General features: G+C 34.1%; 4 protein-coding genes and 1 long non-coding RNA gene across 6 annotated transcripts; 3 read left to right on the forward strand and 2 right to left on the reverse strand.

Annotated features, from left to right (window-relative positions):
- Window positions 1-9,340: 9,340 nt before the first annotated feature.
- Window positions 9,341-12,341, reverse strand: LOC118200789 (kanadaptin). Its single transcript, XM_035372750.2, has one exon. It carries the CDS (start codon window positions 11,988-11,990, stop codon window positions 10,026-10,028), a length of 1,965 nt encoding a protein of 654 aa, XP_035228641.2. The 5' UTR covers window positions 11,991-12,341; the 3' UTR covers window positions 9,341-10,025.
- A 477-nt stretch (window positions 12,342-12,818) lies between these two features.
- On the forward strand, window positions 12,819-46,002 carry LOC118200790 (thioredoxin domain-containing protein 17-like). The gene is made up of 4 exons (XM_035372751.2): window positions 12,819-13,093; window positions 32,779-32,860; window positions 34,943-35,024; window positions 45,829-46,002. Exons 1-4 carry the CDS (start codon window positions 12,952-12,954, stop codon window positions 45,892-45,894), a joined length of 372 nt encoding a protein of 123 aa, XP_035228642.1. The 5' UTR covers window positions 12,819-12,951; the 3' UTR covers window positions 45,895-46,002.
- Window positions 46,003-60,173: 14,171 nt separating this feature from the next.
- On the forward strand, window positions 60,174-116,514 carry LOC118200788 (eukaryotic translation initiation factor 3 subunit G-like). The gene is made up of 10 exons (XM_035372749.2): window positions 60,174-60,288; window positions 65,670-65,713; window positions 86,415-86,503; window positions 95,655-95,714; window positions 95,814-95,918; window positions 100,114-100,270; window positions 103,732-103,845; window positions 108,612-108,745; window positions 108,878-108,984; window positions 116,437-116,514. Exons 1-10 carry the CDS (start codon window positions 60,272-60,274, stop codon window positions 116,453-116,455), a joined length of 846 nt encoding a protein of 281 aa, XP_035228640.1. The 5' UTR covers window positions 60,174-60,271; the 3' UTR covers window positions 116,456-116,514.
- Window positions 84,220-203,606, reverse strand: LOC146995081 (uncharacterized). Its single transcript, XR_015043523.1, has 4 exons — window positions 203,472-203,606; window positions 169,142-169,361; window positions 85,464-85,532; window positions 84,220-84,453 (listed from the first exon to the last, which is right to left on the reverse strand). It is a non-coding gene; the product is annotated as an uncharacterized LOC146995081 (long non-coding RNA).
- On the forward strand, window positions 129,950-201,940 carry Ak1 (Adenylate kinase 1). Of its 2 annotated transcripts, XM_085825443.1 has the most exons (6): window positions 129,950-130,077; window positions 130,491-130,521; window positions 166,527-166,690; window positions 182,825-182,941; window positions 189,900-190,085; window positions 201,595-201,940. In XM_085825443.1, the coding sequence occupies exons 1-6, from the start codon at window positions 130,072-130,074 to the stop codon at window positions 201,664-201,666; spliced, it is 576 nt and encodes a 191-aa protein (XP_085681569.1). In that variant the 5' UTR covers window positions 129,950-130,071; the 3' UTR covers window positions 201,667-201,940. The 2 variants fall into 2 exon arrangements, with proteins under 2 accessions (XP_085681569.1, XP_085681570.1); XM_085825444.1 differs by lacking the exons at window positions 129,950-130,077; window positions 130,491-130,521 and adding an exon at window positions 132,081-132,120.
- Window positions 203,607-288,358: the final 84,752 nt, after the last annotated feature.

The raw sequence follows: 288,358 nt of genomic DNA on the forward strand, positions 1-288,358 counted from the left end.
CTACGTAGCGGAACCATGCCGGGAAGTTTAAAGTTTCAAACAATTTTGATTCATAATAATGCATGTAGATATCAGCCAGGATGGGACTGAGGGGGCTTCCCATGGCTAATCCCTCAGTTTGCTTGTAATATTTATTTTGGAAAACAAAATGTGTTTGTTTCAAACAGAGTTGAATGAGAGAAATTAGCTCATCAATTTCGATGCAAGAGAAATGAAATTCGCGAAGTCTGGTTTCTAGACATCTTAATGCACCCTCCACTGGGACATTGGTGAATAATGATTTTACATCAAAAGAAACCATGAGTAAATTACGAGGAGAAATGTTTTTAACCTTTTTTACAAACTCTATTGAATTTTTTATGGTGTAAATGTTATTGTCTAATAGAGTGGAAAATCTAGAAACTAAATATTTAGCTAATGGATACGAGGCAGTACCTAAATTTGATACAATAGGGCGGAAAGGAATACCACTTTTATGAATTTTGGGAAGAGCATATAATCTGGCACAATTCGCAACAGATGGGATAAGCGAATGTTTTAAGTTGCTTGAAATGATTTGCGAAGATTTGATCGCAGTTTTTATTTTGGATAAGTCCGAAGGTGAAGGATCTTTAGGGATCGGATTATATGGTCCTTCGTTTAAGAGTTTAGTGACACCATCGATGTAAGTGTTCTTATCCATGACGACTATCTGGCCACCTTTGTCGGCCTTTGAAATGACAATATCCGGGTTAGAATGAATCTCGCGCAGAGATAACTGCGAGAGAAAGAGCTACAATGCGCGAGATTCATTCTAACCCGGATATTGTCATTTCAAAGGCCGACAAAGGTGGCCAGATAGTCGTCATGGATAAGAACACTTACATCGATGGTGTCACTAAACTCTTAAACGAAGGACCATATAATCCGATCCCTAAAGATCCTTCACCTTCGGACTTATCCAAAATAAAAACTGCGATCAAATCTTCGCAAATCATTTCAAGCAACTTAAAACATTCGCTTATCCCATCTGTTGCGAATTGTGCCAGATTATATGCTCTTCCCAAAATTCATAAAAGTGGTATTCCTTTCCGCCCTATTGTATCAAATTTAGGTACTGCCTCGTATCCATTAGCTAAATATTTAGTTTCTAGATTTTCCACTCTATTAGACAATAACATTTACACCATAAAAAATTCAATAGAGTTTGTAAAAAAGGTTAAAAACATTTCTCCTCGTAATTTACTCATGGTTTCTTTTGATGTAAAATCATTATTCACCAATGTCCCAGTGGAGGGTGCATTAAGATGTCTAGAAACCAGACTTCGCGAATTTCATTTCTCTTGCATCGAAATTGATGAGCTAATTTCTCTCACTCAACTCTGTTTCAAGCAAACACATTTTGTTTTCCAAAATAAATATTACAAGCAAACTGAGGGATTAGCCATGGGAAGCCCCCTTAGTCCCATCCTGGCTGATATCTACATGCATTATTATGAATCAAAATTGTTTGAAACTTTAAACTTCCCGGCATGGTTCCGCTACGTAGACGATACTTTTACCCTGTTTGAAGGTAATAAAGATGATTTAAATAGAGTTCTTTCAACAATGAATTCTATTGATCCTGCTATTCAGTTCACTTTTGAACTTGAGACTTGCAATTCTCTTCCGTTTCTCGACATTCTGGTCACACGTAACACATCCAACTTCAGTACTACAGTTTACCGTAAACCTTCATCGGTTTGCCTTCCACCACACTTTAAATCATGTTATCCGACTAAACAAAAGTTAGCTTCATTTTATTCCTATGTTTTCCGTGCTCTTCAAGTTTGCTCCTCCAAACTAGCCCTTGATGAAGAACTAAATTATTTAAAAGCAATAGCTATTGACAGGGGCTTTTCACCCAACATTATTAATCAAGCAGTTAAAAAATTCTCATCTCAACACACTAAAAGCCACACTCTTATTTTAGGAGATTATAAAAATTCTGTTGTCATTCCCTTCTTTCCATCAATTAGCTATACAGTTGCACATATTTTGCAGAAATTTAACTTTCGGGTTGTTTACTCTCCCATCAATAAAATTCCAACTTCTATACTCAAGGACCCCATTCCGGATATGAATTCCTGGGGTATTTATAGGATTCCTTGCCAGTGCGGTTTAATTTACATTGGCCAAACTAAGAGAGCCTTAAAATTTCGCGTCAAAGAACATGAGGCATATGTTAGAAAAAAGGAAACACAGAAGTCTTCCGTTGCTCAACATTGTTGGTCGGAAAATCACACTTTCAATTTTTCTGCTGCCAAAATTATTCAAAAAACATCTTCCATTGGAGAATTGGATTTTCTAGAGGCATTTCACATTCATAAAAATCTTTCTGTTCTAGTTAACGATCCTAATTCCAATCCAAATTTGCCTTCGGCTTTTAGAAAAATTATGTTTTAGTTCTGGTTTCGCCAACAGATGGCGCCACTTGCTTATTCTTGTCCAGGCTTTCTTATCTTATCTAAACATTATTTCCTATCTTGTTCATTTGCAATTTTGCAGCTGAAGATGATGGTTCGGTAAAACCATCGAAACTAGTCCTGTGAAAATTTTGTAAATTAACGCTGATTTTTTTGTTGTTTGACTTCTGAATTAATCTTTATTCAGTTCATGAGAAATAAATATCTCATTAGATCTAAAAATTCTTAGTTAAAAATGAAAAAGTTTTAAGTTTCAGTTTTAAAATTCTTCATCCTGATTTTACTCAAATTAGTTTATAGACTTTTGTAAAATAACACTTTTAAAACTACAGAAATGCTTAAATAACAAGAAATTAAATTACTTCATACAGAGAAAAATATTTAATGAAATCAACTTAATATATAAAACTATGATAATATTCATTAACATCAACTATGAACTAACAAGCAAGTTTTTGTCATTTTTTTAAACATAAATTTGGTTCTTTTTCAAAGTTCTCGACCAGTGGTTCCCAAAGTGGGCGTTGAAGACAACTTTTAAGGGTAATGAGATGTTTTAAAAGTATTTTCTTCAATTTCTAGTTATACATATATAAATATATACAGTGAGAGAGAGAAATACAAGATATTTATTGTTATGCATAAATACTTATAATTACAATTAATTTTGCAATATATTTTTAATTGTTATGTGTGTTCGTTTATTATTATCTCCTTCTTACATTACTTATTTCTCAGAATTTTTCTTCACATCAATAATATATATGTTGGTTGAAAAGTTAAGGTTTGGAAATACTGTTCTAGATATCTGATTTTCTTCAGAATTTTGAATCATCAGGAATGCTGTAAATTTTTTTCATAACTGATTTCAAGTAGGAACGTTTCATTATACTATATCTATATATATATATTGATTATTTGAAATTTATTAATTATGAATTTCAATTTCTTGTGAAATATTAGTTCTAAATTTCTTACTTTATGTCATTAATAATAATTATATGTATATATGTACAACAAATCATAAACAAGTAAAACTATAATTGTGTAAATATTTATACATATTATATATACATAACACCATACTATATATATAATAAATAATAAACAAGTAAAACTATTTACACAGTTCCCTTCTAGAAAATGTAATTTGGAAGAAAGTGAAGAGAAATAAGCAATTTCTCTAAAATTTAGTATTAATTAAAAATATTTTAGCAAAGAAACCTTTTCAACCTACTTTATCACGTATTTATCATTAAAATTCCATTCAAACTGAGTATAGTAACATTGGTTTGAAAGATATATAGTACAAAGTCCAAAATCCGGATGTCCATTATCCGGAATGATCTAAAATCCAGACCTCAAAATTACCAACAAAGTTTTTCTAGTAGGCTTTACACATGGGCATTTGATTCCCCCTCTGAGCATAATAAAACATCTGGAGAGTCCTGATTCTTAATTTCACTTCGACACTAAATAAAATACCTTGTTACTGAAGAAACAATCATTTTAACACAAATTTTTTTGATCAGTAATTTGGCTCCATTGCTGCGTATCTGCTTGGCACACATCTCAAACTGAAACACTCCACATAGATACATCATTGATCTGACGCTAAACTTGGCGAATCATTATTTATTATACTTTCCTTTCATCACTGCATGTTTATCAAAACATGACAATTTGAGTAATGACTCATGTAACAATACCAAAACAATTTTTTTATGTTAGTAATTGAATACTAAAAGAGTATGGTAACCTTTTATGTTGACATTACGCTTGGCGATGATTACCGATTTAAGTTAAATGCACTAAAAAATGTTGACAAGGAAAAATTTCTTTCCATATGCTAAAAATAGATTTTGTTGATGGTACTCATAGACACAAAAATTACATTTAGGGCTATTTGAATTAAGAAGAACTGATTTGTTATTCACATAAACCCAGAACCAGCTCCAGGGCTTGTATGGCCGCACCAAGTCACAGAATTTAGGACCCCCAAAGATTGCATCAGGCGGTAAGATATCCAGCGCCGGTGCCTCAATAAGCCTTAAGTATATGTGGAAATTTATGTATTCAGAATTCTCAAAAAGGCTTAAGTATATTCAGAAATTTATTTATTCAGAATTAGGCCTTAAGCATGTGCAAGAAATAGGCATATGTATAATAAATAACTAAACTAATACAATTCAGACTTAATTATCTCAGTGTGCGATAGGAGCAAGATAACATTTAACAGAACAACTTGTCATTAGTTGCCAAGCTCATGATGTACACTGACTACCAATAAGTATTTGGTCACCTGTGATAGAAAAGAAAAACTAACTTTATTCAAAATCAATAGTTCGTAGAGACTCCACGAGAGGTAATTATAGCACGGACCCTCCGGGGCATACTTTCCACAAGTCTTTGTATGACAGCTAGTGGTATTTTCTTCCACTCGGCTTGGAGAAGACATAGAAGTTCCTTCACCGATTTTGTACGAGTAGTGCACTCCTGAATTTGGCAATGCAACTCGTCCCAGAGGTTCTCAATAGGGTTCAGGTCTGGACTCTGGGCAGGCCAGTCCATTCGATTAACTCCATTGGCACCATACCATGCCTTGGTTAACGTCAAAACATGACAACTGGCATTGTCGTCCTGAAAGTAACAGGGGTCCAACCCGTAAAACTGCCACAACGTAGGAAGCACATTGTCATCCAAAATAGTGCAGCATGCATCGGAGTTGAGCTTACCATGAATGGGGACCAAGGGTCCCAGTTCATACCAGGAGAAACACCCCCAGACCATAATTCCACCTCCGCCGAACTTGACTGTTGGCACAATGCATTCTGGCAGGACACATTCTCCAGGTAGACGCCAGACCCAGACCCTGCCATCCGAACGGTAAAGGCTGAATCTTGATTCGTCACTCCAAAGAACTCGTTTCCACTGATCTACGGTCCAATTTCGATGTGTTTTGCACCACATTAACCGAGCAACGAGGTTGGACTTTGTGATCAAAGGCTTATGGGCAGCAGCACGACCATGAAAACCAAGCAGATGTACTGCCTTACGGATGGTATTCATTGAAACAATACTTCCGGATGCCTGTTGAAACTCCTCGCGGATGAGAGCCATCGGTTGGGTGCGGTTCTTCAGAATTTCTCTGGACAGCACTCGTCGGTCTCTATCTCCTAGTTTCTTTGGTCTGCCGACTAGGGGAACATTCCGACAATCACCGCTTACCTTCCACTTCTTAATCACATAGGCCACTGTCGATTTTAGGTACTTCAGATTGCTAGATATGTCCCTTAAGGATCTACAACATTTGTGATACCCGATAATTATACCTTTCTCGAAATCAGAGAGCTCCGAACTGCGAGGAATCTTGCATGGTACTAAAGCCGATGCTGTTTCCTACACGATATATACCGGCGGAGTCCGGGACGTACCTTAGGACCGCAGATATCGTCATTTGCATAGGTGTCCAAATACTTATTGGTAGTCAGTATATATTGAAGGGTAGCTGAATTTGATGATGACAGCCGCTAATTTTAAAGGTTTTCGGATATCACAAAACAAAGATAAAATTTTCCAATTAAAACAGATTTTGTAAAGAAATGTGGAGAAGCGGTAATAAATGAAGATGATATAAAAGAAGTGTTTCATTGTGATGACAATGCTTTTCAATCGTCAATCAATTAATGAATGGCGAAATCTCTAGTATGGTTCTAGATCCAGAAAATACGGCTACCGATATTTCAGAAAGTGAGACAGAAGTTACTGAAAACAAAAAAATTTTGATTGACAAGTTAGTCGGAATTCTCGAAACAACAGTTACAGGACTTCATCAATGTTATTAAACAAGAGATTATGTCTGTCTACAGAATTATATTATTATTATAACATATATCAGATAAGTATTAGCACAAAAAACGACGCAACTTATACAACTTACATTGAAAGAAATGTTTAATAAGGTAAACAAATAAATATTAAGCTTTTTTTGTAAATTTTGATACCCTTTAGATTATAAATACTTCATTATTTCATAAATAACGATTTAATATTTTTAATTTTATAATTTGTTCATGCCATCTTACTAGATTTAAACTGATAATCTAATATCCGGAAAAATGCCAAGTCCCAACGAGTCCAAATTTCGGACTTGTACTGTAATTGAATTTATTCTTTCAAAACTTGAAAATAAAAATAAATGGTAAAACCCTAGATTATGTGGCAGTGTGGCATGTCTCTGAAAAATTGCCATTTATTTATTGGGTTCTAAAACTACAATGCTATTTCAAAATTAAATGTCACAACTAATTCCAGTGGTAGAATTTCATTTTACTTAATATTTATGAGGTATATTATTAAAATATAAAATATCACTAACTCACTGAGTGCATGACCACCTTTATCCGATCATGAGATTTTTTTGTCTCTTAGTATACATTAGTTCATTAATTAAAATATGTTGCTTTCTCACTTTCTTTAATGATGTAAATATCAACATAATGAATAATATGTTATGGAAACTCAGACTAAAATAATTATACAAATTTAATTTATCTATTTAATTTGGTTTCAATATAAATCTTCACGAGCAGATCCAAAAATGCATGCCACTCAGAAGGTTAAATCAAATCAAAACATATCATTAAAAATTTTATACAGCATTATGCTTCACAATTAAATAAAATGACCATACAGATATAACATATATCAGATAATCATAAAATTAATTTTGTATACAAATATTCTTATACAAGAACTAATTATTTGTTTTAATAATTATATCTTAAAGACACAAAAATGTAATTAACCTTTATTACATATATTCATTTTTCATATATGATGATTTTATAATGAATTACTATCTTAGTTATGTGATATAATGATTTTATATTTAATTACTACAGTACAAAGTCCAAAATCTGGATGTCTATTAACCGGAATGATCTAAAATCCGGACCACAAACTTTTTTTTTTTTTTTGGTATGCTTTACGCATGTGTAATTTTGATTTTTCTTTCCATAATAAAACGTGGAGATTTTCACTTAAAAATTCCAATTCTTAATTTCACTTAGGCACTAAATAAAGTACCTCGTTATGGAAAAACAATCATGTAAGCATAAATTTTGAGATTAACAATTTGGCTCCGTAGCTGTGTATCTGCTTGGCATACATCTCAAACGTTCCGTTCCGTTTACCGCGCTTACCGAAACATTCACCTATTTTATATCCCTGACGGCGACCTGGAGAGTCATTATTTATTACATTTTGCTTTCATCCCACATTTATCAATACATAACAGCTTCAGTAATAACTCATGCAATGATGTCTAAACTTTTTTATATTAGTAATTGAATAACAAGAGTATGACAACCTTTTATGCTAACATTATGCTTGGCGATGATTATATATTTTTAAATGCTCTAAGAAATGTTGACAAGGAAAAATTCAACAAAAAATCCTTTTCATATGCTAAAAATAGATTTTGTTAATGAAACTCATAGGTCAAAAGATTACATTTAGTGCTATTTTAATTAAGAATAACTGATATGTTATTCACCATAAACCCAGAAGCGGCGGCAGAATATGTCGGCACTGGAAGGCAGAATTTAGGGAAGACAAAATTTTTTGAATTTGGGGAAGCACCGAGTGGCAAAATTAAGGCACGAGAAGTTTTGTACGATTTAGGGAAAGCACTGGGATGCAAAGTTTAGGTGCGGTGAAAATTTAGAGCTTAGGAAGGCGCTTTGTAGCAGAATTTAGAACCCGTAGAAACTACACCATGCATTATTTAGTGCCAGCCCTAAATAAAGCATTAAGTATATGTGGGAGTTTATTTATTCAGGACTCAGATTAGTAAACTAATACAATTCATGCTTAATTCAGTACGTAATAGGAGCAAGACGAAATTTAGCGAAACAACTTAGCTTTCGTCACCAATCTTATGATACACAGCCAATAATTTATCATGGATGCTACTAAGGTAGAGTAAAATTATCTTTACTGATTCTGAGGCATTTCAGTTAATGTAGCGGACTGCCCTGCTCCCTAATCTTTTAGTTTGATCCAGCTTATTATTTTTTTACAGACAATTATTATTACAGCAATTTTATAAAAACTAAGCTTGAACTTTCGATTATGTCGAAAAGAGTTTCCAATTCTGGAGCTGCCAAAGGATCTACAAAGCGAAACCAACTTTCAATGTCAATTAAACAAAAAGTGAAATTGCTGAGAAAAATGGATAAAGGCATCCCTCTCAAAATTATGCACAGAGTATGGCATTAAAAAGTCAACTTTATATGACAAAAGAAAAAGGAACTTTTTGAATTTTTTGTGGAAGCGACTTAAACAACTTACATTGAAAGAAATGTTTAATAAAGTAAACAAATAAATATTAAGATTTTTTTCATAAGTTTTGATACCCTTTAGATCATAATTGTTCTTTATTTCATATTTTTAATTGTAAAATTTCTGCATGCCATCTTACCAGATTTAAATTGATGATCTGATATCCGGAAAAATCCCAAATCCGGAATCGCCGAAGTCCGGATTTCAGACTTTGTACTGTACTTCATGTGCCATTATGTTGCACTCCCTATCTAAATCAAATGGGAAAATGCAGTAATGTAACATCTGACATTTAAAAAATTCCTTTATAACCAAGGCCTGATTACGTAAGGTTATGTCTAGAATCCCAGAATTTAGAGGACCCAGATATTAAACTGTAACTCTTCACTTTAATATTTTCTGTCAGGATAAGAAAATGAGCACTAAAACTTTGAAAGGATGTTGTGCCTACAATTTCTAGATTGTTTTATTTTAATCAGTCTCTGGCTATGGCTTGAAATGAATTTACATTAGGTGCCACTTAATGCAATCATTGTAACCAAATGACAATATTAAATAATAAGAAAGAAATGCCCTTCAGTTTAATATAAATATAACCAAAAACAAACAATTAGTTATATATTTACAACATTTATTTAGGAAAATGCAAGTTTGTTTGTAAACTGTTCATAATGTTTATTTGTGAACTATTCATTACATTTTTAGAAATTATTTGATCAATGCAGTACTCCTAATCTTAATACTCAAAGAGCATTCCTCATTAGGAGAGAATATGCCATGGTAAAATTTAAAATTAGGCAAAAAGGCAATTTTATGGACTTATCGTTTTTAAAGTTTTTTTTTTGGTTGTTGTTGGTTTTCGACGAAGAAGAACGATCTTTATCCGATCACCTTTAAAATCAACCGAGTTATTGCAAATTTATATCAAACTTAATGTTACTTCTTTGCTTCAAATTTAACAAAACTGAAACCAAACTCTTCAGCGACTTACACTCACTTGATAACATTTCTCTGTCGCCTGACAAGTTTTATAACCTATTTTGAATTTATTCTGACAGTTTCATCACATTAAGTGAGTTGTTGATCACAATTAGCAACATACTTTTCATGTTTTCGTACACAAACGGGCAAGACTTTGGCAATTCCATAGCATTATCTGATCGATAATATTAACTGTCATCATATTAAACAGCATCTACTGTAGTTATAACTTAACAATATGTTAATGTATAATGTTTAATAACCATATTTTGCATTTAAATGTGTCATACCATCTCCTGATTGATTGGATGGAGGAACCCAAGTTGAATATTCCGAGTTTCCAGTAGCATAGACATCAATATCTAGCTTAACTTTTTTAGAATTATCTTTTCTTTTATGTTTTTCAGAATTCACACTGCTATTATTCCCTGATTTTTGATTCTCTAATATAATTTCATCAGGTTTCTCAGGTCCAATACACTTCTTATTTGAGCCCGATTTATTTCTTTCAGAGTCAGTTTCTGAAGTTTGCCTATCATTTGATACATTAGTCGCAGAATCTTCTTCCACGTTTTTAACAACACACCGTTGAGCTCTTTTATCTTCATTGTTTTTAGCAGAAGGTTTAAGAAGTCCATAATTTGTTAATGTACTGCTTTCCTCAATAGCTGAATGACTTAAGCTAGTGTTTTGCTTTTCACAAAATTCTGACTCATTTTTAGGATCTACATCTTCCATATCACTCTCTACTTCTTCCATATCTTCATTTTTATGCTTAGAAACAAATACTGGTATTTTCTCTTGTTTGACAGTAGGTAAATTCAATTTTGTTTTTAACTTTTTACCAATCATTCCTGGAAATTTATTTGTAATTTCTGGAATTTTTGCAGGCCTCGTAATATCTAATAACTTTTCTAAATGTATCTTTTCTTTTTCAGCCTCAACTAATCTAAACTTTAATTTCCTCCTTTCAATCTTGTCCTTAGGTCCTTGATTTGTTTCAGATAAATTGGACATGTATATATCAAGTAAGTCTTTGTCACCTTCATTATCACCTGTAGATATTTTTACAACAGATTCAGATAGTTTATTACTTATTTCAGCAATTTCTTCAGTAACTGCTTTAAGTTTAGCTTCGATAGTTTCATGAGTCTCCACTTCTTGCTTTTTATCCATTCGTTTGCGAATTTCTCTCTTTTTCTCAATTGTACCAGTTCTATCTAAAAATGTATCTTCATCACTATCATAATAATCATTCTCTTCCCACTTTTTCTTCTTACGTTGCCGACTTTCATGGTGAGACTGACGGAGCAAACCTAAACGATCTAACATTCGACATGCTTCTAATGCACAAGCAACAACTGCTTCTTTCTTCTTACCAGACACAGACGCTTCTACTGGTAAATAATCTCCGGAAGGAGTGTCAACCGGTAACTGAATTCGACAAACAAATGTTCTGTAGCCCTTTTCTTCTACATCATACTCTAGTTCATAGCCTTCTCTTTCAAACCATCCACGTAATGTTTTCTTGGGATCATCTAAGTAAAGTTCTTCATTAGCGGTTGAAAGTGCAAATGGATTTTCAGCCATACCTTCTTCTTCTTCTTCCACAGCATCATCACAAAGACCCCAGTCACAAACATCATCATTTGTTACTGCACTTTCCTCTTTATTCAGAGTCTCCTCCTCTTCCTCAGGACCTTGAAAAATATGCAGTCTGGAGCTTCCACCAAATTTCAAAACATATCCAACTTTTAATTTGTAATAAATTTTCGGCTTAATTTGTTCCTTATTTAAAAATGTTCCATGAGTGCTGTTTAAATCATATAAATAAAATCCCTTCGGATGTGAACTGTCTCCTTTGCAATATTGTAACACAGCATGGTACCTAGAAACTGAAGGATGCTCAAATACAATATCACAAACATCCATTCTACCAAATACCACGACAGAAGTACGGATTTTAAAAGTAGAGACGAGAGTACCATTCTTAATTACCTCAAATTCGTACTCAGGTGGCGGTGTACCACCCCATTCGGGTTCATTATATGGTAACGGGACGCTTTCTTTTGAAGTTTTCTGACTTACTGGGTCGGTATCGCTTGAAGCCGATTCATTAACATTATTTTTCTTTGAAGACAAATTATCACCAGAAAGAGACTGTACAGGATGCGCAGTTGGAACTTTAAATACTTCAGAGAGATTATCTGTTTCAGCCATCTCTTACAAAATAAAATAACACCGTAATTTAAACTTAAAACCAATTTGTATTTACAATTGCTGTTTGCTGCATCAATTCATTTTTCAGCACGAAGGCGAAAAATCAAGTATTATTATGAAAGAAAGAAAGGTTAGTATTAGGACCATCCTGTGTTCAAAGAACAGCCTTGACACGAAATGGTTCAAGGAGATTAGAATAGTCTCCTTGAAATTCTCACCACCAATTCTATTCTAACCTCCTTGAAATGGTTTATGGCTTTTGGAAAATCTAGTTGCGGCTCTCGAACTTTCTTGAATACCAATATGCAACTCTAACTGACATGAAGTTTGGCCATCTCTGCAGCCATATTAGGTTTAATTATGACAGCCATTAATTGATCACTTAGAAAAGTATTTTTTCAGGGATTTTTTTTTATAATTTCATGCATAATTTAACATATAGTAGCCAAAGATACACTTCCTCTAAGGGCGCCATATTTTAACGGAACGCTTCATGCAAATAAACGGCCTTTGGCGACTTGAACATTCGAAAATGATTTGCTATTTTTAGCGACTATAAGCTAGATGGTTGTTTTAATAAAGAATCACATTATTCAAAATAAAGGCTACGCAGATTTCAAAATAAATGCTATGCATTTTTTCTCTGAGAAGACTCAGAGACAAAGACTCCTTCTAGAGTATTTTTAATGAGTTTAATATAGCTTTCACGCCAAATTTTATAAGTACGTTAAATGGTGTAAAATGTATTTATTTTTACTTATGCAAATAAAAATGAACTGGTGCTGTGAAAATGAACTAATACAATGCCAAGACCCCGCATGACTTTATCCAATATTTTGCAACTTCCATATGATAGGCGGGGTTTCGCGCACAGCTTGAACGATAGCTTTTATTTTCATTTTCATTCATTGAGATTAATGTAATATTTTCGTGTGCTGTTGTTACTTTTGAATGGTTATAAATGGCAAAAATTGTAAGGGTCGAAGGGTATCAACCCGTAAAGAATGCTATAACAGAGTTTTCTAAATCACATCAGTTATTTCTGTTATTTACAGGTGCAGAAGACGCTGAGGGGCGGTCTTGGTGTCCTGATTGTGTTGACGGTACGTTTCTTTAGTTATTATAATTTATTAATTAGTAATAGTTTTGTAGATATAGTAATTTGAATAACTATTATGGTGCCTTTATTTATCAGTCAACCTTATGATCTCTCAAGTTAATTAGAGCATTAAATTACAAGAACATGCCTGTAGCAGATGTGTGCAATCCATGTTTAATGTGGAAATTCATTTTCAAATTAGATAATAATTCCATAGTTCTGTCGAGTTAAGAATTCATAATTTATAATTGGAGCATCTTAATATCAAATCGTAAAAATTAGAGGTTTTTTTTTTTTTTTTTTTTTTTGTGTGTGTGTGTGTGTGTGTGTGTGTCTATGAGTTAATTTAGGATGTTACTGGAAAAATTAAATAATTAAAATTGATCTGACACTCAAATCAAAATTTCTGAATATCTTAACTTTCAGATTCACATGAGTCTAGTTATTAATGTATGTGACATCTGTTTAAATCAGGGATTCTTAATCCTTTTCATCTATAGGCCCCCTTTTAAAAGAGTTTTTTTTAATCGATTTTTCTCTACATAATTAATATACAGCATAATCTTAATGCAAATAATTGCACATAATAACTTAAAAATAATGGATTAGAATATGAAGAATAGATTTTTAAAAAAAGGTTTATTTGATTTTATTATTTTTAATTTTAGAAATATAAACAATTATTCATAAACAAAATCACAGATTCTAATTACACAAAAGTTCAGTGTTAATTAACATGATAGTTGCACTCGATGTATTGATGCAGTTTTTTAAGATTTGGCCTAAAATTGCTTAATTCTTAAATTACCTCATCCAAAAATATTCAACTTTATTGTTTTCTGTAGTAAATTATTGACTTGATTAAAGCCTGCTTCAATTAGGTAAGAAGGAAGAAAAATCAATAATGTTAGTTTGGAAACAATTTTTATTTTAAGATATTTCTATCAGATGACTTTAAAATTTCAAGACTTAGTTAACTCATGCATTTTGAGTAAGATTTGTGGTTGAACATCCTCTTTCAATATGACCAACTCTTCTGGCATAGTAATATCAAGATCAGGTACACTGTGGTTTTAACATACATTTTCGTTTGTATTTATTTAATTTGATTTCTTTTTTACTCCTTGATATAACTTTATATCAATAAATAATTAATTATCGGAACTACTCTGATATGCGCCCTCAAGTCGCCAAATATTTTTGGCGAGAAACTTCACGCTGCCATATTACTATCTAAATTTTTTGTTTACATTTCGAACTTTTAGCCTAAAATGTCTCCAAAAACGCGGTTTTCGCACATGCAAAAACTACGTTTTCAACATACAATTTAGCTAAAAATCCGAAACAAAAACAAAAAATTTAGATAGCAAAAACGTAAAGTTTCTAACCAAAAATATTTGACGAGAATCCATGTGCACAACGACATGTTTTAACTTAAAAAGACATCTACGAATGGCACAATGTAGGCAACGAACGAATCTACAAACTACGCACACCTCGCTTTAATAAATTAACAACAATAAATTTCAAAGAATACCATGTACACAGCATCCTGTTTAAACTTAAAAAAAATTCTACGAATTGCACAATTTAGGCAAGGAAGGAATCTACGCACTCCTCGCTTTAATAAAATAACATAACAACAATAAATTTCAAATAATACCATGTACACAGCGTTCTGTTTCAACTTTAAAAAACATCTACGAATTGCACAGTCTAGACACTAAACAACAAAATAAACTAAAATAAATTTCAAACAATTTAAAAAAACAACAATAACGACAGAAATTCATACTAAAGAACCAATGAACATAACATTCTACAAAATGAGAACAAGGATAAAATAAAATGCACTTACCATGAATTAATGCGTTTTCGAATAGCAGAAATATAAATTTCATACCGCCACGTAATCACTATCGTAGTTACATGACAGCCAGACACACTATCCAGAAAATTTATACTATGGTTCATAAATAAATAAAATCACAAATCCCTACTTCTATCATGCACTGCCATTAAAAATAATCTCCCAGACCCTCTTTCCACACTTCCAAATACCCACTATCCCTCAACAGGATAGCCACAATGATATTTCCTTTTGCCGAACTTCAATTCAACAACTAACCATTTTATCTTTCCCTCCCATCTTCTCAGACACAGAGGCGAATCAACGAGCTCCAGCGAAAGATTTTTCAACATCAACAAGGTTGCCATAGAACACGCAATCGTGCCAAAAACCAGCGCAGAACACATATCGCCACATTTGGTGAAATTAGGGCGTATATTAGAGTTGTACCTAATTATCAATTTTATTCATAAAATTTGTGTATAGTCAATGGATTCTTGATTATGGCAATCGATTACCGGTGCATATTCAGCTGAAAACCTCCCGTCAACCTCCTAATCATCATTCACCCCCTTTAAAATTTTATTTTAAAACAATACTGAAAAACCTCATTAGGAACCTTTGGTTTAAATCTTTTGTTGCATGCTATGGATCTCAATAATATAAATAAAAAATTTTTATTCTTGTAAACTTAATTTCTAAAAGAGGAAGCTCATTACAGTTTGGTATGTGAATTGAATTTTACAGGATATGTCTGTTTTATTGAAGATTATGGCACTTGTCTTCTACAGCAGCCATAGCGAGACTCTTGAATTGGCACATTTCTGCATTGACAAGACCTGAATATTTATGGTTATTGATCTGCATATATGCATTTCTTGTAGTGTTACTTTTAAAATCTATTGATTTTTCATTCATGCTTGTAGTTCATATTTCTTCGGCTAGTAGAAATTCTTGATTTAAAATATAGCAGTAAATTCAGTTTTTAAATATAACAATTGTTTGTACTCTTCTATTATTGGGACGTGATACAAAAATGTATGTATATATGCATGTACATATATACACTCAAGAGCCAAAAACATTATGACCAGCCCTACATTTTGCGATGAGCGCACTTGGGTGACGTGGAAGGCACGTGATCAGGTGGTAGTGGTATTTAACTGCTGCTGGAGAGTCTGAAGAATCATTCTTTCACTTACTTCTGTGTGTGATGGGAAAGGCTGCGGATCTCAGCGACTTTGATAGAGTGCAGATTGTAATGGTTCAAAGGCTTGGAACAAGTATTTCCGAAACTGCACGACTCGTGGGTTGTTCGCGATCTACAGTTGTTAGTACGTATGAAAAGTGGATGAATGATGGTGAAACCAGCAGTAGACGACATAGTATTGGACGTACACACGCTATCAAAGAAAAAGGTCATCGGAGACTGTCTCGCATGGTGAAGCAAAACCGGAGCCAGACAGTGGCTCAGCTGGCAGCCGAATACAATGCAGGGCCAAGTATAAAAGTATTGGAGCACACTGTTCAGTGGACACTGTTGGATATGGGGCTACGCAGCAAACGTCCCACTCGTGTGCCTTTGCTGACCAAGCGTCATCGCCAAATGAGCCTGCGCTGGGCCCGGGAACATCGCGACTGGTCCATGGATCAGTGGGAGAGAGTTGCAGAGTTGCCTTGTCAAATGAATCGCGGTTTGTCATTCATCATGCCGATGGCCGTGTCAGGATACGCCGTCTTCCAGGCAAACAGTTGCTCCCTCAATGCACAGTAGGTCATACACATGCCAGTGGTGGCGGTATTATGCTCTGGGAGACGTTCTCTTGGGCGTCTCTGGGACCCGTGGTTGTGGTAGATCAGACCATGAATGCTACAGGGTATCTGAACATCATTGCAGACCAGTTGCACCCTTACATGGCCTCTGTTTTTCCAGCTGGAAATGGAATGTTCCAACAGAACAATGCCCCGTGTCACAAGGCTACAATTGTGTTGGAGTGGTTCCAGGAACATGATGCTGATTTCCAGTTAATGTCCTGGCCGCCTAACTCACCAGATCTCAATCCGATAGAACACATTTGAGATGTCATGGGACGGCAGCTCAGAGGTTTAAAACCACCAATTCGCAATATCTCGGATTTGCGTGACCGTTGCTATAACATCTGGTACAATCTGTCTCCGGCCATCTATCAAGGACTTGTGGCATCTATGCCAAGGCGGGTTGAAGCTGTGTTGCGTGCCAAAGGTGGCCCAACTCGTTATTGACAGGTGGTCATAATGTTTTGGCTCTTGAGTGTACATACATTCCTGAATGAGGTCCAGGTAGCAGAAGAGTATCCATTCTTTTGTGTGTACAAATTTTCCTTTTAAATTATAGCAGTTTTTCATTGCAAATATTTATCATATTTACTATTTTCAATCTACCATCAACTGAAAAAAAAAGGTATAGTTTTTTTGCAAGAAGAGCTATTTTACCAAAAGAAGGAATTTGTAAATATTGGCATAATATGCAAATATATATTGGAAACCATTTGTGATGCAGTCTCAGCAGCTGCTCAAAAAAAAAAAAAAAAAAAAGGAAACACTTCTGCAAAGAACTCTGTAAATGTAAACACAGCCAACAATGGCAGTAATAGTTCACACCTGGTATCCCAATGAATTTGATTGTTCAGAGGTAGCAACTATTCCTTTTATATTTGATTTGATTCCTTACACTCCTAGGAGGATCATAATTTTGCTGTTGTAGCATCACACTCATTGTTAGCCTTTTTATATGTAATTTATTCTTCACTTATTCACTATTATTTTGTAATTAAGGAAGTTGCAAGAGACATATCCTTGTCTGCAGTGGTGCCTCTCAAAAGGATTATTGTCTTCATCAAAAACATGTTCACAGCAAATAACAGGGCTAATCTTTGGAAAATGGTAACAGGTAGTTTCGCAACATTTTGGTAAGGCGATAAAGGTTACTAGCTAGGACTTTAGCAGTGTACATGGATAAAGTCAAGAGTGTGCGCAATGCCATTTTTGTGCAATTCTGGGTTTTTTTTTTAAGTGAAAATAGGTCAACGTGTACATGGATGATACCGTGTATGTGCAATTTTTAAAAACGTGGCAAGCAGTGGGCGATTCTGCACTTTCTCCTAATTTCGCACCTAATCTTCGTCATGATTAAGCACTTTTGTTCCATAAAATTTCTAGCATTAGCGTAATTCGGCTAGCAGATTGTTGGAAAAAAATGTTGAATAAAAAAAAGAAAAATGCTTTTACTTCGTGAAAACAAAATGGCGTCCAAACAAAACCTAGCAGGTTGCTGTAGCAGGGTTGGTCGCCAAATTTTTGCCGAAAAATCGCCAAGTTACCATAATCCAAAGATTAACCAATAACAGATCAGTGAATATTTTGATGTTACTGATTAAGATGAGGAAACAACTAAGGGTAACAAAGGGAATAACTATTATAACTGATGAATGGTAGGCATGAGTATTATATACATCAGACTGTTAATAATTTCACAAATTCTGTTAATCTGCCGTGGTGCACATACCCAGTCCACAGAATTGAACGAGCAGCCTCTGAAAGTAAAATTGCAAAAGGTCTTCATAAGGAAAATCTATCTGATCACGTACTTGAATACCAATTTCGGCATAAAGTTAAACATAATGGCAAGATCCATTCAAAAAAATTTAATACACCATAAAACATAATATCCTGTTAGGATAATACATCTCTGGCAATTTACTTAATGGCACAGGTTTTTGGAAAAAAAAAGGGGCCCTTTTTTCCAGGGCGATAAAAATAGTAAATAAATAAGAAATGAAATATTGGTAGATATAAGTATATACTGTCAAAAGTCGTTAATCCGGACTCGTCGGGACTTCGGTGATTCCGGATTATCGATTTTTCCGGATTATAGATCATCAGTTTAAATCTGGTAAAATGGCATGAAGAAATTATAAAATTAAAAATATGAAACCGTAATTTATGAAATAAAGAACAATTATGATCTAAAGTATATCAAAATTTACAAAAAAAAAAAAAAGCTTAATATTTATTTGTTTACTTTATTAAACATTTCTTTCAACGTAAGTTGTTTAAGTTGCTTCATTTTTTATGTGATAATACATTCTCTTTAATTCTATAAACATACATAATTTCTTGTTCAGTTACAAAGTTCCGTTGTTCAAGTCCTATAATTGCTGTGTCGAGAACACCGACTAATTTGTCAATCGAAATTTTTTTGTTTTCAATAACCTCTGTCACTTTCTTCGCTATCGGAAGCAAATTATAATGACGAGGCATTTGATTTAAATCATATCAAAGACGGAGTATATCGAAATGAAATACTACATTTAGTAAGCAATTATAAGCCAAATAAAATAAAAACATCTGCCCTGAAGCTAAGGATAGTGCTGACAAATCAACTTCCAATTCATTGCGCGCCGCGCGCCGCGGCGTTAAAGATAAACAAAGCTTATATAAACAAACGTTAAAGTTTAGATAAACAAAGGATATGCCTTTATCCATTTTTTGCAGCAATTCCACTTTTTGTTTAATGGACTCCGAAACATACTTTCGCTTTGTAGATCCATTACATATTAGTAAATATAAATCGGAAAATCTATTTGACATAATCGAAAGTTCAAGCTTACTTTCATAAAATTGCTCTAACAGTCTGCAAAAAATAATAAGCCGGATCCAATTCGAAGATTAAGGAACAACGCAATCTGCAACATTAACTGAAATAGATGATTAGAGCTTAGGTTATACAGTCCGTTATACATTAAACGCGCATTCGTAAACGTATTTTGCGCACGCGCACATGCAAATTCGCAGCCGTAAAGGTCTTACGTGCATGCGTCAACGCGAGGCATGCGCAGAAAGTTTGTAGCTTTGAGGTCTGGCTTATAGATCATTCCGGATTATGGGTGTCCGAATTAATGACTTTTGACTGTAATTGTTTTAAACTGGCTTATAATAGAATTAATTAGAAATATATTTCAATAATAACACTAGCATTTACATTACTTGTTTATGCCAATTTTTACTTACATATGCTTAACATTGTGTTTTTCTACATCATCTATGTAACATTGGAATTTAATTGTCTTGAATACCATGTCTAACCAGCTAGTTTTTACTTGTTTATGCTCAATATCATGCTTATCTGCTAAATTGAATTTTAATTATACTAATTATCATGTTTAACAAGTTGCTTAATATCACACTATGAACTAAATATCATGTTTAAAATGCTAAATATGACTTATATATGCTTTATACCATGTTTTATTAACCATATATTGCTAAAACCAATAGCATTGGTGAGCTGCGACAAAAAAAGCACTATCACCAATGAGTTCTTTGTGAGAGAAAAGTCTGTATGCTGAGAATTTGATTTAGTGGATCATAAATATCCTTTCTAACAACACCATGGGGATCAACAAAATGGCGAAACAAAAAGCACAGAGGTACCGCTCGCCATCAGCTGGAATCCTGTATAGCTAAAGTGACATCATTTTCATTGACACAAAGCAGAATGTTTTTTAATATACAGTCAAAAGTCGTTAATTCGGACTCCCGTAATCCGGAGTGATCTATAATCCGGACCTCAAAGCTAAAATCTTTCTGCGCATGCGCCGCATTGACGCATGCGCATAGGCGTTTTACTCGTGCGCGCAAGACATTTACGACTGCGCATATGCATCTGCGCAAGTGCAGAATACGTTTTCGCGTGCGCGTTTAATGTATAACGGACGGTAAAAGCTAAAATTATCTAATTATCTATTTCAGTTAATGTTGATAATTGCGTTGTTCCTTAATCTTCAAATTGGATCCGGCTTATTATTTTTTGCAGACTGTAAGAGCAATTTTATAAAAGTAAGCTTGAACTTTCGATTATGTCAAATAGAATTTCCGATGCTGGGGCTCCCAAAGGATCTAGAAAACGAAAGTATTTTTCGATGTCCATCAAACAAAAAACGAATTGCTACAAAAAATGGATAAAAACATATCCTTTGTTTATCTAACCGTTCCGAAATCTGTTTATCAATTTCACGCTGCTCTGCGCGGGGGGGGGGCACGTCGCGGCACGCAATGAACTGGAAGTTGATCTGTCAACACTATCGTTATCTTCAGGGCAGATGTTTTTATTTTAGTCGGCTTATAATTCCTTACTAAATGTAGTATTTAATTTCGATGTACTCCGTCTTTGATATGATTTAAATCAAATTCCTCGTCATTATAAATATCACGAATACAAATCACATAGTTTTCTGGTTGCAATTTTCTAATTTCGGCTATGAGTAAGGTATGCTTTACGCATCCGCGCGTTAAAAGAAATGTTTAATAAAGTAAAAAAATAAATATTAGGCTTCTTTTTTGGTAAATTTGGATACCCTTTAGATCATAATTGCTCATTATTTTATAAATTACGGTTTCATATTTTTAATTTTATAATTTCTGCATGCCATCTTACCAGATTTAAACTGATGATCTATAATCTGGAAAAATCGATAATCCGGAATCGCCGAAGTCCCGACGAGTCCGGATTAAAGACTTTTGACTGTATATGAGAAAATACAGTTAAGACATCATTTGTTAATTTTATGAGATTAATTTAATAGGCATTTATGTTGCAACTAAGAATTTTCAGCGATTAGCAATGGTGGAACTCGGTCAGTTCAGCAAAACTGTTCTTCTTAATACATTTGTCTTCCCCCAAGTCCTGCTATGCTGCCTCAACGTGGCGGGGGGGTCACTGGGCGGAACGGGCAAAGTACGTCGGGAGCACAGTTCCTGGTAGGGCCACCCTAGGCATGAAGGCCATTCCAACATGCCCAGCTAAAGCATAGCAAGTGAAGATTCTTCAGTGGATTACCATCTCGGTGATCGGATGTCACAATCCTTGAGCCCCAGTGATCTCTCCTCCTTTCTGCCTCCTCTCCTCTTCACTGCAACTTTTCCCGTTTTCCTTCTCCCATGTGGTTTCCCTTTCTGAGGTTTGGGCTCGTCATAAGAAACTGGCACGGCCTTGTGGCACTCCCTAGCTCTTCGAATGGCGAGAAAACTGCCCATGTGTTTGCCGCGCGTGGAGACTCGTGTCACTGGAAAGGAGGGTCCTGGTAGTTGAGGGGCAAGGTACTGTCCCCAACACACTGCTTTGGCCTCTGCTTCAGTTAAACGGGAGGCACCTTGTCGTCCTCACGGGTGTCAATCAGCTGATCACTAGTCCTTGTGTCAGTGGCTTGGGGACAAGCTCTCGGGAGTACCTGCTTTTCGGAAAGCTGACTGTGGGACTTCAGATTGCGTATAGGTTCGGCTAGCCCTGGCGTAGGAATATGCGTCCCCTTGTTGGGGATGGTGGTGGGTGGGGTGGTCGGACCCCAATCTTTCTCCATTTAAATATGAATACTATGATACCTTCCTGCTCCAACAATGTACCCAATACTCTGACTGTGACTAAAAGACTAAAAAGCGACATAGAAAGCACTGCATGAGGTGTACTTTGTCCACATTTCTTAATTATAACCAGCTCTGAAGAATTGAAAAAATGTCACCTTTTCTAATAAGCAAACATCTCTTGTCTTCTGTAGGAGAACTGAAAAATATTTAGATTTCGATCTGGAGACCTTTTGATAGAAACTGTGTCTGGAAAGCAGTCTAATAGTCTTTTGAAACTAACTAAATTAGGACAAGCAAACATTGTAGTTAAGCCACATAACACTCTAAATTCGTCCAGAGGAGTAATCTCTGAAATAGACTTATTGTCAGTAACTGAAGAAGAATTTGTTAAAGAATTGGCAGATCAAAACATGTGTGGCGCTCGTAGGATCAAAATACGGAAAGAAGGTCAACTCATTCCCACTAAACACGTCATACTTACTTTCAAGTCTCCTAACCTGCCTAAAAACATCAAAGCTGGATACCTAAACTGTTCACTCAGGCCATATATACCGAATCCAGTGCGTTGCTTTCAATGTCAGCACTTTGGACATGGAAAGACCTCTTGTTGCGGTAGCCTCACGTGCGCTCGATGTTCCATTGTAGGCCACTCTAGTGAAGGCTGCTCTGCTTGGCCCTTGTGTATAAACTGTAAAGGCGAGCATCCAGCTTTTTCAAGATCATGCCCGAAATGGCAGACAGAAAAACAAATTCAAAACATTAAAGTTACACAAAAGATATCATTTGCAGAAGCCAAAAGACTTGTTCTCTCTAATCAGCCAAGATCTAATAAATCTTATGCCTCCGCAACAAAATCATTCAGATCAATATCAACACAAACCACAATAACAGCACAGAAAAAAGAACTAGCAACAACAAAAAATCCTAGAAACCAAAAATCAGGGAAAAAACCTCATGTTGAAAGTAGTATGCCGGTGACTACATCCAAAGGAAAACAGGATGTCCAACAGAACAAACATAGAGATGGTATCAAAGAGAAAAATAAGCAAAAACCCAGGACCCCCAGTCAAAGTTCCATCGCAAGCATGAGTTCAGGATGCTTAGACGACTCAGACGAAATGGACGTTGAAGAAGGGTTATCCCGAAACACCTTTTGCCTCGGAAATCAAAACACCAACACCGCCAAAACAAGCATCAATAATGGGTACATTTATTTCGTGGAATTGTCAAGGTTTTCGTCAAAACCAGGATAACATCAAGGATTTAATAAACGTGCATTAACCTGCCTGCCTTGCGCTTCAGGAGACCTTGTTAAAACCAAACAGACATGCTAAGATACGGAGATATACAACAGTAAGAAAGGACAACCCATCTGGGGATCGTGCCTGTGGTGGTGTGGGCCTTATCACCTCCCATAATCACCCATACATTGCTCTCCCTTTGACGGCCTCCCTTCAAGCTGTGGCGGTTCAGATTAATTTACGCTTTTCAATCTCTGTATGCACCGTTTATTTACCCCCACATGAGCATATTGATCAGCGAGAGTTGGACAGAATAATAGAGCAGCTCCCAAAACCTTTATTGCTTTTAGGTAACTTTAATGCCCATAGTACTTTATGGAAAAGTAGGGACACTAATTCAAGGGGCCAGCAGATCGAACAATTAATGGAAGATCACTCTATTTGTCTCTTTAATAAGGGAGAATACACTTTCATCAGTCAACTAGAACATTTCATACAAATTGATCTGGTTTTTTTGCTCTCCATCTGTACTACCTTCTGCTCTTTCAGTGTAGGGGAGAATCTCTACGATAGTGACCACTTCCCAGTCATTGTAAATATTACAGGGAAATCAAAGATCTCGAGACAACCACGCTTAATTTACGATAAAGCTGATTGGGATCTTTTTAAACTTTGTTCTGTGCTGACTGAAGAAGTGGTCAATGATGTGGACTTTAATACAGCAGTAAAAATGATCTCTGATACTACTGTACAAGCAGCTGAACTCTGCATTCCGAAGTCCTCAACAAAGTTCCCAAAGTTCCCTAAACCCTGGTGGAACAATGATTGTCATAAAACTTCGAGAGAGGCAAAAGAAAGCTTGGCGTATCTTTTGCCGTTATCCTACACTGGAAAATCTTCTTGCCTTTAAAAAAGCTAAGGCAAATGCAAGAAAAGTGAGGCGGCAAAGTCAGAAAAAATCATGGGCAGACCACGTGTCCACTATTATCTCCTCAATGTCTAGCAAACAGGTTTTGGAAAGAGTCCACAAAGCCTCTGGACTATATAATGATTATTCCTTTTCTGTTCTAGAAAAAGATGGAAAGTTGATTAGCACTAGAGAAGAAATAGCCGATGCTTTAGGTGATACATTTGCAAGCTGTATCTGGCTGTAGCAATTACTCAAAAGAGTTTCTGCCGACAAAGATGCACTTGGAAAGGATTCAAATCGACTTTTCCCATCCTAATGCAGAATCTTATAATAAAGACCTCACCATGTTTGAATTAAGAAATGTAATATCTCCCACTGATAGGGCTTGCCCTGGTCCTGATGGCATAGGTTATCTGATGATAAAGCACCTGTCCTATGAATCTCTAGTAGTCCTTCTTGCTCTGTATAATAAGATATGAAAGGAACAAATTTTTCCTATTGCCTGGTGCAGGGCCTTTGTTATCCCTATAGTAAAACCCGGCAAGGACACGAAAAATCGTTTAAATTATCGCCCCATCGCGCTCGCTCGCTGCCTTTGCAAGATTATGGAAAAAATGGTAAATCACCATCTCACCTACTATCTGGAGACTAATCATTGCCTATCGCCTTACCAAAGTGGTTTCCGTAAGGGAAGATCCTCACTTGGCAATGCCCTGTTTTTAGAAACCACAGTACGTAATGCATTTGTGAGAAGAAATCATGTGGTTTCAATCTTCTTTGACATGGAAAAGGCGTACGATAGAACTTGGCGGCATGGGACTCTTCATGACCTTTATAGCACTAGATTGTGAGGTAATCTTCCCATCTTTATTCAAAACTTTTTGAAGGACCGCATGTTCCAAGTCAAGATTGGTTCATTGCTTTCTCAGGTATTTGTACAACAAGAAGGTGTACCACAACATTCAGTGCTCAGTGTCACTCTTTTCAGCCTGAAAATTAATTCCATTTTAAGAGAACTTCCTCTCACAGTGCATGGTTCCCTGTATGTTGATGATCTGATGATCTGACAGAAACAGATGTTGCATAAGTTATCAGGACGTAAGAAATTTGTTGAATCTGTGAATATATGAAAATTATCATGTTTGAATCGTTACCTACCTATAGTTTCTGATAACAAAATTTTAATAAAATATCCTAAACTAAAAATTAACTTATGTCAGCATTTATAATGTAATTTCTTTTTAATATTTACAGTTTTGTGTTCTCAGCTGTTTAATGAATCTATTTCATACATGAATTGACTTTTCTGTAAATACTATATAACATCAAAATAAACAACTTACAGCAGGAAAACATGAGCTTACAGAAGTAGATTAAATACAATCATGAATTTTGTGGCATTTGAATTGAATATATCCAACAAGCATGTATGTAATTAAGATAAAATAACAAACTGAACAAATATTAATTTAGAAGTCAAACAACAAAACTCAGCATTATATTTGTAAATTTTCACAGGACTAATTTCGATGGTTTTGCTGAAGCATCATCCTCAGCTGCCAAAGCGCAAAGGAAATCGCACTTCATTTAGTTTGCTTGTGCTGTGGCATCGTAGTTCATTTGTGCTTTTGCAGCTGAGGATGATGGTTCGATAAAACCATTGAAACTAGTCCTGTGAAAATTTACAAATATAACGCTGAATTTTGTTGTTTGACTTCTAAATTAATAAAGCGTGTCTGTGTCTTTGTACCTTATATCTGAGATGGGATATGAACATTCATTCTTACTAATATCTGCCTGAGAATAAGTATGTTATGAAATGTCCTTGTAAAGGAAGTATGTTGACATGAGTAAATTCCAGATACTGAGTAATGTAATGTACATAAAGCTTGTTACATATATGTGGCAACACACTAGTTGCTGGTCGAATTGAAGTGAAGTAATTGTCAATTCATGTTGGTTTTGTAATAAACGATGTGCTATGTGAACCTGTGTAATGTCACTTAATTATTGATCAAGCAATATTAATATGAATATAACATGACGTAGTCGTGTGGAGTAGTATTGCAACTAACTGCCAGGCAATCCCTTTGGTTGTTTTTCTTGTCAGTAGACACAAGATGGAATTTTGTCGCCCACTGCAAGGCCTAAGTTAAGTGGCCAAAAACTGGCGCAGATTCAAGCAGCTGTTCCAAATTATTATGAAAGTGCAGGAAATGCTTCAAAAGATTCAGATGTGAAAGTTGCTTTATTTTTAAATGCTGCTGGTGAGGAAGCAGTTGAAGTGTTCAACACACTCAGTCTTTCAACAATAGATCAGAGCAACTATGAAAAAATGCTTGAAATGTTTGAAGCTTTTACGACGCCTAGAACAAATGTTGTGGTGGAGAGATTTTTATTCAATAAAAGAAAACAAGAAGGGGAACTTTTTGATTGTTTCATGACTGACCTAAAAAAACTTGTAAAAAACTTGCGAATTTGGTGTGCAGAGTGACTCTGTCGTACGTGATCGCATTGTCCTTGGAGTATCAGATGCCAGTTTACAGAAGAGGATGTTGCGAGAAAATAATCCGAGTTTTGAAAAAGCAATTGAATTAGGCAAAGCAGCTGAATTGAGCAAAGTTCGTGCTCAAACGTTAAGAGAACACAATGTTGACAGCGTAACAAGAGGGAAAGTGAAGCACCATCAAGCAAGAGGAGCCAATGCAGCCATAGCAGTGAGGAAGCACAGAGGATGGTGTGATGACGCTTCAAATACTGACATGGTTTCGTGTAAAAAATGCAACAGACATCGCGTTAGTGGACAATGTCCGGCATATAGAAAAAAATGCTTTAATTGTGGCAAACTAAGTCACTTTTCGACTGTGTACAGACTGAAGCATGTCCAAAATGTTTCTCAGCATGATAACACAGATTTATATAGTGAATCTGATGAGAAATACTACGTGAATTCCATAAATTTTCAAAAAACTAAAAGTGTGTGCTCAACATCGTCTACAAAAGATTGGACTAAAACTATAATTGTTGAAGGGACAACTGTGACTTTTCAGTTGGACACAGGGTCTGAAGTGAACGTTTTGCCTGTGAAAATTTACGAAACATTGAAAGAACTCTAATCTTATTTTAAGTAAGTTTAATGTTGTATTAGAAGCATTTGGGAGGGGGGTCCAAGGTTAAACCTGATGGGTCGTTAATGTTGCAATGTTCCTCAGATGGTGAGGATCATACTCTAGAGTTTTTAATTGTTTCTAGCAAGCATATACGTCCATTATTAGGAATTGATGCATGTGTTAAACTTAATTTGATTCAGTTTATAAATAAGTTGGAATATCAAATAAAGTTAAGTTGGATCAGTATACAACTGCTTTACCTCCATCTAAAGATCAATTTATTATTAATAATTCAGAAGCGTTTGAAGGTGTGGCAAAATTTAACGGATTGTGTAAAATCATAGTAGATGATCAGATAGCTCCTGTAGTGAGACCACCACGTAGAGTACCACTTAGTTTAAAACCTAAACTTGAATTAAAATTAAACAAATTAGAGAGACACTGCATTTTTGTAAAAGTTGATCAACCTTTGAACTGGGTTAGCAATCTAGTACAGTCAAAAGTCGTTAATCTGGACTCGTCGGGATTTCGGCAATTCCGGATTATCGATTTTTCCGGATTATAGATCATCAGTTTAAATCTGGTAAGATGGCATGCAGAAATTATAAAATTAAAAATATGAAACCGTAATTTATGAAATAAAGAACAATTATGATCTAAAGGGTATCAAAATTTACAAAAAAAAAAGGCTTAATATTTATTTGTTTACCTTGTTAAACATTTCTTTCAATGTAAGTTGTTTAAGTTGCTTCGTTTTATGTGATAATACTTTCTCTTTAATTCTATAAACATACATAATTTCTTCTTCAGTTACAAAGTTCCGCTGTTAACGTCTTATAATTGCTGTGTTGAGAATACCGACTAATTTGTCAATCGAAATTTTTTCGTTTTCAATGACCTCTGTATCACTTTCTTCTTTATCGGAAGCGAACTATAATGACGAGGAATTTGATTTAAATCATATCAAAGACGGAGTACATCGAGATGAAATACTACATTTAGTAAGGAATTATAAGCGAAATAAAATAAAAACATCTGCCCTGAAGATAAGGATAGTGCTGACAGATTAACTTCCAATTCATTGCGCGGCGTTTCAGCGTTTCCCCCCCCCCTGGGCCGCAGAGCAGCGTGAAATTGATAAACAGATTTCGGAATGGTTTGAGAAACGAAGGATATGCCTTTATCCATTTTTTGCAGCAATTCCACTTTTTGTTTAATGGACTTCTAAACAGACTTTCGCTTTGTAGATCCTTTACATATTAGTAAATACATATCGGAAATTCTATTTGACATAATCGAAAGTTCAAGCTTACTTTTATAAAATTGCTCTAACAGTCTGCAAAAAATAATAAGCCGGATCCAATTCGAAGATTCAGGAACAACGCAATCTGCAACACTAACTGAATTAGATAATTTTAGCTTACCATTTGTTATACATTAAAAGCGCAAGTGTAAACGTATTACGCACATGCGCACACGCATATTCGCAGCCGTAAAAGTCTTGCGCGTATGCGTCGCGTTGACGCATGCACATAAGACTTTTTGACTTTGTGAAGTCAGAAAGTTTGTAGCTTGAGGTCCGGATTATGGGTGTCCGAATTAACGACTTTTGACTGTAATAATTGAAAAAGCTAATGGATCCTTAAGAATATGCCTTGATTCTCAAGATCTTAACAAAGCTATAAAAAGAGAACATGTGTTGATTCCAACAATTGAGGAGATTTTACCAAAGCTATGTAATAAATCAATTTACTTTGTTTTGGATTTACAGGGTGGGTTTTTTCAAATAGCGTTAGATAGGGAGAGCAGTGATTTTTGTACTTTTAGCACACCATTTTCATGCTATAAATTCTTAATGCTTCCAATGGATATTTCCTGTGCACCTGAAATTTTTTTAGAAATGCACTCTTGAAAATTTTGGTAATATACCAGAAGTATTGATCTATTTTGATGACATCCTCATTGCCGCTAGCACCGTACAAAAACATGATAAAATTTTAGCAGAGGTCATCAACAGAGCTAAAAAACTCAATATTAAATTCAACAAGCAAAAACTTCAATATAGAGTTAGTGAGATTAAATATTAATTAGTTCATTTATTTAATGTATCAGGCATGCAACCTGATCCTGATCGAATTAAACCCATTACCGAGTTACAGGAACCTCAGAAGAAGCATGAATTACAGCGTGTTTGGGGAATTTGTAATTATTTGAGGAAATCTGTACAACATTTTCAGAGAAAACAGCCATATTAAGGGAACTTTTGAAAAACAAAGTAGAATGGCAGTGGTTACAGCTACATTCTAAAGCATTCACGGAATTAAAAAAATTAATTTTCAACGCTCCTGTGTTAGGAATATTTGATAGCAGTAAACCTATCAGTATACAGGCAGATAGTTCTAAAGATGGGTTAGGTTGCTGCTTATTGCAGAATGGGCAACCAATTTCTTTTTCGAGTTTAAGTAATGCAGGAAAAAACTATGCTCAGATTGAGAAAGAATTTCTTAGTATTTTATTTGCTGTTAATAAATTTCACTATTACATTTATAGTAGAGAGGTAGAAGTGCTTACTGATCATAAACCATTAATTTCAGTTATGACCAAAAATATTGCTAATGTGTTGTCAAATAGATTGCAAAGGATAAAAATTAAGCTCTTGAAACTTAAATATCTGCCTGGGAAATATATGTATATTGCAGATTTACTATCATGTTCCTTTATTGATACACACACAAATGAAAACATGGATGTGACAGAGATTGTTCATACACTAACGAAACAATTGCAAATGTCTGAGAGTAAGAAAAGGGAATTTCAGAAAGCTACATTAGAAGATGAAGGGTTAATGTTAGTAAAAGAATATTGGCAAAATGGATGGCCTCTGAGTGTTGATAAAGTTCCTAAAGGCACAAGATCTTATTTTAAATTTAAAAATGAGTTAAGTATTGAACAAGATTTATTATTTTTTTTTTTATTTATTTATTTATTTATAATCGAATTGTAGTACCTGTTGCATTAAGGAAGTGTATGTTAACATTATTGCATGAAGCTCTCTGCGGGGTTGAAAAATCAAAAGCTAGGGCTCGACAAGTACTATTTTGGCCAGGAATCAACAGTGACATTGAAAATATGATTTCTGAATGCCTAATTTGTGATAGGTTCAGGCCTCAAAAAAAAAAACCTCTTTTGTTTCTCATAAAATTCCCAGTTTACCTTATGAAAAGGTTGGTGCTGATATCTGAATATGCGGGGGAAAGGTTATCTAGTAATGGCTGTTATTTAACTAAATCGGTAGACATAATTCCTCTAAGAAATAAAAGTGCAGTGGAAGTTACTAGTAAATTGAAATCGATATTTACAACACATGGAATACCCAAAACTTTAATTTGTGATAATGTACCATTTAACAGTTGGAAAATGAAGAGTTTTGCAAAGGATTGTGGATTTGAAATAATCACTAACAGTCCTCGATAAAATCTAATGGATTTGCAGAGAAGTTGGTAGGTATAGCTAAGAGTTTATTTAGAAAAGCAGGATTTGAGAAATTAAATGAATATAGAAATACTCCAATTTCAGGTATAAATTTATCACCAAATCAAATGCTGTTAAGTAGGAATTTAAGAACACAATTACCAATTACACAAACAGAATTGCAACCAACTGTAAAAGATCAATATAGAGAAAAGGTGAGGAGTAAGCAGAAACAGGCTAAAATCTATTATGATAAGAATGGAAGGGAAAGACCTGAATTTATTCATGGGGAAAAGGTAATGTTGAAATGGAAAAATAAATGGGAGCCTGCTATAGTTTTAAAAAAGCATTCAATTCCTAGATCATATTGGATTAGAACAAAAGATAATAGGGTAATTAGATGGAAACAATTCCATTTAAGAAAAACTAAAAATCAGAAGAATTTAGTGACATTAGACTATTATGATCTATGTAATAAGAATGAGGAAAATAGAAGTAGTGAACATCCAAAAATACATAAGATCCTCCCATCAAGATAATAGCAATAATATTAATCGTGATTGTGTATATAAAACAAGAAGTGGTCGTAATGTATATCGACTATCCAAATATGATAATTATGTAATGCATTGATTCCTATGACTCTCCCAAAGAGGGGAGATGTTACATATATGTGGCAACACACTAGTTGCTGGTCGAATTGAAGTAATTGTCAGTTGATGTTGGTTTTGTAATAAACGATGTGCTATGTAAACCTGTGTAATGTCACTTAATTATTGATCTAGCAATATTAATATGAATATAACAAAGCTTGCTTGTTAATTATCATAAGTAATAATTTTTTGTGCCTAAGAAATAATGCTTTTATGACTATGTAATGTGGAACATGAGAAAATATTTTATTCTTATTGTGATTATTTTCTGGGGGGGGGTGATTCTGATTAATCTATTTACTCGGATTACCATATGTGACAAATTAAATTACATGTAATAATTTCTTAATAAATTAAAGGCAATAAAAATCTCAAGCTGTTTAAATTCATATCTTATTTTTATGCAAAAGTTTTTATCAAATAAAATAAAACTGTACATTATATTTCATCTAGAAAATATGCATGAAAGCTAAAAAAATGCTGTTTGATTCATTATATGTTGGTTGTTATAAATTTGCTACTATCATTACTCTTTTCTTAATTTGTAGCATTTTTGAAAATAATAGTAGGTATTTAATACTGAGTTAATAATTAATAAACATTCTTATATGTAAGTGTTTAATAATTATTAATTGTTATTTACATTGTATAAACTGTCTCATTTTATGTATTATATTTTATTTTAGTATAGTTTATGTAATGAATAATTTAAGGGCAGAGTGAATTTTTTTATTTAGAATCTTGTGTATTCAGTTTTTTTATTTTTTTTTTATGTTTTTATTTTTTATTTATTTATTTTACATAGATATATATATAAGGGAAAGGTGGGATGACTAAATCTTTCAATGTTGGGTTAAAAAAAAAGTGGTCTTGCTTGTCAGAAAATTTACGCTTTTGGTAAAACTGTATTTTTTTATAAAATAAAAATTTTCGTGTTTCTTTCTTCTTTAATAAAGTAACAGCAAATGGAAAATTTTGAACCTGAAGACTTGTTTCAGAGAAATCGACTGTTAAACACTAATTTTTTTTTTTTTTTTTTTTTTCTCCCTTGCAGCTAAACCTGTAATATTTGATTGTCTAAAATATGCTCCTGAAAAGAGTGTGTTAGTTATTTGTTCTGTTGGCAATAGGAATGCGTAAGTTTATTTTTTTATTATTATTATTATTTTGCAACTGTTGTATATGCAAAGATAATTATATATAAGTGACCTTTTCTTCTCTCAGTATCTATTGTTACTTGAAATAGCTGCTATATGATAATTCTAATAAGTAAAAGATGGATTGGCTCAAAAGTAGCTTGTTTTAAAATAAAGTCTGAAACTCTGAAATAATTTGGAATGCTCATTTTCATCACTAAGAACAAACATTACTTATTTACTTTCATGACCAGCTGGAGAAATACAGTATAGTCAGTTGTGTAATTTAGTTTAAATATCCAATCAGCCAAGAATTTGGTTGTAAAACTCTGCAAGCTCTCCTAAAAACTGGGGGAAAAAAGTATCATTTGATAATAATTGCAGAATGTCTATTCATTATATACCTGAATTGTTTTCCATCGATATAAATGGTCTGGATACATTAGAAGACACATGCTTAAATATATTGAGAAAAATATTGTTGAATCTATAAAAATGATTTAGCCAGTTGGAGGATTAATTTCCATTTTTATCTCTTTTTTTTTCACATATGATCATTTCCTAAAAATTTTGAAAGCTTTTTATACATAAATTAAATGCAAAATTAGCATTGCTAATTTTACCCTTGAAAAATAACTTAATTCTGATATCATAGTGATTCTCATCCTTTTTTAACCCTATTTCTGCCTTTTCCCTAAATGTTTAGAATCTCATTCAATTGTAAGATTTTTTTTTCGCTTAACTGATATTATTTCCAATAATATGTAGCATGAAAATTTTAAATGTATTATTTAAAATACTGCAAAGATACATATAAATTAAAAACTCTTCTTATTTAATGAATATAAATTATTCTATATATAATTTATAAATATGGAAACATTTCTGATTATTTTATTTCTCTTATATGAGGTTCATGTTTTAGTTCTTTAGGCTTTAAACATATTTTTATGCTATGAACATTTTGGTGCAGCTTGAGTCTGTCAGTCTTATGTAGAATAAATCTCTCTGAAAATGTTTTAACTCTTTTGCATCGAAGTCACCTCAAACGCCCGACCATTCAGACATCAGCAGGTCACCCAAACGCCTGAATCATTTTCTACCTGGTACTTTCCCCTATCATGTTAGTGCATGGCTTATTGCTTTTCGGAGATATTAAATGACGTGCCAATCATTCTTTTGAAGCAACTAAAAGTAGTTGTGTGATATGAACACACCTTCCTTCTCCTTTGTGTAGTGTCGATGTTTAGCTATTGATGCTCCAAATTGCAATCCTGTCCCAAGGTAAACTGCACACAATGGTGAAAACGTATGAAGATTTACTTGAGTATGTTATTGTTAGTGCTGTAGCATTCTAATTGGCATGGGGGAGGAAATCCATTTCAACAAAAATATAGATATATGGACGTTTCAGTTGTTTGAATGAAACATATTCTGGCCTCTACTGAAGTAAAAGAGTTAATTCTCTTTCACCATAATAGATTTTCCATGATCCAAAACAGGCATTTAGTTTCTTCTTTCATGTATTTACTTGCAAAAGTTTTATTTTATATAGCATATATATCTTTTGTTGAAATATTGTAAAGAATTCCTAGAAGCATTAAAAGCAAATTTAACTTTCCAGATACTTGAAAATTTTTTTTAAAAAATCCATGAGTATATTTCTTGTAAGTTCTACATGAAACACAAAGTCATTTAGCATTGTATCTGTAAAGCTGCTGTGAGAAGGAATTTGTTATTTAAAAAAAATTCACCTAAAGCATCATCTAATTTTTAACATTTGGTACTGAATAGTTTATCTGTTTTTTTGTGGAGTCATCTCGAGCTCCAGCTGTTCCTGTTGTTTCTGCTTAAATTTAAATGATAAGACTACAATTATCATTTTTAGTTTAAAACTAGAAAGAACAGATTTCTAACATTAATTTTTTCTTTACTTTTTGAAACTTCACATAACTGTTTTAATTGACAAGCCTTTGGAATGATAAATAGTAATTTGAAATGTTCGGATTGCTTTTTGCTGTTATTGTTTTATTGTGGTAGTTAAAATGTTCTTAGATATCTTCAAAAATCTTCTTTTTGTAGGTGGAAAGATCCAAATAATGATTTCCGCAAAGATGAGCAATTGAAGCTTACCTGTGTTCCTACGCTTATTAAGTTTAACACGGTTTGTATACATTAATACAAAGTATTTTTGTGCCTGTTTTTTTATTACTTAATTTTGTTTTAATATGTCATTCCTGTGGATAACTTGTACACCATGAAATTAGATACAATATAATATTAAGTATATAAGTAATTTTTTTAAATTTTGAAATCTCGTATATTTTTTTGTGTAAGCCAAAAATTTTCAGAAATTTTCCTAAAGCTAAATTTTGGGGTCAACTTATATACAGATCCGCTAATCTTACGAAAAATGTAGGTACTTTTCTGTTAGTCAGATGTGGGTGATAAACTCCCAAATGTCTTGTCTCTTTTTTTTTAAAAAATAATTTATATTTAAGTTTAATTTAAAATAAAATGAGTTGTTTCATTTTTTAAATTGTTTATAATGTTGGTTTGTTGCATCGTTACCGAAAAGAAAAAAATCCGATGTTGGTGAAATTTACACTCAGCTTTTTCCATTCTTGAACATGTTTTTCATTTACGAAGCTATTGCTGAGCAGTCTTACTGTTGCTAAAATTTAGCAAACGCAATCACCTGTAGTTTGAAATATGCCTTATAAGACTTTCTTGATCCACTTGTCTTTCAAGCAAAAAATTATATAGTATGAAAGATAAGACTAACACAGATACCACAGGTTTTATACAACAAATGAATGAAAGCATGTGCTAGCTTCCAGTAGGTTTACAGAGTTAACATTGTTGTCATTGGTGCTTAGCACTTTATTTTACAGCAGTTTGACTGAAAAATGTTCCACCCATTTTACCTGCTTGGCAACATGTTTATACATTGCAGGAATTTTTTCTCTCCATTTTGGCTTATATATGCAAGTTTTGAATTTGGGTAAATTTTTGAAGAAAAAGTACAATCTCAGGTTATGTGTAGATTGACTGATGTTCAGAAATATATGGTATTGTTATTTATCCAATTAAATGCAATTTAGAACTTTGCTTATTAAAATTATATGAAACTGCAGGCTGAAATCATGTGATGTTACAATGCATACAATATTTGAAAATTCAAGAAATTTAGAAAACAAGTGTTATTTAATAAAATAATAATCGATGTATAAATATTGAATATACATTCTTTGTCAGAAAAATTAAAGGAAAAAGGTTGTAAAAAATAGAAAATTTCATTTACCAAGTAATGATCCTAGCTGCTATCAAAGTAGTCCCCTTGGCTGTCTATATGCTACTGCCAACATTTGTGGATGTCTTAGAAGCAAGCAGGGAAATCTTCAACTGCAATGTTTGCAAGCTCATTTGTCACAGCCCATTGGGTGTGTGTAATAATCTTGATGAAGTTTTCCTTTCAGTCACCTTTTCACTCATGGAAACGAGAAAAAAATCACAATAATCTTTGACACAAATGTGGGATCACGTCTGTGTCTATCCAATAGTTTAGCAGAAATTCTTCATCTTTCCTCTTTCTGTTCATCTGCAAGTTAGTGACGATTATTGCTTTAAGTTTTGTTTCCTTAAATCTTTATATGAAATCGTATGACACGTATAATGATTCAAATTTATTTCTTCTGATATCATACGCAAAGTTACATGATGGTCTTTTTGCAATAACTACATGCAATAAATACATTTACACGCTCCACCTTGGCATCGGTATGTGCTATAGAAGGGCAACCAGCTCTGGGATCATCTTGCACTGAATCTCTGCTTTCGCAAATCCTTTTGAGCCACTTAAAAACATGACTTCTTGAAAGTATAGAAGGAGATTCCATTTGCCTTGCCTGCATATGCTTGCTTAATCATGTTCCACGTCTCACTGGGGGTTTTCCAGAGCTTAACACAAAACTGAATGTTCACTCTTTGCTCACAATCATCATCCATTGTGTATGTCACTTAACAAATGCGACAACAATCCAAATGGAATCTTCCCTTCTTTCAGAATTTTCTTATAAAAACAATTATTAGCTGTGCCTCAAAGATATTAATACTGATATATTATTACCTGCTTGTTTTGGGCTTACCAGCAGGGTCAGTGTTAGACATTTGGTCACCTTATGCAATCTCAGCAGTTCTAAATTCTGCTGCCCACTGCCTCTCTAAACTGTAAACATTCTGCCGTTTCTAATTACTGCTACTTAATGGGACTGCACCGTTTCTAGCACTGGAGGAGTCTTATTTTCAATTAAATGCAGCTGTTGCTAAAATTTAGCAAATGTTGGTGATAGCAGTTGTGATATGGGCTTTCAAAGTCATGGTCATTGAACGTGGAGGCACATATACCAGATCCTTTACAAGCCCTCTCCAAAACAAATCATTGAGGGTAATGTAATCGATGTCCCATGTCTTCTCGTTTCAGTTGTTGCACTTATTGCAAAAAATAGTTTCATCTGCAAGTGCTTCCTAAGGATTCTCCATACAGTTTTCTTTTGTTACACCCAGTTTTTGTGCAGCTCTTCTATATGGGAATTTGTGAGATAGCTGTTTTGAATATACTGAACTACATGTTCTCCTGCTGAAAGGACGACCTGATGATTTTTCTTTGCAAATGCAGCCTTTCTCTTGAAATTATGAAAACCAGTTACGAATCACCTCATTGTCCGATGCTTGTGTCCATATTTCGTTTGGAGTGTCCCTGAACAGTGATAATAGACTTGCTTACATGATACTCAGGTGCACAAAATGCTTTCTGCTGTTGCAGAAAAAAAAGATTGTCAATCAAAAAATCTCAAGTTTCCTGTTGCGTCATCATATTACGAAGTTGTATCTGAATGCTGCGTATTCCTTCTTTGTATTCGCATAAACTCATTGTACTAAATGCTTACAGCAATTGTGTTTACTTTGGCTTCTACTGGTGAAATGTGAAATTACAAACTGCTATTCGTCATTCAAATTTTCAGACTTAGCAATGTTGATTTCCCGAAGTTATGAGTCTTTGGACAAAGATCAACAATACCTTTTCGAGACAGTTATTGAGTGAGCACAGGAACAGATGAGTGTGAATGTGCAAAATTCGAGACTTTTAGTGACTTAGAAAATCTGCTACTGATGGTGTGATGTGCCAAGATCCAGATTTTGAAGTAATAAGAAGAGACTGAAATTTGACTCTCAGTTAAAACAAGATTAGTGGAATCAAATAGTGTAGGACTCCTTGAGTCCTTACTATTGACTTAAGTATGCAGACTTAAGTCCCTCTGCTTTCTCTCGGTGTGTATTTGACTATGAAATTTTAATTTTTTTAGATTTTTCTCTAGATATGACAAAATTGTGATTTTCTTGTGTATTTAATATTTTAAATTGTCCTTGGAATTGTATAGCAAGGCTATGTAATTATTTAGGGTATGTTTTCTGCACCTGTCAATATAGTTAAGAACCTGATTATTGCATTATAATGATCGAACCTGGGTAGTTTCCTAATTGTAATTATATAAGTACTCTTCACCTCCTCCTTTCGTGTAGTGATAATAACCTAAAACAAAGTGGTAATGTTTTTTTTTTCCGGGGGGGGGGTTATATTTAGGATCTTAGATTTAAAAGTGAATATTTATTCAGGAATTTATTCCTGAGATTAGAATAAGTTGTATTTGTGTCTAGTTTGATTTTAATATGTTATTGTGATATTTAGAAAAAGGTAAAAATGTAGTAGGTAAGATTTTGAGTTATTTTGGAATATGTTTTGTCCATGACAGATATGGTTGTTGAATGGTCAACATCACTTTGTAAATCGAACTTGGGTTATTAAATCAATTGCAGTTGTATTGTACAATTTGCCACCACAACTTGTATCAAAGTTTTGGCGATTCACTTGTTGAAACTCAATATCTAAGAATAGCAAAGCTCGTCGAAAGAACAAAGCAGGTAAACTAAAAAATGCATTCCACTTTTTCGATGATTAATGATATATCGCACAGATGCTTGAAATGTGAAATACATTTTCCACATGATCGCACTCTAGTTTTTCAGTATCCTAGGACAAATTATGTATGATCATCACACGATAAAAAACAGTATTTAAACTCGTTAACGGATTGTGGCATATATACATGTATTAATGATCAACAAAATTACTTTGTTTTTAATTTCAATAAAAGTGGGTTGCTGCATATTTTTTCTTTTTAAGTTTTTTAAATTTCATTGGAAAGCTCTTTTTTGTTTGTATGTTTTACATATATGCAATTTTTTTAATAATGTGATGTTTGTTAAAATAAAATTTGGTCTGTTCCAGTATTACAAAAGTATATTTGGCCAGCAGAAAAGATAAAACAATCCTCCAGGTTAATTGAATGCCTGTCTGGAATCGCTATGGCATCATTAAGTCCAGTTACTTAAAATTTTGTTATGGATATAATTGTTTATCATTAATTCTGTAAATATATGTGGAATAACTGTTCTGTTGTCAACTGTCTGACTGCTTATTAATATTGTATGGAGCTACGAAAAATTCTATATTACTCGATTCATTACTATAAAAGATTCACAAAAATGTATGACTGTGTGGAAATTTTCACATTAACTTTCATGATTTTCTAAAATGACCTAAAATTCAGAAATAATATATATATTAAAATTTTTGCTTATTTAGCTTTGATTCTGTTCATGCTTCTTTGATTAAATTGTATGAATGGCAGTAATAAATTATAATAGTGTAAGAATAATGAAAACAATATCATGAATTGGGACTATTTGTTACCTTATGCAATAGTTTCTTTTGGGCATTTTCAGGCACATTTTCAGATGATTTAATTTTATTAACATGGAAGATTATTTGCGTATAATATAGTTAGTGGCATATAAATACAGTACAAATAAAAGAAAATTCAGAAAAGGAAACAAAGGATTCCAATAATGTTCTTAATTTCTCAAAAACTGATTTCTGATGAATTTGCTATTGCCAATAATGAAACTAAACATCTGGCACTTGCACTTCAAATCTCATCATTGAATGCAGTTTTTACCCATTATTCTACAAAAATTTTAACAATACTGCCATAGAATGTGAATGAGGCTGTATAAGAGCTGGCATTCAGGGAAATTTGACATATGAATGCAATTTTTCTTACAAAGAAAAACTGTATTATTATTTTGAAGTGTCTATGTTTCTACAGACATGATAAGCTCTGTTTTGATTGCTTCTGTTTTTATCCACCATTAATGCTAATATTTTCTTTTTATTATTGTTTTGAAAATTATAAATTACAGCCTTGCTATTAACTCAAAATTTTATCTACTTGATTTCCCAGGAACTCTGGAATGTTCATTGTAAATGTTTTCATGGATAATTTTTTTTAAACACGCTACTAGGATTTAAAAAAATCTAGCTGCTGTAAAAACATTGCAAGTTTAAACTACAGAATACAAAAGGTCAAAGTTTTGTTATGCATGTGATTCTTATATAAATATTTTATGCTTTAATATATGTAAATGTGAAAATGATTCAGATTTTTCATTAAAATTTGACAATCCAAAAATATGAAATGTATATTTTTTCAGTCATAATTTAACCAAAAAGGCTTTAATATATATAATTTTTGTATTGTTTATTAATTTAATTACTGTGATTGTATTTTTACCTTCATTTCTGTTGCCTTATTTTCCTTATTTCCTTTTTTTGTTATAAACTTAGCATCATTTAAAGATTAAAAAAAGTTCTGTAATCACAAGCCTTATGTTAAATGTAACTACAATGATCAGTGAAAAGACCTATCTCGTATAATTTAATAATTAGTATTATTATTTTCCAGACAAATTTTTCTTATCAAATAAATTGCAATGGGAATAACGTTACAAAGATTACTGCAAAAGCAATGATTGGTTTTTAAAATAACGTTTAAAATGGAGCTTTCTAATGAATCAGTATTGACTCCCTGAAGGTGTGTGATAATCAAGGGATTGATAGCTCAATATGCACCAGCAACTGAATGGCATAGTCAAGATCCCATTGATTACAAAAGAAATGTAGCAATAAAATTGATAATTGTTTATTTATATAAAGCTTTAATGTACAAATAAACTTTATTCAAAATACATGGGTATGCAAAGTTTTAGAATTTAAAAATCATCAGACAAAAAGTAGGTTAACTTTTTCTGAATGAGGTGATTTAAGAATTAAATTAAGCAATTTTATGGCAAACATTTTTTTTTTTAAATTGCATCAGTATGTTAAACACAAGCACTGCATTAATTAAAATCAAATTTTTGTGCAATTAGAATCTGATTTTTTATCTGAAGACTTGTTTATATTTATAAAATTAAAAATCATAACACAGTACCAAACCACTTACTAAATTCTCTGGTTAATAAACTCAGCCACTTATTATGTTTAAATTTCCAGGAACCAAAACAAGTGCCTATTAATCAATAGAAAACGTGCCATTTATTAACACTAGCATTACGACATTTTCTGTACACCTATAACTACGATGAGCGGTCATCTTGACCACTTGTTTTGAATACAAGAAAAGGCTCACTTTTTGATAATATTATATAGTTAATGCTTGTAACAATTTGCTTGTTTGATAAGTAAATTGAGTAAATGTGTGCAACCAAAAGATAATTTAATGTAACAAAGAACAAAATAAAGTGAATAATTATGTTAATCGAAGGATAATTTATTATAACAAAGAGCTAAAAGAGAAAAAAAATCACTCTAGATATTTTTAAACTTATCATTGAATGAATTCCCTCGAAATTTTCAATATGGAATAATTATGTTAAAAATTACACATATTAGTACTTGCATTACTCAGTTTTGCAGTGCATACAGATTACAATTTTTTTAATTTTTACCTGTACAGGTTCCACAAACATATTTTTATAGTGTTCACAAGTATACAAAGTTTTATTGCTTCTCCATGTATTTATTTGGTATCATTTACGCTTACAGGAAGGGTCGACGCAAGTATGAATTCTCTTTCGTTAAATTCAGGAAGTTTGTGAAATTTGATGAAATGTACATCTTTCGAATCTCCAGCCATGTTCAGAATTAAATCATGACGGCTGATGTTCTTATATTTAGTTTGTGTAGTTGTTTCCTTGTATATTATGTATGCATTTATTGTGACCAGATCAAGAATATTAAAAAAAACTTGAACGGGCCAATTTCTGAATGGCATCAGTATTTTTTAGTCATCTGGTACAAAACATCAATACTATATTTGGTCGAACTGTAAAATTTGAACTCCTTGTACTAATTTCAGGAAAGTAAAAAAATTTTCCATTGTCAGGTTTCTTCCAGTGTAGCAAAGTTCCGTCAAGCGAAAAGCTGCATTGATTGTACATCAGTAGTAAGCCAAAATTTAATGTCTAATTTGTCCAGCTTTTTAGACATGTACTGAATAAATCAGCATTGGGTCTTCATGGGGAATAATTGTTCATCCACTGTTATATTTTCGCCTGGTTTATAACATTTCAAGCAGTTTTCTATGAAAGCATTCCAAATATCTGAAACAAGGGCAAATGGATCAGCATGCAGTCTTTGGGATCTAGCTGATTTCTTGTCGAAGTGCAAATATTTCATAATTTCCAGAAACCTATCCATACCCATTGTTGCAGTGGAAAATTCCATAAGCTCAAAATAGAAAGAGCTTTTGCAGCCAAAGCTCCGTAAATATACAACAGTCAAAAATGAAAGCATTCATATAGTGGCAAACTCCAATTTGGATTTTGAGATTTCTTACGTGCATCTTCTTTAGTGTACTGCTGAATATAATGCAATATTTTTTTTGTTGACAAACATTCTCCATGCACTACTTGGGTTACCATCAATTATTTTTCTCTTTGCTTATGAAGTAGACCCAGGTAGTTCCCGTAAGACATTCTTCTCAGGGCGTCTCCTTGTAACACTTGTCAAAATATTTCCTGTTTTCCAAACTAGTATACTAGTAGGAAGCAATATAATATTTTCTTGAACTAAATTTTTAGTTCCCTTTTCCGTTTCATGAACAGAGTCTCCATCAAGTGACACAGATTCACTTGTTTCAGTAAGAACAATCCAGTCCTCGTCGGGAAAACTGGATGTAGTTTTGGTATGAAATTCTTCATCGGTTGCAGCTTCTGAAGCAGAATTATCATCAGAAAGACTTTCAAACCTCTTCATCACCTCTTCCTTCATTAGATATTTTCTGTCAATGCTTCTTCGCAATGTGATAACAGGTCAGAACAGCAAAAATATCCAAATAAAGTAAAGTGCATTTGTGTGTACTGAAAATTAACCTTTCTAACACAAGGGAAATGTACAGACATGTGACATGCAAAAATTCAAGCAGATGTTTTTATCCCCTTCCTCACTCTTTTCCTCCCCACTGCTGTGAAATATGCAATATTCCTTACCAAAAATACACTTGTTTATCAATCAGCAAACCAAAAATAGCTAAAAAAGTTATAAAAGTAACGAGAAATATATAATTTTCTGGATAGCCATAATTGTAGGTGTAAACAATAATATTGGCAAAAATAATTATTTAATGTGGACGAAATGTATAATATTCGTAAGATTTTAGAAAATGTCAAAAAATATCAAACTTATAAATCAAAAATTAAAATGTTATGTCCAGTCAAAATGGAGATACAATAAAAATGGCTGTTGCTGTAATTCTTATGTTAAACTCAAATTAGCAAAAGATTGATTCTTCAGTGTTAGAATATACTATTTGTGTCTATCAGAGATTTTCGTAATTCATCTATTTAACGTATTGCTTTAACATTGTATTGTCATTTAACATAATGAAATATATCAAGGATGCCTTCATAGAGGTGCCTCGGCGTAAAGATGCCGCACTTCTATGCAAGTTGACTGCTGTTCAAAAAGACAGAAATCTTCATAGCAATGCTGTGGTATAAGGGAGAGTGCAGTGCACAAACTAAGCACTCTAATGCCATTCTAGCATTTTTTCATACATGCTGAAGCATCCTTATGCAAATCAATTTTCGTTTCATTTACTCATTACTTAATTAAGCTTGGGATGAAATAAATTTTTGTCGCCTTTACAAAAAATGGGACTTTGCATAATGGCTTTTACACAAAAGAAATTTCAGAGGAATTTCAAACTATATGTAATATTTCAGACATAGTGAGAGAAGTTATGGAGATTTTTCCTTAGAACATGTGTCAGTTTAAAACAATATTGAAACAACATGTATAAAAACTGACTGGGAAAATGTTAAAAGAACTGACAGTGAAAGTGATATGGGGGGGGAAAGTGATGAAATGCCATTATTAGTCGAATCTAGAAAAAAAACTGCAAATTCTAAAAGTTTAAAATTAATGTCACAATTTGCAATATGCAAATTACATCTATTAAACTCAGCAGCTTAATAACTCAAATACATTGGAATAAATGTAAGTGGTAAGTAGTGGGTACTATAATGCGAAAAATATTAAAACATAAGTCTAATAAAACTTTTTTTCACATTCTTAGTCTAATTTTTATCTTTGAATTATTTAACCACAATTATTTGCATTATGATTATATTGTTCGCTATATATCATAGAGAAAAGTGTTGGAGGGTTGACCAGAAAACTAATTATTTTAAAGTGATCAATGAAAAAGACTAAAATTCCCTGATTTAAAATTTTAATTTCATATTGGTATTAACATTAAAAATACAAATTTTCTTCACAATTTTCAGATTGAATTAATTTAATTAACAACAAAAATCTGATGTGCATTTCAGAAATGTGCAATTCAGATGTGTATTTGATGTACAACATAACATCACACGCATGCATCATTGCTGTTCTGTCCCCCTCCCCAATGCTGACCTTTCTCTTTCTCACTTTGTACTTTTATGGACTTTTCTAATGTTCTTTATGGAAATAATTTTTCTTTCTATTCTATCACCTCTCCCAAGCAAAGAACATTAGTGCTAGGCAGCAAACAAAATAGATATAATTAATAAACTTTTATCAAATGATATTTCAGTCTTGGTCAAATACTAAAAGTCAACAATTTCAGCAGAATTATTTTTTTATCATGTATAATATGTATTAGGCATGTTTTGGGACTACAGAAATTGAGATTTAGAAAAACTGTTTAATAACCCTCGGAATCAGAAGGATACGTTAAAAAGAGAATAATAGCTGTATAATGGAATGAAGCAAATGGCTACTACAGGAGGAGAGTTCCTAAACCTTACTTAGCTATTTTTTTGTACAACTTCATGTCAAAAAAGAACTACAGAAATCTTAGTTTTTGTTATTTAAAATTATCTTAGCTTTTAAAATTAAAATTCATTTTGAACTGAATTTTAATTAATAATAAAGATTGATACATTAGCAATAGTAGATATTACTTTTGTTAAAAAGAGAAGTAAAATATTTGTACTCTTTTATATGTATTTAATTTTTAAAAAAATTAATTGCAGATTTGCAAGGTTTTTTCCAGCGAAAAGTGAAATGGTCCAGAGTTCGAATTACATCAAAAGCATTACTCATTTTTCACATTTCTTGCTCTGGTACCTACTGATTCTAAGATTACAAGTGGTAGATAATAATTTGTCACCACAGGGTTGACAGCTGGGCCCTAGCCTTCTTAGTCATCCTTTAAGTGGGGGAGAATGTAATATTTGTCTCCCTCCTTATTTTGTGTGCCTTCATGGTATAATGTGGAGAGTCTGCCTGAGAAGTAATTAGAAGGTCCAAAATTGAGTCCTGGCAAGAGCACTCTAGATTTCTCATGTCTCGTGCCCCAAGAAGTATGCAATAACTCCACAATTTCTTTTTTCTATCGTGTTAGACTAACAACAAGTTTTCAAATTACACCTTAATTTGTTTATTGTTTTCATCTGTTGTTAGACATTCTGAAATTCATATGATATTCATATTTTTCATTCATTTGCTTTTCTAGCCAAAGAGACTAGAAGAAGAACAATGCAAAAGTGCAGCTCTTGTCAGTATGTTGTTTGAAGACTGATTGTTAATCAGACTGCCAAAAATAGCATGTCTTCCTGTGCATTCATGTATTTATATAATTAATGCAAATTTTGCATCAAAATAAAGTAAAATCTTTGTTTTTTTAAAATATGTGTGTTTTTGTAACAAATTGTATATTTGTATTCCATAATCTATTTCCAGGTCATTAAAATAGACACTGTTAAAGTAATTCTTACTATAACTTATTGTTCTAAAAAGGAATAGAATTGGTATTCAGCACACTTCATGTCTGAAAATCAATAACTGAAATGCCTAGAAATGTATTACTATTAGTTTTTCAATTTATCCATGTGTGTGTGCATTGTAGTAGCAAAGAAATTGAAATTAATTAACTTTTATTTTCTGTAAAGCATCTTTGATTAATTACATCACTAAATTTTAAGAAAATTTGGACTCTTAAACAAGAGTAATTCAAGCACTCGTATTGATTCCTTATGTATAAAATTACTGTGGTGAAAAAATACTGAATATATGCTTTCAAGAGATAAAGTAACTCCACACGATAATTAAAATTCAGAACTAATAAAACACATGAATTGCTATGAAAATATATTCAAATAAATCATATAACCAATATTTTCATGTTATTTTGTATTTCAGCTACACAGAAAATAGACTATAGAATACTATAGAATGATGTTTTAAAATATGTTATCATATCTTAATAGTAAGTGTAATAATGTCATGAGACAAATGTTCAACCAAACTCTTTGTTTAATATGAATTTGTAAAGCAGAAAGTAATTTGGAATGGCCAACCACATTTATAAGATTTGAATTCTTAGAATCAATTAAAAGAACGGTATTTAGCTCACTGTTTTCTGCTAGTTAGACATTTTTCTGTTAGATCATTATTACTAATTTAATTAACAGAATTGTAAACATTACCTCATTTAAAATTTTTATTCTCATCAATATATTTTCATACTGTTGTTAAATGCTGAATAAATATTTTATTCTTCTTTTGGGCCAAATACTTGAATTGTAAACTAATAGAATGCTTATGAATAAAAATATTGAAGAAAGAACTGAAATAAGAAGAAAGTTTTTGATAGATAGAGCAGAAAGTTCCAAATTTTTTAAAATTTAACTTTATAAGAGCAATATTTTTGCTTGCATATATTTTTAACATAGTTTTATATTAGATGACCATTTTGCTAATTAAATTTCTGTCAGTTTGTTTTTTATGTAAGATTTTTGGCTTATTATAAGCTCACAATTGCAAAACGTTCTAAAATTTTGAAATACTTCAGTTTTATATATTTGACTACCTATCTGGGGGGGAACAGAACCTGCCAGTGAAGAAAAAGATGATTCACTAAATGAGCATTGAACTAGTGATAAATTTTATAAGCCAATATTCCACATCTCTGTTTAATGTAGAAACATTGAAGTATTCTTTTCTGTATGATATTATGCGTAATAAATTACTAGCAAGTTTAAGATAAGAATTTTATTTACTTATTTGACTATTGACTATGAGAATTTGTTTTCTTGTTTTATAAATGAGGCCATAAAAGTGCAGCACATGAAGCACAAACATGAAAATTATCAGAATAACGTAATCAGTGCCCTTAAAAAAATAAAGTATAATTATGTAAAAATGATATAATTGACAAATGGATTAAAACCCATGCAATTACACATCTCTCTCACTTGAATTTTCAGTTTTACACAAATGTATTACAGTTGCATTGAATTATTAAGTGCTTCTTGATATTTTTTAATGTGAAAAATTTGTCTGTATATAAGCTTTTATATCCTGAGAAACTGCTTTCAACATATACTGCAACTATTGGAGCATACTTGAAAACCTACATTACTTATCAGTTCAGTTTCAAGAGTCTGCTTTTCCTGTCAAGATGAGGGATATTTTCTGCATTGTTTGGAAGTCATAGTTTTCAGTATAAAAAAGAAAAGAGTTTAGCAAATGCAGTATTTGAAACTTCCCCCACCATTTTTTTTAAATTGTTGCCTAGTTTTTCGATGTAATTGATTACACCAACAAGTTCCTTATTTGGTTTTTATAAGAATTTAATAGCTGAAGCTAGGATCCTGAAATTGGACGAGATATACATAAGATACCATTCAATTTTGTCTATAGAGAAAACGTTCCATGCAGTTCGAATCAAAGCAGCATCATTCACATCAAAGTTAATCACAGTTCAAAAATTTTCTGTATAAGCACATGCATACATTAATCCATGTTCCCTAACATGCTATAACAGGCTTCAATGGCAAAGCTAGATTAGGAGCTTGGAATTTAATACACCATATACAATATGGTGTGCATTTAAGAAAATTTTCTTTACATTAGATACAAGCTAGTCAACACTGGAATAATTGTAAAAGATTTAAACAAAATATATACAGCAAAGATTCTGAATTCTTAAAAATACATCGCTAATTTCGGTGATACTTTCGAGAAAAATGAATCATTTGGTGAAAAGGGTAAGTGTGGACTTTTTCCTCTCAGTTGAAATACTCGGCTCTCTGAATCCTATGAAATTTAACATGCACAAGAAGTTTTAACCCTTTGCGGCATGGTGGGTCAATATATGTCCCACCTAATTAATATTTATTTTCTCAGTTAGCAATTTCCGTTAGAAATTTTCTAATCTTTTAAAAATAATCTATTTTAGTTATTATTTTTCTCAGTAGATGTTACTACTATACTAGGGCTTAAGTTTATGAGCAAAAAATATTCAAAACAGGATCACAATAGTGATATCCATGTATCTCGCATTTTTCAATATTTTAAAAGTTTTGGTATACAATTTATGATATGTATGATTCTTTTTAATATTCAAAGGTATTTTATTTTCAAAAGTCTTAATTGAATTCAATATTTTATAACATTAATTTTGCAGTTGAAATAAGTGGGTTAAAATTTGTCCCACCACACACTTGAATTTCCGCTCAATAGATGGCAGCACCCGCGATTATTTTTTCTTTTCTTTTTTGCATCTATTTTTTTCGTGATTGCGCGCACTTTGACATCCGTTGTATGCTCTGATGTGCTAAAATGTCTAGAAAAAAATTAACAACTCAGGAAGCTTTGGATCTTTTTGCTGAATTGCCATCCGATTGCGACTCAAATGCTTCAGATGTCAGTTCTGATTCAGATGAAATTGAAATCCAGGAGAGAATAACTGAGGTTGAAGTTATTGCTGAAGAAGAAAGGGAAGTAGTTATAATTTGTTTTGCTTTTTAAAGACACAGACCCATCTATGCATGTGGCTCTGTAAATATGGATCGGAAGTATCTACCCAAAAATTTAAAAGACAAATTTATGTCAAGAGAATATATAAACTTTTCAGTTAACGATGATTAAATTTATTGCATAAAATGAAAGGATAAAAGATCCGTTTCTATCCCGTCTTGCTTGGAAAAGGCAACTGAAATTAAAGAAATTAATAGAAAAGAACAAGATGGAAAGACAAAAAAAAGTACTGTGCCCAAACAGCATTATTTCATACAATAAGAATATGGGATATGTCGACTGATTGATCAACAAAAAGGACTATATGAAATAGACTACAAAAGCAAGAAATGGTGGCACATGATTTTTTTTTTTACTTTTTAGATGCGAGTATAGTAAACACGTTTATTCAAGTTTGTTCACGAACCTGATCATGATGTAAAAACAATGAAAGATTTTCTTCTCTCAGTTATAGAAGGTCTAATGGCACTTGCAGGCAAGAAAGAGCTGAAAAGAAAACTGAAATCCCCAGTTCAAATAATAAAAACCCGTTCGTACAACCAGAAAAGAGACTAAAAAATGTAAGTAAAACGCCAAAGAGAACGAGCAGGAGAAGATGTGCATATTGCAGCATATCGAAAGAAGAACGACGAACATTTTGGATGTGTGAAACATGTGAAGTGCCTCTATGCTTACAAAAGAATGAAACAACATGTTTTTCAAAGTTTCATGAAAAATGACTTTTTTTCAATTTTAATCATATATAAATGTTTTTGAATCAAGTGCCAATTTTAATATTTTATTTAGTATCATATGTACGAGTATCAAATTTTAATCTTAAAATAATATTCAAGAAAATATTTTCTTTTGTTCCTAAAATTTGAAAATATTAAATGCAAAATATGCATATGCAAAATTTTACAAGTCATGCATATATGCAATAAGTACAAAATGTATTTTAGTGTGTTTATTATGAATTTTTTAGAATGCACGCTTTATTTTGTTTATTCATTCCACATATGATTTTTTTTTCCTGCTATACACCAATATGCTATAAGACGTGCTAGTTGCATGGTGGGACAAACGGTATCCCACCTTCCACCGTAAAAAATAAAAGTGCAGAATTTTTTTCAAGCCTTAAAGGCACTTAAGTAAGTCCGTCTGACTTATTCTAAGGCATTTTTTTAAAGATTAAAATATATTTTAAATATGCGTGTCGCAAAGGGTTAAAGAGCTAAGAAACCTTCGAATAATACCATATTTGGTATTAGAAGTCGAGATATCCCTTTTGATGTACTCCATCTATTCTGCAATCAAAACATGCCTTCATGATGTCTCTCTTGTAAATACGCCTTTTCCACGCATGCTTAACCATAACTAGTGTGGTAATTCAGGACAATCAGTAAATGAGGATCCGACACTCAGCTGGATATGTAACGCATGGTTTTGTAGTTGGAGAATACCGGTTTCACTTCAAAATGCTGATCAAGAGAAAAACTCATGAGTTAAAAAGTGGTAACATATTAAAATTATTTTTACCCTCATTAATATTGCAAAGGCAGGGCTGTGGAGTCAGAATCAGAGTTGGACAGATTTTGGGGTAAAAGGAGTCGGAGCTCGAGTCGCTAAAAACAGGTCGACTCCGACTTCAGTTTTTGTCAGGCAGTTTGAATTTGAAATGAAATTAAAATGTGAAAAAAATTAATGACAACTTGAGTTATTATTTTTATTTATGGACTATACACATTAATAAATAGTTACTTTCTATTTTATTGACATATTAATAAATAAATATAAGGGAGGAGGATGGATGTGATATTTGCCATTGATAACTGATTCATTTAGTTACAAATCTCGCTGGTAAATTTAGGTAAGCAGCAAGAACTCCCAAAATTGATACCATTCTTAGGAAGCGAGCAGGAAAATGAGCAATTATTGTCAAGCAGCGCGATAAGGAAGTACATATTTGATGATAAAGACGTTGTTAGAATTAAGAACTTTTTTAGAAGATATAGATAACCCTAATGTTTCACTAACAGAAAGACTGTGGAATGATCTTGCAGAATTGGAAACTCTTCTTTCTACACCGTGTATAGCCACAAAAAAACTACAATCTGAAGAATTAGGAGGAGGGGAGAATGTGATGGTTTTTTTTTTTTTTTTTTTTTTTTTTTTAGTCCAAAGGGATTTGTCCCTGAAGGACTATTGTTTTCGTTTTGCGATTTTGCGTCGGACTCATAAACGTCGGTTCACTTTTCAAACTGTTGCCACAAAATGTTAGAGTCCTGCATTATATTTGAAGAAATTAAATAATGAAAAATCTGCATAAATGTATGTATATTTCTCGTATTGTGATAAAACAACGGTACATAAAGTCATCGAATTTTGAATAACGTAATCCTCCAACGAATATGAGCATGTGGAAGACCAAATTTGAAATTTGTTTTATGATCGATTTCCTATTTTTTAAAACTTTGACGAATTTTTGATTAACAAACTCAAGGATTTCAAAGCGAGCAATGGCAACGTTGTGCAGAAAAAACATTTTTATCTCCAGCGCGTGAGTCTCTGTATCGGAAATTCTAAAGATATGCTCGTTTTAAAACTATTTTGCGATATTGCTGTTGCACTGGATCTTATGGTTTAAGTGCGAGGAACATGATATTTAATAAAGAAAGGTAACACACAAAATGTTAAAAAACGCCCCTTTGGACGTAATTTAAAATCTGAAACATTTCAGATTTTTTTTTTTTTATGGAGGGTTTATTGCAGAAAGAATCATTTCTTCAATGAAGAAAAGAGAAACTAATTTGCTAGACAATGAGATCTTGTTGGATTCAATATATGTAGATCCAAAACACTGAATTTTGTTGGATGACGAACAAATTAAGAAGGCGAAGAAAGCCATCTATGAACTTTCAGTAAGAATGAAATTATTTTCAGAACAATTGGAGTATTCAAATCAGAACAGTCAACCTGCAGACATTGCAACTGAGTCTTTATCATCCTCTTCGAGTGATGAATTAGATTTTGAGAAATATTTTTGGATAATATTAAAAAGGCTAAAGCAAAACGAATGAAAATAAAGAACCAAGAGCCTTTAAAAATGAAAAAATACAAACAAGATTTCTACGTGGCCTTCGAAGAAATAGAGAAATATGATTGCGGTAGCAAGACACCTCTTTTAGAACTTATAAAATTCTATCCTGAAAAGTTAAAAGAAGTAGCCCTAACAGTAACAGCTCTTCCTTCTACTCAAGTTAGAGTGGAAAGACACTTCTCAGCTCTGAAGTTTATCAAATCGGATCTATGGCCCTCCAACAAAGAATATCTTGTCGAAGCTGTACTGTTTCTTAGAAATAACTAATGCCAGTTTTTCCATTTTATAATAAATGCTAATTAATATAAATAATTTGCTATACCATCGATATTTTTTCCTGTAGCATCTATTACTTCTTTTATATTAAAAAAATAAGCTGTAACCCATGTGTATATGTTTACATATAAATATGAAGGAGTTGAGTCTGAGTCTTTAAAATTCCAGGAGTTGGAGTTATTCATTTTCCCTACTGACTCCACAGCCCTGCACAAAGGAGTGGTATATTCGGCTCACTTCAAGTAGGATTACAAATACTGAAGGAATAAAGGTCTGAAATGAGAAATCGAAGTGAAATTTGCTGTTGAAAAGGTAGATATCGAATTGCCACCGAAAAGGGGCATGTGTTCATTCTCTGCCAATGTTTGGATCTGTTTGCTGGTGCGAATGGTGATTGTTGTGACTTATCTCACTTTTATGACATTAACATCAGAACATGTCCACGAAATTCATCATGGCAAGGAGTGCAAGATTGCTCTTGACGTTAGCAAGAGCCATGAGCACCATACGGGTAACAGTATGAACTTCGCTCAGTTCCGCCCCCAGTTCTGATGGAGAGCATCCCAGGGGTGACAGGTCTGAGGGTCTCCCACCTCTCTTTTTCTACCACCAACCTCTCGATAGGACTTTCGACTCTCTGCATATTTAGAGTGCCCCCATGTTGCACGGACACCATACATTTACAAACATCCATGTCTTCGGGATTCGAACCTGAGCCCTTGGGTACCGCAGTAGGCTCCTCTAACTACTATACCGTCTGGGCAATATGGAAGTGCTGATTAGCAGCTATGGCTGTTAATCAGCCGTCGCACCAGGAAACCGAACCAAAAATGTTAATTAACAGCCGAATGCTGATTAATAGATATGGCTGTTACATGATGTTATGACGTCATTTTTAATGCAATACTAGAGGGCGGAACTGGTCAGACGAACCAGTGTGTTGATGTGGTTAATCTGAGTTGGTTGGCTGCATCCTCAGTGATGGAATGTGCCCATGGATTCGCTTTTGCTGTTGCAAACCCTAAACGTTGGTAGGCTGATACTGCAACCCTTAGGGTAGGCTGTTCCCTAGTTGGATCCTTTTCTGCACTGAGGCAAGTGATTAGGAGTGTCGTGACCTGTGTAATACTGTTTGTTGTTTTTTCCAGGTGTGCTGAGGAATATCCATATAACATCGGTGGTGGCTTTTTGTGTATTTAAATTAATCATTCATAAGATGTTTATAAGACATAGACGAACATTTATTAAAAGATAAATCGTCCTCTTAACTTAGTAAGACGACATGCAACTTATCATTACAAACGTTCTTACTGCATCTTACCTCTATATATTGATCGTACATCTTTATGAATGTAAAACAGAACGACATCCAGAATTAGCTGTTGCTATTTTTCAGCAGATATTGTGTCTAGTAACAAATAATTTACAATAATGCTTGTGGCGACCTACCTACTACAACTCAACGCTACCAGTTTTGAGAACCACATTTGAGAACAGTTTTTGAACGTTTTCAAAGTTAAGGTGTCAGTCTTTATCCTTCGAAATGCGTTTTTGGCCAACCAGGAGTATCCTTTCTTGGTCATGAAATTTCTGCTGATGTTGTTCGACACCTTCCAGATAGAATCACCGCTATCCGCAATATGCCAGAACAATCTACAGCGAAGGACTTCAGAAGATTTCTTGCTATGCTGAATTTTTATCTCATTCAGTGACCATACAAGCACCTCTAAATTCTTTTTTGGTTGAAAGCAAGAAAAACGATAATTGTCTTATATCCTGGACCACAGAATCTCGCGAAGCGTTCCAAAAATTAAAAATGATTTAATTTCGGCAACCAATTTGCAGTATCCTTCAGCATGTAAACCATTATCACTCTGCGTTGATGCATCAACAATAGGTATAAAAGCAGTTTTACAACAGAAAGGTCAAGAATCATGAAGACCGTTTTCATATTTTTCTAAACAACTTTCAACAGCATAAATCAGATACAGCACTTGCGATCGCGAATTATTATATATATATAAGCTGCCAAATATATTTCATATATATCAAATATATATGAAGCTGTCAAATATTTTCGACATATGCTAGAGGGATGCGTTTTCATGACGTTCCCAGATCACAAACCCTTAACCTATGCTTTTCAACAGCGTTCGAATAAAGCTTCTCCTCGTCAAATGAGACACCTAGACTTCATAGAGCAATTTTCAACAGATATCCATTATATTGAGGGTTCGCAGAATATTGTTGCAGACACCTTGTCTCGTATTGAAGAACTAGCCGTTCCTTCGCCAATAAACTTTGCTGCCCTTGCGGATGAACAACACCGAGATTCAGAACTGCAAACCCTCTTGAAAAGCAAATCTTCCACCAATCTCAACTTGCAGCCTATGCAGCTATCACCTGGAAAACCACTTTATTGGGATGTTCAGGATTCAAGATTTCGACCTTATGTTCCCTCCGGGTTTCGCCATGCCATTTTTAGTCAGTTACATCGTCTGTCACATCTTGGAATCAAGGCTTCGAGGAAACTGATACAGCAACGTTTCGTATGGCCTAGCATGCAAAAGGACATAACCAACTGGACATGTTCGCGCTTGGATTGCCAAAGATTTAAAACTGTCAGACACACCACCAGCCAACTTAAAAATTTTAATTTGCCCTCATATCGCTTCATTCACGTGTACCTCGACTTGGTCGAGCCATTGCCGCCTCTAATATTCCTATATTCTTACTTGCATTGATCGATTTACTCGCTGGCCCGAAGCCGTTCCTTTGGTAGATAATACAGCTGATACCGTGGCAAAGGCATTTTACACCGTTTGGATTTCTCGCATTGGAATTCCGAAGCAGATTTCTACTGTTCAGGGGCGTCAGTTCGAGTCCCAACTCTTCACGTCTCTAAGTATTTGGACACTTACAAAGTGAGAACCAGTCCCTTCCATCCAAGTTCCAATGGAATTGTCGAGAGATTTCATAGCTCCTTAAAACAATCATTTCGATGCCTCACTGCATTACAGTGGACTGATATGTTACCTACTGTACTTCTAGGTCTTCGATCAGCGTTAAAAGAGGATCTGGATGCCTCTTCTGCAGAAATGGTATATGGTACTAATCTCCGTATGCCTGGGTGGGGATCTCGTACATTCAGTCAATCCATTTACCTGCAATGTAGATCCTGTTACATTCGTACATCAGCTTAGAAACTGCATGTCAAAATTGCGACCAGTTTCTGCCAGCGCTCATTGCAAACAAACTGTGTTCGTGCATAAAGAACTTAGAAACTCATCTCATGTTTTTCTGTTATGCTTCAAAGCCTTCTCTCGCATCACTGTTTTCAGGGTCACATCAAGTGCTAGCTCGAAACGAAAAAACTTTTAAAATTTTGGTCAACGAAAAAGAAGTGGTCGTTAGTATCGACTGTCTTAAACCGGCATTTATCTGGACACCAGAAGCCACTGGAGCGAATGCGTCTTCACCATCGCAAATTCCATCTCAAGGTCCCATTTCCAACGGACTTCAGTGCAAGCTGTTCCAAGCCTTCGACCGAAACCACAACTTCCGGTGGTTCACTATTTCTAACTATCAGATGCTAAGACAAGAACACGCTCGGGCCGTCGAGTTCGCATCAATCCAAAGTATTTGTAAAGTATCGTTAGCACTGGAGGGGGAGTATTGTGGCGACCTGCCTACTACAATTCAAGGCTGCCAGTCTGGTAACTCATAGCAACGAAAAACAAAATAACGTTTATTCTATTGTTAATATTATTAGCGATTTGTTTTGTTATCATAGTTGCTTGTCCAGCTGCGCTTTATTTATTATTGTTCAAAACGGCTTATTATACATATTAAGTTATTTTTTTATTATTATGTTAAAAGCAGAGTGTAATTATCTGTCTCAAAAATTGTACTACCATAATGCTGACACATCTGTTAGTAATGCTGGGAACTGAGATCTATGAGGCCTGAATTTTAAGAGTGGTAAATCTTATCGAACCTTGCTTATCGAACTGAGGTCTGATGTCTAAAATTCAGATATCTTTTCGCCAGTACAAAATGTCACTCTCCCATTAGCAGTCAATATTTAGATCTGTTTCCTGGTTCGAATGTTGATTGGTCTCTTAGTCCACGAAATAGCTGTGGAGGACTCTTAAGATCCAAAAGATGGGCTTTGCCTGCTTTCTCTCTCTCATCCATTAGGTGGGATTTGTAATTGATCCTTGACAGTTCATCTCTGGTAGCCATCAGTGAAACATCAAATTGACCTCATCCATGTCGCGCAATACCAACTGACTTTCCTGCGGATTAGCATGTTGCCTACGAAGATGGATTCATGCTTCTAGTTATTCTTTGATGAACGACTTACATCTGATGGTTATTTATGTTATCTGTGTACATATGCTTAACTAACATATTTTCTAATATAGTTAAAGCAGTGGACATAAAAAATAGGTTTCTATCTATCCATGCAGTTATGCACATTCCTACAAAATGACGACTGTGCGATCTGTATTATGGTAAAATCAACACCGACACTAGTAGAGTCGGTGTTGGTAAAATACGCTACAACCATGATATTGCCAAGCAGATTTTTTTTGTTCTGTTTCTTCAATATTATGAACGTTATTGCAAGTTTTTCTAACGTTATCGAGAAAAAAATAGTTATGGCTTGATAGAAAGTTTTGATCCGTATAGAAACAGCGGGAAATTTTCCTGAATTTATGAGTTTTGGGAATAAAGATTGTAAAACAAGAATTACTTTAGAACAATATATGTTTCCCAACTTCAATTCATTACTTAAGTGTTTCATGCGCTTTTATATTTATCAGCAACAAATGAAATAATATTTTCAGTAACAATCGAAATAAAATTAGAAATTAACTACAGATTCTGTTAATTAAAAATTCTTCTGTCAATGAAAAATTAAAGCGTTTATCAGCTTCAGATATCCCTATATTTCAGGAATTTGTTGATATAGTAAAAACTGCTTATATATATATATATATAGTAAAAGTGGCTAAATATAAGGTATAAATATATTTAGTATTTAAAGTAAGTAAGAGCAGCTTTCTAATTTAAATAGTATATCAGATCACTGAAAATTTAATTTTACATTAATTTTAGCTCTAAGACGAACATGTCTCTGCGCTACTAGTCGGACAAATTTAGCATTCTTATCATGTATGAGCTAACTGTCCGATGTCGAATGTGTAGATACTTCGTTAAAATTACATAATAAATGTTACAATAACGGTTATTACATACGGTTAAGCGATATATTTTAACTTGAACTCATGATGATGTTCTAACTCATATTTTTATAGATAAATTATAGCACTGTTATGTGACTGGACCCCCAAAATTTATATTTTATTATTAATTTTCCCCCATCTTCACATCTATTCAGCTTTACAAAACACATTCATTACACACACCTGGAAGACTCTATTTAATGTAAATGATAACAACTTCCTTTGACTACAATCATGGACACATTTTTTTTTTTTTTTACAAAATTCTCTTACTTCTTTTCCTTTTCTTTCTATAGACCCTTTTTTTTAATTATAAATATAATTTTTTTTCCCTCTCCATTACTTTTGGGCCATTTATTTTTTACTTTATTTTGTCCCATCTTTTCTTCCTGGCCTTTCGAACTCGTATAAAATATACGAAGTTCCTTTTTACTCTCCTCTGAAATACGAAATTGCCCCCCTTTTTATATACCTTTCCTTCGCACCTATGCTTGATTTTTCGCCCATCGGTGCAGAAAGACTTAGCGGGTGCAACAAAAGACATCTGTCTGTCAGATAAACTATAGCAAGTTTCAACTATTTTTTTTCCCTTCCCTGCATGTTTTAGTTTTGGGATTTTACATACATCTGAGTTCATTTATAATTTAAGATGTAATGCAATAAAATTTTTGAAGTGGAGAAAAACGAAATCGAAATTTCTTTTTCTCCCTAGCATTCTATTCCTCACATGATATTTACTTCCGTTGGCATATTTAAATGTCGCCTATATCCTTAAAGGAGCCAAGTTGGCGCAACCAAGGCTGTTCTCCGAACCTTATCTGAAAATTTAGTAATTATTTCCAGATTTAGTACCAGCCTTGATGCCAAACGAGGGGACTTTTAATACTAATTTAACTGCATAACAGAACCAGTTAGCAATTAGTTATACCCCCACCCACTCACACACACACCCACACAAAAAAAAAACTTTGCCTTAATCTAGATTTCCTCATATATTCTCTCCTTCTGTCTGGCTACTATTCCTTACACGATATTTACTTATGTCGACATAATAAAATGACGCCAAAAGGAGCCAAATTGTCGCAACCAAGGACAGTACTCAATTTTGTTTATATTAATTAGTAACAAACATTTGTTTTCGACTGTCAGCCTGATTTGCAGCCAGTAAGCGTTAGTTAACTCGTCGAAGGACCGGTGACCGTAGCGCTCACATTACGGCTTTCTAGTCTGTTAGAGCCAAGGAGGTTAGAATAGAAGGAGGGAGGGTTCGCAGTTTCCTCCACTATCGGGGAATGAAACTCCGCCGAACAAGCGGCGTCCATGTTTGTGACTTCAAAACATTGCATTACGGCAGTGTTTCTAAGCTGTACAGTAAGTGTTTCTAAGCTGTTCCGTGCATTTATTTTCCAGTAAAAATATGTTAAATTTATAATGAAATCCCTCGCTATTGTTGAATTTTTGTTTTAAAGTAATAAAGATGATATCCATAATTTACTATGTACAGCAAATTATTAAGAAATAGTTCGAAAACTAAATGCATGCGCATAACATTAAAGCCTTTAAAAAATGATGTTTCTGCATATTTCACGGATTTGCTTAGGTTAGAAAATAAATCTTAATAAAATAAAACAGATTTATGTGAATTCATTGATTTCAGTTTATGCGCATTTCATATTTATTAATCTCAAAGAAACTGCCTTTAATTAAGTTGAATTACAGAAATACACCTATATAAGTTTTTGGATACATCTTTCCACATGTTCAATTGTGTAAATATTTTACTTAATTTTATCACTATACTGCCCAGAAATTTGTAAGTTTATGCAAAAAATTTTTAACAACAGAACAGTTTATCTTAACTTAAAAAAATGAATAATAATTAATATATAAAGAAAAGCATTGCTTTATTTAACACCTTTACAATTAATAAAAATAGTAACAATTGATTTCTTACTTTTCATGAAAGTTATAAAACGAATTAACTCAAACGTTCAAATTATACAATTTAAATCCTACCATATAGCATTGTATCTTAAGGAACGAAGATACCAGCTATAAACAGAAACATTAAAATGTATTTAATATATTTTGATTATAGTTATATTAAATAACCTATTTTAAGTCCTTTTTTTCACATCTGGAAAGAAAACCACATGACATTGTGATATTTTTTGACATAGTTGTCATATTACATAAAAAAAGAAAATTAATACTTACGTGTGAAAAATAATGCCCGGAATTTTTTTCGAGAATCGATTTGTGCATCCATATGCAATACAAGCTGACATGCTTCAAAAAGAAAAGAAAAAATGTTGCAATTGACAGACTTCCTTGCACAAGTCACGGTGATAACAGGAAGATGGCCGCCAAGCTTCACCGTTTGAGTTGAACCTTCCCTCCTTCTATTCTAACCTCCTTGGTTAGAGCAGGATCATAACAACTAAGTTCATGAGTAACTTATTCCTTTAATTTACGTTGTGTGGCGCAGGGACTGTGAGCGGACTCTTGTAATTGTTATTTGTTATAAAATGCCGTCAGCTATGGAGTAAGTTTTACGTATTTCCTGTAGTAATCTGCAGTTAGTGTATCTATAGCTGCCCTTTATTATCAGTATCATTTTTATAACATTTATGAATTTGAGCTATATATTTATTTTTTCTGTTGTTACTTTTTCACAATATGGAAAATGCTTCATGTTAATTATTAATGCTTATTTTATGTGTAATGTAATATACAAGTGTGTTGTAACCGTTCTGTCCGATAGTTATATATATTATATTTTATGTATGTTATTAAGGTGACTATACGTCCCGAATTTACACTCCTTGTCCCGATTTTTTACAAACCGAATTTATAGCATTTTTCTCGAAAAATTATAGTGTGAAACTGTAAAAGTTTAAAAGCTTATATTTATTTAAGTAATTTAGATTGCAAGCTGAGAATACAAGCGTAAGTCAAGAAAGGCGTCGTAATTAATTCGATTTACTTCAACTTGAAACATTTTTTTTTTTTTTTAATTTACTTTTAATAATGTAAGAAAGTAAAGTAACATACACTAGCTTAACAAAAAGTTAACATACATTAGCCTTTTGTTAATTTCATTTTTCATAACATACCATTCATTTCTGGCAGTGCTTCAAGAATTTATCTTTGGAGTAGTAAGTACTAAGTGTTGTTGACTTACAAAAAAATCCCCAAAAGAACTAAAGCTGTTCCAGTTAGGTTTGTAGTTTCTAAAAATTTTGAAAGACAGACTAAAATCTGAACCGTGGTAGTTTGACCTGGTTTTGAATGCTGGCAAATGAGCTATTTGTAGTTTGTTTTTCTTGTATGTAATGTAAATATGAGCCATTTTTCTTTTTAGATTTCTGAAGTCATCTTTTATCTTTACGAAAGTAGTCCTTGCAGGCTTTGTCTTAATTAAGGAACCTCTGTAAAATCTGAAATCTAACCTAAATATACCTAAGAATAATATTTGGCAACTACTGTATCTAATGATAAATAATGAAAATATTTGGCAGGTTATGTATCTAATAAATTTTGAGCAGATTACTAGAGAATGGTGTCCAGTCATAAAGTTGCTGGTATCTTTAGTCAGGCTGGAGTTTGAAAATTCTTATTAAAGATATGTAATAGTAACTTTATAAAGGAACTAAGGAAGAAAAAATCATGTAAAGATCTTCAAATCTCTTGTATTGTTAGAGGTCAAATTTGGATTGAAAGAAGAAAGGGACTAGAATGGCATTCCATCCTTGCAGTGTTTTATATTTCAGAGAAAAAAATTAGTCTTTTCTTATAGAGTGGCATTTCTTGAATGTGTTTCGAATGAGGACTTTTTTAAAATTAAAATGCTCTGCGGACCATCTTACCCTTGTCCCCTTCGAAAACATTTTTTTTTTAACATTTGTTACTACCAGTATATTTTTAAAATACAGATAAAATTAATTTACTTTTATATTAGTATTAATTAACGTAATATACTACAAAGTCCAAGATCCAGAATCTTTGGAACCTCAGCAATTCTGGATTTTACATCATCAGTTTAAATCTAGTAAGATGACATGTAGCACAGCAGCACTGGGGCTTAGCTTATTGTTTAGTTCAGATAGAAAATTGCTAACTTCTCAACAGGGTCAGCCAATGCAGGCACACTAGGTGGCAGGATTCAGGATGACAAAGAATTCAGAATTTATAGGATCATCAAGCAATGAAAATTAGGGATGCAAACGTAAAATTTAGAGCAGATAAAATTTTTAGAATTTAGTGAGGTACTGGACAACAGAGTTTAGGATCTGCAGAGCCATCAAGCGACAGGCAATTAGCTGTTGCCCTTCCCACAAGCACTCAAGAGAGCCAAAAGGGGGATCCTGGACAACATCGATACAATGCCAATCACCATATTGTTACTGCCTGCAGTGCAACTCTGTTGATAGCAAGGCTTTAAAGTGACATGCAGGAATATCGATTGATCTAGAGCCTAAATTCTGCGAGAGGGAAATTTCTTCATTATTTTTACTTGTACGAAGTAAAAGAAGTACAGTCAAAAGTCGTTAATTTGGACACCCATAATCCGGAATGATCTATAATCCGGACCTCAAAGCTGAAAACTTTCTGCGCATGTGCCGCGTTGACACATGTGCATAGGCATTTACATGTGTGCGTACGACCTTTTACAACTGCGCATATGCGTGTGCGCAAGCGCAGAATACGTTTTTGCGCGCGCATTTTATGTATAACGGACGGTATAAGCTAAAATTATCTAATTATCTATTTCAGTTAATGTTGATGATTGCGTTGTTCCTTAATCTTCGAATTGGATCCGGCTTATTATTTTTTGCAGACTGTAAGAGCAATATTATAAAAGTAAACTTGAACTTTCGATTATGTCAAATAGAATTTCCGATTCTGGAGCTCCAAAAGGATCGTACAAAACGAAAGTATTTTTCGATGTCCATCAAACAAAAAGTGGAATTGCTGCACAAAATGGATAAAGACATGAAGAATGTGTCAGAGAGGTTAGTGAAAACGAAAAAATTTCGATTGACAAGTCAGTCGGTATTCTCGGCACAGCAATTAACGGGACTTGAACAGCGGAACTTTGTAACTGAACAAGAAATAATGTCTGTTCATAGAATTAAAGAGAAAGTATTATTACATAAAACGAAGCAACTTAAACAACTTACATTGAAAGAAATGTTTAATAAAGTAAACAAATAAATATTAAGCTTTTTTTTGTAAATTTTGATACCCTTTAGATCATAATTGTTCTTTATTTCATAAATTACGGTTTCATATTCTTAATTTTAGAATTTCTGCATGCCATCTTACGAGATTTAAACTGATGATCTATAATCCGGAATCGCCGAAGTCCTGACGAGTCCGGATTAACGACTTTTGACTGTATTATACTCTAAAAAATTTTGGGTATCATTTAAACTGCTCTCAAAACGATTTAAATGATGTTTTTGCGTGACGTCTGTATGTACAGACAGAATAAAGGACTGTTTTTGCCAAAAAGAATTGTAAAATGGATGTTTTCTTGAAGTCTGTATGTATGTATCTTGCATAACTCAAAAACAAGTAGCCCTAGAACATTGATATTTTATATAGCTGTGCACCTCCCTTTTTCATCGCAATCGACTGCCCTAATCTTATATATATTCCCACTCTATTACCAGGCTTGGTAAGCTTGTTTTTTTTTAGTGGCTTTTATTTTCTCATGTAATAGCTTTATAAAGTTATCAACAATTTAAAAGTTTAACCCTCTAGCTATGTACCTTTTTTTATCAAAATAGGTTAAAAAATTACATATTTCAAATCTACATATATTTTAGAGTTAAAATAAACAAAAAATTTTTTTAAAAGAGTTTGTTTCAATATAGAATTAGATCATAGAAAAAGGTTGTCAGAATACTGAAATTTAAGAATAATTATATAAAAGGAAAATTTTGAAAATTAATATTGGTTAATTTATGATTTATTTTATAAAATACAAAAGTAAAACATATATACTAATGAAAATATTTGCATCATGTAATATTTTGCATATCAATTTTGCACCATTGTCAAACGTTTTCAATAGAAACTGAATTTTCAGATTCTTCACTATCTGCAGAGGAATCCGAGAAATTCTCATCAGTTTCGCTGTAACTATCTTCAATATACTTGAAATCAGAGTCAGAACTACGTCAGGAATATAGGTTATATCACTCGTGAAACACTTCCTGCCAGGCATCTTTGAGTTCTGAAAATCGCGCGCGAAATGCTACATTACCTATTCTTGTATATTTGGCAGAAATGCGGACAACTAACGCCATCTGTTAGCCCACATCTAAATAAACAATTTTGCTACTTTTACGTTGCCTGTGGAAATCGCGGGATGCGCAGCGAGAGGGTTAAGTGGCGAGTTAATCCCAATGATCTGCCATTTGTTTACATTTGAAACTTAATAGAATAGTGAATTAACTCAGTTTCTGCACCTTCCATGTCTTTTTGCCAAGTGCGATCAAAAGTAAACTTTCAGTTTTGTGCACTGAAAAATCTGTGTAGAAACTCTAATTTTTTTTTTTTTTTTAAATTTTTTTAAAAAAATTCTTTTTTAAAGTAACTGTTTCAACTGTATTTGGTGTTTTATATTTTTATGTATTTTACAATTTTTAATGAAGATATTTTGAGTTTTTATATATTTTTACTTTGCCAAAGTGAGAACTGAATGAGAAATGTGTCTCTAATGAAATTTGAGGAACATGCTGCAAAAAATGTGTATAATTTAATGGACCATGCGAGGAAGTCATGTGGTAACATCAGATTTTTTTGGCTAGTGGTCCAGAGGTCTGGATATTGGATTATTCCAGATTTTTGACATCTGGATTTCACACTTTGTACTTTAAAAGAAAGTTAATATTTGTTTTTAATAACTCAATATTAGAGTTGGGGAAGACTTATTAACTAAATTAAAACGTTGGTATTCATATTAATGAAGTGGCCACAAAAAAATGTTGGTGCTCTTATCAATGAGCCTGCTGATTCGTCCATAGCTGTTCTATATTTGGATGTGTGCACTCTAACAGTTCCAGTAAGAAGCACTACAGTCATACTGCTTTAAATTCCACCTTTGTTGCTGAAACTAGAGTGGAAAGTACACAGGTAGCACTGTAGCTGATTATAAATTTAATAAAACGTTAGTCTTGGGGGGGGGAATGTGATGGATGATTGCTATGTGTAATTTCCAAATTCTGAGATTTTCAGCTAGAATATGATATACATGTTAGTTTAAATTTTATTTATTTATTGAAAATCTCCTAGATTTTCAAATTGGTTAGGCTTTGAGGAGCACAGTTTGAGAAACACTTTCATAAAGACATCTTTTGTGCCTACTTATCATCTCCTACTGTAGAGTGAATCTTTGATGTTTGCATATTTCTGGTGCATATGTAGTACTTTTCTGTAAGCTCAGTACCCCCACTTTGGGTCTGGTGATGGTTTCTTCCATGAAGTACATCTCAAAATGAGTGAACATCAGGTCTAGAAAAAACTAAACAAGGAACATTTTCCCCTCTTAACGTGAAAACATGACATGTGCTTTGTAGAGTGAATTTGGAGACAATACTGCATTTATATTCTGTAATAAACTCTTTCCCTCTGTTTTAAATCTCTGTGAGTAGTCTTGGCTAGGAATTTTGAAGATAATATGAGTGTACTTGAAATATAAGTACAAAGAATATCTGTCAACAGATTTCCAGCAGCCAGTATACTAGTTAAAGAGTTCAATTCTGAAATATGGAGATTAAGTTTAAAATCTTGTTAGCATATCAGAAAGTTTCCAAATCATGTAAATTCTAGAAAGGAAATATGCTATATTTTAAAGAAGAAATAAATTCAGATTTTTTTCCTCTCTTTTGTATTGATTGCTGTCTCTATTTTCAGATCAAAACCTATTAGTTGGGCAGATCAAGTAGAGCAAGGTGAAGGTAAGAAACAATTCAAAATAAAATATTATGAATTAGAACAAAAATATAATAAGAACTTCAGTAAATGTACCATTTTGAAGTATGACATATTCAACATGAAATACTTTAAAACTACTGTATTATTTGGAAATTTACATAGTAAAAATTATTTAATGTGAAATTAGCACCAAATATTATGTCTTATTTCAGAGGGGAGGAAAAAATGCTTAACTAATCCATGAAAGTTTCAGTAAAACTGTATAATGTAATTTTGTTTTAAAGCTTGTATTTTTAATTTTTATTATTCAGTTTGTTAGAGTTGTAAGGTTTGCAGAAACTAAAATATCATAGGCTCTATTTATCATACCATTATGGAATTAGATTAATTTCCTATGGAAAGCCAGGCTGAAAGATGGCTTTTTATGCATATTCACCTAAATGTGTAATTTTAGCCCTAAAATCTCCCCCCCCTTTTTTTTTTTTTTTTGGTTGGGTCTTTCCCTTGACGGGAGGGCGCGAATGATTTTGGCTGCTGATAATTGCGCCAGTCTTTGTAACCCTACTTTACACTAGATATTCCAGCCGCATAAATCCTTGAACTAAGGGTAATGTGCAGAATTGCCCACTTATATGGTGCATATCGATTTGTACATGGACAAAGTCAAGGGAGTGGGCAATTTGAAGTTTGTGCAATTCTACACTTCCCAGTTTGTCTCTCCTCGGATTTTACCTTTTTCTTTTCCTCCCCAAGTCTCACTTTCAACTGGTAATTTTTGTTAGAAGGAAAGTATAAAGTAAGGTTTTTAACTTTTCACTTCCTTGTACGAAGTAAAGCAAGTGTTGTAATCATAAAAAATTTTGGTTATTCAATTTCAATGGAAATATTCATTTTGACTATTTTTTTGTGTGCATTTGTACGTATGGATAGAATAAAGGACTCTTTATTCTAAAACATATTGTAAAAAAGATTTTTTCGTAACGTCTGTAGTTACATATGTATCTTGCATAACTCAAAAATGATTTTCTGCAGAAAGATGAAATTTTGTAATATGGGATTGCTATAACATCTAGTTAAAAGAGATTTCTTCATATATGTGTAATGACGGTACTATTCGGTTTCGAGGGCCGTAAAAAATCGCCAAACTATTGTTGATGCTACTGCTGCCAAAAATAATCGCGGCAACCCTAATAATTGCAGCAAGAAAGGAAGTAGTATAATAGTAAATAACTATTTAAGATTGATGTTTTAATTTAGATGAAAGGTTAATTTCATATAATACTTTTTTAATATTATAATTTATATGAAAAAGGCTAAACATGACTGAATGGAAGCATAAGAGTAAATAACTATTTCAGATCATTATTATAATTTATATAAAAATTGCTAAACATAACTGAATGGATGCTGCATCGCTATTTCGCTAACGACTTATCGCTAAAGCATAATTTCATCTCGTTGGTTGTTCAAACGTAATTTTCTATAATGAATGATGTCTTTTCTTTGAAAATATTCTCGGTAATGTGCAGAATCTTTCACTTATTTGTTTGCCGCTTTTTACAAGGGTAAAAACAATTGGATTTTTGTCAATTTTCTCTTTTACTTTTAAGTGAAAATAGGTCGATGTGTACATAGATAAAGTCAAGGGTGTGCGCAGTGCTATTTTTGTGCAATTCTAGGTTTTTTTTTTAAATGAAAATAGGTCGATGTGTACATAGATAAAGTCAAGGGTGTGCGCAGTGCCATTTTTTGTGCAATTCTAGGATTTTTTTTTAAATGAAAATAGGTCGATGTGCACATGGATACCGAGTATGTGCAGTCCTTAAAAACGCGTCAAGCATTGGGTGATTCTGCACTTTACCCAAGTCATGGGCAATTCCCAAATTTTTAAATCCATAGGATATCAAAAAATGATTTAAAAATTAAACTAGTATTTCAATGGCATCTTAAGAAATATAGAACTATATAAACTTATGTAATTTGAAATCAGCACGTACACTAGATTTGGCGCGCTGTTTAATGGGCGCGTTTGCTAGATTTGGCGCTTTTGCGCGTACATTTTCGCTGCAATTTTTTTACGGCCCTCGAAACCGAATAGTACCGTAATGACTTATATAATTCCAGCACCATTTGGCTAGAGGGTACTGCGTGCGTTCTACCAGCCAGTGGCAGGCAGGTTGCTAAAAGTGTAAGATGTGGAATGCAGAAATTCCTAATAATATATCCTCTACTATTTTATTTTATGATATTTTTCCTGTAAATAAATTTTTGTTGTTTTCTAAAGCCTCTTTGTTGCATCATGTCGGTGAATGTGGAATATCGGTACTAATTGATCATTCATTACTGGATTAAAATTCTGAAACATATATACAAACTCTGAGTTAATATGGATAAGCTTTCAAAAATAATTGAAAAGAGAAGTAACGTTTGTGCTAGTGTTACTAAACTAGTTAAAAGAGTACAAAAGCTTGATGAAGCTACCGAAAATATATGTTTATTATCAGAATTATTGGAACTGGTAGAGACAAAGGAAGAGATTTCGAAAACCTACGATGTAGAGGTGGAAACGTTTGTAGAAAATCCGAAAAAATAAAAATTTAAAAATGAATTAAAAGATTCGGAAGACTACGATGACAAAATATTGTCAGCTAAGATTAAACTAAAGAGCAGAATTAAAGAATTAAAAACTGGAAATGTTTAGTGGATTCTTCCAGTTCTTAATATATTTAGTATTTTGGGAAATACTGTTTACGGCTTTACAATTATTACCTAGTTAGAAATTTCACAATTCTCTGATGACTAAAGCAAATTTACGAAATTCTTAAAATTGTTTTGATAGCGCGATCGGCTCAAATAATTCTCTTACAAAACTTAAAAATTCCAGTGTTTAAAATTCTTTCTGGTCCCTGCATATCATGTTGTTGTTGGTTTTTAATTAAATGAAAAAAGTATGAATCATCTCTTGAACTTTTAAAACAAAGATATGGTAGAACTGATTCTATTATAAATTCTTGCATGACTAAATTATTTGAACCCGTTCGAAGTTCATCTAATGTTAAGGGTTTGCGTAAATTATATGATGAAATAGAAGTTAATAAAGGAAATTTACGTTCATTAAATGTAATAGAAGGTTCATACGTGCACTTATTGAATCCTATATTATTGAAGTTGCTGTGACACGATTTTGTTTTAGATTTTCATTGAAAACAAAACAATGTGAATTTGTGAGGTTTGAGAAATTATTATGTTTTTGAGAAATGAGGTGAAATCTAGGGAAATTACTGAAACTGTGATGAGTCTGCCAAAAGTTAAGAGGCAAAATGATCTTTTTCTCAAAGTTATGAAAACAGTCAGAATTATCAAAAAGCTATTCAAAGCCTAAAAATATGTCAACTGCTTCAACATTAAATATACAAATTAAAAATGTTTATTTATTCTGTGATGGTCAAGACGATCCTGTAAGTTGTAAAAAGTTGGATATAGGGAAAAAAAAAAAAAAAAAATGAATAAGCAATTGACGTTGTGCAATAGGGATTGAAGGTAGGTGCTGGTTTTTAAAATACCACATCTTATGAATGTAAAGCAAAAATCATGTGTAAAAAAAAAAAAAAAAAAAAAAAAAAAAAAGGTTTAAGCAAATATTATCACGAGTCAGTTTGTAGAAAAAATAACTGTGTTAGTGCTAGGATAAGGGCCTGTGAGAAGCAAGCAGAAAGCAAAACTATTTTGAGTGACTCATAGTCTAAATCTAATAAGAATATCAAAAATATTTCTGCATCTTATAGTAATGTTTGTATTAAAAATAAGGTTTTCTTACCAACATGTACAGTTTTAGCCTGTGCAGGTAAAAAATCGGTTTTAACTAATCTTATTTTAGACAATGCCAGTCATCGAAGTTTTATTTCATTTCGATTACTTAAAGAATTAAAAGCCAATCAAAAGCAATTAAATCGTTTCATTGACATTGTGTAATAGGGATCAAATTTTGAAATCGTATGAATTAGAAGGCTATCATAATGGAATATATATCTTATTTGTCCTTGAAAATTCCAAATGTATATTTGCAATGAGTTAAAAGAAAAAGGAATGGATTTAGGTCATTGTCAGCTCAGGCAAACATGAGACGTTCGCTGGGACGGGTACCTGCGTTTTACCACTAACCCAGTGTAACACGTTGTCGATTTTCAATTCCTTATATGTTACGAATAGTTCATTAAAGGAACACAATGTAACAGTTCATAAAAGTTGAGTGAGTCACAAGTAGCATAGTCTGTAAAATAGCGTAGAACACATATCAAGTCTAAACGAGACTAACATCTGAGCTGTTAGCCGTTGAAGAAGAAGAAGGGTAAGTACACATAGCCGAAGTTAAATAGCAATTATATGACAGTTTAAAAAGAAATACCTTATTTGCCAAAACAGTTTGTGTGTGAGTGTATCAATGTTAAAAAAGGTGTAAATATACTATAATACATATAAAAGCAAAAGGCAAAGTACATACAATAAAGCAAAAGACTAAAGGAACACAGGCAGGAATATTTACATATAATATGTGAAATTTTTTCAAAAGCATTGATTAATTAGGTAAGTACCACAAGCGGTCTTTTTTGATTTTTGTGACTTTCAAAATCGTAATTCAGAACAGGAATTGTGCTATTATGAACTTCCGGGATTTTTGAAAAGAATTTTTCAGCAGTTTTTGCAATGTACAATTCGATTACAGGTATATTAAGTTCACAATGAATTGCTGTGTTCTGATGAACCAGCGAGAATTCACCAGCTGTCCAAGTACTACATTTTGCATATCTTGTAGTTTATTCTTACTAGTTTTACAGGTGTATCCCCAAACAAGACAGGCATAAGTGAGTATGGGACGCAAAAGGGTTGCATGAGTATTTTATTATCAATAGAGAGAGAACGGAGTTCCGAGTAGTTAAAGGGACAAAATAAATTGTCAGACAAAAATACTTGCAGGATGCAATTTAATGAGAGAACATTACTATGATAAATTGTTGTTTTGGTTGGTTACTAGCAGGAGTGGAAGGATGTAATAAATTGACTAATAGTTGAAAATGTGTATTTAGTTATGGATTCATCTGTGATTTGGAAAAGTTTTTTGGAATTAGAGGAATTTCAATCAAAACAAAACTGTAACAGATATTATTTGTGTTTGTGTATCAATTGATTGCAATGTACAATTCGATTACAGGTATATTAAGTTCACAATGAATTGCTGTGTTCTGATGAACCAGCGAGAATTCACCAGCTGTCCAAGTACTACATTTTACATATCTTGTAGTTTATTCTTACTAGTTTTACAGGTGTATCCCCAAACAAGACAGGCATAAGTGAGTATGGGACGCAAAAGGGTTGCATGAGTATTTTATTATCAATAGAGAGAGAACGGAGTTCCGAGTAGTTAAAGGGACAAAATAAATTGTCAGACAAAAATACTCGCAGGATGCAATTTAATGAGAGAACATTACTATGATAAATTGTTGTTTTGGTTGGTTACTAGCAGGAGTGAAAGGATGTAATAAATTGACTAATAGTTGAAAATGTGTATTTAGTTATGGATTCATCTGTGATTTGGAAAAGTTTTTTGGAATTAGAGGAATTTCAATCAAAACAAAACTAACAGATATTATTTGTGTTTGTGTATCAATTGATTGTGAAAAGTTTTGATGCTTTGTATTTGATGTAATATTCTATCTATGTTTTCCCTCATGTAACTTTATCTGATTGTAACAAAACTTTTCCACCAAAAAACATTCTTAATAAAGTTAGGGAAAATAAAACTTGAAAGCAATACCTTTAGTGCAGATTGTAATCACCACCCAAATCTATGATTTTCTGCCAATAGTTTGGTAATTTTTCAAAGCTTTCAGCCCAGAAACTTGGTGGCAGCGAGTTCAAAAACAAATCAACCTCATTTCGGATGCAATGTGCAGAATGAAAGATAGCATCAGCAAAAGATGTAGCTGCAGGTGGGATAAAAGGTAGAAGTCCAAAGGAGCGATCTCAGGGCTGGTGGGTGTAACAAAGATCCCATTCAAGTCCATGCAGAGTCCTGCTGTTGAATGCAGACACTTGTGGGTCTTGTATTATCTTTATGGAACATTACCTTTTTGCGACAGAACTCAGTTCAATGTTTTTCTTTGATCCCAGTGTCAACACGGACTAGCATCTTGCTGTACACCTTACTTTCGAGGATTTTGCCTTTTTCTAGTTAATCTTCATTGATGATACCATGCCAATACCACTTTGACTAGAAAACATCACATGATCTTTTTTTAGTCAAATTGTGCTTTGTGACGCTCTCAACGGGCTCATCGGGCGCAGACCCGTTTTCGGACTGTGCTGTTGAAGTAAATGGACTTTCCATCACAAGGTGACCAAACGTCCCGATTTAGGCGGGACAGTCTGGATTTCAAACTTCATGTCCCGAGGTTCTTCGCTTGTCCCGGCAGGACGCCTGTTTGTCCCGCTTTTCTGCGAAAGAGACTCTTAACATCAATTAACTCGAATTGGGCACCACAGCGCATTGGTAATGCCTTGCTGATGCTTGCTTCCAATAAAGCTATGATGTCATCACTCAAATGCAGGCGGCGACCGTGTTGGTGGCTAAGGCAAAGAAACGGCTAAGGCAAAGAAACAGCATGCGCAAAATATTTGTCGCCAAAGCTCCAAGCCGGCGTTGAAGTTCGAAGGTTACGTTTATCAAGAGTCCATAAAACGAATGTTGTTTTAAATTTCTTTAAACATTAAAAGAAAGGAAAATATTTTTTTGTGTAAGTAAATTAATTAACGAAATGGTTATTTTGAGCAAAAAAAAAGTGCGAAAATCCGAGTTCAAATTATCACGAAATGTCAAAGAAACGTTTTGTCAAAGAACTTTTCTTCTTAACACCGTATTCCTCAATTTCCTGTAAACATCACGGACGGGAAAATTCTCGCTGCTAAGTTCCGTTGCCAAATCTCTTGGCAAATTTTCCCTCCGATTTTCAGCAACATAATGTCAAACTGCTTTACATTAAGTTCTATGGAATCTTTCCTCCTTGATATAGATGTTCTTTAGTTAAGGTGGTTTGTGCGTGCGATTGTTGTGTTTCCGTGGTTAATTTTTTTTTTTTCCTCACGGGAGTGACATTACCTGAGTCTCCATTGAGCATCTATTAATTATTTATTTCCTTTTGGTATCGTTAGTGTCATTGTACATTTCTAACTCATTAATCAAGGTAAAACAAAATTGCTTACCTTGTCCCAATGGGTTTTACCAGGGCCACTGGTTGAATTGATCTCCTCTTTCCATCTCTATCTGCATATCTTTAAAGGGAATAATAATCCATAAAATGATAAATACATTCTTTACACAAACATATTTTAATGAAGATGCAAACGGGTTACAGAATATTTACATAATAAAAAGGGTTTAAATTTGGCATGACGCGGCGTGCGACTTCTCCGTTCCGCGTTCTCGTACCATCTCTGAGCAAGAGTTCATAGTTCAATTATTCTCAGATTCTTGCGGTGACAGTGACTGGTGAAAGTTGTGCTTTGAGCGTGTACTGATACGTTTTGCTGTCCTGAGTATTTTTGATCATTAAGGTACCTGAGGGTATTTCAAAATGTCCTCTGTTAGGGCTACCAACGATTTCTCGGATGATGAGCTTAGTGAGATTGACTCTGTGAAATCATTTCAATCTAAAAAATCGTTACCGCTGCAGCTCAGAAAGGATGATTCCCATTCTGTATCAAGTAGAAAGAAAGAAAAAAGTCGGAGAATTTCTCAGAATCTCGTGCTCAAGATTGTTTCCTAACGTTACGGAGAAGGAAATTCTTGAACTGATAAAGAAGCATGGTGCTGATAATATGATGGAAGCCGCAAAGACACTCCAGGAGAGTAGAACTTGGAAAATCACGCCTTGTGCAAGCAACAAGCAGACACCCCAGACGGAGATGCTGAATGTTACGAAAAAGCCCAGAAAGAATGAAATTAATGATGGTAAATCTGAGACGGAAATGGAATGGAAATCAAACTGGCCAGCGAAAATCCCAGTATCTGCCGAGCCGATGGACATCACCCAAGCGAACCGCTTTCAGATGTTGGATAATGCAAGTGCGGAAAGTAATGGAGGAGGAGCACCAGCAGTCAACAGGCCCCCCCCCCCCCGCCCATTGTATCCCCCAGCAACACACCAGATTGGTTAGAAATTGATGAACTGTTTACGCAGAACTGTTCTGAAACGCACGAATCTAGTGCCAAGTTGAAATCTATCCATGTGTACGTAAAGAACTCTGAGGACTTTAAAAAATGAAGAAACTGTTAAGTGACCATGGCATCGCTTTTCATACATTTCAGCCGCAGAGTGAGAAAAACATTAGGATGGTTATCAAAGATCTTCCTGTTTCTATTCAAAAAGCTATTCTTAATGAGAATTCAGACAGAAATTCAACAGAAATTAAACAGAAATTCCCGGCAGTTAAAGTCAAACAGTTTGCGAGAAACAAGAATGGTATCCAGATGAAGCTTCCAATATTTTTTGCTGAGCTGAAACGTAACCACGCAGGAAGTCAGATCTTTCAACTGAACGGCTTGTTCAGTTTCGACGTGCGTGTTGAAGAATACAAACCAAGGAAAAGGTCTGTACAATATTTCCATCCAGGCCTATGGTCACACTCAGCATCTGTGTAACAACCCCGAGAGGTGTGTGAAATATGGAGGATCTCATGGATGTAACATGTGTGGCAAAAAATGTGACGAAAAACCTCGCTGTATCTTCTGTAGTGCAGAACACCCGAGCAGCTATCCTGGGTGTAAGGTCTACAAGGCAAGATTTGAAAAGAAAAATCAACAGAGACCTCAATGAAAACCTGCTCCTGAAGTATCGATGGCAAACTTTTCAGAACTGCTAGGACTGACACTCGCACAGCCCAGATGCCTAGCAGCACCAGTTATAGTGTTAAAGTCAAAATCAAATCAGCTGCAGTGTCTAATATCATAGAAAAACTTTTATCGTGGTTCTGTACATATCGTGGTACCCGAACATACAAGAACTTGGCAAAATTATTCTGGAGATCCTTGGTTTCTTACAGAACACAAACATTGCAGAGCAGTTACGATCCAAACCGTGTAGTAGCTCATGGGATATGCTACTAGTGAGTAATTTCATATTTTTATGAACTCTAACTTTCAGTAATCATTACTTCTTGTTCACCAGTTCGATGGCTTTCCTGCAGTTATTAGAAAATTTGCCTATCTTGGATTTCCTTTGAAATTAATTATTTGTGTCTACCTAAATCTTACTTAATCTTTAATTTTAACCTATCTAAGTTCGAGAATTTTGTTTAGTTATTTTTTCACATCATTCGCAACAACATAATTGTTCTACGTGGGGTACGGCATTAGCCCAGGCACCCGGGTGTCTTAAACACCGTTCTACTGGGGAGTTCATAGTTCGAGATGACATCACTCAGCCATCAGATCTCAGCAAGAGTTGCAACAGTCATGCCAAAGCGAAAGTCGAAATTCAACGAGGAATTACAAGGCGAGTTTCCATTCATAAAGAAGGTTAGAAGCAACACCGATAGTGACATGAGGTGCGACAAATGTGGATGTGAGGTGCGAAGATGTAAATTCATTTACTTGGGTTGCGTTAAAGGAGCCACCATCGTGGGAAAAGTTACAAGAGAGCGTGTAACTTTGTGGGTGGAAGATTCCAAAGGTTGACATTGATGATAACGAGTTATTTGACGAAGTATGCAACATTAAGCGATTTACTTCACCACAAAAGATTGCAGATTGGATTTGTCAGAAAACTAGTCTCGACTGTCGATGGGCTGAAATTTTTCGTCGTTTCAAGGATAAAAACGTGCCATGTGCACAAATCCAGAAAATTGTGGAGTTTTTGTTGTGTCTTCCAGGGACAAACGCCACCAGTGAGAGTTTTCTCATCTATGAATATCATATGGAAACTGAAAAGACACAGTTAAAACTGGAAACAATACAAGCAATGATAATGGTGAAGTGCAATTTTGAGTTTGGCAGTTCCTGTGATAAGTCTATGAAAGACTTCTACAAGAGCCAAAACTTCTTAGAAGCATTCATTCGTCAGTGCAATACGTCTACGGAGCACCTACACAGGATGATCCTTCTAGGTCAGCGGTTGATCAGGAAGGCCCATCGTCCGCGTCAAATTATTACATTTGCGGTGTCATGTGTTGGATGGACATATTCAAGCAGTAAGGTAGGTAGGAAGTTACGAACTTTTATTTTCTGACTGCTGTTTTTTTATTCTTTGTTCGCTTTTACTGAAAATGCATCTGAGTTGTCTCAGTCCAGATCCCAAAGTCCGTGATTGTTGATTTAATCATTAATTCACTCTGAGATATGGATAAATTCTATTTTTTCTTTCAATAATAGAGTCTGTTTAACACACATGCTAATTCGCAAATGATGGGTAATTCTTTACAGGACATTGTGACATCACTAAAAATTTTGCACCTCGTTTTTTAACCTTTAGAGGGGGCCTCCGCCCCCTTCCCCCCAAATTTGGATCATTGCATCCCACTTTGCCCTCCGGAAAATCTGGTCGCCTAATCGCAAGTGACGATCCAGTCCACAATTTTATCCTCATGTTGATATTTGAACAGATTAATAAAGACCCAAACACGTCTGTCCTTATCTGCTTGAGTCAGCTCATGCAGATAAGTGATTGAATTTGTTGGTCAAATTTATGCAATGCACAGCTCAACTAATGGACGTGGCATTAACATTTAACTCCTTAGGAAGCTCTCAAATGGTTGCATATTGGTCGTCTTCCACAAGTTCTCGCAAACGGGCCTCAACAACATCAGTAGGCCAGCTAGAGTGTACTGCTTCTTGATTGTGATAGTCCTTGATTTTGAACGAGCATCACACTTTCATGGTCTCATGTGATACAGCATTAGTACCTAAAGCTGTACACATAATTTGGTGACATTCTGTAGCTGACTTTTTGCAACAAAACTGGAAATAAATTATGGTTTTAATGTGGTAGCGTGATAGTTCCATTTCAGACACCTCGTACTTAATGATAATGATATTTTTTTTACAAATTTCACAACACAGTGTTCTAAAGCCAAAAATCTTTCTTTCAAATGCCAAAAGTCATTTGATAAAAGATGATTAAACACACAAACGCAAACTATTTGCACAGACGATATTTGCGGTATGGGAAACTTTCATTAAAAACCCAATAAATGGTTTCTGAATGTAATTTTTTTTAGAAATCAATGGTAAATGACCTCAAATGAATTCAGGTGGAAAGTGTTTTATAATTCCTACACCATTCTTCTAGTGAGTGCTATATATGCTCCATTATCCAGTGGTAAGCAGGATGCTGAAGTGGTAAGATGTGGAAGGCAGAGATGCCTAATAATATATCCTCATCTATTTGATTTTGTGACATTTTTCATGTAAATAAATTTTTGTTGTTGTTTTCTAAAGCCTGTCTAGTGCATCATTAGATGCAAACATGACGAACAGCACTTCGGATGAATTGTTGATGGTTGTGTAGAGAGGTTCCAATTCCCCTAATAAGTTAGATTCTTTCTATGGAATCAGTTATAATTCTGTTTTTTTTATTCTTTAGTTTTGCATTTTAATTAACAATTCAATTGTAATTATTTATAAATTATCACAATAGTACACATTTGCTTTGTAAATTTCCCTTTTTATTTCATGGGAGATAATTTTTATTTATATATTTTCTCTGTATATACTGTGCTGCCGCTTATTAAACTCGCTGGTTAGGAGCTTATTGCATTCAAATTTCCCAAAACCAAAATGACTTTATACTAATCAATAGAAAAACCGTCATTTATTAAACTCGTCTTTACTGTTTATAAAACTCAAACTGTCAAAAGTCTGATTATTCAGGTCTGAAATTAACAGTTCATGTTATTATTGTTTGTATCCTTATCCTCTACCTAATTAATCAAGGTAAAACAAAACTACTTACCTTGTTCCAATGGGTTCAGCCAGGGCCACTGGATCATTTCTTCTCAGGGACTCTATTTGCAAATCTTGAGAGGAATAATCCATAAATGATAAACTTTCTCAATACAAACATATTTAATGAAGACTCAAACGGTTACAGAATATTTACATAATGAAAAGGTTCGCACGACGCAGCGTGCGACTTCTCAGTTCAGAGTTCTTGTGATCTCTAGCGAGAGTTCATAGTTCGAGATGACGTCACTCTGCCATCGGATCTCAGCAAAAGTTGAGTTGCAACATCCTCTCGCCCGTATGGACAATTGCTGTAATTGTCCTTATTACATTCCAGTTCCACTGGATATAGTAGTTGCACTGGTCTTTTAATCGTATGGCCATTGGGCAAGCGGACAGCACAGGCTCTCACCTTGCCATCTCTCCCAGGAAAGACTTCCATTATCATGCCCATCTTCCACATCAGCCGTGGAATTTTATCTTTATGCACTAATACAATAGTTCTTTTCTTCAAACTAGTTTCTGTTTTCGCCAGTTTGGAATGATGAGCAGATTTTAAATTCATCAAATAATCCTGCCTCCATTTTCGCCAAATTCTTTCTACCAGTATCTGTTGATGTCTAAGTCGACGTGCAAGACTCTCCTTTGTTGAAGTTAATTTAGAGCTTCCTTGTGGCAATGATAGTAATCGTCTTCCTATTAAGAAGTGACCAGGGGTCAAAGATTCTGGCTCTCCTAGATCCGAGTATGCAAATGTTAAAGGTCTGGAGTTCAATATAGCTTCCACTTCTGTTATGACTGTCTCTAATTCCCTGAAAGTTAAGAATGATTTGCCTAAGATTCTCTTCAGAAGAGCTTTAAGAGACTGAACCATACGCTCCCAAAAGCCTCCCCACCATGCCGCCCTCTCAACTTTAAATTTCCATTTGATTCCTTGCTTAGAGAACTCATCTTGAACTTTATTGCTTTTCATCACCTCGTTCAGTAGCTCTAATTCTTTTTTCGCTCTTTTAAAGGTTTTGGCGTTATCGGTATACAGTATTCGGCACAAACCTCTTCTCGCTATGAACCGTCTAAATGCAAGCAAAAATTTTTATGTGGAAAGGTCAGCTGTAAGTTCTAAATGCATGGCTCTAGTTACAGCACAAGTAAAGAGTAAAACATATGTCTTAGATAATTCTCTTCCACTTTTAACGTACAGTGGACCCGCGCAATCTATTCCAGAGTTCTCAAACAGAAAGGCTTCTCGGCATCTGTCTGGTGGGAGAGGTGCCATATCTTGCATGACAGGTTTAGTTCGAAATATTTTGCAGACATTGCAATTGTACAGAACACTTTTAATTTTTCGACGAGCCTTCAGCAGCCAAAATTTATCTCTTATCTGATTTAAAGTATCTGCTATTCCTCCGTGTCCTACCACCTGATGACTGTGAAGAATAATTAGAACAGTCAAATGATCTTTATCGGGCAACATGATTGGATGTGCTTGTTTGTAATCCAAATTTGAATTTTCTAATCGTCCACCAACACGAATTACACCACTTTCGTCTACAAATGGATTGAGGTAGTTTTGATTTTGAACCTATTTCCTCGTTGTTCTTCAATGCCTGCATTTCATTTGTGAAATTTCGCTCCTGAACACGTTTGATCCAATAAGTTTCTGCCATTTCCAATTCGGTAACCTGCAAACATCCTGATAATTTCGAGGTATTTTTAACATTTTTGATGAACCTTAAGCACCAGGCAGTAATTCGGTAAATTCGATGTAAATTGCTGTAATTTTGGGTTTTAAATAAATCTTCGGAAGGTTCGGTAACGCATGCATTTACGAAAACTTCCTTCGATGTTTTTCTTAGTTCCTTGTTGGAATCTTCAATATTCTTTGTGGAACATAAATTCGGTTTTGGCCAGTGTTCCATTTCTTTCTTTAACCACGTGGGCCCTTCCCACCATATGCTATTCTGCTTCAGATGTTTGATATTTTCACCTCTAGTTAGCAAATCAGCTGGATTATATTCACCAGGCATATATCTCCAGTTCAAGACATCTGAATTCTTCTGTATTACCTTCACTCTGTTCTGAACGAATGGCTTCCACCTTTTCACATCACTTCTAATCCAGTGTAACATTATACTAGATTCAGTCCACATATATACAATTAAATCAATGTCCCGAAGTTTCTTTTGGATATATTTTGACAAGTGGGAGCCTATCAAAGCACCCATCAATTCCAGTCTGGGAAGTGATAATTTTTTCAAAGGTGCTACTCGTGATTTTTATGTAATGAAACTTGTATGAATGACTCCATTTTTCGAATAACGAAAATACAGAACGGCCCCATAGGCCTTCTGACTCGCATCTGTGAAACAGTGTAACTGTAAACTATCCTTTATATCCCTTTTCCCAGCACCTGCAAACTGATGTCTTGGTTTTTCCAAACTAGAAATATGAGCTAATTCATCACACCAGCTTTGCCAATTCTTTCTGAGATTTTCTGGTATTTCAGTGTCCCATGCTATCTTTTGTTCCCATAAATCTTGCAATAAAATCCTAGCTCGAATGGTGTATGGATTTAAAAACCCCAGTGGATCAAAGAAACGTCCTACAAATCTCAAGATTTCCCTTTTAGTTGGTATGTTATCTATCCTTTTGGCATCTTTTACCAAATCTTCAATTTCTATCAAAAATGTATCATTTGACCTATTCCATATGTATCTCAATACTTTAGAACAAGTCGAATCGTGTGAAGAATCTTCTTCATTCCATACCCTTTGTAAATTCGTTTCATTCGTTTTCCACTTCCGCATGTTAAATCCACCTTCTTTCAGTATCCTTTTAATATGTTCCGATTCCTCGAACGCTTCTGATTCTTCATCTGCTCCAGCGATTAAGTCGTCAACATACATATTTTCAGTTAGCATGGAAAATACGTTTGGATACTGCGACTTGTATTTATCAGCGTGTACATTAAGAGTTGCTCTGAGAAGAAATGGACTAGATGTTGCTCCAAAAATTACCCTTGTCATATGAAGAGCCTTTATTTTTGTTCCATTTAATTCACCATCGTTCCATAGAAACTTGACTGCGTTTCTGTCTTCATCAGCAAGAGAAATCTGCAAGAATGCTTGTTCGATGTCAGCTGTAAACGCAATTCGATTTTGACGGAACTTAAAGAACAATTCTAGTATGTTTGGACACATCTTGAGACCTGAATGTAAACAGTCATTTAATGACAAACAATTCTCCGCATGTTACGAAGCGTCAAAAACCACACGGAGTTATGTAGTTTCCTTGTTTTCTCTTATAACGGCTTGATGTGGCATAAAATACGTTTTTGGTCCAATTTCAGTGTTAGTCTCTTCGGCGATTCCTTCTTTTAAGTACTTATCAATTACTTCGCGATATCTGTCATAGAACTGTTGATTATTCTGAAATCTACGAATTAAACTCTTAAATCTAATTTTAGCAATCTCCAGATTATCTCCAAGCTCATTTGAATTATGATTCCAGGGAAGGCGAACAATATAACAATTGTTTTCAAATTTCACAGATTTTTTGAAATTATCGAAAACTGAATTATCTTCTAATTCAAGCTCCTTATCAGAATCATAATTTATCCCCATAGATTCGAGCTCCCAGAGATTCTCCAGCAAACTAGACAGTGATTCGGTTTGTGTATCATTATTATGAACCACAACCTTCATCATATTCACATTATAGTTAGTGAAATTCCATAAGCCCTTTCTGTTCCACTAATGGTCCAACCCAATTTTGTTTCAACCACTACTAAGGAATTAGACAGTCTGTGAACCTTACCCGTAACTATTTTCCAATAAAAATCAGATCCTATCAGCAAAGAAATTTTCGACGGTTTATTCCCTTGTCCCCATTCATCAGAAAGTTGTATGCCATGTTTTTTAATAAGATTAACTATTTCATTTCTAGGGTAATGAATATATGATCCATTAATGACAGGAATAATTAAAGCTTCTATTTTGATTTCATATCGATACTTCAAATTACAAAAATGAGCCTGGTCTTTTTAACATTCTGTGCTTCAGACGTCGTGTAACCGAAAGAGAATATTTTTATTTTTTCTTCTCCAATAACGGGAAGTTTTAATTTCTTACAGATGTCCTCTCTAATAAATGTTCGCTGCGATCCTAAATCAAACAACAAGCGAACGCTTTGCTGGCGCCAATTGCCTGTGTTTATAATTTCAGCTCGTGCTGTCAGAAGAAATGAGTTATTTCCTGTTGCGCAATCGGAAACAGAAGAGACTACTGCACCTTGGACGGGACTCTTGTCTGACGCATTCGTTTCGTCAGAGTGTATGATGTATGATGTCGCCGATCGCAAATACCACAAGTTAGTTTCGATTTGCACATTCTCGCTAAATGGTATCTTTAGAGACACACGAAACAAAATCCCCTTCGCTTTAACGCTTCCTTTTTCTCTGGCACAGTTTTTTGACATGATTTTCAGAACAGAATAAACAGCTATTAGATAGTGATGTGTTTGACGCTGCCGCTGAAGGAATTCTACCCTTATTATAATCTCGATTTCTTTCGCTGTCTCGAAAACGTTCTCGAAACTGCCGCTTATTTTCAAAATGGGATTTCCTTTCAGTGACTTCAGAATCTGTTGGCTTAACTAAAAATCCTATACGTTCTCGACTTTCTATTTCTTTCCTTAGAAAATTTAGCAAAATTGTAAATTTTGTCTGGTTATCATCTTCATATTTCCTATTAAATTCTAGTGCTAAATCATTCGGAATCACCTTTATTAATATCGGATACAATAAGGTACTGTACGAATCCGATAAAATATTACACGATTCCAATCCTCTAATTTGTACTTCACAACGATCATATAATTTTCGAAGTGCTGTCACATCGCAAGACTTTTTAACCGGAGTCAGAGTTAATAAATTGTTCATGTGAGTATCTATTATTAGTTCTTTGCATCCGAAGCGATCTTTTAATATTTTCACAGCCTTTTCGTAATTCTCCGCTGTTAACGGCAACCCTTGTAGACTAGAAGACTAGAAGAGAAACACGCTAATGTGACAATCAAAATCGTAAAAAACAACCTTATATTTAGCGTAGGTATAATGAAACACTCAATCGATTTCGAGGGCAGCTAAAGGTCCCTCCTCATCAGGAGAAAGAAATACATAGAAAGAAGAAAATAGGAATCACAGAAACACGTGGTGCTTATCAGCACTGCACGTGGTTATAACTAGATTTTTAATCAGAGTTGTACAATTTTAATCAACTCTGATTAAAAATCTAGTTATAACCACGTGCAGTGCTGATAAGCACCACGTGTTTCTGTGATTCCTACTTTCTTCTTTCTATGTATTTCTTTCTCCTGATGAGGAGGGACCTTTAGCTGCCCTCGAAATCGATTGAGTGTTTCATTATACCTACGCTAAATATAAGGTTGTTTTTTACGATTTTGATTGGCAACCCTTGTATTGCAATTTCTGTATCGGAAGTAAGAATTGACTTTAAATAGTTAAATTTATCTACCGCATGTAGACTTTCATTTTCGTGTACAGCTGTCTCAAATCGTGCTCAAAACCCGGAACAACTGCACACATCCTTTCCCGAAAATGTTTCCAGGGACAATTTGGGGAGTTTAATTTTGTTCTGCGATTCAGTGATAGTTCCACATGAAGTAGAATTAGGGCTATGTGGATTAGTATCTAAATATCTTTTCGTGCGTAATTTCCAAACAATAATTTTACTTTTATACTCTTCTCTAGACATTATCTCATCTTCTAAATTTGTTACATCGATTAAAGTTTCAATACCATTATCTGCTAATATTAGTTCTTCTTCTTTACTAATTAACTGAGCAACCATTTCTTCAATTACATTTTTATTCCCCTCATTAGCATTTTCTGTTTCTATCTTATTTATCAGCCTCGTAACTACTGCTCTTATAGCAGATCGTTTCTTTTTTAATTTTTCTAAATCCATGTTTTTCCTTAAAGCAAATCTATTAAATTTCAGTTCAAATTCAACCCAATGGCCCACGTTATGGCGCCACAGTATTATTATTTATTTTCTTATCGTTATCGTTACTTCTAACTAATTAATCAAGGTAAAACAAAATTATAAAATTGCTCTAACAGTCTGCAAAAAATAATAAACCAGAACCAATGAGAAGATTAACCTTTTTGCGACGGCGCACCTTTGTTTAAGATGCTTTTGCGGGACGGAAGAGAATCGAAGGCAGTCTCCGTACAGGATGGAGGTTTTGCACCGCTAAACCTAATTTTATAACAAAAATCAGAAAAACAAAAATTTTGCTTCTAGCATCGTAATTTTTGGTATCATTTTAGATTATTACTTGAGCTCTTATATATGTTAAAATTAGCCCTTAATTTTTTCTTTATTTTACATGAAAATATACTTAAAAAATTGCTTATCTTCTAAAATAATTTTCGGAGGCCCTATTCAAATTATTCCAAAGTTTTAATTGATAAAATCCATCGATAAAGTTTAAAATTAATAAACAGAACACAATAAAGACTATTTACAGTAAGAAGTAACAAAATTTAAAATGAAAACGAGTGTGGTAAATCTCGAAGCACAGAGAAGTATCACTTTGTAACTCTTAGAAAAAGTATCACTTTTTAACTCTTTAGAAAATGAATCAGTATTCTCATTTGCATTAGTAAATGTTCACTAACCATACTAGGGTATTCTTCCTCTGATAAATAGTGCCTTCCCGCCATAATAGACTGGAGGTGAGGCTTTCCTAAATAAAAAAAGAAGGAACGGATATATATCTGAAGGCAATGCAAAACGTAAAAAAACTTCACACAGTAACCCTAAAAGACCGTACATAGTAGAGGAAAAAATAGAATAAAAAAAGGAATTGGATATAAATCAGATACGAGAATGTTTTCAGTAGCACACAGTGATTTAAAGAGCCCACTTCTGTTTACGCTTTCCCTCCGCCCCCCCCTCGAACAGCTGATGAGTAAAATACCAAAGTCAAGCAGAATATATCAAACTCAAGGTCAGGAACCTAAAACTGTATTCATTTCAAAAGTAATAGACACAAGGATGCCATCTAGTGGCCTTCAGAAAAACGTTCCACCTTAAAATGCGTATATGCATCACCCGTCCTCTGAATGTGATCTTTACTGATGCGTGGATGGGATGCTCAGCTGTAAGAGACGTTCTTAGGGAATGCGGATATGGGACGCCCGTCCTGAAAGGGTTAAACAAGGAAATAAAATTGATAAAGAACTAGTAACAAGTGTAAATGTTTTAAGGAAGTACAGTAGAAATGGAAAATTGAGAAATGTTGCAACTGCTCTTCTAGAATGGTTTGAAGCTATGAAATTAAAAACATTCTAATATTTAGAGCTTTTTTTACCATAAAAATGGTAGAATTTTCTGAAATGCTGGGAGAAAATTTGTACCAACTGATGGATGGCTGATGAGATTGAAAGAGAGAATAACATTGCTTATCGGAAACTACATGGAGAAAAGTAAGGGCCAGATCATCATTTGACTAGCAAATGGATGAAAGTTATTTTGCCCAGGCTTCTAGAAGAATACAAGCCACATGAAATTTACTAACACAGATGAATAAATGACTCACATTTTACATTAAATAAAATGTGGAACAGCAACTGTTTTTTTAAGAAATTGAAATAAGTTATATGAATGCAACAATTAAAAAGACACCATTGAATATTGGAAAGAGTAGAAAACCTCGGATGTTTAAATTGAGTCAAGAATTTACATTTAACTTACCATAATAACAAGAACTCATGGATGACAAGCAGACTTTTTGCTTATTTCCTTTTGAAATGGGACAAAGAACTGAAAAAAAAAATATTATAAAAGTTTTCGAATGAAATTACAAAAAAAGTGAATGTATAATATATATACATACATACATATCCACCCTTTACCCAGCCTTTATTTTTGCAGTCTTTGGTTATAGTCATGTAAACAAAAAAATCTTAATATGTACAATTAAAATAAAATCTGAAATAAATCAATGTGCAGTATAAATAATAATGATTATATTTACATAATTAAATTATTTCCATAAAGTAAAAAAAGTAAGTAAAGAATTTAAATATCAGTGCCTCTTATATTGTATTGCCATGTTTATATACAGCATTTTAAGATGCTTGCACTTCCTGAAACATTCCTAAATTCTGCATGCACATTGTAAGCATTGCATATTTTATATATGTAGGAAAAAAGTAGCAGATAATATTCATAAAAACAATGCTGACATTCAAGAGATCCCATTCAGTAAGGTTTAATAGCATTCTGATATAATGCATGTGCTTTTAAAATTTGAAACAAAACATTCCGTTTTAGCATACCGAATATGGTATGATGGGCCATCCTGTCATATTTGATACAGTGTGCCCATGTAAGGAAACTGAACTGTATCATATATGACAACTTGAAGAGCTTAAATGATTGATGAGAAGAAAGAATGAAAATTCTAGGTATAATAATAAAGCTTTTTAATTGAAATAAAAAAGCGGCAGTATTTCAAACTCATTGTAAACAATGTTAGGTTGTAACTTTCATTTTATAAATAACACATGAATTTCTAAAACTCTGTGATAAAGTGTGTGGTGGAGTTCTTTTTGATGTTTGATAAAGTGAGATGTGGATATAGTATGTCAATAATATACTGCTCTTTAAGTATGTGTTTTTAACTATTAATTATTTTTGTAGCTGATTTGCAACCAGCTGGAGAAGTTATTGTTGGAGATAAGAAAATTGTTACGGAATACAAAGTAAATGATGAAGGCAAAAAGGTTAAGGTGAGTACCATTTGTATAAAAGTATTCTTAAGTTTAATGATTAATAAAGTTAAAAGTATTAAACAGTTTAAGTCATTTTCTGTTAAAGTGCCTAAACTCATTAAAAAAAAATGTTTTGTCTTGTAGATCTTATATATTTGTAAAGTCATGTGTAAGGTCTTTCCATTTCTACTATAAAAATTAATTCTATCAGCCAATAGAAAATAAAATAAATTCTTATTCTGTGACTTCCTATGTGATTATCCTGTGTGATTTAGTACTGTGTAATATGCAAGTTTTATGTTGCATTAAATAAATTAATTGGATTTGGTTGATTATGGAAGAGCAAATGAGGACTCTCTGTCTAAGGAGAGGAATGCTTTCTTGCAGGGTTAAGAGCAACTTTCTCATATTTATGTTACATTTGGCAAAAACAGCCATGCAGTCATCCTGTTTGTTGGGATCTGAACCCAGGTTGTACCACTGATATTCAGCAGTCGCAGCCACTCAGCCACTAGTGGGTCTAAATGAATTGGAAATGAAGAATGTACACTGCTAAAAAAAATGGGACAGTTCTATATCTCCCGTTCTACTGGGCTGATTGACAAAATTCAAATTGCATTTTTCATGTCTCGAAAGCGCGACTTAGGATATATATTAAATTTATATATAGCACTATTCTAATATAGGTACTTTGACATAAAATTGGACTTTTTCTGAAATAACATACCAATTTTTTTTTTCTATATTTTTATTCTACGACTCAAATTATCGTTAATCCGGACGCCCATAATCTAGAATGATCTATAATTTGGACCTCAAAGCTACAAACTTTCTGCACATGCATCAACTAATAATGTTTTCACGCATGCACATAATACGTTTACACATGCTCGTTTAATGTATAACGGATGGTATAAACTAAGCTAAAATTATCTAATTATCTATTTCAGTTAATGTTGCAGATTGCGTTGTTCCTTAATCTTCGAATTGGATCCGGCTTATTATTTTTTGCAGACTGTTAGAGCAATTTTATAAAAGTAAGCTTGAACTTTCGATTATGTCAAATAGAATTTCCGATGCTGGAGCTGCCAGACGATCTACAAAGCAAAAGCATATTTCGATTTCCATCAAACAAAAAGTGGAATTGCTTCAAAAAGTGAATAAAGCATATTCTTTGTGTCTCTAACTATTCTGAAATCTGTTTATCAATTTTACACTGCTCTGCAGGGGAGGGGAACGTCGTGGCGCGCAATGAACTGGAAGTTGATCTGTCAGCATTATCCTTATCTTCAGGGCAGATGTTGTTATTTTATTCGGCTTATAATTCATTACTAAATGTAGTATTTCATCTCGATGTACTCTGTCTTTGATATGATTTAAATCAAATTCATTATAAATATCACGAATACACATCAAATAGTTTTCTGGTTGCAATTTTCTAATTTCGACTATGCATAATGTATGATTTACGCATGCGCGCATTGAAAGAAATGTTTATTAAAGTAAACAAATAAATATTAAGCCTTTTTTTTTTTTGTAAATTTTGATACCGTTTAGATCATAATTGTTCTATATTTCATAAATTACGGTTTCATATTTTTAATTTTATAATTTCTGCATGCCATCTTACCAGATTTAAATTGATGATCTATAATACGGAATCGCCGAAGTCCCGACGAGCCCGGATTAAAGACTTTTGACTGTATTAGCTCTCAAAATTTTAGCTCCTCAATGTTAATTGAATTTGGCAAATATTTATTAATATCCCCTTTTATATTAAACTTTTTGATTTTTCCTTTCACATTTCGAAATTTAGGTTCATTCCAAATGAAACTTACCCATTATTTGTGTTCTATTCTTTAAATTTCTATTTTTAAATAATTTTTATAAATTTTTAAAAAAAGATTTTTGAATTATAACCTATAAAATTTTTACCATCATCTTAAAGTAGGTGTATTTCTAAGCATACCTGAAAAAATTAGACATTTTTATTCACAATTTTCTAAGATATACACGAATTTACATATTTTCGCATTTTGAAATTTGGCATCTTTTATTTTGAGCTATAATAACGCCAAATGTGGTTTATGGATTTTTGTTACAGTGAATTGCCACTGCTATTTTTAACCTTAAATTTCAAATAAATTTTTACGGAGAATTAATTATATGAAATTTTTCCCCCAATGATATATAATAAATATTTAATACTATGTGAAAAATTATTATTTTTTAAATTATAAATGATATTTAAATTTTTAACTTTTTAAAAAAATTTCGTACTTTCTTCTTTTTTAAAAAAAAAATATTTGTAAGAGTACATTTTTTATCTTCGGTGTTTTATTGTCTGCTACTTTACTTTAACTTCGTTTAAATTGAATTGTCTAAAACTGAGAACTTTCATTTGATGTTTATTTGAATTTTATAAAAATATTTTATGACAGTACCTGCATAATTTATTTCTAAAGAATATTCTAAGAATAATTATACAAACGCCATCCAACATTCTACTTAATGGCTAGATAAGACCCAACATTCTAGATTCAATTACCAACGAGGGTACGATGTTCATTAAATGAATTTAAGAAGTTTTTAAACATAAAAAATTGACTAATTTTTTAATCCTAAAATGTATTTTTCTGCATAGCGTATTTTCATTATACACTTAAAATTCTAATTTGGAATGAAATTTTCAAGAACTGAATTCTAATTATCAGCAATATAATAAGCAATTATTACAGTTATTAATAAATCTTTCTTATAAGGTAATTGCAAATATTTCAAAAAACTTTCTGTCTGAATGCAAATATTTTTCTATGAAAATATTTCTAATTTTATATTAATCAAGATTGCACAAGATATTATTTATTTATACTTCAATTCTTACCGTCAGCTCTAGTAGAAGTTACAAATCAATTATATTCAATTAAGGAATGACCATCCAAGTTTAGAAACAGCAATTCAATTATTGACGTTGTATCTTTCATTTAACTCCCAACTTGCAAGCTACATGATTTTTATTGAGTATTTGGGTTTTGCTAGTAACTTCACTTAGAAATCACGCTTAAACTAAGTTAGTTGGTTACTTGAACATAGAAAGAACATGGGAGCTATTTGGTTAAGATGCTTTCATAGAGAACCTACAAAACTACGAAAACCAATCATGCAGCCTGGCTTAGACTTCGCAAGAAACAATTAGTATTTAACAATCGTCAAATGCTAGGCAACTGGTAAGGCTCCAATTAAATCTCCAATTTAATATTTTATTTGTAAATATTTAAAATATTGTTGTATTCTTAGACACAAAAAGCAGAATTTAAGTTTTGTTAACTCGTTAGTAAACTACCAAGCCGTAGTGCAAATGAGTATTCAATTTCTTTGGCAATAATTGTATTCACTTAATATTCTTGGAATATGAGCTAAAGAAGGAATGTTCTCAGAAGATTAAAGAAGTGTTTAAATCCAGTGATATTAGGTTTGTCTTACAAGCACAGGTATCAAAACGATTCTGCAATTGCCCAAGTAGCTGACTTGTAAATGGCTGTGAATTAAGCAGATGACTTTTAATCTTAAGTTTTTCAGTCAGAATACTTACTCCAAATGTTTTGTACTGCATGACAATGCATCTTTTCATTATTCAATAACCAATTGGAGAACCACTTGCATTCCGAAAATAAGTAAGTGTACTCAATCATCCTGCATATTCTTCAAATTCTTCTTGTGATTTTTTTCTTTCCCAAAATCTAAAGTTGCCTCTCAGAGGAAAGTTTTTTGACATTGAAGAGACAAAAAGAGTACGATATCTACTTTTAGAGGCATGTCAAAAACAGATCTCTACAAGCCTTCTCTTCCATTACATGTTGTGCATTCAGACAAAAAGTTGCATCAGCGTTAATTCTATGATCTATTTTTTTTACACTCTGATTACTTTATTAACATACAGTGAATATATACTAAACCTTTTACTTCAGCTTCAGTAATTCGGAATTTTTGATGGAATTGTTATCGGAACTAGGACTCGGAAGATAAGTCAAATTGAATGTATCGATAATAAGTTTAAGGTCAAATTTTCAATATTTTATTTTCGGAGGGAGGTAAAATTTTTTCAGTTTTGGTGCATTATCCTAAGTACATTTGCATTGATTCTTTATTTTTTCCATAAAAGTGAAAGTCTTAAGCGTGGTATACGCATATCTTCAAATTAAAATTTAATAATATACAGGGTGGTTATAATTAAAGTTCCACTTTGAAATGGTTATAAAAGGAAACCTACTGGATCAAATGTTATCAAACTTGGTAACCGTGTAAAGGAGATTATGGGAATTTATTTTCCGTGAAAAAAAGTTCGAAACCTCACCACCGGGGGGAAATGGCACTGTATGCAATATTGTTAAACAAAATATGGGTTTGAATCTAACTTAACCTTTTGTTACACTGGTTTAATATATTGTATACCCTTAAGAAACTTTGAAGTAAGCAAATTATCATTTAAAGGCATTAAAGTCGATAAAAGTCGAGTGTGCCATCCGTGTAAAGGAGAAATTCGTCCGTGAAAACCACGAATTAGCGATTAGAAAATGTGAGTTCTCGCACAAGTGCCTACAATCTGGAAATCGTTTTCTTACAGATTGTTTTATAATTTTTGAAGCATGAATTCGGCCCTAAAACATTAAAATACTGATTCAAAACTCTTTTAATCGATTTGGGCCAAAGAAATCCCTCATGTTATCTACCTAGTTCCATTGCATTCTCCTACTGCATTCCATTGCATAGCAGTCATCCCACACCTTTTTGGTGTGGAATAACAGCTAGTTTCATAACTGAACCATTTTTCTCTGAAGAGCAGTCAACAGCTGGACCACTGTGATTGCAGCTCGCTTAGAGTCAATGTTAAAATTTCACGAATGAACGTCTTATAGGCCGGCCCTTCCCCACTTGCCACCAGACCTCAAACTCTGTGACTTTTGGCTATGGGGTTATCTCAAAAGCACTGTTTATTGTGATAATCTAAACAGTTTGGCAGAAATGAAAAATGTGATACACAGACATGTCCATAACATTCCTCCTGATATGCTAAGAGCTGCTGTTGAGAATGCAGTAACAGGATTTAACTTGCTTTCAGAAAATGCTGGACGCTACATTGAACATGCTTTGTAACACGTTTCAGAAATGATTAAACACATTTTAAGGCGATGTCTTCCTGTCATATTTCATTTAACAATATTGCATACAGCACCATTTCTTCCTCTGGGGTGAGTTTTTGAACTCTCTCTCTTTTTTTTTTTTTTTCCCCACATGGAAAATGAATTATCATAACCTCCTTTACACGATTACCAAGTTTGATAACATTTGGTCTGGTAGTTTTCCTTTTATGACCAATAGTTTATTATTTTCAAAGTGGAACTTTAAATATAACCACCATGTAAATTAAACTTTAAAAGTTTGACAGTTTGGTTCAAGTTCCAGCTTTAAAAATATATATATATAAATATATATTTTTATATGAATCCTCTTAGAAAGAATATTTTAAGAAGCTGATTTTTTTCTCGCATTCTAGATTGTATAAAAAAAAAAAACATGATCTTTAATATGATTTAGATTGTTTCAGACGATATAAAAATCGGGTCACTCGGCGGTACAGAATAAACACTGCTGGACTGTTTTATTTCTTTGTCATTTAGCAAAAAATCTTTTAAGTAAAATATTTATCCTTTGGACTTTGCTTTAAACTTTCTTTATAGTTAAAATGCCTAGAAAATGAAAAGCTGTCTTCAACTGAAACGCAGTTCATGCAATTAATATTTTAAAAAAATTGACAAGAATGCAAAATTTATGGAAGTGTAACAATCGAAAAATCTTAATTTTCTTGTGGTGAGCACTGAAAATAAATGTAGAACGAAGAAATGTAGGGAGATAAGGAAGCAAAAATTTGAAATGGATTTTGGCTGTCAGAAATACCAAGGTGTTTCAAAAAAATAAATGCTTTTGAATATACTTTCAGAATACTTCAAGTTATTTGGGTTTTTCAAAGAGAAAACTTGGACGTGCACACTAGCAAATACCATTAATTGAGCTTGTGCTAACGGAAAAAGACAAAAACGATATCATTGCAGATTAAAGTAAAGAGCGCCTGGTTTTCGACTATATGTTTGTATAAATTTAAATTACGTTACAGAACATCATATAATAATAAACAGAGAATCCCATTATTTCTTAGTGAAATTATTAAAATATTCATGAATTTATCCAGTGATGTATATGGATGTCATCTAAAGACGTTTTCCCTCTTTATGAAACCAGTCTTTCCCTTCATCTCATGCCTTAAAATGCTTAGCCTCTAAAGACTGATAAAGGTCAGCCCAAGTACTGATAAAATGGATTGAATTGGATTACTAAGTTACGGCAAAGCAGGGCTATCTGCCCTAAAGGGCCTTCGTGATGAACTTTCTAAGGGAAACCAGCTGGCATACACATTACAATGAGAAAAACCACGAAAACGCCTATGCAACCAGCCCGTTTTCGAACCCCGGAGCGAAGTACCAGTGTTCAACGATTTTACCGCTCGGCCGCTGCTGGCTTTTTGGAATGGAAGGCGATAAATTTATTTAAAATGAATGTCAGAAGTACCAAGATATTTCGAAAAGTTGGATGCTTTTTAATATACTTGCAGCATGCTTGAAGAAAAAGAGCAAGACATTAAGAAGAAAAAAATAAATTTGTGCATAAAATTTGGTATTTTTTTTTAAAATTTAAAACTTTTTAATCTTATGATATTTGATTCTTGCAATTTCAAAAATAAAATATTTTTTAACTAAAATATGAATAACATTTTAAGAAACCAAATGTAGGATAAAATTGTGTAAAGCAATGGGCACAATGATAAAACTGTTTAAAGCAGTGTATGCAAGTCATCCGAAGTTAAAATGTCGGTTATACATCTCTCTTATTTATATATTTCTTTTCTGAACGGAACATTGAAAGGCATGTTAACTGTGCTTTACTGTATTTTCTCTTTTAATATATTCAGTTTTCAGATGCATCATAGTCTGGGACACAAAGTATTCTTCCGAAAGAAACGCAATTCAAATAAATAAAAAAAAATCCTGAAAAATTTATATTAATAAATATATTTAAAATGCTCAGTTCAAATGTAAAAATAGTAAATTTGAAGACAAAGTGCAACACAAACAATTAAAATAAAAGTCTAAAAATTATCTAAAATAATAACTGTGACAAAAAAAAATATATATAGAAAATTATTTGAAAAAAATAAACGATGCACCTTATATTTAAACTACGTGGTTCGAATGTCTAAATAGAAATTTTTAAAACAGTTATTCAAAAGAAACCACGAAACTTGAAGAATTAAAATGAAATTCGTAAAAGAAAAAAGAAATATTTAAAATAATAACATAAAAATATAATATAAAGAATATTATTTGAAAGAAAGAACTTTGTGATTTTTTTTCCTCTCACAGGAAAGGAAAATAGGTTGCCATATATTAAGAAGTGCGCTAAGTGAACTTTTCTTGGCGCAAACTGACAAAAAAGCGGCAACATAAATTTGTCAATTTTTCCGTAAATTATGCACCAAATCTTACAAAATTTCAAATTTAGGCATAATTTGAGTCACAGAATCGAAATATGTAAAAAAATTGGCATGTTATTTCAGAAAAAGTTCGATTTTGTGTCAAAATACCTATGTTAGAATAGTGCTGTATATAAATCTAATATATATCCTAAGTCATGCGTTCGACACATGAACGCAATTTGAATTTCGTGAATTGGTCCAGTAGAATGGGAGGTAATAGAACTGTCCCTTTCCCCCCTTTTTTTTAGCAGTGTACATACTTATAAAATTACCTTACTGCAGTTTCTGCACTAAAATAAAGTAACACATTACTAGGACTGCACTTTCTGCGTCATGAAACCTGTACAGGAAAAAAATTGTCATTTTTATTCTCTGAAACTTGCTATTGGTTCTGAATAAATGTTTAGCCAGAAGTTCTCAGTAATTGCTGGCAAAACAGTCATGTTATAATTCACCAATCTGTGAATTTTATGTTTATTGTTTATGTATTTCTGTGAATTATGTGATGGTTTTCAGAAGTCCCAGCCAAAGATATGGTGAAATAGTGGTATTTAATTTTTAGCCCTAAAATGCAACTAGTCTCAAAACATGATATTTCGTCAATTCACTTGTCCACTGTAAATGTGTTGTTTCACTTTTCATTTGGCAAAATGTCAGATGTTTATATTTCAGATTTAATCAGTCTGCTATTAATTGAGAAACTAAACTAAGAAAGCAATATAAGGAGTTGTTAAGAAAATAGGAACTTTTCCTATATACTTAGGCACTTACCACGCATTTTGGCCCCTGCTAAAAAGCAAGACGTGCAAAGACCTAAGACGGCATCATCTGGGGATTATGTTTGTATGTGTGTATTTATAAACAAGATTAATTAAGCACACACACATATATTATTTGCAACAGTTCTACCAAAATGTGTGGCAGGTGTGTAACAGAAAGGTATCGGAAAAAATACATATATTTTTTTATTTTGGATCTGAGTGATTTGAATAGAAATGCATTTAATTCATGATATAGCTAATTTCAAAACATTAAATATTTTTATTGAATTGCGTTATATATTTTTTTCATATTTTAAGTATACAGAAGATGTAGAACATTTTTGTCTTTGCCCAAATGTGTATTCATCTAATATCTTCCAGAATTTTTTACTATTCCACATGGGGCATCTGTATTGATAGTCTCAACTGATAAACCATACAAAACTTAAAAGATACCCATTGGGCACTGATTAAAATATGTAGCCCGTCGGATATTTTTTTAAATTTATCTTAGTTTCACAGGTATCTCTGTCATTTTTATATTAAAAAAATGTTCATACAAAATCTGAATACAAATTTTTTTCTATATCATATCATGATTTTTTTAAAAACAATTTTCCCGGTGACCATTTCCATCGAGAGCCTTTTTTTTTAAAGTAAATTTAAAATCAGTAAGTAGACTCTATTCCCTTTTCACCTCTTCCATTGTATACTTACATGAGTCGGGCCCCACCAGTGGCTGAGTAGTTCAAATTAGTCGCTCTGTTATATTTATTTTCATGAATATTACTAACACTAGTATCATCTTATTATTTTTCAGATTGTCCGTTACTACAAAATTGAAAGGAAGATGGTTTCTAAATCCATTGCATACCGAAAAGTGAGTTACTTTTCATAATGCTGCTGTCATATTCTTTATTTGTTTTCTTTGCTTCATATTTAGTTTTTTTTTATTTATTTTTTTTATTTGTTTGTTCAGGCATGGAAGAAGTTCGGTTTAGCTGGAAACGATCCACCTGGTCCAAATCCAGCTAATACTATTGTTTGTGAAGAAATATTTATGCAGTTCCTTTCAAATAAAGAGGTTTGTAATTTATCATGTTTAACACATCTTTGAATTTCTTTTTGGTCGCTTAATATAACAGTATATAAAATTAAAGACTTGTATATTTTTGTAAGAACTTAGGAGAAAGTTTACTTAGGAAGTATGTAGTTGAACAATTTTTCTTTCTTTTCATACCATATGAATTACATCTGCTTTTCTCATCAAATAGTAATTTTTCAAATTGTCATATTGCTAAGCAGTAGAAACATAAATAAATAAAAATAAAAGGGGCATTTGTGTTTGAAATCCAGGCCAGAAAGAGTTTAGTGATTAGATTTTAATTCGTCTTTTATAAACCTAGTTTTAGTTTAAATATGAATTCTTTTTTTCATGTATTAAGGAAAAATTACTTGCTTAGTATTCTTGAATTTCAAATTATTTATCTTTTATCTTTTGTTGAAGCCTGTTGTCTTATGCTTTAATTGTTTTGCTTTCATTTGTGGAATCTTTCTGTTGTTCAGTTCAGGATCAAAATACTACATTGCTTGTATAACTGTAGTTAAAAGAATCAAGATGCTGTCTTTCATCAAATAATGCTATTTTAAGTTGTGCATACAGATTCAAGCAAATGTTCTTTCAGAATTCCAAACTTATGTACTGAAACCTCCCCTCCCTCTTTTTGGTAGCACTGGAAATTTTGTAATATTTATATTATTACAATCATAACAGAATAAATTATCAACGTTTAACAATTAACCCTTTGACGCTTGCTGATCGCACCCTGAAACCACCAATTTTCGAATTTTTTCTCCTCTTCTTTCCGAAATTTGAGTGAAAACCGATTGATTACTGATCTTTTACCTCTAAATAACATAAAATGACTGAAGAATCATACATTTTTTAGGTCTTAGTACTTCAAATCAGATGCCTTTTAAAATTCATTTTCAATGAGACAAAATAACTTCCTTTTATTAATATAAACAACTTTAAATTTCAAAAGTTATTAATTGCACATCATGATTTCTATCACAAACGATAAAAAAAAAGCAATAATTAAACTGCATATATAAAACACATATGTATATTTATGGCATTTGCTTTGTGGTTTCAGGGGGCTGCCACTGCGCACAATCCTCTAGAGCGGGGTTTCTTAAACTGTAAGTCGCAACCCCCAAGGGGGTCGCCAAAAATTTTAGCAATTCTGATATTTCTTCCTAAAATTATTACAATTGTCATATATTTTTATACAATGTATCTGAAAATAGATAAAGATATTGCTTTGTGGTTTCAGGGCGTAGCCACTGCGCACAATGCTCACAATCCTCTAGAGCAGGGTTTCTTAAACTGTGGGTCGCAACCTCCAAGGGGGTCTCCAAAAATTTTAGCAATTCTGATATTTCTTCCTAAACTTATTACAATAATTTTACAATTATCAAATATTTGTATACAATGTATCTGAAACTAGATCAAGATAAGACAATACAGACAAAGAAAAAAAATTGAAAACGAAATTTTATAATATAAACATTCATTCTCCTTGCTTTGCACGTGACATCTGTTGTTTAAAATTTTCACATTGTTCTATGACTTAAAATTAGAAATTAAAATTAATGACCTAAAGCTGCAATAGTATATAGTACAAGTGAAAAAACTGACAGTTTCACTCACGCGCGTGTTGGATTCCCACAATACTTATGGGATCCAACAAATTTTTTGTAAATATTATGAAGTCCTGGAGGTCGCGAAGAAATTTCAATGATAAAAAGGGGTCGCAACTGAAAAAAGTTTAAGAAACCCTGCTCTAGAGGCTCCAGTGGTCATGCCTTGAAACCACTGCTCTTCACAATGGCGTTTGCTGCTTTTCAAGTACGAATGTTTATTTTTATCCTGATATTGATACCACAGGGCTATTTTATTACTAAACAATACATGCACCTGCCTAGTGAAAAGGTCTTTCTTTTCCAGAGACTTTTCTTTGACCTCAATATGCTTGCTTCCTATGCTAGTATTGTGATTTTATAAATTATTTTGTGTGGCTTAAATATAATTTAAATATACTTTGCTAATTAAAAATAATTAAATATAGAATTAAAAATAGAAATCACATAAAAGTTTCATTTAAATTAAAAATATTTTCTAAATACTTTGGTACGAAATCCGAATAAAATAAATATGAATGGGAAACGAAAGATTTGTATCAAAGCCTTAAAGACCAAGCCTGCCCTCCATTAACATAAAAAACAACAAATTTCATGTGCCAGATGAAGAGACTACATAACGTTGGACTGGACATAATACCAGTAAAATGTAGAGCCAGGCAGTGTACATTTTGTAGCACAGGGAAGAAACCTAATAGAACAACATACATGTGCGAAACGTGCAATGTGGGTCTATGCAAACTATTGAAAGACAAAACATGACAAAAAGAAAGACAAAACATGCTTTAAACAGTGTCACAAAAAAAAATTTGTTCTATGACATTTAAAAAAAAAACAATTTTTTGTATCCATTTATCTGAACGTCTTTATTATGTACATTCCTATGTTTTCACTGCTATAGAAATTTATTAAATTTTTTTCTGAAGATTTATTTTGTAAAATAATGTAAAAAATGTACATATAATGCAATTCTTACGTACATTTTTTTTTTTTTAAATTCGCAAATTTTGCCATTTATTGGAAATGCGTACAGAAAAATGTAAGTTTTTTTCTTCGTACTACCTCAGTAAATTTCAAAGTCCTAGACGCGCGCTGGGTTCACAATTCGACCACCACCCACGATCAATGGGCGAGAGTAAATATTTTTAAATTCATATATTATTTGTCTCTAGGATCATAATATTTAATTTCTAGAGTTTTTTTAGTTAAAAGATTATAAAAATAATATTGTGTGCATCAAAGGGTTAAAATAAGCCATAAATCTTGCTAATTTAATATTTTCATTTAAATCTTATATAGTGTTATTACTTAAAGTTTCAGATTAATTATTAGTAGATTAAGATTTAATTATTATTAGTTCTTAGATAACATGCTACTGCGGAATGTATAAATTGTCTAGAATTTTTTTTAGGAAAAACAGTACTGTACAGTAAAAAGTCTTTAATCTGGACTCGTCGGGACTTCGGCGATTCCGTATTATGGATTTTTCCGGATTATAGATCATCAGTTTAAATCTGGTAAGATGGCATGCAGAAATTATAAAATTAAAAATATGAAACCATAATTTATAAAATAATGAGCAATTATGATCTAAAGGGTATCAAAATTTACAAAAAAAGAAGCTTAATAATTATTTGTTTACTTTATTAAACATTTCTTTCAACGCGCGCATGCGTACCTTACGCATAGCCGAAATTAGAAAATTGCAACCAGAAAACTATTTGATTTGTATTCGTGATATTTATAATGAGGATTTTGATTTAAATCATATCAAAGACCGAGTACATCGAGATTAAATTCTACATTTAGTAAGGAATTATAAGCCGAATAAAATAAAAATATCTGCCCTGAAGATAAGGATAGTGCTGACAGATCAACTTCCAGTTCATTGCACACCACAACATATGCCCCCCCCCCTGCGCAGAGCAGTGTGAAATTGATAAACAGATTTCCGAATGGTTAGATAAACAAAGGATATACCTTTATCCATTTTTTGTAGCAATTTGTTTTTTGTTTGATGGACATCGAAACATACTTTCATTTTGTAGATCCTTTGGGAGCTCCAGCATCGGAAATTCTATTTGACATAATCGAAAGTTCAAGCTTACTTTTATAAAATTGCTCTTACAGTCTGCAAAAAATAATAAAATAATAAGCCGGATCCAATTCGAAGATTAAGGAACAACGCAATCATCAACATTAACTGAAATAGATAATTAGATAATTTTAGCTTATACCATTCATTATACATTAAACGCGCACGCGAAAACGTATTCTGCGCTTGCGCAGACGCATATGCTCAGTCGTAAATGTCTTGCGCGCACGCGTAAAACGCCTATGAGCATGCATAAAAAGATTTTAGCTTTGAGGTCCGGATTATGGGTGTCCGAATTAACGAGACTGTACTATGAAACTGATAGTCCATTATCAGTCAGTTATTTTGCTTGCATTGCCTTTGATAAATCATTGAGGATTTCCACTGAAACTTCAAGAATTGTAGTATAGATTTTTTAAATTTGTTTGTTGTTTGCAAGATGTGTGCATTTAGATTTTAATTTTCATGCCTATTTACATAGGAAGAGAAAGGCCAAGAGGAAGATCCATTAGCTAAACTGAAAGGTCAAAAAATGGTAAAATGTCGTATTTGTAAAGATGATCATTGGACTACCCAGTGTCCTTACAAAGACAAATTAGGCACATTGCCTGACTTGTTAAAAGAGGAGCCAAAACCTGGTAAGTTTCTGATTAAAATAGTAAATATTACAATTGATGTTGCAAACTTGATTTTCAAAAGTCTAAATAATCATGATGAAAGAATACCATTCGGTAAAATATAGTTAATTGAGATACTTGTAGAGCTTTATGTTAAATTTGTGTACTGTGGATAATGCAAATAAAATAACTGCAGCGGTCCTGACAGAGATGAGAAAATTATGTGTGCAGTTCCCACAAGTCACTGTTTTCAAGCTTTGATGGTGTGTCACATGACATGGTCTGACATCGCAAACGCAATAATTCATTCCAGTTCACAGTACAAGAGACATAACTTCACAACCAATGTCAAGAGATTTTAGCGTTCTGCATTGTGTCTATCATCAAAGCCTCTCAATTTCAGGAGAGCTGATGAACCAATAATCGTGTATTTCCTCCGATATCATTTCAAATGTAATGAAATGGAAGATGTAAAATACTACTGAAAAATTAAGGAGGCATGGCTAATTCAGTCTGCAGATTTTTTCCAGCGGAACAACATGGCAGAATACTCTTCAATGTTTGACTAGAAAGACCCTCGTTAACAGGAGGGCTATACTTCAGTACAATAACTGTTGTCATGCTATCCATGAATTTTATATATATATCTAAAGAGTTTCTCATAATTTTAATAAATATGTTTCGAGTTTAAAAATGCAGTATTATGATACCTCATAAATGTACTAATCATTATATGGAATCAAAAGCGCTACCTGCTGCCAGCAGTACCCACATAGCATTTTTTATTGAAAGGTAATTTTTTTTTTTTTTCTATATATCGTGTAGAAATTTGTCTCAATATAGGATTGAGTCTAAATCTGCTGACTCATTGTTATTTTCATATGCATATGAATTATCTGGTAAAGCTGCTATCTTTATTTATTTATTTATTTTTTTTTTTTGTCTTTTGCATCATTCATAGTCTTTGTGTTAATCCCAGAAACTGTCAACATGGTAAGTTGAGAATTTGCCAATAAATTAGATTTTGGGTGAAAAGAATCATAAGATTGTCTAGCATTTTTCTGTAGACTTGATTCATTTTCTTGTCCATTGGGCATAATTTACAATCAATAAATTATCACCACACCATTTTAGTTCCATATCCCTTGATAAAAGCTCTTTAAATAAATACCTTCCAGCTTCAATGTATCGCTATGCATACTTCAGGCTGATTTCCTGTTCATTTTGTACCTCATTTCATTTCAGCATAGGCAAAATTTGAGTTAATCAGCTACCTCAATGCCTTTTCAGTGCCTAGCAGCCTATGTTTTGTGAGTTCATCAAGTTAAACTAGTTTTTTTTTCTTCTGTGAATTGGCATTAACATTAGTTTCTGCATTCTTCTGCTTGAAATCCCTATTTGATAAAATTGGCTATGCAATATTCATTCAGAAATTGATGTATGAGGTTCATTATTTGTACTTGGAGAAATTTCTGTATTGCTTGAAACCTTTTTCAATTATTATGCAAGATAGTCATCAGTAGATACAGTTTGTTAAAATTCCCTTTCTCTAGTTAATCATTTTATTTTTAGTTAAATTTAATTGAAATCACTCATCAGATATTTGTAGAACTTTGTGCTGGTTAGTATTTTCAAACTCGTACTTCCTTGATGATGTATCTTTTTGAAAGTCCAAAAGCTACATCTTTCTATTAATCACTGCATTGATTTTGATCCATAGATTTTATTAACCCCAAATTTTCAATTTCACTTCTTGTAGAATAGTAATAATTCTTGTGTAATAACTAAATTCAAGTATACATTTTATGAAACATTTGTGTGTAGTTTGCAGGTGTTTTAATTTTTTGTAATAATGTCTGCTTAACTCTTACCTATTAATTTGAAGTCTGCGCTTATGGTTCCCCTAGAATTTACTTAAGATGTGGACGTAACGTGCCATAGCTGCCAATTCTCCCAGGTTTACTTGGAACTTCTGGTATTCCATCCCATCTGCTGGTAGCCCACCAGTGGCCGAGTGGTAATGTCGCTAAACACTGGTAGTTCGGTCCGAGGTTCGAATCCCGCGAATGGGCTGGCTGCATGGGTGTTTTCTTGGTTTTACCCATGTGTAACGTGTATATGAGCCAGTTTCCCTTAAAAAGTCCTCCACGAAGGCATCCTTCCCTTAACGCAGATAGCTCTCGAGTGTTTTGCCGTACTCTAATAAACCAAAACCAAACCCACCTGCTAGTCTCCTGATAGATCTCCAAATCTTGGTTTTTAACTTAAGCCTTTACTAAGGAAAATGTTTCAAAGCAATAACTTAAATATATTGAAATATTAAAACTTAAATTAGGCAAATTAGATTCTCCCATTTCTAGTAATTTTCAAAATAAATTTTCTTGTTAAATTTTATCTCAATTGTATTTACATTTTACTGATGTTATTAAATTTCATTTGACCCAAGTTGTCGTAATCTACTCTGTTTACTTGTAGGTTTTTTATATGAAGTTTCAAGCAGTGTTTAATCAGTTAATATTTGTATTTAATTTTATTTCATTTCAATGTATGGTACATTACGTTTATCCACTATGAATATTAATTGTACATAATGTTTTGTTTAAGTTATTAATTTTATTTTCATCATATTTAAAAATACTTTGATAAAATATTTTTCACTATATGGGATTTTCTCAATATAAAAGTGTAAGAAATTTGAAAAATGAAATTAGCCAAAGAACATAAAATTTAGAATATCTGATTAAATGCTAATATATTTTACAATGGTATTGTTTTGCAAATAGTTTAACCTGAATCATGCATTATAAAATAAATTTAAGTCCACTTAGAATTCCTTTGAAATGGTGTCACTACAAAGCTTGAAAACCTCCTGGTTTTATCTCTTTTTCAAGACTTCAAGATTGGTAGCTATAATGTAAATTATGTAACTGTAGTAATATGTGTCTGTGTCATAATTTCAACAGTGAAAAAAATCATATTTCACTCTTTTGGTTGCAGAAAATTCTGAATTGTACATTTCTGACCTTGGAAACAGATTCAGAATTTTAGAAAAGCTATTTAAATGCAAAAATTTTATTATGCATTTTTTGGGTCTTCGAATGCACTATTGTGTCACAGCGCATTGGAAACATTGCACTGATAACTTATATAATTTTTACAATTAGTGAGATGTGGCATGTGTTATATTGTAATGTACTTAAATTTATTAATTTTTAAAAACAAATTTTTTTGTTTTGTTGTATTTATAACTTACATTATATAAATTTTAGTACTTTTTCTTTATGAACCTGCCACATATTTGTGTGTGTGTGTGTACCTTTTTATTATGCACCTGCCACGCTTTAGTGCTTGTCAGTTGAATTGACAAATTGTTTGGTTTCATCATGGCGCTATCACTGGGTATCGCTGTATGTTTGGCATCTATGGCAGTTGCATAACAGAAAACTACGTAAATTTTATTTATACAAATTTTATATTTGCAGTTACACCTAATCCTCAAGTTGAAGAAAAAGTAAAAGCTGGCAAATATGTACCTCCTAGCATGAGAGAAGGAGCTAATAGGCGTGGAGAATCAATGACTCCTTCAAGAACAAGAGGTCTGTATATTTTAATGCAGTTACTGCATTTTGTGAAACAGAAATACTAAATTACATGCTCTTAAACATTTAATCTCAGTACTTTTGTTAATAGAGTAGGTGAAGTGTTGCTGCTGTATATATCTGCAATTTCTTGCACATTTTGTCTAAAAATTATTGAATTCACTTGAGGTATATTTTAAAGTGATTATTAATGCATCTTATATTGAGAAATCTTACATGACTTAGTGTTTCATGTTATTTTAATATGTTATTTGTATCTAGTACAAAATATTGAAATGCTAATTTAAAATACGGAAAACATAATTATCATAAAACTATGATCATTCTCTTGAAAACATGGAGTATGAAGTATGTATTAAATTTTAAATCATAAGCAGAATTTATGTATATATTGAATGTATGAGAGTAAAAGTTGACAACTCAAAATTTAAAAATATACCTGAGTGTACCCTCCTCACCCCATGATTTGCATTTCTTTCTCAATAAGCAAAAATTAAATATTTTTCCAAATGATAAAATAAATATCTCAGACTTCTTTTGTAGAATATCTTGAATGCAAAATATTTCCTATACTAGTAATTTTCTGTATCATTTAGTATTCCATATCAACTCGATAAGCAAATGCATGGTTGTTGCAAATGTTTAAAAATATACTGCATGGAGAATTGTAATTTGTTGCAGAGATACAATCTTTTATTATTATTAGGAATAAAGTGAAAGTAAGGTATTTAATTTCGAATTCTAGAATTCAGCTATTTAATTCTTCTGATAAAATTTATTATATTTAGTGTTTGTTTAATATACAGTGAAACCTTTCAGTGACTCAGTGCTGTCTTTACATATGAGCACTTTCTAAATACATTGGTAAATATTTTATTATTCTTAAGAGTGGTACTGTTGATTAGGGATTCAGAACACCGCAGAAGTCTAGAGTGCATGATTCTATTAGGACAGCCTGTGGTGATCCCCTTTGTAAGACAACTACCACTCTAAGTGACTAGTTTTTCTAACCATAATATAATGAAGGTATTGAATATCATTGATACCCATAAAGCAACCTTTTCTCATATAAGGCGTTAAGCATCTGAAATTATGAATGGCTGTCTTATTGAAGACTTACTGATTGTTCATGTTTACTGATAATGTTTTTTTATCTTTCTCCCCCTTTTTTTAAACACTTTTTCTGATTTGCTGTTATTTAAAGAAATGTTAATGTATTTGCTTTCAGAAGTTAATGTCTTAAAAAATTGTTTTATTACAATGTATTAATATTTTCATACAGTATTCCTGTTGCTGACAGAAAAAGTCAAATTACCAACTGCAAAGAAAACTTTTTTTGATTTTTCCAAGAGGATCTTTGCTTTTTAATTTTCCATTAGAGCCTAGGATTTCACATCATTATGTGTAGCAGTTTCTAATGCAAATAATGAATAAAAATTTTGACATTTTTTATATATTAAAGTAATTAACATGATTAGTGTATGCAATAATTTTCATCTTACTTCATTAAGTATATTTGCATGTATATTTATGTAGAAGCCTGGGTATTTTTAAAGTGCAGTTATATGGAAGTCTCGTGAATTAGAATTTTTTATTACTTAAAATGTTTAGGCTGCTTTCAGTTTGACTGTATATTGCAAAAAAATTTCTTGAAAACATTAGCACATAAGAAATCAAATTAATCATTTGTTACAGCCTAAGTGATTCCAAAATTCATAAATTTTTTGCTATGTTGTAAATATTTAAATTGTCTTCATGCTATATTTATAAAATTTGCTAGCGACCAAAGATCAAGTGTGCATTCTCATTGACATAAACTTTGATCAGGTTTGCTGAACAGGTAGTTCAAAGCATTTTCAAAGTTACTGAAAGGCAGTTTTTTTTCCTTTTTTAATTGTTAGTTTAAGCTTAATTAGCATAATTCATCAACTGAAGATACTGAAGTGTTTAATAAATCATCAAAGTGCATTAAAAATATTAACCTTCTAAGTGGCATGGCTTTTTGGATCTGCTCATGAAGACCTGTGTTAGAAACAGTCTTCAGATTCGTGAGAATAATCCTGAAGAAAAAAAAATCTGAAAGATTTCACATTTAAATGGTCATCCAAAAAGATTTGTTAAGGTTTTTTATGCTCACAGTCTTGCTGAGCTCATAGGCTACCAGTCTGCTGTTACACTTACTCCTATTAACCTGCCACCCTCCTTCTTTAAATTTTTTTTCTTTTTAGCTTTATTATTAAGCATCATTATCATCATTCTGCAGACACTACATACAATACAACAACAAAATTACAAAAATTTTAAAAGCAGTATACATTTAGAATTCCTGATGCAGCATTAAGTGTTTGCAAACATTCTCCCCCCCCAGTCTTTCCTCAGTTTATCGTATCAATGTTCAGTTTTCTTACTAAGAGGGCTTTACAAAACTTTTTTGGTCTTTTTATTATTAATGCTGTGTTTACTTTATTTAGTAAGTATCACATCCTTGGCAGTTACACCACATAAAATTTGATTCAATGGCAAAATTATAAAATATTAAAAACAGCATACCTTTGGAATTTCTGATACAGTCTCATGTGCTGGAGATGAAAATGTTTTATTCTGTACAGTGTTGCCACTGCTTGGCTTGAAATCCTTGAGTTTGTTGATAAAAAAATTGTTTAAGAGTTTTACAAAATATGAAATAGGTAATAAAACAAATTTAAAATACAATATTTGGGCTTCCAAGGTGTCCATATTCAAGTGGAGGATCTACGTTATTCAAATTCTGATGATTCTATGTACCATTGCTTATTCACAATGGAAGAAACATACATACATTCATGCAGATTCTTTGTTTTTTTAATTTCTTGAAATATAGTATAGTGTGATAATACTTGGTGACAACAATTTGAAAAGTTATATAATGCATTTGATTTGATGCAAATTGCCATTTCAAGACTGATATCTCATTTGGGATTTAAGTCCCTTTTGGGCTAATAATCATAATGATAAATCTTAGTAGAACATAAAAACTAAGTGCACTTGCTGAACATGGGGTGGATCAAAACTTCTTGTGAATCTGCATGACCATGACCTTGAGCAATTTTGTGGTGAACCTATGACAGTTGCTTTCCTTTTGGTTAAGGAATAGATAAATGAATACAATTTGTAGTTTTACTAAATATGCCAAAAAAAAGTTTCCTTTCGTATTTAATCATTAAATGATTTACATACAGGGGTTGGGCAAAAATACAGAATATATTTGCAAAAGCTGTTTGTGATGCTGTTGTGTTTGCTCACTAATGTCACCTGCAGAACATCCTCATTATGTTGTATCATTTTTTATCGAGACAGTGTTCTCTGCAGGTGTGAGTGCATCATGTCAGAGCTAAACGAATTTGAACATTGGCAAATTGTTGGGAATCATTTGGTGAATGCTTCCATAACTAAGGTAACTGAAGTGTTTGGTGTTTCAAGAAGCACAGTATCTAAAATTTTTAACTCATACAGGAAAACTGAAAAAAACCGCATCCTCTAAATCGCAGCACAACGAAAATGTGCGTTGAGTGATTATGACAGATGATCATTGAAGAGGATTGTGATGCAAAATAAGAGGATTAGAGCCTCAGACTGCTGAACTGAATGTTGCACTTGCCAACTCTGTCACCACCAAAACAAAACAAGGAAGCTCCACTATAGGGTATTTTTGGGAGTGTTGCAATTCAAGACCCTGTCATCAGTGATCAGAATGCCTGTAAGAGGAGAAAGTGGTGCCAAAGTCATAAAACCTGGACTGTAGAGTAATGGAGGACTTTCATTTGGTCGGATGAGTCTTTCTTCATACTGTTTCCAATTTCTGGGCAAGTTTACATCTGGCGAATGACGTTCCAAGCATATAAGACTGGTCGCTGCCGAGAGTGAAACATGGGAAGGGTTTGGTTCATGGTTTGGGCAGGCCTGTCATGGTATTCCATGATACCCATCATTACTGTGCAAGATCACATTACTGCCAAGGATTATGTGACCATCTTGGCTGATCACATCCATTCCGTAGTACAAATTTTGTTCCGCAATGGTGATGCCTGTATCCAAGATGAAAGAGCTCCTGTTCACTCAGCTCACATCATCCAGGATTGTTTTTTTCAGCATGAGGGTGAACTCTCAGATCTACCTCAGTAACCAGATATCAATATTATTAGCCTTTGTGGGCTGTTTTGGAGAGAAATATGCCTGAGCTCTATCAACCACCATCATCATTAACTGAACTTGCAAATGTTTTACAAGAAGAATGGTACAAGATTCCCTAACAAAGTATACAAGATTTGTATTTATCCATTCCAAGAAGACTGCAAGCTGTTTTGAATGTCAGCAGTTTTCCTATGCCATATTAGTCACAGCAATGTGTTTTTCTTTTGCTGTTTCCATATTTCTATACAACCCTGTATTTATTGTTAGATTTTTAAATAGTTTAGAAAAGCAAAATATGTTCTTGAACTTCCTGTTCGATACATTTTTCCCCCTTGCAACATTCCTATTTTATTATATAATTTCTGACATACAACTACCAGAAACAGGAGAGTTATCAGAAAAATACACCACTTAGAAATGTCTTTGGAAGAATTTTAATACTCTCTACTGTATTCAGTATTCTCAGGTTAAATAATTGTAAATATAATTTTATTCTGTATGAAATATTATGAATAAATATCACACACACAGTTATTTACTCTTATTTGTATCGTAATTTATTTTATTATTTATTAAATTTTCCATCTCTAAAGATGAGGCAGCAACTATCCGTGTGACAAATCTGTCTGAAGACGTTAGAGATCCAGATCTGCAGGAACTATTCAGACCATTTGGAACTATTGCTCGTATTTACTTGGCAAAGGATAAAGCTACAGGTCAATCAAAGGTAAATTAGGGATGTTAATCTTAATTATTTAAAATTTATCTTAAATTTATCTTATTTTATATAGCTGTTAGTGTTCCAAATTTTTAGGCTTTCATCAATTGGATTTTTAATTTTCTTTGACTATCCCTTTAGGGTTTTGCTTTCATAAGTTATCATCGGCGAGAAGATGCTGCTAGGGCCATTCAGTGTGTCAATGGATATGGTTATGATAATCTGATTTTGAGTGTAGAATGGGCAAAGTAAGTATCACTTCTTAAGTTATGACTTAAGAAATTTGTGTTAAAAAGTTTATTTTTTACATGTTTTGAATCAGTTTATTAGTTGTTTTTGACATTAGGTTTTCATTTAAATGCGTACAAAAGTTAAAATATTCCTTTATATTTCTCTTTTGTACATCTTATTCCCAAAATCTCTGCAAATTTTGTATAACCTCAAATGTTTTCTCCTGCTCTGAGTTTATTTTGCATTATATTAATCATTTTATACATAATAAAATTTAAGAATTTTTTAAATGATTAATAATTTTGTTTAATATATTATCAATGTTATTTCTGTGCTCTAATTATATGAGTTTAATAGTGCTTATTACTTCTGATTCAAATTATGATGTGGTTAAAGACATGTTAGATAATGTGAAAACCGTTAGCTGTATTTTGTTCAAATCTGTAAGTTATATATTTTTGATAAATTACTATTTGTATTGCTATGAAAGCTTGACGATCCAGAAAACCTGAATGCTGGATACATGAAAATTCCAGGCATTTGAGTATGTAAGAAGTGCAGGAAATTTCTGGTCTACAGTTATAAAAGCTGTCATCTTGTCAACATTTAACATTATGTAAGATTAAGGGGAAAATTCATTTGGAACATAAAAGCTTATTATATTTTTGTAGACATCAAAAATATGAAAATGAAACATTTTATCCAATCATGAAATTCAACCTTATAGGATGGCAGAGATTCTGGAAGACTTATGCTTGTCAGTCTAGTAGAAATCTGACAGAACTGATCTCTCTTTCTTTAGTTAGGTAATCAAGATACACAAGATATAGTATATGAAAAACTTAAAATCATTTGTTATAATTTTCCACTTTTCATCACCATTGTTAACCTGTTTTCAAATAAAGTTACATGCCATTCTTAAGGCTAGAATCTCTTAATATTTTAATAGTCCAGTGCATATTGTTCATTTTAAGAGAATTCTCAAATTTTAATCATTTTATTCAAAATACAAGGGGAAAATAGATAAATAGCAATTAACTTGTATCCTTCACAAAAAATAAACCAGCCTATCAAGAATTAATCTATGTAGCCTAAAATAAGGCAGTAGTCTTATGGCCATATGGTAAAGATTTTGGTCATGTTGTGGCATTATGCTTATCAATTATTGGTGCTAAATAACACTTGGCTATGGTTTTTGTTTGTTAAAAATCATTATCCTACATATGCTTAGTAGTAGCTGTTTAATTAGTCTCTCTTTGCTAAATATTTTGTTGAAAAAAAGGAGGGAAATAGTAGTTTTTAAAATTTTAATATTCTGGTTATTCGAGCTTGCTGATTAGTTAAAAGCCAAACATTCAGGCTTTTACATTATATTGCTTTTATCATTCATTTTAATACCTGTTATGCACTATGTCCACAAAAGTCGACACATGGTCATTGTTTTTACAACTATTAACACTTTTGCTGCCGATCATGTTAGATTGTATTTATAGTTAATGCTGAAGTCATAGAAATAGGTTGTACCCATATGCTGATTTACTTATAAGAAGTATGATTTAAAAGAGGTAATAAAAGTTTACTATGTGTACCACATTTCTTACTAAAAAGTCAATCTTGCAAAAGAAATCTAACTTTTTTACAGTCACCCAGTTTATAAAGTTATACGAAGTAAAATTTATTCTTATTCTAAAAAATAAAACACAAAATGTTTGCCTACTCTATGGCATATATTGACCGAGGTATTCAATTTCAGAATTTGGGATTTTAGTCAGATGTATATTCCCCCTCCCAATTTAATGCCATTCCATAATATTTCTTTATAATATAACTAGTATGTAACATTATTACATTTCATGTGCAAAAAACATTTTCATGCAAGTAATTTATAAGTTTTCATATGCCAAAAATACAATAATGATATGGTACTGTTCTGTTTTGAGGACCGGATTCAGAAATGTATAACTGTATGTGAGTGTGTATGTATGTACCTGCATATATGTGTACACGCATACATTTCTGCTTACATATGTACATGCATATGTGAACACATCTACGGACACTAAGCCGACAAGGACAGTTAGCCGACAGGACATTTAGCTGACAAGGACATTTAGCCAACAGGACATTTAGACGACAAGGACACTTAGCCGACAGGACATTTGGACGACACAGAGAATTAGTTGTCAGGACATTTAGCTATGGGACACTTAACTGTCAAGACATTTAGTCAACAGGATACTAAGCCGACAGTGACGTTTAACTGGCATGGACCCAATAATTATTTAAACTTACTATCACTTACAAAATTTCTTGACTTCTCCATAAGTTCAATAGTTAAGTCATTTTTTCACTTGGTGCATATTGGCCAAAGTGAAAAAGCACTGAAATTTCTCATCAGGAAAAGTGAAATAAATTTCGAAAGGAAAGAATTTTTTTAGCTATGTACGGCAGTCGCTTAATTACATTTGGGATCTTCAAAAATTATCTGTAAAGCTTCTTCATTTAATCAACTGGGTTCTTTTGAACACTTTCACATCATTAATAATTTTTACTTAACGATATTGATTTTCCAATCTCACTCTTCCAAATGCTTTCAAGTTTCTAATACCTTTACGTTTCATTACTACTTTACTCAATACTTCATGTTACATTCTTTTCTTTACAAAATCATTTCGCTTCTCCCACAAATAAAATTTCCTTTCCCTGTCATGAAAAATCTAAATAATGAAAATTATTGTTATTCTTGAATTATACTTTTTATAGAAACGTGGTGGTGAAAGGTTAGTTTCGAAATATATATTATTTTGTTATTAGAAACAATTTTAAAAAAGTGCATTAAGACAAGCAAAGGTATAAATTATTTACCTCTATAATGGTCTGTTCATGCCACCATACTTGAGATTAAAATTCTGTAACATTTTATTGACCACGCCTCTCTCTTAAAATACTTAGGTTAATAAAAGAAGTTTAGAAGTAAAATATTTTTAAAGGTTTTATTTCATTCATAACTGAATTCTATTCTCAAAAACTACATTTTTCATTCTTCATACTATATCGAAATCGTTTCTGATATGAAATTCTGGACGTTGGAAAATCTCCAAAGAGAAATCGGAGGAATCTACAGAAGGAGGAGCACCAAGCAGGGCGGAGCAAAGTGGAGACATCCTGAAAAGTCACCGTAATGTGGTGCCATCTATCAAAGATAAATTTAACTAGATAATATTATGTACTCTGTTTTGAAAGTCGCGATGTGTAATTTTCAATATTGTTATATTGTTTCATGTTTTTCTCATAAAATGTAACTTTCTCAATATCTGTTAAAAATGTATAAATTTTCATTTCACTTTTCATTAACTTTAACCTTTTTTTTTTTTTCTCTTTCAATCCTTCTCTTTCACGTTTTTGTTGTAGCTACATGGCAATAGGGAAATTTTTGGTGCCCATTTTTCTGAATGCATGACTGGTTATACACTGACTACCAATAAGTATTTGTGTACCTTATCAAGTGACAATATCTGCGGTCCTAAGGTATGTCACGGACTCTGCCGGTATATATCGTGTAGGAAACAGCATCGGCTTTAGTCGCATGCAAGATGCCTAGCAGTTCGGAGCTCTCTGATTTCGAGAAAGGTATAATTATCAGGTATCACAAATGTGGTCGATCCTTAAAGGACATATCTAGTGATCTGAAGTACCTAAAATCGACAGTGGCCTATGTGATTAGGAAGTGGTAGGTGAGCGGTGATTGTCGGAATGTGCCCTGAGTCGGCAGACCAGCGAAACTGGGAGATAGAGACCGACGAGTGCTGTCCAGAGAAATTCGGAAGAACCGCACCCAACCGGTGGCCCTCATCCACGAGGAGTTTCAACAGGCATCCGGGAGTATTGTTTTAATGAATACCATTCATAAGGAAGCACATCTGCTTGGTTTTCATGGTCGTGCTGCTGCCCATAAGCTTTTGATCACAAAGTCCAACCGCGCTGCTTGCTTAATGTGGTGCAAAGCACATTTAAATTGTACCGTAGATCAGTGGAAACAGGTTCTTTAGAGTGATGAATCAAGGTTCATCCTTTACCATTCGGATGGCAGGGTCTGGGTCTGGCGTCTACCGGGAGAACGTCTCCTGCCAGAATGCATTGTGCCAACAGTCAAGTTCGGCGGAGGTGGAATTATGGTCTGGGGGTGTTTCTCCTGGTATGGGCTGAGGCCCTTGCTTCCCATTCATGGTAAGCTCAACTCTGATGCCTACTGCACTATTTTGGATGACAATGTACTTCCTACGTTGTGGCAGTTTTACGGGTTGGACTCCTGTTACTTTCAGAACGACAATGCCGATTGTCATGTTTCGACGTTAACCAAGGCTTGGTATGGTGCCAATGGAGTTAATCGAATGGACTGGCCTGTCCAGAGTCCAGACCTGAACCCTATCGAGAACCTCTGGGACAAGTTGCATATCCGAATTCAAGGGTGCACTCACTACCCATGCAAAATCGGTGAAGGAACTTCTATGTCTTCTCCAAGCCGAGTGGAAGAAAATACCACTAGCTGTCATACAAACACTTGTGGAAAGTATGCCCCGGAGGGTCCACACTGTAATTACCTCTCGTGGAGGCTCTACCAACTATTGATTTTGAATAAAGTTAGTTTTTCTTTTCTATCACCAGGTGTCCAAATACTTATTGGTAGTCAGTGTATATTAAGTAAAACGGTCACTCTATTTCTGTTAGGCCCAGCAGCGGTCGAGCGGTAAATTCACTAAACACTGGCAGTTCGGTCCAAATTTTGAATCCTGCATATGGACATGCTGCATCTGTGTTTTCGTGGTTTTCCCCATGTAAATGAGCCAGTTTTCCTTAGAAAGTCCTCCAGAAGTTATCCCTCTTGTTATGCAGATAGCCCTCTGGCTTTGCCATAATTACATAAACCATAACCTACTTCTGGCCGCAGGCCACAAGGTACGAATTCCTGTGCCGGAGTACTATCCAAGATTAATAAATATGCGATGCGTAAACCTGTAATTGTATGGGGTGTAAATAGCATTCCAGATAAAAAAAGTTTCAGTGTGGCGAGAAATCACTCTTACTTCCTGACAGGGAAAGGAAATTTCATTAGTGGGAGAAGCGAAACGACTTTATACGGGAATGAATGTAGTGTGATGTGTTGAGCAAAGTAGTAATGAAATGTGAAAGTATTAGAAATCTAGAACCATTGGGAAGAGCGAGACTCATTGTCGAATCAATGTCATGTTGGCGAAGTGTCCGTGTTGGCTAACTGTCCTTGTTGGCTAAACGTCCTGTTGGCTAAGTGACCCTGTCGGCTAAATGTCTTGTCGGTTAAGTGTCCCATTAGCTAAGTGTCCATGCCCAAATTTTAATATTTCACTAATCAGTTATGGGTATGACTCCTGCACTTTAAAAAAACATGGCATCAAACTATAAAATTATATATCTTAGTCCGTTTTTATCACATGGAATTCAAACTTTCTGTGTTTTATTTTGAGAATTAAATCAGCTTTCAATGAAAAATTCAATTTTGTAATTTTAGAAAAAAATTGCCAAAGCATGAATATTTGATTTAATTAAAGCATTTTTGGAAGTATGTGTCTATTACAGTGATTGTAAAAGCCACATAAGGATTTCTTATAGACATAAGATCCAAGTGATGAGCGAGTTCTTATTATATCCCCCCCCCCAAACTCATTTTTATATCATATCTGTGTGTCTTTCGTTCGTGCTGTGCGTAAGCTAATAGACCCAGGGCTATGAAATTTGGTATATTGTTGCATCTGGACAAGAGACAGTGCACCTCGAAGCAATTTTTTTCAAGATTCGAGCCACTTGGAAGAATGAGGGTGATAATTCTGTGCAGTTTTTAAATTTAATATTTCTATTGGATACTGGACATTTGTTGAGAGAAGGCAATGGAAAGTTGGTTAATTTATTTATTAGGAAAATTAATATTTGTATTAAGGGATATTGCTTATTTCATTGCAATTTTGTTATATGTAATACATTTTGTTTTGAAATTTGTGGTTTTTTAGTCCAAAGGGGCTTTGTTCCTGAAGGACTATTGTTTTCATTTTGCGATTTTGTGTTGGTTTACTATAAATGTAAGTTTCACTTTTCAAACTGTTGCTACCAAATATTCAGAGTCCTACATTATATTTGAAGAAATTAAATAATGAAAAATCTGCACAACTGTATGTATGTTTCTCGCATTGTGATAAAACAACAGTACGTAGCCATTAAATTTTGAATGATGTAATCCTACTGTGAATGTGGGCATGCGGAAGCCCAAATTTGATATTTGAAATTGTTTTTTTTTTATCAATTTCATATTTTGTAAAAGTTTACCTAATTTTTGATTAACAAACTCAAGATTTAAAAGCGAGCAATGGCAGCACTGTAGAGAAAAAACATTTTTATCTCCAGCGTGCAAGACTATATTGGAAATTCTAAAGATATGCTTAGTTTAAAACTATTTTGGAATATTGCTCATGAACAGAATTTTATGGTTTACATGCGAAGAATGTGATATTTAATAAATAAAGGTAACAGACAAAATGTTAAAAAACGCCACTTTGGACGTAATTTAAAATTTGAAGCCTTTAAGATTTTTATTTTCTTTTTATTTATTTATTTATTGATGAAGGTGTTCTGCAGAGTAAAATTCTGTGCAGTTTTTAAATTTAATGTTTGATGTTCCCTTGAGGCATTTTTCCGGTACATGAGCCAGTATATTATGAATTGAAATTATGGTTATTGGAGAAAATTTGATTAAAATTTTGAGATATGGAATATTTGGTACGATAGAGAGGCACCTACAGCATCAATTAATATGTTAAAATTTCTGAAATTTTTTTGCTGATATGTATTTATGGTCCACTAGCACAAGTATATCTTTTTTAAAAAGGAATAGTATTTTAATAGCTATTAATATGCTTTCTTATAAAAATTTATAGAATATTATTGGCAGCATTTTACAATACAGTATGTGAAACTTGAATTGCACTTTGTTTTAGAGATACTGATTAAGGAATCTACTTAACAAATATTGTATATTTCACTTTTTTCATAATCATAAAATGATTAGGATGATTCTGTATTGTGAATTAATAAAAAGACAAAATATTTTGCAGAATAACAAACACATTAATATAAAACTGAAAGCAAAACGAATGGATGAGTGTTCTTAGAATATTAATTTAGATATAAGTAAAAGAAAAGCATTTGTGTACAGGCACTTGATACAATAGCACTTTTCTTTTTTGTTAAGTATGAATATGGTAGCTGTGGTTATAATGCAATTAGAAGTTTAAATTGCTGCTGACTTTTATTTTAAAATTTTCTCTTTCAAAATATCAAATGTCATACTTTTTAGTGGAATTGTTTGAAATTTTGTATCTTGCGTAAAATATTTTTTGTTATTAAATAAGTATCTCAAAATATGTTTTTCTTTAATCTTTCAGGCCTTCTGGAACAAATTAAAGAAAATTAACGAGTTTATGTATATCTTTGTATATCAATAAAGATTTTTGTGAAATGTGTTTTGTGATCTTTATGTTTAGCAAGAAATCTTTTAACAATTTAAATTTTTAAAATATTTTACTTAACTGTATTCATTTAAACATTTTGCATCTTATTAAATCTGTACTGTGATTTAAGGTACTCTGAAAATATATAAATGAACCAAAGAAGTGGGCAATGAGTAATGAATTCATTTCTCTAAGGAGAAAAAAATATGTGTTTAATATGTTATATTCAATTCAACTGCCTATAAGTTTACCAAGAACATACAATTTCTTTTAGTATAAAAGCTAGAAATATGTCATGAATGAAAAATTTTCCTCCCTGTTAATCTTTATTATGTAATCGTAAAAATCTTTTGCAAAGGTCTGCTTTTTCAGTTAAAAGCTTTTAAAGTTCAGTAAATGTATTTTCAGTTCTGTGTGCTATGTAATTTTCATAAGCTGTGCAAAGATATGTATTAGTCTGCCAAGTTAAAATTCTTTTTCACAGTGTTTGTTAAAATTTTTTAACTATGCATCCATCTAAAAACATCATTTTTCTTAAGTAAATGTTCAAAAATAGTTACGTATCATTTATGTGCAAGGTTAGTGATAATAATGAAAGTTTTCATGAAGTATAATACTTATAACTATGACAGTTAATCTAATATACACAAATTGCTGTATTTAAGACTGCATTATTGTACCATAAAATGTATACTTAATTCATTTACTTAACTCTGTAAGAAACATATTTTGCTGATATTTACTAATAAGATTTTTATCATGAAATTGGATGAGAATGTATAAGCTAATAATAACTTATTACTATTATCGGCTGTTTACTTCCACGCCTATCGAATTAATTTCTACCTTTTTGTTGCCCTGCGTTGGCAACAAGCTTTTGAGATTTGTCGTTTGTAGAATTCGGTCGCTAAAAGCTGACCTGTAACTGTTGTAATTATTATTTTATGCTTACCTGTACTGCTGAATTATTACTAAATGTTTATGGGTGACTGTTTTATTATTAAATGTATTCAGTTTGGTTTAAATAGACGAGAGTGACTGAATTTATTAAGTATGTTTAAAGTCGAAACTGCGTCATCCATGTCGGCGTCATTCTAATGTGAGGAACGTAAACAAATTTCTGGAAGCACGGCGGCAAGATTCAGGCGGAATTCGTCAGCAGTTCAAGTACAGATAAGTGCTTTTTATTTCGATTTACATCTGAATTTGATTCTTGAAGTTTTATATATATTTTGTATTGATTTTCATTTTGAACTTTAATACTTTGATTACTTATTATGGATCAAGCTACTGTCATTAGATTGCGTGGTAGGGCAAAAGCGGCCTTCACGAGGCTTCAAAATACTATTTCTTCCGATTTATCTAAAAATGAAGTAATTTTGCATCTGGAGCGCTTTAGAAAGGATTTATTTAGATTTTGATAAATTTGATGCCCAATTATCAGAAGAACAGTCAGAAATTGAAGATTTTGAATCGAAGTATTTTAGTTTGAAACTTCAGTATCAAAATTTATTAGATGTATTGAATGTGGCTAATGTGCCAAATGTTTCAGGAAATTAAGTTACCTAAGTTAAATATTCCTATTTTTTCGGGTAACTTTAATGACTGGAGGAATTTTAAAGATTTGTTTGTTGCAACAGTGCATAATACTTTATCGAATATACAGAAATTTCAGTATTTAATCGGATCACTTGCTGATGAACCAGCTTCTATAATTAAGCATATTCCGTTATCAAATAATTCTTATGAAGAAGCATGGGCAAAATTGCTCGCTAGGTACGATAAAAAGAAGCAAATCGTACAATCGTTAATTAAAACATTTATGGATAAAAAATGTATTTCACAGGTTGATAATGTTAATTTACGACAATTAGCTGATACTTCCGATGAAGTTATCAGAGGTTTAAAAGCTCTTGGTGACGAAGCAACTTCTAGGGATCCATGGTTAATATTAATGTTGCTTCAAAAGGAAGATTCAGAAACTCGAAAGTTATGGGCACAGAAAACAGCAGAAGATGATTTTCCTACATGGAAATCATTTTTTTAATTTTTAAATTTAAGGTGTTCTTCTCTCGAAATTATCATAAATAAAGAAGCGGAAGCTAAAGTTGTTGATAAAAATAGTAATGTTAGTTTTAAAACATTACAGAATTCTAAATTTAGTAATACTAAATGTTCGAAATGTAACGGACTTCATGCGTTATATAAATGCGTTAAATTTAAGAATTTGGATGTTACTGCTAGAAAGAACTTTGTACGAAAACGAGGATTGTGTTTGTTATGTTTAAATTCACATCTAATCAAAAACTGTAATTCACAGTTAAAGTGTAATTTCTGTAATTCAAAAACACATAATAGTTTGTTGCATGAAGATATTAAAGCTAACAACATACAGCTTTTAAAAGCGCCAAATGAAAACGAAAGCACTCGAGAGAGAATTTCGAATGAATCATGCGAGGGTCAAGGTCAGGTAGTTAGTAATACGATTCAAAATTGCATCTCAGCGATTTTGCCTACAGTTCTCGCACTCGCATTGATCCAGTGGCAAAACTATCGAAATTAAATTACTATTGGATTCCGGAAGTGAAAGTTCGTTTATTTCTGAACGAGCTGTTCGAAGATTAGGATTAAAAAGAACAAATCAAAGGTTATTTTTGCGTGGAATTGGCGAAGTGCGAGCTTCCAAAACTCATGGTTCTGTTGATTTTAAAGTTCAGTCAACGTTAAATAATGAGGTAATTGATGTTAACGCATACATTTTGGATAGGTTAACTTTGCCATTGCCGGAACAAGCCATTAATGTAAAGCATATAGAATACATTAAATCTATTCCTTTAGCGGATCCGAATTTTGCTCAACCCAAAGAAATTGATTTGATTTTAGGAGCTGATTATTTTTTCTCCATTTTAAGATGTGGCCAAATATATGGTTCGAAAAATGAGCCTGTAGCTCAAAATACAATTTTCGGTTGGGTGATTGCTGGGAAGGTCAGAAATAATATGGAAGGCCTCAGAACAGCAAATGCACACTTCATAAAGCTAGAAGATAATATAAATATTGATTACGAACTTAAGCGTTTCTGGGAAATAGAGGATATTGTCGATGTTGGGAAAAAGGAATTTCTGACACCTGAGGAACAATTTTGTGAATCACATTTTCAAAACACTCATTCTGTTAATTCAGATGGGCGATTTGTTGTAAAACTTCCATTTTATAAATCGCATTTGAAGTTGGGTGATTCAAAACTGGCAGCAATTTCTAGGTTGTGTTCCATGAAACGAAAATTCAAAGATAATCCGGAATTTAAGAAACAGTATAAAGATTTCGTACATGAGTATGAACAGTTAGGACATATGACTGTGATTAATGATGATTTATCTAACAGATCAGATATAGAAAAGTTTTATCTTCCTCATCATGCGGTCATTAAACCTTCTAGCACAATGACAAAATTAAGAGTAGTTTTTGATGCATCCTGTAAATCTGAAAATGGTATATCATTGAATTCTCTTTTAGGGGTAGGTCCGAAATTACAAAGAGATATTGAGATTTTGATTAATTTTCGATTTTCTAAAATTGTTTTCACAGCCGATGTGGAGAAGATGTATCGTCAGGTGATCGTAGCCCCTGAAGATCAGAATTATCAATTGATACTTTGGCGATGCAATTCCAGTGATAAAATGCGTACGTACAAGTTGAAAACAGTTACGTACGGTCTTTCCTCTGCTTCATTTTTAGAAACTTGATGTCTGAAGCAGGTGGCTTTAGATTCTAAAGAGGAATCAGATGTATCTCGTATATTGCAAGAGGATATGTATATGGTCGATTTATTGTTGGGTGCAAATACAGTTGATAATGTAGTATCTGTCTGCAAGAAAATATCTTCAATTTTACATGCACGTGGTTTTGATTTGAGGAAGTGGAATTCAAATTCTGTAGAATTCTTAACTGAATTTAAGGAACATTGTTCATTGAATTCTGATTTTGAGATATCTCCTAATTCGAGTTCGAAAGTCTTAGGCCTTTTTTGGAATTCAACTACTGATACCTTTCGTTTTAAAGCTACACTGCACATCAACGCACCTATTACAAAGAGACACATATTAGCAGAATCTGCTCGCATTTTCGATCCTTTAGGTCTCTTATCTCCTTGCACTATATTGATTAAAATATTTTATCAAAAACTATGGTTAGTTAAAGGCGACTGGGATTCAGTTGTTCCCCAGCATATCTCAGATGATTGGTTTAAATTTCAAGAGACATTTAGTCAAATCAATAATTGTGAAATTCCGAGATGTGTCATACTTACAACGGACAGTGTTATCCAACTACATGGATTTTCTAATGCATCTTCTCAGGCCTATGCAGCAGCCATTTACTGTCGCCAAAAGTGCAATGGTACGGTTAAGGTTAATCTTTTGGTATCAAAGACTAAAGTCGCGCCTATAAACAAATATCCATTCCTCGATTAGAACTCTGTGCTGCGTATTTGTTAACCAGATTAATGCGATCTCTGTTGAACATTTTAAAGAAGTTTGATTTTGAAATCTTTGCGTGGACGGATTCCAAGGTAGTTCTGTCTTGGCTATCAGCTCATCCACGTAAGTGGAAAACTTTTGTGGCAAACAGAACATCTCAAATCATAGAAGTGATGCCTATTAAACATTGGAATCATGTTCCCTTGAAACAGAATCCTGCAGACATTGCTTCTCGTGGTATTGAACCTCAACTCCTACCAAATTGTACTTTGTGGTGGAATGGTCCACCATGGTTGCGTCAGGAAGAGGAAAAAGGGCCTAAATATGAATTAAAATCTGAAGATGATATTGAAGTAAAGGCTGAACAAAGATCTGACCCTATTTTTATATCTCATATACGTGAATCGAATGATTTATTAGCTAATTTGTTCGAGCATTATTCTTCACATTGTAAAATTGTTCGTATTCTGGCTTACTGCCAAAGATTTATTACTAATTGCAAGAAGCATCATGTTACTCACAACATTTCATGTAGTGGCATTAACTCCAGCTGCCTTATGCCGCTAACATTTCCAGAGATTCGATTAGCAGAAAAGTTCATTATTCGTTGGATTCAGAATCATTACTTCAAAGATGATTTACAGTGTATTAAGGAAGATAAACTTTTACCCAAGAAGAGCCAACTACGTTCTTTGTATCCATTCGTAGATAAAGATGGTCTCTTACGGGTGGAAGGATGTCTTCGAAATTCATCTTTAGCATTTAACATCAAACATCCTGTCATACTTCCTTCTTGACATAAATTTAGCGAATTACTAGTGAAAGAACTGCATATTTCTTACCTTCATGCTGGTCCTTCTTTATTATCACACCTCATCAGGCAATCTTACTGGATAATTGGAGGAAAGAGACTGATACGCAGTTGTGTTAACCATTGCTTAATATGTCATCGATTTAAAGCTGCTTCAAATCCGCAATTGATGGGTGACTTACCTGAACATCGTGTGACTTTCGAACGACCTTTTTACGCATCTGGTGTTAATTACGCTGGTCCTATTACCATGAAATTTAATAAGGGTCATGGCTCTAAAACAACGAAAGGCTATATAGCTCTGTTTGTTTGCTTGTCGACTAAAGCTGTGCATATAGAAGCAGTCAGTGACCTGACGGCAGACTCGTTTATCGCAGCACTTAGACGTTTCATTTCACGTCGCGGTGCACCACGGCACATTTACAGTGACAACGGTACCAATTTTGTGGGAGCATGCCGAAAACTACAAGAACTAAACCAGATTTGGTCTTCCTTGTATGCAACAGAATCGGTTTCCCAAGAACTAAGTCATCTATTGAATGAAATTTTATACCGCCTGCTTCGCCCCACTTCGGAGGAATATGGGAAGCCGGAATTCGCTCAGCGAAATTTCATCTGAGAAGAGTATTGAAAGAGACTCTTTTAACTTACGAAGAGTTGTCAACGCTACTTACCCAGATCGAGGCTATTTTGAATTCACGTCCACTTACATACGTGAACGATACTGATATTGACTCTATTAATGTTTTAAAACCCCTTCTCATTTTATTAGAGGTGATACTTTGACTTCCTTTCCAGAAACACATCAGTCTGTGGTTCTTGTCATCGAAGATGGATCTTCACCTTTAGCTTGGCCTATAGGACGGATCATCGATGTCCATCCGGGCAAGGACGGATTAGTTCGCATAGCTACAGTCAAGACTAAAACTGACCAATTAATAAACTTTCACCTTTGCCTGTGTATCAGGACTAAACCTGATAGGGTGAGAGTATGTTTACTTCCTGGCCTATCGAATTAATTTCTACCTTTTCGTTGCCCTGCGTTGGCAACAAGCTTTTGAGATTTGTCGTTCGTAGAATTCAGTTGCTAAAAGCGTAGCTGACCTGTAACTGTTGTAATTATTATTTTATGCTTATCTGTACTAGTGAATTATTACTAAATGTTTACGTGTGAATGTTTTATTATTAAATGTATTCAGTTTGGTTTAAATAGACGAAAGTGACTGAACTTATTAAGAATGTTTAAAGTCGAAACTGCGTCATCCATGTCGGCGTCATTCTAATACGAGGAATGTAAACATCGGTTCATCTTCTATTTGTAAAAGCTAAAATTAACATCTAAGATTATCAGTTAGCAGTGAATTAATTATTAGCCACATCACTGACCAAGCCAGGCATTTTGCCTCTTGGTGTAATCTTTATGAATCCTTAATTTTATTGCCTAGAACCTCCCTAAATTCCAAAAGTTTTTCCATCTCTAAATTTTGCTTTTAGCTGCATCTCGAAATTTTAACACAATTGCTGCCACTAGCCTTGCGCCTTTACAAGGGCTGGAAGTGGTGGCCACTGTTGCCTCCTATGAAGGGACGAACAGTTACAACCATATGTTTTCCAGGTTTCGAACCTGAGCCCATCGCTATGGCAATCAGAGTTACTAACTACTATACTGGCTGGGTGGCTGTTGATGTTGAACTTGTGATGTCAATTTAGTCAGGTCTGGCTTTATACTTAGTGGTCTTAAGACAAATGCAAGCATCTGAATTTTTAGAAGTGAAGGTGCTCCTGTTCTTAATTAAAATAAATGTCATGTGTGAAAGTATTTACTTGCATTTATAAGTTGAATTGAATGTAGACAAAATGGCAAAGCCTTTTTTTTTTTTTTTTTTTAATGGATTATCATTGCCAAACTTATTGATTCCGTTTTGCCTGCGCAAGCGATAAAGTCGCCAATAGTGGTACAACTGATGCCAAACGGAATATCCTCTCTGGTAACATGTCATACCTCATTTTCAAAACAAATCGCAGCCATATCTTATATTATCAGATTGATTGTTTCTTTCAATACTGGCATAACATTACATAGAATTTTTTACCAGATAATTCAATTTTATGCCCTAAGGCCATTCGCTTCGGCAAAACAGAAAACTACCATTTTTATCTAATGAGCATGAATAATAACATAAAAAAAATATCCTAAATGAGTCGTTTTTAGATTTTATGTGATAATAAATGAGTTCTTTAATAAGGTCATCCATAAAAGTAAAAATTATGTGCACATTGAAATGATCATTTTGACATCTGAAGCTATTAAGGATTTCTTAATTCTGGCAAAATTTGTATGGGAAAAATGAAAATAGAATAACAAGTTCTATGTACATAAAATTACATAGAAATTTTACCAGATAGCTCAATTTTATGTCCTAAAACCATTCACGGTAATTTAGTCAATTAGGATGCAATCACACCTCTCACCTGAAGGCAAAAATATAGAAAACGCAAAGTCAAGGGTTAAATTCATCAATTCTAATGAGAATGCACTAGGGAAGTAAAGCACTGCGGTTTTACATAATTTCTGAGTAAGCTATTCATACGAATTGAAATAATTCTTGCATTTTAAACTTGTATTCCAAATTAAGATTTAATTTGAAATTAATGTAGATAATTACTGAGATAATTAGATTTTTGTTTATGTGAGACGAGATTACTTGGGGTCATGTGATACGAACCGACAAATCAGGATGTTGAACCATGAAAGCATAGTAAATTCTTCAATTAATGTCTTTTTACAAATTTATTGGCTTTTTATAAAATTTTAAATGATATTACAGTGTTTATGCCTTCAAAATAAAAAATTCATTTATTAACATTTTTTTTTATGTGTATACTGTATTGTGTCGCCAATAAAGTCTGCTTGGCGAGGTTTGCGCTGGTGAAAACTGAAAAGTACCAAAAAAAAATTTTTTTTTCATCAGTACCATCTGTAGCACAGATTTTAATATAGCAAAGAATAATTTCCTTTCATTAAATTCAAACCGGTTTGAACCAGTTTGAATTTCTCTTTTAATAATGTAACATTTTCTTGCATAAAATGGTTTATTGCGAATTATTTTTCAGCTTAAGAGTTTTTGCTGATCTTTCAGCTAACTTTTTCTTTACTTCTGAAAACAGATTCCCCAATCCTTGCTATTTTTTTCCAGTCTGAACTAGAAACTGAGTTCAACAGTTTTGTTTTTAGAGCAGTGATGGTTCTTTTTGTTGTTGTCGTAATGTAATTTTAACTGATTTCAAATTACTAGGTATCATCATAATGGTTAATAGAAACCATAGCTATTTAGGTGGTAAGTATTACAGGCTGCTAAGTATTGATCCATTTATTCTCTCTCTTTATTAAAAAAAAAAAAAAAAATAGTGTACAACAAGGAAGAGAATTAACTGTATTTCAAAATGATTATTATATTTTCTGAGAGATTAGAGAATAAATAAATAAAAAAAAAAAAAATATTTCACTTTCAAGCAAGTGAAATATTTTTTTTCATTAAGCATTTTTTCCTTGCATGAAACATAAAATTTTCCATGTGAAGGGTTTGTTTTAAAAGACCGGTGAAAAGAAGTAGATGAAAATACTGATCTATATTGAATTCAAATTACAAAGAAGCTAAATTTAGCAATTACTTTTATAAGTGGAATTTGTGCTAGATAAAATGTTATCTATAATGCATTACTGTTAAGATTAAAATATGAAAAAAACCAGTGAAAATTTGTATGTTTCAAGTAAGAATAATATCATTCCAATTAAAAGAAGTAATTTGTGTGAAAAATTTATGAAATTAAAATTAATAACTAGGAATCAGATTTACTCTGTGTGAATGATGGGTGGATAAATAGAATGAAATCTGCTCGGATTTAATCAGTAATTTTAAATTATTAATTTAATCAGTAGATCAGGATCCATAAATCAGTAGATCAGGATCCATAAACAGTGAATCAGTAGATCCATAAACAGTGAATGGATCACTTAATTTAATCAGTAGATCCATAAACAGTGAATGGAAACATAAAGATCCAAAAAAATAAATGAACAAACAATTCAAGCTCAGCCGAGACTGCTTTTTCAGTATGGAGCAAAATAAGATTTTTGACCTGGATGTTTTTTCAACATTTAACCTGTTAAGATGCACTTATAGTGACAAAAATTGCCATGATGGAGAGCAGATTTTGTAAGGGAGCAATATAAATAGTGCATTAAAAAAAAAAAAAAAAAAAAAAAAAAAAAAAAAAAAAAACTTGGTGATAATAAGAAAGGCAAAAAAATTTAACTTTAGTGTTTAAAGATGTTAACTGTGAGATTATAAAAGAAAGTGTGGATGATAATAATGAATGAATGTAGAATTTTATGAAGAATATTTAATGAAAAACAAATGAGAACACAAAAAATTTTTGTTTTGTCTATGTATAGCAATTAAAAAAAGTAATATTGATGATTTTGAAAATAACAAAATAATTTTGTAATTAGCAATTTTTAACTCTGTGTTGCAACTCATTGAACAAGGAATTAACATGATTAAGCGGTATTTTCACAAATGACGTAGGTATTATAACTTTAAAAAAACTGTAAAACTGCAAGAAGATACACATATTCAAGGCATTAAATGCTATACATTCTATAACAGCAGTATAAGTGGTATCGCCAAGTGTTGTCATAAGCCAGTTTAGTGAAGCAGAGTTTTTTAACAGTGACATAATTGGGGCCAACACTTAGACGTTTTGCCATCTGGAGTAATATCTGAGACTTATTATGTGTAAATATTATTCTTCATAGGAATATGTATAGTAAAAATAGTATTTTCAATGTTATAAGCAGTAGTTTTTAATATTTTACATTTAATTAATTGCTCTTTCATTTTTTAATTAAAGAAATACTGAAAAATGCTCAGATATACTGGCTTGAAAAAAATCATTCTGATGAAAGCTTATAAGCTAGGTATTTGCAGATTGGAGTGTTAATGAGTTTAGTCTTCTTTCATATATGTTTTTCAATCATTAAAGCTATTCTGAGTGAATATTCACCATGTTCTTTTCAATAGGCATACTTTATGTGAATGTAATTAACTTCCAGTTTAACATCAAAGTGTGAAAAGTATTTTAAATAAATTATTTTTTATATTGCTGAAGTAAGACTTATTACTGCATCATTTGTATTGAATAATAGGTATTAAATTTCATTATTAGGAATAATATGTCCAGGCTGTATTAATTGAAGTTTTTATGTACAAAACTATGTTAGAAATTCCAAGTCCAGTATTTTGAGCAGCATTAATGAAAAATTTTTGCTTGAATTTTTGACTAGACACGAATTTTTCAAGTGTACTTACTTTCAAATGCTTTTTCCTATATTTTATATTATTTTTTCACCAACATTATCTTTCATAATATTGTGCTTTCGTTCTGCATGCTCCAAAATATCTTCTAGATAAAGGGATTGGGGGATTTTCCCCCTAATAGGTTCAGTGGGGGAGGATGTGATCAGCCTTTTATGAAGTATTTTAGTTTATGAATATAAAAAATTTTCATTCAAGTTTTGGTATTTATCAGCATTTTCTACACTTTTTGTGGTTTAATATTTAAAACATGTTGAAAAATCATCTAAATCGAGATAAATATATGTATTTATTTTTTGAGTTTGGGAAAGAAAGGGGGAATGGTCTAGCAGTGGTGAAGGGGATGCATGAAGCAAAAAAGTTTGAGAACCCCTGTTCTAAATTATTTACTTCATCACTTTGAGAATTATTTTTATAATCCTAACATATGAAGATAATTGGTTTAAATATTCCCAGTTCTCTTGTGTGTGTTTTTTTTTTTTTTTTTTTTTTTTTTTTTTAAAGATCTGGACAGGACATTGCCTTTGGCAGTTAGTGATGGCAAGTTTCCTATTGCAGGTGTATACTCCTGAAGGAAAGGAGAAGCCTATTCTTGCTTCCATGATGCCAACAACTACGTTTCATTAATTATCTCCTTTAAAATTCTCGCTGAATATTTCGCTAAAGTCGCCTGTCTGACTTTTAAATGGATTGACAACTTAATAGCGAAATATTTTTTCTAACGTAATAAATCAGTAAATAAATTCGATTAAAACCTTCATTTAAAGAAGATGCCAAATGATTTTCTAATAACCAACATATAAGAGGTAACACTAAAAATAACATTAGATCTTTTGAGTGCACACACAACGTTTGGCAATGTTTTTAGAATATGTCCCTAAGGCTTTTTTTGTAAAGGTCTTAATGAGAAATTTAAATTCTGTGTCGGTCAAAAAACACTCGTTCGAAAAAATGAATGAATTAATTAAAAAAAAAGTTTTAAGATTTTATATTACACCCAAAGGGGCTTTTTTCTTTAGTGTTTTTTGTGTTTCATTTATTTATTAAATATCAAGTTTTTCGCCCTTAAACCGTAAAATTCAACTGCAATATCACCAAATAATTTAAAAAGAGCATATCTTTAGAATTTCCGATACACAGTCTCGCGCGCTGGAGATAATTTCCCTCCCCCCTCCCCTCCGTACAGTGTTGATATTGCTCGCTTTGAAATCGCTGAGTTTGTTAATCAAAGTTATACGAAATAAAAAAAAAATCCAAATTAGTCCTTTTACAGATGCCCATATCCGTTAGACGGTTTACGTTTTTCAAAATTTAATGGCTCTAGGTACCGTTGTTTCATCACAATGCGAGAAACATACTGTTGCGTGCGTACGGGTTCGTAATAAATTGAATGCACAAGTCCGATGAAAGGTGAACAAAATTTATCCTTATCCCAAGAATAAGTACAAAATGCTTAAATTTCCTCAGAGGTATTCGTATAATATCGCAATATCTCACAGTAGTTATATTTTAAACTACTAAAACGTTCAAGAGAACTTAATTCAAAAACAGAGAAAGCTAATCCGATTCCACCGCGAATTCGTTACAGTCAACAACAAGAACTAAGTAAACAACTGAATTGAGATGTTTTCCCTCCAGCTTTTATAATCTCTTTAATCCTGCACGAGTACTTTCTCGATTTTTCTAGATAGCAAAGGAGTACAATTACGAGATATCTATTTATTAAAATGTTAAATGCGCGTGCTCCTGTGTTTTAATTTTTCCGATGCAGCTTTCTCTTCAAATAAGTCTCGTGCTGCATTGCACGGGAATATAAACCAATTTTAATTACAAATTCTACTAAAAATAGCTAAATAACAATACATTTATGCACAATAACACAAAATCCATAACAATACATTTATGCAGATTCTTCATTATTTAATTTCTTTAAATGTAGTGCAGGGCTGTAACATTTGGTAGCAACAATTTGAAAAGTAATACGCCGTTTATAGTGATTCGACTCAAAATACCAAAACGAAATTAATAGGCCTTCTTTAATGCAATTCTAACTGAAATATTCACCTTATATAAGATTGCAAAAAACACTGTATCATCGGAAAATATACCTGATGAGTCGCAATGCATATTATTCAAAGACAAGCATGGTTGGAAACTTTTCGAAACTTAGTTTTCCACTTTTTATCTTATTTGGTGTTAATCATTTGTTGAAAGGATAATTGCAACATTATCATGTATTTTCCCATAAGTTATCTTCATCTGTAAATGTTAAACCCGAATAAAGATTTAAGCTTTTATTTAAATAACATTTGTACGAACTGCTAATATACAACAATATAACTTCTAATATTAAAACTGATATTGACCTGTGATTCTAATATGTAGGAAAAGATGTTTTTCAGAAATTTATTTTTAAACAAGAATAATATTTTAAAACTGAAAGTAAAAGTTAGACGGAATTTCACGAATTAAAAAATTCTAATACTTAATATCAAGACATATTTCGCGTGGAGAATATTATTTTTCCGCCAAACAGTTCACAATCCTTATTTAAATGTAAGAGATTTAAAAGTTCACGCAGCTGCATTTGAGCGAAAAGACTAAGACATGAAATAGAAAAGGAAGAAAAAACAATTACAAAATAATATTTAATTTTGAAAGAACATGGTTTAAATATTGATCCTGCTATTAAGTTCATTTGTTACTGCAACAAATCATCCGCCAGAGGGCATTACGTTGAGAAATTTTTAAACTGAACTCAGCTAGGTTAGTTTCCAAATTGTAAAGTGCCGCTATCTGCTAGAAAAGCGCAGCCGCAAAATTGGCGCAGTCTAGTCAGTGGGGAAAGGTCACCCTCCTTCATCCGTTGACCTAATTTTCTAACAGCTGATACCATACAGACATGGCGGTAAGTTAGAAATTGCTCTTTCTATTCCGTTTCCTGATTGCAGTTATTCGAGCTTTCTGAATGTCAATATTTTCCTGTTGTTTTATCAATTTGAAAGTTCTGTGTTATGCCTATGATCTTCGCTTTTTAATACGGATAGTACGTTCCTGCTGATTGTAAAGCTGATTTAATCTTTTATTAGCTTCTGAGTTAAAAATGAATGTGTTCTCTGAATTATGTTTTGATTAAAAATTAACAAGAAAAGAAGTCACGAAATGTAAGCGACCTGAAATAATGTATATCAGAATTATCTTTACTAGCGCATCGATTATTAATTTCAAAATTTGTGCTAATAAAAGAGACATTTTACAAACCATTTTTTTTTTTTTTCCTAAGTTTCATTCTCTTTTCTAAAAGTTCCTTTTTGTTTGCAGGAAATTAAAGTACCGGTTATATTTGTGATAGGTAAGCTGACAACCATATCTTTTATTTGATGCAATTATTTATATAATGCATGAGTGTTTTTAACTAATGCATGCAACAGAATCATACAAAAGCAGTTCATGTTAAGGATATAAAAAAATTGTAATTAAACATATTTTATGCTCGTATTTTCACTGGCGAAATATCTGATGTTAACGAATTAATCCAATTTACACTTATTTATATGCGAAAACTGGAAATAAGATTATAAAAATGAATAACTTGTTTTATATTTGTTTATTAAAGTTCACTTGACAGAAATGCGATAAATAAGTACTATAGTTTCTATCGGTATTTAAAAAATATTCATTTCGCTGTGTGCTTCTTTTATTGATCATGTGTAAAAAAAGCAAGCTTAATTAATTTTTATAATCATCAAACAACTACAAATCGCATTTATTTTACCTTTTTGCCTCTGTTGAGTAAAGTAATTGCTAGAAAGAAGTTGCGAAAATTTTTAAACTGGCCATCTAATAGTTAGTTTTAACCCAACTTTCCACACACTTTTACTCATAAGAGCTGCTGCAAACACTTCTTTCTTTTTGATTCTCTATAATAAAAATTTTACCGTTTTATTCCTTCTTAAGAATTGCTTTTAGAAAAGAGCTTTCAAAGAAATATCGTGGTCCCTTATTATTTTTGTCAACTCACTACATACATGTTCGAGAGGATTTAAGTCCGGAGAATATGGAGAAGTTTAGATAACTTTCAGGACAGTTGTATAATAAGCACAATCAAACATTTAAAGTTGTTTGAGATGCTTATTTTGAAAGAACTTGCAGGTGCTTTAAGGTTTTTATTAAGAATAATTAAATATTCATATTGATCCATATTTTTTACATAAAAACTAAATTTTACCATTCCAGAAGTTGAGATATTTCCCTCTTCTGGAATGGGAAACTTATGCGTGAATCCTAGAGCTTAACAACAGGCAACAGGTTTTTCAAGATTCAGTTTTTCATTCGATTTTCGCCACATACTAATTATTCCATCGAATCCAAATATATTAAATTTTGACCCATCTGCAAGCGTAATTTAGTCGAGCATGATAAATCTTTGCTTACCATGAATTTTACCAAAACCAAAGCGAGGCGTATTTTCCTTGTTTTCCTGTTGATGGATTTTCTGGTCGCCATGACTAGATTTTCCCATATGCCATGACTCTTCTAACATTTTCAGAGTTAACTTTTAAGGCAAACCGTGTTTTTAAAGCTGTTGTAAGTTTTACAGCACCAGTTTTTGGTCTTGCTTGATTTTTCAAAGAATAAATTTGCGATTTCTTGGTGTTAGCTTGGAATGTCTTTCAGACTTCAGTGCATTTTCAATAGCTCCACGCAAATTCTGTCGACTCAGGCGAACGCAGTTCGCGAAGCGGATCAGCGCAATCCCAGACTAAGTCGTTAGCGATTTTCTATCTGGAATGTAACTGAGCATGAGCGAGTCCTAAAAAGTTCAAGCGAGTAAAGATGGCAGTTAGATTAGTTGTGGGTTGATAGCATGAACAGTAGAGAGTCTCCGAGGAAACACTGTCTCATCTGCATCATCACAAGTAGGTCATGTTGATTGGCTGTAAGAGAGCAGGTAAGTGCTAAAAACTATCTAACCATTCAAAGAGGAGAGTGGGAAGTCAGAAAATGCAGCACTAAAGAATAATTTTAAGCTAAAATGTCTCTAAAATTTGGCAATATTTTAAAAAATTTTATTTATTTTTTTATATAATTGTATATTTAAATATTACTACTAAAACTAGGTGTTAGCTATATGGCGCAAAATTGCCCTCGGTCTTCTTCTATTTCTGTTGACGAAAATTCTGTCGTTTTATAATATCAAGGATAGTTGAATGCCTTATTACATTAAGGATTGTTTGGACACTTCGAATACTTTTTCTATGTTTAAAATGATGAATAATTAAATTTCTATCAGACCTTGTCATTATTTGTATCGCCTTGCCATTTTTACTTTAAGGATTGTGTGGACACTTTGAATACTTTTTCTATGTTTAAAATGATGAATAATTAAATTTCTATCAGAGCTTGTCAGTATTTGTATCGCCTTGCCATTTTTACTTCAGAGATACGGAACTATTAATATATTTTGTTAAACAAGTAATAATTTCAAAATGCAGACTGTAATTCCTGCGATGTATTTTCATTTAAAACAAAAAATATGACGAGAAACATCTTTTGCCGAAACATCTCAACAAAACTTTCGAATGTCCGAATTATTATGCGAGTTATTGATTAACACTTTTTGAATAATTGTCGAGAAAAAGTAATAGCTTTAAAAAAAAAAAGTCTTATGTTTCAATATTTTAATACAAGATCTATGCAAAGAAATTTAAAATATACAAATATGAGCCACTGTAAATATTGTTTCAGATATTAAAATTGATGGATGGCGTTATGTCAGTTGATTATCAGTTACAAATATTAAGTAATATATTAATATTTCATCTGTTTTGATCGTATTGCTGATTACATTAAACTTCTTAATAATAAAAAGGCACGCTGGCTTGACATTAATTTATTATTTACAACCATGCATACATAGTAACAGAACTTTTCCTTACTTTGCTTTTGAGCGGCTGTATACTCGCGTCGCTGCACGTATACTATTTCCTATACAATTAACATTTTACTGTTGCCACATAAGTTTTCCTTTGAGAAATATTATATTGATAAATAATACACATTTATTTGCTAAATATAAACATCATTTAATAAATAAAAAATAAGACAAATATTTAAAAAAAAAAAAAAAATCAGATAGCTTTAAAATTTTACATTACGCCCAAAGGAACGTTTTTTTTAACGTTTTGTGGGTTACCTTTATCAATTAAATATCATGTCCTTCGCACATAAACCATAAAATTCAGTTCAACAACAATATCGCAAAATAATTTTAAAATGAGTATATCTTTAGAATTTTCCTATACACTGCCTCGCGCGCTGGAGATAATTCCCCCCCCCCCGCGCAGTATTGTCATTGCTCGCTTTGAAATCACTGAGTTTGTTAATCAAAAATTCGTTATCGTTTTACAACATATGAAGTAGATAATAAAACAAATTCCAGATTCGGGCTTCCAGATGCTCATATTCGAGTGGAGGACTACGTCATTCAAAATTTGATGTCTCCATGTATCGTTGTTTTTTCAAAGTGCGAGAAAAATACATACATTCATGCAGATTCTTCATTATTTAATTTCTTTAAATATAATGCAGAGCTCTAATATTTGCTGGCAACAATTTGAAAAGTGAAATGCCGTTTATAGTGAACCAGCGCAAAATGCCAAAATGAAATTAATAGTCCTTCTGGAAAATTGCGCCTTTGGGATAAAAATTAACTCAACTGTAATGCATTTTTAGGTAACAAACATAAAACATTTTTTTAGGTATTTTCGTAGTAATGCAACTACCATAGCGCAATTTGACGATTTTTTGCAGATGAAAAAGAATAATGACATAAGCCTTCATTCACTTCAAGTGTAAAAATGTACTCACAGTAGACACTGCTTAATGTGTTCATTCAGATATTGCTATCGATTTGCCGAAGTCTCGCCCGTTTGCATACGAAAACACGGAAATACATCGCTTATTATGATCGACAATTCGAATACTATGATAGAACTATTACGGAATAATTTTTGTTTTAAAGTCGCCAAATAAACGATTATTCGTTTAATAAGATCAAAATAGATTATAAAAATTGATAAGTGACAGAGAAATGTCGCCAAGTGAAGTTTAACTCGCCAAACGACTCGGTTTTGATTTCAGTCAACTTCTTACAACTAAGCAGAAAAGCAATTTTAGTTTGACATAGAATTTGAATAACTGTAATGATTTTTAGGGCGGTCAGGCACAAATTTTTTTCGTTATAAGCAAAAAAAAAAAAAAAAAAAAAAAAAATGCAGAATTCCTTTTTTTTTTTCTCGGGGGGAGTCCATAAAAACAAACTAGGGTCGCTTTTTTGCTTAGTTTAAAATTTTACAGTGGCTTGTTCTTTTCCAATGAAAGATGCCTTCTGATATTAATATTGTTGCGTGCGTACGGGTTCGTTTGAAATGAATGCACAAGTCCGATGAAAAATGAACAAAAATTTATTATTATCACAAGAAATGTACTTAAATTTCCTAAAATATTCGTGCAGTAACGTTCAAAAGAACTTAATTCAAAACAGCTAAAGAAAGCTAATCCGCGAATTCGCTACAGTCAACAAGAGCAGTTTTCTAAACAAACTCTTAAACAACAACAAACTAACTAACTAGGACGAACTGAGAGGTTTTCCTCCTTTTATAAGATTTTAAAATCGCGCGCGAGAATTTTCTAGTACTTTCTCGAAATCAAAAAAAAAAAAAAAAAAAAAAAAAAAAAAAATTAAATGTTACATGCACGCGCTCTTGTATTTTCAATTTTCCGGCTTAGCTTTCTTTTAATATTCGTCACGTGCTGCTCTGCGCGGGAAGTAAAACAGTTTAATTTACAATTCAACTAACATAAGCTATTTAAATACCAAATCTGTAACAATATTTTATAAATTAAGCAATAAAAAGTGTACGAAATGCTGATAGATACCAAAAATTAAATAAATGTAATTTTTGATATTCATAAACTAAAACGGGATATTTAACATGTAAATAAAAGGGTGACCTCATTTCCTTCTTGAAACTATAAAATTTCCTCCTCCCCCCAAAAGAGAACCGCTGCTCTTATATAATGCAGTCGATATCCGATTTGATAGTTTAGCGATATCCGATTTGATACTATCCGGAAAGTAAGGCTTATTTTAATAACACGATTTGAACTATAAATTTAATTTAAATCATCTTTGATTTAGGGATGGATTTCCCCGATTTAACGAGAACTTATAATTTTTCTAGAGCCATGTGTAACTTTTAAAGCTTAAAATTTCAAATTTTTGTAACACTGGAATGGTTTAGAAATAATGCCAGGCAACTAAACTTCAGCAGTTGTTTAGTTTATGTGAATAGGGAAAAGCACGCGAGGGTTATCTACCTAAGGCTTTGGTTTAGTTAATTATGACAAAGCACACTAAAGCTATCTGCCTAAGGAGAGGAATGCCTTTATAGAGGAATTTCTAAGGGAAACTGGCTCTTGTATACGTTACACATGGAGAAAACCACAAAAACGACCAAACAGCCAGTCCGTTCGCCTTGAATCGAACCCAGTCGGAATTATTGCCGTTCGGCGATTTTAACCCTCGGGAGCCAACTGCCTGAGTGAAGGGGTGCCTTCGTGAAGGATTTATAAGGAAAACTGTATCATACCCAAGTTACACATGCAGAACCATGAAACGCCTAATGCAGCCAGCCTGAAATCGAGCCAGCATTCTGCGACGTTGCCGCTCGGCCGTCGGTGGGCCTAACATTGTAGAAGCTTTGTAGTTTGTTGATAAACACCGAGTTACTTTGCATATCAAGAAAGCGCTTTATCTTATCACGAAGTAAGACTTTTAGTTTTCCAAAACGAAGCGCGAGGAATTAGCAGATGCAAATTTAACTGCATAACGTTATTTGTATCAAAGAAATACGTAAACTGCGATTCGCAAGTTGAAGTTGGCGAGTTTCAAAGGATTAGAGATATTTATGATATGAGGGAACAGATGCGGTATCATTCGATTCCGAAAAGAAAGAAAAACTGAGTAAAATTTATATTAATGTAAATAGGATTCTGTAGCATTTTTTTTTTTTTTTTTTTTTTTTTTTTTAATGTTTGTCATGCAATAAGACTGTTTTCAATGCATTCACAGTCTTTTGTAAAACATATAGCAATATCGCTTTAAAAATAAAAAACAAAGTGGAGTTGTGTTAAAGATTTTTCGGTACTTAATGTGTTCACGGAGAAAAGTCAAAATTCGCCAGAAAAGAGCTAATAGTTTCCAACTTTGGCACCATAACATAAATTAATCGCTATTGAAGCCGTATATCTTTGTTAAGTTTTAAGAACGTCTATAACCCGCAGAACGGAATTTATAGTTTGATCAGGGGTCTGTGGGATCTACCAAACAATGAAGATTAACAGTTTCTTACGAGAATATGATATATGAGCGAATAATCGTCAATGTTCCAGTTAGCACAAAATGTAGTTTTATTCGAACTGATTGAAGAACGATATTCGAAAGACATGGAGTCGGTGGTAATACGAGCAGACAACTGATTTGGAGTAAGTACATTGTCATTTTTTACTGACATCAGATTCATCTGCTGCTAGGCTTAAGGAAATGACATCAATAAAACATTGCATGGAAGAACTCAACATGGGTGATACTACTGTTATACCCTAGAACAGTTATTTGAGAGTAGTAGTAGATGAAGGCTTAATCGTAGAGAATGAGGAAAGCCTAGTCTCAAAAAGAAAAAAAAAAAAAAAAAAATTGTGATGTGGATACCACATGATATCTTTGTGCGGCCTATTAAATTATACTCATTTTTTCCTGCACTTCGCTTAAACTTATTTTCTCAAATTATTCTTACTTACTTATCCTATCCCTTGAATGTTGGAAATAACTTCAAAAATTGCAAATTTTGAAATTAAATATCCTGGTCAGTTTTTCTTTTACGGGAGTCAAATTTCTTATAATTTTATTTTTTCATAACGAGTACAAAACTTTCCCAAATATGAGTAAAGAAACCGGAAGACAGCATTAAAAGTCAGATGCCTTTATTTATCACCCACCTTTTTTTTTTATATAGCTTGACATTCCTAAAAAAGTAATATTTTAGTCATTTAAAACACTTCTGTAATTGGAGGCATATGACTACTACTAACGGTTACAGAAATAAAGGCCGGCTAAGGGGGATGGGTGTGTTGTTTTTGCCTATGCTCACTTGTCTGACGTAGTCAGCCCAAGCCCACGAAATACCTCGTGGCAAGGAGCGCCAGAATACGCCTGCCTTGAGCACCATTAAGGTGACAGTGCGATTTTGCTCAGCTCCCAGTCTTGATGGAGAGCACCCCGAGGGACAGATCCGAGGGTCTCCCACCCCTCTCCCCTTCCACCAAACCACACGAGAGGACTTTCGGCTCACAGCATATTAAGAGTGCCGCCATGCCGCACCGACACTATACATTTACAAATATCCATGCCTTCTCCGGGATTCGAACCCGGGCCCTTCGGCACAGAGATCAGCTACGCTAACCACTATACCGGTTGGGCAGCAGGGCTGGGTATATGTATATACAGGGTGATTTCGCTAGCAGACCGACAAACTTGCAGGGTATGAAGGGGGTATAGAAACGGCTCGGAATCACCTAGGAATACAGGGTTGCAAATGCCGCATTTGCGAGCTATGGTGCAAAGAAGCAGAGGAAAAGTACAGAAACAGCAACACGTTAATGACACAGAAAAACATTTTATTGAAAGGTTGTACTACAACAGGTACAATTACGACCAGAGGTCGTCAGTCAGGCCTGACAGCGGCGCTGCACGCAATTCCTTACGTTGTTGAAGATTCTTCCCGGTAGTCTTGGAGTAGATAGCTCTGAACGGAAGGTTGCGTAAACAGCGATCCTGCTTTAAGTCGTCATTTGAGATCCGTTTCCCGAGGTAGTTAGATGAACGCGTATTCAAACGATGTGCTAGTCGACCTGCTGACCGTGTATGGAGCTGGGGATTGTAAAGGGCACGCCGCTCAATAATTGTACCAGGAATGTTCCCGAACAGGCGTGTGATGCTCCACTTCACACGACCTTCGCAAGTGTGAACAGAAAGTTACGTGAGACTGGATGTTTAACGAGAGCTACAATGAATCGACAGCGAACAAAGAGGACACCTGGCAATGAGGAAGCGGTCTTACGTCTGGCAGAAGACAATCCAAGTACGAGTGCTCGAACGATAGTCCAACAAGTGGGTTTATCTCAAATCATGATCAGGGGAATACTCACAGCAAACCAAATGAGTGCATACCTTCATCGCGTCTAATTAGTAGAAGAGGATTATCCACTCCAGAGGACGTTTACTACATGGTTTTTGCAACAGAGTGCTACAGACAGCGCATTTGCTGCGTCAGTATTATTCACGGATGAAGCATACTTCACACGTGACGGAGCCTTCAATCAGCATAACGCCCATGTGTGGGCTTTGGAGAACTCTCATCGTACGCAAGCAGGTGCAGCTCAAAGCGCTTCTCGGTCAATGTTAGCGGCGGCATTCTTGAGGACTACTTTATTGGACCGTACCATCTGCCTAGTCCTTTGGACGGTGGGGCATACCTGATTTTCTTGCAAGGAGTCCTAAACTTCTTGACGCAGCACATGTTCCTCTGTCGTTTGCACCGCTGCGTGTGGCACTAGCATGACGGGGCTCCTCCACATTACACGATTGACATCCGCCGACACCTCGACGTAACCTTTGGGCAGCGGTGGCTAGGTCCTGATGGACTGGTTCATTAGCCTGCCAGATCACCGGATCTGTCATGCATGCTTCTTCTGGGGTCACATGAAGAGTTTGGTGCATGAGAGGACCGTTGCTTCATTTCCGTCGCTCAAATATCTGTAGCTGCCGGAAGGATGCGTGACATGCCAGGAATTTTCCAGAATGTAAGGAATTCTATGCAACGCCGCTGTCAGGTCTCCCAGACGACTTCTGGTCGTAATTTCGAACACCTGTTGTAGTACAACCTTTCAATAAAATGTTTTTTGTCCCATTAATGCGTTGCTGTTTCTGCTATTTTTCTGGGCATCTTTGCACCATAGCTCGCAACTACAGCATTTGCGACCCTGCATTCATTTCTATGTGATTCCGAGTCGTCTCTGTACTCCCTGCAAGTTTTTCGGCCACCCTGTATATACTTTTGGTAGCGCCGATTGCGAGATAAAAGGGAGGGGCACAACTAGATGTTATAGTAGTCCCATATACAAAATTTCAACGTTCTACGACTAATCGTCTTTAAATTATGCGAGGTATGTCCATATGTACAGACGTCACGAAAAAATTTGTTTTGAATCCACTTTACCATCAGTTTTGAATTAAAGAGTCCAGTATTCCGTCCGTGCGTACGAACGTCACGCAAATAAATAGTCAAAATGCATATTTCTGCTGAAGTCTAATAACCGACATTTTTTTGCAATTAAATACTTCCTTTACTTCGTTGCCCACCAGGAGCCGAGCTGTACAGTCCCTGAACACTGGTAGTACGGTCTGGTGTTCGAATCCCCCGAACGGGCTAGCTGCGTGAGCGTTTTCGTGGTTTTCCTCATGTGAACCGTACATATGAGCCAGTTTTCCTTAGAAAGTCATCCACGAAGGCATTACTTCCCTTAGGCAGATAGCCGTGGTGTGCTTTGCCGTAATCTCAATAAACCAAACCATAGGCAGATAGCCCTTGAGTGCTTTGCCACATTCAAATAAACCGAATCAAATCATTTATTTCGTATAAGGAAGTAGAAATAAAGTTGGTCACGTTCTTTTGTCTCTTTGGATTCTCGACGGTTGTAACAGCTTTAATATCGTTATTAATCTCTCGTGCATTTGAAATAGTTGAATAATAAATAATGTACAGATTACTGGCAATATTGAAATGCAGACTCGAGTGCCTCGTGCGACTCTCGCACGAAGAATGTAATTTATTTTTAAACGTTAGAATATGTTTTATCTTCTTGTTTTGTATGTCGCCATTTTTTTTAGTGTTAAATAAAAGTTATTGCTGTGTTCCATCATTGGAGTTGCTTCATTTCGCCAAAGAAGTATTACAGTCTTAATTATTTTGGAGGCACCGACCAAGATCGAATAATCGTGCGTATTTTTATTTTATTAGTTCATCACTGAACATAATATTAGTGATACCAGATTATTACTTCCTGTTCATAAAGAATTGCTTTATTTTATTAGTTCATCACTGAACATAATATTAGTGATACCAGATTACTACTCCCTGTTCATAAAGAATTGCTTTATTTTATTAGTTCATCACTGAACGCAATATTAGCGATACCAGATTATAACTTCCTGTTGATATTGAATTGCCTTATTTTATTAGTTCATCACTGAACGTAACTTCCTGTTGATATTGAATTGTCTTATTTTATTAGTTCATCACTGAACATAATATTAGTGATACCAGATTATTACTTCCTGTTAATATTGAATTGCTTTATTTTATTAGTTCATCACTGAACGCAATATTAGTGATACCAGGTTATTACTTCCTTTTGATATTGAATTGCTTTATTTTATTAGTTCATCACTGAACGCAATATTAGTGATATCAGGTTATTACTTCCTGTTAACACTGAACTGCCTTATTTTATTAGTTTATCACTTGAACGTAATCTTAGTGATACCATTTTAATGCCGTTTCTACTAGAGCTCAAAGGAAAAGAAAAATAGTTGAAGAGAAGATCTTGGAACCGATGAAGGAAGAAAATAAATCATCCAAAGATATCTTTGAAGAAGAAGTTAAATCACCGGAATTAAACGTGGAAGATTTTTACGAAAATTTGAAAAACGTAAAAGAAATTAATATTGAGAATCATTTTGCAATGCAACGTTATCATCATCTTTCGGCTTTCGATTTAATATCAAAGCCGCTACTAATAGACGAAGAAAACAATTGTCGAAAGCAAATGAAAATTGAATATTATCCGAAAGGCACAAATGAACTGAGGAAAGGCTTTGTTGTGAATTATAGCCGAGGAACTGGTCCACCAAGGAAGAGATCTAGGCGCCGTCAAGAAAAAAAAGGAAGACTAATTTGAACACTGTCCATTTTCTTCTTATTTAAATGTGGTGTAAAAATATTTGTTTAAAACTTAAAATTTTCGGCCTGAAAATTTGGAAATTTATAAGAGAAATTACCTTTTCTCTTTCAGCATTTGAGCAAGCCGAGCTTTTAAACTGTCAAATTTTACAGAACTTTTCCCTTCGGAAAAAGTCTCTCCGTTGGGGGAGAGGTTGTAACAGCTTTAATATCGTTATTAATCTCTCATGCATTTGAAATAGTTGAATAATAAATAATGTACAGATTACTGGCAATATTGAAATGCAGACTCGAGTGCCTCGTGCGACTCTCGCACGAAGAATGTAATTTATTTTTAAATGTTAGAATATGTTTTATCTTCTTGTTTTGTATGTCGCCATTTTTTTTAGTGTTAAATAAAAGTTATTGCTGTGTTCCATCATTGGAGTTGCTTCATTTCGCCAAAGAAGCATCACACGGTGTTTGCCGAGAAACTAAAGAAACTTTTCTTGTGACAGTACCTGACTGAAAAGGCAAAACTTAAATACAATCAGAACCTTTTATTCCTACTCCTCGGCCGCCTATAAAACAGAAGAATTCCAAAAATCTGGCTTCGAGTTTTTCCACATTCCGAAATTCATATGGTGTGGTATGGGGTTCTTGAAAATGACGGAATAAGAAACCTATAGGTACAGCAGGAGACCACTATGAAGTCGTATTTAGCGGGTTCATGTGCCGTCAGAAAGTTGCAGCTCTGGGTTAAAGAACTCTGTGAAGCTATTTTAGAAGCGACTGCCAGCTTTTTTTAAGGAAAATTATTATTAATCAAATTATTGCCAAAATTGCTAATTACGCATTTAATTCTAAAGAAATAGCAATTAAGAATGGGAATGAGCGTAATGCAAGTAGGCTAATTTTCGTGCTTTTCCGAATTAGTTTAGCTTGTCCCCTTATAATATTAAAATGTTGTTAATTTACGGGAGAAATTTACTGTGATTTACTTTGCCGCTCTGGACGGTATAGTATAGGAGAGGGCAAGTACTTTTAACAACGGGTCAAAAAGGTCCTTTTTAGTTCATCATGCGAGCAAGGCCGTAATGATGTTTTGCGGTGCTCCTATTGTTTGTGGGACCCTTGTCACCCAGCCAGTATAGTGACTGTTGTCTCGATGGGCCCGAGTTCCAATCCCGGAGAAGGCATGGATGTGTGTAAGCGTACAGTGTTTGTGCAGCAAGGGGACACTCAAAATACACGACGAGCCAAAAGTCATTTCACGGTGTTATTGGAAGGGGAAGAGGGGGAGAAATGGAGCGAGACTGCACGGTTAGTACCACGGGACTATTACCTGTACGACCAGTGGTGAAACTCCGGTGTCCCGCCCACTTCTATCTGTACCTGCGGAATTTTTAAAAAAAAAAAAAAATTAAATATGCCAAAAACGAGGCCTGTTCGTATTGATCATAAGTGACTGGCATGCATACTGTTTCATTTTTTTAATAAAAATTTAAGGGTGAAATGTTTTTTCCCTAAGCTTCCACTTTTTTCCCCACAACAATATTCATTAATTTCATTGTTTTTAAGGACACACCAATGGCCGAGCGCTAAAGTCGCTGACGTGCTGGTTGCATGGGCGTTTTCAGGGTTTTCCCATCTGTAACGTCTATACGAGCCAGTTTCCCTTAGAAGGTCCTCCACCGAGGCATCCTACCCTTTAGTCAGATAACCATCGAGTCCTCTGTCATAATGAAATAAACGAAACCAGCAGTTTCATTGTGTTATTTCTAACTTCTTTAACGGATGCACATGCTGTCTAGCATACCTAGTATTCTCAGTTTAGGTTGATCACTAGTATAGTCATGTATATATATATATATATATATATATGTAAGATAAAAATGTATGAATTAGAATTATAATATAACTATAAACATAAATTCTTCCTCTCTGTTCTAAAACCGTAATAACTTATCTGCATTGCGTCATTCAAATTAATCATGCGATCTTACGTAACCGTTAATACCAGATGCCTCTTGACGACCAATCACCGAATTGTAAACCAAAACTTCTCTTCGCGTGCTTCCATCCTTCATAACTACGCACTTCAGCTTTTGCTCTCTACTCTGCTAATATGTAATTCCGCTGGCTTGCTTTCTATCCCAACAATATCAAAAATGTAAATCTTCTGTGGAAAGGCACGACTAGAGTGCCAAGTGATTGTGGCCACAAATATCAATTGGAAATAAAAATGGAATTAAAACTGCCTCGACTGCCAAGTTCTTTAAATACTACGCAATCAAAATTCTTCTTCAATATGGATCTAAGCACGCATCTACAGTGTTCCGTCTTTTCCTTTGCTTTTATTATGACATATATATATATATATATATATGCGCATTACAGTTGTAACAATAGATATGCACTCAGGCATATGTATGCGCATATACAGTTGCAACAGTAGATATGCACTCATGCTGCTGATAAAACCGGGTAGGAAAGAGATGAAAATATCGTTGCACAGGATTTCATAAAATTATTAAGGAGCAAGCAATCAGAAGGGTCTCATTCGGCTACGGGCTGGTTTTTACCCATCTCTTTTATAGTGGTTAACGACGCTAACTACTGTATCGTCGGGCCCGGGTTCGTATCCTGAAGAAGGCATGAATGTTTGTAAGTGTGCGAAATAGCAACACGTAAAATATTGGCGAACCGAAAGTTCTGTCGATGGCTTGATAGTAGAGTAGTAGCGTGAGAGACGCTCAGATGCGTCCCCGCGATGTTTTTCTCAAAATGGAGTGAGACTGTGCAGTTAGTGCACTGGGATTTTATCTGTACAACTAATGGTGAAATTCTGATGTTCTGCCCACTTCTTCCTGTTCTGTAATTACTTATTAACTACTCTTTATGGCTCCACCAGCGACCGAGTGGTTAAGAACGCTGAATACTGGCAGTTTGACCTGGAATGAGTTCGATCCTGGCTGCATGGTTGGTTTTCATGATTTTCCGCATGTGTGACGTGAATACGAGCCAGTTTCCCTCAGAAAGTCTTCCGCGAAAGCATCTCTTCTCTTAGGCAGTAGCCTTCGTAACTTTGCAATATTCAGAATAACTTAATCTAACTAATTATATATAAGTCTGACAGATTAGATTGTAAAATATGGTTTTCGGCATCGACTCGAAGTCAGAGAATTAGTTGTCAGTAATACATAAGGAACAAGAATATCTTAAATATAGAAATATTTTGAAAGTTTAAATCCTTTCGCCGCCCAGACGGGAAAATTGCCATACCGAAGGGGGGCCGAGTTTGAATTTCGCAGAAAGCATGGTAAATTGTCTGTCCCTTCATTGGAAGAAATGGTGAGACACCTATTAGTGTTCTAAAAATAAATTTTGGCTATCACATTTCAACTGTAATATCTCTTTTGGCCTTTCCCGAATCCATTTTGACGAGTTTTTTTGCTCGACGACTATTAGGTGCCTCCATAATAAAGTGACCTCGTATTCAGCCTTGGTAGTGGCTAATACCTATAACGGTGAGTGGCTACCATTGGGGGGAAAATGTAAATTCATTCGAATTGCAGAAAACTTGAGCTACTTGAATTAGGATGAAATTATAGACATCTCTTGGCATTTTTATTTTCTTCTAAGATGAGAAAATTACATGCGGTACGTGCTTAGAACATTTAAATTTTTTTAATGGTCTTCTTTGAAAGCTTTCGTTAGGAATCGTGCTTATGAATTCTATTGTTTCCAGTTTTATAGACTTGTGAGCGCACTTTACCTTTGTTAGCATGATTTAAAAAGGAACCGACAACCTATGAAGACGCCCATCACTGAACAGTTTTATTTTCTAAATCTGCATAGAGATTTATAACACAGGTGTGTATCACAGTGGTTTTCGGATTTTTCCGTCTTACAAAACCATTCAAACTATAATTTTTTTCCGATATACTTATCGATTATATTCGTGTCACATATTTTTGGTGATATTTTTAAACGCAGTTTTTATAATAGCAACAAAACATCTTCGGTAACACATTTCAGTAACTTTTATCTATTGTTGCATCAGATATTCTTTTCAACTATCTGTAAATGGTATTGAGTTGTCGGTCATGTTATCTGTAGTTCTTGAAATTTTTTGCAGCTAGATTTTCAAACATTTTCTAAAACACTCACTTGTTTCGAGAGGAATGTAATCGACAATGAACAGTTCAGGTAAATAACCTTGCAACATGGTTTTTGCGTCTTTTACAACTTTATGTTACAACAAAGATATAAGTTTTACATTTTTTTAAAATTCCTTATACGAGGTAAAGGAAGTATTGCAATCTTGAAAAATTTTGGCTATCACATTTCAACTGTAATCTCTCTTTTGGCTCAAAAATGGCAAATAATAGTAATTAATTATAAATAAAACATCTGCTCAAAAATTAATGGCATAAACTTTTCAAGCACATTTATAATTTAATTTTTCTTGCTTAAAGAAGCAAAATCAATATTTTTTCAAAATTTAGTTGATTACTTAATTTATGTTCTCTAGAGAGAATGGCCATGCTTGAACGTTTATTTATTATTTTAAGTTTGCTAAAGCTTCTTTCGCCACCAGCTACGCAGTAACTGGCAACGCTAAAACGATTCTTAACGCTGCTTCCAAATTCGGATAGGACTGAACTAAATTATAATCGTAAATTATTTTTTAAAGTTCTAGCATGGTTTTTAAAACTAGGTATTTCTGTCTGAATTTCTTCAGCGTTCATATCATTCGGATATTTAAGTGCTAAGTTATAAGCTGCTGCCTTTAAATTACTTAAATGTAATGGCATTAATTGTTCACCAGTTAGAAACTGATAATCGGAAGAGAGGTCATTTAACTTTTCGTATCGCCATTCCCGAATCCATTTTGATGAGTTTTTTTGCTCGACGACTCTTTCCCCCCCCTCAAAACGGGTTGTCGAGTGCTCTGCCATAATCAAATAAACCAAAAACAAATCAAATCAAAACGATTTGTAAAATGGTCTCGAAAGAGATTTTTTTTTTTTTTTTGTAACGTCTGCATATACTTACTTACGTATGTATCAGGCATAACTCAGAAACGATTAGCCGTAAACCGTTGAAACTGTGTTAATGGGAGTGCTATAACATCTAGTTGTGCGCCTCCCTTTTATATTGCAATCGGCCCAACGAAAAGTATATATATTGCATATATATATACAGACACTCCAGTCTTTATATTTCTGCAATCGTTGGTCGTAAACATATACTTTCAATTATAGAAGTGTTTTAAATGACGAAAATATTCAAGATTTGACAATGTCAAACTTTAAAAATAATCAATTTTGGACAAATAATAAAATCTAAATTTGAATACGGCCTCCTGGGTCCTATACTTATATTTGGGAACATTTTATACCAGTTATAAAAGAAGTTTGACTTCCGTACGACAGAAATTGACCGTGATGTTTAATTTTAAAATTTGCAATTTTGGTTGTTATTTTCAAGCCTCTAGGGATCGGTTAATTAAGTTGGAATAATTCGAGACAGAGCCGTGCCTACATATTTTTCACCTGAGGCAAAGCGGTAAATGTTGCGCCCCTGTATACAATGCAAGATTATTTATTTACCTATTTGCGGGGGGGGGGAAGAGAATAAATAAATAATACTAAATGATGTTTAAAAACATATTATACAATGATGATTCTTTAAAAGTTTGGTTTTTACATTTATTAAATTCTTTGAAATTTATTAATTATGAATTTCAAAAATTTTCGTCTTTGTGAAACATTAGTTCTAAATTTCGTACTTTATGTCTTCAATATATATATATATATATATATATACATACATACAGAACAAATTAACTATATTTATATTATAACTATAGTATATATATATTATAATAACTGTATTTATATGTATTTTATGCTCATTAAAAGTAACTACTTCTACTGAAAATACATTAGCTCTCACAGTAATATTTAATTATAACTTTATATATTCCGCAAAGTGAAAGATATATGATGATTAACAGTTTTGAAATGGGAAAACATTAAAAATATGCTTTTTGAAAAATGGCAAATAATAGTAATTAATTATAAATAAAACATCTGCTCAAAAATTAATGGCATAAACTTTTCAAGCACATTTATAATTTAATTTTTCTTGCTTAAAGAAGCAAAATCAATATTTTTTCAAAATTTAGTTGATTACTTAATTTATGTTCTCTAGAGAGAATGGCCATGCTTGAACGTTTATTTATTATTTTAAGTTTGCTAAAGCTTCTTTCGCCACCAGCTACGCAGTAACTGGCAACGCTAAAACGATTCTTAACGCTGCTTCCAAATTCGGATAGGACTGAACTAAATTATAATCGTAAATTATTTTTTAAAGTTCTAGCATGGTTTTTAAAACTAGGTCTGAAGTTTTTAAAACTAGGTATTTCTGTCTGAATTTCTTCAGCGTTCATATCATTCGGATATTTAAGTGCTAAGTTATAAGCTGCTGCCTTTAAATTACTTAAATGTAATGGCATTAATTGTTCACCAGTTAGAAACTGATAATCGGAAGAGAGGTCATTTAACTTTTCGTATCGCCATTTCAATTGTGAAATTAAAACGAAGAACACTTCTTCAGTTTCTTAAACAATATATTTTTTTGAAAAACTACAATATATCAATTGATTCCTCACAGTTTGATTTAGTAACTTTTCGTTTTCGTTTCTCTTCAAATTCTGGTGACATATTCATCTCTAAAGCTGAAGTATTTACATTTGTCACAAACGCACTGAGAAATATTTTCTCTCATTTCATGTAGTGAAAGACATGGTCTCTCTATTAAGCGTGCGACTTTATAGACAGTTATAGTTTTGGACTGCAAGGCTTTATTTACTTTTTCGATTTCTAGTAATATTAAATTCCACCCAGATAACAAACGTAAAAATTTTAAATTGATTTGTTTCAAAATGCTGTTATTTTCAGCCCATTGCAAAGATTTGTGATTTAATGCCATATCTTTCAATAATGTATGTACTTCTGTTATTTGTAGATTTAATTCTTTAGCAGCATTTCCTCTTGATGACCATCGTGTATCCGTATGACCTTTTAATGTTGTTTTCAAAACGGACATAAGTGCATCCCATCTACTCGTTGAAGATACAAAAAAATTATAAATCCTCTGAACAGTGCCAAAAAATATTAACATACGCTCTTAGACAAAAAAAAAAAAAAAAAAAAAAAAAAAAAAAAACGACGCACTACGACGCACCGAGAAGATATCAAGCAAGCAACTTGGACACAAATTGATATGCATACAGGTTTCGACGGAAAATGCAAAATTTTACATTTTTGGCTGCCAATGAATGAACAGTTGTCTACAGCGCATCTGATCTGCGCAACTGACAGAATATTTAAAAGGAGAAATTAAGATTCCAGGTCATAAATTGCTCTGACAAAGCTTATGGACTTTGATTGCAACTTATATTACTTACTTATTTTACTTATTATTTCTATTTAACCAAGAATACCTGTGTGTACTGTGTAGCGTTTTATAGCAAAGACTTTGCTTACAGTAAAAAATTTTAGTTCGCGGTCTTATGACTCCTTCACTCGCTACTGGCCACCTCGCATCACGTGGTGTTTACTCTGCAACTTTAAGGAAATAAATTTTTTTAGCATGATCAATTAATTAATTGTACTGTACCCAAATTGTGTTTCTGAAGAATAAGGACATTATTATCTCTTCAAATTCGCCTTTTTGAACATCTACAGTCTTATTTTACGTTTTATTCAGCAATTTTATGAAACTTAAGACTTATTTTGCACTAACCAATCCCATAGCTCACTCGAGCACTTTTACTCACTGATGCCGCTCTCTCATCTCGAGTGCTGCTGCCATGAATGATACTTGCGTCTTCACTGCTACTGACATGCCATTTAATTGCATTTAAAAATTACTATTTACTGAGTTTATCTCATGATATCGATCTCGCCTTCGGGTGTGGTGTATTTTTCAATACAACTCTTATTTTATTATGCTTACTAATGGCCTTTGGTAAAATGTTTAATTACTGGTTAGAACTCTTAAAAGTTGATGCCAGAAGAAAAGATATGATCCTAGATCCAGGTCATAAATTCTTCACGAATTTCATTCCATGTACTCTAGTAGACAGTAACTATGCCTCGCATACAGGTGCGCGAACGATATGCGCAGATGTCAGAATTTGAGAGAGGTCGTGTAGTTGGGCTCAAAGAAGCCGGTTGGTCTTATCGGCGAATAGCTCGATATTTGAGCAGGAGCGATGCCATTAGACGATGTTGGCAGGAATGGGTAAACCATGGCCGCACACAGCGTCAAGAAGGAAGAGGTAGGCCTAGAGAAACGACAGAACGTGAAGACCGAACATTCGGTCAGAGCGGCACTTACAGCCCCAGATGCATCATTATCATCGACTTTACGTGCAACTAGTGCTTCAGTGAACGCAAGGACCATTCATAGACGGCTCACAGAAGGGGGGCTGAGCTCACGGCGCCCCTTGCGCCGACTACCATTGACCTCAGTACAATGTCAAGCCCGTTTTCAGTGGTGTCGGGCTTATTCGCACTGGAATGTCACTGACTAGAGTAGAATAGTCTTCAGTGCCGATGACCAGCGAAGGCGAGTCTGGAGACGCCCCAGACAGCGGTGTGATACCAATCTGACTGTCTTCCGGCAGACGGGCCGACAACCAGGAGTGATGGTCTGGGGTGGCATTACATTTCATAGTAAGACCCCTTTGGTTGTCATCCGTCGCACGTTACAGCACAGCGGTCCGTTGTGTTGCCCTTCCTGTTACGCCACCCTGGGCTTATATTTCAACAAGATAATGCCCGCCCTCACACTGCACATGTTTCTACTGTTTGCCTTAGTGCTTGTCGAACATTACCTTGGACAGCAAGGTCGCCGGATCTCTCTCCTATTGATCACGTTTGAAGCATTATGGTCAGGGCCCTCCAACCAACTCGGGATGCTGACGATCTAACGCGCCAGTTGGACAGAATTTGGCACGATATCCCTCAGGAGGACATCCGCAACCTCTATCAATCGATGCCAAGCCGAATAACTACTTGCATAAGGGCCAGAGGGGGATAAACGCGATACTGACCTTTTTCACTTTGTGAAGCTCTATCACTTCAATAAATTATCCAGTTTTTCTCAAACTGTAATCATTTGTTTTTCTATACGTGTACATCACTTCTACCGGTTTTCGTCCCAGTGGGATAACTCCTTCTTGGTGCGCCGTTTTTTTTTTTTTTTTTTGAGGGGGGTCCTAAGAGTGTACTTGAATTTGTTGAAGCGGTTGATTTGTTGAAAAAAGAAAAAAGGAAAAAAAAAAAAAAAAAGGCGAAAAAGAAAATCTGAAAGGTTTTAGATGTAAATAAAGTCCAAAGGGGCGCTTTGTTGGCATTTTACCTTTATTTGTATAGCATTTTTGTTGGCAATTACCTTTATTTATTAAATATTATTTTCTTCGCACTTAAACCATAAAATTCAGTTCAAGAACGATATCGCAAAATACAGGGGCTGGAGATAAAAATGTTTTTTCTATACAACGTTGCCATTGCTCGCTTTGAAATCCTCGAGTTTGTTAATCAAAAATTCGTTTAAGTTTTACAAAATATGAAATCGTTAATAAAACAAATTCCAAAATTAGGGCTAGCAAATGCCCATATTTGGTGGAAGATTACGTTATTCAGAATTTGATGGGTACCATTGTTTTATCACAATGCGAGAAACATACATGCATTTATGCAGATTCTTCATTATTTAATTTCTTCAACTATAATACAGAGCGATAATATTTGATGGCAACAGTTTGAAAAGTGAAACGGGTACTTTTTCGTTTTGCCGGCCGAGAAAGTCGCCAATGATGGCAAAACTGATGCCAAACGGAATATCCTCGCTGGTAACCTTTTACGCCTCATTTTCAAAATAAATCGCAGCCATTTCTTATCAGATTGGTTGTTTCTTTCAATACTGGCATACAATTACGTAGAAATTTTACCAGAAAGTTCAATTTTATGCCCTAAGGCCATTCGAGGTAATTAAGTCAATTAGGATGCAATCACACCGCTCACCCGAAGGCGATACTATATAGAAAAGGCAAAGTCAAGAGTTAAATTCATCAGTTCTAATGAGATTGCACTAGCGAAGTAAAGCACTGCGGTTTTACATAATTTCTGAGTAAGCTATTTGTACGAATTGAAATAATTCTTGCATTTAAACTTGTATTCCAAATTACGATTTAACTTAAAATTAATGTAGATAATTACTGAGAGAATTAATAGGGGGACCAGAAAGTAATGTCGTTTCTGCGCATGTCGACAACAACATGCTAAGGGCAGAAGTGGAAGCAAATCCATGTCAAACACTCTTAACAAACCTTGGTCGACCATCCAAGAACATTTAAAGCAGAATGGAAAAATAAGCAAAAGCAGGTGTTTGAGTCCCCCATAATCTGTCCGAAAAGAACAAAGCCAACCTATCCATCACAAGCAACGTATTGCTTCAACGGCATCATACAGAACCGTTTTTTGATCGTTTGATTAGTGGAGACAAAAAAAAAAAAAAAAAAAAAAAAAAAAAAAAAGTCCTTTATGACAATCCAATACTCAAAAGGCAGTTTTAATAGGGGTTACAAAGGGTTTACATCCCGAAAAGGCGCTTCTGGGTGTTTAATGGAGTATTCGCGTTAATGCAGACCTTTATTGTGAACAATTGAATGGAGTGAACCAATCTTTAATCGAAAAATATCAATTGTCAACAGAAAAGGCGTCATTCTGCAACACGAGAATGCAAGACCGCACAGTGCAAGACGAACACTGGAAAAAATTAATGAATTGGGGTGGGAGGTACTGCCATACTCACCCACCATACTCGGCCGATATCGCAGCATTGGATTTCCATTTATTCGGATCCCTACAAAATTTTCTTAGTGCAAAAAATTTAAAAATTTGGATGATGTCCAAAATTTCCTCTCGAGATATTTTACTCAAAAACCAATTGATTTTTTATCGGTCCGGGATTGAAAATCTGCCCATTAGATGGCAAAAGGTTGTTGATAACGAGGGTGATTATATTATTGATTAAAAATAAAAACTTGTTAAAAATGTATTCGTTTGAATTTAATGTAAGAAAGCGACATTACTTTCCGGTTCCCCTATTAGATTTTTGTAGCGTAGTTTACGTAAGATGAGATCACTTGGGATCACGTGATATAAACCGGCGGCGAATCAGGATGTTGAACCATGAAAGCAAAATAAATTCTTAAATTAATGTCTTTTTACAAATTTATTGTCTTTATTTATTGGCTTTTTACAAAATTTTAAATGATATTAAAATGTTTATGCCTTCAAAATAAAAAAATTCTTAGAACTAACATTTGTAAACACTTTTTATGTGTATACTGTATGTTGTCGCTGATAAAGTCTGCTTGGCGATATTTGCGCCGGCGAAACGGAAACGTAACGTGAAACGAACATTCAGTGATTCGACGCAAAATCGCAAAAGGAAAACTATAGTCCCTCAAGGACAAAGCCCTTTTTTAACTAAAAAAAAAGTGTAATAACTAATGATATGGTACATTTCATTTTCAATCACCCTTGTTTATTCTTCGGATGCTGTTCCAGAAGGCGGTTTTGAAATTGTAAAACTCAGCAATTATGTCACCGTCTATGTTCAGTTGACTTTGGCAAGTTTGTTGTGGCTAAGTAAAGAGCTTAAGTCAAACGTAAAGCTCTTTCAATAACAAATTTTAATGTTAAAAAACATTACACACACTACTGTAAAAGCTCATGTCTTTTGAGAATAAATTAATGCTATTAGTTTTTCTTTTTTCTTTTTTTAGCTGAATTGTTTATAACACAAAATTCTTTTAATACTCGCTGTTGTATTTCGAAATTAAAAGTTAAAAATAATAAGTTTTAAAAAGAAATTTCTGAATTTTTGATCGAATAGCTAATTTTCCGCCCCTTCTATTTGTTCACCTAAGGCAAGTGCCTCACCTGCCTCGCCCTCGTCCCGGCCCTGATTCGAGAAAATAAATTTAAGTGCAATAAAATATGTATAATTTAATAGGTCGTAAAAGGAAGTAATGTGGTATCTATATATTTTTTGTACTATTACATTTAATTAGTTTTATGTTCCATATTAAAGACTGAGAAACGTTTCTTTTATAAGTATGATATATATATATTGTAATAATAAAATTCCATAGTCAAAAATACACTTAAATTTCTAACTGTATGTTCTTTTCATTTTTAATGGCGACGGTCTCTTATTTGAAAGTACGTGGAATTAAATCCACAGCCCCGTAGTCAAGTAATTTTTCCCGCCTTTTCTACACGTACAGTTATAGAATGTTCTGGAGATATTTAAAGCGAATTGGAATGGCTGACGTCATTTCTTGGAAGCTCCGCCTTTCCAGAGGCTATAATAATAATTCCAGAGGCCAAAGGAATATCGGGGTCTTCATAAATTTTGTGCATTCTGGGTTACATGGTATAAATTTTGTGCGTTCTGAGTTATAATAATTCTGAGTTATAATATGAATGCGACGACGACTGTTCTTGATTTTTGGTAAATATTATTTTTGCTTGTTCTCCTCGATATGGCCAGTAATAGCGAACCACCAGATAGAGGCAAAATTCCTTGGCATGCTACTTTCAGCGATTGATGATAGCGATAATGATTCTTCTTATTCTAATTATTAAAGAAAATCGACTACGTCCGAAGAGATGCCTGTAATTACTTCAGATGACCCGGCGCTTCAAAGTATACTAATTTCTACTAAGAAAAGTAAATCCCAGAGAAAAGAAAAGAAAACCGCAGGAAGTCCTAAGAAAATAGCCGATAATACTAAGAAATTCAAACCCTCCCCTTCAAATTTTGAAGCAGTAGTTAACAAACACAGAAAAGTTTTTCCTAATTTAACAGAAGCTATCTCTCAAGAATATTTTAATACTCAGCTTCCGACTAACCCAAAAGATCTCTCACTCAAATTAGAAAACGAAAACGCCGATAAATTAAACTGTATTGAGTCTATGAAGACATTAACCTCCCCACCAGCGATAGAAATGCGTTCATCGCTGGTGAAAGTTACAAGAAGTTACAAGAAGAAATTCAACAAAATCAGTTCATTTTAGCAAGCATTCAGAACACCCCGAAGCTCGCAAATTCTAAAACAGATGATAAAACAATAAATCAGAAGGATTGGCAAACTCCAAAGAAAACCGCGAAAAATTCCGAGTCTATCCCACCAGCAGCTATTCCGCAAAATAACAGATTTGAAACTCTTAACGAAAATAACGAAGATATGGAAGTTACAGATGAAACGCAGATGACTACAATAAAATAAAGCAGAAAATAAAACGAAAATTTCCCCATTAGTCATTCCACAAAACGATGTTGATTGGCCTGAAATTGACAAAATGCTCAGAGAGATATGTAAAAACGAATTTGAAGTTACAATCAAAGCCAGACAGATTTTCCTTTACACTACCACCGAAGCCGATTATAAAGCTACAGTTGATAAACTCAAGAAAGCACAGGTTAGTTTTCATACGTACCAAATTTCCTCAGCCTCTTCAATTAAAATTATACTTAAGAATATCCCAAGATCCTACACAGAACAAGCAATTCACGCAGACTTAGAACGCAGAAGCTTCCCTATAATTAAAGTAAAGCAATTCACGAAGAAAGCAGAAGACCAAATTATCCATTTACCTATATTTTTCCTTGAACTAAAAAAAATTCTGCTGTAGAGAAAATTCATCAATTAAACAATATGTTCGGATTCAATATCACAATAGAAAAATATCAGCCCAGAAAACGCCCAATTCAATGTTTCAATTGCCAGGAGTTCGGGCACTCCCAAAATAACTGCTTTAAAAAGGTCAGGTGCTGTAAGTGCGGGCAAAATCACAGATCCAATATCTGTAAATTAAAACCAGATGAAAAACCAACTTGCATTTACTGTCACGAAAATCACGTTTCTTCTTATCGTGGTTGTAAGGTATACAGAAAAAGATTCAATCATTTAGAGAAGATAGAAAAACCACAAGAAATTCCCACTAAAGATGACTTCCCCGAATTTATTCAAGCTTCAGGCCAAACTAATCAAGAAATGCCTAAAAACCTTTACAGTGACAAAGTTAAGCAGAAAAACCCGCAGGAAAATTTAGCAGAAATCATTAACATTTTCAAAGATCAGAAAACCCTTTTTCTCAGGAAATCCATAACCACAATAGTTCAGAGAATTAAATCAGCTAAATCAAATATGCAGAAACTTTGCCTAGCTTTTCAAGCCATTGAGATGATTCTGAACTTTGCAGATAAAGATTAATTCGCAGCTTCTCTCAAGACAAGCATAGCCGAGAGGCAGAAATTCTCAAGTTGCAGATCCTCACATCGTGGAGCCACGTTTACTTCTACTCTAGAGACTCTGCACTAGGTGCAAAAAGTACGTTCCATCTTACTGGATTCAACTCATCATTAAAGACACCCTACTTATAATCAAGGCCGCACTAGGCCGATTGCCTCTTAATTGTGTTATGACATAGACATAGACATATCAGGGTCTTTTCTTTAATGTAACGATGCAGTAAACTTCATACAAAAAGTTATTAGTAATTCTTTTTTATTTACTCTGGAGATCAGATTTTTGTAATTGCTATTTCTCCTGAATAATAATAAATGGATCCTGTTTTTTAAACTTATCGTTTGATACTTTTGAGCTACAACTACATCTATGATTCTTCACCAATATATTTATTCCGGACAAAAGCTGGTACATCACACATATATATAAGTGTTTATTTTGCTTATCTAATACCAGCGGAAGTACTCGATGTCAGTAAAGTTAGATTGAGAGTAATGTTTCTGTTACCGGCAAAGTATGAAACGCCAGCATTCTATAGAATGCCTAGGCATTGTATATAACGCCGGACGTTTCTAAGCAAAGTATGAAATATGAGAATTATTATACACTTTTCTTAGGCACTGTATATAATACCTAGGCGTTCTATAGAATGAAAAATGCTTTTTAGGCAAAGTATGAAAAAAATGTTATGATAAGGCTATTATTTAACAGATGTTCATTCCTCAAAAATGCAAATTTTATTTTAAAATATTAATAAAAGAGTGCCATTAAAAAACTGTTGTTCCAAATATGTAAAAAAAAATCTGATGTGTACACCACATGACTTCCTTGTACGGAATATTAAATTATACGCATTTTTTCTTGCATTTCATTTAAACTTATTGGATTGAATTAAATCTACTTCGCCGACAGCGCATAAACCACAATACAATAAATGCATTCTTTAAAATTCACTCTAGTATTTGTTTAGCATAGCGACACTCTGGCGCTAGATTCACTTAACAGTATTAATAATTATGTAACAGTTAACTTATATAATAATTATATAACGGAAACTAAGTTAACTGTTATATATTCCAATAATTATATAACAGTTAACTTATATATTTCTTTCATATTATAACACAGAAAGCACAAAATTTATATCATTTAAAGAATAGATTTATCTAATCGTTGCCACATGTTCTATTCAAATACTATAATAAAGCTAGAATGATGTATAAAAGAAATTAAGAAAACAAAACAAAAAAGAAACAGTTTTTCACAGACGATTGAGTATTTCTCATTCAATTAATTCAGTTCTCACTTCGCGACAAGGCAAAAATACATAAAAACTCAAAATATCTGTATTAAAAATTACGAAGTAAATCTTAAACACTTATTTTCTCGAAAAAATTCCAGAAAAGATTAAGCATGATTTAATTCGCAATAATAAATGAAGGCGTTATCTTTGTTGTTGCGAAGCTAAGTTTCTCTAGATCGGCAACAAATCCACTGTTCTGCTGTTTCAAATGTAAACAAGCAATGGCAGCCATCAAAAACATTATTAGGCTTGGCGGCACTTGAACAACTTTAAAATTGTTGATAATTCTAAAAATATTGCATACAGATTTACTAAAGGCATAAAAATCTTAGCGGGAATATAAAAACAACATAATACAATCATTTTTAAAGCAAAAAATGTACAATTTACAAACATATAAGTGTAAAGAAACTAAGATCACTGAGCCGGGTAACAGAGTGGATATATATATATAAATATATTTATATACGTTTGGTGCGGCCGATTGTAACCAAAATACGGGTGCACATCTGCATGTTCTAGCAGTCCTATATACAAAATTTCAACGTTCTGAGGCTACTCGTTTTTGAGTTATGCGAGGTACGTGCGTACGCACGTACGTACATACATTCGTACAGACGCCACGAAAAATTCTCTTCAGAATTAATTTTAAAGCAGTTTTATAATTTTTTTGAAGAAAAAGAGTATTTTATGCTGTCCTTACGTACAGATATCACGCAAAAACATCGTTAAATTGCATTCGATAGCGGTCAAAATGGATATTTTCGTTGAAATATGCTGCCTGAAACTTTTCGCGATTACAATACTTCCTTTTTACTTCGTACAAGGAAGTAAAAATAGTGAGATGATCTTGATACAACATAACAAATTTGTATTTTCAATGTGGTTGAGACTGGGAATCGGTAATATCTACCTGACAACAAAAATTAAATTCAGAAATACTCGTAAGTTTCACAACGGTTCGTTTTTTAATGCCTTTTTGTTTTTTTCTGCCAGGGCTCATAGGGTGGTTGTACAGTTCGATATCATTACGTGTAACGTTTTGGTATTTGGTTCAAAGTGCTTTCAGCATTCTGTCATATCGTCCGTGTCGAGTACTCAAATGAGTTTACGTGAACTACGGGAAATAACTCAGCGTCCGTAACAATACCGTATAGTACTGACTCTTTCTTTAACAGGATAAATGAATGTACTTTTGTTATCCACAAACATCACATCCTAGCGATTCAGCGGCCAGTACTACCGTGGTTCCTTCTTAGTAATCATTTTGGTTTTTTACATTATTTATTAACTTCTGATAAGTAGTTTCGGTTCTTCGAAACGAATCGGAAATGTGTTTCATACTTTGCCGCTGTGTCAGAATGCCTAGGAAATGTGTGAAATATGAATCGTTTCATACATTACCAGGTAGTTTTAGGCATTATATACAATGTCTAGGCATTCTATAGAATACCGGATTTCAAACTTTGCCGGTAACATATCTAACAACAGAGAGAATCCTACCGCTGTAATCCTTCTCTAATAACGATACAAAAGATATGATTCATAGTCATACATTTTTCAGTCTGATGTGATATGGAACTCACATCAAAAACTTCGATAGTAAAATAAACTAATTCTCTCTCATTATATCAGCAACAATGGCACGCAGTTTTTAATGATTTTCGTCTTTCTAATTAATTGGTCGTAAAAGATCAAGTTCCATCCAATATTTCACCTATATTCAATTTTAGTCGATTAAATGTGGCAAAAAATTGATCGGAAATCAATAACACGAACAAACAAACACACAAAAAGTCATTTTTTTATATATCTATAGATTAATTATGTATAGATTTTGAAAAACTTACAAATTTTTGATTAACAAACTCTACGATTTAAGAGCGAGCAGTAGCAACACTTTTCGAAATAAAGCATTTTTATCTCCAACGGGCCAGACTGTTGCCACTCGGGAAAATGAGTGCGAAAATTAGTGTTTTCAGAGTTTTTAAGTAATATCTCGGCTGATTAAAGTCGTACGAAGATGAGAATAGTCGAAGTGTCTTCCCACGAATTTTTGGAATCATGTCTAATGTATTTAATGTTGCCAGTGCTATTATTATTTCATAATAAACTTACACATTATATGAAATAATCATTATTTCATATCAAACTTACACTTTTATACTTAAAAAGACTGCGCCAAGTCGGTTGCGTTACTAAGTAAGCACTGAAATTTAAAATACTACTCTTAATTATTAAATAAAGATTGTATGAAGCATTAAAAAAATAAAACTCATTTTCACGAAATCCTTTTGTAGTCCTCCCCCCCCTCCCCGCGGTTCTTCTCCTTATGAACACATAGATTTGTTTTCGCTTAAAAAATTCAGAATGGCACAAACTTGGAATCAATAACACGAACGCGCACAACCTTTGGCATAGCGCATTGGCTATCTATCAAACGAATGCCATCATTGTACACATAACAATTTAACTTTATACGCAATTAAATCAATTCTTATGCATTATTGTAACACAGATATTTTCTCTGTTCCAATAATTCTCTTTTTGTTCCAAATATGCAGTTTTAAAAGTAACTAATAGTATTTGAAAACAGACAGCACATGACCGATACAGAAATATAACAATCCCATTGCTTCGCGTTAAACAAAAATGGCGATGTTTGCTGTTAAAACTGAAGAAATGGTATACGCGTGATTGCAACAATTTGCCACATTTTGTTACTTTGGGATTTCTACTAAGGTGGTTGCGATAATGCATAAGTACCAAATTACTAATGCGTATTTTGCTTTGATGTGTTAATAATTCTTGTTGACTTACTAAATAGCAATAATCTGGCAATCTTGAAAAAGAAAATTCCTCGGAATTACCAACTTGATAAGTATTTCATCAGTTCAGCAGACTGCGCCTAGGTGGTTGCTGTGATACCTAAGTACTATAAATTTATATAACTATTCAAAAGTAGTTGATAATTCTAAATAATTTAACAATTGCAAATAAATATATGTGGGTACAAATCGTCTTTTTACATCTGAGAATGGCAACACGCTCACCAACAAGGTCACGTGATAGCTTCGCAAACGAAAGACGAAAACAGGAGAAGCAACGATGAAGTTCGAGAGCGAAGGACTCTTTTTTCCTTCTTATGATGTTATTCCGTTTTTATGATGCCATGACAGACTTTTTTCTTCTTATGTCTATTTATATGTTATCTTCGTGTTAATTATGTTCGCGTTTTTTGTAATTAAATTAATAAATATCACTACCGTTGTCATCAATAGGACTGTTCCTATAGTTCGTAAGTTACAACTACATCTACATATATATATATAATTGCACGTTATGCAAGAGTGTATTCTAAAAATTTTTGCGAATCAATGTTGAGAATCACTGGTTTAAAAATGAGGTATAATAGCTCTGCGAATGCAGCGGAAGAAGCAGTTAGGAGTGCTTCGAGTTGTTAGCTTTCGAGGGGGGTTTCAGCACTATTGCCTTATTCTTTTACATCGAAACGCTTGGAACTGTTAGAAGAGAAGGTGATGGACGATCAGGAACTAAAACTTAGAAACACTGATCTACTTTAAGAGGGTAAGAATAGATCTGAAAAAGATAGGCAGCCATCCAAATTCCACGTAATGCATCGTTCACAACTGTGTTAATTTTACAGTTGATTTTTAAAAGAACATAATAGCTCTTATTTAGGTTTTAACAACAGTAAGTTTTGCACGTGGAAAAAAAACTCAGTTCCTTTTTTTTACTTCCTTGTACGAAGTAAAAAGGAAGTATTGTAATAACGAAAAGTTTCAGGCAGCATATTTCAACGAAAATATCAATTTTGACTGCAATCGAATGCAATTTAACGATGTTTTTGCGTGATATCTGTACGTAAGGACAGAATAAAATACTCTTTTCCTTCAAAAAAATTATAAAGCTGCTTTAAAATCGAATTCTGAAGAGAATTTTTCGGGACGTCTGTACGAACGTATGTGCGTACGTCCGTACGTACATATCTCGTTTGCTAAGTTTCTCTAGATTGGCAACAAATCCACTATCCTGCTGTTTCAAATGTAAACAAACAATGTCCGCCATCAAGAGAAGTATTAGGCCGAAGTACGTACGTACGTATCTCGCATAACTCAAAAACGAGTAGCCTCAGAACGTTGAAATTTTGTATATAGGACTGCTATAACATGTAGATGTTCACCTCGTATTTTGGTTGCAATAGACCGCACCAAACGTATATAAATATATTTATATAAATATCCACTCTGTTACCCGGCTCAGTGATCTCAGTTTCTTTACACTTATATGTTTGTAAATTGTACATTTTTTGCTTTAAAAATGATTGAATTATGTTCTTATCTTCCGGTTAAGGTTTTAATGCCTTTAGTAAATCTCTCTGCGATATTTTTAGAATTATCAACAATTTTAAAGTTGTTCAAGTGCCGCTAAGCCTAATACTTCTCTTGATGGCGGCCATTGTTTGTTTACATTTGAAACAGCAGGATAGTGGATTTGTTGCCAATCTAGAGAAACTTAGCTTCGCAACAACAAAGATAACGCATTCATTTATTATTGCCAATTAAATCATGCTTAATCCTTTGTGGAATTTGTTTCGAGGAAATAAGTGTTTAAGATTTACTTCGTAATTCTTAATAGAGATATTTTGAGTTTTTATGTATTTTTGCCTTCTCGCGAAGTGAGAACTGAATTAATTGAATGAGAAATACTCAATCGTCTGTGAAAAACTGTTTCTTTTTTGTTTTGCTTGCTTAATTTCTTTTATACATCGTTCTAGCTTTATTATAGTATTTGAATAGAACATGTGGCAACGATTAGATAATTCTATTCTTTAAATGATATAAATTTTTTTGCATTTTGAGTTATAATATGAGCGAAATATAATACTGTTAAGTGAACCTAGCGCCAGAGTGTCGCTATGGTAAACAAAGTGAATTTTAAAGAATGCATTTATTCTATTGTGGTTTATGCGCTGTCGGCGAAGTAGCTTTATTTCAATCCAATAAGTTTAAATGAAATGCAAGAAAAAATGCGTATAATTTAATATTCCGTATAAGTCATGTGATGTACACATCAGATTTTTTTTAAATCCAAGTTTACTCGTTATAATTATGCTGGATATCGCATATTTTATTTGATGGAGGGGGACATAGGTACAAGAATCTGAGAGTAATCTTTAACGCTGATGCTTTGCTGAATGAAACCTTACGATAGACGATAAATTCTTGCATTGTACGTGCAGTACACTCTTGATTATCCTGCCTAAATGCCGGGTAAATAAGTTACGAATAATTGAAAAATACGGATAATCCAAACTATTAATTTTCATGCATAGTCTATGTGTTTATTTCTCAAGAAAATTCAGTAATTTTACTTTTTTTCTGAGAACGTTTAAATGTTTGTCTAATTTCACTGTGTGCTTTTCAAAGTGCTATTTTATCGTTGTATTCGAATCCCCTTTGGTCAAAGAAGTCTAGTAGAGTTTCAGTAGAAGTCATTGCTGTCTCGGAATAAATGTCCTCATCAGTATCTTCTTCGCTCGTGTTTTGAGTATCACTCTCTGCCTCTTCTGCCTTGTACCATTTGAAACAACAAACGCAATCATTCAAACATTAAAAGCCCGGCTCAGTCGAAAAGCCATCGAACCATTCCTCGATATTTTCCCGATCGATATATTTGAAGAATTTTACATTTTTAATTTTTTGGAATGCAATTCAGTTATTGCTTCCACTTATTCACAATTAAATAAATCGTATCTGTTCAGAATTTCTTCATCAGAAAGTCTCTTCCTCCATATCCAGACTTACACGTGCTTATTTGTTACACATTCTCGGGCACAGCGTTGAATGCGCGAATAATTGAGAGTACGCAAGAGTTGTATTCTCATTTTTATTAAATCCTAATCCCAATCTAGGAGTCATTAAAAATTTCCAGAAAAAACATGTTCAGGCATAAATTTTTACGAAGCGAGTACAGTAGAGTAAGGTTTTAAGAGGGTATAGTTTAATATTTTATGTTAAAAAATTGTAGGATATTTAATCTAATTTTTAGTTTATTTAATCTTAGTTTGTTACTCTGTGTGATTTTCTTCCATGCTTAAGAAGTATTCACTATTAATAATGGTAATGACGCCTAATTCCATTGTATTCTTAAATGAGAGAATTCCCCTACTACTATTAATATTTGTTAATTTTATTTGTGATCCTGAGGCTTCCGCTTGAAATTTTATTTAGAATAGCATTAACTTGCGGTTAAAATTTTTCGTGAGCAAAATTTTAATATTGACACAAAATTTATTTATTGACTATAATTTAAGATTTAAAAATGGTTGAATGATTTTAAGGTAAGTTGAATGGCTTCAGATTTTGGGACCACTAGGAAGAAAAGCCAGATCATCTCGAGAGACAATGGTTTGCTTCAGGATAATGGCAGGCCGTATGGTACTGCTTTAGCATTGACAGCATCGTTTTTTAAATCGATGGGGCAACACTAAATACACTCCATATAGCCCATACATAGCGCCAAGCGATTTCTGAATGTTTTAAAATAATTTTCAGTAAAAGAAATGAAAAACATCGAGGCCTGAGTATTGAAAGAAGGGTCACAAAATTGTCTATGATTTGTTACTTCATATAACATGGCAAAAATGTTATTCAATGTGGAAGACTGAAGAAAAGAAAAAACACATGGCCCATAGTATTTTGAACCGGAATAAAAAAAAATCTGATGTGATACTTAACTTCCATGCACGGCCTATTAAATTATACTTTTTTTCCTGCATTTCATTTAAACTTTCTTCGTTGAATTCTTAACTCAATTAAATGATCATGACAAGTTGAAAATGGCATCAAAATCTGCAAATTTTGATATTAAATATCCCAGCCAATTTTTGTCACAGGGAAGTCAAACTTCCTATAATATTATTGTTTCATATTGCGAAAACATGAATGTTTTCGTCATTTAAAACACGTTTATAACTGGAAGTACGTGATTACGACCAACGAATGCGAAAATATAGGCCGATTAAGGATTTTTGAGTCCCTTGAAGTGGTGGGTTTATATATATATATATATACGTTTGATACTTCCGATTGCAATAAAAAAGTGAGGTGCACAACGGGATGTTACAGCAGTCTCATATACAAAATTTCAACGTTTTACGGCTAACCGTTTTCGAACTGTACGAGATACATATACGTAATCGGGGAAAAAGAAATCCCTCTTGAATCCATTTTACAATCCGTTTTATGAAAAAGAGTTCTTTATTCTGTCCGTACGTACAGATATCACGCAAAAAATCGTCCAAAATAGGTTCGGGAACGGCCAAAATAGATATTTCAGTTGAAATATGATACCCGAAATTTTTGCTGTTACAATATTTCCTTTATCTCATACAAGGAAGTCAAAATCAATTAAATATCTTTAAACCTTTTAATTAACTCACGTACATTCTGCGGAAAGTACTTTGAGAATGCAGTGATATTTTCTAAAGCGAAATATTTTTTCTCCTGCGCTCTGCGTTAAAAGTTTACAATGTAATATACTGAAGTTAAAGTGTGTCATCAATAACGCAAATTATCTTACCAAGATGGTTCCAAAAAGGCAATGAGAACAGGACTGTTTGTAATGTTTTCCAAAATTTTCATTTAATGAATAAACTATAAAACGCATTTTTAATTTAATATCTTTATTCGAATTAAAATGCTTCACTTTTTTATTACCAGTCTAAATTATAAAAAATGCAATAAAATATACAAATTTTAATAGCTTCCTTTATGATTTCAGTTTGTTTCAGTACGGTTCGTTTAAATTAGCAACAAATATGTACGCCGCAAAATGCTACGTACTATCCCTTTCCCCGCCTTATACACTGGTGTGCAAAAATTAAGCACGAGACGGTTTTTTCAATATAACTTTGTACAAAAGCTTTCCAAATCAACACATTTAATATCGTAAGATCCCCAATACGTGAGGACATGAGTAATGTAAGCAACACTTATTAAAAGAGAAATCAGAGGGATAAAAAGAAGCTTTATTGAAAAAGTAGCATGGAGCGCAATGCGACTGAAGGCCGAAACATCCCTGTGATGGGTGTCCAGCAAGAAACATCCAGTCTTTAATAGGGGATATGATCTCCCCTGACTTGCTAGGCAGGTTTCACAGCGTCTGCCCATGCTGAGAATGAGGATGTCAATGAGTTGTTGAGGCATTGCTGCCCATTCGTCTTGCAGCGCCAATCGAAGCTCCGGAATCGTTAGTGGTAAGGTACGAGCTGCCAAGCGTCTGCCTAGAAAATCTCATACATGCTCGATGGGATTGAGATCCGGAGATCGTGCCGGCCAATCCATACGTTCAATATCCTCACTCTCTAAGAGCTGTTCAGCAGCTACTGTGCGATGACATGGTGCATTGTCGTCCATGAAAAGGAACTGCGGACCCATAGCGCCTCTAAAAAGACGCACATATGGAAGAAGAATCTCGTTACAATAACGGGTCCCGTTGACTGAACCTGCGTCGAAGATGTGAAGGTTTGTACGACTACCAAGCATGATGCCTCCCCAAACGAGAACACCGCCACCTCCATACCTGTCCCTTTCAATGATGTTCGAGGGATGATTGCGGCTTCCCCGCTCTCTCCAGATGAGTATGCGATGAGAATCGCTACTCAGACTGAATCTGCTCTCATCTGTAAAGAGTACTCGTCCCCATTCATTGTCTCTCCAATTCCGGTGTTCCCGGCACCACAGAGAACGCCTTCTCCGATGGGCAGGCGTTAGAGGTACACACCGCACAGGGCGTCGTGCAAACAGACCACCACCGTGCAGTCTTCTGGCCACGGTAAAACGCGATATCGGTCGTCAGTCGCCTGTGTCGTGTGTCTAGCGATTTCTCCCGCTGTCTGCCGCCTGTTTCTTCTGGCCTGTAAGGCAATATACCGGTCATCTGCGGTAGTGGTTCCTCGTGGACGACCTCTACTAAACTCCCGGATAGCTGTTCCTGTAGTTTGAAATTGTCTCCAAAGTCTTGATGAAATTATCTCCAAAAACGATGCTGTGAGCAATTCCGAACTCTGCAGCCACACTTGTCACACTGCGGCCTTCCTCCAACTTCCCAATAATTCGACCTCGGGTAAAAGCATCCAGATGTCGTCTAACAGATTGATTATTCGCCATTTCTCGCTGAGGCAGCAACTCGGTGTGATTTTAACTGCTATACGGCGTGCAATCTCTTTGCCAGAAATACTGATCTTACACTGACAACATGCTTTATACTACTCAGACACTCCCCCATTACGTCTACCTGCATTTCTGCGCATGTGCTACCGTACATCACCTTACTTAATCTCCTGATTGGTCTTTCTGTCCGCTCTGCCTCTTCGTTCAGCTGATATGCTAAATTTTCGACTTCGTCCTTAATTTCTGCACACCAGTCTACAGCTACCATTATCCTAGTGTAAAGCTGTTTGTTTCATTATAATCACTGTTTGGAATTTTGCTCTGCACTTGATGATTAATTATTTAATGTCTTTTTGCTATGAATAATTTTTTGCTATGAATTTTTAGGTGGTCCTGGATCCGGTAAAGGCACTCAGTGTGAAAAGATTGTTCAGAAGTATGGCTTCACTCACTTATCGACAGGCGATCTTTTACGAGAAGAATGTAACTCGGGTTCGGAGCGTGGCGCGAGATTGGTTGATATCATGAAAAAAGGACAGCTGGTACCTAATGTGAGTATGTGAGAAATAAAGTCAACATTTTCCTAAATAAATAATCTTCCTCCCCACAGCTAGAATCACACACCGCTAGCCGCCGATTTATTGGAGCATCACACTGTTGCAGTCCGATGACGTAACTTAAAGTTTCTAAAACAGCTTGCCGTTCTAAAGGCTGTTTTGTACCAACGGCAAGTGTGATGATGATTGAGATCATCCTTTCAATATAATATAAAACTCTATAATTAAATGTTTCGCCCCATGCACCTCTTTTCCTATTACTAGAAGATCATTCCCCTCTCTTCTCGAAAAATATATATGCATTTATTAAAGTTTGGATTATTTTAACGTATTTTTAAAAATTAAACAAAAAATACAGATACATAACAAACTTAATAAAAGTAGTTTTTTAAAATTCTTCAACTAAAATTAATGCTTAACAGCTAAATAAAAGACCGACTCTATATTCAGGAACGTAGCTAGGGGGCAGCAAGGGGGCACATTTGTCCCCGGGCGCAGCATCCAGGGGGTGCCAAATTAACATTAAAAAATTTTAGAATGAAATGTTTTACATTCTTAGCAAATAGGAGGGGGGTGGCGAAATCTTCAATTGTCCCCGGGCGCTGGAAGGTCTAGCTCTAACTGTATTCCATCGTGGTTAAGAACCCCGACTCTAGTCTGGTTGTTTCTCTCGCTCTTCTGCGAAATGAGAAAGAGTTAAACTTCCATCGAGAGAATTTCTGTATTTATCATTTACGATGGTGGTTATTGGGAAGCTGATAAAAACCCGACAATGATATAGTAAGCTAATTTCATTTGAGGCAGAAATACTTTTCCACAGCTAATTTATTCTTAGGTTCTAGTGGAAGCCTGTCAACGCATGTGCCAAGTTATTTCTTTTCATCTGAAAGAAGAGAGAGACGGGAGGGAGGGGTCTGCTTTCCTTTGCTTATCCAGTTACGTTCGCCCATAGTGTCCGAGCATGAAGCGATAACAAGATTTCGCTGTAATCCATTCACTACGTGGTATTTATTACCATAATAGTTTGAATTGAACATTTGAGATAACTTTTATGTGAGCAGGGGTAATGATAAATTGTATGAGAATGTAAATGCTGTCTGATACATGAGAAACAATTGAAGATGTGTCGAATATGTCTTATGAAGATGAGTTTGCTTCGGAAGAGTTTCCTCACAAATGAAGTGTCTTTTTCAATTCGAAAGATGTAGTCGATCAAATACTACTTGAAAAAATTTCGACATTTCTAAATAAATCGGATAAATTTCCGTATTGTGTTTTATACTTCATAAAATTACAAATATGCAGAATTATAGATGTCGCATGATGTTAAATTGATCAGGCAACTTATCTTGAGGTTTTGTTAGATAGTTTTGTTTGTTAGAGGTTTTGTTTAAAAGATTTTGTTACATCTGGTGGAGTAGTCCTACTTGTCTATATAGATACACATATGTGCATGGACAAATATCACCACTCTATATGCATATGTATATATGGGTATATAAATCATCCGGCCCGAATGGTGTCAACGAAATCCTTTTCTTTGATGTTAGAGGTAGGAGAAATTTAACCCTTTCGGGCTGACCTATCAAGAATTCGACGGCACTGTGTTTTTGAGACGATGTGTTCTTGTTGTGGCTACTGTCACATGTCTGACCTAATCAGAACAAGTGTACAAATTTTATCGTGGCAAGGAATCCAGGATATGTCGTTGCATAAATGTTCAGCACGTGGCAGATGACTACAGAGAATCTTGCACCCGTCTTACTCTACCACCAAACCACTCGAGAGGACTTTCGGTCTCACGTATATTTTGATTGCCCCCATCCTGCACAGTCTCTATACGCTTGCAAACATTCTCAAGAATTCGAGCCCAAGCACGGTAGTCAGCGTTATTAACCACTATCCTATCTAAGCGGCTCGTGAAGATGTAAATACAAGAATCGCCTGATATTACATAGCTTTTTATGAAAGTATTGAGATACAGGAATTTGTAGATACTGAGAAATATATTTAGTGCAGAAACGGAAACAAAAAAAATCTAAATTTTATTTTTTATAAGTTTTTAAAGTTCGGTAAATTTTGAAATAAGTTCATTTTACAATAGTAATTAGTTTGGCATCTTGCACATTATGTTTTCCTGTTACAATGCAGAACCGTTTCCTTTTCCTGGCATTCAGAATGTACACCAGTTTGTTTCCAAGTGTATTCATAGAACAGGATGAAAATCACCTCTGCATTGATCGATAAGAAGATTTACAAATTTACAAATTTCGGATACAAAGCAGGTTGATTTTTTTATATACATCTTTATATGCAAATTATATTTTGCATTGATTTTTATGCCATTTTAACTGAAAATTTTTAAGAAATAAGCATTTTTTCAAAAGGTTTAACTTGCGTATATTTATCTTGTATAACCTATAACAAACTTTAATGGGTACTTACTTATTCTGCAACCACTTTGACGCAATCAGGCGATTTTTTGCAGATCAAAAGGTAAAAATTATCTATTGTCTGTAATCATCTAACTATAGCTTGCAAGTCATTACTATCGTCACTGTTGTCATAAACTTCTTCACCGTTCTGTCTGTCTGTGCAAGAGCCTCAGATATCCCCTTTCTTAAGCTCTTCACTGTAATTACTTCATTAGTCAGATCCCATGCACCTAAAATCCACGAGCAAATCAATTAGCAAGACGAAGACAACCATTACATGGATGAATTCATTATACATTTTAGGAGAGTTAGCTTTCGGAACTCGTTGAAAAAAGGGGAAAATACGTGCACATTTAACGAATTTTCATAACCTTGCTCTAAGAAAACTTTAAAAAACCTTGCTCTAAGAAAAAAGAAAGGGGAGAAAATACGCGAGTTAAATTACGATATTTATTAATCTATTCTTTGCTAGTTACAACCTAAAATAATAAAGCAAACTAAAAAGATTGCTTATCGCACGATATTATACAAAATACAAGATGAGGTGATCTGCCTTCTTTCCTAAGTTTCCGACAACATCTGAATTTCAAAACTACAGCACTTAAGTCGCATACACTATATCTAAACTTCGTAAAATAACTTGTTATGGCACACCTTTATCCATCCGCTATATCTACCTACGCGTTAACCTTTATCCATCCGCAAACACAGCAGGAAATTATCATCCTTTCCTGTAACCTGAGAAGTGGTCATTTTGCAAAGTTATCATTCTGTTCACTGTAGAATCACATCTCCCGCAGAATTTATTTCTGCTTTGAATTTTTCCTCGCGATAACTTTATTATTTGCACTCCCATTTTATGCCACATGCCAATGAGCCTATTAACCGTAAAATCTTTCCTCTCCGCTATATGTTTTAGTGTTGTAGAGTGTTCATAAAAAATATAAAATACCCAAAAAAATTAAAAAAAAAAAAAAAAAAAAGATTAAAAAGTCTAAAAACTTATAAAAAATACGTATTCTTAAGTTTTATAAATTCTCGCTATCCCTAACCTTTCTCGAGCCATGTGGCTACCTCTAGTGAGCATCAAGTTTAATACTTATGCAATTTTCCTATTTCTGCTCGCTTTTATATAATTATGATGAGAAGGTACATGATTTTGAAACATAGGCACTCCGTAATTTTTAATCATTGGGATTTGAAGCAGGAAATTATACTCAATTAGACGCAACGACTACGAAACGCAGATTCTAATAAAGGGCCGTTCCCACTGGGGTTTATTTGAGCTAACGGCGACAGTTCCATGTGTCGACTAGCTCCGTTGTGCCTGCAGTTCAGATTTTTCAGCTTGCTGCCCTATGGGAAAAAACTGGTTTTGGAGAGGGGTCGGCTACGTCACTTGTGTTCATTAACTCAGATAAACCACAGTGGGAACGGCCCTTACAGGGTTATGAAATTAAGATTAACCTTCAATAGCAGTAGTGGCAGAATGAGTAAAACCGTTAAATAGTGGTTGTACGGCTATTGTGAACAAACTGGCTACAGGTTTAAGTTTTCTTATATGTGAAGAGAATACGAAAACCATTTTCCCTTAGAAAGTAGTCCATAAAAACATCCCTCCCTTTTAATAGACAGTCCTCGTGTGCTTTGCCATATTTAAGACAAGCCGCTAAGCAGCCAGACTTTGTCTAGCTTTTGAATGTACCGGAAAATGCCTAAAGGGAACACCAAACATTAAATTTAAAAACTGCACAGTTTTATTCTGCAGAACAGCTTAATCAAAAACAAACAAACAAAAAAAAATTCATTAAAAATGTATTATATATATTAAAAAAATCACAAGTATCAAGAAATTAAGCAATATCCCATAATACAAATATTAATTATCCTAATAAATAAATTAACCAACTTCCCGTAGCAAAATCTTAAGAATTCAAATGGTATAAAGGAAGTTAAGAACCAATTGACGTTCGTTACCAATTGACCAATTGACTTTGTTTCCTAAAAAAATCATGCAAAACTTTTCAATATCTTAAAAACAGTGAAATAAGCAATAAATAATATGAAAGAAACACACACAAAAAAACCAAAAAATTCTGAAAAGGAAAGTATAATTAATATTTTATCTCATATTTTCAAGAGAAAACAGTCAGCAGTCCAGTATACAAAGCATTGCGAGAAAGTCTATGTTTGTTCGCTAATAACTCAGTCACTACTACAGCTATCGTCACCAAGCTTTCTACAATTCCTTTATGGGTACTGGAAAAGTTCGGCGTTCACTTTTTTTCCAAAAAAATAAAATAAAATCAGAGATATTAACTAAACACTCTTAAAACGCTAATTTTAGCCCTCATTTTTCCAAGTGGCAACAGTGCTGATATCAGTAACAATGGCAACAGGGGTACATCAGCAACAATGGCAACAGGGGTATATCAGCAACAATGGCTGCTGCGTGCCATTGTTGCTGGTATATCCATAATGTCTGATGCGATTTCATCAAAAAACATAAAATTACAAAAAAATATATATCATACGAATTTTGAAAAAATCGTTACACTTACTAATACAGTTAAATCGTATACAGTTAAATCAAGACTAATGGAAGAAAAAAAAAAAAAAAAAAAACCGGCGTAGGAGCATCAAAATCTTTTGACCATAAAATAGTCTTAATCCGGCTCTGCTCCGACAGATACCTCAAAGCATTAATGCTTTTGGTTATCGATCTGCATTTGGACGGAATCTCGTTTTCTGAAGTATCGAATAGATATCCGTGTTGTTCAAAGACAAAAAAATTATCTCATCCAAACATTCTTATAACTTGCTTCATAGCACTGCTTCTTGATTTCTCATCTCAGATTTGGTGAGATGCAGATTGCTATTTTGATTGGTCTTCAAACTTAATGGAAATTGGTAATTAAATGGTATGTCTTAATAGAATGCCATCAGATTGTTCAACTGAAATGATACAGTCAGTCTTCGTCTGTCTTACCAATTGACGTATTCTGAAATTGTTTCAAACCTGATTAGGATCGTTCTTTTGTGTTTTCAATGACACAGTCAATTATGAAGTCAAGCTAATTATTTTTCCAATTGTTTTCATGTTCTGTTTCATTTAAAACAGAAGAAGAAATCATTTAAGGGAATGGGTGTTTATCGCAGTAAGTGATGATAACTATTTGTTGATTTGACATCATGATAGTATACATGTATGGAATTGCATAATAAGTGCAACGTTCAATGATCCTCTGGAATATACCATATTATACCGTAGCTCGGCTTGCGAGTGGCATGTAGCTCTCGCAGTCGAGTGGCGCGGCTCATATGCAAAATAAAATAGGTGTATGAAATATGATAAATTTAAACTACTCAATTTCCAAAAGAAAGTTATTAATTTATTTAATTTCTTTTTACAAAATTATTAGTGAGTTTTAAACTGATCAATGTTAAAATGTAATTAATTTGTTTCTTACGTTGTTAGTTAGTTGAGAAACTTAATAATTAATAATTTAACTTAATGTTATTCAAAGACATACACGCAAAAATATTATACTGATTGTATCGAACAATTTTGCAAAGAAAATTTTTAAAAGTTAGATTTGCTTGTGGGTGCTTTACGAATGGATGGGTAGGTGGATGCTTTTGGATGCTTTACAAGGAAGGATCTGCCGAATTTCTGAATCATGAATAATAGTAGAAACTAAATTGAGTTCATGTATCAGCGGAACAGAAAACGCATGTTAGGCATCACAAACGTTCAATAGTCTACAGAATTTGATGCTAGTTTAAAAAAAAAATTGTAAAGCTGATTCGACATCAAAATTGATGAAAAATTTATGTCAATTGGAAGCTTTGGAAATTTCTAATAAATTTGATGGAAGTCATAGTTTAAAAAGACGATATTATCTTTAGAAAATTTCGAGGATCCGTAAAATCTGAGGACAACATATTTACGGCTTGCTTGCCGTGGAATGACCAGGCCGTCGAATGTCTTGCAGGGCATAATTTTGAGGCAGCGGGAAAACAGTTTGAGTCGATTTGGCTCAGGTTTAAGACGAATCCGAAGTTTCATGAACATTACAAAGCTGTGACAGAACAACATTTACGAGAAGGTATCGAAAAAGAATTCAAGTACGGTAGTGCTTCCTGTAAGGGACACCTCTATTTAAATCAAAATTCTGTCGGTCTCGATTCCTTTGAATAGGGTGTGGTTTGGTTTATGTGATAACGGCAAAGCCTCGAAGACTTTCTGAGGAGGGATGCCTTCGTGGAAGACTTCCTAAGCAAAACTGGCTCGTATACATGTTACACATGGAAGAAAAACACGAAAACGCCCATGCAGCCAGCCCGTTCACGGGATTCGAAACTCTAACCGAATTACCATTATTCAGCGACTTTACCGCTCTGCCGCTGGTGAGCCTCCTTTGAATAGGGACCTTCATGTATTCATCTCTTATGAGATACTCTATTTAGGTGACGCTGAAAAAAATTCAAAATTAAGATAGAGGTGGAGAAATAAATACAAATACAAATACTCTTTTTTAATAATTGTTTAATATTTCAAATGCAAATTTGCACTCAGTGAAAGATAGCTTTGTGACGAGGGAATAATAAAATGAAAAGTTACTCTCTCTCTTTTGAAAACTACTTTTCGGTAAGGAAAAGAGAAGGAATACGTTGGGAAAAGGAAATTGTGGTGCAATCAAAAGGATAGTTCATATTCATAGAATTCAAAATCCTGTTATTCTTGTTACAATTCTCTAGTAAGGAAAAGAAAATAGTGTTAGCAAGTTGTAAGGCAATCCAAAACAGGGATATGGGAAAGAAAAGGTGGTGAGATTATTGAACTATAAGGTATTTTTCCCGCTTTTATGACATGCCTTCGTAGTGTAGTTGTCAGCACGCTCGACACGAATTCGAGAGGTCCGTGGTTCGAGTCTTGGCGAAGGCGTTGCTCATTTTTTATGCCTCCTGCTTCTAATTTAACCTAAAGTCTCTACAGTACCACCTGCCAAGGCAGAAGGATGATCTCACAATGTGGAGTGAAAACTTATATCAGGCTTAGTTCTTGCTAGAACTGGTGAACAAAAGTAGTGTAGTTTTGTACTTGTGTTATTTTTATATACATTATTTAGCATAGCTTCATAGAGAAAAAAGATTAACGTTAAAAAAAAAAAGTTGATGTACTTCATGTTGGGCATCACAATAAAATGTGATGCTTTGCGGGGAAGCTATCTTACTGCAGCTGGGCATTTCGCAACAGTATTTATAGGAAAGCTGAGGCCAAATCGCGAAACAAAAGACAAAGAAGAACGGGTAGCGATTACCTAGATTTATACACTCACGTTTGTGAAAATTGCAACACCAAGAAGGAATCGTCATAATTGAATGCAATTTAATACACAGTTGAGTGGTAGTGGTACAAATAAATGATTAAATGTTCAAAGCAAACAAACAAGAACAAGAGATCAGAATCAGTATTTTGTGTGGCCACCACGCGCCGCAATAAGTGCTGCTACACGACGTGGCATGGAGTCAAACAAAGTTTGAATGTCTGACTGAGGAAGAGCATTCCATATCGTTTGTACGAGTGCCCAAAGTTCGTCTGCAGACGCAACAGGACGAGGATCACGAGCAAGACGCCGACCAATGACATCCCACACATGTTCAATTGGCGACATATCCGGGGAACACGCAGGCCAAGGAAGAAGCTGTACCTGCTGCGCTGCAAAGAAGGATTTAACAATCCGAGCAGTATGAGGGCGGGCATTGTCCTATTGAAATACAGCGCCTGGCAAGCTTTGAAGGAAGGGAACAGCTTCAGGCTGTAGAACTTCACGGATATACCGGTTGCTGTTCAGATTGCCCACAATTCGTAGCAATTGAGATCGTCTATGATATGCTATGGCGCCCCAGACCATAACTCCGGGTGTTCGTCCACTGTGGCGTTCGTTAATGCACTCCGGAAGGTGGCGTTCACCGGCATAGCGTCTGACACGAATGCGGCCATCATGGTACCACAAATTAAAGCGGAATTCGTCAGAAAACACGACATGCTGCCAATCAGCACGCCAGTCTCTATGCTGATTGGCCCATTGTAGCCACAGGCGGCGATGGTCGTGCGTTAGGGGGATCCTGTATAAAGGAGTCCGTGCGCGCAGTCCACACTGCAGCAGACGTCTACGAGTTGATGAAGCACACAATGAAACACCTGTAGCTATTGACCACAGTGCTGCCAATTGTCTAGAGGAAGCTGTACGGTCCGTCCGCGCCATGCGGACCAGGTGTCTATCATCGCGAGCTGACGTCACATTTCGGGGTCCACTCCCGGATTTCCGAGTTGTCCGACACTCGTCCGTCCACTGCTTCCAGACGCGCATCACTGTGCTGCTGTTACGCTGCACACGAGAGGCTACTGCACGATACGACAATCCAGCTTCACGAAGGCCGATGATTCTCCCTCGTTCAAACTCTGTAAGTTGTTCAAATCTCGCTCTCTTTCGTCGACGAGGCATAAGTACAGATTGAGTTAACGTTTACCACTAGCAGATAACCACCGATAACCATACACGCCTCGCTACAGCCGTCTATTTATTCGGATCCATCAGCCGTTCAGAGGGCGCTGCTCAGCATACGCATGCGCTACGGATTTGCAATTCTAATCATTTGCATATCATGCGCTACTTTGCATTTCCTGAAAATTTCAGCTCACTCGCGTAAGTCCTTCATGGTGTTGCAATTTTCACAAGCGTGAGTGTATTTAAGAGAATTTATAGGCGGCAGTATGTAAGATGAGAAAAAACCATTTGATTATTTTGTAGCAGTAATTGCCGAATTATGTCCTTCATAATGGTAAATAAATATTATTTCAGGTTAAAAATATGTAAATGTTACTTATTTTTAAATAAATCGTTTTTTGAAAGTAGTGTAATATTCGCCAAATTAATTTTAAATGCCGCCAAATTTCGCCAACACTTAAGCAGTGGCCACTTTAATATCTCAAGTATAGTTCGACCGCCTCATCCGCGACCATGAGCGCAAACACGCATGCGCCATTCGGACCGAATTATTCTCAAAATAGGGTGGAAGGATGGAGACTTTCTTTCCCTCCAGCATAGCTTTTTTCCGGCGAAGAGAAGACCTTTCACGTCCCAGCAAGTAACATCGCCCCTTTTGGGCGAGTCTATGTGTTTTGGCAAAGTACCAACCAGGGTTGCTCTTGAGACGGTCGAACTAAACTTTTATCGATAGGCTTTCTTCAGTGGTATGAGGAAAAAACCTTTTGAACGTTTCAAATTTGGCTGGCGTATAATCTGGAAAAGGTAAAAATTTACAGTTATTCTCCCTTTGAAAATTCTTTTTATGCCATTTCACATTACAAACGAAATCCAAAGTGGATTATGTAAAATGTGAAAATATATTTCTAGGAGTGTTTATATGGAAAAGTTAATTTTCGAGGTACTTTTCCGTTATGCATCTGCCATTCATTTTAGTGGTACTATTTTAATAATATGTATGTGTGTGTTTAATTATACGTATTTATACATACATGAAATGATTTTAAAATGCGTAGATGAAGGCACTCAAAAATAACACGCTTGTTAACATTTGGCTGAACCAAAAGAAAAACATTTAAAGATATTTAAAATAAAGCTATTAAATTTTTATTGTCTTTTGGCACAACCTATTTGTGTAGACAAAGATTTTCTTTCATGTTATATTTGAAAAATAAATACAAAATAAAATTAAAAGTGGATCCTAATTTATGGTTAAAACTATGTGAAATAAGACCAGACAAAGAAACTGATATCTCTTAAACAGGACCAAATTTGACACTAAATTTTAGAACTGAAGTATTGTAACTTAAATTTTGATAATTAAAATGGTTACCTATTTTTAATCTAACAATTTTAATGTGTGCATATTTAATACAAATAACCAATAGGTTATGCAAACGGCAAAATATATTTTCTTTTAATATTTCTATTGAGAAACCGAAAAATAATCAATCGTTGAAAAATGTTGTGGTGGTACTAAAAGTTTTCAATTTTTTGTTTAGGTGGTACGCGTTAATCAAAAGGTATTTCTTCGCGTTAATCAAAAGGCTGATATAAGGTATTTCTTCCACTTTCTTGGCTTGCCTTCGTGGTGTGGTGGTCTGCACACTATGTCGGTATTCCAGAGTTCCAGAGACATGGTTCGATTCCCGGCGAAGGCGTTTGCTCATTTTTCATCTTTCCTGCTTCCAAAAATATCCTAATGTCTTTACAAGGAATTGTAATCAAATTTCAAAAACATTTTTATGTTTCTTGTTTTAAGTGTAATCACTAGTGTCATTAAGCCTTCGTAATCGAGAGGTGATCCTCAATTACCACTCGGTTTGACGCGATAATTCGAGTAGTAACGATATTTATTTATGTTTATACTATATATATTGGTTTGGACAGTATCGCTTCATGAGTGTATTTAACAATACATGCGTATAAAACAACTGCCAATCTTTGATCGTAAATACGTTTTTTAGATTTATTATTATATATATGCTTCTTCAGCGTTAATTCGATAATTAGAGCTCGATAGTATAGGCAATAGGAATATTATTTTCAAAGTTACAGAGCTCAGTAAACGCGTAATTCAATGAAATAATCAGTTCAAGTGAAGATGAGTTCGAGTTTTCGTTGACGAAGACCGAAATTACGTTTATGACGAAGAACGAAATTACGTTTAGACTACTTGACGATAGAGACGAGGAAAGTAGTGATGAAGATAGAATGAAGTAAGAGGTGTAAAAAGGCGAAAAATCGGGGTAATAGATAGTGAATGTAAAAGGGACAGTGTTTCTGCAGAAGAGACAAAAAATTCGGAATGGATAACATGCACAGAATCCGAAGAAATACCTCAAAGAGTACGGTTTGTTGTTGTCCCAAAGAGTCGCAGGGCCGCAAGTATCTTCATAAAAGAACCATTAGATGTCTGTGAAATCATTTATGTTAGCTTTTGGAAATTCGCCATATATGCGGAAAATCCTCTCGAGTTGCTGGTTTGCCCTTGCGAAAAAGGCCTCGAGTGCAAAAGGTTAATGGTTTCTCCAAGCAGTGCCTAAATTAAGTTTAAAGGCAGACGCGTCATTGTGACATCTCTTCGCAACGATGTGGCCTTCAATCTCGCTGTCGACAATTTCATTCACTCAGAATGAAAATCTTGTCAAGGAAAACTGAAATAATAACGCGATTAAAAAAAAAAAAAAAAAAGCCTCAACTGAGAAAGAGGACATAACCTTCTCCAGATGGTGCTATCGTTAGGTCATGGCATGTGTTTGACTTCTCCTTAACGGGGGCCAAAAGGCGTGGTAGGTACAAAAGTACCATTTTCCGAAACTGGTCAGCGAATCTACGAACAATAAAAATTGTCTTCTTTCAAGTTATTTTATAAATCCAAGAAAATCTGCTGTAGGATTTGTTCCTTTTCTCCTTAAAAATAACTGTGTTTCGTGAATTTCAACATCTGCTGTGGAGGAAAAGGATTTCAAAACAAACAGGAGATTTTTTTAATTCGTAAAATATAGCTGTACGAAAGAAAGATAATTGGTTCCTGAAATTCAATAGCTTGATCTATAACTCCCCTAACAACTGTAAAATATAAATCAGATTTGATAGCAAAATAGCTCTCAACCTTTTTTCCCCTTTAACAATTGTAAATAATTTATTTCCTCTTTTTTCCAACGTATTCTAGAATAAGTCTTCCTGCATACAATGATATCTTGTGAATGGCGTAATTTTGCCGTTTCCCCATAAACAATTGCCTCAGTAAGTAAGTATTTAAATTTATTGACGTACAGGTACAGTTTACAGATGTACTTTCCATTTTATAAGGTCGTGTTGCAAGAAAATTATAACTGTGTGCTTGTAAAGAATCATAAACTTCTCTTGATGTAGTAGTTAAAAACACTGCGTTGCAAAATATACCTTTTAATGCCAGCTGAAAAACCCGAAGATGCCGCGGTCGATAAAATTACAAGTTATTTACGTTTTCTTTAAGCTTGAAAATTCTTACTTCTAACTGATAAATGAATGTTAATCATAATAATGGTTTGCAGGTTGACTTCATTATTTTGCAAAGAATTACTGTGCAGAGTGATTATAATTTTTCGATACCAGGAAACAAGAAATCTGCAATGCCTTCACCATGCTTCGAACTCTGGATCTTCCAAAAACGAATCGAGCGTGCATCGAGTTATATTACGAAGAAATGCGAAACGGCGAGAGAAAATACCTTATACCTGTTATAATGAAGTTATGTAGTAAAAATAGTGCGCAGTGCATCGGACAGTGAGGGCAAGTCTAATGCATTCATTCAGCAACATTACCTATCCTTTTTTCTGCTCAATTTATAAAACACATTAATATATATATATATATATATGTATATTTTATTTTGGATAAGAGAAGGAAGAAGATCGTCTAGCAATGATGAAAGAGGTGTATGGGTACAACGACGAGATAATAATCATGGGTATTATAATTCCTAAGTTCATTAAAAGCTTTGAGAATTTATTGTTTTTCACTATCGCAAATCAAAGAAAAACATTGAAGAAGTTTGCACTTAGAGTCAGGTTCTAACTCTTAAAACTTTCTTAACATCTCGGATTCTTCCTGTTTTCTTCCGCTTCTTGGCGGAACACGCGGCCACTAAATGATAGCAATCTTCTCTATTCTGCTTTGGAAGCTTTACTTTCCATGTTTTCAAGCATTAGAGAATAACTGATAGACGAACCCCACAGTTTCTATACAAGGGACAACACTGAATATGAATAATCCCGATAAAGTTGGCCATAAATGCTTCTTCCTTCTTGGTGCGTGGACAAAAATTGTTTTTTTCCCAGTACGGAAAATCTTTCTTCGGTTACAGTTATGGTTATGAATACTTTTTCTCTTAAAGTGGTTTCATAACGACTAGATGCTATTCTTATTGTGCGCTAAATGACATTATTATTTCAATATAAAAAAAATGGGCATAAACGGCCTTCCCCCCTCCCCCTATGTCTTCAATTGTTAAGTTATTTATTTGCAATTATTCTTATTATGATTATGTTGTACGTTGTGTATTACTGAGAAAATTTTAAGGGGGTCGATACAAGAAAAGGGTTGGGAATCCCTGATTTAGCATGTGCGTCAAGCGCAATATGGAATCATTTTACGCAAGGTTCAGTGCAATAATATTAGAACTTGGTAGTTATAGTTAGGCAATAATATTAGAATTTGGTAACGACCAAAAACGTTATGCAGAAAAGGCTGTATCGCCTAAGAAAATTTCACTAAGCCAGCATACAGAATTTAATATTTATTAATTCCCAAAATATAAGCCATATTTCTGTCATATCTGATAAAATTGCGTTTAATTAATCTAAGAGGGAAATATATATATTTCGACAAAAATATGCCCATTTTAATAAGACCGTCAAGCTTGATTTTTGAATGCTAATTATCTATTAGTTATCTTACTTAATTTTACATGGTTATAGATTGCTCGGAGTATGCTTAGTATGTTTATATATTTGAGTATACTTAATATTTTCTAATTTTTCGTTATTTATTTTATTTTTGATGCTTCAAACATCAGGAATAAAAACACTACTTGTCTGCAATATGCGTGCTTCATGAAATTTCCTCAAATATATTCTGAAAATCTTCTAATAAAAGAGTAATCGGTGGTGAGTATATTTTTGCTGTTTATAAGAATTTTCTCCAAAAAAGTTGAAGTGGGAATTAAGTTGTCGCTTTCATTGTGAAATGAATTTCAGAATGAAATTTCGCAATTTGAAATTAATTTCGAATGCTGCTTTCTTTGAATATGTTGTTTATTAGTTGCTTTAGCCCTTACAGACCATATTCAGTCCGGTAAATTAAAGGATCATGTCCCTGTGAAAGTTGTTTAATCAGTTTTCGTTTACAAATACAGTTTTGCGTGCTATCAACTTTTCATCTCCTCTCCTCGCAGTTATGCGATGTGAGCCACATCAGTATGTCCACAAGCGGGGCTATGAGTTAGACATGCCTGGTCTAATATAATAATATAAACGTTTTCCAGTTCAAAGTTTATATTAGAACATTATATTTATTCATTTTTGGGGTACCTTACGATTAGATTTTCTACGATGCGCAACTACTTTAGAAGAAGTCACCAATTCTGGCAACTATGCACATAACAATTCCTTCAGTCCAAGAAAAAGCGCTCTTTTCGTTTACGTTCTTTTTGTTGTATTCCAAATTCAACGGTTTTCATAGACAAATCGTGATATTTTTTGCTTTAATCTTAATATTAAAACATATGATTGAGGGATTTGTGAGCAATGGAAGGAAGTGAGGTAAAATTTCTACAGGAATCTAACATTTTGCCGCAAAATCGCTAAAGGAAACAGTTGTTAGGAATTTGTTGGTAAAGCACTCGTCAGTACATTTCCATTGGAATGAAAAAAAAGAAATAAAAACCGGCTACTAAGTAGTTTTATTTATTGATTTTCAGGATAAATATCTAATTAGAATGTAAAACATTTATGTAATTTGCGTATATTTGTAAAATATATATGCATATTTTTGTATAATGAGTAAATCTTTGCGATGGAATTGAGTGATGGCTTAATGGGATCATTCTTTTTCATCTGTAAAAAGTCTCCGAGTTTCGTCAAGGTGGTTGAGTTAATACGTAAGTACCATTTTTGATAATCTATAATGCTTAAATTTCATATGGCACAAAGTTGCGTGTACTCGACTGTGATGTGATGATCTTTTTAATTCATTCTCATATCTCTTTATTGAATTCAGTAGAACTTTGAATCACACATTCAATCAGGTATTTATAAATTCCTCATTTGTCTATCATTTCATGACCTAAGGCTTTTCTTTAAAACGAACCGCTGTCACTGAATAAAATACTGATACTGAAATTAACCTCAATTCAAAGACTGTTTTACCTCAAGAAGGCATCAAAATAGAATTATTAGAATGTACGTTTTCGAACTATGTATTGTGCTATGGGAAAGATGCGTTTCAGAAAGCTTTCTTTCGTTGATCATTCTATTAATTAATAATATTGGAAGGAACAAGATACATTAGCTGTAGAGAACTTAAACTATAATATTTGTTTTCTTCCTTGTAAAACATGATAATGCCACAGTATGATAATAATGTCTTATTTTAATTTATCTACATTTTATTTTATGCAACTCAATCCCAATTTTATGCAATTCAATCCCAAGTGACAGCATATATGATAGAATTCGAGTCATGTGACTACACCTGTTGAATATTAAACCCCTTATTTAATGGATGTGAATAAATATCTTTAATAAACTTAAGAGTAATAAAATTTGCTTTTGAATTCAGTTTTTTTAAAGTGCTATTTTTTGTATTTTCAGCCTTCAATGCAGCCTCATGTAGTTAGTCTTTCTTACTTCTACTCTTTTGAAGCCGAGCGAGGCGATTCCATTTTTAGAAGCTTTGATAATCTCACTCTTTTATCAGTCTGATAGTGTTTATCCTCAGGTAGAAATCCGGCGGAGAACGGGAGGGAGTTCCCTCTGCAACAAACACGTCATTATTTGAATTGGAGCATCGCTATTATTGGATTTAATATTATATTTTATGCTTTACCAAGCGTGATTTCATTTTAATAAATAATATATATTTTTTTAATTTAGGATGAAGTTCTGGCACTTTTGAAAGAAGCCATTCAAAAGCATCTTCCGAAATCAAATGGTTTTCTCGTCGACGGTTATCCCAGAGAAGCGGGGCAAGCTGTCGAATTTGAACAACAGGTTGGTAAGCAATGTTCATTATAGGTGAAATAAAAAAAATATTTTCGTGAACGTTAAAATATTATCAAATGAAAGAAAAACCTCATTATTCTGAAAATGTTGAGTGAATTCTTTGAAATTTGAAAGAACAAGAATGCTAATTTAGAAGTCAAACAACAAAAATCAGCGTTATATTTTCAAATTTTCACAGGACTAGTTTCGATGGTTTTACCGAACCATCATCCTCAGCTGCAAAAGCACAAATGAACGAGATAAGATATAGTGATTAGATGAGAAAAGATAAGAAAGAACAGGATTCTTTGTGATTCTAAGATTCTTTGTGTATATACTAGTACAGGCACAGAAACAAAGCTGGAGGAAGGAAACATATATATACACGTGTGCAACATCATTTTTAGGCAACTTCATTTCATAACGCTGCGAAACCGTTTCCTGCATTGCAATTTATAGACATTCAAGCACATTAAACAAATTCTTTTTATGTATTTGATTACAGCGAGTTATATTTTCTGTGGTCATCAGTTCTCCTGAATTCCTCTTAAAAACTTCTGAAAATTCCGGTTTTATCAATTGTGAACTTGTGAACATCTTTTTTCGGCTCAAATCTTACGATATGAAAAGGTCCAGGAATTTAGTGGTGGAGATACTCATAACAATTAGAAAAAAATATTTTTGCTTTATGTTTCAAGTAGATTCCCCAAGTTATTTATCTAAGTAACATCTGATAATTATATCTTTGCTAACAGTGTCTGTTTTCTAATCAAGTTAGAAAACAAAAACATTAGGAATTTTAATGGTAGCTAAAAGGATGTCCCAAGAAAAGTGCCATATTTAGTATGCCCGTTAGAATACTTTACTTTTAGGAAATAGAATGTATTTTTACATATTTACAAGAGGTAAATGTTTCGATTTAAGAATGAAAAGTAGCGTCTTAACATATGTCCTCCATGATTTGCTCTCTGGCATCACGTTCTTTTGATGAAATTCATAATTACTTTCTTGCGTATCTTCCTACTGGGGGTGGCTAATGACACAAGTCCTCTTTAAGCTTTTTTGTTGTTAGCCTTTCCACGATTCTAAGTTCGAATTTTCCATTATTTGCAATAAAGTTGTATTCTCAATAGCGACGTTTTCAGCAGACCGGCTGGATCGACAGCGTGGTGATTTAATGTCTGCTGTCGAACTTATGTTCTCAGATTTTTTTATCAATCTGCAAACTATTGTTTCATTAGATGCAATTTCACGTCAAAAGACTGCATGTAGCTTCCTAATAGTCTGTGCATAACACTTTCCATTTTTGTAATGAGTTTTAAAAATCAAAATTTGCTGTTCCTTTGTATAGCGCTCCATGTCTACCAAACTGCAGCAAAGCTGAGAATTAAACTGACAGTAAATGACTTAATGAAGTTGCTTAATTTGCTTAAAGAGAAATGGCTTAAAAGTGATAAAATACTGTTGTTGCCAGGTCAAATCAAACTCTATGCTCTTAAAGAGAAACATTTGCCTATTTTAAATTTGTAAAAATATTTTCCATTTTCTAAAAATAAATTATATTTGGGGCATATTAAATCCGGCAGTTTTGTTGGGACATCCTATACCAGTTGTGGCGAACATTTTTGGGGCCCCGTGTCCAAAATGGAATGGTCGCGTGCCATTCCGTTTAAGGTATTAAATTATAATTATTCATAAGGTATATCAAAATGCTTTGATCTGAAAACTGGAATCTATTTAACATTGAAAGTATTAAAACTCACCGTCAATCTGCAATAAATTTGAATTCGTTTAGCAAACATTAGCTGCTTTGGCGTATTCTTTACCATGTAATACCATTGGTCTTTACCATCTAATACGTTCAAGAACAGACTAAAACACTTATTAAAATTATATTATATCATTTTTATTGTGATTATTGATTAAGAATGTAATATTTTAGTCGCGTGCCGGCTGATCATGCTCTGCGTGCCGACTGCGGAACGCGTGCCATAGGTTCGCCATCACTGTCCTCCCTATAGATCTTACGCGTAATCGTAACAGTTGGAGAGGGAACAAATTTTTTGCTCTATACATTATCTTTCGTTTGGATTTATCGAGTTATTTTTCGCAGTACAGTAGCAGTTATTTGTTGTGCCTTTTGAAATAAAACCACCAAACAATGTATTTCAGCAAAGGGGATGTTATTTGTCATTTTGTCGAATAGTCGCTTAGAATAGTTGCAGTAATATTTACTGTTCTCACTGCAGAGGCCTTAAATGAAAATTAATATAGTGGTATTTTTTGACAATATTATGTCACTGAATCCATTGTTCTTTAATCCAAGTTTTATGTTTTTCTGAATTTCCAGTCTGTGTCAATTTGTGAGACTAAGTATTTAAAATACTTTATCCAGTTGCTGTTAAAAGACGCAGTAAATCTCTCAATCTGGCTAATATTTATGAATTTTATAAAATTATATTTTGAAACTAGCTAAAAATAATTACATAATGCTACTGAAAATTACCCATAATCTTATTCTGTGAGGTTTCAGAGAAAACTAAAATCGGTTAGAAGAGTAAATGGCCGTTTCAAGGAGATTTCAGTCTGCATGTAGATGCTTTCAACAGAAAATGTTCGTTTTCATGCACAACCATACCAAACATATTATGGAAAGGGATACTCTTGATACGAATCCTGTGATCTCGATTCTTCAGAACATGCTACTGTCGCAAAATACAGATTTCGTTAGTAGCTATGTTTGGAATTGTTTACTGGCTTAATAATATTGGTCGACTTTCTTGCTTGCTTTGTTTATTATTATGCATAAAGATAGTTGTATCTCAGCATCAGTATTATTTATTTATATAAAGTTTCAATTACAATTTCAGAAAAAAAAAAAATCTGAATGCCTTCAGATTTTACTTTACGCCCAAGGGGGCGTTTTTTTAACGTTTTGCGGGTTACCTTTATTTATTAAATATCATGCTCTTTGCACTTAAACATAAAATTTAGTTCAACAGCAATATTGCAAAATAATTTTAAAATGAGCATATCTTAAGAATTTCCGATATACAGTTTTGCGCGCTGGAGATAAAAAAATATTTTTTTGCAAGCCATTGCTTGCTTTGAAATCATTGGTTTTGTTAATAAAAAATTCTTTAAAGTTTTACGAAATATGAAATAGATAATAAAACAAATTCTAAATTTGGGCTTTCAGATGTCCATATTCCGGTGAAAACGTACGTTATTCAAAATTTGATGGCTCTAGGTACCGTCGTTTTATCACAGTGCGAGAAACATACGTAGATTTATGCAGCTTCTTCATTATTTATTTTCTTTAAATATAATACAGAACTGTAATATTTGGTGGCAACAGTCTGAAAAGTGAACCGACATTTAAAGTTTTCAACGCAAAATGCCAAAACGAAATTTATAAACGCCCTTTGTCCTAATAAGTATTATTTATTTATAAAATGTTTCTAAAAATTTAATATGGTTTTGGCAACGAACAAAGATTAATAATCGCATCTCGAGCTATGTTCGCAGGACTAAATATCGTTTGGGAAAAGGAAATTTTATCGAGAAAAAATTTAGATGAGTTCCATTCCATTGTAAAAAGTGATTTTTGATTTTCTAAGGAGATATTTATTGCATTTTGGAGGCCTCTGTTGAAAATTTGATTTAAAAAAAAAACTAAAAAAAAAAACTGTGATATCATTATATTATAGATCAGCCTGTTCTGCCAAGGAACCTGGAATGAATAGCTGTAAAACTAAAATAGAAAAAAAAATTAGAGTGGCCTATTTATGCTTTTGGACGCTTGTGTTCCACAATTTTATTTGCAAATGTCAGTTACTAAATATTAGCAAAATCATATTTTCTTTCATGTATATTATCGATCACCTTTTTTTAAAACCTGCTTGCTTTAAAAAAAGTTATTCGAAATGTTTTTGATTGAAAAAAAATATTTTAGAAGGTAATTCTCCCGCCTTCTTAGCATGCCTTCGTGCTGTAGTTGTCAGCACGCTTGGCGCGTATTCGAGAGGTCCACAGTTCGACTTCCCGCGAGGGCATTGCTCATTTTTCATCTCTTCTGCTTTGAAATAACCTAATATCTGTACGGCTTATTATAAATATTCGGAAAATTAACTCACATGTAAGTATTCGGACACATTGAAGAAACAGTTTATATTTAATAAAAATATGAATATTACGCGACATCCAATACTTCATTAGATATCCTTTCGCTAAATTTACACTTTTCATGCGTTTTGTCATAGAAATAACTAATTTCATCAAGTAAGATTATTCTACTTTGTTCATTTCTTCGTAAGAAATGCTTTTAACAGAGCTATCGAAAAAATGTCATTTTTTCTGAGTCTTTTCCAACTTACTCTACACATCATCGATAGGATTTAAGTCTGAAGAACATGGAGAAGTTTCAATAACTTCAAGATAGTCGTATAATAACCATAAACAAACACTTACAGACATTTTTAGGATCTTTATCCTGATAGAATTTAAATGCATTTTGCATTCCAAGTTTTCTTGCAGATGTTTTCAGGTTTCCCTTAAGCGATCCATATTATTTTTTATCAAATGTAAATTTCCCATCTGAGAGGCAGCGAAACATGCCCAAACTACACTCATGTGCATAAATTAAGGATTAATTCAGAGTCACGCGGAAATCGAACTCTAAAATAAATATATCACCTGTAAAATCACTACACACATCTTCAAGAATCATATGAAAATTTGAAAATTTCAGGAAGTAACCAGATGACACCGATGGTACGTCACAATGACGAGAGTGTAAGAGAGTGATATATAAGGAATACAGACAAAGATGTAAAATTGTTCGCAGGCGCTTTATAAGCATTTCAGTGCAATAACCGAATAGTTATGACACAAAGGACGCATTTGGATGATTTTTTACGTGGCCGTCTGGAATGAGGCCGTCTGGAATGTGGGCGTACCCAACTGGAAGTATCAGACGAACATGGAATTGCCCAGGGTGTCATCTCCAGGCTTTGGTAACGATTCCAAGATGATGGTAATGTGAGTAGACGTTACAGCATAGGTCGCCCCAGAGTTACAACGCCGAATGAGGACCGGTATTTGGCAGTTACTGCCAAAAGAAACAGGCGGAGCACAGCCTGAGACCTGTCTCGTCAGCTCTCTTCAGCCATTTGTACGACAATTTCAAGGTAGACCGTGTACAGACGCTTAGGGCAGATTGGTCTATATGCTCGTAGACCTGTCAGATGCGTTCCACTTACTGCAACTCACTGTCGTCTGGAGTAGAGAGCATGCATTGTGGACACCGCAACAGTGGGCTTGTGTGATGTTTTCCGACGAGTCCAGGTTTAGATTGCAGTCTGATTCTCGTCGGACTTTCATATGGAGAGCTCCAGGTACCCGTTCCCACCAAGAAAACATCATTGAACGACACCGTTACGGTAGTGCAGGAGTGCTCGTTTGGGGGTGGAATTATCCTGGGTTCCAGAACTGACCTGCAGGTTCATATTGGAACCATGACAAGCCAAATCTACCGGGACGTCATTCTGGAACAATATGTACGTTTGTTTCGGGGTGCCATGGGCGCGCAATTTGTGTTTATGGATGACAACGCCCGTCCTCACCGTGCAAACATCGTAAGCGAATGCCTTCAATCGGAGGATATCACCCTGTATGGACTGGCCAGCATTCTCACCGGCCTTGAATCCAGTAGAGCACGTGTGGGATATGCTTGGCCAACGAGTTGCAGCCCGTCAACCTCCTCCTACATGTCTACCGGAACTTCGGAGAGCATTGCTTTTTGAGTGGTGTAATATCTCTCAAGATCAGATCGATAATTTGATACTCAGCATGCCTAGGCATTGTACGGACTGTATTGTATCGTCTGGGAGACATACAATGTATTAAGAATCATACCAACCATATAATATTGGTTTTTTGTAAATAGGTTTTTTTTGTAATTTGCTCCGGGAAGAAAAGATCGCTAATTTTTTTAATAATATCAAACATATCGCATCTTTTTTTGCTCTTTACCTTTTGTTTAATAAATAAGCTTTACAAATAAGTCAAATTTGTTTTGCTTCTAACTCTTCCTTTGCCTGATTTGCATTATCCTTAATTTATGGACATGAGTGTATTATGCTTCCCCATTCATGTTGAAGGATAGGATTTTCATATTCAATTCTTCATTTGGCTTTCATCTCGAAGCAATTCGTCTATCGTATGGAAATATATTAAATTTTGTATCGTCTGCAGCTATAACATTATTTCAATATGATAAAAACCTTGCTTATTGTAGGTTTTGCGAATACCACGGATATTTTTCATATGGACTGTTATTATATTTTGCTAAATAAGCAATGATTTCCAAATGCAGACGATAGTTCTTGTGATGTGTTTTTTATTAAAAAAAAAGGCAAGAAACATCGTCTTTGAAAGCATTTAACAAAGCTTACTAGCGTCCGAATTTATTATGTGAGTTACTGGGCAAGACTTAAAAATCGGGAAAACATAATATATTAGAAACGTGTCGAGTCTGTGTTTCAATATATAGTACAAGATCTGTGCAAATAAATTTCAAATATATATGTGTCCAAAAGTATATGCAAGCCACTGTATGCAGTTTATGATTGATTCTTATGTGGTACACATAATCTTTCATTATTATCTAAATTAGCGACATTCTAGACAACAAAAGATGGCTTAAAACTTGGGCATGTTCATTTTAATTGAATTATTAAAAAGTATTCGAGAACAAAATCTCTAATTACCTAGGGCTCAACTGGCCGGCATTTGTAAATAAAAATAATGAATGTATGCATTTAAGCATTTTTTTTTTTCTTCAAAGTTCGCATTTATCTTAAAAATAGCGTTTCTCTCATTGGATATGCTTTTATGTTATTTCTTAAACTAGCTGTTCCAGAGCTTGCAACGAAGGTAATGAATTACAACTGAAATTTTATTGCAGGTATGTAAGTGCTCTTTCTTACTGTTCTTCGATGTGCCAGATGACATCATGAAGGCTCGTCTACTAGAAAGGGGAAAGACGAGTGGTCGAGCAGATGATAATGAGGAGACAATCGCTAAAAGGCTCGACACTTTTCACAAACACACACAACCTATTCTAGACCATTATGGAGACAAAGTTAAAAAAGTAAGAATTTTTTCTTGTGACGTTTTAGATTCAAACTGTATTCGAGAATGGTTCAGTTTTTGACACAGTGCCAATCATTTGTGAGTTTCGGTTTTTGTCACACTGGTCTTGCCACACGCACGTGAAGAAGGGAACTTCTCGCCATTCAGTAATTTAGAAAGAGAGATAAATAGAAATGGTGGGGTATAATTGAATTTTTTTTTTTCTCTCTTGTGAATTTACCAATACACATATTGCTGCGATTGACTGTATGGAGCTTGTTTAGGATTTATATTTAATATTAAACCGGTAAATGAAATTTGAGTTTTGCTGTTAAAGTTGCAATTTGAGATGCAACAGATGCACTGTTTAAAAAGAGCTGCAGGACCGAATTTTTTTATCCCCCCTTCAGTAATTTTTCCCCTGAAACAAATGGTTAAGCTAAATATTTATCACAACGTACGTAAACAGTAGTAATATCGGCATACATAAATAGCAATAATAAGGAAAAAATTCCAATTTCTATTTATTTTCTATTTGAAAGTTAAAAATTGGTATCTGCAAGAAATTTCTGTTTATTAGACTTTGTAACTGAAATGGCGTACAGAAAAAATTCATATATTTCTATATTAATTGCAAACTTCTTCATTTCTTACTTCAATTTTTAGAAATAACACCTCATGGCATTTTGATTTTGATAAAGTTTGTAACTTTGCAGAAAAATTATCTTTATCATAAACAGTAAATGTTCATCGGTCATTCTGGTTCTATTTTTAGACTGTTAATTTTTAACTGCGGTTAAAAAAATCACATATAAAAGTATTCACAAACAAAGCGATTATTCTTGTTGCAAAAATTCATAACTAAGGATGTTTATCATTTGTTGCTGTTGTTGTCATGTCCATATTACATGGAAGAATTGTTGCCAGAGCCTGCTCCATAGAGAGGATGTTTATCATTTGACAAGTATAATAAAAGTTAATTAAATCTGTAACTTCAAATCCTTAAATAAGATTTATGTCACAGCGTAAATTAATTAGCTCCATTTGTAGATTTCCCAGGGCATTACTCATGTTTGCTTTTAATGGTATTGAAAATAATGTGAAATTAAACTCAAAACTATCAAAGTTTTCTAATTCTTGCCATAATAATTTGCATAATCATGCTAATTAACTTATAGGAAAGGAATTTTCGTGGCGCATAAAATTACTTTGGGGGCCGCCAGTTTAACACCATTGATTTAGTAATCAGTGTTTCTTTTCTTTATTTGGAATCTATTTTACTAGAATTATGTTAACTTTCTGTTTTTTTGGGGGGGGGGTAAGCAAATTTTGTATACTTTCAGTGCACCGCGTAAGTGAGATTATTTGCATTTATCTATGGTATTTAATACATTTGTGTACATGTTATGTGCAAATTGTACGTCTTCTATACTGAATAGATATCTCTCAAAAATTTCTGAACTGGAAATTTGTACCTATCTAGTTTCGTTTACCAAATAGAATTTAACTTCTTTAATTTCATTCCTGAGGTTATTTTGATATGTCAAAGCACATAAGAGCTATCTGCTTAACTGAAGGAATGTCTTCGTGGAGGAGTTTTCAAAGAAAAACTAACTCATACTCAGAGTAATTTTCAAAGAAAAACTAGCTCATACTCACGTTACACTTGGAAAAACGGGGATCGAATCCAGTTTTAACTCTCCAGTATTCAGCGGTATTAACCCCTCGGCCACTGGTTGAATTCGTTCTTGAAAAGGATCTGCAAATCTCCCGAAGAGATAGCCCATAATCGTTTTCTTTTTTATAAGCACTGCTAATGTAATTTAAAAAAACACTTCAATTCAGTATTGAAGGAAGAAGCAAGGAGTAGAGGAAGAGTGCTATTAGCTTTGTGTTTAGACTTTCGTTACATACGTATTACAAATTTTAATCAGAATGGGTATCATATTCAGAAATTAAAAAAATATATATTCAGAAGTTAAAAAAAAAATGGTGCTCATCTGGAAAAATCTCAATTTTTATCTGAATGCAGAATTATTATCAATGGAATTATACTCCGGAATATGTTGATATATTTTCAAGTATAGTTGTATTCAGTGCAATTTGAAATGTGATATATCGGTACAAAGAAAGGGGCACTTCTTTATGTTCTGTTCTTGAATGTAAATTGCCGTCCAAATGTATTCTTAATAGTTGTTGCTGTTAAGGTAAGCTAAACTTTAGGCAAAATATCTTGGAACAGTCTACAGCTGAATACGAACGAAGTAACGGGATTTGTTCGAAATTTTATTTTAACTGAACACTCTCGTCAACTGCAACTGAACATGTTGCTGACAAAGCCGATAGTATTCAGTCGCTGAAAGGTCGTCTGCTAAAATGAAATTGATGCTAAATTACGTTGTTTTATTCGTACTCAGTTTTATTTGGTATGTATTCTTTCCCATAATGTTTCACAAATTTTAAATTTACTATTGCAGTCATATGACGGAATTGTGTGTCGATTTTTACATTCTGTTAAGAAATACAGTGGGCGCTATTTAATATGATCACGCTTGTCCACATCTATTTTGATGACATTAAACGATGAGAAAAAAATATCCTTTAAAAACAATGGAATTTAACACATTTAATATAAATATGTACTTTCGTAGCATTTTAATTAGGAAAATGAGAAAGTTTGTTTATGAAATATCATAATGTCTTTAAAGCAACAGTTCTTCATTTACAAACTTTTCATAACATTTCTGGGAATTAATTGACCGATGGTATGTACCCTTAACCACAATATTCGGAGAGCAGCCCTCATTCACTGAAAAAGAGCATGCAAATGTAAAATTTAAAATTAGGAAAAAAAAAAAAAGAAAAAGAAACCTTATTTCGCATAAATGCTTTCAGGATAATTTTGCCCCTTTCTTTTCTTTTCATTTTTTTTCCCTCTAAGGAAGAGTAACCTGGTGACTTGTGTCTGACTTCCTCAAAATCGATAAGCTGCTTGTGTGTGTGTGTTTTTTTCCTAATTTTAAATGATTCACTAAAATCAAAAACAAGCTGTTTGGTGATACAGGGTGATCAGCGAATAAGCCCTGATTTCAAAATTAAATATCTCTACAACAAAGATCGACAGAATTATGCGGTAAACTGCAGGTTTATTAGCAAAACTGTAAAAATGGTGTACAAAAGTTTAGAAAATTTAGTTAAAATCATCAACAGAGGGCGCCGTAATCGCAATGACCTATCAATAGCCTTTAACCTTTTCCCGTGGGCTACAGGAGGCAATTTCGAACGTATTATGGCCATTTAGTCACTTATTTTAAATGAAAGGAACAGAAAAACAATCGACAGGGTCTTGCATTTCCTAATTCATTTTAAGGAGTAAATTTTAAATCTCCATAGTTTACTGAAATTTCTTGAGAAACGTTGAAAGTGATCAGTACGACTGTTGGCTAGTGAAAAGAGGCTAGCGTAGAAAGTGAAATAATGTATTCCATTAAACAACTTTTTTTTTTTTTTTTTTTTTTTTGGTTGTTGCTGTTCTGGAATTTCACCGATTAGAACACAGTCCTACGGCAACACGTCGCAGTTTTCAAAACCGATTCAATGTTCCAGTTGGACCGGATGCGAAAACCATTCGCATGCTCTTCGCGAAATTCGAACGGATTGGCAGCGTGGCTAATGATCGAAAGGGAAATGTTGGGCCTAGGCAAACTGTAGTCACTCCTGAAAATGCAGCCAAAGTTTCTGGAATTGTTCAGCAAACTCCTAGGAAAAGCATCCAACGGATTACATCAGAGACAGGTTTAAAGTACACGAGAACGAGGAGAAAAAAATTAAAAAATAGCCTACGGATGTTTCCATACAAAATCCAAAGTCATCATGAAAGGTGTGCAACAAAGGGTTGACTTTGCGAATCAGGTTCTAACAATGATCGACAACGACAGATTTAATGTGAGCTGCATCTGGTTCACAGATGAGACACATTTTCATTTGAATGAAATTGTTAATAAACAAATCTGGAGATTTTGGTGTTCCGAAAATCCTCATTTGTGTGAAGAGAAAGCACTGCATTCGCCTAAAGTTACTGCATGGGCTTTGGTACGCGCCAGAGGCATTATCGGACCCTTTTTCGTACGAGAAACGATAACTACTGAACGTTACGTTACGATTTTGGAACAGTTTGTCAGCACTCAACTAGCGTTGGAGGATCGACCAGGTGTAGATTAGTTTATGCAAGATGAGGCTCGACCACATCGGACAGATAAAGTTTTTCGCTTTCTTCATGAATACTTTGGGAATAGAGTAATTGCGTTAGATTATCCGCAATTTACTGACACAGGAATTGCTTGGCCTCCATATTCTCCCGATCTGAGTCCTTGTGACTTCTTTCTGTGGGACGCATTGAAAGACACTGCCTATCGAAACAATCCCGCTACTCCCGCCGCTTGTTCTTTTAGACTCCTTTCAGAGAAAGAGTTTTAAGCGCAGAGCGCCATCTGTTAATGATTTACTTAACTAAATTTTCTAAACTTTTGTACACCATTTTTACAGTTTTGCTAATAAACGTACAGTTTACCGCATAATTCTATCGATCTTTGTTGCAGAGATATTTAATTTTGAAATCAGGGCTTATTCGCTGATCACCCTGTATAATCCTTTACTTGTTAAACTTTTTTTCTAACACTTAGCAATTTTTATAATCTATTTTGACCTTTTCTGGCGACTTTACTTCAGATAAAAAAATTATTCGTTAATACTTTGATAGTATTAACCGAATTGTTGATCACAATGAGCGATGCATTTTCTATGTTTTGGTATACGAATGAGCGGGACTCGAAACAATATCCGAATGATAACATTAATCGAGATCACATTTAGCTGCTACAATTAACAAAACATTCTAACTAAATTTCAGTGAATTCAAAAGTGTTGTTACTCACCACCTCAAAAAATAAATCGCTTGCTCTACAGGAATTTTAGGTTTATCTTATTCTTTGGAGGTTTGCATTTGAGAATATCCGTGAAACATATTAAGATAAGTCTATAAGGAAAATTACACATTTACAAATGGATTAACTTAATAGCTTTTTGATGGAGGAAAAAATGATGATACAGTGAATTTCTGATGAAAAAGCATAGTTTCTTCTCTTTATCATTATTATTATTATCATCATCATCGTAAAGCAGGCAGTGACATGTCTTTTCGAACAAGCAGCAGAAAGAATGCTATGCAAAAATGAACATCGTGTGCTATGTGTTCGGAAGTATAATCTATCGTGTAATTCAATTTATGATATGATTGACTACTGGCTTATCTACCAATGCTTAAAATTCCGGGTTGGAAAAGCAGTCCAAACAAAACAATTACTTGGTTACTTGGTTTGCTAAAGCGTTGTAAACGTTGATGGGAAAATGTTCAATGCAGACAAACTTTATGGCGCTCCGAAATGATTGCCACTACTTGCGTTTAAATTGCGCGGTATCGTTTCATGTGGATTTGTTTTCTTTTCTTTGTGTCCATACACGCAGGTGATTTTGATCTCACGTGCATGCTGAGGTACAGTTCTCCTTTTATTTTCTTTTTCTGGTTTCACTTCATTCATCGTATCGAACAGTGTGCTGGAGTAATGACCTTTCAATTGCAGAGCTGAGGATTATGGGAAAATGGCGCTGCTGCACGCGATTTTGCTTTGTTGCTCGGGTAATAAAGTAAACATGAAAGCAGCCTCCAAAACAGTAATGACTGTTGACATTTCGATTACCTCCTCTGACGAATCCCGAACGCAGGTTAATGCTATTTCCACCTTGTTCCGGAACTTTTGAAAAAAGAAAAACGATTCTTACTTCTTGTCTTTTATACGCGTATTCGGATACGGTCGAGAAAGCCGCTGATTTTACTAACTGCCAGAAGTTTGCCTTTTAATTGGTTGGGGAAAAGCTTAGGGGTAGTCATTATTGAGATTATTTATGGATAAGTGTAAATTAGGTGGGGGAATTCTCTTCAGGCAGTGTTAGGGTGAAACATTAATTTCAGTATATGAGAAAAGGAGAAGTGCTATTAAAATTAATTTGAAACCTTAAAAATGCTTGAAAATGGGCGAAAAAAAAAAAAAAAAAAAATTGTGGAACTGAGTTCCAGTTTTCTGAACAGAATAATGATTTCAGTTTGATTAATAGATATGATATTCATTATCCTACGGATCCTGCGCAATTCTATCAGCTCCCATGCAATTCACCAGGGTGTAGGGATCGGCTTCTTATTTAAGATATGGCGGATGGATTCCTAACTTCTGCTGGATGGTCAAGCTTGAGAGCGAGTTCTTCGATATCTTTGATACACGGAGAAGCTATGTCTGTTCAACAAATATCAGCAATAAGCTGAGTTTGTAACTAATGCCTTATTTGGGCTCACAACAATCAGATCTTCAGGTTGATAATGTATTATTACTATTAAAACAATGGCTATATGGCCTGCTATATGGCCTGTGGAAGCTGATGTGAGCAAACATAACTGGTATTAGTTTCCCTGTTAGATGGAAAAAGTGTAGAATCTGATTATTTTTGTCAGGACACAAGTATTTAAGTAGTAGGGCACTGAATTTATATTCGGATTTTCGATTCTTGGTAATCCGACAGGATTTTGTGCCTCTGGGCACTTGTTCATTATTTGAGCAGGGAACAGCAAAAGTATTTCTGTGAAGTAAAGGCAATTTGAACTAAAGCCTCATAAAGATAGAGGGGCTTAACAGCGGTTAAAATCGCAGAAAACTTGTAGTTCAACCTGGATTCGAGTTTAGGCGAACGGGCTGACTGTATGGGTATTTTTCATGGTTTTCCTCGTTTGTAACGTGAATATGAACCAGTTTCCATTCGAAAAGATCTTCTACGAAGACATCCTTTTCCTAATGCACAGCCTGTGTGCTTTGCTGTATCCAAATAATCTAACTTAAAGACATTGTCTTGATATAGGTCTGTCTTTCAACAGGCTTGTCTGAGCATAGTACTGGTCAAATTGCTTCATTCTTTGCTGTGATCTTTCTTATAGCTATGTGGCATTACCGTCCTGACCAAGTTGGCACAACGGGGCGGAATTTGCACATTGGTATCACAAACATGGGAGTGGCTTCTAAAATAACAACAGGTTTCTACTGTAAATTCGTTCACTTCACTTGGATATTTCATGAAAAGATGAAACAAAAGTCCATTTTATAAATTTATATGGAATGTCCAACATATTTCCATGTTCTTTCTAAATTTCTGAAATTTTCATATATATCACTATAATTTTAATTATTTCACAAATAAGATTAAACAACAAAATTGTATCGACAATAGCAAATGGGTGGCAAAATTCCTGACGAGACAACAGATTTTGATAGTTGACTCTCTAAATGTGTGTTTGGGTTTGTTTCTAACAAAAGTAACTTTTGCAAACCCACGGTTCTGTGTGAGAAGCCCCTCTCACGGTTGCGATAACAATGTACAGTTAGGAAACGCGCCTACCGGGATGACGCTTGCAGGATTAGGTTTGCTTTCATTTTAGTTTGCCTGAATGTGATAACTTTACTGAGAAAATAAATTTGAATATATTTTTGCTTTCGAATGAAAAATGCATTTAAGTAAACGATATGTAATAAGGAATAAAGGAAGTATAATAGTATAACAGAGGGATAAATAGATTAAATGTAAAAGACGTAAATCGATTTCGATTATGTATCAGTTCATGCGATTTGATTTTTTGATCCGCTTCCCGTTTCTTGCGCATTATTAGTTCGAATCACATTGTGTGTTCAAATAACCAATAGCTTTTCTAGCGTATAATCAATATCTTTTTTTTTTTTTTCTTTCCTTCTTTCCATGAGTGTATGTCTCAAGATACACAGTTAAAAAGTTTTTATGACCTACCTATTTATTACCCGTTTTTATTTAATTTGGTTCCTTTGTTTGGATCAGATATTAAAATAAATTCTTATCCGATTCTACATTACAATACAGTTTTTATGAAACATACAATACAGTTTTTATGAAAAATTTCACGTTTACACGTGAATTCTGCAGGAATTTAGCCCCACCAGTGACCGTATAAGGCATTTCTCCCACCTTCTTAGCATGCCTTCGTAGTGTGGTGGTCTGCACGCTGGGCGCATATTCCAGAGGTCCGCGGTTCGATTCCCGGCGAGGGCATTGCTCATTTGTCACGTCTCCCGCTTCTAAAAATCCTAATGTCTCTAAAACCGAGCAGTTAAAGACTGCTGGATACTGGTAGTTCGTTCTGTGTTCGAGCAGCCCAGGCGTACGGGCTGGCTGTATGGTTGTTTTTCGTGTTTTTCCCTTTGTGCAATATGATTAAAGCCAGTTTCAAAAACTCCTCCACGAAGGTATCTCTCCTCTTAGGCAGATAGCTCTCACGTTCTTTGTCAAATTAAAAAAATGACCTAATCCGTACTGTCATAGTTATTAATAATTTATTCGTGAATAATTTTCATGCTATGTTCTTATTGTGACTGCACTTTCGGAGCTTTAATTATTCGCATAATTTCCCCTTGGTTTTGGTAAGATGAAAGTAATGAAAAAATAGGGATACAGACGAGAAAATACGGAATTTTTTAACTAAGTGTTGAATTTTTAGTATAAATCCTCGTTTGGCGTTTAAATTAATAATCGCAAAATTTTCATCTTTAAACATCAGACAGAACGAGATACAATTGTAGATACATTTTTTTTGAATTTATAACTGTTTTATTTAATTTCATTTTTATATTTGTTTGGGTTAAACCTTGAAATAAATCTTTGAGCTTCTTTTATGGACTCGAATCTTTAAGCATTTTTACACATAGGTGTTTGCAATGGCAATATAATATTTCACAGGAATAGTTTCAAAATTTGGTATAAACGTATGTTTAGTTTGTGCTGAATTTTTCTGACAAATCTTTGTTTGATGGTCAACCTAATCATCTCGTCGCAGATTGTTGAACTTTACAATATTGAATAAATCCGAAAACTAATCTTTCGAAGAAGATTTCTCGGAATTTCTAACATAATTTACAGAATTTGGTAGTTTTTTTAAATCACTGTTCGATATTTTTGGCTATCCTGCAATAGATAGTAATGATGGATTTTTATAACAAGAGATTTAATCCTTCAGGTTAGCATTCCCATAATTTTAAGTGATAATGATGTACTAACGAATTTCTAGATATAATAATAAGATATGTCCACGTATATATATATATATATATATATATATAGTATTGACTAGCATAACGTAATAACAATTTAAATAGGAATTCGAATGAATTGAATGTAATCTTAATGTCTAATAACCTAATGTCTCTACACTGGCGCCCGAACTAAATAAAAAAAGATGGTGGATGACGATTCTCCACCATCAAGATGTGGCGATTAGGTCGCTTAATTCCCAATCGCCCTTTAAAAGGGGAGTATATAAGGTGTTTCTCCCCGCCTTCTTAGCATGCCTTTGGAGTGTAGTGGTCAGCACGCTTGGCGCATGTCCCGGCGAGAGCATTGCTCATTTTTCATCTCCCCTGCTTCGAAATAACTTAATGACTCTACAAACTTAGACAAAGACCGGCTATAGTTCGGTTGAAACCGCTCTAATTTTATTGGCTTCCTTTACATTTCGCTTGCTGATAGCAAATATTTTCGTTAAAAGAAAAAGGATTGTGGGTTTATTGCAATTGTTTTAAACTGGAGTGAACTGAAATTTAATAATTGGTCCAGATTTTAGTATACTTTATTTTTCCTAGAATATTATGATGTATAAAACTGCCTATTAATAACACAATATTTGGTATATCTCTCTAAAAGTGGAATCTGCTGAATCTAAATTTCGTTATTTATTTTTCAATTAAAGCTCATATAGATAAGGAGATTGTCGTATTTGATCGATAGTGAAGTTATCATGATATTGATTAGAATTTCAGGATAACTGATAAGCTGGTAGATCATAGAACTATCAGCTTTGCAGACATCCTGGAAATCTTAAGTATGTCGAGTGTGCCGTTGTCATGGAAAAGATATACAATCGAAATTTTGAAACATTGCGCAAACCAGTTATGTCACTTTTAGAAAGAAATAAGTAGCTAAGTATCTCAAAAATGACATACTTAGATACCATACCCATATCATTACAGTCATAATCGTAGATACATTAAATTTGTTTATTATGTTATTGTGTTGTTATGTGAACATTGCATACCTTTCCGCTTTGAGATCTATAAATTAACTAATTTTCTTTTACTATAAAGGAGGAGAAAGCGTTCTTCAAATTTTAATAAATGCGGAATTTGCATTATTCCACAATTAAAAATGTAAAATTAACAGATGCTTTATGTCATGACAAACATGTTTTATAGTATGATTTATTAAATAAAAACGCTGTTTTATTTGATAATAATTCCATAATAATAAATGATAGGTTACTGTATTAGCACAAAAAAAATAAATAATACTAGTAAATACTAGTAAAAAATTCATAAAACGTTAGTTAAAAAGAATACTAATTTTTTATTATTTTTACTATTACTCATACTACTAAAAAATTTTTTTTACTAGTACTTCATAATCATAAAAACAATTCATAAAGTAAATGAAGGTTATAATTATTTATAACCTTCATTTACTTATTCTTCCATAATAAGTAAATGATAGGTTCCTGTCTTTAGAGAGTTGCATTTCTGAAAACCTTTTATATAGGAAACTGCCTCGTGCTTATTTTGTATACAGAAGAAAAAAAGAGTTTTTACAACTTTTTCTGCTAATATTCGCTGCAAGAATGAAATTAATGTTTATAATTAAGTATTATGACGACAAAGAACTTTCATGAGCTTTGACTCCTATTTAAGTTCTTAGGCCTTAAACAGGAAATCTTCATAAAGTGCATTCTGAAAGACCTTAAATAGAAAATCTTCATAAACCACATTCTGAAACAAAATGAATTCATATTAAAGCATGGTGGAAACCATGGAAACACTACTTAGGAAATCCATTTAATCTCCAATAACGGAACAAGAACGAAATATCTGTGTTCAGTAGTCTTATATTATGAAGGTTAATAATGGTCTTATCTGGCTGTACTATACATTTAGAAGAAGCTCCATTTAGCACTGCACTCAAACGCAATTTCCCTGAGAAGGAATACTTTTATAAAGTACTTGTTGATCAAAATTCCTCTTATTTGCATTACTACCCGAGAAAATGTCCAAATTCCATTTCATTCTAACAATAGTGATTAAACTTAAAAATAAAACTGCTATATCTTTAAAATGTTAGATATTCATTTACGGGTGAGCCCATACGTTCTTCAAAGTGTTAAGAAATGACACCTGAAAAAGAAAATGAAGAATGTGAGACTTCATAATACGTACGGATTTCATGAATCAGAATGAAAGGTGTGGATAAAAATGCTTCTGCGTTTCTCATATTCTGACGTACCTCACTCTTTAGAACTAAAACGTAATTTAGTTTACCAAGAATTATTTCATAATTTAATGAAATGCTTTTTTCTTTTTCAGATTCCTGCAACCGGTACGGTTGACGAAATATTCACAGAAGTATGTGCCGTCATCGACGCTTGCAAATGCTAACCCAAAGTTTATTTTTAATCTCACTCACAAAACAGTTCTGTCATTTTGAGTCGCTTCCTGAACTTCGAGAGACCAAAGAAAGGAACATTTCGGTTCTTGTTTTTGCTGTCTCAAAAGTGAAAGCAAGAGAAAAAAAACGCGTGAAAAAATATACAGAGAAGTTCCTTTTTCTTGTGCAATAAAAGCATATTTTTTGCTGAGACACACTTTCATTCTTTTGGAGAATTAACGCAATGTGTAAATATAACTAAGTAAAAAATATTTTGCTTCTGTTTCACTGTTAGTTATTTTAGTTACAGAATATTTTACTTAACACGTATCGAAAAACATATTCAGTATAAAATAGAAATAACATACGCAGTAATACAATGATAGATCGCATAAGGAATATAATTCACACTGCAGTTACTTAGGAAGTCCTCCACGAAGGCACCTCTCCCTTTAGGTAGATAGTCCTCGTGTGCTTTGCCATAATTGAATAATCCCAATCCCACACTGCAGTTGCGTTTGTTATGTAAATCATTCTTATGTTACAATACTGACACTGTTTTCCATAGGTTATTAATCAATTCCCGATTCCAAAATTTTGAACGCTATTATAAACATCACAGTGTTCGAAATGCTAGATATTTATTAATACATTTATAAAATATTTATAGATAGTTATAAAAATATTTGTGTACACGGTCTGACACTTTTTCAGTTCACTTTAGTGTTAGTCTTTCTAATCTTCCGCTTCTGAAACTTTCCTTGTCCTTCTTTCACCTCAGAACTTTATTTATTTATTTATTGAGGGGGAATTCAAATTTGAAGAAACAGTCTACAACAGTCAGCTCTTTCCTCTACTTTCAGAGCTAAGACAACCAAACAATGAGAATTCAACTGGGCCCGGCTGGCTGCATGAATTTTTCTTTTGTGCATTTCACCTTGTGTAATATAAATACAAGCCATCCCTTAGAAAAATCATCCATATAGTCTGGGCCTATTCCTGCAAGTCATATAGAAAAAAATTACAAACAACGCCAGAACTCTGTTCTCCGCCAAATTACTGGTGCACCATAGTATGTGCGTAATGTTACAGTCCATGAGGAATTTAAAATAGTACAGCTTCGCACCTATTATTATCAATTAGCGAAAAACTTTCACATTAAGATGAGGACTGTTCTCAATTCTGAAATTAGAATTTATAATTATTGTACTGCAAATAATAGTAAAAGGACAATGGCAATATTAAATCCCAATACTGTGGCAGAAACTTAATTACCTATATTATTTATGTTGATTACTATTAACTAAATACAAAATGTATTTGTATTAATTGAAAGTTGTTTTCAAACGTATTTGCATTAATTGAAATATGTACATTATTAAGCTCTTTTTTGTTGGCACTGAGTGATTGTTTCTTACTGTTTTATGTGCTATACACCAGCTCTTGCGGCTTTCCATAACTCGACTGCTTTCCCTAGTTTCTTTAAATATCTAGCCGCTTCACTTATTACCTAAAATATGAGTAGTTAAAAATATTAATAATAATTGTATTATTTAGATCATTTATCTAAGTTACTTTGGAATTTATTCAAAAGTATAAGTTTATTCGATTAAGAATAGGGTCTCGAACACAGGCACTCTGATGTCTAAAGCCGTTCCACTGGAGGAAAAGTCTTCCATGAAGGCATCCTTCCCTTTAAGCAGCTAGCCTTCGCATTCTTTACCTTTCATCAGTTACCAAGCAAACAGTTTCTTGTAGTTTCAAAAAACAGTTCTGAAATAGAGCATAGACATCATTACTGAACAGAGCTACTCACTTGTTTCACCTCAGTTGATGAGAATACCACTTCTTGCTACAGTCTGAGTCTCTTCCTGCTTTTTTAGAGTTAATAGTTGCGGTAGGTAGATATCCTTGTGTGTTCTTTTTCTCATCCGAAGAAACATCCATGTGGACTTTCTCTATCTTTAAGACTATGAAGAAATATCTTTATTTGGCTGGTTTTGCGCTCGTTATCATTTTTCCCGAACAGATAATTTTCTGTATTTACTCGCAGCCTAAGTAGGAAGTAAAACGCATCTCTGAGTTTAGCATTTTAATAATATGTGACAATATTCAACAGCAATAAATATAATAAATATAATTAAAATAATACATTTTCCTTTAATAACGGCCGAATTAAAATGGTTTGCAGTCCTCGCACAGCCTTCTAACGTTCGCTTTGTTTTAATAAGGATTTGCGATTCGATGATTTTGGGGCCTAAGCAGTAATTAGGCTTTGTCTTGTTTCTTTTGGAATCCACCAGTGGCAGCAAGTTTATTTAACGCCAATATCATGAGTGTAATAAAAAAACCTTCTAGTACAGTAAAATCTCTCGTAACCGGTATTGAATTAAATGATAATATCAAAATAATGGTACTTTTGAAAATGTAAATTTAAATTCGAAATTTAAGGTTATGAGATAAAAAAATGTATGTAAACCTGAAGAAAACGTCTGTTATACTTCGTCGCCCAACATAAAAGCCCTATCTGACCGAGAACTTATCCAGAATCTAAACTACCAACTCCTTTTTATGCATCGATGTGTGAACTCTGAAGATAATCTGCATTATTTTCCGAACAATTGATGAACAATCTCTTGATGGAAACGATTTACAAAACATTATGTTGGTGGTTGTGTATATTATGGTCTATGATCAGGTTCGTAGATGATGAATCGAGTGACAAAGATTCTCATGTCTGCCGTTCGTATCAGACATCTTGGATTTACGTACATATTCGGAGAAGGTAACTGTTGATGAAGAGGAAGTGTAGGCTTGGATGGATGTAGACCGTTCTGTTATTGTCACACTTCAAGATGATTACTTCTCACTTCTTCCTTCAATATGATTGCGAAATAATCGAGCATGCACTAAAAAAAAGGAGAAATTTGGTAGTGAGGTAACCCAGGTCCAGAAAGTTACGTGGAAGGAAGCTAACGAAGGATTCCAGACTTTCATAACACTTGTCAAGAAATGCTCTTGTATGTCAGTATATATAATGTTGTCAAGTTTGCATTGTATACACAGAAAATTTTAAAACTACGACGACAGAAAAACTACGGCAGGCAGACACTAAACTACTGCAGGCAGGTTTAAACTACGGCAGGCAGATATGCGAAGTTCTGTGCCTTCGCACTAAGAAATTGGAAACTTTTATGTGATAATATGTACGATAATTTTAAAATGTCTTTTAATTTTTTTGGAATATACATTATGTATATGTGTTTTAATTTTAAATAATCTGTACACTTTTCAATGTTATTTATTTAGTTGTGGCCAACAGATCAAAAAACACAACAACCAACAGATTTAGCATGCTGCGATTTAAGTTAAAATAAATTCTGGAAATTTATATTCAATTGTGCGGGAAAATTTCTAATGAGCAAGATCCTCTTGCTAACGGTTAAGAGAGATCCTATTATACTGTTCATTTTATATACACGCTATCGTATTTTCGGAATGTCCTGTCTGTTTACAAGTATATAGAGAAAGAGAAGTCATGTACTTGAACACCTAGAAATTGCCGTTGGCCATGCCAAGACTCGGCCTTCTGAAGGCACACGGAAGAACGCAGGTAAAGTTACTATTCAGGATGCAGAGAGAGAGGTCACATAGGGACTCACCACTGGAGCCAGATTCTTTAAGCTTTTAATGGTTCTGTTTGTACAATATCATTAGCATAAAAAATATAGCAATCTTTTCTAAAATTTAACTTTTAATAGCAGTTCACATTCAACTATAATACACTCTTTTGGAAAAAAAATCGAAGCACCATGAAGGAAGTGGTTGTTTTTGATGAAATTGAATACGTGTATCCGCTTATACACAGATAATAAAATGATTAAAAAATCAAGGTCATAGTACCTGTTCATGGCTCACAATCACCCATTGAGCGTTCAAATTCGTAGTTGGTCGAACCGCCCCTGGAGTCAATGCATGCTTGAATTCGTCGAGACAAGGAGTGGTAGAGGTTTCTAATGTCATCCTGCGACACATTCTGCCAGGCATTCATCAGTTGTCGCTCCAGATCCGCGATATTTTGTGGTGCCTGAATCTAGCGGCCTACTATGTCCCAGACATGCTCGATTGGTGAAAGGTCTGGGGACCTTGCTGGGCAAGGAAGCTTATCAACCGCACGGAGACACTCAGAGATATGCGAACGGTATGTGGCCTGGCATTATCTTGTCGGAAAATGGCCCCAAGATGACGTGCCATGAAGAGTCATGCAACCGGCCGCAGGATGGTATCAACATATCGTTGAGCTGTTAAAGATGTACGGAGAATGACTAAAGGTGACCTGCTGTCATAAGAAATAGCGCCCCACACAATCACACCACGGGTTATGGCTGTATGCCTTTGTAAAACAAACGCTGATTGGGACCGCTGGCCCCGTCCTCTCCAGACACGAACACGGTGGTCTTCTGCTTCAAGAGTGAAGCGGGATTCATCGCTGAACACTATACGATGGCAGTCTGTTGGCAGCCATGATGCTCGGCTGCGACACCACTCCAGACGACTCCGCCGATGTTGTGGGGTTCAAGGCAAACGTCTTAAAGGCCTCTGTGAGCGTAACCTCGACTCGGACAAGCACCGTGAGATGGTGGACGAGACGTGGCTGTAGTGCGTTAAATAGCTGAAAATGATACCGTTGGGGCAGTTCGGGCATAGTGAACAATCATCCTATCTTGCCTCGCCTTTGTGCTCCTTGGCCTTCCAGAGCCTACATTTCGTCAGCAATTTCCTTGTAGCAACCATTGCTGCCAACATCTTTGCACAGCAGTGTCTGTACGCTGCAGTTGGCGGCCTATTGCTCGGTATGGCCACACAGCTTCACACAACCCTACAATACGATCACGTTCGAAGTCGTTTAGTTGTCTGTAAGGTCTTCGATATCGTCGTAATGGCATTTTTAGTTGCTTCTTTACGGAATTACAATGGCAGCAACAAAAAAAGAAAATTTTCGGCCTCTGTAACTTGAATTCATACTTTGCGAATTGCACACTAGAAATGCGTGATAATCGCAATTCCTGTTCATTTGCCTTGAAACTTTGATCATTTGCACATTCGATCAAGATGTTTTTGCATACCAAATTTCTTCGCTATCGCAAAAGTCCTTCTCGGTGCTTAGATTTTTTTGCAAAAGAGTGTACATGTGAAGATATAAAGGTTGACGTGAAAATTAAAATTAGGCAGAATTCAATTTTCAATTTCTCACAAAATAATAGTGTGTTTTAATGTATAAATAAAGTAATATGTAAGCCTTTTTTTCTGTAGCAGAAAAAATTTCTCCTTGATAGAGAAATTTATGTCACTTCGCTTAAATTTAATAATCAATTTCTGGAGCGAATTTTAGTGTTGATTATTTAATTGAAGTACCAGGAATCCTATTCAGTTAATTAAATTAAACACTTTAATTAAAAAAGGTGATAAAATTCAATAAAAATTTCACAGTTCTCATTAAAATTGTGACATTTTAAGTAAATAGGACAATAAATTCAACATAATATTGTTTATCTAATTTTTATGCAATGTAAATATAATAATAACAACAGACATTTACAATCAACTAAAAAGGAAAATAATAATAAATATAATATCAAAAGGAGGCTGTATTTTATTATGTTGATATTTAGGTAAAGTTAATGATCGAAGTACTCTTAAGTTTTGCAAATGCAAGTAAAATTTTGGAACTCGTTGAGAAAATAATAATTAAAGAGAACAGTTGTCAGTTATTGACGCTAGATGGCAGCACACGTACAAGTGCAAAAGGCAGATTATTGAAAAAGTAATTGAGATGGCAGATTAATTTTGTCAGCGGTGTTAACGGAATTCTTATTTACAGCTAGCAGTTCTGTTAACTCCATTTGTTATTTTTATTAGGGATTGGCTTCTTACTACTGGAGCTAAATTTATTACGAATTTGCTTCTGACTACTGGCGTAAAAAACTTTTTTTTAAATTGTGTCTTCTCCGTTTCTTAATAGTCATAGGAAATGCCGAAGATAATTAGATTAATATCGGAAAGAATCTACATGTAAAACGTGAATTTTCATTTTCTCACGCATTTTTGCCGCGAGGCCGGTTTTCTGCCGCATAAGCCGGTTTTCGGATCTGTATTAGCAATCAATCTGTCCAGTTTTCTTAGAAATTGCGAAATTATTATGAAATACAATAAATTTGCAAAAAATATTTGCAAGTATTTTATTTTAACAAATAATTAGTACAATTTCAATCTCCAACAATTGGAGATTTAGTAACTTATCTCAAGGCGGCAACTTATCCCAAGGCCAAAAGTGGCAAAAAGGTAATTTTGAATTTTTAACCTGCAAACATTATAAAGGGGAGGGACAATTACAGTTTATAATTATTCAATTCTATTTTGACAATTTACGGCAAGTCAATAATTCTGAATATGTATATGTATTAGTTTATATTCAATAAAGATATAAATTAAAGAAAATAAACAATTAAAGAAGCAAAATTCATAATTTTTATATTGCTGCTATTTAAACCTTTTGTATAAATGAGATAACTACAGTTTTCTGATGCTGATTTTTTTAATAAATCAAAGGTAAAAAAAGCAATTTATTAATTTTAAAATATTCAAATTTATATTTATTTTCCATCTGAAGCCTGAAGGTTGGTACTGGTACCTGCAAGATGTTTCTGTTGGTTATGCTGTTGTGAAATTTTAATTTTAATTAACCACTTTTGTGATTTGAACTTTAACAACTTCTTTCCGTAGTCTTCTTGTTAGAATAAATTAGTGCCACTTTTGCATAATGAAGTGGCCGAGCGGTAAAGTCGCTGAATACCGGTAGTTCGGTCCGAGGTTCGAATCCCGCGAACGGGCTGGCTGCATGTGCATTTTCGTGGTTTTCCCCATGTGTAACGTGTATACGAGCCAGTTTCCCTTAGAAAGTCCTCCACGAAGGCATCCCTTCCCTTAGACAGATAGCCCTCGTGTGCTTTGCCGTAATTAAATACACCAAAATACATCAAATTTGCATAATGAAACTCGGCAACGTTAAAAAAAAAATAAAAAATAAAAAATACGGCAAACGGTATAGTATATTGGCGAGAGAGGATTTTACTTATGTTCAGATGAAAGAAGTCTTAAAATTTTGCGCTAACGTTATCCTTGTGCTTCATTTTTTTCAGCATGTTACCTTCTTCTATGGAATATACACCTGATCATATTGCCTAATAGGTAAGCTTAAAGCTATTTAGAACAAATAAATTAGCCTTTTGTAAGTTCTTTATTTCAACACTTCGATTTAAAATGTTTGTAAAGACTGCTAACTTTGATTTGTATTTTATTTGATGTAAGTAAACTCTCTGTCTTGTTAAATAAAGATTTCATAGTTATTCTAAATTATGATTCTTCAATTAAATTGTGCTAAATACAGGATGATGTGCTCAAACGTCTTAAATGAATGACATATAACTTCCTCAAGATGCAAATTAGTTGTGTACTCAAATCGAGGGTTCGAATGTTTTAAAGTTAGAGCTTCTGGCAACGCCTTGCAGTTACATACTATCGCCATCTGTGCCTAAGTTGATTTCTGGCGTTAGCATCTTTCTAGCCAATGTTTAAACCAGGGCTGCCCAACTGGCGTCCCGCTAAATTATTTTTACGGTCCGCGAGTACATTTTAGTATGAATAAATTTATGTTACTAAATTATTATTATTAATATTAAAATTATTTTACTATGTGAAAATTTAAATCTAATTTGAATTTAAATTAGGTACTATTTAGTTTGCGTAACTTCACTTAACCTGGCTGAATACAACAGCAATCCGTTTAACGTCTGATGATGGTTGGCTCAACGTTTGGTGCCACATATTATATTTGTGGTTGGTTGTTGTTTATCTATGGTTGGCGCACGTGATACGCACACTACCCTGAGCTATTTGGTTGATTCATGCAGTCTTGGCTAGAATTTGTTGAGGGGTGACTGTGTTATAATATTATTAACTTAATTTCATATTTATTTATTAATTAAAATAATTACTGAATATGAGTGCTACTAATAAAAGAAAAATACACCTCGAAAATCGAGAATTTCAAGATCGCTAGGAGATGGAGTATTTATTTATTCTGAACAAGAATGGTAAACCATAGTGTTTGGAATGTTTACAATTCATAGCTGTGTGTAAAGAATATAACTTGAAGCGCCATTATCTTACCATGCATGAAAAAAAGTATCATTCGTACACGCGAGATGTGAACCACTAGTCAAAAAAATGAAAAAGCAGCTGGATCATCAAACGATTTATTTGAATCAAGAACCAAAACTTCAAGAAGCATCTGTAGCTGCATCGTTTGAAGTTTGTTTAGAAATAGTAGGCCAAGAAGGCAAAGAAGCCATTTTTGGATGGAGAATTCATTAAAAAATGTGCCATAAAAATGGCTCAAGCATTTAATGACAACGAAATGGTAAGAAAATTTCAAACAGTATTATTTTCTCACCAGACTGTAAACCGACGTATAAACGAGATTAGCATGCATGTCACTCATAAATTAGAAAACCTAATCAATAGTTGCTGCTATTTTTCGGTAGCATTGGATGAAAGCACAGACATTTACGATACAAGTCAAATGCTTATCTTTATAAGAACTGTAAATGAAAACTATAATTATTCAGAAGAACTTTTAAAATTACAATCATTACACGGAACAATAAAAGGTGAAGATATTTACAAACAATTAAAATGTTCAGTAGAGCAGTATGGCGGATTTGACAAGTGCACTGCTATTGTAACCGACGGTGCTAGAGCTATGACGAGCAAAAATATTGGGCCTTTTGCAAAAAGAAGGAATAACATGTCGTATGTTATTCCTTCTTTTTGCAAACACTGTATTACCCATCAGGAGGCACTATGTTGTTTATCCCTACAACTAAAAGACGTAATGGACAAGGTTTGCAAAATTACTAGTTTAATTCGCGGAGGAAATCGTTCTCTTACACGCCGAAAATTTAAAACATTTTTGGATGAACTGGAAACTGAGTATGGAGATCTGCTTTTACATATAGTAACGTTCGTTGGTTCAAGTGCTGGAAAGTGCTTGAGGAGGTTTTACACTTCGAGAAGTTCATCTTTTTCTCACAGAAATTGCCGTCGATGAAAATTTAAGAGCAAATTTAGTTGATAAAAATTTTATTTATTCACTTGCTTTCCTAACGGACATTATAAATTATTTAAATATTTTGAATAAATCCTTGCAAGGACAAGATCAAAATGTGTGTTGCCTTTATAAATATGTTACTGGATTTAGAAACAAATTAAAATTGTTAAGGTTTAATTTGGAGTAAAATAAATTATTTCATTTTGAATCTTGCAAAGAGATCTATGAAGAAATGAAGGAATGTAATATAGAAGCGAATTTTAAAATATTTCTACCAAAATTGGATATGTTAATTACAGATTTCAACGAAAGATTTTCTCAATTTGATGATCTTAAACCGTCTATTGATTTATTTTGTGATCCAATTAATATTGATATCAACTCCGTTGATCTTAAATATCAAATAGAATTATGCGACCTGCAGATTGACTCAAATTTTTAGATAAAGAGAAATATCCAAAATTGAGAGATTTTGAACTTCAAATTGTATCAATGTTCGGAAGTACATATATCTGCGAGCGCGCATACTCCGATATGAAATTCAAAGTCAAAATATAGAAACAGTTTGAAAGATTCCACTCTTGAAGAGATAATTAGACTTGCCACAACAAATATTGATGTGGACATAAAAGATATTGTTGCTAAATAATTACGGCCATAATGTTCTCATTAATATATTAAGAATATTTTAAAGTTTTCTTTTTAGTATAAATAAAATATTTTTTTAATTAACATAAACTGACTTGGTGAAGAAAATTTGGCCCACGGGCTATGATAAGTTGGACAGCGCTGGTTTAAACTATGCGCCGTTAATTACTTTCAGCCAGCGTAAGCAGTCTGTTGTGTCTGTTAGTAACGTATGTGTATGATGTAGTAACGTGTCAGACTACGATATCTACATTTTAATTTAACTTTATCTTATGTTAATTTAAATAACAGAATACTAAATTTAAATAAAATAATATTTAGTATCATAATAGCAGCTTTGTAAAATGTAAATGCAAATGTAATAAGTGAAAATATTACTGTGATGGGGAAAATTTGCACAAGATAAAAAGACACATGAAATGAAGAGGATTCGCCAATCATTAACAAATTCCAGTTTCCAAAGTGCAATATCTTAGTTACAAATTAAGATTTAAAACTGTATAAACATGATTGAATAGCAAAAGGGATGATGAATAGCACCAAGTAACTACAATAGAATGTAACCCATAGAATAGTGTTTTGTCTCAGAGAAACAGTATGGAGAGACGACACCTGTTTGCTATTTGTTGGGGGAGGGCGTCTTTGTGCATATTAGGTGTACTTTTATTTATTTATCTATTTATATTAATTTAAATGCGCACAAGTAGCGGAGGTTCGTCTGTCGCACAGATAGTGATTTATGTTCATTTAAGAGTTAAATAAAAAGGTTATTTTATCCGTCTTAAGACATGACCATTTATACTTATAAAAGATATATATCTTATAAAAGATATCTTATAAAAGATAACCGGCTTCCAGTCTGAAAGATTTGACACAACCCTCTAGATAGAGCAGAACCCTACAGCACTTTGTAATTCTAAATAGCTAAATATTCTAATAGCTAAATATTTAATTTTAGAGTGATATTTATTTCAGGTAATTGTAAAGGTTCGAATTAACCTTTAAATAACGGAAACACTAGAATATTGAAGTACTACTAGCTGTCATTTGGCAAACTAAATTTACTTATTGTATCAACGTGGGGAAATTCTTCCACCTTCACGTGGCTTGGCGTACAAGCATACAGTGACAAATCTCCAACATTATCCATTCTTTTTTCCTTCAATATCAGTCTCGCACATAAGCTCAGTTCATACCTTTATGTCTCAAATTTGCAACCATACTTGAAAATATTAAATTTGCAACCATACCCAGAAAATCTGTGATACGTTTGCTTCATCTTATGTATGTGAACAAGTTTTTTTCAACTGTGAACCTTAGAAAGAATTATTTCAGAAGTAGACTAACGAATGAGCATTTAACCCCGTTCCTTAGAATCAGTACATCTCACTTCGAACCTCAATATAAGGAACTTTTAAAAATGAAATCACAATTTTATTCATCTCATTAGCATATTTAAATTGTAATACTTGTATATTGTTTTTAAAACTTTAGAAAAATTTCTCTTGGCCTTCCAAACATTTTTTTTTTCGATTTTTGGCCCGCGACCGAAAAAGTTTTCCGATCCCTGACCTAGACGATGGAAAATCACATAGCAGGCTTTCCTGGCGCGGTAGTGACAACACAAATCACAAGAAAGCAAAAACACGAACAGGGTGAAGAAACATGTTTATCATGCTTAGTACAGCAGAAATAAAAAAATAAAAACAAAAAATAGGCAACGATTGTTATCAAAGATGTTCGAAATTAAGACACCAGACCTGATGCAGGCCTCATATGTCTGACACATGGAAGATCTGATGGTTCTGGAAAAAAAAAAGGCATGTCGCGGACTTCCCCAGTAGTTACCACGACACGTGCAACAAGCTCCTTAGCACTCTATTGGGATTTTGTACGTCAATGTCTTGACGTAACTCCAGAGGAAGTAGTCTATGCAAGTGAGGTCTGCGATCTTGCTGGCCAATGCCGATCTCATGTTGACGACTATCCCTGGTGATCCCATGTTAAGGATACGATTCGAACGTAATTTTGAACACTTTCTTTAATGATCGTCTTTTTTTTTTTTTTTTTTTTTTTGTTGTTGTTGTTGTTGTTGTCCTAATTGCTTGGTTTTCGCTGCACTAAGGATAATAAACATGTATTCTCACCCTGTTCGTGTCCTTCCTTTTTTGTATTTTGGGTCATCACTACCGCGCCAGGAAAGAATTCCCGACCTTGCATTGCTATTTGTTTTTACACCGTCTACTCTATCTCTCCTGATAGTTTGTAACCGATTTGCTGAAACATACAATATATATATGTAATAAAAGTGGTTCAATGACACGGCATGAAAGATTTAATTATGAATGCGGCACAAACTTGCATTAAAATTTTCGGTGAAACGGGACTCTTCCCATGATTCACTGTGAACACAGAATAACAAACCCATGTAGATTTCTTCATAATTAGAACTGGCCAAAGAATGTAATCACAGAACATTTTTGGAGGCACTGAAATAAGAACATTGAGACGTAGATGCGTAGAAATGCTGATTGCGTAGATACTTGATGCTTAGAGAGTCCATCCAGTTTTGAAGAAGAAGCAGTTGAACCGAATTAAATTCCTTTTTTATTTAAATTCTCATTTTGTGGCCACAATTCACTTTGCACTCTACTCTTGCCTATTAAAGAACATTTACAATTTTGATCTTTTTGCCATAGAAGCGAATATAACAGCACACACCTGCAGAAAGACGCCTGGCCAAGAGGAAAGCACAAGCAAAAGTGGCGCATCAGTTCATAGAAAAAAGGGAGGGAGTCAAAAGTTTCAGTTTTTTAGTTTTGGTTTACAATTTGGTGATTGGTCAAGAGACATTAAGGGTTACGTAAGATCGCATGATTAATTTGAATGACGCAGTTTAGCGCTATTTTTCGGACAGAGTGATGAAGTTTCCAAATAAAATTAAAAATAAAAGAGGTTATAGTGAATTAAATTTATAAGCTTGCTTTCATATTTTTTATATCGTACATATATATGTAATGTTTTCAGTTATTCCAGCACATCGTGGGCGAATGGTGAGGCTATTCCATTACACGTTCTGGCAGATGGTTGACGAAGCTGGGATGATTGAAGCACCGAGAAAAATGACGACTCAGGTGTTTTAACTTTTAACAGCAAGCATATCTTTATTTTAATTTAGAGCAGATGACTTTTTCCAGATGGAGTTAATCAAATAACTTATTAAGTAATTGAACTATTAGATACGACTGACTTCAGTAATTGAACTATTACATACGACTGACTTTAAACTTTAATACGTTATAACGTTCTAACAAAGAGAGAGGAGCATAGCGGAAGCGATAGCAGGACGAAGGCGAGAAGGCATCTGTGTAGGAGAACTTATGACGCAGCATTTATATGAAAGGTTATGTAACAGAGTAGCTTCTAGAAAAATGTAGAAAAACATATGACGCAGCATTTATATCAGGAGGTTATGTAATAGGTGCGAATGTTCTAGAAGGTACTGGTTTAGGGGAAGATCCTGAATTGCAGAAAAATTAATTAAAGGTTGCTGGTTCGCAAAGATCAAAGCCATCGTATTTTTTTATCTCTTACATATATATATATATATATATTGTTACGAATTTGGTATTTAAAAAGCTAATGTTAGTTCAATTAGAAATTAAATGGTTTTATTTCTCGCGCAGTGCAGCGCGTGACGAATATTAAAAGAAAGCTAAGCCGGAAAATTGAAAATACAAGAGCGCGTGCATTAAATAAATAAATATCTCTTTTTGATTTCGAGAAAATACTGGAAAATTCTAGCGCGTGATTTTAAAATCTTATAAAAGGAGGAAAACATCTCAGTTTGTAGTAGTTGCTTAGTTTGTTGTTGTTTAGAAAACTACTGTTGTTGATTGTAGCGAATTCGCGGATTAGCGTTCTTTAGCTGTTTTGAATTACGTTCTATTGACATTTGAGTAGTTAAAAGAAAACTACTGTGAGATATTGTAATACTGCATGATAATTTGAGAAAATTTAAGCATTTTTGTTGTGATAATAATAAATTTTTGTTCATTTTTCATCGGACTTGTGCATTCATTTCATAACGAACCCGTACGCACGCAACAATTTTTGGTGTCAGGAGTGGGGTTTGAATGCCAATAACAAGAGCGATGGAAGAACAATTGAGACAGCTCATTAGTGCTTTTGCTGCATTCCAAGAAAAGATGGAAGCTGGCCAAGCATCATTTAAGGAAGAAATGAAATTGGGCCAGGAATCCGTTAAGGAAGAAATGAAATTGGGCCAGGAATCCGTTAAGGACGAAATGAAAGCCGTTCAAGCTGGTCAAGAAGAAATGAAAAGAGAAATTACTTGCATAATAGAAAATAAATTTGAAGCTATGGAAGGCAGAATTGACGCAGTTGAAAATAAAGTTGGACATATAGAAGAAAGAGTTTCTTCGGTGAAAGAAGAAATAGAAGAAAGAGTTTCTTCTGTAAAAGAACAAATTGATGAGAGAGTTTCTGCAGTTGCCAAAGAAATAGATACTTTAAAGAAATTCGTAGCGTCGGCAGGGAGCAGGAGTGATGATTTTAAATTCTTACCAATGCCTGCTCGTCCACCTCTGAAGCTATCCACATATGATGGGAAGACCTCCTGGCAGGTGTATAAGACACAATTTTCTATCGTGGCGGATGCGAATGGATGGGATTCCCAAGCTAAGGCCTGTCATCTCGCCGCTTCTCTAAGAGCCGACGCAGCGGATATCCTTCAGACTCTTCCCGAAAACAAAAGGTTAGATTTCGAAGCTCTGTCCGGCGCCTTGGAGTTGCGCTTTGGGGAGAAGTGTTTAAAAGACTACAGCAGGCTCCAATTAAAATCTCGTCAACAGAAGCCTACCGAAACACTTCAGGAGCTCGCCGCGGATGTTGAAAGGCTGTCCCATCTCGCCTTTTCGGAATGCCCGACAGAAACAAGGGAAATCCTGTCCTTGCAATACTTTATCGACGGCATCCGAGATACTGAAATACAGAAAGCTCTACGAATGGCGGATGTAAAAGATTTAAAAAGTGCTCTAGTGTACGCCATGAAATTTGAGGCAGCCCAGCAAGCCACTCGTCGAGACCGCCACCCAGTCAGAGCTGCTCAAGTCCAGGAGCCACGGGATCAAGTCACCGCTCGACTTGACGATTTAACTAGACAACTGAACGCCTTGAGACGGAATATTGGTGAGAAGAAACCGACCGTTAAGTGCTGGAACTGCGGTGCTGAAGGACACATACGACGAAACTGCAAAACACTCCAGGGTACTGATGTTAAGACCGCTTCTAACAAGCAGCAGGGAAACTAATTAGTGGCCATCTCGCGGGGCGGAGGTTGCCAGATAATGAAAAGCCCCCGTTTAAAGCGCTTCAGATTTCTGCAGTGAGAGGCGGCAGTAATGGACTTTTCATAATAGGACATATTAATGGAGTTCCGTGCAATATGACTATAGATACAGGAGCCAACGTCACCATCATCCGAAAAGATTTGGCTCAACAACTAGGAAACAAACTTATCTGGACGCCGCCCTGCGTTACCCTCCAGACTGTGTCCGGTGAGAAGATCGACATCGACGGAAAAGTAAATGTTAACATCACGTTTGGAAGTGCCGCTTACCATCACACGGCATATGTAGCAGAAATCACTGATTCTTGCATACTCGGATTGGACTTTCTAAGGAAATACAATTTTTCCTTGGATTTTAAAAATAACGAATTGCATTCTACATCTGAGGACATAGCGTTATTTCTCGTTAATGATGAAGAAGTTAAATCTGTCCATAAAATCATAGCACAAGACTATATTACAATACCGGCAAGAACAGAAATTTTACTTCCTGGATCCATAGCCGAAAATAGAAATTTCCGCTACGGCATCATAGAATACCCCAATAACTGTAATATCCCAAAAGGAGTATTAGTAGCCTCAACACTCGTCGACCTATCCAGAACGGTTATCCCGGTGAGAGTCGCCAATGTAACTGAAAAGTCGAGAGTTATTAAGAAAGGTGAAGTGGTTGCAACATGTACTCCAGTAACCAGCGTTGAAAAAAAAGAGTAACATCCCAGAATCCGTGTCCTCAGAGAGCATTACATCGGAGTTATTGCAGAATGCACAATTAAACGGTAAAGAGAAAAATGCTGCCGATCGCGTCATTAAAGATCTTCAAGTTGTTTTCTCCCGCTCGTCTTCTGACGTGGGTCGAACTAGTTTGACACAACATAGAATAGATACTGGCGATCATCCCCCGATCAAGCAACATCCAAGACGTCTACCGTTTGCTAAACAGGAAGAGGTGCGAACACTGTTAAAAGATATGGAAGAAGGCGATGTCATCGAGCCTTCAGCGAGTCCATGGGCATCTCCCATCGTTCTCGTCAGAAAGAAAGACGGCTCAACAAGATTTTGCGTTGACTATCGCCGGTTGAATGAGGTTACGAAGAAAGACAGTTACCCTCTTCCTAGAATTGATGACATTCTAGACACTCTTTCTGGAAGCAAGTGGTTCTCAACACTTGATTTAAAGAGTGGGTATTGGCAGGTAGAAATCCATCCTGATGACCGAGAAAAGACGGCATTTACTACGGGACAAGGACTTTGGCAGTTCAAAGTGATGCCGTTTCGACTGTGTAATGCGCCGGCAACATTCGAACGTCTTATGGAGATTGTTTTGAAAGGCCTTTCTTACGAAGCCTGTCTGATATTCCTGGACGATATCATCATCGTCGGAAAGAGTTTTGAAGAGCATCTAGAAAATCTTAGAAAGGTGCTTCAGAAACTGAAAGAGGCCAATCTGAAGCTGACTCCCGCTAAATGCAAATTGTTTCGAAAGGAAGTGACTTACCTGGGACATGTCATCTCTGCAGAAGGTGTGCGCACGGATCCTGAAAAGGTATCAGCGGTTAAATCCTGGACGCGTCCCGAAAATGTCCATCAGCTGAGAAGCTTCCTAGGGCTTTGCACCTACTATAGGAGATTCGTGAAGAACTTTTCTTCCATCGCAAGACCACTTCACAAGCTGACAGAGAGCAAGCAAAGATTCTTGTGGACAAAGGAATGCGAGGATGCATTTAACAACTTAAAGGAAGCTTTAACATCTGCTCCAATCCTGACGTATCCTCAGCTCGACAGACCATTTATTCTCGACACCGACGCGAGCAATGAAAGTGTGGGTGCTGTTTTGTCCCAAGAAATAGACGGCCAAGAACGTGTAGTAGCTTACTGGAGCAAGTGCCTGTCTAAACCGGAGAGGAATTACTGTGTCACAAGGAAAGAGTTGCTCGCCATAGTCAAAGCTGTAGAACATTTCCATCATTATCTATACGGGAGAAAATTCCTCCTCCGCACGGACCATGCCTCATTGGCGTGGCTTTTAAATTTCAAAAATCCTGAGGCTCAAATAGCCAGGTGGATACAGAGACTCCAAGAATATGACATCACTATCCGTCATCGTAAGGGATCATCACACGGAAACGCCGACGCCCTGTCTAGAAGACCTTGCCAAGAAAACTGCCGATATTGTTCCAGGGTGGAAGCGAAATACGAACTGCTGACTCCGGTCGCAAGACAAATTACAACATCAACATCGGCTGCTCGAGACCCGTGGAGTGATGATGAAGTCAGGAAAGACCAGCTGGAAGACCGCGACATTAAACCCATACTTGATTTAATAGAGTCATCAAACAGAAAACCTACATGGCAGGACATTTCTATCTGTAGTCCTACAACAAAACAATACTGGGCACTCTGGGATTCACTTCACATTCGAAACGGCGTCTTATACCGGAAATTTGAGTCGGATGATGGGAAGACGTTCCGATGGCAACTGATACTTCCGAGATCCCGGATTCCTGATGTCCTCAAAGAACTACATAACAGCCCTACAGGAGGTCACTTTGGAATTATGAAGACCTTACAGAGAGTTCGTGAGCGCTTTTACTGGAATAATGCAAAGAATGACGTGCAAAAGTGGTGCCGATCTTGCGATGCCTGTGCAGGTCGGAAATGACCGAGGAAACGCAGCCGAGGCAGACTGCAACGTTACAACGTAGGTGCGCCTTTTGAACGTATCGCCTTTGACATCCTGGGACCTCTGCCACGAACTGCTGATGGCAACAAATACATACTCGTTGTCATTGATTACTTCACCAAGTGGCCTGAAGCTTATCCTATTCCTGATCAAGAGGCAGTCACAGTAGCTGAGGTAATGATACAGCACTGGATTTCCAGGTTCGGAGTGCCTCTTCAGTTACATTCCGATCAGGGAAGGAATTTTGCCTCGGCAGTAATCAAAGAACTATGCAAACTACTTGGCATTGACAAAACTCAAACGACGCCATTGCATCCCCAGTCGGACGGCATGGTAGAGAGGTTCAATCGAACCATCCTTAATAACCTCTCATTAGTGGTTTCCAGAAACCAACAGGACTGGGACAAGAAATTACCACTCTTTTTACTCGCTTACCGCAGTGCTGTCCACGAGACTACCGGCTATTCTCCATCACAGATGCTCTTCGGTCTTGACCTTCGTCTGCCTTGTGATCTATTGTTTGGCCGCCCTCCGGATGCTCCTTCATCGTCTGAGGAATATATTCAAGATCTCCAGGCCCGGTTTGAAGTGATGCACAATTTTGCACGAGAGCGAGTCAACTTGGGGACGGAGAAGATGAAGACCCGATACGACACAAGAGCTACTGAACATCAATTCCACGAAGGAGACAAGGTGTGGTTGTGGAATCCGACTCGACGGAAAGGACTTTGTCCGAAATTACAGTCACCTTGGGATGGGCCGTACACAGTCCTAAACAGGCTGAATGACGTCGTGGTTCGGATTCGTAAGTCTTCGAACTCTAAACCTAAAGTCGTTCATTACGACAGGTTAGCTCATTACTATGGCCATAGTACATAATGTAAATAATTGTAAATAGTATAAGACCATGGTCCATTTTTGTTTTTAAATGTGTATTTGATTTGTATTTGATAGCATTTGATTTGTTTTATGTATTGCATTTATTGTTTATGTTGTTTATTATTGTAATGTAATGCTTATTAATGCATTTATGCCACAGTTGTAAGTTTTGCTTCCTGTCCAGGGATTGTACTGCCCGGGACGTGCAGTCCTTGGGAAGGGGGCAGTGTTACGAATTTGGTATTTAAAAAGCTAATGTTAGTTTAATTAGAAATTAAATGGTTTTATTTCTCGCGCAGTGCAGCGCGTGACGAATATTAAAAGAAAGCTAAGCCGGAAAATTGAAAATACAAGAGCGCGTGCATTAAATAAATAAATATCGCTTTTTGATTTCGAGAAAATACTGGAAAATTCTAGCGCGTGATTTTAAAATCTTATAAAAGGAGGAAAACATCTCAGTTTGTAGTAGTTGCTTAGTTTGTTGTTGTTTAGAAAACTACTGTTGTTGATTGTAGCGAATTCGCGGATTAGCGTTCTTTAGCTGTTTTGAATTACGTTCTATTGACATTTGAGTAGTTAAAAGAAAACTACTGTGAGATATTGTAATACTGCATGATAATTTGAGAAAATTTAAGCATTTTTGTTGTGATAATAATAAATTTTTGTTCATTTTTCATCGGACTTGTGCATTCATTTCATAACGAACCCGTACGCACTCAACAATATGTATATATATACATATATACATAAACCCCATATTACAAAACTTAATTTACTATTTATTAACACAGTGCTGGAAAAATTGCATGACTTATTTATTCTTACTTCTGGCTTCTTTCTTATTTAAAATTAATCAAGCACTGTCGGATCTTTGAAGTGATAACTTAAGAAAACACGTGCACGTAGTACACCTGTAATGGGAATTACCAGAATTATGCAAATTACGAAATGCGTACCGGGAATTAACCCATTTTCTCATCTTAGGTGCAGCCAGGAAACATACTTTCTCTCTTGAACTCGAAAAAGCGTAAAACATAAATAAAATAAGCAACTTCCTATAATTCGTCGAATACAATTGTCATTTTCATGCTATTTCAACCAAGTGAAATGACCTCGCCTATGCTAAAGCTGGCGTTAACAGCAATAAAATGAAAGGGAAAAAAAGAGGCTCTTTCTTTTTTTGTTACTTTTTGTATGCTCTTCCCCTCAGTTCTGACGCATCAACGACCTTAAATTCGGTACTTCGCAGTTTGATCGTTTGCAAAAGCAGCATTTGAACTCTTAAACTCGATTTTCTAGCTTATAAGCATGGCTCATTGATCTGCTGTATGAAATTCGAAAATTTTATTACTTGGATCGCATATTATTGGATTTTTTCGTGAAAAAGCTTTAAAATGACATTTTGCACATTTTATTTTATTTATATATTAATTTTTTTACAATTTTTATGAAGTTTTGCTTATTTTAATGCATCTTCACTATATTCTATTTCTCTGATTTTTATCATTATTATATTTTTAAAAAGAACGCGTATTTGATAGAATTTGTAATCTACCTTACTGATAATTTTTATTTTATATCATTGCTGTAGTCAGTAAGAGAAATATTTATGTACACTCAACATTTATATATATTTATGTATTATGTACATTTATGTATTATATATATTTATTATGTCATAATAAGCATTTCAAAGCCATTTTTGTCCTTCCCTCTGTAAAATCGTGATTCATAACCATGGTAACGACTGCTGCAGAAAAAAGGTCGACTCCTCTAATTTGCTAAATTGTCCTAATTCTCTCTGTGTAATGATGACGATACACGTGACGATCATAAATGAGGGTTTGTTTTGTTTCGGTTACGTCCTTTGGTTATGGCAAAACATTCAAGGGCTATCTGCCTAAGGGGAGGGATGCCTTCGTGGAGGACTTTCTAAGGGAATTCGCTCGTATACACATTACACATGGGGAAAACCACAATCTGAAGAGGATTTTTACGGCCCTGAAGTCCTATTTTTAAGTAACAGAACATAATTATATTTGAGTCAATTAAAATTATTTATGCTTGTCTGCAGATTAATTGTTTGCTTTCCCTAACGCAGAAAATTTTCTTCGTTGTTTCAATCTATAATCTACATCTGCATTAAGATAAGAAGAATTAACGTGACAATAATATATCGTATCAGTTATTATAACTCAAACAAAAAAGTTGCCAAAAGCAGTTATTTATTTAAAATGCTGACATTAACAAAAAACCTTTAGACATGTAATGGCGTGATATCGCATCCTTTCTTGAACTTCATAATATGACCTTATGTTGTAATACTATGTTTAATGTTTGGCAACACTATTTTTATTTCACATTTTGCAAAATTTACAAAATTTTTATTAACGAACTCTAAGATTTATAAGCGAGCCGTGGCAACACTTTTCGAAAAATATCTTTATCTCCATTTTTTATCTCCAGTGCGCGAAATTATTGCTGCTCGGAAAAATGAGGACGAAAATTAGCGTTTTCAACATTTGTAATTAATATCTCGGCTGATTAAAGTAGTACGAAGATGAGAATGGGAGAAATGGATAAAGAGATTGTTGAAAAGTAATGAATATGACATGCCTGTCCTGGAGTTGACTGTAGCGCATCCTATTCCGAGTACGATGGTATCTACGATTGTAAAAAACAAACCCGGTATTAAATGTACAAAGTTTGGGAATGGGATGAAATCGATTACAAAATAAAGAATATAGACGTTAGAGCATGTTGAGAAATTGCTTTTGATCTGGATAGCAGAAAAACATTTATGTACTCTATCATATGCTGTGCTTGATTTATGTATAGTATATATTTCACGCACAGCATTTGTACATTAGAATGAAAAAGGGTTATAAATAATAACAGTAGGATTTTTTATAAAAACGGATTAATTTTTTTTCTTTATTTCTTAGTTCATTTGATATACGTCTTAAGTATCTGGAATGAATTAATGATCTATACCGATGTACAGTAAAGACAACAATTATAGATATTTGGTGAAAGTTAAGCCTCTTAGATCGCCTCCCAAAATAATTTTTTAGTTCAATGTTCTGGATATATTTATCAAATTTCTTAATATAGAAAGAAACGCCTATAAAATGCCATAAGAATATTTGGACCCTACCTATCCTTTTCCCAAAATACATCGCAAAAAGAAAATTTTTTAATATATATATATATATTTAAATTCACTTAGTGCGAAAACGAGTTATTCTATTAGTAGAGCTAGCTAAGCTATTAGTAAATAAATTACATATATATATATATATGATTAAATATTTACATTTAATTTCATTTCCACTTTCGATCGATTTGCATATGCATAGCAAGAACGAAACACGATGTTTGACAGGAAGGAGTGTGAAATAAGTTAATTCCTCCTTATTCGAGTCGGTATTGTTTCATTCTTTTCATTTGTTCACTTTTAAGTAATTTTCTTTATATGCCTTTAATTATTATTAACAATTTTATAACTATTTTATGCATATCCACTACTATTTCCGATTGCTAGTAAAGCAATTTTTCTATGCCTAATTAACTTTTACTGTTTAATACTTGTAAAAATTATTCTAAAATTTTTTAAATATTACTTAAAAATTACGAATTTGTATATTGGACTCCAAAATATTTAGACTCCAAATCATAATTATTTTACTTCATTAGCTTTCCTAATTTAATTTGAAATATAAGAAATATATATATATATATTCAAAATAATTTATAATAAGAAAACTCTGCATATACCATCTCCAAAGAATACAAATTCAATTTAAAACCATAAAGGAAAAGCATTTTTAGTCAGAATTTTAATTAGTATTTTAAATTAGTATTTTCAATATCTTCTGCTTAAAAACATAAAACTCTGCTAAGAAAAAGTTTTAATCTCAAAAGCACCAAAACGAAAAGTTAACATTTTAAGTATTGAAAAAGGAGCTATTGTCATTGATCGCATATTAATCGACTAATCAAGGGGCTAAATCAATCTACCATCCATTAACAACAACTAAATTAAGAGACATTAAGAGACAGACAACAACTAAATTAAGAGATTGTTTCATCTTACTTCCAAGTAAGCATCAAATTATTTGCTAGATCCAAATAAGTCTCAATTAATACTCAATCCAAATAAACACACTAGTCCATTTAATCCAAAAAAGAATCCTGTTAAAAAACAAAATAAATAACGAATAATCTTATAACGTTTAACAATTAAACTGAACGGGATGCTTTCTTTAGAAGACATCTCCCCTACACTCTCATTTTCAAACTCAAAAACAAAAGTGTACATTTATATATATATATACACACATACATCTCTCTCTCTCGCACACTTTTGGATTGACAGCAAATAGAAAGAGTTACACGATTGCTGTGTAAAAGCATTCTGACTGACCAACGAAAACTCAGGCATACAAAACAGGAACATTAAGTTTTAAAACAGTAAACAGAAACAGTAAGTACAGTAATGTTTGGACGCAAAACAGAACAAGAAATAATAAACCGTTTACCAAAAACGTACCTGTTGGCGCATTTTACGCCAACGAATCTCGCCAAATTATCGCCTCCTACGATTGAGGCAACAGACTTGAAGAAGAAATCTAACCGGTCTGACGTGAGCAATTACTTGTAACCGAAGCTCACAATTAAATTGTATTTTGCTTCACTGTAAATATTTGTATATGATGTTTTTCTAAATAAAATAATTAAAAACGAAGCAGTGAAGCTGGTCCGTCGATAAAAATAACCTTTAAGAAAAATAAGTTTATTCATCTGGTCCGTCGAGCCGGAGCCTACTTCAGCGGTATGGATATATTAATGAAAAGCAAAGCATCCCTAAAGGGAAAAATAACTAGATTCGAAACTTTTGTGCAAACTGCAAATAATGATGTGGACTTAGTTGAACTTAAAGTTAAACTAAAGAACATTCAAGCTCTTCAAAAGAAAGTTGATGAACTACGAAGTGCGTGCTACGCACAAATTGAAATGAAAGATGATGATCTGACCAAAATTGATGACGACTTAAACCAATGTGATGATCGTCTGGAAAAATTGGAGGTAAGAATTGAAATTCTCATTAATTCTTACAATAAGTTAAATTCTGCAAAAGCAGTAAATGTTACTGAAAGTAATGTAGATGAAAATTTTCAAATCAAAACTAAAATCCCAGCGTTAGTTTTGCCTGAATTTTCAGGAAAATATGAAGAATTTAGTTCATTTAAAACTCAATTTGATGATTTAATTACAAATAATGTTCAGCTGAGTCATTTACAGAAATTGTATTATCTAAGATCTTGTCTTACTAATGATGCTAAGCATTTAGGTAGTAACTTTGATAATTTTGAATCTTTGTACAATGCTTTAGAATCTCGCTATGATAATGAACGTCTGATTGTTGACATTCATGTGCAGAATATTTTAAATTTTGAAAAGATTCAATCCGAAAATGCGAAAGATATCAGAAGTATGATTGATTGTATACAAAAGAATTTACGCGCTTTGAAAGTATTAAAATATGAACAGAACAAGTTATGTGATGTTTTTCTTCTTCAAAAACTAGATAAAGAATCTAGAAAAAATTTTGAATTATCTCACAAATCGAAAGTAGTTCCAACATTTGACGAGTTTATTAGATTTTTGGAACAGCGTGAATCAGTTTTGTTATCTATAAATAGAAATATTACACCCGGAAGTAGGTTTAATATAAACAAGAATTCCACTCCTTCCCATAAATCGAAGGTTCTTTTGACAAATGAAAATAAAAATAAAAACTGTGTAGTGTGTAGGAGCTTTCATCCTATTTTCCTTTGCGATACATTCTTAAAGTTAAGTGTTCATGAAAGATTAAAATTAATTCGTTCACATAAACTCTGTGAATTATGTCTATGGAAAAATCATAAGAAAAGTCAGTGTCTCTCGAAATTTAAATGCGCTTGCGGGGAAAAACACAATAAATTAATATGCATGGATAATGAAGGTCATTCGAAGACTCCTTGTCGCTCAGTGACGCCACTTAGACAAAACAAAAGTGAGCTCGATGCCGCCGCTGGAAAAGGTGACTCAGAATTGAAAGCGTTGAGTGTTTTAAGTAACAAGAATAAACAAAAAAGAAAAAGTGTACTTTTTTCTACTGCAGAGATTTATGTCCGTGACGCCAATAATCGAAGAATAAAAATCCGTGCGATTTTAGACAGCGCATCTAATATATGTGTTCTTACAGATAAAATAAGTGAATGCTTAGGAATAAAAAGGGAGAAAATTAAAATGCCTGTTACAAGTCTTAATGGATCAATTCAAAATATTAAATGGAAGGTGAATACATTTATTTCAAATGAAGAATGTACCTTTAATGAACCAGTTGAATTCTTGATTGTAAATAAGATAACAGGACTAACTCCGTGTACTAGGTTAGATATTTCGAAAGTAGAAATTCCACAATTTTTAAATTTAGCTGATAAATCATTTTATGAAGCTTCATAGGTACATGCCCTTATAAGTGCTGATTTATTTTTTAAGGTTTTGAAAAATAATACGTATAAAATAAATGATGATTTATTATTTAAAGAGTCTGAATTCGGATGGATCGCATGCGGGAAGCTTAACGAAATGCAACCTTCTTATCAGGGACATTGTTTTCTTGTGCAAAATGACTCTCTTCAAAATACTTTAAAACTTTTCTTTGATTTAGAGGGACTTGGTATTCGTGATGATCCAGTTTTGCATGAAAAGGATCAGGCAATGGAAATTTTTAATGACACCGTTGAATTTCAAAATGGACGTTATGTAGTACAACTACCTTTTAGGAAACATTATGAAGAATTATCTGATAATTATTCCTTGGCGCGGCAGCGTTTTCAGAATTTGTGGAGAAGATTTAGTCATGATCCTGAGTTACATCAACAATACCGTGAAATTATTTGTGATTATTTAAAAGAAGGCATAATCAGCATCGTAAATCCTGATACAAAAGAAAATCCTTTAAATAGGCCTATATATTATTTGCCTCATCAGGCTGTGCGAAAAGAAAGTATTTTAACGTCGAAAACTAGGATCGTCTTTGATGCGGGTAGTCATCAAAATAATGAACTTTCTTTAAATGACTGCTTGTGGCCAGGGGTTAACTTAAATTCAAATCTTTTGGATTTACTAATTAATTTCAGATTGAACAAAATTGCATTTTGTTCAGATGTTAAACAAGCTTTTCTGCAGATATGCCTCTCTGATGAACATAAGGATGCAGTTCGTTTTCTTTGGAGTAGTGATGATCCAAGTGTTGATAAAAGGCCCAATTTACAAATTTACCGTTTCAATCGAGTAAATTTCGGGGTCAGTTCGAGCCCATTCCTGTTAGCAGCTACTATTAGACATCATATTAAAAAATACAAGGAAGATTTTCCCGAAACAGTTGAAATTTTAGATCAGTGTTTTTATGTAGATGATCTCATTTCTGGAAGTGAGGATTTTGAAGAAGCACTTGAAGTATCTAAAAATGCCAAGAAAATTATGGAAGAGGCTGGAATGGTCCTCAGGAAGTGGATTAGCAATAATGCTGAATTAATGGAGCAATGGAAGAATGAAGAATTTGATACCTATCCTGCAGACGCTACTCTCAGCTTGGGCGCACACCAAACTAAAATCTTGGGACTTTCTTGGAAGACGCACGAAGATTATTTAACTATGGATACTAAAAATCTTTTGGAATTTCTTTCTATGGACAAAAATACGAAACGCTTCTTACTTCAAGCAATAGGGAAGATATTTGATCCTTTAGGATTAATTTCGCCTTTCACCATTCGAGTTAAATGCCTCATCCAAGATCTCTGGAATGAAAAAATTCAGTGGGATGAACCTTTACCAAAAGAAATTGAAAAGGAATGGAAGAAGTGGTGTGCTGAACTTCATCACTTAGAAAATTTGAAGATACCTAGGTTGGTCAATGATTCTGTATCAAAGGAAGATACACAGTTTTTGCGACGCAAGTAAAAAGGCATATGGCGCTGCCATATATTTGAAGGTGAAGACACTCAGTGGAATATCGGTGAAACTCCTAACTTCAAAAAGTCGTGTGGCTCCATTAAACGGTGTAACCTTACCAAGATTAGAACTATTGGGTGCTCTAGTTGCAGCTCGTCTTAGTTCTAAGGTAAAGAGAATCGTGAATCTGAAAAGATCTTCTGTTGAATACCATTGGACGGATTCCAAGATTGCACTTTTTTGGATAAAGGGTGCAAAAACCCGATGGAAGCAATTTGTGGCAAACCGAGTGAACGATGTCACCAGCTTGACAGATCCCAACTCTTGGCATCACTGTGCAGGTAAAGAAAATCCTGCCGATCTTCTCTCACGTGGAATGAATGCTGATTCCTTGGTGACAGATTCTAGATGGTGGACAGGTCCAGAATTCTTGATGCAGCCTGACAGTTTCAAGAACTTGCAACCATTTATTCCTGAGATTGAAACCATCGAACAAGTCGAAAAAGAAACTTTGCGGCGAGAAAGGAAAATTCCTTTTGAAGATGAGACTTGTAAAGAGACAGCCCTGCTAAATGACAGCTCTCAACATTTTATTGTGGACGACCTCTTAGAACTTTCAAACAATTATTATAAAATTAACCATGTTTTGTCTTATATTTTCAGGTTTATTTTCAATTGCAGGAATAAGGTAAAAAACACAGGACCACTGTCAGTGGAGGAGGTAAGAGAAGCCGAAGAAGTGTTGATTAAGCATGAACAACGAGTTCTCCTTGAAGGAAAGAAACTGCCAAGTAATATTTCGAATTTATTTCCGTTTTTTGATGACAAAGGAATAGTACGTGTAGGAGGAAGGCTGAAGAATGCTTCAGTGCCATATTCTCAAAGACATCCTCCTATTTTACCTAAGGGTTCAAGATTAAGTAAAATTTATTTTGAAAGTTTACACAGAAAATTATTTCATGTTGGACCACAAGGTCTGCTAAATGCAGTGCGCTTGAAATTTTGGCCTTTAGGTGGCCGTAGTCTCGCACGCAAAACAGTACATCAATGTGTAACGTGCTTTAAATGTAAGCCCACTCTTTCTTCACAAATTATGGGTAATTTGCCTAGTGAAAGAGTTAATGTTTCAGCTCCATTTTCTATTACAGGTATTGATTTATGTGGCCCTTATTTAGTGAAATTTAAAAATCAACGTAAAGGTATTCTGAATAAATTGTATATTTGTATTTTTATATGTTTCGCAACAAAAGCCATCCATCTTGAGACATTAACAGATTTGACTTCCGATGCTTTTTTTGCAACATTTAAACGTTTTACAAGTAGACGTGGCAAATGTTTCAAAATTTATACCGACAATGCTACTAACTTTGTTGGAGCGAATTCAAAATTGAAAAAAATTTATAAGCTCATTAATTTCCCAGACAAAGAATTAGCTAATCATTTTTCGCAAGAAAATATAGATTGGAATTTTATTCTACCCAAATCGCCTCACTTCGGTGGACTTTGGGAAGCTGGTATAAAATCGGTGAAGTACCATCTTAAACGTACGATTGGCAATTTTCATTTCACTTACGAAGAATTCGAAACGATTGTCATTCAGATAGAAGGAATATTAAATTCGCGACCGCTTACTCCTCTTTCTAGTGATTCAGAAAGTTTCGAAGTTCTGACGCCAGGTCATTTCTTGATAGGGCGACCTATAACAGCAATTTCTGAGCCGTTTTTAACGGATTTAAAGGAAAACCGCTTAAGTCGTTGGCAAAAAACTACAAAAACTATACAACTTATTTGGAAAAGATGGAAGTCTGATTACTTGAATACTTTACAACCTAGATCAAAATGGATGGTTGAAAAAAATGATCTGATGATCGGCCAAATGGTTTTGATTAAAGAAGATTTTCTGCCAATTAACAATTGGCTTTTAGGGCGAATAACATCATTGTACCACGGTTCTGATGGAAAAGTCCGTGTTGTAAAAGTTCGTACCAAAACAGGGGACTTTAAAAGGACAATTAAAAAAATAGCTGTATTGCCTATTGAAGTTTAGCAAGTTGTGAATTATGTTACTCAGTTGTTAGTAATTATATTGAAAATTATTTTTCTCAATAATTTTTATATTCATGTTTTGTTCACTTATTTTATATTTTTCTATACATATTTTATACTTGTTTACGTGAATAACTGAAACTTTAATACTGATATTTCATAATTAAATTTATGTTAAGTTCTTGCATGTGAACATAGCAAGGCCGGGCGGGATGTTGGCGCATTTTACGCCAACGAATCTCGCCAAATTATCGCCTCCTACGATTGAGGCAACAGACTTGAAGAAGAAATCTAACCGGTCTGACGTGAGCAATTACTTGTAACCGAAGCTCACAATTAAATTGTATTTTGCTTCACTGTAAATATTTGTATATGATGTTTTTCTAAATAAAATAATTAAAAACGAAGCAGTGAAGCTGGTCCGTCGATAAAAATAACCTTTAAGAAAAATAAGTTTATTCATCACCCAAAAAGTTTAGTCATTAGTTGAATGCGTTAATGTTTACAAAATGAGGCACAGGTCTTAATAAAATATAATCATAAGAAATCATAAAAAAAATTCTCTCAATTGAATCTGAACACTTCATATTGCATTCTAATACTTTAGAAAGCTTATCATTAAAGTTTTAAATATTAAAAAATTAAAAATTTTGAAAACTAACTTCGTGCAGTTTCTTTTTAATATTAAAAAATTAAAAATTTTTAAAATTAAAAAGAAACTGCAATCGGATCATAGTATGGAAATTTCAGTTGAACTCCTGATACAGTTTTAAGCTAAGCAATTACAATAGGCCTACTACTTGAAGAATTAACTACCGGGCAAGTCCGCCAGATGAACGGGCTTCGGCGGAAGCAATATTTATAAATTCTTTGTACTTAAAAATTGAAAAAAAATACGAACTATTAATTTAATGCGCTGTACACAAAGTTGCTAACTGCAACCAAAGCAAAAATTATGAGTTCTATGTGCACCTGAAAAGAAAGTGCATAAAAACTTTTCGGTATGAATGAAATGAGTACATTCTGTCCAAGCAACAACCCATTCGTAAATAAATTTTTTTTGTTGCCAAACCAAGAAACAAAAACTTCGGATAGTTCTGCTTAATACGTATTACGTCATGATTTACATTTAATGTTGTAATACAACATTAATGTTGTATTAATGTTGTTAATTTTATTAACAGTTAAATTTTGAGTTAAACTTCCTTTCCTATCGGTTCTTAATTTCAACTTACCACTTCCCGCCAGAACGCAGTTTTAGAATCACTTCTGAATGCTAATGAGGAACAGCGGTATTTAACCGCAAAGTTCTACTGTCTTAGTGAGAGAACTACCAGATATTCTGGCTAGCACGCGACCGCCTCTTTAGGCTACTCTCTCGTAAGCTATTATTACTCTCGGCCGTACTTTAGGCCCTTGATAGCTTCGTAGTCAAATAGCGTTAGGGGGCCAACTCCATTAGAATCTTGGTAGCTTCGGCTATATCTCTTTAGTTAAGATTAGTTTAGTTTAATTCTTAGTTTCTTAAGTTGAAGCCCGAGTGTCGGCTTTACTGTACAACTCCAAGACGGAGTTTTGTTAAACTTTAGTTGGCATAAAAAAGGGTTATTTCACCCTTCTCACTTGTTATTTTCTACCTCACGAACTCAAACGATTATTCGCTTACTAGTTCTTAAGATTCTTCACATTCATCTGTAACTTAGAAGTACACAGTAGGAATCATACAATGTAATATTGTAAAGACAACCACGAAGGCATGCTAGAAGGCGAGCGAAATACCTTATAATATAACAATTTTTCCTCAATATCAATAAAAAAATCAACGTGGTAATAATATACCGTGTCAATTATCTTAATCTGAAACAAAAAATCTGATGCGAACACCACATGACTTCCTTGTACGGAATATTAAACTATACGCATTTTTTTGCTGCATTTCATTTAAACTTATTTCCTCGAAATTCATTAGAGAGACATTTCTCATTCAATTCTCGATTCTCAATTTTTCATTCAATTCATTAGAGATACATTCAATACTCAACTTCTCATTCAATTCATTAGAGATACATTCAATACTCAACTTCTCATTCAATTCATTAGAGATACATTCAATACTCAACTTCTCATTCAATTCATTAGAGATACATTCAATACTCAACTTCTCATTCAATTCATTAGAGATACATTTCTCATTCAATTAATTTAATTCTCACTTCGTGGCAAGACAAAAATACACAAAACCTCAAAATATTGTTACAGTTTTTGTATTTATTTAATTTGCTGTTTTTAATAGAATTGTTATTAAAATTATTTTATATTGCCGTGCAATGCAGCACGAGACTTATTTGAAGAGAAAGCTAAGCCGAAAAATTAAAAATACAGGAGCACGCGCATTTAATAAATAGATACCGCGTAATTGTACTCTTTTTCTTTCCAGGAAACTCGAGAAATTGCGAGAAGTTTCTCGTGCATTTAAAAAGCTTATAAAAGCTAGAGGAAAACAGTACAATTCAGTTGTTGTTTACTGTAGCGAATTCGCGGTGAAATCGGATTAGCTTTCTATTTTTTGAATTATGAACGTTTTAGTAGTTTAAAAGATAACTACTGTGAGATATTGCGATATTGTACGAATTTCTCTAAGCAAATTTAAGTATTTTGTATTTATTCTTGGGATAAGAATAAACTTTATTCACTTTTCATCGGACTTCACTTTATTACGAACCCGTACGCACACAACAATATCTTCATTCAAATTTGAAAAATGTAGAAAAAAATAAAACACCAAACACAGTTAAAAAAGTTAAAAAAAACAATTTTTATAATTAAAATTAGAGTTTCTGCGCAAAAGCAAGAAATTCAGCCATCAGGCAAGAACGTAGATTTTTCAGTGCACAAAACAAAAAGTTTCGTTTTGGTCCTACTGGGCAAAAAGTGTTAACACTGAATTTCAGAAAGACTCAATTCACTATTCTGCTAAGTTTCAAATGTAACCAAACATGGCTGCTATGCTAAAAAAATTGGCGTAGCCGCACAGACAACTTTTAAATTGTTGATGATTCTACAACTGTTATATACAGATTAACTAAAGGAATAAAAACCTTAACCGGAAGATGAGAACAATATAATTCGATCATTTTTAAAGCAAAAATGCACAATTTACAAACACATAAGAATAAAGAAATTGAGATCACAGAGCCGAATAACAGAGTGTTATATATATATATATATATATACATATATTTATATACTTTTGGTGCGGCCGATTGCAACCAAAATCACATCTACATGTTATAGCAGTCCTATATACAAAATTTTAACGTTCTGAGGCTATTCATTTTTGAGTTATGCGAGATACATACGTACGTACTCACAAACGCCACTAAAAATTCTCTTCAGAATTCATTTTAAATTAGTTTTACAATTTTTTGGGGGGAAAAAGAGTTTTATCCTGCACTTACGTACAGATGTTACGCAAAAACATCGTTAAATTAATTAAAGCAAAAAATGCACAATTTACCGATATATATGAATAAGAAAAACTGAGCTCACTGAGTCCGTGCTCACTGAGTAACAGAGTGTATATATATATTGTTACGAAATATACAGACGCGATAAGATAGCTTCCCCGCAAAGCAGTTTTATGGTTGTCATAAAAATGGCAAAGGAGGGCAGGGTTGCCCATTTGGCGACAAAATTGGAGATATACCATGGTCGAGAACCATGTAACAATATATATATATATATATATATAAGAACCATGTAACAATATATATATATATATATATATATAAGAACCATGTAACAATATATATATATATATATATATATATAATATTAAAAGCGCAAGGAAAACCCGGAGCACGGTAGATGCGTGATTAGACCCATATTGAAGAAGAATTTTGATTGCGTAGTATTTAAAGAGCTTGGCAGTCGAGGCAGTTTTAATTCCATTTTTATTTCCAATTGATATTTGTGGCCACAATCACTTGGCACTCTAGTCGTGCCTTTCCACAGAAGATTTACATTTTTGATATTGCTGAGATAGAAAGCAAGTCAGCGAAATTACAGCTTAGCAAAGTAGAGAGCAAAAGCTGAAGTGCGTAGTTATGAAAGATGGAAGCACGCGAAGAGAAAAGTTTTGGTTTACAATTCGGTGATTGGTCCTCAAGAGGCATCTGGTATTAACGGTTATGTAAGATCGCATGATTAATTTGAATGACGCAATGCAGATAAGTTATTACGATTTTAGAATAGAGAGGAAGAATTAATGTTTATAGTTATATTATAATTCTGATTCATACATTTTTTATCTTACATATATATATATATATATATATACTTTTGGCGTGGCCGACTGCAACCAAAAAGGGAGGTGCATACATATTATAGCAATCCTATATACAAAATTTTAACGTTCTGTGTCTATTTCTTTTTGAGTTATGCGAGACACATGCATACATACGTATGTACGTACACGTACATAGTCACGAAAAATTCTCTTCTGAATCGATTTGAAATCACTTTTATAATACACTACCCGACATTGAAAATGCAACATCGAGAAGGAGTGGGCATAAAGGGATGAAACTCCGCAAACAGAGAGAGACAGGAACGAACAATAAATGATCTTTATTTCGAAATGATATGCATAATACAGAGAGAAAACAGCGTCGTCTCAGTAAGTTGTAGGACCAGTTTGGACGATGATACACAAAGAAACACGTCTAGGTACAGACTCAGTGAAACTACGGATGGTGTTCCTAAGGAATGAATCCTCATTCCATGTCAACCATTTGCCACAGTTCGTTTTCTGAAGGTGGCAATGGCAGGGTTCTGCAAATGGGGTACAATCACATGCCAAGTGTGTTCGATTGGTGAGAGATCAGGAGAGAAAGGTGGCCAGGAAAGCATCTGTATACCTTGCAGAGCACGCTAACTCATAAGACCAGCGTGTGGTCGGGAATTATCCTGCTGATAAAGGGCATTGGGCACTCCCTGAAGGTCCGGGAGTGTCAACCGGCCGCAGCACACCATCCACGTATGTTGGGCTGTCATAGTGCCCTGAATACGAACAACTAGAGGTGACCTGGAATCGTACGCAATTGCGCCCCAAACCATGATGCAACATTCTCGCACGGTGGGGCGTTCCACAATTGCTGCCGGATTGGACGCGTCTCCATATCGACGCCAGACGTGTACGCGGCCACTATCATTGGAGAAACGGAAACGTGACTCATCTCAGAAAACGATTATGTGCCATTCCGTCCACATCGCTTAAGCCTGGCACCAGTGAAGACATTGGCGTCTATGATGTGGTATCAAAGGCAGTCTTCTTAACGGACTCCACCAGTGTAGGCCAGTAGCCAGCAATCGACGGCAAATGGTTCTGGTCGATATGGGAACATCCAAGGTGTTGAACATGCTGCAGAATGGAGGTAGAAGTGGCTTGTGGGTGCGCCACCTCTTGTCATGCGTAGATCCACGTGTGCTGACGTCACGCTGGCTGCATGGGTGCCCCTCAAACGTGCCACGTTTTCTTGTTCTAACCACCGTCGCCACATCTGGTGCACTGTGGAGTGTCCAGGTATGTGTCAGCTGAGATTTACCATATGGACCAACCTTCCAGATTATTTTACGATGGGCATGGCGATCGGACTGAGAAAGGAAGGTTGGTCCATATGGTAAATCTCAGCTGACACATACCTGGACACTCCCCAGTGCACCAGATGTGGCGACAGTCCGATCGCCATGCCCATCGTAAAATAATCTGTCTGCTGGAACTGCCTCCGTTGACTACAGCCTTGCATTCTCTGCTGTTACACGCATCCTCTGAGACAAGAGCAAATTTTCTACGATGATTTCCCTAGTAGAAATAACGGCACGAAAGTTGAACATTCTGCAGATTCCTTCCTTTATATATTCTTTAGCGAGCGGCGCATTTCACATCATTCGCATAACTCGGTGACGTGCGTCTATCCTGAAATTTGCAGAATTTTCGTGCCTCTCCTTCTTGCTGTTGCATGTTCAATGTCGGGTAGTGTACGTTTGGGGAAAAAAAAAAGAGTCCTTTATTCTGTCCTTACGTACAGATGCCACGAAAAAACGTCGTTAAATTGCATTCGATCGCGGTCAAAATGGATATTTTTGTGGAAATATGATATCCGAAATTTTTTGTGATTACAATACTTCTTTTACTTAGTACAAAGAAGTAAAAAGTTGCCAACAGCAGCTAGTTATTTAACATGCTGACATTAACGAAAAATTTTCGACATACAATGACGTCACATAAAATCGCGCGCACTCTTCAATGTCAGAACATGATCTTATAGAATAATAATATAAAGTTCGGCAATGCTATTTTTACTCATATTTTGTAAAACTGTTACTTCCTTGTAAGAAGCAAAGCATTGCGATGGCGAAAATTTTTGGGTATCATATTTCAATGAAAATGTGCACCTCCTTTTTTGGTTGCAATGGGCAGTACCAAATATATGTACATATACCCACTCCATTGCTTGGTACCGTCAGCTCAGTATTTCTTATTCTTATACGTTGGTAAATTTTGCATTTTTTGCTTTAAAATTGATTGAATTATGTTGTTCTTACCTTTCGGTTAAGACAGTTCCTTGGATGGCAAGTGCACAGAATATATTGGCATCAAGAGATGCTATAGATGTCAACAATTTGGACAGACACATGATAAATGTCAAAGCACAAAGCCATATTGTGCCTATTGCTCAAGGACTCACAGTATCTGAGAATGTCGAAGCGGTTAGGCAAAATGTATTAATTGCGGTGAAACAAACCACCGATAGGGAACAAAGTACGATTTCAAACATCCTGCCTACTACAACGAATGTCCAGAATACCAGCTGAGAGTGCGCTATGTCCGCAGTATCACTGAATACTAGTCACCATTTCCAAACGTCAGATCTCTCGTTACAGCGAGAACATCAAGACAGTAAAAATACTAATATCAATGGCACTCAACGACATCGTTCTCAGGCAATTGACTGACTACAAAATAAATTTACAAAAAGCGAAAGCTGCAAATGAGCATGCAATAGCCTACGCCACAGAACAATAGATAGATTTCATATTTATTCAAGAACCACGTACGCGGAATGGCAAAGCCATAGACTTCCCACTTAAATGGAATGTCTTTCAAAAGAGCAAAGATTTCCCTCCTCGAGCCATCTTAATTTACACCAATTCAAACTGGTCACCTAATATCATCTCATTAGAAAGAGACCATATTGCTGTCCTATTAGAAACACATAATCTGACGCTTATTCTCAGTTCAATATACTCCCCACCCACATCAGAAATAAATGTAGCTACAATATTCATGGACAGTTTACTAAAGCAGTACAAATAGCTAACATCCTCTTACAGGTGACTTCAACGCCCGTAATATAAATTGGTGATATGCCAATACAGACCCTAAGGTAACTTTGAAGACTTTCTCGTTGCAAATAACTTAATTCTAATTAATATAGCAGATGCTCTTCCAACGCTTGATAACATGTATGCACAAGATCGGCCGGATTTTACGATTGCTACATCAGCCGCAGCCACACTTATGGAAGATTGGACAGTGGTCAAATAAACTAGCTTATCGGACTATAATTACATCACCTACAAAATTGATAGAACTATCACTACAACTTTTATCGAAAGATATTACTTGCCAGAAAGAAAGATTAGATCATTTACAAGAATGATAAAATTACGACTTTCCACATTCCACAGACGCCTAAATAGTATAAGATCTACAGCAGACATAGAGCATTTTATGGATGATCTTATGACTTCTCTACATGAAGGATGTGAAGAAGACCTCCCCGTAAGAACTAATAAACAAAATAACAAGCTGCATTGGTGGAAAAGTGAGCTGCGCATACAATAGAAAAAGTGCCGCGCGTTGAGAAGACGATTGAAACAAGAAAGAACGAATAATAATATTGAGTCTAACACTCTCGTAATTTTTCAGAAAGAAACGGCTTTATGCAAACGGATGATTATCGAAGCAAAAATAAATTCATGGGAAAACTTTTGTACACATAACACCGTTACATATGGCAATTACCAGAAGCTTGTAATGGATAAGCTCCACAAATCTTCGCATTATTTTAAATCGGCGACGTGTGTGAGGCTGTCGTGTGGCCTCTCACCCTTCCCCATACCATTCGGGGTGCTCTAGACAAGGGGAACTCGGTGCTATACCAATTAACCGCTATGGCAGAGGGGTGGTGCTCGCGTCCTCCGTCACTTGTCACTGTCTTCCGGTTAAGGATTTTATGCCTTTAGTTAATATGCATGGAATATTTGTAGAATTATCAACAATATAAAAGTTGTTTAAGGGCGGCTATGCGTAATTTTTTTACCGTAGCAGACATATTGTTTTACATTTGAAACTTAGCAGAACAGTCAATTAAGTTTGTTTCTGCATTTTCGGTGTCTTTTTGCCGAGTGGGTCCAAAAACTCTGAAACTCTGAACTTTCATTTTTGTACACCGAAAAATCTTCCTTCTTGCCCATTAGCCGAATTTCTTGTTTTTACGTAGAATCTCTAACTTTAATTGTAATTTTTTTTAATTGTTTTAATTGTTTTGGTGTTTTATATTTTTTAATTTTTAGGGAAGATATTTTGATGTTTTATGTAGTTTTGCCTTGTCGCGAAGTGAGAACTGATTAATCGAAATCTATCTCTAATGAAATTCGAGGAAATAAGTTTAAATGAAATGCAGTAAAAAGTGCGTATAATTTAATATTCCGTACAAGGAAGTCACGTGGTTTACACATCAGATATTTTATTAAACTTTACGATTTGGAAGCGAGCAGTGACAACACTTTTCGAAATAAAGCATTTTTATCTCCCGGAACTGTTGCCACTCATAAATTAGCGATAAGTAGTGTTTTCAGAGTTTTTAATTAATATCTTAGCTCATTAAAGTCGTACGAAGATGAGAATGGTCGAAATGTCTTCCCACTAAGTTTTGAAATCCGAGAGTACCTCACTCGAAACTTAACTCCCCGCCGTTCCGGCGACTTAATGAATTTTTCCCCTGACGAATATTTGCGTCAAGTGGGAATACTTTCCATATTTCTATATTTCGTATATTGTGTAATAAGCATTTGTATTGTAAGAATCCGCAATAGGTCTGTCTTCTAACATCACCCCCTGCCTGACAATGTTATTTTTCTGGACAGTTGCGGAATCCGGACAATACAATAGTCAGTAAAAGACAATAGACAATACAATAGTCAGTAAAAGCAGCCCGGTTGTCCGGACCCTGCTCTCACCTGTTCACTTATATTGCTCGGACGCAAAATCCGTGAAATGGAAACAATAAACATCTCAAAGATATCTTCAGCATCAGAATTGGTAGTGGAATTCGGCTCTGAGACTTTGATTTTGGACTTTATATGTTTTTTTCTTATATTTGTTTTTTTCCTGGCCAGTCCCACTTTTTGATCATACGGCCTTTTTGTGCCGGCTAGGAGGATCGGGGCTGTGCCCTTGTAATAAAAGTAATAATAATAATAATCTTCAGCATTAGTTAATTTAGAGTTTTCTTAGTAAACGCTTTTTCCTTCGCCCCTGTCAGTTTGTTAGTATCTGTTATGCTTCAACTTTTGATAAGTTTTGTAACTTTGAAGGAAATATTTATGCCCCCTGCAATAAAATCTCTAAATGTAATTCCATTAATAAACATTCATATTCAAAAATCGTCTCTCAGAGAGAGCTTTCAGAGGTTTACCATCTGGTATGTAATATCCTCTACTTATTTTTTTATTTTTGTAAAACATATATTTGCAAACATTATTTGTAAAAAATGATGCAGAGAAAAATTGATTTAAAAAGTTTAAAAGCTAGCAAACCACATAATACTTCTCTCATCAGAAGATCTGATTAAAATTTACTAGTATTTTCTTCTTTTATAGTAAATCTGCTTGCCACTCAAATCTACATATAAACTCAAAAATGAGCAAACCTCGTGGGAAAAAAGGCAGAAAAGAAAGATGTAAACTAAATAACATTTCGTTAGTAAAATTTAAAATGCTGCCAGATATTTTTACGAAATAAAGCTTTAATTTATTAAGAAATGCATATATTCCTTCTAATTTCTTAACCAGTTAAAGAAAATATAAATTAAAGATCTTATGCCCCATGGAATAGTACCATTTTTGAGAACTCGCAGTTTTTAGTTCACGGGGATGGTAAATGAAAGATCCTATGCATCGTGGAATGACAACGTTTGTTAACCCACGTGAGTGAAAAATGTTCTAGCAGACATATAAAATTTAATTAAGACGCAACGCTTGGAGGCAAGTTTAAAGAAAACGAATCCCCCTGACAGCGTAACGTCACACAAAACAGAAGATGGCGACTGGATTGTAAGCATTTCTGACGTCAAAAGGAAAGAAAAAAAAAGTTTGCTTGTAAACTATTTTTGGGCACATATGTAATTGTTTGCATATTCATGGTTCTGTAAGTGAAATAATGGCTATTTAAAATATGTCTTTTCTATTTTATGATGAGCAATTTCCTGATTAAAATCTTAACAAGAATGGCCGCCTCGAATTTAGAACGGTCTAACCTGATTCCTGTTCCTTCCACTTCGGCAAAAGCATTTCCGGTCTTAAAAAGTTCTATTGTTGAGTAAGAAGATTTCTTTAAGCACGTTTACTTTTTGTTTATTTTAGTTTAATACAAATCTTGATTCTCTTCTTTGCTGTCCAGTATTCGATGTTGAGCTCCATTTGGTATTTATTGCTTTTGTTCTGAAGTAATCCCAAGTTTTAGTTATAGAGCCGTAAATCTGATTCGTCGTCCAATTTATGTCGGCCTACTTAAATAGAGTGCTCGCAATGGCTTACAGAATGCACGTTTTAGGGATATATTTTATCATAGCTAACAAAGGAAATAATAGTTAAATAATATTTTAAATAGTTAAAGCAAATAAAAGCATTTTTCTGAAATTCATTTTCGAAAAGAAAGATGTAAAATATGTCATTTAACTTAGAAACGTAAAAATTTAAGATATAGTTAAGTTTTGCCATTATTCGCTTCGAGCTCAACTCTTTAATATGTATATTTGTGATTTAGATCAGTAAAACACACTACAATCCCTTTTAACCGGCAGCAGCGAGACTGTACCGATTCCGGATAAGAGGTTCCTCCAGATAATTGAATATTATATATTTCTGGAAACTTACTAGATCATGTTTTGTGATGCCGTGTGTAGAAATTGCAGCATACGAAGTAAGTTTGTAGTGGTTTGTAGTTTATCTATTGGCCAAAATTAAATAAATAATATCAAAATTAAAACACATAATATGATTTTATACTTCAGAAAAAAAATTAAACAGCACTATAAAATTGCCATATTTATTATTACATGGAAATTACGTATTTCTTAGCATGATAACATATATAACTTCGAATGTCTGCTTACTTATATAAGACTGTCGTCGATGTTTGAAATATTTGTTATGCATGCAGTCGAGCTTTATAAAATCACGTACGGACATAGACGAACATTTCACAGTAAATCTTATGAAAGTCTGTGGTTTTTTAATACCTTCCTTCTATGAAACTTTCTTGTTTTGCTTGTAGTCTTCATCTTCATCCTTTCCTAGTACATGTCGAATAATTTCGCCGTCATCTTGAAAGAGTGCCACGAGAACAAAATTGTCTACATCCAACCAAGCCTGCATCTCCTCTTCACTAACCCTTTTCACTCGAATCGTTATCTACGAATACGATCACAGACCACTGTGTAGACTAACAGAGACAGAAAGCAATGTTTTTTTAAATATTTTTCCAAGATGGAGAGAAAATAAATATGGCGTCTTTCAGTGTGAATTGTTTCTGAAAATCATGGACACTTCTTTCAAAGTTCACACATGAACGCATAAAAAGAATCGGTAGTCCATCTTTATCATTCTGGATAATTTCTTGATTCACTAGTAGGATTAGGCTTGATATATTAGGTGCCAGAAACATAACACGAATGTTTCCAATATCCGTTCTTCAGATTGTTAGCCTATTCCAGACTATCTTTTAATCTCGTAGAATTAAATTTCGTATTTAAATCTAAGCTTCTAAAAAGCGCCGTTATTTTGATATTGCCGGTTACTAGGGATTTTACTGCATACATTTTTATCGATTGAAAATATTAGAATTAAGTGTCATGTAAAGAATTTACGATAATTTAGTAGTATTATCTCGCTAGTGGAAGGCCCTTATTAAGTTTAATTTTTTTACTGGTCATGTTTCTGGCTCATGATTTCTGAGATATCCAAACAAGAGAGAAGCTTGGAAGACCAAATACGTAGTCTTAAGTAGTCTACATACAGAGTGGTGAACGAAATATCGTGCCATTTGTTTTGTCTGTTACGCATTTATCATCGAAATACTACAAAATTAATGCATAGTTAACTGTATGACATACAAAAAGTGAATTTAGGGCAGAATGCGTTAATTCAATATGTAGAGCTTTTTGTTTAATAACCTCTTGCAGTTCAGCTCAATTGGCGATAAATGGGGATACCTAATCTTTATCAATGGTTAACAGACATTGTCTCACATTCATCATTAACACATTTATTTCAACTTTAATTAATTATAATCAAATTAATTACCTTTTTCATATTACAGTACATCATTTAAAAGTATAAATTGTGAAACATATTTACATGAAAAAGGGATAGAAAACATGATATAAATTCAATTAGATTAAAATAATGTTCATAAAGTCCGCTTCTTTTTCCATGTTTGGTTAACAAACCTGAAAGAAAAAATAAAATGCGCTAAAACTCTAAAATTTAATACTTTATCATAATCTCCTTCATAGTACTCACGTAATCCAGACATCTGAGTTTTCGCTCCTGTAGGTCAAACAAATGTTATTTACAAGTAATTGTTATGTATAAATAAAAGTTGTCATTCAAGTCGGGTGTTCTGTTCTTTTTGTCTGCCGTGTTTTATCCCAGCAATGATTATACAATTAAAAAAATCTGATGTCTACAGTACATGACTTCCTTGTACGATAAAAAACTGCTTACATTTTTTGCTGCATTTCATTAAATTTACTTCCTCGAATTATTCTAACTTAAGCTGAAATAAGAGAATCCCTAAGGATAAGTTGAAAATCACATTAAAAATTGCGAATTTTGAAATTAAATATCCTGGTCAATTCTTTTCGTATGGAAGTCAAATTTAATACAATTTTATTTTTTCATAACGTGAATGAAACGTTCCCAAATGTAAGGACAGGAATCGGAAGATCACATTAAAAGTTAGATTTTTGTTACTTGTAAAAAAATTAATTTTTAAAAAAATCTGACATTGCGAAAACATGAATATTTTCGTCTTTTAAAACAATTTTGTGACTAGAGGTGTACGACTTAAAACGCTGTAATAGTTTAACGAATTAAAATGCTGTAATAATTTTTGTGCTATGCAAGAAACATGCTTACATTCTTCACTAAAAAAAAATATTTTTAACCCATTCTAAATATATTTTACAATCCGTTTTAGTAAAAAGAATCCTTTATTCTGTCCGTGCATATGTCAAGTAAAAAAAAATAATCAAAAGGGATTCGTAAGCGGTCAAAATGGATATTTCCGTTGAAATATGATACAAGAAGTTTTTCACGATCACAACATATCGTTTATTTCGTATAAGGAAGTAAAACAGGTTCCCTCCCCTTTAAAGACAAATCATGCTAAACATGCAAATTAAACATTGAAGTTATTTTTATTTGCTTAACATTCACTCATAACACATTTTTGTTTCGACTAAACTAGAACAATGATAATAATTATATTCAAATATGTCATAAAATTACATTCCCAATTATCTTCCTTCCTGATGCTCTAAATTAAATTAAAAGATTTTTTTTAATTGCAGTAAGATAAATACATGCCTTATTTCTGTTTTATTAATCTATTTTTTAAAACAAATTATAATCTGGACATAAATAAATTAAAATAAAATAGTAATGCATAGATTTTTATATCATTATTAATATTATAAGGTATTTCTCCCACCTTCTTAGCATGCCTTCGTAGTGTGGTAGTCTGCACGCTGGGCGCGTATTCCAGAGGTCCGTGGTTCGATTCCCGGCGAAGGCGTTGCTCACTTTACCTAATGTCTCCAAAATATTACCGAATTTTCTAATAACATTTAATTAACTAATTAATTAATTTTAAATATAAATAAATTTAATTGAATTAAATCAAATTTGTTTAAATATAATTAAATTATCTCTATTATTAAATAATGAACAATCTGTCTCTTTATCTATCCATATGCATATATGTGCGTATGTATGTTTGTGCGTATGTATGGAACAATGACGGCAGCTAGAGCCACCAAATTTTGAACAAAATTTGAAACTCCGAAAATTTTCGTCTCACCAACTGAATCTTGAATTTATTTCATATTTTGCATGAATTTAATGATTTTTTAATTTAAAAGGAATGTATTGCCACTGATAGCAATAAAATATTTTCATCTTCCGCTCGTCAGTGCGTTGCCATTCGGCAAAATGTTCATCTTTCAAATTTAATCAACAAACTCGACTGTTTAAAAGCAATATGTTGATACTGCCGGAAATAAAATATTTTTTTTCCTTCCACGCGCCAGTGTGTTGCCATTTGGTGAAGTGTAAGATTTAATCTAATTAATAAGCGATTTAAAAGCAATAAACGTAGTTTTTATTAAATAATATACTTTTTTACTTTTTAATTTGATTGATTTGAATCAAAATGCATTCAATTCATAATATATCTAATTAATAATTTTTTATGATTCCCCCCGCCAGGCGGGTGATTTATCAAAGCTTTTTCTAGCGCCGTATGGAACGTAATTGAAACGGAATAATTTTTTTATTCTTATTAACCTTTTACATTTTTTTGTAAACTACAAATCCTTCTTCGAGGTGTGATACTGTAATCTGAAGTCCCCAGATGCTTAGCTTGCCTAGCTGGACTCGTGCTAATAAATTCGCACAGAAATTTCCTCAGTATTTATTGTGCCTACCCCGTCCAGTCTATTTTATATCCTGAGATAACATTGCTTTAAAATTCCTTCTTGACTTTTTTCATCATTCTTTGAGAAAGATTATTTAAGTTTTTATTGCATAAGTGGAAAGAAAAAAAATTAATTTTACGAAAGAAATAATATATTTGATTATTGTTACAGAACAATCGCCGTATTGCCTATCTTCAAATTCTGCAATCAAGACTAAAATAAAATAAAATGGAACAATTGTTACTTTAGCTAATGTCAGTATTGACAATATACTTAAAAAATAAAATTAAAAAAAAAAACCTTAAAGCTGTTAGATTTTATATTACGCCCAAAGGGGCGGGTTTTTTTCTCTTTTCTTTCTTTCTTTTTTTTTCCCATGCACATACACGTTTCGAGAGCATTTGAGCTAATGTTCCTTAAGGCTAAAAATATTTAAAAACAGCCCACCTTTAGAATTTCCGATAGAGTCGCGCACTGGAGGTAATTTTTTTTTTTTTTTGTGTGTGTGTGTGTGTGTATGTGTGTGTGTGTATGTGTGTGTGTGTGTGTACAGTGTTACCATTGTTCGCTTTGAAATTGTTGAGTTTTTAAATCAAAAATTCGTTAAAGTTTTACAAAATATGAAATACACAATACAAATTCGAAATTTAAAATTTGGGCTTCCATAACCGGGTCGAGGACTACGTTCTTAAAAATTGATGGCTCTAGGTACCGCTGGTTTTCAAAATGGGAAAAACATGCATATATTCATGCAAAATTCTTCATTATTTAGTTTCTTTAAATATCATACGGGGGGATTATATTTCTTGGTAACAATTTGAAAAGTGACTCAGACTTTTATAGTAATTCGCCGCCAAACCCGGTTTTGAGACGAATAACCCTTTTGGGCTAATGCTCCTTTGAGCTAAAAAGTTCTCACCTAGCCAGCACATGACCTCCGTCTATTTCCATGCTAAACATGGAAGTGGCGAGATAGCAATTAGATTTAACTAACCTATCATGTCCGGTTCATCATTTGTCAATAAAATTTAAATTTTTTACAAGCTTTAATTTTTCTAATAAATTTAATAATAATTCTTTAATTAATATTTTTACAAGCTCAGTGTTAACTATAAACACTACTTGTTTTTTAATATCCTATTCTCTCATACAATGGATAATGATAACTATTATACAGAGCAGGGATGGCCAAACTTCAAGACGATGAAAGCCGCATGATAGGTTTTTATGAGCGTTCGAGAGCTGCAAATCCAAGTTTATATCGTTTCAAAAATAATGAGACAGGTTTCAAATATAAAGAAACTTTTGAAGTAAATTAATTAATTGACTAACATGATTACATATAAATATGAATAAATGCATCTTATAGCTACTGTTTTGTGTTTAGAAAAGTTAATTCTCAAGAAAATAAAATTTTATAACTCTTGTACTGCGCAACAGAGCCTTTTTTCTTCAGATAGAGAAACCAAATATTTTCTTCTGATTTCCTTTATACCTCTCCGTTTATAATAACTGCTGTTTTATTTTAGTAGAAGTAAAATGAATCGGAAGTATATTCATTGCTCTACAGTTACATAAAAAATTTTATTTGAGTAAATTACAAATCATTATTTAAAAAAAATAAAGTTTTTTTTTTTTAAAACTCATGAGCAGTCTTTTAAGAAGAAAAAATTAAATAGTGCACGTCAACGCGCACTGCAGAGAAACTTTTATTCGAGAAAGAATATTTATTTAAAGGTAAGCTATTAACTTGTTTGGGTGTTTGCTTAAAAAATAATTTTGTTTCATCTCACAATTAAAATAATGACCAGCATACTGAGATTATTCGAAACTTTGGGTTCTAACCTAAGAAATCGTAAATCATTTTTTTCTCTAAAACTTTGGAATAACTATTTTTACTGATGCCCAGTATAGAAGAGTTCACCCTCCCCCCCAAAAAAAGAGAATGATTGTAATTTCACTGGTATTTAAATAATCAGTAACTCTCATGGCAGCCCTGAGTTATGCAGTATTTAAGCGTGGCATCCAACGGAATCTTCCAGAATGTTTTAGTAATCACTGCGTATCATTGAAAATTCTCGAAACCACCTCTTGAATCGTTACGGATATTTCTGGACATATATAACCTGTTGCTGTAGTTCTATGTCGGACTGTGTAAACGCTTCGTCGAGCCCATATTACATCCGTCTACCAGCCGAACTGTTTAATTTTGAGCTGTTTTTCAGATGCATGGCAAATCAAATGTAATGTTACAGAAAGAAAACATACCACTTGCTACTATAATGAATTTATTTCGCAAATGCAGCCATAACACGAATTCTTCATATTTCTATGGACATTTCTATTCACAGTTGTTCGATGTGGAGACCTTTTGTAACACGGCAGACGTCTGCACAATAGTTTAGTTCCTAAACTCTTGTCAAATAAGTGAACGGATCCACCATATTCTAATTGTTGGACCCAAGAAGGCGGTCAAATGACTTAAGTTCCTAAACGTCTCGGCTTAAGTTTCTAAAACAAATAACTTAGAAGAAAGTTTAAAATAAACTATTATCAGCCTAACTGTTACATAGTACAACTTTCCATACCTAACCTGCGTACAGGAAATAAATATCAAATGAAGTCTGAAATGCAGTCTGTAGACAGAGGACACTTTAGAAAATAAAAGATCAGATTTTAAAATAAACGTTTACGGGAGCAAAATTTCACATTATTGCCTGAAATTTATAGTGATCAAGCAGTGGATCATTGTACGACTTTCCGTTTGGCTACTAAACTTTTATGAAGGACGTGCCAGACGTACATGATATTCAAAAATTAGAATGATAAAAAAATCAACAAATTAAAGGAAGTGTAACGTTGCAGCAAATCGCCTCTAACCTAGTGCGATGTTAACCGGCAACTCTACCCTAGTGCAGCAAAATGCCTCTAAACTAATGCGAGGTAGAAAGAAATGAGGTCATCAAAAAAGAGTTGAAAATACGAGAAAATATCACAAGCTAAAGAAATTTCACCAATATCAATATGCCGATTTTGACAGAAACTTTGGAGAAGACAGACGCTTGTGTTCTATTGATCCCTCCTTGCTTGATGCAACGTTATTGATATAAAGATTTGATGATTAAGGTGAAAGCTCTCTATCTGGAATAACAATATTTGATATAATGGGAAATAAACATTTTGACTAAAATCGTTGTCAAACCAGTGATTCTTCCCACGACTCCAAATATTTCAGCATGCACAACCACTGGTGAAATAAATTATCATCTCTGCCTAGAACTGTCAAGAAATTATTACGAAAGATAGAGTTTGATGTGAGAAAAGTATTCATTAAGCATATTATTGTGAATGGTTGCGAAATATGTGAAGCAACTGCTTGAAAATGGCTGACTTGCTTAGGGATGGGAAATTAATTTTGAAGAAAATTGAGATAAGTCTCCTAACCAACTAAAAGGCTGAAGGTTCACTCCGCCAAAAATAAAATCCTCGTAAAATTCTTCCACAGATTAAAAGAGCTCTATATGGATTGCATAATAAAACAGGTTTCTTTAACAGTTACTCACGCCATTCAAGGACTGAATAAAAGTACTATAGCCTATAATGAATAGTAAAGCTTCCAGGTGGATCACAACTATTGTGAACAATGGAATCACACACTAATGTACGCTGATGCTGCCTGATATAAAATTGACTTTTATAGAAAAATAATATTGGGGCGAATAATTAAATAAAAATATTAGCACTGAGTTTTAGATTAACCTCGTATTAATGCATTCCGATGAACCATTACTTATTCAAAAAGTAACATAACCGGAATAGTAATTATCAAAAAATGGAATTATTTCTAATTTTACGTATTTGTTGCTCGGACGATAAGCCAGCAGTGGACAGTTTGAAATCTATCAAATTTTTACATACATAATATCGGAAATTAAATTAGCGATTAACAAAGAAACGTAGCACTGCATGATTTCTATTTCAAATTCCTTTTGTATTAAATAATTACATTACATTTATTCAAAAAAGTCGCATTTCAGATGGCAGAGGATCGCAAGTAGCTCGCGAGCCACAGTTTGGCTATATCTGAATAGAGTTTGACTTGCTTTAGTAACATAAACTAACACCAAAACTCCTAACAGACTTAGAGCGAATTATCACTTGGTCTGAAGTTAACTGTAGAGATCTGAGAAAGTTAAAAATCCTTTTTATTAAATGAAAACTCGAACTTTATGCTTGACGAGATGAACCAGAATTTGTGGCGACGTAACTTAAAGTAACAGTCAAATTAAAATTTAAACTTAACCTTGTAGTCAAAGACTACACAATTGAACTTAAAACGAAGTTGGCTTGTAGAGTAACTTAGAATTTTTCAATATCAGAAAGCTGAAGAAATAGGCAATGCCCTCGCCGGGACTCGAACCCTGGACCTCTCGATTGTACTGACGATTACACCACGAAGGCATGCTAAGAAAGTGGGAGAAATACCTTATAGGCTCAGAACTTCTCACTAACGTACAATTTAAATGACAGCAGCTATAACGCAAAGCCGATAATTTCTATGTTATCTAGCCTACTAACGGGGCCTTGAGAGGCAGAAAAATGCTCTTTCTTACAATCAAAAAACCTCGACATAAATATCGTCTAATTAAATTTGAAATCTGGTGAGGAAATGGAAAGGAAAAATAATAGTAAAGGCTGAAATTATAAATAACTGGCTAATTGAAATAATAATAACCCTACAACTATACGTGCTTATATATACATCTGGTTCTCATGCTTCGGTTTCAAAATATCGCATCCATCGTAGTATATCCTCTGGTCATAGTGTGTTTCGGAGTCACATATCGCTGACTTAACAATCACCAAATTTTTAAAATCTGCGTATCTCAGAATTCCCGTTAGAGTATTAACTATTGCCATCCGTTTGTTTTAGTATTCGCTACACTATAATTTATTTGCTATACTATTTCCTTAAAAATAATGCATTGCGATAACATTTGGTGGCAGCATCCTTTATTTGAAAAGTAATTCGACACAAAATTGAAATAAACACAGAATTGAGGCTAATGCATAATATAATTGCTTCAACACAAGAGCTCTTCTTCATCATGAGCTTATTGTCGTCGCATTTATCCTAGTCCCAAGAATATATTTAATGCTTAGAAATGTCATGTGTTGTTTGTTCTCAATTGCATACCTATTTTATAAAAAAAAATTTCAAAAAACTTTGGATTACATAATTTTTCATTGAAAACTGTTACAGACCTCAAGTAAAGTACCACTTTCGGTTGTCCAATTATATTTAAAATCTAATCAACTCTTTGTATAAAGAAAGCTTAAATACGGAAAACAGAAATTTTTGGAAATTTCATATAAGAATTATCGTAGACGAAAAAGATCGTCACACACACAGACATCATTGCACAATTAGTAATGAAGGTGTTGTAAGGATCATAATACGTTCTTATTCACTATCGAACTTTTGGACCGAAAACATTACTTCCCTTACCTATACATAGGTTGGAGGGAGGTAATCGAACAGCAAAAATAATGTAATATAGTTGTGAAGATTTGAAGAAAAGAAATAAGCTGATCCAAATTATCATTATATTATCGTTAAATTATAAATATCATTTGTACACGCGCCTTTGCGCAAATAATTCGTCTGTAGGCATAATTTGAGTACTTAATATGCATACATTCAGGTTTATTTCAAATAAGCATGGGTTAAGATGTAGTACAATTCTGAATTAATTATGGATTAGGATCAGAGGCGTAGCTAGGGGGGACATCTGTCCCCGGGCGCAGCATCCAGGGGGCGCCAAACTGATGTCAAGAAATTTTAGAATCAAATGTTTTCCATTTTTGGCAAACAGGAGTGGGAGCGCAAAAATCTTCAGTTGTACCCGGGCGCTGAAAACCCTAGCTACGGCTATGATTAGGATGGAGCTAAGCTGTTTAGGTTATCCTTTCTAATCACAAATTAGAAAGGATAACTGAATTCAAGAAACTGACGCTTTACGAATCATTTCAGTAAGAAACTGATGCAATAAATAACAGCAAAAAAATAATTAAATAACTGTATTTATAAAAGTGTTCTTAAAAATATTAGAGTAAAAATTTAATATAATTTATTTTTATCAATTTAATTAATAATATTATAATTATTATTATCATTTTTATTAATTATAAAGAGAAAATAGGTTAGCACAAATAACAACTCACGAAAATTAAAGATGCCAAACGACAACAAAACCTAGCATAAAATGTCTAAAACAGAGAAAATAGAATTGTAAAATGCATCAAAATAAAAATGCATCAGAGTTCAAAAAACGAAAAACGTAAACAATTCAACTGAAATACAAAGCAATAAAAAAATAATGATCATTAAAAGGGGGAGGAAAGGATTAAAAATTTCTTTTTTAAAAGTAAAAGAGTTGTAGATTGATTAATAGCATTTTGTTGTCTAATCGAAGCTACATTTTTTTAAAATTAGATAATAAGAAAATATATACTTCTTCCAGAAAATCTACTATGTTAAAACACTCCCAAATGATTTTAGAACTAATTTTACTATTATATACGCAAGTAAAAAATAGAAAAAATAATATTGAAATTCTATTGTGTGTACGCGTGTTGAAATCTACAAAGGCTGTTGGCACATTTTTTTATACGATTTTCATTTTACTTAGAGAAATATTTTACCTAAAATTTTTGAGTTTTTAATGTTCCATTTGTTAACTTTTATTCTTCACTACCTTTCTACACCGTAATTTACAAGCCAATAAAGCTTTTTTTAGTAGCGGAAGAGGTATTGTATCCCATTCCTGAGAAGCTTTCCAAAGTCCAAGGAGGGCTGTAGATCAAAGTCTGGACAAACAGCTTTCTAAAAGTCCAAAAGCGCCAAAATTCGTGTATGATTACATGAGGAGATTTAAGTTGCTTGCTTTGTCTTGATACAGGTCTACTGACTGACGGCACTGTGGATAAAGAGAAAGTATTTTATATTTGAAAAATGGGCATAAAATATGTTCCGATAATATGTGTAGTTGACCTTAACAGTTTTCTACATTCTCTTTAATCTTTATTTGCTGTTATAACAAAATCCAACAGCTGTCATAAATCTCTTTGAAAATCTTTCTTTAGATTCTTTGAATTATGTTTTAAGAATTTGTTCTTCTGTTTAATGATAATAAATTGTTGTCTTTTTATTGTGGTCATTTATATATACCCAAGATTCATCTATTGTGACATTTTTCCATTTTTGGTCGAATAATTATTTCTCATAAATTTTTTTCACCTTTTTAAGATTCAAATCCGCATTTATCCCTTTGTTTATAGTTGATACTAAGCATTTTAATGATTATGCCACTGTCTTTAGATTTCGAAGATTTTCTTTTAAATTTCTTACCTTTGCAACATTCCGTTTTTTGCTTGAATATGTATTCTGAACAATTTTTATCCTTGAAGCCAAACTTTGACATTTTTCTCCTTTCTTATGACAATGTTATCTATCGTTGCTTTAGATACCGAAAAATCATGGCCTTCACAGCCTTTTTTAATAAGTAAAATGGGAATAATTTTCTTCGCAAAGAGCTCAAACATAGTTCAGAAAGAGCTCAAAGAGGTTCCTGCCTCTTTAAAAGCGCCATTTCGTCCGAAAACAAAATTGTCAAACAGCAGAAGATAATCAAGGAGGTTAGAATAGATTACACTTTCAAAAATACAGTTGCAGTTAAAAAAATACAAGCATGCGATTTTTTTATAGCAAAGCAGAGTCGTCTAAAATATGTACTAACATCCATAGTAAATACATGTGAAGAATTAATTACAATATAGTTCGATAAAAATGATGAGAACATTACTTTTTTTTTCAAGTATTAAAAAATAATTTTTACCCTATTATTAAAATACTCAGAAACTAAGATATGAGAAATTCGGAAATTTTCAGAATTAATTCAAACCTGCATCTGTTTTGAGAAAATTGACCCAGAAAAAGAAAAAATTCTTTCAGCGTCTTGAGTGACGCAAGAACTGTAAAATTTTCGGAAGAAGGAGAATATGGTTGTCAAACACCGTCTACAACAATCCGTTTCGAAAACAACACTCCTTTCCCATAAACTGAGAAAGTCCTTTTTGCAGGTTTATGAACTCTTTCAAAAACGTGTTTAAATACGCTTCGAATTGCAAATCGCGCCCTCACCAACAGAAAGAAGAGCGTTTGAACTAAATGTGGGTGGGCTCTCGCTATTACTCGAGCGTGCCCGAGCTCTTGTCCGATTGTGGAGGTCACGTGCCATTCATTGAAAGCAAGGTCATCAGCACTCTGCATCCTACAGCTCCAACTGACGAAAGACATTAAAGCGAAAAAGAAATAAAAGTATTAAAAAAGTAAAAATCATAAGTCACAGGCGGCATCGTCCCACGAGTGTGACCAAGCGAAGCTTTTTTTCCCGCGCGAAGCTTTCGAATTCACGTCACGCCACGAGGAGGAAGGTTGTTCGATGTGACAACAATGCTAATTTACAATTGGTTAAATAACACTGAAGACAATAAAAGTCGAAGGACTTCCCAAAACGTTTTTGTTTCGTTGAAATTTTAACAGGTCTGTGTCTCGAAGGCGTATTTATAACGTTGGAATAAGTGTGTATTTCGTTGCAGTTTTCTCATAGAGTTTTGAACCATATAGTCATTTGTATGCAAATCGGTGTCTAAGAATCAAAAGAGATGAGATCTGACAGAAATCATTGTATTTGATATAGGTATTGGAGTTTCAGTTGTAGCACGAGTTCAGCACAATGCTTTGCTTGTCTGAGATTTTGGTTAAAATAATGCTTATATAGGGTGGCCCAACAAACGCGCCAGATTTACTATGTTAACAAAATACTTTATTTTCAGTAAATATGAAATATTTTAACATGAAACAAGTAAATGTTCCAGTTTAAGAATTAAAAGTATTGTATTGTATGTCCTCTACGAACAGGGTTAAAATCTGCATATTTCTCGATGAAAAAATCTTCAAAATATTTCGATAAAATTCATAATCACTTTTGCACGTATCTGCCTGTCGAGATGGCTATGACACATTAAATTTTCTCTTTTTCAAGTCCCCCCCTTTTTTTTCTTTTTCTGTTGTCGTTTTTGTTGTTTCTCTTTGAGTTCGGTTTCGGCAGTAACACCGTCACCCAAAATAGCGACATTTTGAACAGACGGGCTAACTGGAGAAAGTGGGGATTTAGTGTCTGTTGCGAAACCTGTAGCCTCAAATTTCTTTGTCAGTCTGTGAACTAAATGCACGTTCACGTCCAGAGATTAAACGAAACTTTCTAACAGTTTGCGCATCACATTCTTCGTTCTAGCAACGGATTTTCGCAATCAAAACTCACTGTACCCGCGAGTATCGTTGTTTGTATAGTGCTGTATGTCGACTAAGTGCTGTTGTTGTTGTGACTAATCTCTCTTATTTGACCTGACCACGAAATGCATTGCGGCAAGGAAGCAAGATTGTCGCATGTCGTTGGCAAGAGCCTTGGGCACCATACAGGCGGCAGTACGACTTTGCTCTGTTCCTCCCCGAGATTTGAAGGAGAGCACTCCAGGAAATGCGCTCGAGAGTCTCCCACCCCTCTTTCCCTAACACCAGTTCTCGACAGGGTTTTTGGCTAGCCGTATAAGCGTAGCAGTATAAAGCTACGCTATTAGCCGTGTAAGTCAGTTTTAAGTTTTGTGCATTCTTTCTACTCATTAGCCGAATTGCTTGTTTTTGCCCAGAAACTAATTTTAATTGAAAAAAAAAATTGTTTAGCTGTATTTGGTGCTTAAGTTTTTTTCTGTATTTTATAATTTTTAAAGAAGATGTTTTGAGTTTTTATATATTTTGGCCTTGCCGGGAAGTGGAAACTGAATTGACTGAATGAGAAATATATCTCTAATGAAATTCGAGGAAGTACGTTTAAATGAAATGCATCAATAACTACGCACAATTTATTAGGCCGTACAAAGAAGTTATATATAGTGTACACCTCAGATTTTTTTCTTTTGTTATATTATTATTATTTATGTATATTTTGGTAAAGATTTAGTAAGCGAAATTTACAATTTGTTTGAAGTAATTTTTACTTTGTTAATAAAATTTTTCATTTTGATATTGTACGTATCCAAATGATCAGAAGGTTGTTGATGCTTGTTCCTTGATCTATCTATCCAAGATATTTTACTGTACATTTATTTACAATTTATTTACAAGTCGTATGCCACCTGGCATGTTTACAAGCGTTATGCCTCCTGGCATGTACATGATAGACATATTCTGCCACCTGGCATGTGAATTGATACATCATATTAGTTTTCTGCCACCTGACAGATACGATGCAATTACCTCAATTAGCGGTAATACGCCCGACATTTTGGCGTGTCCGCTTCCCTTACGTTCTGTAACGCAACTAACTTTTTGTGCGGTGCGCCCTCTGGGCACAAATCACCGCAATCACCGAGGAGGCCAAAACATCCTCCCCCCCCGATGAATTACATTCATCTTAATACAATCTTCAATATATGCAAACAAGTAAATGAAAAATATAGAAACTGAAAACATACAAAAACCTTCAAAAAGTATAAAATTACATGTTACACTTACCAATCTTCTAGCAAAACATCTTATATCTTACTATATTGAAACGTTAACTATGAGGGTTAAACTAGAACAAACAAATAAAATTATTAGTACAATAAGAAATAAAAATAATAATAAAACATATTCAATATAAACCAAACACTTAAGTTAATGTTCTTCAACTGGTAAAAGACACAGTTTGGTAATAGGACGTTTAATGTCCCCGTGCACAGTTTTTAGTCTAACCACTCGGACATTATTGTCTCTTCCAGGAAACACTTCTATTACTCGCCCGAGTTTCCAACGTAATGAAGGCATATTATCTTCTTTAATGAGAACCAAGTCATTTAGACGAATATTTCTGCTAGGCTGTCTCCATTTGCTACGCTTCTGTAGTTGGCACAGGTACTCTTTAGACCACCGCTTCCAAAACCCTTGGAACATCTGCTGTGTTAGTTGCCATCTTTGCAATGGAGACACTCGTACTTCGGTTAAATCTTGTTCCGGAACAGCTGTTAAAGAAGTCCCTATAATAAAGTGTCCAGGAGTCAAAGCTGTCAAATCATTGGGATCACTGGAGACTGGTGTTATTGGCCTCGAATTTAAGCATGCTTCAATTTGTGCAATTACAGTTAGAAACTCTTCATAAGTCAAAATTTGAGTTCCAACACATTTCTTTAGATGCAGCTTCATAGATCTAACAGCTGCCTCCCATATACCACCATGATGTGGAGCAGCTGGCGGATTGAATATCCACCTTATGTTTTCATTTGCTAACCACCTTTGAAATTCTGAAGCCTTTCGTAACTCATAGGCGGTAAGCATACCAGATTGCTTTTCACGAACGGATTTACAGTTGTTCACGAAGCGCAGAACATAAGCCATTATTCCCAGTACTTTGGTTAAATTTCCGTACAGTTCAAGATTTAGTAACGGTTCTGTAGATTCCACAAGTGTTTTCAAAGTAACACATTTACGTTCTTCGCTAACGTTTTGCAAGTCAGCTTCGATATTCATTTCGTTTATGTGATGTCGAATATCTATTTCTGAAAGCCAGGGTGGCCCAGAAAACCAATCACTATCATTAATTAGAGCTTCAGCATCCATCCCCCTCGTAAGTTTATCAGCAGGGTTTGTCTTCCCACTGCAAAAGTACCAGTTGTTTAAAATTGTTTTCTCCTTGATTTCTACCACACGATTTCTAACAAATTGTTTCCACTCGTTGGCAGATCCCTTGATCCAGTGAATGCAAATTTGGGAATCAGTCCAGTAAAATATATTTCCCTTATCCAACTGCGGAAATATCGATTGCAAATACGAACCTAATCTTGCAGAAATTAATGTTCCCAAAAGTTCAAGCCTAGGGAGTGTTACCCTTTTTAATGGAGCCAAACGGGATTTCGACATTATGAAACTTGTTTTACATTTATTTTTCTTTTTAAATCTAAAATATGCTACGGCACCATAACACTTGGGACTGGCATCAGAAAATATGTGAACTTCTATAAACTTCCAACACATATCACTGAAGTACTGTCTGGGAATTTCGAAAAACTTTATTTTTTCAACTTCTTTTAACCATTCCTGAAATATGAATTCTGTATCAAGGGGAACACTTTCGTCCCATTGAATACCCTTTTCCCACATAGTTTGCATTAAGAGTTTAACTCGAACAGTAAATGGATTCATAATTCCTAAGGGATCAAAGAGCATACCACATGCTGCTAAAATGATGCGTTTAGTTACTTTGAGATTTTGTAACTTCTCAAACTGAGATACATCTATTTTCAAATTATCATTGACATTGTCCCAGATAAGACCTAAAACTTTCAACGGTACCAAAGAGTCTTCAGATGTTTCACGAGAGTCAATTCCATTAAGTTTCCATAGTTCATTCAGCTCAGGTGAGTTTGAAACCCATCTACGTAAATTCATACTGGCCTCGCTAAGAATGAAAATCATGTCCTTGCTTAAATGTAAGGCCTTTGCTACATTGACTGTCCCAGAAATTAAATCATCTACGTAAAGCTCTTTTAACATACTGCATGCCTCTTCGTAGGCATCTTCATACTTTTTTAAATGCAGTCTTACTGTAGCTGTTAATAAATAAGGTGAGCACTTGACCCCGAAAAGAACTCGATTGTGTTGAAGAACTTGTAAGTTGGAATTACTGTGATCGAGATTTGACCCTTCTTCATTTATCCACAAAAACTTTAAAAAAACCCTATCTTCTTTAGCTAAGCCTACCTCTAAAAATGCACGCTGAATGTCGGCACAAAACGCAATTGAATGTACCCTGAATTTAATGATAATCTTTAGCAAATCAGGATTTAAATTAGGTCCGCTTTCCAAACAATCATTAAGTGATAAATTTCCCTTACTTTTAGAAGAAGCGTCAAAAACTATTCGAACCTTTGTAGAATCCTTCTGCTCGCGCACTACCGCGTGATGAGGCATGTAATACCCCGTTTTCAAACTACTATTTAAATACGTATCTACCCGTTCCACTATACCATCTCTCAAGTGTTCATTAATTATCTCATTATATTTTAAATATAGCTCGCTATTTTTCTGAAACTTATTATTTAAAAATTGTAAACGCTGTTTCGCGATTACATAATTGTTATTTAAACCTTCAACACCCTCTTTCCACAATAATCGAGTTTCATACCTTTTATTCTTGTAAGTTGTATTTCGTTCAAATGACTCTAAAATTTCTTTATCTGATAGAGATATTTCTTTATCCGAACTTATCCCAATTGCTTCTAATTCCCATAATTTTTTAACTCTTTCATAATCTAAGTCCTCATTTACAACGGTTATATGATTAACTCTTGCGTCCTTACACTTTGATCCTTCGTCCTTGCCTTGAATCACAAAACCGAAAGTGCTTTCTGTTGCGACTAATTTTTTACAAATCTTCACGTTTCGTTCTCCTAAAATTTCCCAAATATAATCCGAACCTATTAATACTTGAATTTCGTCACTCGTACCAGCATCTGCTAATTCTATTCCCTTCTCAAACGCCATATTTCGTATCCACCGAGAAGGAACTTTTACTTGCCCTAGTGTTATAGAATCAATGACTATTGCGTTAATTTTTATCTTTTTATTGGGATGGTTTACATTTTGCAATACTATTTCTACGATATCATACAAGCGCTCTTTTGCATCTTTGCATCCAAATGTGAAAATAATAAGCGCTTCTTTATTAATAATTTTCAACCCCAGTGAATCAACCACTTCTCGTAAGATGAATGACTTTGTTGACCCTGAATCTAGCATACAACGTAATTCCTTTTCGTTGCCCCCTTTACACCTAACTGTTGCCGAAAACGTCTGTAAAAGAACGGAAGTCGGTAGTTTAATTTTGTTATTATTTTCATTACATAAGAGCGAAAGAGAAGCTTCAGGGATTGGCGTTTGTTTTGTCTGATTGGAAGTATCCGTCTCTAAACCTTTCGATGCGGCGTCACATATTAACGAATTATGTAAACCTTGGACATTGCACAGTCTGCATTTTTCATCTTTATGAGCACAGAAACGCCTTGGATGCCCTTTCGAAAAGCAAATAAAACATAAACCTCGATTCATTAATGCCTTTCGGCGAGCCTTTAAATCAAGTGCGCAATCATGATTCATATGACAAGCAGATAAACAAAATATGCAGACATTTTGATTCTCTTTCTTAGGCGGGGTAGAGAACTTTCGATTTGGATTAAAATGTGAATTTTGAAAGTATTTAGAGGGAGTTTCACTTTGACTAGTTAATACCGAAGCACCTTGCTTATTCGTATTGTAATCATTTCTTTTAGAATGCATGTAAGATTTATTTTGATAACCTTGATGGGAACTTTTGTTTCGTATTGATGTTTCATTTACATCAAAATTCTTAGAACGCGCTAACATCATTGATGTTTCCCTACATTCCACTTCAGTTTTCAAGAACGTTAGTAGTTCATTAACATCGAAATTTTGTTTATCACTTCTTTTCCTAGTGAATTCTAGAGTTAAATTCTCGGGTATTAACTTTAACAAAATAGGGGATAATAAATGTCCATAAGAACCACTAGTAACATTTAAAGAATTTAAATTCCTTATTTGTATTTCTATATCGTCATAAAGCTTCCTCAAAGAAGCCGTATTTCCGGAATATTTTACAGGTTCTAAACTCAACAATTTATTCATATGCGCATTAATTAGCAGGTCATCTCTGCCGAAACGGTTTTTTAGTATATCAACAGCCACCGTATAGTTTTCACTAGTAAATGTTAATCCACTAATAGCATTTAAAGCTAAACCTCCCAAAAGCGATTTTAAATAACAAAACTTGTCAACCGAACTGAGACTTTCGTTTTGGTGAATGGAATTACTAAACTGATTCCAGAATTCAAGCCAAGAACAAGGATCACCGTAATATTTTGTAATCGTTAATTTTGGCAATTTTAAAGTATTAACTTCACAAGTTTTCAACTTCGGAGATATAATTTCCTCACTAGAATTTCTAGATTCAACTTTACATGCGTTGTTTCTTAATTTTTCCTGAATTTTACATTTAAAACTTATAATTCTTTCCTGATATTCCTGCGCGGAAATTACTTCTGTTTCCAACTCCTGTTCCGTAATTATAAGTTTTTCAATCTCAGAATCGTATTGTTTCAACAACTGCGATTTTTCAAGTAACATTTCGAGTAATTCTTTTAATTTCTCATCCGCGGTTTCACTCTCTTCTAACAATGCAGAATCTATTTTACTCATCAACTTGGCAGTTAAGTTACGCGTCACCGTACGCAACTTCTTTGCCTTATTCATAGCCTCCATTTTACCATTAGATTCTATCAACTATAATAATCACCAAGATTTTTATTCAACAATTCTATTCAAAACTGGAAAAATGAAAAAGGGCCTACCTCGAATTTCTTCGCGTTAAATCCTGGCTTTTCAGTCATGAACTCACTAATTTTCTTCGTCCATTCTTCATCTCCACAAATCAAGTCCGGTGTCACCAGAAAAAATGTACGTATCCAAATGATCAGAAGGTTGTTGATGCTTGTTCCTTGATCTATCTATCCAAGATATTTTACTGTACATTTATTTACAATTTATTTACAAGTCGTATGCCACCTGGCATGTTTACAAGCGTTATGCCTCCTGGCATGTACATGATAGACATATTCTGCCACCTGGCATGTGAATTGATACATCATATTAGTTTTCTGCCACCTGACAGATACGATGCAATTACCTCAATTAGCGGTAATACGCCCGACATTTTGGCGTGTCCGCTTCCCTTACGTTCTGTAACGCAACTAACTTTTTGTGCGGTGCGCCCTCTGGGCACAAATCCCCGCAATCACCGAGGAGGCCAAAACAGATATAAAAAAAGAAAAGGAAAGGGGAAAAAAATGAAAAGAAAATGGAATTCTGGCCTGTTAGCTATTTTACGATCGTGCCCGCATGCAATTTCAGTTTTAGGCCACTACTTTAGAGTGTAATTAAGATTCCAGACCAAGAGGGAATGCATCGACTCGTCAAGTGTCTGCGACGGATATAATGCTAAGTATAGATTCGGTAGACAAGACGCAACAGTTACCGTTGTCAATTTTTCACCTATTAATATCATTTTGTTGTTTATTAATAAGTCGTATGTTGTTCATTTATTCTGTTTAGCCTAAGGAAAGTTCCTATTAAAACTTTTGTTATATCTAGTATTAACCTTTTGGTGTGCTACTACGTAACCACTCTCAACACCTCTAAACAGCAATTTCATTGACTTATTATTATCATTTTTTTCTTCTTTAAGATGCATTACACTATTCCATCTGAAGACCATTTACTGAGCGAAGGTTAACACAGAATTATAAGCTGGAGTTTTAAACTTCCAATATAATTTAAAATTAAAAACAACTCAAATTTTGCATCTAACTATAGCTGTAAAATCTTTCAAGTGAATTCCTACTCAATGAGAACTTCTCTTAATTTAAAAAATAAATAGATACACGCATATATATACTTTGCGGAAAACAATAGCTTCATCATCTCATACCACAATTTATGACATATATAAGTCAAGGCATATAAGTGACGTTCTGCTCTTATATACATGTTATCTGATTTACTTGGAATGGGATTTACATATCATAACAACCCCAACCTCCAGTACATTACGCTACTATACATACGGATCTAAACATCTTATTTACTGAAAAATATTTCAGAATAATTGTCTTTAACGTTGCAGAAAAACTTTTGAAGATAAGAGACGCAGATATGAGTCCGATGACCGAAGCTGTAATTCTTGAAAACAAAGAGAACTGCCGTTGCATATCTAGATGTCAGGTTCTTCTGCTTATTTAAAATTCTTTCTAAAACAGGCTGCTAACGATGCTGTTTTTCTCGGAGTTTGGAATCCATGAAACTCGACTTGCTTTTTAACAATCTATGTGATCGCGCACGGTATATTGATTTTAAGCTTCGTAAGACTTTTTTTTAAATGATTTATGAACAGGGATGTTGAATGTGCAATAAAAGGGAGAAGCACATACTTTTTAAATATGCATTAATTGGTATATTCCAATTCAGAAACATTTTTCGGGAGCATCTTCCAATGTTTTTTAAATGGGATTAACGTATTTTCTCACGTATTCTCCTCTCCCCGAGATTTTTAATGCTAGGTTCTAAAAATTCTTAAAATATTTGCTAATTTTCCCCATCCTCTGCTATGCATGTTTTTAATTCTGTGGGCTAGTTGATTGGTACATTGTACACCCTTCATTATTTTGATTTTTATTCAGTGTATTCAATTTGCATTTGCATTTTTGTCATAGCATTTCATCCATTTTGTTTTCCCTTGCACTTATTATTCCAAACGTATTTTGTGCAGATTCTTCGTTAAGTTACCCGGACATGGCAGGTGTTCTCATACTTGAGAAACTTCCAACACATATGCTTTTACCTTACTTCTATTATTTACGTTCCATCTCGCTCTAGCCTTATTTGCTGCTGATGTTTACGATCTTTCGAAATTCGAGTTTTTTTTTTCGGGGGGGGGGAGGTCTTAGTTCTTCCGATATCCCTTTTCGGAACTGCGATAGAGACTCATTCATGTGAGATAGCCCTGGGGCTTTACAAGTGTCCTGCTCAATTACCATCAGATATCCGTGAAGTGTTGTAATCTTAGTATTAGTATGTATTCTTATTGCAGTGCAAATTTCTTTTAAAGAAGTAATGTTATGTTAGTTATCAGTAGTTTATCCATGATTACTTTTCATTTGTTAAGTTCTTACGTAACCTCAGTCTTCGGAAAGGAAATTAAGCGCACAATTTTAGGTTTATATGCCTTTTCGCCCAAATTTTCTTTCCACTTATCACTTGGTAAGGACTATCTTTTGCTCCCAGTTACCCCACTGTCCTCTTAATCTTAGTTCCATGTGCCAGATAAAAGAAATGTATGCATTACATATTTTTCATTCAGTTATTTTAGTGAATATAAACAAATTTTCTTTTTCTCTTCTTTTTTCTTGTATATTTCTCTCACTCTCTGTAGTACGTTCAAAAAGATTGTGATGTTAAGGATTTATTGTTAGGTATTTCACAAACGATCTTTCTGTACTATTGTGCGTACATGGTTTACCATGAAACGTTAAAAACATCTTTTATTAATTTAAATTATTTACATTAACTAAAAGATTGTGCAAGCATTCTAGATGGAAAAATATTATAAATGAAGCGTAATTTTATTTTTACGTTTTAATTAATTAATTAATTATTTATATTTTACAAAAATACCTGGAATCATTACTTAAATGATGGAGGCAAAACTAGTCGCATTGAACAATGGCCTTCCATGTTAAATAAAAAAGCTGTCCGTCCCTATTTAAACGCACTTTCATTTTACCTGATGCAGTAAAAATTCAACTATTTGATTAGCAAAACGAATGTAACATGAATGTAAACGGAATGTAATATCTCGATTTAATCGCTCATTGAAAAAAATCCTTTTACTAGATGAATACTTTTATTTTGTTTACAACACTTAATAATGAATTAGGACGCTAAGAATTTCTTTTCATTTGAGTTTAGAGCAATAATATCTTAAAAATCCTTGCTTTAGAAAAATTTACTTAATTCATGAAAAGTAACTTCTTAATGAAAAGACTCGCTACTCGGAATTTCCACATGTATAACGTGAAGACAGTCATTTTCCGCCAAAAACTATTCTACAAAGACAACCCTCTCCTGTGCTAGCCTGATAGTTTTCGTGTCTCAACAATTAATTAAAATTAATTTTTATTCAAAGATTAAAAACCTAATTAAAAGTATGATACTTTAATTAAAATCCAGTTTTAAATTAAATATCGAAACAAATCCGAGTTCGTCTTCACAATTATTATGGCATTCCTTTATCTCAGAAATATGTGTCGCAAATTTTTGTTTGCTCAGGCTATGTTAACCCTTCGACTACGAATTATAAAAAGTGCCCCATTTGCTATCCAAGTGAGCAAAATATGTCACAAATAAGGTAAATTTAGCACTTTTTTTTTTTTGTTTTCTTTTTTTGGACAAACGATTTTCAAGCCAAAGGCTGGGGAATTATAATATGACCCAACCATAGTAAATGGAGGGACACACCTATGTGTCCCACACCTAGCGATCGACTTACTATTAGAACACCTGTTATTCTGGAAAGCTTTATATGAAATAGATTTACCTCGTATGGTGCAGCATTCTTTGCATAACCCAACATTACACATTGGGAAACTCATATTTGTTCTTTTCTCTATGTTCATTTGTGTACAACCAACACAGCCGGGTCTTGATTTTCCGACTTTTGCAAGATGATCTCCAACATTATTAGATTCTAAGTACTTTTTAAACTCAGCAGTTTTTAAACTTTTAGTGGGACATATACGTGCCGTTAATAGTCAAAGGGTTAAGTAACATCTAGAATAAGGTTATCCAAAATTTTCATAGTGAGTTCGACAGGAGAGTTTTTTTTAACTCATGGAAAAAGAATTTAAGTTTTAAGCTAACATAATAAATATATTGTTACGTAATAAACTGAAATCATAATTCACATGATCAATTAAGCTGGAGCAATAAGTTACCTTAAAACTCAAACTATTCAGCTGCATCCGGAATTAGACAGTAGTGAGCTGGAAAAATTTACTGAGGTTAATAAAATAAAGTTTAAGTAAAGTGTTACAGATTTAAACGGCTTTAACTCAAGTGTTATGTCAACACTTTACAAAATTGTGTCAGCCACACCGGTTAAAAAAACAAGCTCAACTCGAATGCGAATGCAACAACTTCAATTTTCCACTGATTAATTGTCTCTCTTGCTGGCTCTTCGCTGGCAATGAGGAGGAAGCTAACTGGCTGACCGCGGAGAGATGCATGACAAATAGAACCTGTAAATGTTTAGCATATAAATTAAGCAAACATCATGTAATCCGCAATTAGGTTGTGAAGTCGTAGTAGGTGGGTAGTTATGAATTAAATTAAAATTTTAAAATGTTGCACATGTTTATTGAATTTAGTAATAATCGCATAAATGCATAAGTAACAGATATAATATACTGTTATTTTTGCTGCATTGTTATGTAAAATATTTATGCAAATAAACTGTTGGAAAAACATTTAAGCCGAAAATATCCCAACAGGCAGATAAACGTACAATAATATTGGCTTTTGGGCGAACGAGGAAGAAATGAGTGTTATCGGAAGTGTTCAGGAACGCGCACGAACTCTACTCAATTAATACACAATAATTTAATATGTTCATTATAATGTAGATTTTCTGTGGCAACAGTGATGCTTTGTTTATATATGCTTTGAGCGTGATAACGCACGGAATGTTCCTTTGTTGATATGTTTAGAGTACTAAATAAATAGGTCCGTTGTTAATTAAAAACGTTTTCATTGTGAAATATATATCCATTCGTCCGAAGTTATTAAAATAAGAAATTGATTAATTTCAAACAACTGGCGTCCGGTGACAGGACGGAAAGGCTATTTGAAGAAAACGAAACATCGAGTTCGTATTGGAATTTATCAAGTGAGTTTATGATTTATTTGATTATATCCTTGGATATATTCAATTTAAAATCATGGAAATTTTATTACGAAAGCGTAAACCTCTAAGGATCTAAGAATCCTTTACGATTACTGTCAATGCTTTAGATGCTGAAATTCTAAAGCCTGACGTGGAGATTGATCAACTACAAGTATTGAGCTCGCAATTAGAAAGTAAATTCAACACGTTAGATGGAGTTCAATCACAAATTTCCGAACTTTTGTTGGAAAGTGAAAACGAAAGTGAATATTTGGCCGATTTTGACACGAACGAAACGTATCGGGATAAATATATCAGTTTAAGAACAAAAGTAGAAAATAAAATAGTGAATTCCACTTCTGTAATTACACCTGGAACTTTAGAAAATTCCACGGAGAGGAACTTTTAAGTTACCAAAGTTGGAGCTTCAAAAAGTCAATGGGGAGACCCGAAATTGGTTAGGATTTTAGGGACAGTTTTAAGAAGATCGACGAAGATGAAAATATAGATGACGATGAAAAATTTCAATACCTTATAAGGTATTTCTCCCGCCTTCTTAGCGAGGCTTTGTGATGTAGTGGTCTGCACGCTCAGGGCATAATTGAGAGGTCCGCGGCTCTATTCCCGGCGAAGACGTTGCTGATTTTTCATCTTGCCTGCTTCTAAAATACCTAATATCTCTGCAGTGGCGCCCGAACTAAAAAGAGTGTTGGATGATGATTCTCCTCACCCAGCATTTGGCGGGTGGGTCCCCTAAAAACCCCAGTCGCCCTTTAAAAGAGGAAGTATATAAGGTATTTCTCCCGCCTTCTTAGCGAGCCTACGTGGTGCAGTGGTCTGCACGCTCAGCGCGTAATTGAGAAGTCCGCGATTCGAGTCCCGGCGAAGGCGTTGCTAATTTCTCCTCTTGCCTGCTTCCAAAAATACCTAATGCCTCTACAACCTATAGCAGGCAATGGTCGTTGAATCCCGAGCTAGAGAGCTCATAGATAGTTATTCTTCGTCAGTTGTGAATTATAAAGAAGCTTTCAAGCAGCTAAAATCTCGATTTGCACGCGACAAATTACTGGTAGAATTATTAAAGTTATTATGTTCGCGAATTATTAAAAATAGTTTTGGCTCAAGCTGGCAAGAAAGGAAATATGACTCAATCCAACTTATACGATAAGTTAGAGACGCAACTCAGAATTTAGGAGACATTGGGGTTTAAAAAGTGAGATTCATGCAGCTATGCTGTATCTCCTTGTAGAGTCTTCACTACCTGAAGAAATTCTCCGAATTTTCTCTGCATTTTCTCCGAATTGAAGTTGAAAATGAAGAGCGTCTTCATTTGGCCCGTACACGTTTTTCTGTTCCAGACAAAGTTGACTCGGTTCCAGACACAGCGGTTTGTATTTATGCAGGAGATTTAAAGAAGAAACAGATTAATTTTTGTGTTTGGTGCGACAAGGAAACACATAATTCCTTTGAGTGCTTTAAGCTGCACAGCCTTTCATTGGAAGATTAGAAAATTTACTAAGGAAAAAAAAAGTTTGTTTTAACTGCGTACAAATTGGGCATGCTGCCGAAAAGTGTAAAAGTTCTGTGAAATGCCCGTTTTGCAACAAACGTCATGTAACGGTGATGTGCAGAGAATTAAAAGGTTCTAGAAGTTCAAGAAAGGAAGCACCTGAAGTAGCTAACGAAACGAATGAGACTTTATTGTCTAACCAAAAACTGCAAACAACTCTTCTCCAAACTATTATGGTGAAGATTGTCGATAACGGGAAAGCAGAAATTGTATGAACGTGTTTTGACTGTGGGTCACAAAGATCTTACTTAAGGAAAGACATACTAAAGAGACTAGATTTAGTCCTATTAGATCCAGAGACTTTGAGCCACAATCTGTTTGGTGGAGTTGAAACTGAATTTCAGGTCCATGGTATTTTTGATATCGAAGTACAAGGTATGGAAAATAAATTCAAATACGAGCTATCGGTTTTAGGTAAAGACAAAATTTGTAGGTACATTCTTAGAGTGAAACTCAAACATACACTTCGAGAACATAAAATCAAAACCAGTCATTCTGATAGAGATGCACCAGATATCGGTTTGTTAATAGTGTAAGGATCTTAAGTTTTACTAACGTTTATTTTATTTTAAATCTTTACTATCACTTCTTATTTTCTACTTCCGGCCAGAATTAAAAGCTTTAACTTATTTATGCAAATTTGTCTTGCGAACGCCAAGTACTTAAGTTGTGGCTTTTTGCCAAGCAAGAGAGAGGAAGGAGTTAGTAGAAGCAGGCCGCTTGCCTTAGCAGTTTTACTCGGTTGCTGGTTGCCTTCAAGGCCAGAGGTTTAATCCTCTTGATAATTTTAAACGTATCATAGTGTTAACAGTTCTCTGTACTACATACGGCCTTTCTGTTAATATACGGCCAATCTTCAAGTAGCCACTTGTTTATTAATCCAAAGTTAGTTTAGTTAGAATTTAGTTAATATTTTTATATTCTTACGTTCAGACCACAAGTGGTTGGTCTCTGTATTCCGAAGTCCGGAAATCTTTGTAAAGAGAGAAAAATAAAGGGTTTCGTATACCCTTCCTGTGCATCTTGTCTACTTCCCACATTTATTGAACATAGCTTTAGTAAGCTCCCTGTTCCGAGTCAGGTCATTGAATGTTCCCCAAGCAAGTAAGGAGGAACACTGAACCTGATAGTGGCGCCCGACGATGAAGAATAACCATGGCCGAGTTTCAAGAAGAACCTGTGCTGCCTGCAGAAGCGGCTCAGAATCCAGAAATGCCAGCTGCCGCCCTGGAAGGATTTGGTTACATCGTCCAGACCATGCGCGTTTCGATGAAACCAGAAGCAACATTTAATGGAAACTCACCGGTAACCAGTTTTTTGGAAAAATTGGAGGACCACTTCATGATGTATCCCGTGCACGAGTTCCAGAAAGTCACCTTAGCTACCAGCGCTTTGAGGGGCCAAGCGCTTAATTGGTTCAAATGTATAGGCAGAAGTTTCTTGGGTCAAGCAGGAAGTCCCACTTATACTTACGAAAATTTCAAGACTGCCCTAGTAAAAGCCTTCCCTGTCGTAAGGGATCGTGCAAAATTAGAAACGGAACTTTTCAGCATATATCAGCAACGAATCGAAAATCTTTCCACCTTTATTTTAAGAAAAATTCACGTCTTCAAACTCTTGTATGGAAACCGTCCGGATCCTGAGATAATTCAAGTGATTTTGCCGAGGTTACTTCCCCAAGTACAAGACTTTATTGAATTAAGGAATTCGACTACACTGGAAAAGTTATTTGAGCTAGCGATCCAGTTTGAAAGTAGAAGAACGGCGGACATTGAAAGAAGACGCCAATATGAGCAACGAAACCAATTTGGTGCGCCAAGACCACAGCAAAGTCAAGCACACGGCTACGGAAGCAAAGAGAATCAGTGGGCAAGGAAACCCGAGCATCCAAAAACAGCGGGCGAACGTCGACAGTTCAATAGCAATCCAGGAAAAAAGTCTGAAGGCCAGTGGAAAAAGAAGGAAAGCATGGAAAGGAAAAAACAAGATTTAAACTAAAACGGATTTCTGCTGACGGGAGGGTGAGGAAATCCGAAGGCCAAGAAAACCCCTCTTCCTTCAACTTAAATACAGTAATGGTGAAAAAATTGACTCTTCCAAAGATTGAAGTGTTGGTGAATAAAATCCCAGCCACCGCACTCCTGGATACAGGCGCGCAGTGTTCCTGTGTGGCAGAAGATTTTTTTAGGAAGTATTTTCGGAAATACCGCATATATATTTCGGATAATACGACAGTGTTAGCTGCGCAAGGAGAAAGATGTAAGTGTATAGGTAAATTACCGCTGTATGTCCGTATCAAGGACGAACAAGTAAAGGTTATGTTTTTCATAGTAAAGAATCTGCAAGCACATATTATCTTAGGAATAGATTTTCTTTCAGAGGCACAAGCAACGCTAGATTTTTAAGAAGCGTCCCTTAAGCTGACAATGAAACCAGTTCGTGAAGAAAAGGCTGAACCGCCGATATTAAACCTTGACCACCTGCCTAATGAAGAGCAACGAAGAATCCGACAAGTGGTAAGTGAATTTGCTTCGTTATTTAGTGATATTCCAGGATTTTAGTGATATTCCATATATTTAGTGATATTCCAGGTCCAGAAGAAAAACAATGACTATCCAGTAACACATCCAAAAAGGTGGCGTTTTGCGATTGACTATCGTAAATTAAACTCCATGACTAAATATCCGGTATATCCGTTACCTATTATTGAAGAAATTCTGAGGAACATAACTTCTACCAAATACATGACGACTTTAGACTTAACGAATGGTTATTTTCAAATAGGGGTTAGACCGGAGGATGTGCCTAAGACTGCTTTTATAACCAAGTCTGGCACTTATGCATTCCTGCGTATGCCGTTTGGCCTTTCAGGGGCACCGGCAACATTTCAGCGATGTATGGACATTGTGCTAAGGCCTGCTCTTGGAAAGTCCACATTTATCTATTTAGACGATATCATTATTACTAGTGATAATCTGGACCAACATGTACAGGATTTAAGACAGGTGTTTTCATTATTAAATGAGGCCGGTCTAAAAGTTAATGTTGAAAAGTGCAAATTTGCAGCCCCTGAATTAAAATATTTAGGTTACAAAATATCTCAAAAAGGAATCGAGACAGCCGAATCAAAAATAATCGCTGTACAAAAGTATCCGACTCCAAACACGGCAAAGAAGCTCTCTTCTTTTCTAGGACTTTGTTCATATTATAGGTCCTTTATAAAAGATTTTGCGGCTATCGCTGAGACATTGTTAAAATTAAAAAGGAAAAAGGCAAGATTTTCGTGGACGGCCGAAGCCAATAGTGCTTTCGAAAAATTAAAACAAGCATTAACGCAAGTCCCTGTGTTGAAATTTCCTGAAAAGGATGAGAATTTAGAAATTTCAGCGGATGCTTCGGATTATGCGGTAGGAGCGGTACTTTCGCAAAATCAGCAGCCCGTGGCATTTTTTAGCCGAACTTTAAATCAAACACAAAGAAACTATTACGCGACCGAGAGAGAGGCACTTGCAGTTCTGTTAGCAGTGCAAAAGTTCCGAGTCTATTTTGGAAAGGCGCCGATAACAATGTACTCTGAACATGCGGCGGTAACTAGATTGTACTCAGAGAAAAATTTGTCCCCAAGGTTAATAAGATGGGCACTCAAGCTGCAAGAATATAATCTGGTAATCAAGCATACCCCCGGAAAGGAAAATATCGTAGCAGATGCCCTATCAAGAATTAAAATAGATGAACAAGGTAATACCGTAAAGGTGGCAATGCTCACAGCATGTACAATAAATTCCCGAGAAACTGTAATAACCGAACTGGGTCAGGATCCTGAATTCAGAAACATTTATGAGTATTTAAAGGATCCTGAAAATTTTAGCCACCGAGATATTGTGGCGATAAGAAATAAGGCGGCCCATTACGAACTAATAGATGGTCTATTATTCTATACAAAAACTACGAATTCTAACAACGAATTTCGACCTGTTATCCCAGCTAGTCTTAGATTAAATATCTTGCAGGAGTTACACGACTGCCCTTTAGCTTCTCATGCTGGTATTCGAAAAACTATCCAACGCGTACGCGAAGCAGTCTATTTTCCTGAACTGCAAAAGTTAACAAGGGCGTATGTCCAGTCCTGCCCAACATGTCAAGCAGTTAATTATATTAATTTCCGCCCGGCCGGGTTTCTAAATAGCATTAAATCCGAATTTCCAAATGAAATAATTGGCATCGATTTATTGGGCCCTTTCCCAAAAAGTCAGTTAAATAAAAGTCGGTATCTCCTTGTTATGGTTGATCATTTTAGTAAGTGGACCGAAATTGTTCCCTTAAAACGAGCCTCCGCGAAATTAGTTACTGATTCTATTTTAAAAAAATATATTTTAAAATACGGGGCGCCCCTAAAAGTTATATCGGATAATGGTCCTCAATTTGTAAGTAATATATTTGAAGACATGTGCCAAAAACTGGGCATACGTCATTTAAAAATGGTCCCGTATCGGCCGCAATCAAATATAGCGGAACGGGTCAATAGAAATATAGTGAAAATTATCCGTAGTTATGTTAAAAATTTTCATAAAAGCTGGGATAACTATGTCAATGAATTAGCTTTCGCCCTTAGGACCGCAAAACATGATACAACGGGCAAAACTCCTGCTGAGTTATTTTTAGGCAGAAAGATTATAACGCCGTTAGATAAATTATTTTATGTTCAACAAAGAGCCCCAGAATTTAAAATGGGTGATATAGAAAAATTAATTAAAGAAGCAAAAAAGAACACTGAAGTAGCACAGAGAAAACAAAAACTTTATTACGATTTGAAACGACGGGGAGTAACTTATAAAGTAGGAGATGAAGTATTAAAAATTAAGCATTCACTTTCTTCAGCACCAGAAGATAAAACCGCCAAATTTTTTCTACGATTTGAAGGACCATATGTCATAGAAAAAATAACTCACGCTGTAGTGGTGTTAAAAGCCAGGAAGGGTGAAACATGCTCCGCAAACATTGACCAGATAAAACCATACTATGACCGTAATAAAATGCAAATATTTAAAGATCTTTTGCGGGATCCGGCACGGCAGGCACGGCAGGCACTGCAGGCACAAGCTCCAGAGATGGAACAACGACAAGCACAAGGGCAAGCCATTAGGAGGCAGGAGTAATTGAAAAGAAAGTTTCCCCGTTGGAAAATTGAAGGTAACAAGAAAAAGAAGCCGTTCCACCGACCAGAAAAGAGAGCGCACGACCACCCCCAGAATGAAGAAGGGAGAAGTACGACGAATGCAAAGAGAGCCAGGAGAAATAACGGCAACTATAGCCCGGCTCCCAAACGGAAGATCTACCCATCGGACAGGACTCTACGCAGCTAATGGCGACGAATTGCGGAAGAAACACCAGCGGCGGAGGCAAAGATACAAGGAAAATTTGAACGGCCAGCAACAAGATCCAAGCAGGAACGAGAGAGAAGTGTCCCGGTTCCGCCAAGACCAGCTGCCATCAAACGGCCAAGACCACAGCCAGAGGCGAAAAAGAAGGTCTTCAAGGGTGACCGAACTGGAGGGAAAAGAAAGTTCATAGAGGAAGGAACTGAAGGGCGAGCCCACACAAGAAGGAAGATAAACCAAACGCTAATCTTTGCTACCTTCCAGGACTGGGCAGAAAAAAGAATGTCCGAATATCACAAAGATAAGTAAAATTTTATGTTACTTTGCAACCTTAAATTAATCTTTCATTCTTACTGCAAGTGGCAGAATTCAAGACGTTTTACCTCATGTGAGGTCTACCTTTATCGCCAAAAAGGCGAGAAATGAGTTGTTACCTATTTTGGTATTATGTTTTTCAATTACTCGCGAGTAGAACTAAAATTAATGTATAATAGGAATGTGTAAATACTTGAATATTGTAAAAGTTATTGTATAAAATTTTATTTAAAAGATTCTGGCAAGAAAGAAGTTTTAGTCTGAAAGACTTTTGAAATGTAGTATTTCAATGTAGAAGAATTGGCACTTGCTTGGAAAAGAATAGAAGTTAACAATGTATGTTTTAAAATGCATAAAATTAACGGCATGTTAATATGTTCTTATATACAATGTGAACTGTTATTTTAAACGTTAAGAAATACTGTGATATGTTAAAAGTGAAAGTAATGCAAAAAAAAATTTTAAACTTATTCGTGTGACTGTAAAAAGAGAAAATTATTGTGAATATGTGTTAAAGGTTGAATGAATGTAGTTAGGCTCTCTGACGCTACACTTCAGAGTTAGCCACTTTCAGAATAGTACCTCAGGGTTTAGAGATGAATATAAGGTGTGTTATGATGTCTTGTTATGTTGAATTTTAACACGTTAGTGTTTTGATTGCAGGCGGTAGTGTTGAACACTTGTACATAAACACATTCGTATTTGGTGTTTTCTTTTACAACACATGTCAGAGACCACGGGGAGAGATAATTAAATAAAGTCATGAATGAAATAAGAATGTTAAGAGAAATATAAATATTCCTGTTACTTGCCATTTAATTGTGTAACATTTCATTAAACTAGTTTTCCTTCCAGATCTCTGGAAGGAACCAGATTTCAACTAGAAACTCCTGTTTAGATGCAGTACAGATGAAAAGTAATTGTCCATGGAATTGATAATGTAAAAACGAATTTTTTTTTTAAATTTCTAGTTTCTAGTGAGAAATGTTTGTAAAAGATTGGCCTCGCGTTAGATTCTAGAGCTAAAAGTTTTCAACAAGGTCGTTTTAGACCTCAGTTTCAAACTAATTAACTCTGGCGGGAAGTATGTAAGGATCTTAAGTTTTACTAACGTTTATTTTATTTTAAATCTTTACTATCACTTCTTATTTTCTACTTCCGGCCAGAATTAAAAGCTTTAACTTATTTATGCAAATTTGTCTTGCGAACGCCAAGTACTTAAGTTGTAGCTTTTTGCCAAGCAAGAGAGAGGAAGGAGTTAGTAGAAGCAGGCCGCTTGCCTTAGCAGTTTTACTCGGTTGCTGGTTGCCTTCAAGGCCAGAGGTTTAATCCTCTTGATAATTTTAAACGTATCGTAGTGTTAACAGTTCTCTGTACTACATACGGCCTTTCTGTTAATATATGGCCAATCTTCAAGTAGCCACTTGTTTATTAATCCAAAGTTAGTTTAGTTAGAATTTAGTTAATATTTTTATATTCTTACGTTCAGACCACAAGTGGTTGGTCTCTGTATTCCGAAGTCCGGAAATCTTTGTAAAGAGAGAAAAATAAAGGGTTTCGTATACCCTTCCTGTGCATCTTGTCTACTTCCCACATTTATTGAACATAGCTTTAGTAAGCTTCCTGTTCCGAGTCAGGTCATTGAATGTTCCCCAAGCAAGTAAGGAGGAACACTGAACCTGATAATAGGAGCCCACTATTCCGGACAGTTGATGACGAATAATATCATTCCAATTGACAAAAACCTTATTGCCATTGAAACAATATTGGGTTGGACCCTACAAGGCCCGGTGCAAAATCATAATACCTTGCTTGATACCGTTGAACTTTGCTATTTGCATCTGACAGAACTGGGGACTTTAGAGACAATTGGCATAAAAGATCCAATCTGAAACGATCTAATTTTTCCTAGCACACATTAAAGTAATCTAGAGTAATAAGTATGATGTCTGTTTGCCTTTGAAGGATAGTCATCGGATACTTGGAGATAATAAAGATAAAGCGGAAAAAGACTTTTCGTCGATACGCGAAGACTGCAGAAGATGGGATTTTTCGTAGAATATGGTGTTATTAAAGGCTGCCACGAGGAAGGTATAATTGAAATAGCTCCTAATAATAGTAATACTGATGGTCACTATTTATCTCATCAAGCAGTAATCAAGGATTCCAGTCTGACTACGAAAGTGCGACATGTATTCGATTCATCCTTGAAGGATGAAAAGGGGAATTCTTTGAATGCTTGCCCCTCGAAAAGGGGCTGAATTTAATAGAAATGCTTCCAAAACTTTTGATGCAATTCCGGCAACATTCAATTGGCCGATATAAGGAAAGCTTTCTTACAAATCAGTTTGTGTGCTAGAGACAGAGACTTTTTGAAATTCCTGTGGTGGAAAGATCAAACCGAGATTGTTACCTACAGACACTGCCGTTTCATGTTCAGCATTTCTTCGAGTCCATTCCTGTAGGAAGCAATGATTTCGTACTATATGGATAATGCTCCACAAGATTTAAAAGGAACGACACTTAGATTGAAGAAATCCTTTTATGTCGACAATTGTTGACATAAAAGTTGAAAGTGAAGAGCGTCTTCTTTTGGCCTGTACAAGTTTTTCTGCTCCAGACAAAGTTGACTCGGTTCCAGACACAGTAGTTTGTATTTATGTATACACAGTTTGTATTTATGTATTTATATGTTTGTATTTATATTTTTTACACAGCAGGTGGTATCCTTTTATGTCGACAATTGAAGTTGAAAGTGAAGAGCGTCTTCATTTGGCCCGTAAAAGTTTTTCTGCTCCAGACAAAGTTGACTCGGTTCCAGACACAGCAGTTTGTATTAATGCAGGAGATTCACAGAAGAAACAGCTTAAGTTTTGTGCTTGGTGTGACAAGGAAACACATAGTTTCGAAACCGAAGAAGAAGTAGTCAGATTCAAAGAAGAGTCCCAAACTCTAATGTTATCTAATGTTACCTTAGAGGGTGGACTGCTGCACCATTCAAAGATAGAAGCATGACTTCCTATCAGAAAATCATTCCAATTCTGGGACTCTCATGGGACACCCAGAATGATGAAATTTACTGCAATTTAACCCCTTTCACATTTTCTGAGAGTGTCCACACGAAAAGATCTGTCAATCTCGCAGAGGATATTCCATCCCATCGGATTTATTCGTCCAACTATGTTAATTCCAAAACTCATTCTGCAAAAAACATGGAAGATGGAATTTTCCTGGGATGAAAATCTTCCACAAGGTATAAAAAGAGAATTTCAGGCTTGGCTCAAAAGACTACATTTCTTGGATTATTGTAAAATTTCAAGAAGACTTGGGGTTTTACCCTTTGATGAATGCTCTATCACTCTACATTGTTTTAGTGATGTTAGTACGGTATCTTATGCAGCATGCATATTTTGAGGGCAAAACTTCAGTACAATTGGTATTATATAAATCAAGAGAAGCGCCTTCGAAAGAAGTAACTATTCCCAGACTGGAGTTGCTTGGAGCACTTATAGTTACTCGGCTGTATCGTCAAGTCATTGACGCTCTTAAATTGACAAAGTACCAAGTGTACCTTCGGAGTAACTCGCCTGTAGTTCTGACATAGACCAAAAAAGATTCCCACTAGAGTGTTTTTGTGGCAAACCGTGTAGCTGAAATAAGATGCCCAAATCCGGACGATTGACATTATGTACCAAGCTCAAGCAATCCAGCTGATCTTCGCTCTAGACGTGTGATGCGAAAATGTTGCTACAGAGTAGATGGTGGGAGGGGCCGGATTGGTTTAAACGAGAGCCGGATAAATAGCCTCTCTCTGAAGAGTCAGAACTAGAAACTGATGAGAATACAGTTAATTCAGATAAAAGGAAAAATGTGGTTTCAAGCATTTTCTGTATGACCCCAAACTTCACAAATACATTCACTCGATTTTCTGGATATTATAAGAATGTGAGAGTATTAGCTTGGATCTTTAGATTTCTTAATAACAGTCGTTATAGTAAAAACGAAAAATGTAAGGAGTTAAATTCAGAAGAAGTGAGTTTTTCAGAAAAAAGGTTGTTATATTTAATCCAAGCCGAAAATATACTGATGGTAAAAATGATGGTAAAAATTTGAAAGGGATACTTACGTTTAAGGATGACTTTAGACTTCTTCGAGTAAGAACTAAACTAATTTTAAGTGACGAAGATGAAAACTTTAAGTATCCTATTTTATTCTTAGAGAACCATACACTAGTTCATCGCCGAATAGAATAGAAACATCGGCGACTGCAACATGCAGGTACAGGGACTTTGATCTGAAATTTGCGAGAAGATTATTGAATTATCGGTGTGAGACGTCTTGTGAAGAGAATTTGTTCAAAGTGTTATTTTTAAAAGATTCAAAGGGAAATCTGTTCAACCGCCATTTGCACCCTTACCGAAGGACCGCATTTGAGGAGCTTTTGAGGTCACTGGCATCGATTTGTCTGGCCTACTGTATGTATTGTCTGGCGAAAAAGCATGGATTGTGATTTTTACTTGTGCGATTTATCCTGCTATGCACTTCGAACTGACAAAATCTTTATCAGCAGATTCCTTTATAATGGCACTCAGGAGATTCATTGGTAGATGAGGTAGAATAAGCATCATATATACTGACCAACTTTGTAGGAATGAATAATGAATTAAACGAACTTGATTGGAAAAAAAAATCTCAAAAATTGAGAAGATTAAATGGAAGTTTAATCCTCCAACCGCTGCCTGGTGGGGAGGATTTTGGGAGAGGTTGGTACGGATGGTAAAAGAACTTTTAAGACGTTCTAAAACGGTCAGTTACCTTGACCTGGAAACTATACTATGCGACAGTGAAGCAGCAATGAATTCACGACCCCTAACTTATTTAAAAGCCATTGACACCTGCATATTTTATGCAAGGAATCCCTCACAATAATGTAAAGGATCTGAATACTATAGACAGCAAAAGTTTAAATCGTCGCTTCGTTCAAAATCTTCGGAATAATTTACTCTCGAGTTTTAGAAATGAGTATCTAGCCATGCTAGTTCATAGAAGACAACGAAAAGGAGACACTTTACAGGTGGGCGATGTGGTACTGACTGGAACTCCGGAAAAGCGCATCAACTGGCCACTGGAACTTGTTGTTCAAGTATATCCAGGTGAAGATGGTCATGTAAGAGTGGCAAAAGTAAAAACGGCTGACGGAGAAAAAATAAGACCCGTCCAAAACCTGTATCCGTTAGAAGTGACTCGTCCCTCAGAGCTACCTCAGCATTTTCAGCTTCAAGTCTTGTTAAATCCAAATCAAGATGCATCATAGATCTTCTCTACTACCAACAGCTCTGGATGGTCAGATTGATACATCAAGGATAGTTAAGCCTCTGACTGAGTTCCCTGCAATAGGCAGACACATAGACACTAGGGTCGGAAGACAAGTAAAAGTTCCTCATCGACTGAATCTTTGAACTGAGTAGAGAATATGTTGCAATTTCCTAAAATTGCAAGGTGGGAGGATGTTCAGGAACGTGCAAGAACTCAATTAATACACAATAATTTAATATGTTCATTATAATACAAATTTTTTGTGGCAACAGGGATGCTTTGTTTATATATGCTTTGAGCGTGATAACGGACGGAATGCTCCTTTTTTGATATGTTTAGAATGCTAAATAAATAGGTCCGTTGTTAATTAAAATGGTTTTCTCTGCAAAATATATTTCCATTCGTTAGAAGTTATTAAAATAAGTTAAGAGATTGGTTAATTTCAAACAGGAAGGGAAATCCTCTGCTTGCTACTGCCTGAAATAAAATACGTTCATCTTCCACGAGTCAGCATGCCGCCATTCAGTAAAGAGTAAGATATTTAAGTTTCAAATTTAATCTGCCTATTATCGATTAAAAATCAGGTAATTTAAAAGCAATAAACGCAGTTATTAAGCATATTTTTACTGCTTTTTAATCTGGTTGATTTAAATAACACTGCATTTAAATCATGAGATGCCTAATTAGAAATATTAAATATTTATCAGATAATAATATAAAGATATCTAATTCTATATTAATTTTGAACTTGACAGAAGCAGATGACAGAAAAAATACTATTATTCCAAAAACCGCAAAAGAAGGTTCTGAAATGTCTATTCATGCATAAATCCAGGAACGAAATGCTGAATTTGGAATTCCAATTCTATTAATTTATCGTCAAAATTATTGTAACACTGATCCATTTCTGTCTCATGGCGTCCTAATATTTCTATTATTCTATTAGTTATACTAAGAGAAAAAAATTCGAACCTTGCCCTTTTTTTAACCTAGTTATTCCACTTTTTTTTTTTTTTCTTTCTGTCTGTTTTTTTTTTTTTTTTTTTTTTTTTTGTCATTGCCATTTACAAGCAAGTGCCGAATTTCGAATGGTATATCACGTTAGCTAATTAAAGAAATAAATTTAGGGCAAATCGGTGGATTTGTGTTCAAATAGTTACAGTTTTTATTCCTTCTGATTTATTTATTTTTTCCCATCGGCACCTGCTGTGACCTGAGCGAGCTGGAATAGGGCTCAGAACCTTTCCCTCCCTCCTTCCTTTTGTTCTATTCAATGCTCTGTTTCGCGCCATTTTCGTTTGAAGAGACACGGGAGAGAATTGGAGGTCAGACGATAATGATAAGCTCAAGTTTTTGTTTATTATTGTTATTTTTTCATTCATTAATCAGGCAAAAAATTTGGAATCGTGAAAACAAAGCGAAAAGATTAACTGCGAACACGGGAAAAAAAAAAAAAAAAAAAACTAAACGGGAAATTGAGTGGGATAAAAAATTGATGTAGTCTGACAGAGAACTTCCGCTAAACCACAGTTTCTAGTGGGAAAATCGGTGACCGTTAGTTAAGCCAGATTGAGGGAAATGTAACTCAGAATAAAAAGGTAAATAACAAAGGCATAATTATCATATCGTTTTGATCCGTGTTTTCCAGAAGTGGACACAAGAGGTAGCGGCATAGCTAGGAGGGGGTGGTCCACTCCGGACGGCTCAGTTTTCGGGGCGGCATTTTTATATAAAACATTATTTTGTAGTGGTAAATTATGTTGATTGTTCAAGCAGGGGAATTATAACGAGATTCTGAATAGAAAAATGGCAATAAATTGAGAAGAAAATGATTCTTTAAAAATAAATGCTTAATTTATTTTCTTATGTGTAATTTTGACCTTTTTCCAAGTTATTTGCTCTCTTTTTGCGCTCTGCACCCCATGAGGATAAGAGACTTGAGATTATGCTTCCAATTGTTATTGCCTGTCCTCTGGAGGAGAAAATCTACTTTCTGTGCACCACTGCCAAGGCTCCGGAGCACAAGCGACATAATTTAAAGAATTGTTGTTGAGTTAATGGGCATCCAAGGAAGGTCTTTGAAGAAAGTACATATCAAAAGTGGATGAGAAAGTTCAGAAATCTCTCGAAGCGGCGAAAGCTCTAGCTATGCCACTGACCGGGCGTTCTGGAATTTCAGTGCTTCAGTTTTCAGGATGTAGAATTCACAAAACATTTTAGCCAAGGTTAATCTTTATAAATCGACTGATCCTATTTCGATATAATAATAATAATGACCCTTTAACACATATATAGACACAGCAGTTATTTGACCTTTACGTTAACTCTGAATGAAAAGGCTGAAATGGGAATCGTTTTTACCTTAGTAAAAGAGACCAAAATGACGCGTTATAGAAGCCTCAACTGAGAAAGCATGAAATGGAACGTAATCTTCATTTTTATAGTTAATGCGTGTAAGAGATAAAAAGATAATAACATACTTTTTTTTAAAAAAAATTTCCGTAGCAGTTTTATTAGCAGCGTATTTACTTGTTAAACTTATAAAGTATTTTCTCCATTTCTGCACGCCTTCGTACTACAACGGTAGCACACTTGACGCGTATTCGAGAGGTCGAGGTTCGAGTCCCAGCAAGGGCATTGCTCATTTTCCACTGCTCTCGTATAAAAAAATTCCTAATGATTCTACAAACTCATTTAAGAGACAGGTGATGACTTTCAGCAGCAACTATTGAACTTTTCCAATGTTCTCATTCGTTTAAGACTGCAAAAACGACTATTCCATCATCAACATCTTCGTGTACCTTACAAAATCTTCTGTACCAATCGAGGGAAAAAAAAATGATCATGCTAATCTTTGGTTCCAGTATCCTTTGCACGTGTCAAGTCTCCTTTGCTGTATTTTCGCTTAACAGCAAAACGTTTTTTGCCATTATTTGCCCTACTTTCTAATCTAAGGTAGCAGATGTTCATTGGATCAAAGCAAATGATTAATTGCACAAGAAATTCTGTCTGTAAGCAGATGGTATTTTAAGAAAGGTAAAATGATGTGTCATAACAATAAATTTTGTCAATTTTCGCTTGCAGGTTTAATGGGATTTGTTAAAAAATTTGGTCCTCAAACTTGCAGAAATTTTCCTTTCGTTAATTTAGAAGCAAAGCGGGGAAATGAAGAAATGCAAGTAAAATGTTTGCTTTTATTAGATTAATTCATTTTTCTAGAACTTATAATTAACTTTCTCAGTTTGGTAAGAATTTTTTTAAGTGATATGGTCTGTGTTATTTCCTTTGAGACGTCACTAAACCGTCGCGATAAGAATAAATTTGATTACAGTGTCAACAATGTGTGAAAAGAGAAGTTTTGAAAAATGCATTTTATGTTTCAGATGGAAAAAAATTACTTTTAATGAATAAATAACCTTTATTTAATAGCAAGAATACAGAATGAAGAATATGTTTATAGGTATATTTCTACGTTCCTCGCATTGCAGAAAAAAGACAACACCAAAGCTACCAAATTTTGAACGCACGTAATCCTCCACCCGAACATGTGCATTTTGTAGCTAGAATTTTGAATTTGCTTTTGAAATTAAAAGTAATCATTTGATAGAAAAAAGGCTTTAAAGATATTTTGATCACAATAAATACATCTTAATTCGTAACCGCATCTTTACCACCTAGCTTCAATAATTTACCTGATGGAAAAACTGAAAATAATCTCTGAGAAAAAACATATCTCTGAATAACTGGTTTCTTCTAAAGAATTATGACAGTCTAAAATTCTAATGTTAAATATAAAACACATTTTGATTATATATTTGGTATCATGCATGCAAATGCATTAATAGGTTTACACATGTCGTTCTGAGTAGGAAGCGGAAGAAGGAAGAACAATTTTTCTTCATTGTCTCCTACTCACTTTACGAACCTCATTTCCTTTTTTACACAGAATTCGAAATTAGTCTGCCTATTTAATCTTTATGCTTGGATTCATTCATGTTTCCGTTAATTCTTCACTTGTTTCTAAAATTAATTTATTTTTAATGGATATCATTTTGCTGGATATCAGTTTCGTACACAAACAAAAGTTAACAAGTACAATATTTTTTATAACATAGAGGAATAAAAGTGATGTAATCGTTATAAAGTTTAAAATCCGAGTACATTTAGTTTCCTTTTTCTTTCCGGCGCATTTGTTAAAGTTTAAAATATCTGCAAGCTTTCCGTGTAAAATTGTTTCGAACCATGACAAATTACTGCGGTTTGCAACAGGATAAGTTACTGTGCTTAATTGCTGTGATGTTGAGGTATAGAGGTCCCAACAAAAGCTCCGGATTTAACATACACCCAACATAGTATTTTATATTTAGAAAATGGAAAATATTTTTACACAATTAAAAGCAGGCAGATGTTTAGATTTAAGAATGTTGAGTTTGATTTGACCTGGCAACACTGGCATTTTATCACAGTTCATTTCACAGCTTCGTTACAGCTTAGTGGACGTGGAGCCAGTCGTCATTCGACGTTGTAGCTTAGTCGTTGCAGCGTTGCATTCGCCGTTGCAGCTTAGTCGACATGGAGCAACACCACTGAGACTTAACTCTTGGTGGTGTGGCATGGAGCCAGTCTTCATTTGATATTTTAGCATAGTCGTTGCAGCGTTGACATGGAGCCAGTCTTTATTCGATATTGTAGTATAGTTGTTGCAGCTGAGGGGGAATGGAGGCAGTCGTAATTCAACGTTGCAGCGTAGTGGATATGGAATCAGTCATCATTCGATGCTGCAGCTTAGTTGTTGCAGTGATGCATTCGTCTTTGTAGTTTAGTCGACATGGAGCCAGTCGACATTTGCATGTCGACCATTCACTGCAGTTTAGTCGACATGCAAAGGAACAGCAAGTTTTAATTGTGAGACTCATTATAAGAATGACGAGTGCTATGCACAGACTGCTAAGAAGCTTCGTGCAATTTTTTGATGGGAAAGGGTATCTACTGGGACAACATGTCCAGTTTAATAGAGAACACAGGTCTAACAACACATCACCACGCTTTTGATATAGGCGGTCTCTTGGAAACGTCGTTATTGTGATTGACAGCTTTATTGCAAGTTTAAAAAATTCTAAACTTAGAATTCTAGAAACTGGCAATAAAAGAACTTAGAGGATACTCAATGCGTCATTAGCCGTCACAGTAGACACAGATATGAGAAAAAGTGATGAAGAATCTCATCGAGAAAGTGGGGAGATACAAAGCAAGTCGGGGATGATATATGCCAGACATTATTCTTCGCTCTTAAATCGGAACATTTACCTGTTGTATGCATGCAAAAATATTTTCCATTTACTAAAATAAAGTATTTTACTGGGCATATTAAATTTGGAGCTTTTGTTTGTTTATAATTGAAATTTCCAATACAAAAGTTACTGCAATTTCGCATTTTGTTTCCGAAGTTCTCTAAATGTCCAGTGAAATTAAGATCAATGGAGGATAAGTATTAGAAATTTAAAATCAAGAGTTTTATGTAGTACATACCTTATACATTTATACTTCATAAAACTCTTACAATTTCAGTTTACAGTTTAGTAGTTTGCTAGTTAGTTTACAATTCTACTTTTTTCCAAAATCTTGTATTTTTAGATATTTTCATTTTCCAATAGATGGTGCTAGAGTTAATGTTTCCTTTTCTAGATTTATTTATATATCTCCTCTATTTATTCCGCCTATGAAACAGAATATTATTTTGAAGAAGAAGATCCCCATATCAACCTCAAATAAAACTCACTAAAATCTGAGGTTTGATTTTACTATTTTCTGAAAAATTATCAGTACATTAGTATGAAGTATTAGGCTTATCTTATTAGGCAGAAATTGGGATAAATCAAGTGCCATAGCCGGGATTCGAATAGCAGATCTTATTGTTAGACAGATGCGTTAACGACTTATGCCTCAAGAGTGCACATGAAAGAAAACTGTAATTCATTACACAAATAATACTGATTTTTAAGACTTATAAGCATATTCCATGTTTAACATATTTTTAAGTCGGTTATAATGTTAAAATAATTCAGTTAAAATTTAGATGTACAGTAAAATATGGATGAGAGTGTAAGGTATTTCTCCCGCCTCCCTAGCGTGCCTTCGTGGTGTAGTGGTCAGCACATTGAGCCGCTATTTCAGAGGTCCGTGATTCGATTTTCGGCGAAGGAGGTTGCTAATTTTTCATCTTGCTTGCTTCCAAAAAAATATCTAATGTCTCTACAGTGGCGCCCGAGCTAAAAGAGTGTTTTATGAGGATTCTCCACACTCAGGATTTGGCGATTGGGTCCTCTAAAAAAACCTCAGTCGACCTTTAAAAGGGGAGTATATAAGGTATTTCTCCCGCCTTCCTAGCGTGCCTTCGTGGTGTAGTGCTCCGCACACTGAGCCGATATTTCAGAGGTCCGTGGTTCGATTCCCGGCAAAGGTGGTTGCTAATTTTTCATCTTGTTTGCTTCCAAAAAATACCTAATGTCTCTACAAGAGTTTTTCGTATAAAATGTTTTCTATCTCAGAAAGATCTAATTCTTAAAAATAAAACTCAGAAGGTGCTTCTATATCTTTTTTTCTGAATAAAAGATTCTCTCTTATTAATCTTCTCCTAATTAAGGAATTTAATTCTGTTGCACCAAGATATGTAATTTATTAAATTTTAACCAAACTGTATTGAAAATCAGTGAATATCAGGTCTACGTATAGATTACACTTAATTAAAGTTATTGTTTCTTTACTTATTAATTTATGCAATATTAAACAAATCTAAAGCCGCTCGCTGGCAAAGCAAAGCTTAATGGGGGCACCACAGTCCCAGACAATGAAGTTCAAGGAGGGCTGTGATTACTCTCTTTGAAAGAATTTCCCTTCCCGGATGTAAGCGGGAAAGCGGTTTGTCTCGCAGTAGAAAACAACAACAAATTCGAAGGCGTTTTTGTGGAAATAAAAATTTAGTGGTGAAGTGTTCGTGGTGAAGAGTCTATGAAAATTCCATAAAAAATCTTTTATGTTTCAATCGATTCATGGATCAAGTTTATTCATTTAACTCAAATGATGAATCAAGTTTACTAATCATTTAGATTCTTTCTCTATACGTGAGCCGCAACGTTTATCGGTAACAGAAGAAATTGCTTAAATCACTGATGCGTTTCGGTGCTTTATTGATCATTGTTAATTAAGTTTCAGATCAGCCAAAATTCGAAGTTGCGGTCTTAAATCATGGGTGGGCAAAAGTCGGACTTCCAATTGCTTAATTCGGTCTGTTATGAAATCCTGCTCAACGACATTTTCATCTCTTTCCTACCTCCTTTTGTATACAAAGTACTGAAATTAGCAATACAAACGCGCATCTTTTGTTACAGTCTTAAATGTCAAGGTGCAAGGGAGAAAAACCTGTTTAATGACGATGTTTAAGCCCATTTGAAAGATTTAAATAGAAACTTTATCCGTTAGTCGGGCAGTTGGCTAAGAAAGATTTGTCTCATTTTCCGAGGTTTTCAATACCCTCAGTAAATGAAGACGAACTTAAGAATTATGAAGATGGCCTGAAAACGTTGCATTTTGAGTTTGAAAGCAAATTTCAAGATTTCATTGCATTGCATCGGATATTTTGATATGCCTTTCAACGTAAATTGTGAAGCAGTGAGGCCTGCTTTGCAGTTTGAATTAATTGAGTTACAATCTAACAAGCCACTCAAGCAGTTATTCCTCAGCCTTCCAAAATCAAAATTTTGCAAATCGGTATAGAAAGCAAATTTTCCAAATTTAATATCTCGCGTTCAGAAAAATAGTGCAATGTTTCTTCATCTTCTACATGCGAACAACTTCTATGTATGTGAAGTGCTTTCTGCCATGAACCTTAGGAAGAATTTTATGAAAAATAGACTGATAGATGAACATTTCTCAGAATTAGTGCATCATAGCTCGAACATGAAATTAAGGAACTTTTAAAAGTACAGTTACATTCATCGCATTAATAGTACAGTAATTTATTTGTACGCTCTTTTTAAAATTTTAGAATCAATTGTATTGGGCCGCTGCTAAAGTTTTTTTTTTTCTTTTGTTTTTCGCCCCACTTATAAAGAAGCTTGTCCATTGCTGAAGTAGAGATTTTTTTCAAATATGGAAACAAAATACTCCTTACAGGCGTTGAAAAGTTCTGAAGTTTTCACACTTTCCTTCCACAAAAAGAAAATAGTTGCTCTTCGCTTCTACCATGGTTGTAAAGACATTGAACAAAAAATGTGCCCGTATTAGTCAAACAACTGAATCGGACAAATTAGTATTGCAAGAGAGAGATGCATAAACATGTCAAGACTCGTCTTTGATCGATACTGTTGCCGATAAATTCTAGGAATTGATCTACTCTAGAAATAACTTACGCGTTTTAGTTATTAATAGGTCAGGAAATAGAGATAAAATCATAGGTATCATAATATAAATTAATCTCTCAAACATCACTCAATATAACAAAAGTTTTATTACCAAGGAAATGTAAATAAATTGAATCCAAAATAGGAGAAAATTGTCTCAAAATTCTTGGTCAGTGAATTTAACCTTTAGAAATATTCCACATCGTAATATTCTTCTTCTTTTCTCAATTTCTTAGTTCTAAGCTGGAAAACAGAGCAAAATCCGTCATTATATTTTTTAAAAAAGAAAGAAAGGCGTATTTTTCTCACTCAATTGTGCATAAAGCTCCATCAAAACAGGAACAAAAAATAAATATGGAAATATACAACAGCTATAATCTTGACAACAGCCTCGACGACTCATAAGGCGGGATCATTAAAAATCCCTCTTTAAAATGGAGAAAGAGCCAAAAAAAGAGGCGGCATCAATGCATATCTGTATATATCCTGTTATAACGCGCTTCACTGAACAAAACATAGCCAGGAGGAGATGTTACCAGACATGGAGATAGCTCGGGATTGCTCCAACATCATGCGCCAAGGGAAGAAAAGAATTCCTTTGGGGTTAATGTCTATTCTACGGTTCTTTTGAATGTCGTGTGCCTGATATATTAGATAAACGTGCCAGATAAATCCATTTCCGGAAATTCTTCCCTCACTGGAAAACACGCTATCGTCAAAGATTTTTCGGCGGGAATGTAAGACGGTAGTTGATCGTTGCGATAAAGAAATTATGTGGGAAATATTCTTTGACTGCAAGAGAAATAGAATGCCTTTCAATGTAGTACTGTTTGTGTAAAAACTTCAGATACCGATAATTACAAACCTTCAGTTGACTATATTTAATTTTCTAATTTATCAAGCTAATATGCTGAACTCAGCTATTTTATCAGCTGATCTATCATCCATAATACAGATAATGGATTATTGCAAGGTTCCGGTGCCTGCAAATATAGTACACTCTTGATTATCTGGGCTAGAAACATACGGATAATCCAAACAATCAATTTTCATGCATATTATATGAGCTCATTGGTATATTATAATATTGTTATAATATTGCAGTATTATTACGATATTTTGATATAATATTATAGATATTATATGATATATATTGATATTATTGCGATATTATGATATAATATTATTGTAATATTGTAGTATTATTACGAT

Source organism: Stegodyphus dumicola, chromosome 10, assembly GCF_044657685.1.
Source record: "Stegodyphus dumicola isolate Sdum_Otavi_A_Nest chromosome 10, ASM4465768v1".
NCBI lineage: Eukaryota > Metazoa > Arthropoda > Arachnida > Araneae > Eresidae > Stegodyphus > Stegodyphus dumicola.

Bases quoted from the DNA above. Each gene is read 5' to 3' on its own strand.
- LOC118200789 (XM_035372750.2), bottom strand. From the start codon at position 11,990: ATGGCTGAAACAGATAATCTCTCTGAAGTATTTAAAGTTCCAACTGCG.
- LOC118200790 (XM_035372751.2), top strand. From the start codon at position 12,952: ATGGCAAAAATTGTAAGGGTCGAAGGGTATCAACCCGTAAAGAATGCT. The intron at 32,861-34,942 runs GTAAGTTTATTT...TTCTTTTTGTAG, and splicing joins TCTGTTGGCAATAGGAATGC to GTGGAAAGATCCAAATAATG. The intron at 35,025-45,828 runs GTTTGTATACAT...TTGCTTTTCTAG, and splicing joins CGCTTATTAAGTTTAACACG to CCAAAGAGACTAGAAGAAGA.
- LOC118200788 (XM_035372749.2), top strand. The intron at 65,714-86,414 runs GTAAGAAACAAT...TTATTTTTGTAG, and splicing joins TCAAGTAGAGCAAGGTGAAG to CTGATTTGCAACCAGCTGGA. The intron at 86,504-95,654 runs GTGAGTACCATT...ATTATTTTTCAG, and splicing joins ATGAAGGCAAAAAGGTTAAG to ATTGTCCGTTACTACAAAAT.
- Ak1 (XM_085825443.1), top strand. The intron at 130,522-166,526 runs GTAAGCTGACAA...ATGAATTTTTAG, and splicing joins ACCGGTTATATTTGTGATAG to GTGGTCCTGGATCCGGTAAA. The intron at 190,086-201,594 runs GTAAGAATTTTT...TTTCTTTTTCAG, and splicing joins ATGGAGACAAAGTTAAAAAA to ATTCCTGCAACCGGTACGGT.